General features: G+C 41.5%; 9 protein-coding genes and 1 long non-coding RNA gene across 23 annotated transcripts; 6 read left to right on the forward strand and 4 right to left on the reverse strand.

The window, feature by feature from the left end:
- Positions 1-2,817: 2,817 nt before the first annotated feature.
- terb2 (telomere repeat binding bouquet formation protein 2) lies at positions 2,818-5,295 on the forward strand. 2 transcript variants are annotated; one of them, XM_037481789.2, is made up of 7 exons: positions 2,818-3,061; positions 3,373-3,454; positions 3,674-3,813; positions 4,156-4,217; positions 4,300-4,361; positions 4,457-4,539; positions 4,680-5,295. In XM_037481789.2, the coding sequence occupies exons 1-7, from the start codon at positions 2,998-3,000 to the stop codon at positions 4,790-4,792; spliced, it is 606 nt and encodes a 201-aa protein (XP_037337686.1). In that variant the 5' UTR covers positions 2,818-2,997; the 3' UTR covers positions 4,793-5,295. The 2 variants fall into 2 exon arrangements, with proteins under 2 accessions (XP_037337686.1, XP_037337696.1); XM_037481799.2 differs by having other exon boundaries at positions 3,376-3,454.
- A 110-nt stretch (positions 5,296-5,405) lies between these two features.
- Positions 5,406-9,522, forward strand: sord (sorbitol dehydrogenase). The gene is made up of 9 exons (XM_037484324.2): positions 5,406-5,561; positions 5,655-5,688; positions 6,038-6,202; positions 6,493-6,652; positions 6,791-6,909; positions 7,355-7,420; positions 7,600-7,778; positions 8,003-8,124; positions 8,327-9,522. Exons 1-9 carry the CDS (start codon positions 5,508-5,510, stop codon positions 8,490-8,492), a joined length of 1,065 nt encoding a protein of 354 aa, XP_037340221.1. The 5' UTR covers positions 5,406-5,507; the 3' UTR covers positions 8,493-9,522.
- A 127-nt stretch (positions 9,523-9,649) lies between these two features.
- On the reverse strand, positions 9,650-64,525 carry apba2b (amyloid beta (A4) precursor protein-binding, family A, member 2b). 5 transcript variants are annotated; one of them, XM_062561741.1, is made up of 15 exons: positions 64,235-64,525; positions 47,076-47,126; positions 27,467-27,961; positions 25,371-26,623; positions 22,934-23,014; positions 22,130-22,169; positions 21,523-21,662; positions 18,014-18,049; positions 16,755-16,841; positions 14,882-15,067; positions 13,573-13,752; positions 12,481-12,693; positions 12,247-12,366; positions 11,754-11,894; positions 9,650-10,997 (listed from the first exon to the last, which is right to left on the reverse strand). In XM_062561741.1, exons 3-15 carry the CDS (start codon positions 27,939-27,941, stop codon positions 10,926-10,928), a joined length of 3,024 nt encoding a protein of 1,007 aa, XP_062417725.1. In that variant the 5' UTR covers positions 27,942-27,961; positions 47,076-47,126; positions 64,235-64,525; the 3' UTR covers positions 9,650-10,925. The 5 variants fall into 5 exon arrangements, with proteins under 5 accessions (XP_062417725.1, XP_062417722.1, XP_062417723.1 ...); XM_062561738.1 differs by having other exon boundaries at positions 21,523-21,668; positions 64,235-64,521; XM_062561739.1 differs by lacking the exon at positions 64,235-64,525 and adding an exon at positions 64,064-64,206 and having other exon boundaries at positions 21,523-21,668.
- Positions 64,526-69,239: 4,714 nt separating this feature from the next.
- syt7b (synaptotagmin VIIb) lies at positions 69,240-149,242 on the forward strand. 3 transcript variants are annotated; one of them, XM_037487934.2, is made up of 13 exons: positions 69,240-69,604; positions 110,834-110,937; positions 116,191-116,270; positions 117,338-117,478; positions 120,758-120,952; positions 125,170-125,517; positions 128,147-128,269; positions 138,843-138,966; positions 142,233-142,500; positions 142,613-142,782; positions 143,103-143,217; positions 143,395-143,594; positions 146,087-149,242. In XM_037487934.2, exons 1-13 carry the CDS (start codon positions 69,571-69,573, stop codon positions 146,189-146,191), a joined length of 2,007 nt encoding a protein of 668 aa, XP_037343831.1. In that variant the 5' UTR covers positions 69,240-69,570; the 3' UTR covers positions 146,192-149,242. The 3 variants fall into 3 exon arrangements, with proteins under 3 accessions (XP_037343831.1, XP_037343841.1, XP_037343849.1); XM_037487944.2 differs by lacking the exon at positions 120,758-120,952; XM_037487952.2 differs by lacking the exons at positions 69,240-69,604; positions 110,834-110,937 and having other exon boundaries at positions 117,338-117,498.
- A 2,797-nt stretch (positions 149,243-152,039) lies between these two features.
- sdhaf2 (succinate dehydrogenase complex assembly factor 2) lies at positions 152,040-155,501 on the reverse strand. The gene is made up of 4 exons (XM_062561747.1): positions 155,344-155,501; positions 154,675-154,898; positions 154,312-154,421; positions 152,040-152,681 (listed from the first exon to the last, which is right to left on the reverse strand). The coding sequence occupies exons 1-4, from the start codon at positions 155,368-155,370 to the stop codon at positions 152,551-152,553; spliced, it is 492 nt and encodes a 163-aa protein (XP_062417731.1). The 5' UTR covers positions 155,371-155,501; the 3' UTR covers positions 152,040-152,550.
- Positions 155,502-155,504: 3 nt separating this feature from the next.
- Positions 155,505-160,953, forward strand: LOC119195791 (cleavage and polyadenylation specificity factor subunit 7-like). 3 transcript variants are annotated; one of them, XM_062561746.1, is made up of 10 exons: positions 155,505-155,616; positions 156,174-156,266; positions 156,468-156,671; positions 156,874-156,977; positions 157,089-157,234; positions 157,321-157,663; positions 157,926-158,029; positions 158,953-159,097; positions 159,198-159,424; positions 160,485-160,953. In XM_062561746.1, exons 2-9 carry the CDS (start codon positions 156,183-156,185, stop codon positions 159,418-159,420), a joined length of 1,353 nt encoding a protein of 450 aa, XP_062417730.1. In that variant the 5' UTR covers positions 155,505-155,616; positions 156,174-156,182; the 3' UTR covers positions 159,421-159,424; positions 160,485-160,953. The 3 variants fall into 3 exon arrangements, with proteins under 3 accessions (XP_062417730.1, XP_062417729.1, XP_062417728.1); XM_062561745.1 differs by lacking the exon at positions 155,505-155,616 and adding an exon at positions 155,623-156,075; XM_062561744.1 differs by lacking the exon at positions 155,505-155,616 and having other exon boundaries at positions 155,623-156,266.
- Positions 160,954-161,086: 133 nt separating this feature from the next.
- polr2l (RNA polymerase II, I and III subunit L) lies at positions 161,087-162,508 on the reverse strand. Its single transcript, XM_037451042.2, has 3 exons — positions 162,382-162,508; positions 161,679-161,783; positions 161,087-161,369 (listed from the first exon to the last, which is right to left on the reverse strand). Exons 2-3 carry the CDS (start codon positions 161,771-161,773, stop codon positions 161,261-161,263), a joined length of 204 nt encoding a protein of 67 aa, XP_037306939.1. The 5' UTR covers positions 161,774-161,783; positions 162,382-162,508; the 3' UTR covers positions 161,087-161,260.
- Positions 162,509-163,327: 819 nt separating this feature from the next.
- Positions 163,328-166,256, reverse strand: LOC119195807 (uncharacterized). The gene is made up of 2 exons (XR_005114247.2): positions 165,960-166,256; positions 163,328-165,260 (listed from the first exon to the last, which is right to left on the reverse strand). It is a non-coding gene; the product is annotated as an uncharacterized LOC119195807 (long non-coding RNA).
- A 1,562-nt stretch (positions 166,257-167,818) lies between these two features.
- dagla (diacylglycerol lipase, alpha) lies at positions 167,819-203,237 on the forward strand. Of its 2 annotated transcripts, XM_037451008.2 has the most exons (21): positions 167,819-168,408; positions 177,678-177,779; positions 177,856-178,067; positions 178,258-178,359; positions 178,442-178,580; positions 178,698-178,785; positions 179,488-179,622; positions 179,723-179,800; positions 180,193-180,317; positions 183,250-183,400; positions 184,413-184,496; positions 184,880-184,957; positions 185,216-185,296; positions 185,509-185,651; positions 193,085-193,153; positions 193,240-193,312; positions 193,812-194,020; positions 195,232-195,358; positions 198,954-199,117; positions 199,327-199,344; positions 199,743-203,237. In XM_037451008.2, exons 2-21 carry the CDS (start codon positions 177,685-177,687, stop codon positions 200,842-200,844), a joined length of 3,273 nt encoding a protein of 1,090 aa, XP_037306905.2. In that variant the 5' UTR covers positions 167,819-168,408; positions 177,678-177,684; the 3' UTR covers positions 200,845-203,237. The 2 variants fall into 2 exon arrangements, with proteins under 2 accessions (XP_037306905.2, XP_037306912.2); XM_037451015.2 differs by lacking the exon at positions 199,327-199,344.
- Positions 203,238-203,854: 617 nt separating this feature from the next.
- Positions 203,855-208,488, forward strand: LOC119224527 (uncharacterized). 4 transcript variants are annotated; one of them, XM_062562012.1, is made up of 12 exons: positions 203,855-204,597; positions 204,715-204,786; positions 205,768-205,911; positions 206,220-206,304; positions 206,371-206,520; positions 206,587-206,682; positions 206,749-206,993; positions 207,078-207,209; positions 207,313-207,431; positions 207,523-207,696; positions 207,785-207,874; positions 208,042-208,488. In XM_062562012.1, exons 4-12 carry the CDS (start codon positions 206,222-206,224, stop codon positions 208,156-208,158), a joined length of 1,206 nt encoding a protein of 401 aa, XP_062417996.1. In that variant the 5' UTR covers positions 203,855-204,597; positions 204,715-204,786; positions 205,768-205,911; positions 206,220-206,221; the 3' UTR covers positions 208,159-208,488. The 4 variants fall into 4 exon arrangements, with proteins under 4 accessions (XP_062417996.1, XP_062417997.1, XP_062417995.1 ...); XM_062562013.1 differs by having other exon boundaries at positions 203,855-204,786; XM_062562011.1 differs by lacking the exons at positions 203,855-204,597; positions 204,715-204,786; positions 205,768-205,911 and having other exon boundaries at positions 206,044-206,304; positions 206,380-206,520.
- The last annotated feature ends 4,040 nt before the right edge of the window (positions 208,489-212,528 follow it).

The following is a 212,528-nucleotide window of genomic DNA, read 5'->3' on the forward strand; positions in this document are numbered from 1 at the left end:
CCAGACAAACTGAAACCAGGCCAAGCTTAGTCCACAGGACAAGACATCAAACAGCAGATCTGTCAGGATTACAGTGACTCTCATTGGTGGGAAGAATCTATCTTATCTTTTATTAGTTCTATTAGTTTCAGCCTCTCAAATGTGAATATTGTTTAGTTTTCATGGTTGAATTGAATGCTTAATTGAATGCATTTAGGTTATTGATTGTTGTTTGGAAAAACTAGTGATAGAAAAAGGCCACTTTGGACCCTGGGAAGAAGAGACAGGTTTTGATAGCTTCTGAAATTACAAGAATAGACGAACCATTCGATTAGTTAATCTAAATAATAATTGTTGGATAAATGAATGAAAATAAATTGTAAGTTGCTGCGCTAAAATATTCTGCCACTGACAAACAATGGCAGTACAGTATTATAGGCTTCCACACAATGGAACAATGTCAGAAGGTACAGCGGGGAGACGGATGAGCCCCGGGCTGCCAGCTCCGCCACCGCAGGACATTTACATTGTCCGGCAGAATGGAAGCTGGAGGGACGAAATCAGCACAACGGAAAACAAAAGGGACACAGAGCCCAGATCCCGTCATTTTAACATAATTCAGATTATGTGAATTATTTCCTGGACATCAGAAAACACACAACAAGCCAAAGTCAGAACAGAGCGAGAGACGTGTAAAATGAAACAGCTGGAGCAAGACTGCAATATAAAACCTTGTAAAATAAACAAGGAATAGGAGCTGCTGCTGAAACTACGATATGAAAAAAAGCACCATTGTTTTGTGTAAACATTTTAAGAATGGCCTAAGGTTAATAAAGGTTTTTCATTTATGATGTTTTATTAGAAATAGACAGAGGTAGTCATTGTTATTGATCTGCTAACCAATGAGTTGTTACTTAAATTAGGGTTTTTAACTATTAATTGCATTATAGATTAAACAGTCAAATTCAATTCCCAGTAATATTATTTATTTTTCTTTTGGACCCTAGAAACAAAAAGGTAACCAATTCAGATTTTTCATATTATTATATGTGTTTCGAATGCATAGTTCAATCAACAACGGATAGATGACACATTTTATTTCCTGTTTATTTTTGTTTCATGCTAAACCTCAGCGCATGTACCACCAACCAGCCCCTCTCCACGCAGCTTTGTTCCCGAGCCGAGCACGTTGGGGGGTTGGGTAGAAGAAACAAGGTGTGGCTTCGCTGTTGTCATGGCAACAGAGTGAAACCCCACTCGACCAGTCACTGGAGGAACTCAGTCTCCATCCAATGACAGTACATGTGCAGGCGATATGACTAAAATATTACAAACATGCATGCAGTAACCTACATGCAGAACCATTCATCAGACCTGAAATAGCCTGAGATACATCCTACACCCTTCCCTTTAGTGACGGAGTAACAGACTCAATGGTTTCTCAACGTTCAAATAAGCTCAGCCCATCGTTTTTCTCCGCTGCACGGCAATATCTTCCTTAATATGCTGCCACTGTTATGAAACGCAAGGTTACAAAACATTATTGGGTTCTCAGTGTGTGCCTGCGTGGCAGCGATGAGCGCAGGACCTGCAGACAACCCCACCGAGGATGTCATGGATATTCTGTGATACGTCTACATGTTGTCAAAAACTGCTGTGCAGAATGCGAGTGCATTGACACGTCAGTATCGAAAAAGCTAAATGTGACTGTAAATAAGTTAGATTTGACAACACAATAACAGAAATTAAGTGTTTTTAACCAGTATTGTATACTGTATTTAACAGACTGAATGTAGATACAATGTGTGGTTGCTGAAAAAGTGCACCAGATTGTAATATTGCTTACTACTAACATTAATACACATTGGGATTCTCCTCACCAGGTGTGAATGAATTGAAAGCTGAGGCACATAGAAGCAAATAGAAGCTGAAACGTTATTCAGTCACCAGCACAATATCAGTTACTTTTACTAATACCTGGCATATAAAGAGACTGAAGTTATGTAATGACAGCTACACAAATGAAATGGAATACAGTCATAACCACTTGATCAATACAGAAATTTACTTTAAATATGTTGTGAGCTGGATTCTTAATTGCAACGAGGCTTAAAAAATGGATCATGACTTGATGGTCAACGTTATATGTTACAAAAGATTTCCACCTGGTGGTGAGATATAGTACTGCAATACAATGCTGCTGGGTGAAATATAATCAATTCTCAATAAAAAGATAGACAAACCTAACAAATACTTTGCAACTAATTTATTATTCATAGTCACCAGATCTTGACCTTCTTTAACAACTATGGGATATTTTGACCAAAATGTTGCACTCTCCACAACAAGCAAACACTAACTTTGATCGAGGTTGCTCACAATCCTGTGCTGTTAGCTGTCAGGTGGATCCTTGTCCCTCACCGTCCACATGGCACGTCTAAGAAACCTGAAAAACACATATTAAAGACACTCAATACTTTAACACTCACTAAACCATGTATGATTATAATTTAAATTGAACGGTTAAACAGTATACATTCCCACAACGTCCAAATGCATTACGTCACATTCCTCAAAAGTTAACCTTTGCTAGCTAACTTAGCTGACTTTTTCTAATTAGCAGCTAAAGTTAGCAACTAGGGTTAGCTAGCTCTACTGCCCGGGCCGTGTGTTTCGATTACGTTACCTTAGCTAAACAAACAGCAAACCCTTTATATATGTGATGCAATAAAACATGACGAACCAAAAATCAAACAGTACTAGCACAGTTCAGTTCCAGCACTTTACACTTAACATATTATCTACCAACAACGTTGGCTAGTCTCAGCTAGTCTGTTGATTACCGTTGGTTAGCTTTGGGACGTCTGTTTCTTTAAATAACCACATTTCCGATAGTCTTTGAATGCAGCAGAGTGGTTTCAGCGCCAAACGACAGCGCCTAATTCTTATACTCAGTCTACGAGTAGGCACCCAGACGTAAAAATCTAGTTAAAATCTAAAAAACAGAGGGCTGTTGTAATGTTTAGGAATAAGTCTGCCTGGTTTTCCAGCAGCGTGCCAAAGTCATGTCACAACTTCTGGAGTAAGTAACGATAGGTGACCTCACCATTTCCTACCATTATCTGGTTAATGCTAACGCTACAACCGCTAATACATAAATACACAACAAAGTAATACGCTATTGTGACACAATTTCCTTCAAAGATGCCAACACAAGAAAGCATGAATTGTATTATATTTAAAGGAGAGAAATATGAGTTATTAATGTCAATGTCATTTTAATGCAGGTCAAGTTGTAACATAACTACCTAAAATGAAGTTAGCATTTCAAAACAGAAACATGGTTTTGGTAGTTTGCTTTTTGGTCAAACATGAGGATTTAATGTCTTGCAGCAGTGGAGGGTGGTGCGATGGCTGGTTGGAGAGAAGCAGATTACCTTTTCAGTGAGGATGCTGCGTGTGATGATACACTGAGGTGATGAGCCGGGAAAGCTGCACATTTATCATGGAGCAGATCATTTGTCTTTCATTTTGCTATAATTCATTTCCATTGGGCATTTTTATTTTTAACTACGTCTTTATACATTTATGTATTTTTATGCACAAGTACGATTCATTGTATGTGCTGACATACATACAGACATTAAAGTGCCCGTCATTCTTCTGAAGCTATAATTGTACCTCTGTTTTTCAGGATATTCGAGAGCAAAGATTATCTCTGGAACAAGGTTGTGATTTTTCACAGCTTGTTTCTATCTGCTTGTGAGACGCGCCGCAGCGTGAGGTCGATGTGCATTGGTCACTATGTGCTGCCTCCGGCTTCCGTACAGGAAGGTGAGAACCAATATGTTGATTTGTTGTAAACCATACTTAATACTTCATCCCTGTTTGGCAACTTTCACATCAAGATTAGCAGTGAGGTCAAAAGAAAATACTGAGGGTGTCAAATGATTAACGAAATAGGGAATAAGAAGAAAATAAAATCTATTTCTTGCACACCAACTATGTTTGCATTTTGAGTTCAGGTGTCTAAACGCGTCTAAAAAAAGTCAGTCTTGGTTTAGACTTCTCGCAACTCACAGACACAATCAACTTGATATGAAAGTGAATCGGATCAACCATAATAAATGGGACCCACACAATTTATTCATGTCATGTCACTTTTTATCATTTTAGAGGTGAGACACATGGTTGGGAGGTTGATTTGGGAGTGCGAGGATGAGCAGCAGGCAGTAAAGGTAAATAAATCTGGCAAATGTACACAGATAAGTCAGATCATATAACCTGAATCACTAACTTGGACTTCTTTTGGTTTTACAGGGTTTCCATCAGAGGTTTAGTATGCACACAGAAAATGAATACAGTGAAGTCAGCAATGGCGAGTACGTTGACCTTCCACAGTAAACATGTTATATTGGTTCTAACTCAACTGCAAACTGTCCAGCAACTTATCAAAGTCCCTTTGCTCCTATTGTAGTTCTGAAGGATCTGATGACACAGATTCATCAGACAGTGAGGCCCCTCTACATGCTCAATACCCAGTTAGCAACACGCTCTCAGGTGATTATCACTTCCTGTATGTTTGAGAAAATGTTTGTAATAATAACAGATAATTGCCCCGTGTGGTATTCTCAGTATTTTAGAATATTGTTGAGTTAGTAAATATAACACTGTTTTTTCTGTTGACTTTGTCCGTACAGGGTATGTCAACATTGACAAATTGCAGAAATATTCAGGTGATCTGTGTGACTTCCAGCCCGGATGTTTCAGATGCTCCAACTGTAAAGCCCACTGCTGCCGGCAGCCCACATAGAGAGAGAAAAGAGAAAAACACCGTAAAGAAGAACAAGTAGCAGATGTGACTGCTCCACATATTCTACAGTTTCCAGCTGTAGATATTATACTGTCAGTTTTGGTTGTGTATTGTGTGGGCATTGCCTACTTACACATGTGTGTGTATTGTAGATGTTTACACTGACACAAAAAAATAAATCATATCTTACAAGTGTAAGATCTACAAATGGCTTAATTCCATAGTCGCTAGAAGGTTGTTTCTGTATTAATTTCTCAATGCTTTTGTCACAAAGATGGTTTTATTTAATTTGGAAACTTCGATAAGAAATGTTTTTCTTACACAGTTTTTGCTGGAATGTAACCAGGGAAACCTTGAAGATTACACTACATTATATTCTTACCACATTTTGAAAAGTATCTTATTATAATCTCATCGCTTATTAATTTATTTAGGAGAACGTGGCAGTATTCAATCATTCATCATTTAATCGTGTCGGACCGAGACAACGCAGAACAGTTCAAAGTCTTTACGTTGCAGGAGCCCCCCCTCTGCAAAGTGGTCTCTCCCACTCTGCCTCGCTCGGCCAATCACATGCTTTGTTTTGGTAGCAGCCCCTCGATCCGGAAGACGAAACGCGCATGCACCTTTTTCTGGACTTTGACAAGAGGAGAGGTCTGTCCCTGGACTCGGTTCTTCTGTCTGCATCTTACACTCTGTCCTTGTTGCATCTGTCATGGCGGAGGACAATCTGTCCGTGGTGCTGCACGCACAAGGAGACCTGCGCGTGGTAGGAGACTGATCTCAAACTCAGTCACTTGCATCGGCGTTAGTTATTGTCTGATTGAATTGAAGTAACTCACTGTGATTTTTCCTTTCCCAGGAAAATCGACCCATCCCGGAGCCGGGGCCTAATGGTATGACATTTGATTTGTAATTAAGCTTTAATGTACAATTGACAAAATGATGTACGTTCTTTGTAAGGTTATAATCGAATTAATACAGATATTATGTATTACACTTAACCCTGGCTACTTTGTTATGCATTTTGGAGTAAGAAGTCCTGCATTCTTAAAATATTGGTGACTTACATGTCAAAAACTGATATTTTAAACTGATTTACTCCTGATACGGCTGACAGGCCACCTGGAATCATGCTGATCTTTAATGTCTCTCTTTGTGACATGGTGACAAAATACACTTTCTCTAATAGTCAAAGTTTGTGTGTGTTTTTCTGTGTGTGTGTGCGTCATATTATGCATCCAGAGGTTTTGCTCCAGATGCACTCTGTAGGAATCTGTGGATCCGATGTTCACTACTGGCAGCGCGGACGAATCGGGGACTTTGTGGTCACTAAACCAATGGTGTTGGGGCACGAGGCCTCGGGGCGGGTGCTGAAGGTCGGATCAGCAGTCAAGCATCTTGAAGCAGGTAAGTTTGTGAGCAATGCTGCAATCTGCCATTTTGTTTAAGGGGAAGTTACACTTTCTAAAGGATATTTATAATTCACAAAATTACTTCCTTCTCTCACTCTGGTTTGTGGTCAAACTATCGCTGCAGTGACACCAATGCATTAAAACATACATTCATGGCACTGTGACGTCATATACTGTTCATCCGTCCCACTTGGTGCTCACATGTTTACGGTATTGTAATGAAGTTCACTCACTTAGCCGGACAAAGTCAACTTCACAGTATTTTTTATTGTTTTTTATTTTTAGGTGACAGAGTGGCCATCGAGCCTGGCGCGCCCCGCGAGATGGACGAGTTCTTCAAAAATGGACGCTATAACTTGTCTCCTACAATCTTCTTCTGCGCCACTCCCCCCGATGATGGGAATCTGTGCCGATATTACAAACACAGTGCAAACTTCTGTTACAAGTAACAGCTTTTTCTGATTGTGATAAAAAAAACAACTTTCCGATCTCTTGACTGCCAACGGACTCTCTTGCCCAACCTTTGCATATTTTCCCTTTTTCTTCCTCTTTCGTCTCTGTATGTCTCTCTTGAAACATCCAGGTTGCCTGACAATGTGACATTCGAGGAGGGAGCCCTGATCGAACCTCTGTCTGTGGGGATCCACGCCTGCCGCAGAGCCGGTGTGACCATCGGCAGCACCGTGCTCATCTGTGGTGCAGGTAGAAATGATCCCATCCGCAAGATGTAACAGACTCCCCCCTCAGGACAAACCCGAAACTGATGATAAAAAGGGGCTGAGAGTGTCGATGTAATGTGGCCTTGCAAGCAGCCTAAATAATCTAGTTCTACACACGTTGGTGGGTGCAGCCACTGGAGTGAGAATCATTCTGCCACTACAGAACTTGAGTGAGTAAAAAAACTAGTGACCCTTAACACTCCTTGAAGGCACTTCATTTTTAACAAATCTCTGGTGCAGCAAAAGCACGATGATGCTCATTTGACACCTGCGTAGAGCATAACAAGGTCAAATAGGTTTCTTTTGCTATAAAACGCAACACGAGAGGGACTCCTTTATTGGATCCAAACAAAAATTGTCTAACTTCAAATTACCACATAACACCGTCTTCATAGTAGGCATTCTGCTTATTTCTTCTCTTCCCACAGGGCCTATTGGATTGGTCTGCTTGCTTGTGGCCAAGGCGATGGGGGCCTCGCATGTCGTCATCACTGGTAAGGCGCACACACACACACACACACACACACACACACACACACACACACACACACACACACACACACACACACACACACTCACACACATCTACAGAAGCAAAATAACATGCAGATTCTGGGGACATTTCATCTTCAGGCTTTTCTTTTTATTTCCAACCCCCCTCTGCTGTGTTCAGATATGTTACCTGAGCGTCTGACAGTGGCCAAAGAGCTGGGTGCAGACTTCCAGCTGAAGGTGAACAGAGGAGTCGAACCTCAGCAGCTGGCCAAGAGCGTCGAGGACCTGCTGGGCGCTCAGCCTCACGTTACCATCGAATGCTCCGGCGTGGAGAGCAGCATTCAAACTGCAATCTATGTATGTGACTCCTCAGTGGAGACCATTTCATGTTGTATTCAGAGTTTTATAGTGGCTGTGCGCAAACTATAGACACATATTGCATTTACTGTATTACTTTACGCTTTAACACTTTAGCTACTTTTTACTTTACATATCTCTCAGCAATTTTTATAATACGTTGTTGTTATATATTATATTAATGAATGAAATAGTCAGTTAGAAATTTGTATTGTCCCCCCCAGGCAACGCGTTCAGGAGGCGCGGTGGCATTGGTGGGTATTGGCCCTGAGATGGTCACTGTTCCTCTGGTCAATGCTGCCTTGAGAGAAGTGGACATCAGAGGAGTTTTCCGCTACTGCAACACGTAAGAAAACATGTGATTTTTTACGTCGGGGGAAGCCGTTCTGGTTGAGTAATATTTTATTTGTTTAATATTAGATAATATAATATCAATTGATCCAATCCAATGATTCTTGTCCTTGAGTGAAGCTCAACTCAATCAATAATCATTAGCTAAGCTTGGACATTGACCTGTCCAGTTAAATGTTTGTCAATCTGTGTTGCAGCTGGCCGATGGCCATCGCCATGTTGGCATCCGGTAAAGTGAACGTCAAGCCCCTCGTGACCCACCGGTTTCCCCTGGAGCAGGCAGCCCAGGCCTTTGAGACCACGCGGCAGGGCCTGGGGATAAAGGTCATGTTAAAGTGTGACCCGAAGGACCAGAACCCCTGAACTCACCCGTCGTGATGAAGTGAACGCGAGCTGCCTGAGAGCGACTCCCCGTGACAAGTAGACGTAAACGCAGACCGGACATTGAACCTGTGCAAGATAACGGATCCGGTTCAAAGAGACAAACCGATAACAGCGCTGTTCAATAACTGCAGGGCAAAGGTGTAACAACATCAAACGGTACCACTGATTATGTCTTTAGACCCGACTTATTTTTTTAACCAAATTTTATTAAAATTATTTTAATTGTATAATTGTTTTTAATTGTATATATGGCTTCTGTAGTAAAATAATATCCTCAAATAATAACATTTTAATAAGGTGATGGTGGATTTTTATTTCATGCTCACAGAACCAGCACTACCTGAGAACCGACTCAAGAGGGAACTAGAGGCTCTAAGTGGAAATGTGGAGCAATGTACTTGACCCCATTCTCTACTCCTTTAGTATACCATATTTACTGTCTTTAGTTTTTAAAGTAGCTATTGTCAGTATATCATACATTATCAAATATATCTTTAAAAGTCAGGGAGGTGGTTTTTAAAATGTGTTTGAGACCTTCTAAGACCGTATTTTACCTGCACATTCAAATCAGTATCTTTAAGTCCTTTACATTTCTGAGCGAACATAACGATTGGTAACAGCAATTTGTTAGACACACTACTTGTCATGGTGTACCGATTATGCAGTTGGTGATAAAGAAATGTACTTTGAAGTTTTGAATGAAGAGGAAATGCTGCAACAGAAAAATCAAAATACAAAAGAATATAGATTTTAGAATTTAAAAGATCATCTTACCTTCTGGGCTGCCTTTTGAGTGTTTGCATATGTGCAAAAATCCTCCTTTTCCAAATACACTGGACATAAAAACATGCTTTTAAATTATAGTTAGGAAGTGTGAAATTGAGACTAATTTTTCTAATGATAATCATTTTGAATTCAGAGTTTTACTATAAGTCTAAAATTTTGAAACAACAAATCAAAATGTGGATTCCTCACTGCTTTTATTCTGAGGTCAAACCTTTTTTGATACCCGAAAAGAGAAAATAAAAAGCAGTGGGCTTCCAAACATCGCCGCGGCTACACTTTCAAACAGCAAATTCCACCTATTTTAGAACCAGTTTGTTAGAATCGGTCGGATCCAGTAAAACAAAACCAGCCGGGTTTAGCTCAGATTTTATTTGCTTGCCACGATGACATGAAAGTACTTTACGAAGCATGCACACAGATGACGCTCATGTGGTTAAGATTTACTACAATGCATTGTTTCTGTCACAGTGTGTGATTCACAGTTCTCTCTTTCCTTCTCAAGACTCAAAGTCAACATACAGTTGGGGAGTTGTTTGCTGTGACTAAACCTGTGTTTTTTGTTTTGTTTTGTTTTATAGCATGAGCACAATACTAGACACGTTTCTCATTATGTACAGACATTCTAATACTGCTTATGGCAATGGGACAGCTCACACAACACAGTTACATTCACGATCCACTCATAGTATGCACGAGCTTCAGTCAGGAACACTAAAGATGAACATAACAGTAGAGTAGCACACAAAGAAACTTCATTTTCGTACATTGATATCAAAAGCATAGTCGATGCATGTTAATCGTTTTACTTTGTGTTTCGTTCTATTTAGATGTGTGTTTGTAGATGAGATTTTATAAAAGACTCCAGAGATTGAACTTTTGTATTGCCGTAACATGATGAAAATCAAAAAGATATGGCGTTTCTCCCGTAAACCCCTGCGGCATTGGTTTGATTCACATGTACATTGTATGCACGTAGCATATCTTAAACCCAACATTTCAGACACTTAACTCGTTCACTTATTCAATGGCAACTATGACATCAGGCATTCAATTGTGTCTTTGCCATCATCACAGACCATTTTAACAGCAAGATCCAATTAATATTTACAATGCAAATGTGGCTCCTGCCCACCCCCCACCCGCTTCACCGCAATAATAGCAAAATATGTATTTACACAAGAAATAAATAGAGAAGAAAATGAAACTATACAAGACGTATAGGAGAAGTATCATATTGCATTACATGAGTATAAAAAATAAATTGACGCATTCGCTCGATAAGTCTGTCCACACGGTCTCACAGAAGTGACACGGAAAAGCACTGACAGGACAAATAAATTACACACACACACACCTACACACACACACACACACACGCAGTCTCTTCAGCTGGTCAGATGGAGAAAGCATCTTGTGTCAATAAAATGGCTGTTGCATGTTAAGTACAGACAAGGACGAGATGATAAAGAATTAAAGAATTCATCTCTAACAAAAAGAAAAAAGAGATATGCATTGACAGGGAGAAGCTGTCCTCCCCCAAGTCAGTGGTCAGCTTGGTTCGCCCCGTGAGGTAACCGACCAATCAGAGCGGGCCGTGCGTCCTGTGGACCGGCCCCTGGCCATCGTTCATATGTACAAAGGTGTCTCCTGTCCAGTTAGAAGTCTGAACATGGCCGCCGGCATGGTCTTCATGTGAATCTGGCCACAAAAACAAAACAGTCTTGATTAAAGGGACGGGTATCATTTAATATTTCCAGTTGCAGATGTTTGTGTGTGTTTTTTGCAAGGTAACTTTAAAGGTTGACCGATTTTTAATGGCCAATATAATAACGATCGTTTGGAGTGGGGAACTTGTTGGGACTCTTATTTTATATGTTTTAAATCTTGGTTCATGTCCGATCTATGAAGCTGACATAAATGAGTCCACTATGCTAAACAAAAAGGGGTCGAAAATTGGGAAAGACACATTGACACAAGACACAACATACAATGGACCAAATGTGTACGACAGCTGGCCGGGAGGAACCATTGGAGATTTAGATTCTGCCATCTTATAAACTATACAGTCCACCATACAGAGTATTCTGTATAGAAAGTATTGAAGCAGTACATTATTTCAAACAGCCTTAGACTCCAAACAGAAAATAACTTGACAAGGTTTTTCTATATAAAAGGTTCAATAGGTTAAAGAAAGCGATCCAACACAAGAAAGACTTGTCTATGTTCTGTTTGTTGTAGCAATGCGACTTGTTTGGCTGGTGCAGGCCGAGTGATTCTTTCTGTTTGTGTGCTGGATCCAACAATTCAAATAATGCTACCAAATTTGATATGTTAGCCTTCCTCTTTCTGGAAAATGTCCACATTTTTCAAACTTGATGCCCCCAATTTGCTTCAATTCGCTTTTGTCCCGCTTTACTCGAGGAAGGTGTGTATGTTTGTGTGCATCAGTTTAACCTCGCCGACGGAGTTGGAGAGAGCCTGGACAATCTTCTCGTGCGCAGTGGCCACCACACTCTGCCCATTGATCTCTATGATCCGGTGACCCACGCGGACCCCACCTCGCTCAGCGATGCCTCCTCGCATCAGACTGCATATCTGACAAAACAAGAATTCAGAGTAAGAGGAAAAATGGATGCCGCTAGCAGGGTGAAACCATGTCTGCAACGATACAGTAAGGTCATCTGCAACAAAAGCTGCGAGTTTACATTTAAAAGGAAATGATAAAATGGACATTACGTATTACCTAAAATAATTGGAATTGTGTATATTATTTATTATTAACAGGAATGTGAAAAGCGCACATGATTAAGCAATTCAATATACACAATAATCATGATATATCAAGGAGAGAAACACAATCACAAAGTAGATTTTGATATTGTTTTGAAAAATGACATTTAGTTCATATTACAAAAAGAAAACCCCTACTAGCCTGAACCGTACTTACGATGCCGTTCTGCACACTGAAGCCCAGCTGATACTTCAGATCTGGTCTCTTGATGAGGACGGTGGTGACAGGAGGGCAGCTGACAATGTTCATTTTCACCTGAATCTGGTTCTTCAAGCCCTTTAACACAGAGAAACACTCAAACTTAAAAGGAAGTCGTTTTACAGAAAGTATTAGGTAGGTTTAGGCCGATGCATGTTTATTATTTAATTCCTATCTTGTGTGTCTCTGTACCTTAATGATTCCTTGACAGGTGGCGAGTGGCAGCCCCACCAGGCTGGTGTTGTTGATGGACATTATCTGGTCTCCGATGCTGAGCTTGCTAGAGCGAGCCGCTGGCCCTCCGTTCATCATGTTGGCTAAAATGACCGTAGGTAGAATGGAGCCCCAGCCGGACTCCACAATCACCACACCCAGGATCTCCCCTTTGCTCTTCTCCAGCTGCAGCTGTGGAGACGAGACAGATTGCTTTTAATAATATAAACAATACTGACCAATCTGAGCCTATGAAGAAAATGCTGTGACACAACATTTCATCAGTTTTTATTTTTTTGTGTGAAGAATGTTGTCTGTTTGTATCAGTGTGCTTGAGACTTTTGCTGTAGGTGCTCAACCCATTTTCTAGCTCCCTCCCAAGGGTCACAGAAAATTCTTCATTCTCTGGTAATTCTTGTCATTTACACTTTCCTAAATAGTTATAGCTGAAAATTATGATAAGATATGGTGTATCTGACATTGATTTCCACAGCATCACAGTTTATAACATTGAAATAGAACTGACATTTTTCCTTTTGACTAGCTCAAAACAATTTTGTGTTGATTGTTACGATGACAACACAAGACAGTGTGTTGCTATGCCAACAGCAGAAGTAGAGACGAAACAGATTTAAATCTGCACCTCGAACTCCCCTTTGGTGTTAATTTAGTGTTTAATGCTTTCAGGGCAAAGTGTTAGCAAAAGGGAACGCTCCACGCTAGCATTGATGATAGATATTACTGCACGTCCCAATCCGTCTAATTGGTGAACAGCTACAGTATAATGTTGTTTCTCTCATGAGCCTTCCATTCCACGATGATATATGAACATTGAATGTTAATGTTATTATGAATTAACTGCATTTTTTCTTTCTGAACTAAGTGCATATTACCTCACTTGGCCATGTTATTTTTATTCTTTTTACTGAAAATAAAATCAACTTACTTTCTCTTTGCAAACAAGTGCAAACATTTCTCCCCACATTTAACAGGAGGATCATATTCCTTTTTTATCTGATCATGGTGGTGGGTCTCTCTACTTGGTCGTCCACGGGGCTTATAAAGACCAACCTCTTTGCAGTTTTCAGAGTTGGAGAAGTGAATGAGGTCGTCATTGTACATTTCCTGGGTGTTGATGATATCGCTGTACTCCTTCTGGCTCAGATCCTCGGGGTTAATGCCATTGGCTCTCAGGAACTCCTGGTAAGCTACACTGAACGCCTGCCCGATGGACTGAGCGATAAGCTGCGCCTGCAAACAGGAAAAGCAGGAATCATGACAGAAACATGTGTGCCATCCTATTTCGTTAGATCCACGGAGGCTTATTGTCACCGAGTTGTATACAAATAACAATGTAGTAGGTACAATTCATCAGACAAAGCACCACTGACGGTGCAATGAAGAAAAAAAACAAGATACACTTGCTTAAATTTCCATGAGGAGGAATGAAGAGGACAACTAATGACAATTGGCAGAAATTAAATTGAATGTCTTTCCTCCACTGGATTATCAGATGTGAGCCATAAGTGTTAACAGTCAGTAGGTGAGAGATCTTAATAGTTAAAAGTGCTGTGATGGAAACCTGACTAAATAAAACAGAGAAATATCTTAATATTAAGACCTCCAGGATCAATGCTTCTTATATGAACATTTAGGGATTTAGGACTGTGGGGGCTGAGTAGAAAAATATCTGGAAAACCACTGCTTTAAAAACAATCATTTCTACCAAGAAAGGTACAAGTCGTAAAAAAGTGAAAGTGAAACTAGTACAGTGGGTGAAAGTGAAAAATGAAAACCCGAAGCCTCACCTTGGCTGTGACAGATAAAATCGATCATGAGAATAAAGAGGGAACTCATGTTCAAAGCGTGCCCCATTTTCTTGGTTAATTGAATCCAAGAATTGAATATAAATCTCTGGCAGAATTTGTAGACGTTAATGGCCAAAGCTCTCAGAATCAATACAGTGTTAATCAGTTTTGCAGAACAATAAACAGTAAAAAAACCCAAACCAACAGCACAGACTGGCACAGACACTGCGTTGTCGGCTCCTCTGTGAAACATTGCCTTTGTGAACCTGTTCAACAAGACAAGCAACACGGCAGCACCGTGAGTTTAATTTACATAATTTCACGTCAGAGGGTCGGACTATTTGGTGATCTTTTTTTTCTTCTGGCGAACGTGGCGAAAAACTTAAAAGCTGAAATAATATTGAACAATCCAAAACCTTCAGATGTTGGAGGAGTCGTCTGTATGATTACAGGAGGAGAAAGAAACAGCAGTCCGACCTGAACTAAGTGACATCTGTAAAGGAGTCAAATTCTCTCATAAACACGTTAACACACAGCCAGTTTGTGACCTTGAAAACACCCAAAGGACTTACATCTTCCGACTCAAAGACATGGCATATCATCTTGTACTGCTTCTTGGCCTCGGGCGCCCCGGGCGTAGTTTCGATGCAGTCCTGGGAGGCCGTGCGCGGCATCCGGCGTCTCGCCATCAGCACCACGATGTTTCCAATGTCAGCGATGTAGGAAATAGTACGCAGCGCGTTGTCCATCATTGTTTCCTGTCATATCAACCAAAGTCATGGAATAATATTAAATCATTTTAGATTATAATGTGAAACTTTGAAATCTAATTAAAAAAACATTGGATCTAATATATAAAATGAAATATATATAAGTAAAATATAGTATCTCCAAACCAATTTCTAAAACACAGACGATTCCATCAGAGCAGCTATTTAATCACATATTGCCAGCTAATGGACACGATTTAGTTTAATTATTATGTTGTGGAGGCTCCGTCAAGTCAACCGCCAAACTACAGAAGGTTGACTTTAAAATACATTAAAACAATATTTTCTATGGATGTGTAGATTCAAGCGCTGTACGCATTAAACAGACAAAAAACTAAATTACAATTAAATATTTTGGCTGAGAGAATGATGCAACGTGTCTCCACAGTAAGGTTTATGTAAAACAACAAGACTGTAGCTGTGAGAATTATGTTGTAATTCTAACTGGGAATTATCCTGTTTCCGCCTCCGTTAATATTGGTAAATTAAAGCAACAGTGTGCAGCAGATTTGTTTTCTTTCTTTTGTCAAAGCTGCATAATCCGTTTATGGCTGTATTGGATGAAAGTACTCTTTTGATTGAATTACTGTTTAATCGGATTAAAGTCCAATGATGCCACAATGAATTAGATCATTAGATTCAATAAAACATAACAGGTACAAAAAACCTGTTTGTGCTGATAAAGAAAAGGGATTTGAATCACGTAATAAACAATGTTCATCCAGTTAAATAATTGTTATCTGTCGTGATGTTGAGTTTAACTATTGAATAGTCAAAAAAGCCGCTGGTCCTTGATACAGGGTCGCAGGGGGCTGGAGTCTCAGGCGAGAGACGGGGTCCACCCGGGATATTCACTTAATTATGCTGAGTGTTTGTATTAGAATAGCCCAATTTTTGGTGTGCGATAGCCCACCTTTACAACTGTTCTTATCATGAATCAATACCACAAATCCAATGCAAGCTGCATCAAGCCTTTTAATTATAGAATACTGTCTTTTTTTTGTGAGGATCAGTAAAAACTGGATGGTAAAAGAAAAAAGACATAAACTGCATTGCAGCACGCTGATTGCCAGCAGGCTGACGACACACAAACACACACACACACACACATCTTAAAAAACTCAGATGGCCAGAGAGTAGCTGAGACTGAAATACCGCAGATGACTCATGTATCAGATGTACATTTAACTGCTGCTGTGAGCACAAAAAAATTGTGATCCCAAAAACTGCTCTTGGAAGCATTTCTCCTTTTGTCACAGAGTCCTGTGAAGGCTCGTACAGCACAGCTGCTCTTTGGAACGCTAAAAGGTAAGACTGAGCAAAAGCTTCTTAAATAAATCATTAAGAAAACAAATAAATGATCCGGCAGATGAATGTGATTTTTCAATTGTAACAACATCCATAAACTCAAACTTCTATCAGATTTTGTACTTTTTGAATGTTTGTAAAGCACAGTGTAAAGTTCATTTTTTTCCTTTGCAGAGATAAAACACACAGATAGCAATTGGCTGTGGAGTTTGTGTCACCGGTTAAGCTCCAGTTATGACAACTATGACACAACAACCCGCCCCCCAAAGGGTAAGCCCACATGGATAAGTGTAAGTGTGTGAGAGCTTTCACTCTCACAGGTGAGAAAAGACTCTTTAGTCTGAAACGTGTGCTGGCTGATCCTCACCTGTGAGTCTGCGTTGAGTACTTTGATCCTCTGGGTGGAGATGAACAGATCGACCTCAGTGAGGGTTTGAGCATCTCCCTCTGCACCCTGTGGCAAGATAAAGGACAAACCAAAAACACAGACGGGTTGGTACCAGCATCCTTTCTGACTGTGATTGGATAGAAACACCTCAATGGGCTCAGTGTTAAATGTTGGAAAGTAGCCTTAAAGTTTAGACATCCAAAACGCATGCATGTGTGGTTTAGGGTCCAGCTAAGCTAATGCTTGTTATATGGACATGTGGGATCTAAAGGTGAGCTGGGGGGTCAGTTTACATGGACTGTCCAGGCAGGAGGACAGCAAGCTAGTTGAGAGCAGCTCAACACGGAGCCCTTACCAGATGGCTGTTTAGCCCATTTCTTTCTAATCACTCTTACTGAAGACTAATCGAATTCTATTGGATTTTTCACAGTGAAACTAGCCGGGAGGATTTGAAATACCGTTTGAACAAAACATAATTTATCTCTACAAAGTGTTGGAAGATGCACAGAAAATGACCAAAGAAAAAGTTGAAAAGATCACTTGTTGTGTTAAACCTTTGTCTATTTTCGTTGGTGAGCATTTCTGATCGTAGCCATAATCCCGATTTAAAGTCCAATCTGCCCCGGGGGTTTAATGCAAACCAGCCTTTAGAGGCTGTTGATAACGCAATGACAATCACCTAAAACGATGCAGTGCATTCTGAAAGCTGGTAATAAAACCTGAGGATTACCGCTAAATGTTTTGATAACAGCTAAACTGTTATTTCCAGTTGTACAAAAATGAAGTACACTAATCATAATGTTCTATGTCGTGTTTTTTTTTCCTAGACAGCTTCTGTTATGATTTATCTTGGTTTATTTGAGGAAACCGGTGCCAAATCCTCCAAAGCTTCTTGATCTTAAATTTAAGATAACACTAGTTTGACTGTAATCAATAGCATGTGTGTTATTTGAATCACTGGAGAGTTGCTCCTGTACAGTTGGAGTAAAAAAAAAAAAAAAGCATGAATCACTTTTACACCGGATGCCACTAGAGCTTGTGTAAGTGGTTCATTTAGTGCAATACCTTATAATTAAATACAGTCTTAAACATGCAGAATTTAAACACTGTTCTTGAGTATTTATAGGACAAAGGGACGATACACAGGAACAGATAGGCACGAATGAAATGAGGGAGAAAAGGTGAGAGTGGAGGGAAAATGGCCAAAGGGTCTTCCTTTTGCTCTGTTCATTACACACCACCGTTTTCTTGATTTTGGCAGCCTTCTGTACCCTCTGGCAGGCAGACATGGCAGGCGTTGGGACAGGACAAGGTCAGCGGATATGGGAGCACAAAAAAACAGGAGGAAGAGGAGGAGGAATAAAGAAGGTAAATAAAAGAAGGTAAAGACAGTAAAGTCCCGAACCAAACCGCAGCTGTGCAATCACTGCTCTCAGAAACTGAGAGAGGGACAGGGAAAGAGAGAGAGCGAGAGATGATATGTGTGTGTGTGTGTGTGTGTGTGTGTGTGTGGATGGCGTTTGTGCGCCCGTGTCCGTTATCTGAATCAAAACAGCAAATAGAGAGGGTAGTAATTGACTTTTCTCTTCTAAACACAATCAAAAATCATTAGCTTGCAAATATGAATTTACAACGCAATCTTAGCATTGAAATAAAGCTCATAGGGGTGTTAGGAGGGTCTAAAGGGTTTTGTCCAAGTTATTAGTATTGATGATGCAGGTGTGCATTTCTTGGTTGGAATGTTTACAAAAAGAGGCCCAGATGGTTGGGCTCCCATGTTCAAGTCACAGTCTAAACACTATTACTAGGAAAGACCTGCTGGAAAACAATCAAACTCACAGAGGCGGGGGAAGGAATAAAGGAATAAAGCCTGGAGCAAGGATTTAAACTGAGCACTTTTTTCTCTGGGCTGCAGTGAAGAAAAAGATCAGATTGAGGCTTTTTTGGAATCAAACTGCGTAGATAAACACGAAGGAAGCTTTTCACAGCTAATGAAAAGCTCGTTAGTAATTCTGCTCTTGGAGTGAACTTGAACTTACTGTGATAATAATTTGAAGAACTTAGTAATTTTTCTAAATCAACCACACTGTGTTAGGCTCAAGCTGAGCGAAGGCCCTTCTCTCTACCTGCCGTCGCCAGAGGAAAGCGCCTCGACTCCCACTACATTTCAGAGAGTGGATGTTTGCCCGAGATGCTGTGCAGAGCTGTAAGTATTGAGGACAGTATTTGTTTTTTTAAAGCAGTATAGAAAGTGGCCTAGAAGGAAGAATCTTTTTGTGTTTTTTGTTTTAGTTACAGTTCTTCCTCTGTGATCAGCTCTACTGGCCGAGAGCAGCATCTTGTGCTCTGCTGAGGAGGAGCGGACCAGGGAGGGAAAGACATCAGGAGCGATCAGTGAAGCTGCATAAATATTACATCAAACAGAGGCAACATCACGCCAACAAGAAAAGCATCAAAAACCTGTACAGCCTTGCCCGCTTCAACTGGTGAACATATACGGACCCTGCAGTGGGGGTCTAAGTGGGTTTATATGTAGAGAATATATAAGCACGGCTGCCCCTAGTGAGCGTGTGCCGTGTGTCCTTTAGAATGTCACAGATTAAATGTTGTTTGCTGTACAGCTTCTCATGTTTTAACGAGTAACAAATCAAAGAGATAACGGACGACCTCCTGTTAGCTAACTGTTGCCATGGTTTCATACTGACAATCCTTGTTGCATGGGAATGTGATTGTGCATGGCATTGAGTGAGTGAGTCACAGTCAGTGCATCTAATCTCACGTAGATCAGATAAATGTGGGCTTCTGCCAGATGACATCGCCACTGTAGTGAAGAAGGTTTTAAGATTGAAACCAGCCAAAAGACTTTTGTCTTTCCTTTCTTTGTTGCAGAATAACCTCTGACGGGGGTTGTGACCCTTCCGAGTTATCAAAGATTTGGGATTGTAACTTTGACTGTAACATCGGAATCCACTTGTTTAAGTAACTAGTAGTGGATCACAACGGCTTCCTAACAGGCTGTTCAGCTCTAGTCTTTCATGCCTCAATTGTAGTCGTGATGTTGACAATGTACTCGATGATTATGGCTAAATATCAAAGTTAAGGAGACTTCTGATATGAATGAACGTGTTAATAATAATAATAATTCCAGGACCCCGTATCCTTTCATGTCTCTCTGCTGCTACAGTTTAAAACTCATTTTCAGCGTGGAAAAGGACCACTAACACTAATAGAGGTGAAACTGATCAAACTACAGTGAAGCATGTAAAAGGACAGGTCTGAGTGACTGTTGAAGTATTACGACAGAGCCTTGATCTTATAAACCTGTCCGTAGATTAAAGGACCAGACTTAAATTACTGGCTGTGAAAAGGAATCCGACATTGTGAGCAGGTTTAAAGAACAAACCTTCCCCAGCTTCAGGAACCCCCCAGCGTACTCCAAAACACAATCTTTTCTGCAAGATAAAAGAGACTGGTGTCTGGGTAGCAACTGTGCACCAAAAACCCATTCCTTCACAAAACAATGTCCGCTGATCCCACTAGTCACAACTAAACCATGCTAAGAATCGTTTTGAGTAGCTGTTTGTGTAAAGTCAGACACAAGCAATTTAGGAAAAAGTGATGGTCAAAGCAATTAACTACTATAAAATAATACGAGTCGAGCTCCCCTCTGCTGCACTGGTACCATCCACAGTGTCTCCTTAGAACTGGACTGGAATACCACCCTCACAACAACATGTGTGTACAGCAGGGTGCAAGTGTCAATGAGGGAAATATCAGGTTCACGTGCCAGTAGTCCTACTATGCAGCCAGCTGCAACGAGCGCAGCGGCCACGTTGGGCCAAGGACCAGTCATAACCTATTTATGGCCGTAATGTTTTGCTCTAAACCAAAATAGCACTGATGTCTATGCAAAGACTTTAATCTAAAATGACCTCCTGATGACCGTTAAGCATAATGAACATTTTAAACAATACTCTGAAATAGCGGGTGCTCACTAATTATTATTTTCCCTTCCAGACACGGACAATGATGTAAGAAAATGAATTCAGAAAACAAATCAGCAATACAATCAAACACATCATTTGCCATGTAAAGCCACTGGATATGTAGGCTGAATGGATTTTTTTAATTTTTAATGTTTTCAATTCAGCCGGAACTACAACACTATTACTGTAACGTTATGCTGGTTTGGGGAAAAGAGGGCGAACTGCAGGCATATTAAATGCTTTTCAGATTGGGGCAGCAGAGAATCAGCACTGATCGGATCAATGTTCATTGGTGAACAAAACAATCTAGAATGAGATTAACTTTCAAATGTTACAAATTGGTTCAAATGTCAAAGTCGTAAAACTAAAGATTATAAATTTGCTCTTTAGACTCAATAGTTGTAGGAAAAAAGGAATCGGAAAAAATCGGAAACTAAAACTCTTCTGTGCACCTTCCTGTTTGCATTTCCACCTCATCTGAAGAACCGTAAAGATTGATGGAAGTGTTTGATGGTTTTTGAAGAACACAACCGCCATGAAACAATATGTACGTTTTTAACATTTATTTAGTTTGATATCTGAGATTTGTTATGAAAAATGCAGGATGTTCTATATTTAAAACCGGGAAACTCCCCCAGGGGAGGAAACAAACGGGAAAACATACCCAGCTGATTGAGGGAATAATGGATATGGATAACTTTGTGTCAAAAACTAACCGCAATGTGTGTTTTTGCATGTTTGAGTCGATTTGTTTTGGGTACCTTGACCCTGCTGACAGCTTCCTGGGCCTGCATCATGCGTATGTTCTTGGAGGGGTTCCTCTCAGACAGCAGCTGTGTGGAGCCCAGGTAGTTAGCAGCAAAGATAATTCCATCAATCAGGTCTTCTGGCTCACAGGGTCCTGGTACTGGGCCAGGGAGAAGCAGAGAGCATGGTGATTAACAAGGAGACACACGGGGAAGGACAGAGTCCGGTTAGACTGAAGGGTTCGGCTGTGTGGCGGAGACAATATTGTAATCACTGCAGTCAACGAGCAGTGTGGAGAAATGGAGCCAAGCGTTGTTGCTCTGGAGATGGAGATATGGCAATAACAGGCTAAATGGAAATCAGCAGTGAGATGGCCACTGGCTGTGAGCTGATGGAGGTACGGTGCTGGTGGGAGGCTGTGCTCAGATTAATCTGTGTCTCTGATATGGAGATGTGGACTCTCAGACACCCACTCAGGGACACAATGTGCTGTCATGAGCTCAAGGAGCAGACAGGCGGCTAAGCCCTTCATTCATTATTAGGCCTACTACAAGAATTATATCAGCCCTGTGTGATGACAAAAAAAAAAATGAAAACAGGTGTGCAGACAGATTGACTTACCGTCAACGAAGCTGGGGAATGATGCAACCTTCTTTGTTGGCTGGAAGAAAAAGAAACAGGATATGCCCGATAAACGATGGTTAGCAAGTGTCATTCCGTTCCATCGAACATCTAATTTGAAGAGCACCTGCCAAAGAATTTGGCATGATGAGCAGGGAAGCCTGCTGATTCACTTCACTTCAGGTAATTATTAGAAAAACTCGGATGAAGAGAGAATTTTAAAGGAGCATCCAATCCTGTAAAACCCATCTGTTTATGGGGAAGGTTATTGCTTTTTCATCCGTGAGCGTTTTACCCTTCCTACATTTAGGCAAATGCCATGGCAACAAATGCTGTTTAAACAGTATGGGAGATTTGACACCACATTTTTGACAAATGCACACAGTAGCAGATTGATGTACACCTTAGTTCCTCTGCTGAGAAACCGGGTATATGCGCCTTGCTCAAGGGCACAGAAATAGTGCACGTAGAGAGAGTGCAAAGCCTAACTCATCCACTTCACACATCGACAGTGCTGTGGGAGGTGGAAGAGAGACGAGGAAAAGGAGACAGGATCTGAAGTGACTCATGGGATTCAAACATTCATTTTAGTGGATCCATTTGATCCTCCAACCTGCTCACCACGCATTGACAAAGTCTACTTTATTTAGGACAGGGCGGTGTGGGTAGAGGCAGCACGGGAAGCAGCGAGTGCAGACATCTCACGGAAAAAAGAACCCGCTGCTTAGGTACCAGGACGCCATCCTACACAGCCATATGCTGAGTGTAAGGAACCTGGTATGGGCCAAAGGTTGACCATCTTACCTCTAGCACATTGTTGTTCTCCAGGGGAACGTTGAGGTCGGAGCGCTGCTGTTTCCTGGGTTGCTCCGCGCTGTTGCTCACCTGGCCAATACACACAGGGAACCGGTGGGCGAGTGTACGCATTAAAGGAAGGAATCGTGTATTGGCAAAGTCAAGCACATGTACAACATTTCCCTTCTGCTTGTGCTGCTGGTTAGAGTGGGAGGCACAGGTTCAGGTTGGAGGAAACATGGAGTGACTCGTGTTGGTGGGCCGGCTGAAAGTAACTCTCTGGACCTTTACCAAATTAACAGAGTTTATCTGTAATTAAATGGAAAACTAAAATCCTCTTCAGGGTGAGGCAGTCGTTTTTCTTGGTTCAAACTGGCACATGTTTAACTTCTGTCTCTAGCCAGCTCTTTCTTTTGTCTCATCTCTCCTCACACACGTGGATGTATTCTCCTGCCAATAACCCTCCTCCTTCTTGGTGGGGCAGGGAAAAGGGGAATTTTTGCCCTTGCGGCTGTGTGTTGGAATATAAATGAATTACCGTAAACATAACACTACTGGTATCCTTTGCTAGGAGAGAGTGAAACATTAAGTCCTGATCAGTATTCATCATGCTGCCAACAACAGTTGTGCAAACAGCCATTAAGTCAATTAGCCCTGTGTTGTTGTTTGCTGCTGTTAACTGTGTTGCTCCACAAAGGTACATTCATGTACCGACTCCAGTCAAACCTTGTACATGCCCTCATCTGTAACAGAACATATGAGAGAGACTACATGCAGAACTTTATCATCAATTAATCAGCACTGCATCAATTTCAAACTATTAGCATATTAGCATTCAGAAGAGTGGCACCAGGAGAACAAGCTTCTTCTGCTGTGAAGTACTGGAGAACACACATTAATTTAATAAGGAAGATAAAGATATGATTTTATATTTTAAAAACAAAAGTCGACATGATGAATATACATGTTTAGCTTTAGGCTCAACGTGTTACACAATCCTTATTATCTCATCATTATTAATGATTCATAATTATTTATCATTAATGGTTAATACAAACTACAGTAATATCTTGTCATATATTATACATAAAGTGTGCTTTTCTCAAACCAAAATGACTAATTTGATTAGGGTGCAAATCAAACAGTAAGCAAGTAGGTCTAAAAGATAAGGTTGCAAAAGCACTTGACCCTTGGTAGTTAAACTAACATGTCACACATAATTTAACTCTGACTGATATTTACAATATGTAACACCATTGAAATGAGACTACAGTACTGTGTAATCTACTATGCATCACAGCAACAGAATGTGTGTGTAGATGACCTTTACGTCCCTCCGTTTTATAATTCTTCTTATCCATAATCTCTTGATTCACACAGTGAACTGCTGAGCTTATATTTAAGTCATTGCTGCCCTGGTTTATTCAAAGGCTGAATTGCTCTACACTGAACATTGTATTTGATAACGGAGGACGTGACCACCAAATCGTCTTGGTATTACCATCTGACTTTTAAAAGATGGGGGGGCTCAGCATGTGTTAGCATCTATTGGTGCGCCTGTACATGTTGCGTGTGCACTCATCCAGAGCTGGGAGCGGGGGGGGGGGGGGGAGATGGGGAGTAGGGCAGCTCAAGGTAACACGGGGGGAGGGGAAAGGCTCCAGCCCTTCTCAGTGGCGATGAGCAACATGTTGTGTAGCTCATCTCTAGCTCCTCACCACAAAGCCGCCACAGATCAATGACACAGCCGTAGTGTACAGTACATTCTCTGCATTGGGAAAGGCCTGATTAGCACAATAGCGACGTTGCTGTTTTTGCTATATTTCTATTTCACCCTTCATTTTTATTTTCATGCTAAATACTAGTGGTTTGGTGATATTTGAAAAGATTATGGAATTTCCAGAAAAGCCAGTGAATCACAAACCTCATTACTAATGAATTGGGGCTCCATCTATAGACAAAGGCAGACAGCGGAATTCCATATTGCTGTTTCCGATTAAGGTGGTGATGTGGCATTAGTGTTATTATTAACATCTTTTGAAACGTGATTAACAATGTTTGACAAGGGGACATTTTTATCACCTTTCAGTGCTGTCACCAGACTACAAAATTTGAATTTCCTCCGTTGTCCAGTTGATGTGCTTTTAATGTGTAATTGAGAAATAAGCCTGACTTTGTATCCTTTCGATATTGGGGACAATAGCGCATGGACTTGATGTTTTAGTTTAAAAAGAATGAGAGTGATGCAGACTACTCAAAAAACAATCCATCCCATCTTCTTTTTAGCAAACATCTGTATGTTGTTGTTGTAGTAGTCTTTTGTTGTTCAACCCCAAATTCACCACGTATGAGTGATCTCTAATTGGGTTGGTTTTAAACTATATATTATAAATGGGTAAATGGAAATATAATTGCTTGCTTGCTTTAACCTTTAAAAACAGCTCACCTGCTCCTGTGTCCATCTCTGCCTGTCTTCGGGCGAGCGTGCATGTGCCTTGATGCCCCTCTTGAGGTCCGGGGTGTTGTGGTGCATGGAGGGCAGGTTCAGGGACTTGGGCCTGCTGTCATGGCGATGGGGAGCTTGTGGGTAAGGGGCTGCATCCGGCTTCGGGTGAGAGTAGTCACTTGGTGCAGGGTCCTGCAGCAACTCCTCTGGGCTTTGGTCAGTGCCACTGCTTAGACTCCCCATACTCATGCTCATCTTGATCTCTGCAACAATTTGATCAATGTCCTCCTCCGCCTCCTCCCCCGTCTCCCCCTCGACCACCAGCACTTTGCGGCTACAGTATGGAGAGACTCGCACTGAGTTGCCATTGTCCTCTGGGGCGTAGTAGCCCCTTCCGTGTCTCTGCTTCTTGTCACCTTCATCCTCCTCATCTTCTTCCTCATGGTGGCAGTACTCCTCGCTCTCGGCCCCCCCCTCTTCCTCTCGGGTGTGCAGGGTGTCTTGCATGCAGGGTTGGTGGTGGAGATGGGGGTGATGGTCGAGGATTGGTTCTGGTCTTCCATTGTATATCTGCTCATCTGGATCCTGTTCCACCACCTCGCAGCGAACCTCTCCCTCCCCCTCAGCCCACTCCTCCCCCCTGGGCCTCTCAGGTTCCACCCACTGCTCCTGCCTGGCCTGGCCTTCATCTCTCCACTCCTCCGTCTCCTCGTCTCCCTCTCTCCACTCATCAGTCGCCTCCTCGTCTCCCTCTCTCCACTCCTCCCTCGCCTCCTCGTCTCCCTCTCTCCACTCCTCCCTCGCCTCCTCGTCTCCCTCTCTCCACTCCTCCCTCGCCTCCTCGTCTCCCTCTTTCCACTCCTCCCTCACTTCCTCGTCTCCCTCGATCCACTCCTCCGTCGCCTCCTCTTCTCCTTCTTTGCACTCCTCTGTCACTTCCTCATCTCCCTCTCTCCACTCTTCCCTTACCTCTCCCTCGTCTTCTATCCACTCTTCCCTCACTGCCCCCTCTCCCTCCACCCATTCTTCCTCTCTCACCTCCACCTCGCCTACTCCCTCTCTCTCCTCGGCCTGCTGACATTCATCAGCGGGGGCTCCGTCCGGCTGGATGCTGGTGACACAGCCCCCCTGACTGTGGCTTTGGTTGTGTTTACAGTCTCCCTGGCTGCTGCAATCCATACCTTCCAGGTAGCTGTCATCCTCTGGGCAGTAGCGGATGTAATAAGTTACCCCTTCATCTTCCTCTGCCAGCCCTGCAGGGATTCATGATCACAAACAAGTGGTTATTAATATCTGGGTCTACTCAATTTAAATCTCAATAAGCACTGACCTAGCAAGCACTCACATGTACCTTTTAGGGATGGGGACCAATGATAAGTTCTAAAGTTCTAAAATTCCCAACCCGCACACTCCGCTCTGCATCTGCCAATCGGCTTGTTCCTCCCTCACTGAGAGAAAAGCACTCGGCGAGATCTCAACTCTTTGCTGTCCTGACTCCCAGATGGTGGAATGAGCTCTCTGATGACATCAGGACTGCAGAGAGCCTCTACACCTTCCGCCGAAAACTCAAGGCACACCTCTTTAGACTCTACCTTGACTAAAACACTAGCAAACCGTAGCACTAACAAATCGTAGCACTTGTTCTTATATTGGCACTTTTCTATAACATGTTTTGAAACTGCTTATTTGATGAAAATTGTACTTTCTTGTTACTTGTTCTTCTGAGTTTGTATCTTTATAGTGGATGCACTTATTGCTTTGGATAAAAGCGTCAGCTAAATGACATGTAATGTAACATGTAATGTAAAGTTAAACCGGTTCCAAATATGTTAAGTGTGATTCATTTATATTATATATGTCACAAACAAATCTTAATACTAAGCGTTGATTGAACAGCTGACCACTCATTCCAGCCAGGTACAATATCAATTTTGCAGTGGACTTTTTTTTTCATCTACATGCTGTCACTATTATTCTAATTCAGGGCTTTTTTTGTTCCCCATAACAGCTTGTCAACAGAAACAAATGAAGTGTTTGAAAATCAACAATGGATGAATGGATACTGGAGGGGTAATAATAAACAAACATGGCATCACCATGGTCATAGTCTTCCTCTTCATCTGAGGTGTTGTTAATGTAGTCCGAGCTGGAGTCGTCATCCAGGCTGTCAGCTCCACCGTGGAAGTCTGCCCGGCCATGGTAATCCTGCTCACGTTCATGTTCTGGTGTGGAGGGTGTTGCTGGCCGCTGGACCTCCGGTCCTGCATCTGCTTGGTTGCTGTACAGCTTCACTTCAACATCTGCATTTGCATCCACTTCTGAATGTTTGCAACTCAGGGCTTGAGACTTTGGAGAAGAATATTGTGCTTTGCAGGATTGGGGGAGGGCTTTCGGCTCACTTGACTCTTTTGGGTAGCGAACTGGGCGTTGCTGAGGTGGGAGGGCTTTCAGATCACATGACTGTGTAGGGTGAGGGGTGGGGCAGGAGGGGGGCCCTGGAGCGCTCATTCTGTTTCCTCCGCTGGTCCCCGGCCTCTTCCTATGAGCCATGACTGACTGCTTACAGGCCATGCATTGTTACTGGTTTGATCCTAGGAAATAGATACAGACCCGATGTTAGAGCAACTTTAAAAGATATGTTATCAAACACAACATAGTCCTCCATTTATCTTTTTCTGTACTCGACATAATTGAACACTGCGGTCTCTTTTTCACATTGAGAGGAACTTTTTTGTGTTTATTTAGCACAATGTTGGCTTCAAATAGAGGGGGCTCAATATATCCCTCAGACTCAGCTTAAGAACAATAGACACAAAGACCAGCGGTGTTCTAAGCACACAACCATCATATAAACCGTGAAACTTCAAAAGAAACAATCAATAGTTTAATTATGGTCATCTCCACATCAGTACTGCACATGTGCCCTGATTCAATTTGGTTTGATGACAGAAGTCAAGACTTACTTATCCTTTAGTAACAAGCTGGTTGAGAAAGGTCAACCATGGGGACAAACTCTAGGTTAACAAGTGCAGGTGAGAAGACAAGCAAGTAGCCTTACATCTTTGCATAAGACAAGATAAAACAAATGCAACATTTTACTATCAAAAGCCAAACTAACAAAATCATAGCCAGTTACATCACTTTGTTAGATAAACCACATGGCTTTTGCTAGCATTGTTCTATAGACTGATAGCAACAAAGCAAAAGCTACAAAACTGCAGCAGTGAACAGGTGGGAAGGTCAAGTATTTGATTCTTACTTTCCCAAAGACTAATATATAAAGGATTTTATTAAAAAACCCAATAAAAAATTCAAAACAAAAAAAATAAACACACAAACCTGCATCAACACATACACACACCTATTGATTCCAAAATGAGTAATTTTTTTGTATTTTCCTTTGTGTCGAGAATACTCTATCATCCATTGTGTTGCCATCATCACCATCCAGTTGCCATGATCAACTGCCCTCAAGAGGGGTGTTGCTGCTTTTTCCTTCCGGTGAAATATAACAAGGAGTATGAAGAGACTGCAAACAGTTATTCCACAGGTAGGCAAGTCGGAGGACAAATATTACATCAGCACAAGGGGCTACTTGCTGTTGTCTAACGGCACAAGCATGATATACATACATACATACATACATACAAGCACTTCTAAGGATGTTACTGACCACAACATACTTGTAAATGCACACACAAATACACAATACACACAATACAATCAGGTTCCACCTGATCAAACATATGAACATGTACTGTACACCTAATGAAGCACTATTTTCAGGATGTTCATTTAACATTACATGAAAAGCGACTTCCGTTTGTCTGGTCTGGAAAATCGCTCACTAACCTGAGGTCCTGAGCTTGAATGTGGGATACAATAGCACTGGGATCTGCTGCAACAACGGCCCCATCCGCCCTCGTTCCCTCCCTCCCCTCTGGCCTCGCTCCTCCCTTCCCCCACCAGCTGCTACACAGCATGCCCCTCTCTGACTCCACCCTCCTTCCTCCTCCACGTTACACCCCAGCATCCTCCTGCACAGACCCGGCCCCGCCTCGCTCAATTCTGGCAATAAGGATTGGTAACTATTGGTAACTGCATCCCTTAGGGACTGATACCCCCTAACCTCCTCTTTGTTGCCAATAGCACAGGGTGGATTTAAAAGCCAGGGTTTCTTATTTGGGTCTCATAATCCTGTTTTTCATTCAAGTTTATTATATATATATAAAATAATAATGTTTCGTTCTCAGGTTCCTTTTTTGTTTTATTACCAAAATATATATCCATATAAGTTGAGGGCCATGGTGATTAAAAATCACACATAGTATGTTTAATTGAATTAATTTAGCCGTGATATTTTGACCGAGATATAAAAATATTTTAGCTCATCTGGTCTTGATGCTTTAAGTCAACAGTTGGCAGTCAGGCTCCATTTGGGCCATAGGTTTCCACACAGGTGCCTCTATCATTCATTGAAGCAAAAATGAATATGACATTTATATTGTTTGGTATTATTTTAGGATATATATATATATTCAATTTGTTCTTTATTCCATTCGTTATTTTCACAGGGGTATAAAAAATAGTTGGCTGGTGTTTGCTTGTACGCCGTTATATAGATTTCAAATTGACGACTAGTTCTTTTCTTTTGTGATGGCAGAGAATATATGTAAATAGATTTGCTTGTGTGCAGCTGTAATGTTCGCCAACATCGAACACAACCATCTTTTATGTTATCACTTAAAGAAATTGGCTTCTTCATCTAATTTACAACCAGATAAGACCTTAATAAATGATTGTGCGTGTATACTGGTCTGGCTTATAAAGAGTCTCTTCATGATAGGTTGTCGCTCTGTCTAATATATGCAAGGACATGCTCCTGCCCTGTGGGAATCTTAATAGAAGCAGTGGCCAAAGAACACACGTAACAGAGCTTCGACATAAATGCGCTGAAATATAGTCACCGATTCAAGCTATTACCATCATTACTGAACAAAAGGGTTACACACACACACACACACACACACACACACACACACTCATTCATAGCCACACGTATGAGCAGTACTAATAGCAGCCGGCAAAATCCAAATTGTGTGTTTTCAGCTGCAGCTGGGCTCCACTTGTGCAAGGCTGTCTCCACATTCAGACCTATTCAAAGCTTTAATTAACCCTCGGACCCCGTTTTGGCGGACGCATGTCTTAATCGCGTGTGTTTACACGAATATGTGTCGTGTGTGTATGAAAAGGTAAAGAAGGGCTGACTAGAGCACATAGGGGGAGAGAAGCAGCAGATGGCTTAGTCAGAATGAGGGACTCGGTAATACTAATGTGTTTTAAGATATGACCTCTGTTCAGATTTAGACAGTCAGGCTTAACAGGGACGAGACAAGGCAGGACAGAAGATTGTGTGAGAACCACGAAGAGAGAAGATCATCAGCCGAAACTGTAACATGATTACTCAAATCGTCTGCAAATGGAGTAGGACAGAAATAAGTAGCTCTATTGATTAGCCCATGAATGAACAAATCCTCTTTGGGTGTGGGAAAGTGAGGATCAGAAGCACCAAGGTATTTAAAGTTGAGAAGGAATGAAAATGCCTTTAACGGTTTTATATTACAGCCCATGTCATACTGCGCAGTAATATAAGAGGAACACCTGAAAATCACTGGTGCGAGGTGTGTAGTTAAACTAGGTTATAAAAATGATTTATGTTTTTAGTCTGATGCATTGGTCAGTTAATTGCATAAACATCAATTGTATTACAGGAGCGTATAGATTTGCATCAATCAATATCAGAACATCTACTTTATTATGGAACTTGTAAACATAGTTGAACAATTGAAGCCTTAGTCTACATAGCCAACTATTATGTATTATGATTCGCTTTCTATCGTTTTGACTGACTGAAGGTGAATTCTGCTGCTTTGACAGAATCAGACACTGACGATCAAACCATATTTTGCATTAAAAATTGTGGTTGGGATGGAAAAACTGTTAAATTCATGCAGCTAAATGGGTAGGATTAGATGAGCAATGATGGAATATGCACCGGTTCAATGAGTTTCCAGAGAGGATGGAGAGAAATATTCTATTTATATATTTATATATATATATATATATATATACATACATACAAGATAGAGACCTTGCAACCTGCCGCTACTCAGCACAGGGTTGAGGAAGAGAGATTTGTATTTTGTCCTTTCTCCCTGTTTTGCACAAAGAAACACAAAGATTTCTGTTTGTGAAGGTCTGGCTTGACGTCTATGAGAAATGGATCGTAATTCGTACTTGTATTGCAACCTTAAAAAACATTGTAAACATGAGTATATGGTCAAAATCAATACTTTCTTCACATAAGTCAACCATTCAGAGTAAAACATAACAGAAAGTAGAGTATTCTTATAGTAGGGTGGGATTTGTGTGATTGACAGGTCTGCGCCACTACGTCACTATACATTTTAAATCCGTTCATTGGTTGCATAAAAAAAACACAGCAGCGGCTGTAATCCTAGATGGCCTCTGCAAAATCACTGGCTTCAAATGGCAATTGAGATATCTGCATTTAGATTGAGACATATTTACCTATTAGCACGCCGTTTTTGCAAATTTATTTGAATGCTTCCTGCAATTACTGCAGTGGCCTCGCTAAGTTGAATTTATCTCCAAGAGGCCATTACATTCTGTGAAGAAAAAGGATTTCTTCCTGCAAGCTTCCCTTTCAACTGGGAGTCAAACAACCCTTTACCTAATGTATAATCCTGATACTAGTTTACCAAAGACCATCTACTTTAAGTTTCAACATCTCTATTGGGGCCAGCTATGCTTAAACGACACTGTAAACATTACATAACATTTAGCATTTCCACTTTCTTAAACACATACTGATAGATTGTGTAACATCCAGATCCTGCTGAGTTATGTTGCTTGCAAGACAAAGATTAAAGGCTCTATCTGAAAGAGACGGAGTGAGACAATGAGTTTCCTCTCAGCTGTCTCATTGACATTCAGCATTTGTTCTCCTTCCTCCCTCCCTCCCACCCACTTCAGGACGACGAACAGAAGGGCAAAGCGGGAAACAGGGAGAGAAGGAAATCAGAGACTCGGTGAGCAGCCTGGAATGGCAAAGGACCACTGAACGCATCGCTTGCTCTCCATCCGCCATTCTACCTGCCATTGTCCATTCAGCCACTTCAAGCACAACGGCCCAGACACGCCCTCCAACTCCTCCTCCGTTACCATGGCAACTCTTTGTTTTCCAGCTCAATCTCTCATAGGAGGACCGTCTCAATCAATCATCAAGTAATCCATTTTACAGAACAAACCAATGTAACCTTTTGTGCAGTAACGGTTTCTAGTGACACAAGAACCAGCAACCCTTTTAGTGTGAGCAGTGAGTAAATTCACACCAAAACAACAGGTGAGTGCAGAATGAATACACCAGATGGCTGTTTTTCTTTTTGTGTGGCCCTGCATCATGCACATTGTCTAGGTTCAGGAAAACAAGCAACATGCCTCAACACAGATTCACAGTTTTTTTGCACTTTAGCAGGCTTCGGTCTTTATGCGGTTTTAAATTCAAGTTGAACAAGATGTAAGAGAAATGTTTTTGACAAGATGGTATTTACTCGAAACAAAAAAATCAAACTTATCAGCTAAATGCATTAGAAGTAGTTCAAATCCAAGATTGACCACAGCGGGAGAAGAATATACGTTTACCCTGTTTTAGACTTGTTGCATGTGGACACTGAATGCACCAGGTGAACTCACAGTATGAGCACGTCCTTCAGTTTGTGGGCTCTGAGGCAGGCCAGGTGGCACTTGGGGCCTAGGTTGGCCTACATTTTAAGCAGGAACATGAAACACTCTCCAAAGTTTACCTGGCAAAAAGCCCAGCTTGCAGAGAGCTAAACACAACTAAATGGGCCCAGCGGGAGAAAGATACTGGGGCAATTTCACAGGGTTTAACTGAAGCTGTCAACAGGGTATGGTTACTGATGAGACGGAAAGTGAGAGAGAATGAGACATAAAAAGCATGGAGTCATTCTAATATCTAAAAATGGTGAACTTAACAGTGATAGCAGCCTTGACACCCTACGTTCATTGTTGTGAACTTCCACCATTGCAGACATGATAGGATTTAATGAAGAGTTCTTCCACACCAATCCAACCCGGCAGAAATCTGACAACAAAATCAATGTGTATTAATCTAATAGCCCAATAGAAAGTGAGGGAGATGATATAGTTGACGGAGATGTGGCTAATTGTGCAAATTATGTTCTGCTTGCAGGAAGCATGCAAAACGGATTAGTCATTTTTTGTGTGCGTCCTGACAGAAACGAGACCGAGAGCATTAATCTCTGAAAATGAGAAGTGAGATTGAAAATTGATCTAAATAAAAAAAAAAACATGTTTTAATTAGGAATAGATAGATTTGTGTAAAGTCTATTTTTCATACTTTGTACTCTGGTCTAGGAGGTCTTATTTACTGCCCTTCACAATGTCGAGCTATGGTTAGGGTCTTTGAGTCAAAGGGACATAATAAGCCGAAGGTCTGATGCAGTACAATTTGCTACACACAGTTAATCTTCCTTTTGACCAACATGCTTTTCAACTACTTTAGCAAATAATGATTACACAGACAGACATTTAAGGTCTTTGGATTTGTTTGATACATGACTAAATTTGTTTTGCAGAGAACATATTAGTAATGCATCAATGTCAGTATATAAGGACAAATGCAGAAACGTTGACACCACTGGACTGCTCAGTGAATTTGAACCCAGCCCTTCTTGAGAATGTAACAAATGTTTTGAATCAATCAATGTCAAAATAAATAAAAATCCAGTAAGTGGTGACTGTTCCACCGTATGAGAGAGCTAATTAAACCATCACAATACTACGAATTTATTGTAATAATAATAATTAATTTGCACTAATGTGATTTTGGCACTTTCAATCATGATGTAGGAGCCATACATCGTTTTGATTATTCCTTTGTATTATTCTTTCTTTCTACGTTGTTTGTGTGTGTGGTGTGACGTCATTCGTACCCACGACACCGTAAGCGGGGTGTGGTGTGTGTGGGCGGGTGTATATTAGTGTGTGTCTGTTCACCTGTGGGGGGTGGTTGTTTGGAGCACGGCTGCAGGGTGAGCATGGGGAAAAAACTTTCTTTTGACCGTCAGCGTCAGCGTCAGCGTCAGCGTCATTGTCATTGTAATCGTCACCAGAAATGTTACTATCGACTGTCAAATAAAATTCTTGTTCTTTAGTCACTGTGCCTTACTGTTGGTGAAATGTTCACGTTGGAGGGCGACGCGTCATTAGTATGATCCCCTCATGTCTTAGCCTGCTGCGGCTTTTCGGATATTGTTTGTTGTGTAAAAGCCGCTATAATTTTGTCAAAAGAAAGTTTGTTGAAGCGCGGAAATGTATTGTCGTGATAACGCTGGATGTCGGAGATCGCTTTCAAAGTTGTAAACGATAGACGTGAACGCTCATTAGACTCGCGTAAAGCGCATTGATTCACAAATTTGCTGTTACTATGCCTTTTGTGATCACAGCGCTTCTATTTTGAAAGGTACACGTCTATAAATATTGTGCATTGTTTGTATTCCCCGCTAGGCTTAGTAGTACTTTCGCATAAGGTGATTGTACTGGTTTGTTTGTTTTGGGACCTTTTGTAGGGTTTTTGTTCGTGCGTCAAGCGGGTGAAGCATTGCGCTTGGGAGTGCCGCCGTAGTTCTCGTTCTAAGACGGTTAGTCTGGTTTGAGGCTATCGGTATTTAGGTACATAAATACCCACCGCTAGTACGCACAGAAGACTAGGGTGAGTCTAGTTTAGCCTCGGTGGAAGTTAGGGGGAATCAAAACGATGCACTGTAGCTGTACTATTTTCAGGTGGAAATACAAATTATAAAAGAGCGCTATGTCTTAACGTCATTAGCAGATATTTTTTGTGATTTATTGGATTTTTTGTAAATGGAAAATGGAGTTGAACGACACCAGCCAAGTTGAGAAAAGACAAATAACACTTACACCCAAAGCCTTTGAGCACAAATTGGAAAAGCTCCAAGAAGAACGTCAAGTAAAAATAAGGAAGATTAAAGGTGCAATAAGAGAAATTAAAAGCCTAATGCAAAGGGCGGATAATGCTGAAAAAATACGGTCATGCCTTGATAAGGTATCGAGCTTGTTTAAAGTAGCAAGTCATCTTCATGGTGTTGTGGCTTCTATGCTCCCACCTGAAGAACAAGAAAAACAAAATTCTTGGTTTGTCAGTATTGAAGAACATACAATTGCTTTTGTGGAGGAGACCAATAAATGGCTGCTTGAGGTGCCAGACACGGCAGAAGAGTGTGTTGTCGCACCATGTTTAGGATCTGTTCCCAACAATGAGGCAGGTATTTTGGAAAATGTAGTGGATGACATTAGACCGATTGATAGTGTTTCTAATGTATCAGTGAAGTCAAAGAGGCACAGTTCAGTAGTAAGTAAATCTATGTCCACTACTTCATCAGCTAGATTAAGGGCTGAAGCTGAGACAGCTGCTCTAATGGCTCGTCAAAGAATGCTGAGTCAGAAACATGCCCTGGAAGAACAGCAGGAAGTATTGAGGAAGAGAAAGGAGGAGCTGGACCTGGACACGGAGCTGGCGGCATCTATGGCTAAAGTGAGTGTGTTCAAGGCTTCAGAAGGATCCTGTGTGTCTAATGTTTCCGTAAAATCAGATGGGATGAACTCTTATTTGGAAAGAGGAAAAGGAACACAGTTAAGACCTGATGCTGTCAAATTCGTGCCTGAGTTCAACACCCAACCATGGGATGCAGAGGCTGGAGGTGAAGCTTTGCTTTCAGGTTATTCTGCTGTAAGGCCTAAGACACACAACAGAAGGGAGCCGCCTGCTGCTGTGACCTGGCCCGGTCCGTCTGCTTTGCCTTCTCTGCCCGCTGCTGCGACTGGGGTTGGTATGTCCACTCTTCCAGAAGGTTCTTCTTATCCACCAGTTACTCACATTCAATCTGGAGATACATCTGTGACAGCGAATAATTCTGATCAGCGCTTTCTCACAGTTTTGGAAAGACAAAATCAAATTACATCTTTATTGGTTGAACAACAGTCACTTTTTCTCTTACCTAAGCGAGACCTACAGGTTTTTGATGGAGATCCTCTGGAGTATCAAACCTTCATAAGAGGATTTGAACACAACATTGAAGCTAGAACACAAAGCCAAAAGGATTGTTTGTATTACCTCGAGCAGTATACGAGAGGGCAGCCCAGGGATTTGGTCCGTAGCTGTCAACATCTGCCTCTGTCTCGTGGATACACTAAGGCAAGGTCACTACTTCAAGAACATTTTGGCGATCCATTCAAAGTAGCCTCCGCTTATATGGATAAGGTGCTTTCATGGCCTATGGTTAAAGCTGAAGATATCGACGCTTTGCAGGCGTATAGTCTAATGTTACAGGAATGTTGCAATTCCATGGGGACTGCCGCAAAAGATCTGGATGTACCTACGAATATGCAAAGCATTGTGAAAAAGCTGCCTTATAAGTTGCGGGATCATTGGAGAAGTGTGGCTGGTGATATTCAGGAGAAGTTTCGCCGTAGAGCTACATTTTCAGACATTGTGGAGTTTGTTGAGAGGCAAGTCAAGATAGCAAGTGACCCTCTTTTTGGAAATATACAAGATACACATGTGACAGGAAGAAAGGAATTAAAAATAGTCAAGTTGCACTCTCAAACTGGTTCAAAGGCTAGAGGCAGTAGTTTTGCCACTACCGTGACACCTGCTGAGAAGAAAGTGGAGTCTGGAAACAAAATAGAGAAGAACTCTCTTGTGAAAGTTTGTTTGTTCTGTGGAGCTGGACATTCGTTGGATGTTTGTCTTTCTTTAGGTAAAAGGACACAAGATGAGAAATTGTCTTTTTTGAAGGAGAACCGTATGTGCTTTGGATGTCTGTGCGTTGGGCACATGAGTAAAGATTGCAGAAAACGTTTAATATGTAGAGTATGCAATTATAGACACCCCACGTTGTTGCATTTCCACCCCAAAGCAAAACAAAAGAGTTTGACTCAGGCCAATGGTGGCTTTGAACCAGTCAGAGAAGGCGCTGTGGTGTCTGTTCAGTCCAGTGGCTTAACTGGGGCCGGTAAGCAGGACTGTACACTTTCTATCTTGCCTGTTCAGGTGAAATCCAAAAGTGGGCAAGAGACCGTGGTCACGTATGCGTTTCTGGATCCGGGGAGTACTGCCTCGTTTTGTACAGAGCGACTCATGAATCGGCTCAATCTTACAGGGAAGAAGCTCGGAATACTCCTTAGAACTATGGGGCAGGAGAAGGTGGTGGAAAGTTACAGGTTGTCAGACTTGGAAGTCTCCAAGTTGGATTCTGACAGCTTTTGTGACCTGCCTGAGATTTTTACTCAAAGAAGCATGCCTGTTCATAGAGGTAACATTCCACGCTCAAAAGACCTCCAAAGATGGCCGCACCTAAGACACATACAAATACCAGAGATTGACGCTGATGTGGACCTTTTGATCGGCACTAACGTCCCTCAAGCTCTGGAGCCGTGGGAGGTAGTTCGAGCCGTGAACGGCGGCCCTTATGCAATTAAAACCATTCTGGGTTGGACCGTCAATGGTCCGCTGCGAGGAGATAATCAGATCCGTGATCAGTGTTCACAGCCCGACATCTCAGTTAATCGCATCTCCGTGGCGAGACTTGATGAGCTTTGGGAAAAACAACTGAAGGTGGATTTTCCCGAAAATCTGCATGATGACCAACCTGGTCTGTCGAGAGAGGATAAGCGCTTCATTGAGTCAGTTTCTGAATCTGCTAAGCTCATTGATGGTCATTATAATATCGGTTTGCCGGTAAGACAAAGATCCCTCAAAATGCCAAACAATAAGACAATCGTAGAGCAGCGTACATTGAGTCTAAAAAGGCGTATGAACAAAGATCTATCTTTTCGCTCCGACTACATTACATTCATGTCTGGCATGCTGACTAATGGCTACGCAGAGAGAGTTCCTACTGAGCAGCTGGCCCGTTGTGATGGAAGGGTGTGGTATGTACCCCATCATGGGGTGTATCATTCCAAGAAGAAAAAGCTGCGAGTAGTTTTTGATTGTGGGGTCACGTTTCGGGGGATGTCTTTGAATTCTCAGCTTCTTCAGGGACCAGATCTCACAAATTCGTTAGTGGGAGTCCTCACAAGATTCCGCAAAGAACCTGTCGTGCTCATGGCTGATATTGAAGCCATGTTTCATCAGGTCAGGGTGCCAGTTGAAGACTCTGACTTGTTGAGATTCTTGTGGTGGCCAGATGGAGATTGTACTCAGGAGCTAGTGGAGTACAGAATGAGGGTGCATCTATTCGGTGCTACTTCCTCCCCTAGCTGTGCCTGTCTCGCCCTGAGGAAGTGTGCTGAAGACAATCAAAAGTGCTTCAGTCCTGTGGCAGTTAACACTGTACTGCACAATTTCTACGTCGACGATTGTTTGGTGTCTGTTGGCTCTGAAGAGGAAGCAGTATCTTTATGTCAAGAGCTCTGTGCCTTGTGTGCTAAAGGGGGTTTTAAGCTCACAAAGTGGATTAGTAACCAACGCATCGTCCTCGCCGCTATTCCTCAGGAGGAGCGGGCCAAAGAGGTAAAAGATCTGGATTTGGACAGTGATGCTTTGCCTGTAGAACGTGCCTTGGGTGTTCAGTGGTGCGTCCAATCTGACTCATTCAAGTTTAAAATTACACTTAAGCCCCACCCACTCACAAGAAGAGGAATCTTGTCCGTGACTAGTTCAATTTACGACCCTCTTGGTTTCTTGGCACCTGTTGTTTTGTCTGCCAAGAAAATACTCCAAGACCTTTGTAGGAGACGTCTGGGATGGGATGATCCTTTGCCCTCTTCTGTTGCAGGAGAATGGACGGCCTGGCTGGAAGACCTTCATGATCTTGAAAATTGGGAGGTCAGTAGGTGTTTAAAACCAGTGGACTGTGGTCGTCTTGCCTCTGCTCAACTACACCACTTTGCAGACGCAAGTGAGGAAGGGTTTGGGACTGTGACTTACCTGTTACTCCATAACGATAGCGGGCAGACTCACCGTGCGTTTGTAATGGGAAAGGCACGAGTAGCTCCTTTAAAAATTGTCACCATTCCCCGTATGGAGCTGACTGCCGCGGTGGTGGCTAGCAGGATGGACAACTTGTGGAGGAAAGAGCTGCATATGGACCTTGAAAAGTCGGTCTTTTGGACGGACAGCACTTCTGTTTTGAAATACATAGCCAATGAGACATCTAGGTTTAAGATCTTCATAGCAAACAGAGTGTCTGAAATATTGAAAACGTCTAACGTATCACAGTGGAGGTACGTGAATACAGCAAGCAACCCTGCGGATCTAGCTTCCAGAGGTATTAGTGTTCAGTCGTTTTTAAAGACTGATGCATGGCTCTGTGGTCCTGACTTTCTTTGTGAGCCTGAGTGCATGTGGCCCAAAAATCCTGAGACCCTGGAAAGCTCTCTCTCTGAAGACCCAGAGGTCAGGGCTGTGGTGGTGAGCGCTGCTCAAGTTGAGCAGGTTAGTCCTGTGGAGAAGCTCATTTGTTACTTTTCCTCCTGGTTCCGTCTTAAAAGGGCTGTTGGTTGGCTTCTTAGGTTTAAGAACTTGCTCCTATCCTTGGTGCAACATCGAAAGCTGGCGAGAGAAAACATTTCTAGGACAGATCTAAGTATTGAGCAGCGGGAGAAAGAACTACAGGTTCAGATGGAAGGTATTAAGTCTCAAATACCAAAGGAGGGTTTATCCGTGGAGGACATGGTCATGGCAGAGTTAAATATTGTCCGTTTCTGTCAAGGGGTGAAGTTTTCGGAGGAACTGTCCCATTTGAAGAAAGGAGAGTGTGTAAGAAGGACAAGTCATCTTTACAAGCTAAACCCGATCCTGGATGGTGATCTCATCAGGGTTGGGGGACGGCTCAGTAGAGCAGCAATGCCACTTGAAGCGAAACATCCAGTTATACTGGCTAAAGATCAACACGTTTCTAATCTCATCCTTGCTCATGTACATCAAGAAACAGGCCATGGTGGACGAAATCATATGCTTTCTCATTTGCGACAGAAGTATTGGATTCCTGGTGCCTGCGTTGCCATCAGAAGGGTTCTGAGTAAATGTGTTACCTGCCGTAAACTGTCTGCTTCTCCTGGACATCAGAAAATGGCTGATCTTCCTCACAACCGAATTACTCCTGATGAGCCTCCTTTCAGTCGTGTTGGGTTGGACTGTTTTGGACCATTTGAAGTTAAGCGTGGAAGATCTGTGATCAAGAGGAAGCAGAGGGGCAGTGAAGATCTTTGGATACCTCGTACATGAACATCGACATCAAGGGACTTTAAGAGGACTGAATTTTCACTTTGTATTTTGATTGATGTCTGTCTCCCACTAGGTGAATTGGCTGGTCAATTATTACTATGAAATAATTTGGGGCCGGAATGTAGGAGCCATACATCGTTTTGATTATTCCTTTGTATTATTCTTTCTTTCTACGTTGTTTGTGTGTGTGGTGTGACGTCATTCGTACCCACGACACCGTAAGCGGGGTGTGGTGTGTGTGGGCGGGTGTATATTAGTGTGTGTCTGTTCACCTGTGGGGGGTGGTTGTTTGGAGCACGGCTGCAGGGTGAGCATGGGGGAAAAAACTTTCTTTTGACCAGCGTCAGCGTCAGCGTCAGCGTCATTGTCATTGTAATCGTCACCAGAAATGTTACTATCGACTGTCAAATAAAATTCTTGTTCTTTAGTCACTGTGCCTTACTGTTGGTGAAATGTTCACGTTGGAGGGCGACGCGTCATTAGTATGATCCCCTCATGTCTTAGCCTGCTGCGGCTTTTCGGATATTGTTTGTTGTGTAAAAGCCGCTATACATGATATATCAAGGTTAATGTGTTCACTGAACATATGAATACAACTTTTGACTCCCACTTAGTAATAGTTCCAACCCATGATTGGGTAAAACCGTAAGAAAGATACAGTATATACTGCATGGGCCTCTGCTAACAGCCGTAGAGCAGAGGACAATACCACAAAACCACTCTGGTCTCACAATGGTCCCCGAAGGTCTGAAAAGATCAGAGTGAGACTTTCTCCCTGTAAAAACACAATGGCTCACCTGGTCTTTTTCTGCTTTTATTGATCCCTATTCAGAAAATTTCACTTTTTTAACCTCCATGAGGTCCTTTCAAATCAGAAGAAAGACAGCGGCTTGGAACTCCTGGCTCAGGTGACTTTTTGTTAATGACTGGCAGTAATGGACATCTGACAGTTGCCCCATAATTAGATTTACAGACTGAACAACACCCCGCGGCATCAGCTCTATTCTCCAGGAAGCAACTCAAATACTAGACCACGACAAAAAACAACGTTTACTTTTACTCCCACAAACCTGTTTTCCACATTGACAGAATCCTGAGAGAAATGCTAATAATTCATTAAATGTGTTGACGGTCATTGTATTCACTGACAGCACAGAACGGAGCGAGCAATATTGGGCTGGGAAATATCCCCTTATCTTATTGAGAGACAGTCAGGCTGAGCAGCAACAACCGGGCCCGCTAATCCAATTTGGTGGCATGCACATGAAATAACTTCTGGGTTCGGTCAATCAAACAACACCTCAGGGAAAACAGGCAAAAAAAGATTTATCAGCATTCACACCACAATAAGTAATACACGCCCACACACACTATAGAGCAACTCAATCAGCCTTAGACCTCTTTTTTTCCACATCGATACATGCTCAGGATGGAAAGTCCTTGGAAACCCTGCAGCAAAGTGATATTATAATTAACTGTTAATTGAAAACAAAGCCAGGGGCTCAGTTTTCCCCGTGTTTTCAGCATCTGCTTCTGAAGACAGCAGGGTTGAGTGTTTTACTCTTCTTTGCGTTGCAGTGTCATCGATGTGTCAGCCCAAACCTGCACGTGTCTGAATGACCTGAAACGGAGAGATTTGTTGCAGTATCACTGCTGCCCAGCTGACGGAGCTGAGGACTTATCGCGCACACAGCGCCTGCACGGCCACGCAGAGGAGCAGCAGCACTGCCGACCACAACAACAGACAAAGACGCTTGCTTTGGATTGTTAGTGCAGTCGCAAGGACATCTGTGTGTGGGTATTGAGGCCCGTATGACAATGCGTGGGAACATTATACACAGTTGGCTCTGCTATGTTGCATCTGCCTTAGTGTGGGCATGCATGTGTTCATCAATCCTCCTGAAGTAGTGGCAGGTTCAGTAGGAGGTGTCACGCCTTCCAACATCCTTTGTTCTTTAATGAGCCCAGGGGAAACACACAGAGTCGGGATGGAAGATTGTAATCGGTCCGCTCCACTCAAACACAAACAGCCTTGTAGGTTCTCGTATTCCCCAGCAACTGTTCTTTAATACATTCAAATGTCAAAGCAATTTCTACTCATGTGTGTTGCATTATCTACAAAAGGGTTGATCCCTTTTTAACTGCATTTACTTTTGAGAGACAGATAAGTCATCTTGGAGTTTCTTGACATCGACTAAAAAGCTATGCTAATGATGTTTAGGGAATCTTTTCAGATGTGCATGCTCAGAGAAAACCAGGTGACAATCACAGTAGCAAGAGCAGTTTGACAGAGGAGGCAGGCCCGCTTTGTAATAATGTATGATTCTAAAGCTATTTTAAGATTGCGGATTTCTAAACCTAGATTTCTTTGGGGAAATCTTGCTCACATTGCTCAGTGGAAACTGTGCCAAGCAGAGCCACAGTGGGTGCCCGGGTTTGGCTCAGTGTTGAACGTCTACAGAGAGCATGCATCTTCTCAGATTTTGCGTCTGTGCTGGTTGCCTGGTTTAAATATTGAAGGCATTACATGCAGGAGCACAAGAGCAGCCCTGATCACTCTAGGTACGAGGTACATCCCTGCTGTCTCTTTTGGATCTCAAGGTAAATCCAAAAACAAGTTCAAACATCAAAATACATCAAATAGGCATTTACGAAGACTTTGGGAAATAACTCATAAATATCATTAAAATGTTTACATAAAATATAAGGATTTGGGGTTGAGGACTGTATTGTGAAAGCTGATTTAATATCAGGGACCGGGAGGCTCAAATTATGACTTTGATCATTTTATATACTGAGCTGTTTAATGCGTTAAATATTGTCAATTCACTGCTAACAGTGCTAACCAGCTGATTATTGGCCAATATAATAATACCTGATATGAAAGTATGCTGATGTCTTGGATTGAATTTAGACTCATCATTAGTTTCATTATTGATTACTATACTGTATAATATGGTCTACATGTTAACATAAGACAATAAAGTAGCACATCTTCACAAATGAGAAGTATTTTTTTTGATGATTTAATTATCAAAATATTAGCTTTCCCGTTAATTACCTAAACAGAATAATCCACAAACTGTTGAATTAGTTTTTTCTCTGTATACAGGGCAGGAATGCACAGTAATATAGGAGAGAACAAGAGACCAATGCTAGAGAAAGAGCTGCAGCAGAAAATCAAATTGGCAAAAATAAATGCTGCACCAACGCGCCAGACAATTGGGGACTACTGAATGATGTTATGTGGGCAAGCAATGTCCCCCAAATAAAAGAAGTACCAAGAAGGCTGTGCAAACAAAATTGAAATTGAAAAGAAATTTTGCCAAAGTTGACAGTTGACATATTATCCCAAAGACATCCAAAAATAGACATTTTCAATGTATACATATGATCATGTTTTTACTGATGATGTTTATGTTCCATCAGGATGTACAAAATGCCTCATTGAGAGAACTGTCATGGTTGTATTTATTTTAGGAAAGGTCAGATATGAGGAGACATAAATCAATGTCAAGATGGCAGCTTGCAGATACGTTGCTTCATTCATTTTCCTGTGATGTGCTGAGCACTAATTTCCCTGTCCCTTGGAATGCAGCCAAGGATCATAAGTGATGGCAAGGGCAGAACAGGACTGGCTGACCAAACACAGCCGAAAACAGCACATTTCCCATGACGACAGAAATCTGGATTAATGCAGCTCTCATTTGAATCCCGTTACATCACATCCCTCCACTCTGCTCTGAAGGTAAAACTATGGACCAGTCCCATGTTTAGTCCACAAGTAGTATATAGGCTAGAAATATAGGCTCATAACATGACACTGAATCACAACAGCCCCCCCTCTCCCCACATTAGTTGTGCGTGTGAGTGCAAATAACCACTATGGATGACAATAACAAAGTGTCATGAATCACAAAACAACAGCAACAAATAATATAATCGGAAAACGGAGAGCCTTGTTGCACTCCGAACTATGAGGTTAATGACCCATTGCACCCCTAAGAGGGGATTCATTGCCCTCTGACCTTCTCTGTCCACCTGCAGAAGTTATACAACAACTTCTAGCCAACTGCCCGTATTCATCGGCGCTTGTTTTGGCGCCTGAATGAACCTGGTTTTAAGACGCCTTACTGGCATCTGATCGGGGAAGAGCCAACTGTGACATCGTATTCATTCAGTCACATAATACAGAATTGGAAATGTGGTGGTGCAAATTACAGTAGCAAAACACATGGGGTTTATTGTGTTTTTTCCTAGCGTGTGTTTTACATATTTTGAATTGATTTGGGAAGCCAACGGTTTTCTGGTCATGTGATGATTCTAGGATATTTCAGAGGAACTTCAATCTATCAGTATAAATGGTTGCACTTTGAGTTGTGGTGTGGACAGCTATCTGAGTGGGTGATAAAAGACAACGTGCTTGGTCAAAAATGTTTCATCACGTTCACAGCTTTCTCAAAAGACCTCAAACATTTATATGAACCTCGTATATTTGGCGCCAGAGGGCTGACAATTTGGACTAAAAAGCAATAATCAGAAGAATTTCCATGCTATATTTTGAAGCAGACGCGAGCACACATCCACACAGTGCAAACACACAAAATACTGTGGATTCTTTTATGTTTTCAGATAACTGCAATCCCAAAGAACTAAAGAAAGCAGACGACAGGAACAGTACAGATGATTTAACAGCATAAAGTATTTGATGACAGATGTGACCGACTTCATAGCGTGGTGTCCAATTCCACCCTGACTTAGGGGTTAGTTATCGGTACATTCACAGTGTGGTATCACAGAGCTCGTGAGCACATTAATGGAGCCGCTGTGGCTTTTGATGATTTACAACCAATTACGGCTCTGCCAAAAAATTCATCTTCAAAGGATTTCATCAGAATAAGTGAAGCCCAGCAGCTGGCAGACCGAAACACACATCTCTGCACTGCACTGGCTGTTTCAAATTACAAATGCATTCATGCAAAAACTTGACTACCGCTATAGTTCCCCGTATGAAACCCAACAGCCATGGATTCACCATATCAGTGACATACAGATGGATGGAGACCTATGCTGAGGCTGTTTACGGACCTACTCAAGAGTGAGTGTGGCTGTGAGGCTTATGTCAGTGATCTGGTCAGGGATTCACAGCTTCTTTAAGACCACTTTGTGTGGGTTTGAATCTGAAGCCCAGCTCTGTCTTGTCTGTCTTTAATCCCTTCATGGAAAAAGTATGGAACTGGAAAGGAGACGTTGGTGGATAATGGACGATGTTCAGGTGACCACACCGACAAAGGCTGTGATACGCTGTTGGGTGTCAGGGTGATGTCATTGCTCTCTCTAGGAGGATGGCGCTGCATCAGGGTGGATAAATATTCTAGCAGAATATTAATAAATGATGAAAAAGGCAGTGTTAAGAGGCACGCAACATTTTGGCTTGTTCAAAAGGTTTTTTTCTTTTTCTCCAGCCTTGCACAGAACAGTATGTCCTCGGCCTGCTTCTGACATGATGCTCCCCTTCCTCCTCCATCAGCACGCAAGCGGCCCACTTCCACATGTTGTCCTCCTTTCACTGCCCACCTCTCACCTTGAGCTTAGTGATGTAGAATAGTATCCATCACAATATTTCAATAATGTCAGTGTTGTTTTAAACTTAACATATTCCCAAATGACACAAACTGTCATTATTAATATTTAAAACTAAGCAGGTTCATTCTACTCAGCTAGTTCAGCCACTAAATTCAATAACTTAGTGGGTGGTAAATGACGTGCTCCAAAAATGACAAATTGTTGTTTTTGTAGCAGTCCTTGCAAAACAGGAAAGTATGACATTTTCCAAAAATTCTAACCAGTGGAATATGTGTGGATGATTTTGTTTGGTTATTGGTTATTATACAGACACAAGCATTATGCAGCCTCAACACCAAGAAAAGTACTACATAACACACTTAAATAAAGCGCCACACAACCAATTATCTTGACCCTTCACTTCCCTATTTCTTCCACTCTTTTACCCCTTAGTCTGTCTCCTAAAGTCCTCCCTTTGTTTGTTTTTTGGCTCCAGTGGCATGACTCAGTGGACAGCCAGGCGAGTTAAAGAGCTCCCCGAAGCCCACAGGCTGCTCTGTCCGTCTGTTCACAGCCCAACGACATGTCAGATTGCAGCGAGACAGAGAAACACACTGGGCCGTGGTCATCTCATCATTATTGCTGTAGAATTGCAAAGTCTAAACTACAATTTGGGGGACCTTGACTGCTTTTCAAGTGGCACTACAACAATTCCTCCAATGCTCTTCAGTATACTGCAATAACCTGCCAAGCCAACTCACTGATATCCGTAGGTAGGCAGAGCAGCTCTCCGGTTTGCTCCAGGCAATGACCTAAAACACAAAAGAAAAAAGAGCATCAGACCGAGCATCAAACAGACAACTCACATGAAAAAAACAGTTCAGCTAGAAGATTGAGATTTGATCTCTTATTCCTGGCGAGATGTGAGGGCAGATGATAAGAAATGGGATTGTTGGTTCACGATTCAGAGTGACGCTTCTTCACAGTTGCTGTTCAACTCAGCAATAAGGACCCAAATTAATACATATATGTGTTTGCACTTGCATAATGCTACTGATTAAACTAGTGTCTAAAACCTGAACAAAACTTCCTTCACTACACAAATATTTTACAAACATAATGTGGGATATCATTTCATTACTTAGTTATTCGTTGTCAACTGCTTATCTGGGGCTTAGAAAGATAATATACATTTTACACCAATACTTGTACAGTATGTATACTGTGTAATTTAAACTTCTGCAAACAGCCATGATTTTAACATTGAATCTTCTCTCATCAGCTTTCAGATCTATTCTATATTAAGCTTGAGTTTTGACAAAGCAGGAGGGAATTTGACTTCAGATGTTACTTCAAACCAAGCCCCATCACCCGACATCCATTGTTTGAAACAGAGGTGTCGCTATATGAGAGCGACTGGCTGGTGAAAAAGTGAACTTGCAACACTAGCCGTATTCTCACAATCTTTGACAGCATGGCTTCACCATCTGCCACTAAGCCAAAGCCAAATGTCACATCTCATCCTCCCTGCCCGAGTCCTCTTGTGACAGCCACAAGTTGCTCTCCCCACTCAGCAGTTGGAGCAGATTAACCAGAAAACACACCAGCAGCACGCACACTGTTGGTGTCAGCTTGATTGCCCTTTTACAAAAATCTGCAGGGGTTATGTTGATTGAAGTAATCAGAATGGGGTAATAACTGGGCAGGTGCAGGGATCTTCCTGCCATTTCACTGCTTCAGTGCAGGGCCTGAACATTCTCTTTCCACAACCCAAAATATAAGCCTAAACACTAAGAACACTACAACAGTGTGGAGAATATCTGGACAGGTCTATACGCACGGGGCGAGATAGAGAAAGAGAGGGAATGAGAATTGTAATTCATCAATTTAGTTCAAGTAATATTGCTGATGATGGCGAGTCTGCGTGTTGTCATCGTTTTATCGGTCAACGACAAATCAACGACATATTGGGATGTTAGTGATGAACTGTTATGAGAATGAGAATTTTTAACGCTTATTGCTATGTTAAAGAGCCTCGCTTAGGCCCTCTCAAAGCCGACGTTATCCTTTCTGCCATCTGCATGACCTCAATTTTGTCCTCAGTGGGGGGGGACATGGGTACAAAACTACTGGGTTCAAACAAGGACTAAAATAATCTATTATGGCTCTTCTTGGCAGATAGTCATCTTTTTATCTTGCAAAATGTGGGAGGGAAGGAATTCTGAAAGTAGTTTGCATGGCTGTGAAGCTACTTGTACTCAAAACTGTTCTCGCTATGGTAGGCGTTTCTCTTGAGGACCACATTTTACCAAGTTGACACATTCACCCACAAAAACACAAGCTGAAAAAATATCAGCCTTTCTTTTGCAGCTAGTAGCAATATTCATTATCACAAAATGTTTACTTTTAATTCAACTCACACAATATGTTGTATTTGCGAGGATCTAGTTTTTAATTTTGCCCTTAAAGATTTACGTCCACATGCTTGAAGATAAAATGAACACTATGTTATTCTTGTGGGGGCAATATTTTAGAGGCATTCCAGAGGAAGATATTTTTTAAGTTTGTCACATTCACACAAATTGTGTTCAAAATGGTGTCTCTCCAATCTAACCAGTGCTCTAGTTCCCCATTGTTTCCAGCTCCTACTTGCATGCAGCCCTGAGGCTGCTATTAGTCCCACAGGTCCAACTCACTCTGCCGCACCCTGCAACAATACTGTAACGGATCCCGCATATAAAGAGACATGGCACTTACTGCTGGTGAAATTACTCCTTTATTTTCTTCCTTTCCATGCAATACCATCCTTGAACGTCAGCGTAAAAACACCACCGTAAGAGCTTTTTGCCATTATTGTTACGGGTCCATTAAACAAATAGTTTTGAATAAAATTCACATTTGTCAGTAACAAGTTCCGTTAAGCTCACATTCAAAACGCAGAAACATCCTCTTTTTACCCTTTCAAAATAAAGGTACAATTCCCTTTTACCGGAAGATCTGCAGAGTTACTTACACTCCCACCAAATTAGTGTTTTTACAAAATAGAAACCTTAAAACACTCAATTTCAAATTACAGAATAACCTTTCAAAGGTATGGGCTAAAACTACACAGAAAACAATATAGCATTTCGTAACTGCAATATTTCTTAACTGCAATAGTGCTTAAACAGCCTCTAACAATAGAACTAATTTCTGGACAGGGCGCTCCAAAACAGGCCTGTTGGTGCGCTCTCCTTTGTGATTCAGCTCCTTCTCTCCAAACAAGATTTTGGCCCGTCTCACAAGTCCATCTTTGCCTTTAATGACGTCTGAGACTGTCCCGAGTTTCCATTTGCTTCGTGGTAAAGTGTCCTCAGCATCCAGTACAATGTCACCAACCTGCAGGTTCCTTTTAGTGCTATGCCAGCATTGTCTTGTTGTGATATTGTGTAGATATTCCCTTTTCCATCTACTCCAAAACTGCTCTGTCAGGTACTGCACCTGACGCCATCTCTTTCGTCCATAGAGATCCTCTCTTTCAAACTTGCCAGGTGGAGGCAAGGCTGTGGTGGATTTCATCGTGATCAAGTGGTTAGGAGTGAGTGGCTCCAAACTGTTGTGGCTGTCCAAGGTATCAGCTGTGAGCGGACGACTGTTCACTATAGCCATGGTTTCATAAAAGAAGGTGCGCAATGATGCATCATTTAGCCTACCAGAGGCAAGTAACAGAGTGGCATTAAGAACACTTCTGACAGTTCTGATTTGCCTTTCCCACACACCACCTGCATGGCTGGCATGAGGTGCATTCATTACAAAGTCACACTGCTTTTCTGTGAGGAATACGTTCAATCTATTCGTGTCCAACTCCTTTAATGCAGCACTCAGCTCATTTTTTGCACCCATGAAGTTGGTGCCTTGATCACATTGAATTTGTCGTACAGCACCTCTTAAAGCAATAAAGCATCTCAATCCATTAATGAATGTGTCTGTGGACAAGTCCTCCAACATTTCAATATGAATGGCTCTAGAGCAGAAGCAGGTAAGGAGCAATCCATACCTTTTTTCTTGTTTTCTCCCTTGTTTTGTCCAAAAGGGGCCGAAACAGTCCATCCCACAATAAGTGAAGGGTGGGGTGGGTTCTGTTCTTTCAACAGGCAGGTCACTCATCCTTTGGCTTTCAGCTGGTCTTCTCAACCTTCGACATGTCACACAGTGGCGGATGTGTGTTGCGACTGCTCTGCTGAGTCCACAGATCCAATAGCCATTGGACCTAATTTCATTCATGGTGAAGCCTTTGCCCTGATGTTTTACTGTTTCATGATGGTGGGCGATGATCAGATTAGTCATGTGATGTCCTGGAGGAATGACTGTTGGATGTTTAAAAGAGTTAGGAAAAGGTGAGCGACTGAGCCTACCTCCCACCTTGAGCACACCCTCTGCATCCAGGAAAGCATCGAGGTGATACAGCTTGCTGTGTCTTGGAAGCTGATGTCTCTTTTTTAATAGTTTAATCTCTTCTCCGTACGCTTGGCTTTGTATGTCCTTGATGATAAGTCGTTCTGCACTTTGTCTTTCGCTGACTGTTGAAAGGTCACACGATTTGACCTTTCTAGCACGCCGCAAGAGACGCGCCACTGCCCCGATGGCCCGAGACCAGCATGAAAACTTCTTTAATCTTCCTACAAGATCAACTTGCTCTGAGGTCTTTGTCTGGAATGTCTGAGCCCTTTTAACTTCTGGGTCACCAACAGGTAGCTCCAAAAGCACCTCTGTTGGCACTTCTATTTCTCCTTTCCACAGAAAGCTAGGGCCGGTGAACCAATCAGAAGAGAGCAACTCATCTACTGTTTTCCCTCTTGATGCATAGTCTGCTGGGTTTTCATCAGTTGGTACATAGAACCATTGCTTCGGGTCTGAGCCACGACGGATTTTCTGCACTCGATTTGCTACAAAGGTGTGGAAACGGCGAGCATCATTATTAATGTAGCCTAATACAACCTTTGAGTCTGTCCAAAAGAACTCTTCTACATTACAGTAGCCTAATTCTTCTTTGAGCATATTGCTCACTGTGACTGAGACAACTGCTGCGGCAAGTTCTAACCTTGGAATAGTTGTGACCTTTAGCGGCGAGACTCGCGCTTTTCCCATTAGAAGAACACAGTGAATGTCTCCTCTTTCATTCTTCAGTCTCAGGTATGTGCATTGGCCGTAGCCCGTGGTGCTGGCATCTGAAAAGTGATGTAATTCAGTTTTCATCACCTTTCCAAAGCCAGGAGGCTGATAGCAGCGAGCTACCTGTATTCCTTCCATCTTAACAAGATCATCTTCCCATTTCTCCCACCGTGGCTTCAACCGCTCTGGAATTGGATCATCCCATCCTGTTCCTTGATGACACATTTCTTGGAGAATTTTCTTTCCCTTGAGGAGGAAGGGAGCTACGAAGCCCAGCGGGTCGTATATGGAGGCGACAGATGACAGGATGCCGCGACGTGTTGCGGGCTGGTTCTTTGGAGAGACTTTGAAAGTGAAACAATCGCTCTCGATGTTCCAATATATCCCCAATGCTCTCTCTAAAGCTGGATCATTGAATCTGAGATCCTTTGCTTTGATGTCCATGGCGTGTTCTGTTGCGGGGATGCTTTGCAAAACGGCAATGTTGTTGGACACAAATTTGTGAAGGCGTAAACCTCTATTTGCACACATTTCGCATGCCTCCTTTGCTATTTGAATGGCTTTTTCAGCAGACTCTGAACTAATGATGCCGTCGTCCACATAAATGTCTCTGGCAATGAACTGTGACCCTAATGGGTGTGTGTGACTGTGTTCTTTGGCGAGCTGCTTCAATCCATAATTTGCACACCCCGGTGAAGATACAGCTCCAAAAAGATGGACCTTCATCCTGAATTCCTGGGGAGGTGTGCTTAGGTCTCTGTTTTTCCACCATAAGAAGCGTAGATAATCACGGTCATTTTCTGAGACATGGAACTGATGAAACATCTTTTCTATGTCACACATCAGAGCAATGCGATGCTGTCGGAAGCGAATGAGAACACCCGTCAGACTGTTTATCATATCTGGGCCTGGGAGAAGATGTTCATTGAGGCTACTTCCCTTGTACTTTGCAGAACAGTCAAAAACCACTCTCAGCTTTTCAGGTTTTTTGGGGTGATAAACACCATGGTGAGGTATGTACCATTTTTCTCCATAAGTGCCCACATCGCATACCTCCTCGACGTCACCTCTCTCAATGATGTCCTTCATGTAGTTCATGTAGTCATTCTTGTAGCTTTCATTTAAAATGAACTTCCTTTTCAGGTGGCTTAATCTTACAGCAGCAAGTTGCTTGTTATCAGGAAGGAAGGGCCTCTCTCTGAAGGGGAGGGGCATTTCGTAATGTCCCTGCTTGTTTGTTTTTATGCTTTCCTTTAATTTGTCAAGAAAAATCAAATCTTCTTGACTGACTGTTTTGTCATCTCCTTGAGTGTCTCTGAAATCAGTCTCGAGCATTCTTATTGCATCCAATGGAGTCACTGCGGGCAGCTCCTTCACAGTTACTCTGTGACAGTGACCGTTTGACAATTGTGCATCAGAGTGAGTTGCTGAACAGCCGACAATACTCCACCCTAAGTCTGTGAGAATAGCAAAGGGTTCGTTATCCTTTCCTGTTATGACACGCCTGGGTATGAGAGCTCCTGGACAATTGTATCCTATGAGTAACCCCACTTCACAGTTAAGAAGAGGCGGCATTTGATCTGCAATTGCTTGGAGATGCTGCCATCCTTTTGCCGTTTCGTGCGTTGGTATGTGTTGTCTGTTTACAGGAATGCAGTCCTTGGTGTATGCAGGAGGCAGTTTGATGTGCACAGTAGAATTGAAACCTCTCACACGCAGACCAGATGTCCGTTCACTTTTAAAGACCATATTTTCACCCATCATCGTAGTGAGTTTCAGTTTAACAGGGAAAGTAGTCAGCTGAAGTTCATTACTTACATCATTTTCAATGAATGTTGTGTCACTTTGTGTATCCAGCAGGGCATACACAAGTTTTTCTCTGGATGGATTATTGTCGCTTGACACCCACACTGGCACTATCATTGAGGTGTTTTCTGACTGACCTTGACTGGTGACATTGAGAGAAACGGCAGACGTTGGTTCCTTTTCCCTGTGTTGCGCTGACATTTCCCTATTTGTCCATTCTTTGATTTCAACTTTTCCGTAGCCATCATCGTGGAGACATGTAGGATGCCGTCCTCTGCATGAGTCACATGTGTGCCGATGTCGGCATTCCTTCGCGCTGTGACCGTGTTTTAGACATCCATAACACAGTCTGTTATCTTTGACATATGCCCTTCTGTATTCCAGTTTTCTTTGCATGAAGTCTGGACATTTGCAAAGCTGATGACTGATATCCTTACAAAGCATACAAGGGGCCTTGACCTTTTCCTTTGTTGTGGTCTGCTTACTGTTTTCAACCACAATTTGTGTGTTAAAGGTGCTGGCTTTGTTTCTTTTGCTTACCCTTGTGCTCCACTTTTCTTGACCAGAACCATCAGGTGGATGGAGAGCGAGGAAAGAGGTGACTGGATTGCAGGCGGTTTCGGCCTCCACAGACATAAACTTGGCAAAGTCCTTGAAGCTAGGGAAATCCTTTCCCTCCGTGAGACGCAATGTTACTTGCCGGTTCCATCGTGAGGCTAGCCACTCTGGCAGTTTCCGCACCAACTTCTGATTTTCCTCACAATCGTTTAGGATGTTTAAACCTTTTACATGGGGCATGGCCTGCAGACAGGCATTTAAGAAATCTGAGAAGTCTCTCAATCCTTCAGCATCCTTTGACTGTATTTTTGACCAGTTGGATAACTTTTCTCTAAAAGCCTTTTGAATGATAAATGGCTGGCCGTACCTCTGATTGAGCTTTTTCCAAGCGTCGCTGTAAGCTTCACTGTCACTACGATAGAATGTCCCTTCTAGGCATTTGTGAGCTGAGCCACCTACATATCTCCTTAGGTAGTGCAGCTTGTCGGTAGTGGGAATGTTCATTCTATCTATAAGTGAAATAAAAGAAGCCTTCCACTCAACAAAGTCAATGGGATTGCCATTAAACACTGGGGGCTCTGGCATTGGAAGTCTGTTAATAGCGATGCTGTCCTGAACAGCTTGTGCTAGGCCGGATACATCAATGGGAGCAGATGGAGTGACAATTGTAGGAGGGTTTATTGTTACAGGCAGAATGTTCCGAATAGGGTTCTGAAATGACTGAAAGGACTGAGCATCAGATTCCTCTTTCACTTCTCTGTCATATACTTCAAGTCTGGCTTGGGCAGCCTTTAAGTCTTTTTCAGCTTGTAACCGTTCTAATTCTGCTTTGTGTTTTTCTAATTCCCTCCTGTGCTCTTCCTCTAAAACTCGGATCTTTTCCCGTTGACTCTCTTCCTCCGTTAGCATTTTATATTCAGCCTCCTTAGCAGCTAACTCCGCCGCTGCTTCTGCTCGCTTGGCTGCTACACTTGAACGTGTGGAGCGATGACTGCCAGTCAGCGCTGAGGCAGAGGAGCCGTAAATGGACCGGGCATAGTCAGGCTCGAGTAGCTCGTGCAAGCGCTGTCCTTCATATTCTGCATCATATTCTCCATTTACGCCAGTTAGCCTCTCGTTCAGGATTTTAATAATGTCACCTGTTACTGCAGCACAAGCATCAACTTTGCGCCTTAGCTCAGTGTCGGGCGGGCCGCACCCTCTCAATTCTTCATACACTTTCATGATTTCGATTTTCCTTATTTCCAGATTGTCTGTGAGACATGCCAATCGACTTTCTGTTAGTTCAGATTTTAGTTCTTGCCGTGTTTGTCGAGCTTGGGCTTTCCACTGTTCATAAAGGCTATCAAGTCTTTTAGCACGTTTGCTCTGCTCTTGTTTACGATAAGCTAGCATCTTTTCCGTGGGAGCTCGCGCGCGTTCCGAACGTCTAACGTTAGCTAAATCTGTAGCATTTTCATCGTCATCGTTCAACAGTTCAGCAAGCATTTCCTTTTTGTTAAGCAAAGACTCTTTTAGTTCTTGTCTAACAGCACCTTGTTCGGTTTCCTTTTCTATCATTTCCTTGTATTCCTGAATTACCTTTTGAAGGATTTCGATCTGTTGCTCTTTATCCTTGCTGCGCCGAGTAGTCTCGTTTCCCTCCATTTTGCTAGCCTTACTCCTCTTCTTGCTCTTTCCTACCACGTCGCCGTCTTCTTTTCACCGCTGCCCTTCTCCATTCTTCCGTATGAGCGTTCTTTTATATCCGTGAAAAATGTCCTTAAAGTCCGTTATAGTCTGTTGATGCAGCAGGTTAGCTGGCGAGGTAAAGCTCTTACTGTAACGGATCCCGCATATAAAGAGACATGGCACTTACTGCTGGTGAAATTACTCCTTTATTTTCTTCCTTTCCATGCAATACCATCCTTGAACGTCAGCGTAAAAACACCACCGTAAGAGCTTTTTGCCATTATTGTTACGGGTCCATTAAACGAATAGTTTTGAATAAAATTCACATTTGTCAGTAACAAGTTCCGTTAAGCTCACATTCAAAACGCAGAAACATCCTCTTTTTACCCTTTCAAAATAAAGGTACAATTCCCTTTTACCGGAAGATCTGCAGAGTTACTTACAATACAGTGTTGGAGACAAAACACTCAGCAGATAACTTTTACCACCAATGAATATAAAAATCAATTAGAAAGATGAAAGACTGCATTCTGGGCATCGTGTATAGCCTCACCATATCATCTTGGATACGGTTAAACCACATTTCTTTCATCTGAATCCGGATACATACATTTCTTTCTTTTTATAAATAACTACACTGTTGCCTTCACAGGTTGTTGTATTGTGCTGTAAAGAATTAGCTGCAAGCTTTCAACAACTATGCAGCAAACTGACACTTTTTCTACGAGCTATCTGACAATAACTGGAAATAATGACTGGCCTGAATAAGAATAATTTAAATGGAAATGTAATCACAGACAGTTGCTGATATTAATCCTTCACAGTGTGGAGGATAAGTTGTAATTATAATTATCTTTTCAGTAAAGTGGGAAAATTAATGAATGAGTAAATAAGCGAAAGAAGACTTTCTTCATATATCGTAACGTTTTAAAACACATAGCCTCAGGTGGGAAATATAAAGTAATGTGATGAGCTATTTGTTATGAACCATAAACAGAGATGGCATGCTAATGAGAATTTGATTGCAGTCCCCAATACGAAAGATGCATTGAGGAAATAGACATGAAAACAAGCTCACAGATAAACACACTTATGCCCAACGCCGATGTCATGGCAGGCAAAGGCTTTCAGGTCCCTGTTCATTTTAAAACCCTGCATAAGCTGTTCCCTGGCATTTTACACCCCATCAACATTTTTACAGGGTTGCCATCTTGACCTCCCGTCCCACAGCAATAACTAAGCTCTCCTCCCTGAATTACAGGCCTGAGGCGCGTAAAGATGGAACTGAGGATAAATCGAGTGGGCTCTCAGGCAGAGGAGAGATAAACAACAATCCAGTTAGGATGCCCTGACCTTCAGCCTTACTCTCAGTGCGGTTCAGCATTGTTAAGAGGAAACACATTTCATGCAACATTATTCCTGTGATGGTCTTCAATCTAAGATTTAGGTTGACAATATTGTGTACATCGCAAAAGGAAAGTGAATAAGCAGAACCATGAACACTGACAGTCTTTTCTGTGCAAACCCACGTCTATTCATTCTCTCATTAGTATTCCTCAGTAAGCTTCAACTCCGCCGAGGATGAGAGGTCAGCGCAGACAGCTCCAATCTCAGTGTGCACGACCAAGCCCGCAGACTGTTGTTGAGCTTATTGCTGAGATGTGGAACCTCTTTGCCGACCTTTGAAATGCTGTCCCAGCCAAAACCTGACGCTATGTGAAACTCTTTGTAGAAGTACTTCAAATTAGTTTAATGCAACTAATATATGTAGAGTGCTGTTGTTGTTTAGTGTCTTGAGATGTACGGTTCGTTATGGAAACGATGTCTGAATACAAAGTCCAAACTACCGCTTTCCGTGATGTGTTGTTATTTGCGATTAAAAAGGTATTAGAACTTGAACAGTAAATGTATTAACAAAAAACCCGCCAAAAATGATATAAAGCTTTTAGGCACCTCCTAAAATTAGCCTAATTCAGTGTAATTTGGGTGTTTGTGTTGTAAAAGAAACAAAACAGGTGGCCATTTGGTGTTCGAATAAGCACTATTACTGTGGCGAGGAATCAGCTTTAATGATGTGATGTGCTACTTATGGAGCGACCTGCCACCCTGTTTGGGCGTGCACCCTCTCGGGGGATGTGCACCTCAAAGTTCTGCAGTGAGCATATGTATTGTCTGGTTTGCCACACATCTCCCAGAGAAAAAAAAAGCTATTTTGCTCACAATTCTCTAACACACAACTATCCCTTTAGACAACGTTTAGTTCCCAGTAATAGAGCACATTAGCATGACAACAGATAAAATACTTCTATCAGCAAACAAGATCTTGTATTCATTTGCATAGATATTTGTATTTTGCTCTGTACTCTGATATTTGGGTGTAAAGAAATGAATACAACATGTTTCAAATAATACGTGTGATCTTGCGTCAGCCAACGCCAGGTGTTTCATCAGAATTTCAAAGCACAGTCATTGACTATATTGCATGTTTTCACACATAAGCTCAAAGAAATCCATTGAGACAATCTGCACAGCCACCTTGTCACACACCTGTTGAATTCTTTACATTCCAATGTAATTCCAAAACATGATCAAAGATAGAAAGTCCCTCACAACAACCGGATGAACTGCTGTGGCTCGTATGCAAATGGTATCCTGCCACTATATGTTTGTCTTTTTTAAGATATAAGCTTTTGCAATACCGTGATATAATACAGTCCCTGCAAATGCTACCAACAACAATCTGAATTATATTTTTGGTGATATCAACCAATCCTACCTTTCATAAAAAGATCTTGGTGCAATGTTACATCATCTATGTTTGCCCTGGTATCCATTCATCAGACCAGAAAACAACAGAACAGACCCACAAACAGAATGCATGCCTTTGAGAAACATCTGATACTTTAAAGTGTCATAGAATCTTTCTTGCTGCAATGCTGTCACCCAAAAGGTGAGTGAGTGATGACAAAAGAAAGATGGCTTATGCAACAACACCGCGGCACAAAGAGGAAGGCTTAGACCAGCAACTAAAAAAAGGCTCTGCTGAGTCTGGTCTTTGATGTGTTACTGAGGTTCCGGGGATTTCACTTTCCTTTTTTTCAACCGTGTCTCCTCAGACACGTGTCCCCTACCTTCCTCCAGTAAGAGAAAAATCCAAGATGATCAAAAAGAAACAAAGCTCGACTAGAAATCAATCAACATACAAATCAAGTATCTAATCGGTGGAATGATATAAGAATATATTATAGAGTATTATAGAGTAGTATATTTTCCTTTCAGGTGTTCAATGGTCATTGTTGGGAACCAGGCTTATGTTCATTGTTAAAACAATCTGGATGAAGGCACCATTGATCAGCATAACAACAACATTTTGTTGTCATGTTTGTTCTCTCTCTTTTGCCTTTCATTATCTGCAGACCCTGTTTCATTGCTTCTCTCTGATCACTTACCTCACTGATGAGCTGATGGAGAGCAACCAGAGGGTTGATAAACAAGCATCTGTGCTGTCAATAAAAAAGAGGCAGGTGCTCCAGAGAAATTCAAGATTCTCATCTTATTTTGATTGGTTAATAAACAGCATGTATCCACCTGCCTAAAGACAACATCCTTCCTTCAAACAGCAGAAATCTGCCTGGAAACTCACCAGAAAGACAGGAGCACATGAGGCTCTCTGCTCATCTGAATGCTAATATTTTTTTGTCCTGTAGGTATATTTTCATAACAATTCATTTCATTAAACTACTTTGTTCTTAAACGTAAATACAATTTTTATTTTCAAACGTTAAAGCACAAAACCAGGGGTCTGTGTTTGGATGTAGCTTTGTTTGAGAGCCACAAGAAGCAGCAACTTCCTTGGAAGGAGTAATGTAAAGCAGACACGACGGGTTCAAAACTGTACTTCCAGTTTTCTAAGCAAAACAAATCTCATTACAGATCGCAACTGGACCCTTGAACTTGTTATTTATAACTTGAGTTATATACAAATTACCTATGGCAAAGCTAACTAGAGCAATATGATTAACTTTTACTGGGCTGGCTCCTCCAATGCTCCTGTCTCTCTCTCCCTCTCTCATTCTGTGTGTCATCAGAGCGATTCTTTACTACCAACCATGATTGATGCAGCTATGAATGGGTTTCTCTTTCACCAAGCACTGTGGGAGGAGGCTTTCTTTCGTTCTCCCACTTTCTTAGCCATTTTGCTTTTCTGCCAATGTGAACTCATTTAGTCACAGTGTAAAACTGATTTGGATTCATTTACATGCTAATGCAATGAAGAAAGGTGAAATGATGTGATTGCATCTAGGGGACACCACTGCACTTATTCGAACGTTTTAAGCAGGAGACGGCATGTAGGAGCACAAACGTGTCACTGATACAGACACTTCGTCAACAATAGAGGTCAAACACAAACTGCAAATCGCAAAAAACAAACAAACCCAAAGTTACATTTGCTTCTTAATTTACTTTGGTAGACATTGACCCAGTATGGTGTCATTTTCAACACATCCTGCAGGCCTGCAACATCTCTCACAAGTCTTCCATATTAGTTACTTAAAGGAGTAGTTCAATATTGTGCTGAAGAAGGTCAATAGAGAAAAAACAAGTATGAGACCAACAATTGAAACGTAAATGGATTTTACAGCACAATCAGAGGCAATAGAGAATTTATTGACAATGTGAAGGGAATATTGGAAGAACAAACAACATCACATAGCAAAGGTGGCAATGCTGCATGCTTTGAGGTGGTGTCATCACTGACATAGAGGCTTCTCTTTCTCTTTCCTTTGTCTTTGAATAGAAACTATGTTAAAGGTAGCTTTGCACATTTTGAGAACTGTCACAGTCAATCAAACAAGATGCCGCACCATGCCGACACTGAAATTGACCTTGATTATTGGAAAGTTTACCTTTTATGGGGGAATCTTTAAAGAGCAACAGTAGCACATGAAACCCCTAAGCCAAAAGGCACCACCGACAATAATAAGGCTTGGTCTCTCAAGCCTCTTCAGATTATTATAGATATATTATCCAGTAGAAGAAAGCCAAAGGCAATAGGTTCATGTCCAAATCAAAGCAGTCTAGTGAGGGCTTAGGGGACAAAAAGCATGACGTGATACTAGAACAATGTCAAGCGCTGGACAACAAGGGCTGGCCCAAGTCCTCCAGCATATTCATGCTTTATTTAGAGACAGGTGACTGCAGGTGTTTGACCTTTTGTACAGTTATAGCATGGCTAATTATATTCCCGGTCACACATTGCATTGAGACACAACCTTTAGAATACATGTGTCAGAATTATTACAAAATGAATGATGTCAATGATCCTAGCATTAATGTGTCTACTGTACACTGGACCAAAACACGACATATCCTTTGATTTACAGATACAGAGAAAGGAACAAAACGTATATCTTCTACTATATTTCAGAAGACTTCATACGTGACTTACATAACTAGACACTTTCCACCTTATCACACCCATAGATATAATAAACACACCCAGAGGCCCTAACCAGGCACTTTTGCAGCCCATCACTTGTCAAGAGCTTATGAGTAAGTCTAAATTCCAGCTGTCTTATACTTCTATTTTCTACAAGCAGCCATTTCACTTCTTTGAATTGGCAATGGCCAACGAAACAGGCTTTTAGTTTAAATACCAACTTGACACGTTTATGTTGAGCTGTTTGAAGTTTAGTCCACTCTAAATTATTTCTTGCTACTGACCACTCCACTTTTTATTCTGAATTAAGTTGCTGACAAACGTGACACGGTTGCAATCTTCTAAATAGGATATTTTAATTCTAGAAAATATCTGAACCACTGTAAACAGCGTGACCAACAGTTTATTTTTTAAAAGGATCCTATCCACCACATTAGCGTTTTAGGCAAGGAATTGAACAGCAAATCATGACCACTCAAAGGAATGAGTAGTTCATACGTATCTGATTTCTATCGTATTGTACACTGTTGGTTTCTGAAGTTAAGCTGCAGCATTACTGACTAAAGTGATGATGTCATCTGGAGACAAATCCTCCACAGATGGTGAACACTTGAAAAGTCATAGGACAAAATGACAGCAGCCATAGTGATCTTACTGCAATAGAGTATTTTGTGATGTATGGTCATGTCAATAATGTGCTGGTATCAGCATAATTAAACAAAGTATTTAGTGGGATGTTGTTCAATCAAATAAGCCTTTTATAAACAGCTCCTTGTGTTGGGTTATGGTGATACTCTTTTTTGAAACATTTTGATCAATAAAAACAAAATCAATCAGATGCATCCCTACAGTATAGAGACCATAATCAAAACAGTCTCAGTTCCTTTGTTTTGTTCGGACATGACTACGTAACTAATGGTTACAAAAAATAGAAAATGAATTAATTACGAATTAATTTGCAGTGTATAAGCCTACAAGCTCTGAGGTGTAATGGATACCATGTCGTCTGTAATTCATCAGCTGGTCTGTTTGCTAGTTAACACACATCGCCAGTGTGGTACACAGTCCACCTTCTTCCTGATAGATCCTGTGTTGAACAGCAATTTGCTCGTTCTAATTGCTCAAACAAAGCACTTCTACGACAACACAGTTGTCGGCAGCACCACTCGTCTGATTAAAGACTCATCATAAACCACTGTTTCAGTTGCCAAATTTTCTAACCGTTTGTGCAACAGGAAAATCTACACCCACCTTCTGGACCTATCTACGGATTTTTTTTGCTGAAGGGAAAAATTGTTTGTTATTGTACTTCCACCCACACCGATGGTATGACCAGAGAAGAGAACGTAACTGTTTAGTATGTGAAATCCATAGCATACAGAGCAAATCTTTTAAAAGGGTGTCGCGCATATAGTCCTGTGCCAGAGGTATAGCCAACCCTCAGATAAAGTGTGCTTGAATCAATTGTCTTGATGGGCTAAATGATCACTCATTTCAAATCAGTTACTATCTTTTAGTTGTGCAACAGGGCTGAATCATGGAGTCCTATTTGTTTCTCCCCCAAGGTCCAATTTAATATCCAAACTGAATACGATCCCAGCAGGCTGCAAGGAGGGTGTTTGTCCTTCAGTGCAGGTGCTACACGGAAAAATACAGTATCCTAGGCTACGGAGATGATGAGACAAAGCATGTGGAGTGAAAGAGAGGATAGACCAGACAAAGTGAGCTCAGATCAAGAAGAAAGCTGTGAAATAAATACAAAGTATTCCTACTTTTAACATCAGAATCATGGGTGCATCCTCCAATGCCTTATGTTCATATCACGGCTCTCCGGGGACTGCTCACTTTCTTTGATGGCCATGCATTACTCTCCTCCATAGCCCAGGTCATCACCTTCTTCATCAGTTGCAACACAGCCATTGCTTTTCCTATCTATCGGTTTTCTACTCCCCACAGTACAAGACAGTTGAATATGCACATTCTGATTAGTAGGTAAATGATCCTACAACAGCTAAGAGAGTGATTGTGTTGATTTATTGGCAGCAAGCTTTTTTTTTATTTGCTCATGTTATCTATCACCTGTATAAAAGTTTCATTAATATGAAACAATGTGTTTTTTGTTTGTTTGTTTCTCAGTAACAAACAATCAAAATGTTTAATTTTGACTTAATTTTACCAGAATAGACAATACAATTAAATCCACATATACATGGACGTTGATAATGGCCAATATAACAGTAGTGAAGCACATCTTGAACCACCATTAACCTAATTCAGCTCAACATGTTCTATATTCCACTGTGGCTTTGACTCCAGGGACAATATCTCTATTGTGAGAGAAACCAAGAAAGCAACAGCATTAGACAGCCCAAACATACCCTACAAGTGGATGATGAAATGCATTCTGCACGGCTGGATGAGGATAGAAGAAGCTTAGGACATCAAATTGCAAAGCAGACCATGCGAGCCTGCCCCCTGCTCCCCCTGAACAATGAACAGCCGGACACAACGCCTGCAGGCAGCTGTGGCCGGGACGGGCACAGATTGGTACACAGCAGGCACCAAAGTCCACCACCACATATAGACACCTACAAGCATTACATATTGGTGACCTCTCAAGCAAGTAACTTGTATTTTCTGCAGATGCTAATGTGGTGGACTTGTGAAGTGCACCTCACACAACTTCAGCCTCGTGTTTAGCAGCACCATGGCTTGGAGGAAGTGAATGTGTTGTAAAATATTAGACAAGTATGAGAAAATAGGGTGTCCGTTTAATTTGTTTTTTTAAATATCCCAGATGTGGGATGAATTTGACATTTACACAAAGAGCAGTCTGAGGAGCATCAAAATGCCCGAGGTGCCGTTTGTTAAAACGATGCAACAAAAGGAATTGGAATATGAAGTACACCTTCAAAGGAATGACCTTCCACATCTCATGACACCCTAAAAGGGATAAAGCAATATGAATACACTCGATCATTTTAGACGCAGACTGCGCATGGATGAATCACCGGTCATTGTAGCGATCGGGAAATATACAGTCAACCATAATAACCCAATAATACAAACACCCTTGCTAATAGACAGCAGACTTTAGAAAACAATAAACGTGTTCGGTCAAACCTTTCCGCCCTGTTGTTAACATTGATGCTGAGGACAAATCCACAGGCGGAGCGGAACGGCATCCATCCACCGCTCCTCCGGATGCCTCGGAGGAGGAGGGCTACTACAGCCTCGATGCCACAGCGGGGCTTATCGATGTTTACCGACTAATCATAAGCAATGCAGTCTTACCTGGAGAATGTCATATGCTGATCAAGTCCCCTCCTTTTCGGGATGGGTGAGGAATGGTGGCGGCCGGCAGGTCTCGCATCACTCAGTGTGTGTTTCGCCGACAGAAAGCGTAAGGAGCACAGCGCCGCCCCGGAACGAGTGTAAAATCAAACGCACCCACTGCAGCTGTTTGAACACAGTAACGGTTACCGTTACCGTGTTACCGTTACACACGGTTATAAGAAGGCAGCCTGCTGATGCCTTTCGTCTACAGATATGAGAACAGCATTGGCTTACATTTCCAGCCCCTGACAGAAATAAAAAAATAATGATAATTAAAAACGTTAATGCCGTTAATGTTCAACAGCATTACAAACGCAACGTTAGCTTGATAATTAGCCAACTAGCTAAAATTGCTAGCCAACATTAGGTATATAAGAGCCCTTGCATCGAGTGAAAACCTTTTCAAAAACACATCCTGTTGATTTCTCAATTGGAAATAATCAATCACTGCATGATACACCCCCCAAAAAACAAAACGAGCCGCAAACAAAGTTGGCCGCCAGACAGTGATATTTAAACTAACGTTGCTTAACTGTTAGTACAAGAAAATACCATTACCATATATTAACACAGACAAAAGTAATGATAACGTAACGTTATACCTAGAAAAAAGACCGTGTCTTTATATGCCACCTCCCTCTACCCTGTTGATACCTTAAATAGGCTCAACAGCTGGGCTTTGAAATAGGCCTGCTGAGCACAAACTGGCCATTGTCCACCCCGCACATGTTAATGTAGGTGAGCTCACACCTGATGTGGGAAGCACATCTTTCACCGATATCATTTCTCCTGATAGATGATCTTGTAGAGTTTGGCCTTGTGTTCATCCCGCGCAGCTCCCCACTGAGCTAAAATCTAATCAACCAGAATAATTGATACTACTTCCTGTCTATGTATGTGATGGCCTTTGAGGGATCTAAATATTTCATTAGTGGCAAGTTTTTTAAAACGAATGGAATGATTTTTTTTAAACAACTGTTCACATAAAGTTGTATAAAACTAGTGTTTGTGCAGCAGGATCAAAAATATGTAGCACAAATATCTCTGTTCACAATAGACGGCAAGGGAATTTCAGTTGTCGTGCTGAGATACCACATAATATAATGCAGAAAAGGATGCAAAGTAAACTTTCCTCTGAGTATTCTGTATTATTCAGAATAAACTGTTTCACTTTCTCTTTGACAAGCTGTATCAACTATAACATAGCCTTGGGCTGTATTGTGTTATTCATGTTAAGATAAAATTGTAAATTAATTAATGTAAATGTATCAACTAAATCAGAGGAAGATGCATGCTGAAGTGCCCCTGCCTCTTAAGTCATTGACAACAGGACATCACTGCCACTAAGTGGTCATGTCTTGACATTACAGCTAAATTAAGCTCCAATAGCACGAAGGGGGGAATCTGACACATTAGATCAGAAAGTCTGACTTAATCCCTTTTGAGAGGCCAGATTATTTTACCAACAAATGATCGGTTATCACTTTACATATATTTTTTTAAATAACTCTTCATCTGGCAAGAAAGTAAATATATATTAAAGTAATATCTGTTGAATATGTTCTATTGTTTTCATTGCAGAAATGTTAAGATTACAACGTAAAAAGAAAAGTAACCATTTGTATTAGTGGCACACAGCCCATCCATCTAGAAACACTGGGAGAACTCATATTGAAGTTAACATATTAATTTACTAATATTGGACTTACTATTAATAAATGGATCTATAAATCTCTAACAGAGCCTAGGGTTCTAGGCTAGGTCTCTCTGTGCACTGTCCTTGTCTTAATAGATCCTAGTATCTTATCAATGAGGACTTTACTGATCTGACATATTCTGCCCTGAAACAAGCTGGGTGGAAGGGTTTCTCCATAGTACTGAATACTGAATATTCCTATCCATTTTGCACTCCTCTTCATATTATATTTTAAGAAAAACAGAAAACACTCGCAATCTCCAAAAGACTATGCTGTTTTCGTCAGAAGAGGAGTCTTCATAGGCCTATCCTCCAAGCATATCAGGCATATGAGGCATATCAAAGGTTGTATTCCATCTATGCCTGTGAAATGCTGATGATCTGATCAGAGCTTGACGGACCATTGATAACACTCTCAACATGAAAATAATTTGGGCACTTTGAATGTCTTAATCTGTTTTGAAGACTTGATTTTTCTTATATATCGACTATCTAAGCTTAACAACGATGTATACAATCATATATTACGTCATATTTGTTGGTCCACCTGTTTGTTGTCCAGTTCAAACTTTGACGTATGTTGTGGATGTACAGCTCATTATTCCCACGGCTGTTGTACACTTGCTCAGCTGGGGGTCTTTAATAAGTTTAACAATAAGGAAGTTGAATGTGGTATGATGGCTCTGAAGAACTCTATTAAAGTTTGAAATAAATCAACATCGCACAGCAAAGCTTTGTGAGAAGTTACGCAATCACTGCAAACCCCTAGAGGATTACAGCCTGGCACAAGTGTATTTTGAGCTCAGAGAAGACACTTTGACAAATTAATAAATATTGATCACAAAGATTGTGTGGTGGAAAAAGTGAAGCCGAGGAACAGACCTGATGCAATGAGAAGCGTGTAACGGGAAAAACAAAGCGTGTCCTATGTTTGAGACACAAGGAGAGTGTTTGCCAGGAACAATCAACATGAAATAGAACCAGCGAGGCGGCACTGGAATACGATCTGCTTTACTCTGACACATAAAAACACAGAAGATGTCAGAGGTGATATCACAACAGAGGCAGCAGATGGGAATCTGAGAGGTAGAACAAAGGAACAAAGACTCAACACAGTAGAGCACTGAACTGCCTCTGAGCGATCAGGTGCAATAATCCAAAATAGGGGGGGTTCCTCTGCTTAAAATCAATTGTTTGTCAGTCAGGCAAATTCTCTCTGAGACAGAGACATACACAGCACGTTGCCAGGCTTTTATGGTAAATGGTGTTGTTGTGTTCAAATAATGAAGAAACACCAGACGGACGGGAGACATCTTGGGGTGAACAGTTAAAATCAAAAGTATTTAATAAATGAAAGGGTGTTGTGCTAAAAAGGACATCGCAGCTGAGGAGCCGCTGGTCTCCGCAACCAACAGGCCGCAGGGCAGTCTCACGACCATCCCTAGACCATGTCTGTTGTTTACAACCAGCGAACTCGAGAAAAATGGCTGCCTACAAGTATTTATACCGATCAGTAAAGGTGTGAAAGTCTGTGACCACACCCCTTGGGAGTGGTCTCCTGGTGAGTTCAATGTAGCTCGGCTTTTGAAGGCCTCCCAGTCTACCGGTTGTGGCGTTATCAAGTATTACATGAATGCATTTCGGTAGATCACATTACATTGAATACAATCATAACTGTACATTGGTATTATTCTATTGATTACAGTTTCAAAATTATAGTGGTTTTACAACATTCCCATTACTTTATCGAATACATATCCCCAGAATCATGGTTGTTTTTTGTTGTACACTAAATGCATTTTATCTATAGTTAATTTATGAACCTGGTCGTCAATTCATTTTTTAATATCCTACAGTGTAGATGATTAATCAAATTATAATACACCATACCGCTGTTTTGTATCAAGTAGAAGGTTGTTCTGATGAGAATTCTTTCATATTCCAGAGACCAAAGTCATTTACAATAACATAAAATCAAGGTTCAACAATTTTATTTAGGTACACGTTTGCCTCACAGCAGTTTGCAGATGACAATTTAACAGCCTTATTATTAGACTTTCAATTTAGACAACTAATAGTGTCCTTTAATGCCGAACCCAGAGGGCGATAACGTTGTAGGCTACAGTGGGAAGATGTTGGAAAAAGCAAAGATTGCCTCAGTTACCAGCAGACCACAGCGAGCTTTCGAAACATAAACAAATGGTTTTAGTCATGAAAACTAGGGTGAATTCAGGTATTTTGGGGTATCAGGTAATTTGGGACAGCATTAGGAAAAAGCATTTTACTTGCCCCTGTGGGATGTCACCTATGTTATCTCATGTGACTTTAGTCCAGCAATGTATTAGGCCCCCTAACTTTACCACAGCCTTTTCAAGGCAGAAGTAAAATGTGTTTTCCTTATCCTGTCCCAAATGACCTGATGTCCCAATATACCTGAATTCACTCTACCTTTAACTCGGAACTAGCCCGTCTATTAGACTGACATGCCACAGACCACAAAGGATGAAAGGTACGACGTCCCCAACAGCAAACCAGCAGACTAACACGGATCCACGTGTAACACTAGAGGCCGCCAGTGAGCCGCGTTACGCGCGAACGTGCACGGCGAGTCAATGTGCCCTATCGTCGGTCCGGGGCCTGTCGCCTGTAATGGCACGATGGCCATAATGACAGCAGACGGATTGCTTGTGACACTGTCACTAAAGAGGAGCTTGATAGAATCTCGGCCTCGTGAGCTAAATGGAGATGACGCGCGGAGGCGAACTTCCGCAGGTTGTGCGTAAAAAGGAATATTCAGCGAAGCACATGTGAATCGCTGAGATTTGTTTGATTCCACCATGTTAAAAAAAGCGATGTAAGGGCGATTGATGGTCAGGACAGATGGGGAAAAAAATATGATATTAGTGCCATGTCTGCTCACAATTTCTCCCTATTTGTATTTACCTGAGCTTTTTTCCTCGAGGCTTTTAAAGTCAATACTAACAGAATCGGCTGTTAACAAAAAGGGCTACACAAGCCGTGCATTTGGTTATACACGTGAGCCATTTATGACCTGGATAGAAAAACAAAGTATGCATATGAAACTCCCCATTTACTATTCGTTGTTTAATTTTGGAGCGAAAGTGCGCGCAAAATGTCTATTCTTGGACGGAACGACAATGATTGCACGCCTCAGCTTAGAAGACGACCCCCCCCCCCCCCCCTCCCACCGACAAACTTCACGTCACCCCTCCCGTCTGCCCGCTGTCTCCTCCCCAGAACATTTGCTGTGGGCATCCCTGAGAGCGACTCTGGGCTGAGAAAAGAGAGAGAGACTCACACAGGCAAAGTGAGACAGAGAGAGAGAGAGAGCGCAAAATACACGCAGACCCCCAACATCACCTAGACCACGTGCTCCATCCAGCACAACGAGGGGTGGAGGACGCACAAGTACAAGCGCGTCCATGCGTGCCGAGCTTAACTAGACAGCAAACGCGCACGCACACGCCGCGAATCCAACAATTGGAATAAGAGTTTATCTTGAGAACTCTTTAAAGACGAAACACCGCTCTGCTACGAGAACCAAGACCGCCGATGTGAGTACACGGTAAGAAGAGCCATGCATCTCAACAGGGAAGAAGATAACAACAAAGGTGAGCAAAAGATTTCCTCGGCCGTCGGATGTTTTTTTTCATCCAGGCTCTCCGCTCTCGCTCTGCTTGCCAGATGCCCTTGAGTGGGACACAAAGATGTCCACTAATGACGCTGGGGGGGGGGGTCATTCCAACAAGCCGACGGTCACCGCTGTCACGGTTCTGTTATGTCCCGTCTGCTTTTTAAAATAAAATGTTTTTTCCTAACACGCCTTGCTTGGCAGAGAGAAGGGCTGTTGCATACACCCAAGGTGGCAATGTGTTCGCTGTCTGTGAGGAGGGGGGGGGGGCAGCCAGGGGAGCACTTGTTGTGCCCAATCCGGTCGTTTTTTTCTGCACGAGGTGACCTGAGCCTCAATGCACAAGGTCATCCATTCCCGGTGTTGTTGATGAGCGGCATATCCGTGTGTTGGCTCTAGCGTCGGACGTGCGCGTATTTGCGGGCTGCCGCTGTCTGGGACCGAGTCGCCACCGGTGTGCGTCCTCCGATGTGGTCGAAAGGGCAGAATTAGAGAGCAGACGGTGTGCAATGACACGAGCCACCTCCATCAGGGGTAGTAATGATGGAGTAAAATAGCTTGTGATGCCTCTGCCATGCCGAGTGTCCCCCCCCCCCCCACACACACACACACACACAATCTCTGAAGTGAAGTCGAGGTCACTGAGGAACACCTGATGCTGAAGGAGGTTTGCCGCTGAATGTCGGTCGAAGTGACGCAACCTGTGTCTATGTATGGTTGAACCAAGCACCCATATAACTTATCTTGTGTCCACCACACCCTCGTGGAGCGAGTTACGCATGATATGCACAGCATGGGCCATTCCTGGCAATGCTCAACGCGCTTGTAGGCTTGTATAAGACATCTAATGTGAAAGAGGCATATCAGTAGTGCAGGTCTGGACAGAATCCAAGAGAATAGTAGGCAGACGCTTACCCGCTGCCGGTGTTAGAAATCCACTTTATAAACTCTACTTTCCTCACATCTGAGGAGCATGTCTATAATGATGTATTATTGCTGCCAAGGGAATACAACATTTCAGTTTAGATTTTTTTTTCAGGCTTTACGGTCAGGTAATATCTTTGTTCTCACCAGCATGCTTTTCAGCGAGGAGTTCCCCATATAGTGAGTTGTTCTGCACATCGGCATTTTGCATTATCCTGTATCCAAAATGTCTTAGGACCTCGTAGCCAGATATGGTTTCACAAGGGACAAAAGATGAGTCACCACCATGCAAGTTTAAGTGATTTCAGGATGGCACGACAAGTGTGTTTGTGTTTATTTATGTGGCAGACAGAGCGGCAGGTAGAGATGGAGGGAGTGTGAAGATCTAAAGTGGGAGAAAAGTGCTCAGAAAGCATTCATTCAAATGTGAAACTTAACAGACATACTGCAGGATTTTATATTTTCAAGTAAAGGTTGTCTGTAAATGCAACTGAAGTGACTTGTGCTTCACAAAAGTCCTGCTTCTGCCAATAAACTTTACCATAATAGGGATCGATAGTGCATTATCAATTGAAATTGGAGCCAAAAGTAGAAATTCAATTTCTTTTGAAATGACAGAAAACCTTTAACTTAAACAGCTTTATTTCAAAATGAACCAGATAAATAGTTTCATAAAGATTCATAAAGTCTACATTATTTGACTCAAATCTGCAAGTTCAGTAAGGCACCACCACCTCTTTTGTGGTTTAGCTTAATTTGTGATGTGAGCACAAAGGGAAGACACCATTCTAACTTTGATTTCTGTAAATAGCTTTTGTTTAGCCAAATAAGTGTTCTTGTGTAAAGTTTTTGAGTTCAATCGTGACACTATTGGCCCCTGTTGGCAAATACAATACAAATCAGCTGTAGTTTCAAGCACATGGTACAAGGGAAAACGAAGAACAAGGAGGATCAGCTTACACTTTTGCTTTAATCAATTCCGATCCGTCGAGCCAGAGTATCTGCTCATGCAGAGTATTAATTAGGTAACAGTCATATGTTTGTTATACTGCACTGTGTGGAACTCAATAGGGTATTGTTTCATTCATGTGAAACCAGGGATTGTAGTTCCTCTTAAAAGTGAGTATCGATGACTGAATCAAGGCCAGTAGTGATAGAGAAAACACAAACAAACAATTTTATTGACCGAAAAAGTCTTTAATATGGATCGGAGGTGCAGGATATGAAAGAGGACGGAAGACCTTTTCAGCCCCCTGGAAAGCAGTTTTTCTGTTTGCAGAACTTTGACACGAATTCTCGCCTTTATGTCAGCGGGATGCCATATCCCAGGCAGCCAAATAAATAATCCTAAAAAGCAGGCACATCTAAAGGTTGGCATCTTTTCAAGGTGTAATTATTCATTCTAGTGGTACGGGTTTATTTTGTGTTGACAACGTCAGTTATTGAATTTGAACTTTGATGACATTGTAATTTCTGTTCTGTGTAAACAGCTAATTTATCTGGCTGTCCAAGTCCATGCTGCATAATATAATACATGCGTGAAAGCAGTCTAAGGAGAGGAATGGCTGCACTGCAGAGCATGAGCAGGGATGTGTTTGGTACAGTGGTAGTATTCAGAGGTCGGCCTGTCGAGGTCCTCCTGCAGTGTTCCTATAATCTATCCAGAGCAGCCCGGGTGTAAATGTCAGACGTCAGATAGGCCTCAATGCAGTGTGCAACAGAGAATCATTATTAAACCGGCACGTGAACAATCAGAGCTAATGCTTAATATTAGTAACATTCAGGTTCAGAGAGAAATGTTTAATTATTTAATAGTTCAAAACGAATGGACTGGAATCTTATTAGTGGTTTGAGTCAAGCTGCAAGAAAGAAGACAGAGACTGAAGGTATTTTTTATATTTCTTGTTTTACTCTGAGCCCCAATGTTGAGAAGTAAGTCACTTAGATTTACAGACGGGACACTGATGCCACGGAAAGTATTGCTTAGTTCTGGCTTAGTTGAACACATATATACAACAAATCAATATTAAGAATACGATAGATGATCACATCAAAATGAATAGAGAAATCAGATGGGGGCTGGGGGGTTGACTCGACGTGTCGCCTACAGGGAGTCAGGTTTATGTGTGTTGAAAAAGCTGAAAGAATACAGTCTTCAGTTCCAATAAACCGTCAAATCACCAAAAAAACATTTTTTCCCCAATGCGTCAGAGAAACGCGTCAGCAGATTTGTCCGTCCGTTATTTGTAAATAAAATCCCTAGAAAGTGAGTTGTCAGGAGACGCTTGCTTTTTATTGTCACTATGGAAAGCTCTCCATAAAGGATGACTTAACCCCCCGTGAAGAATCCTGCCTTTGTTTACCTCCAGCACTTCACCGTCTCAATTCAATTTGCTTGTGTGATCTACAAGCGTACTATAGGGACCCTGACATCACTGTTGTGGTTGGGTTAATGCTTATTTGTATTTTTATTACTTTACGTGCCACGGTTTAACTCATTGCAAGGTTTAGTGTATACCTCTGTATCGTGTGGTGGGATGTCTTACATAACTGTGTTGCAGCAGCGTGTCCATGCTAACCACAGCCACAGAGTAATTGTTCTCTACGTCCGTCTTGCCTCTCGCTTTACCCTGTCTGGGTTTCATTTTGCACCTCGCAATTTTTGATGAGAAAAACCCAGCAAGGAAAACAGACGGCCACAGATGGCCGAGAAGAGATTTGGGAATCTGGATTCATCAAGAAAGTAGCTTTCCACTGTAAAAGCAGTGTGGGTTGAAAAAGTTACTGGCAGATATAGGGGGCTGGTGGAGAAAGACAGAAATAGACCATTGGAGACAGAGGCAGAGAGAGAGAGAGAGAGGCTGTCTAGATCTTGAGAGAATATCTGTTTTGCCTTCACACCAATAGAGAGTACTTTTGAAGAGGAAGGAAAAGAGAAAAAGAGACGTACACTAGTCCTTTAAATCAGTGAACTTATTGAAGCAACACTGGTCTCCAGACTACACCCAGACAGTAAAGAGGAGAAAGACACAGAAAGAAGATAGCTAGATCCTTCTTTTTGTAATAGCAATGTATGTCTTGGGATTGAGAGGAAGTTTCCCTGCAAGCTCTTCTATTGGGTGAACTGCTGACATCTATCACATATCCTTGAAATAGAATCTGTTCGCCTAAATATAATCAGTCTGATGTCTCGGTAAGACATTTAACGTAAGTCAGAAAAACGCCTCTGAATAATTAACATCCATCAAAGATTTATCTGAACGCAGAGATACTATGCATGTGACCGTCACCTTTATTCATATCAAATGACTAGTGATTGAAGGCGCTTAGATAGGCCACTTAAAAACTTTAGGCCTTACATAGGGCTCATAGCAGGGGGTTTATCTACATGTGCGAGATGATAACAGGTCGAGGATGCGGGTCCGGAGGGGAGAGTCAGCCGGGAGATTCGGGAGAAATAAAACCCATGTCTACAATGAATGATCAAAATCGAACGAAAAAAAAGATGGAGTCACAGACCAACACCCAGCCCTGCACGCAGTTACATGCTTACTCAACAATTCAACAAGATGTACATCCAATGCTGACATTCAAGGCCAATGCAGGAAGTAATGTGCCTGGCCCAATGTTGCATGGTTTGAATTAAGGCTTTGGCCGTGTCTGACTTTCAAACTTTCATGACAGCAAGTCTCTTGTGCTTTTTTTTTTTCACAGCTGAATGAACAATGAGGCTTCTTGTATAAGGTCATGTTTCTCACAGGCCTCTGATTGACAATGACTGTTGATCTCCAAGCCACTGATGGAACAAAACCTGCCTGGAATCCCACTGTCTGCAACAACAGACCTAAATTGGTGATTACTTTATCTTGGTAGATAGGTAGGATAGGAGAGACAGATCTGTTTTGGGACTCCTATCTCTACCCACGGTGGTCTTGTGTGACTCTGAAAGTCTCTTAGGATGAGTAAGGCAGAAAGCTATTTGTGGTCTGTAGTCCTGCCCAGAATGGAGGCTTGAGAGAGGGGAGCACTGTTGTATGAAGAGAAGGAGTGCAAATTGGGTCTCCCTGTTGTTGTGCAGCCTAGCAGTGAAACAGATCCTTCTCCCAGTGTGGCTTAAGGCCCTGGAAGAGCTTTTCCAGTAACCTCTGACCAAGGCAGTGAAGAGCATTCCCCAAATTATCCACTTAAAACCACCCTAGCGAGTTCATCACCATCATATTGCTTATTTCAAGACAGTTTTCTAAACTGACACCCGGGTATCAACGGGTTTCTGTCTGTGCAATAGGCGGAGGAGGAATGGGGAAGTACCCTAGGGTTGACCCGTTTTAGGGCTACCACTGGAGGAGGAACACCTCCTTATTAAGGGCAGCTTCAGCTCGCCCTAACGGCTTAGATGGCACTCTGATAGCTAATGTGTAAGCACTATGATCATAAGGCAACATCATGCACGTTAAACAAGCTTATGATACACCAATATGAGCCGATCAAGTTAGTAAATATCATAAGCCTGAACAACTTAATTTGAACACTGTGTTTCAAGTTTGTTATTTAAATTTGAAGCCCATGGTTTATTCTGTCAGAATCTACAAGGTACAAAGTGCAAACCGTTTTTACCTAGTCTCCTCAATAACGAGATGGTTAAAGGTTATAAACATCATGGATCCTGTAAATGTGTGATCAATGTGGGTGATCAATTTGAATTATACTTAGCCTAGAGACTGATGAGAAATAAATAATTGGTCATTGAGCGGAATACAAAATTCAATTCATTGAAAATCAAGAGTTAAACAGCCCAAAAGTCTGTATACACCTAGAAGTTGTGTCTGGGACATTTTTGGTGGATACCTGAACATTTTATTATCAAAAAGGGACAGAAACGTAACCGTTTAAGAGCAGTTTAATGGCTTGCTATATTAATGGATGGATAGATTACAAAGAATAGCAAACAACCCAGATTCAAGACATTTGTGCATCCAACCGAGAATAGAAGAAGCAAACAGGATATTACAAGAACAGATATCAGCAGTCTAGCCAGAAACAGATGGGGGACAGAGCTGGAAACAGCCAGGATCCTCCTGCCAATACAGAGACTAGTGTCAGGATGTTAAATGCACGAACACATTCAAACACAGGCTCTGACTTCAATGGGGCTGGATGGCAGAGCGTCTGTGATCGCAGAGGCTGCTTCGCTGTTACTGTCACACCCGGAATGCTTCATTTCCTCCCTCCACGTTTGTTCTGTTCGCTCTCCTCTTCGATTCTGTTACTGTACCAAACCCTGATTGTCCTTCACGAACTCTCTCCAGCCAGATTTTCTCCATTGTGTCACTTTGAAATGTTTATGATCAAACATTTGAATACTAGCAAAATAATGTTTGATCCAGTTTCGGATTCTTGTTCCTGGCAACAGGATTCATGTCCAAATGTTAAATTATTCATTACAGGCACTAAAGAGGCCAAATAATTAAATAAGATAATGCTAAGAAGCTCTCAGGGACTATTAAATGTTTAGTCCACAGTTAATTAAGTTTATGCTTTGTCTGATGCACATCGAACCTCCCGACCACAGCATCACCCGGGGGGAGAGCAGGCGCCGGCTCGTGTCCAGGTAACATGTGGAGCCCTGCAGGTCTGTCATACTGTGCACCCTTTAGGCAGCGCTTTTTGTATATACAGTACATGCTGCAGTCCACCTCCACATAATACAATTCTGCTGTTGGTTCCGTTCTGGTGTTGCTCTTTTTTAAATAATTAACTGTTCTTGTAAACTTGAAAAGTATTTTCTTTTAAAAAATTGTGCAGTAGGTGACAAGTATTCTCCTTAAATGAAACATTGACTCTTCCTGGACGAGTCCTGGGATATCGATGGTCTTTGCTTCTTTGTCCAGGGAATGATGTCTTACATTATTTACTACAGTCAGTTTCTGTTGAATTAGGGATTAGAGTCGCTAGCATTGATCTGATAACATAGAGCCACTAATTTAGAGCTGCTTACGTAGAGCTGATAACACACAGCCGCTAATATAGAGCTGCTTACGTAGAGCTGATAACACAGAGCCGCTAATATAGAGCTGCTTAGAGCCGTTAGCATAGAGCATAGATGTGTAAAATATAAATATGATAACAAAACAAAAACAATTGTTACGTATTCACAAATTTGAGCCGCCATCACTAGAGGTATAAACCCCTTTCTTAGCACAGTGGTGCCGTTAAATGTATGTCAAATATATTACCAATTATTCTTCTTGACTATTGGCTTTTGATTAATCAAATTATTATTTCAGTGAGGTCTGCTTTGTTCTGCCCCATGCGATTACGATACAATCCGCTGGTCCACTTGGAGAATGCAAATGACTTCCTTGCTGTTTTAGACCGAAGCACAATGTTTGACCTGACGGTTCACTATTTGTAGTGTCTGAGAATTTGAATTACTTTCACCCCGGCAACCTTCAGCTGCCACTTTCAATGCTCTGAGGAATTGCAATAGCAATTTAATTTCTCAACCGCTGCGTAGCCGCACGCGGTGGCTGGCCTTGCACGTAGCCCCCGAAGGATGATGTCTGCTACAGCCTTCAGCAGCTGGTCGCCGCGCAGGCCATGTGTTCGTCTCAGGGCCGCTGAGCAGCACCTGAAGATTTGCAGCAGTGCTGTTCCATTGCACCACAGCGGGGGATCATTTAAGAAAATTGTGGGCTAGCTGTTTTGAAATTGACTTCTCTCACTTTATTCTAATCTGTCAACCAGTTTCCTTCCCTGATTGTTCCACACTTTCACATCCGTAGACCTACATTGGAACCCGTTACGAATGATGACTGACTTTCAGAGTCTGTGTGTACGCTGATTGACACGCAAAATTTGCTTCAATTTCACATGAAATATAGAGGCTTGGTGTGCAAAGCCCTAAATTACTATTAATTGGAAATATTTTATGTCCCCTCCCTTCACTCGGCTCGCTCTTGGTGTATAGCTCTTATTGTGACTGTGAGGCAGTGTTTTTATTTTCATTGTATTGACAAGCCCAAAAAAAGACAGAAAAGTTGTATATATATAAATTGAAAGTATAAATACACTCATAGAATATAAAGTGCTTTTGAAAGCCTTTTATGAAGCGCACAACCCTTTGATTCAAGCCACCCATATTTTCCATTACAACTAAACGCCCACCAGCTGCACACTGCCACTGATGAACGTAATTGCGATATTTGTGTTATCAGCTATCTTTACAATGTCTCCTGTGCAAGGGAATGAGATGGAGAAATACGAGCGTGTTTGTTTACAGGTTGGCCAAATGGAGGTTCCCATTCCTTTGTTAATGATGCTGTCTGCTCATGCATATGTGTGTCTGTGTTTGCAATCGTCTGTGACCTCGTCAGCATCTATTTTGACATCTGTGTCAAGTTAATGTTCTCCTGCTACCGCGCCTGCTGCTTTTTCTTGCAATTTCCTCCCCTTTACTTTTGAGGGGTTTTGCTTCATCCTCATGAATATCGAAAGCCATCATGCATTGGAAATGCTTGAATTATACTGATGGAAAGTGACCATCAGAAGGAGGGGAAGAACGAGCATGGAGCGCTACGATGGCACTCCATTGAGGATTTTGGAGAGAGGAGAGAAAAGCACAGGTGATTTAAAAAGTAAGAAAAGAAAGAATAAAGAAAGAGGGGGGTTAATATATTGGAATTCTGTGTGTTCTCCCGTCCTGTACTACTAGACACAGACATGTTTACCCCTCTCAGACAGACTTCAACATGTAAATCAACGTGACTATTCTCCTGAACAAGAGATTGGACATACTGCTTTAGCTTGAAAGAGACATTAAACGAACTCTAGAGTCACTACAGCCATACATTATAATTACATACATTATAATGTATTTGCAATAAAACACTTGAGTTAAATTTTCTTGTAGCCATATCCAATGCTTTTCTTCATATTTCAAAAACAGTCCATTTTGATGTTTATCATTCATATTAGATAATTTCATTTGGATTAATTATTGAAGTGCCCATTCTTGCATGCAGAGCAACCACTGATTGACTTCTGTAAGCACTCTCTGGCTTTAGTGCCCGTGCACCCTCTCCTGCCAAACCGTCCAATACCAAAGTTTTGGACCAACATTGCCAATTGCAAGCAGCCTATACAATGTATTATTAGAAAACGTAGAAAACGAGAGATGTATACAGAGGCAGATTCATGGAGAAGTACAAGGAGGAAGGCATACAAAACACGAAGATTTTTGGGGCTGGTTGGTGGGTTTCCTGCTTGTTTTCTTGGTTGGATTCCAGGTTTGGTTGCTGGACGTTACAGGAGTTACAGAAGAGAGAACCAGACAGCCGGGTACAGTCCCAGTCTGAGTTTATTTATAAATAAATGCTTTGAATAATTTAGAGGAACCATCAAGAGACCACGTGGGATACTCCCAAGCTGGATAAGAAAAGGATACATTTTTTAGGGTACTCTCATCCTCTCAACGAAGCATACCCGAGGAAGAGAAGCTGTGGGTCTCAAGAAGAAAATGCTCAGCCCACTTCCCAGACAGATAGCAGAAAATCATATGAAGATTAACCCAGATAACTCAATCTGATCTACTTAAAACTTTGCCAGCAAAAAAGAATACTAGAAAACATTGTGTTGTAATCTCTATGCATCCAATTTCTCCCTGTCTGTCTCTTTGTGTCTCTCTCTATTATATTTATGCCACAATATTTACCATGACTGCTCCTTGTGATGTTGTCATAGATTGCTCTGCCCCAGAATCATAAAACAATGGTGTACTGCATGGATCACAGGAGCACACAAATCAAATATACAGAGGTAGAGCTGAACATGAAAGGATTGAGCAACTGTTCAGGAAAACTGTGTGTTTTGTGTGAGACAAACAGAGGTGTGTGTGTGTGTGTGTGTTCTAGATAAAGTAGAAAGGGAGTTATAAAAGGGGAGGGCTTACAGAGACACTGTAGAGGATACACTGAGATATAGGCAGAAGATATTTCATTCACAGTTGAAAAATACAAAATGAATTCAAAATACAATCCTCAAGCTCTTGGAGATGTAGGATTAGTGTTGCAGTTGATACGCTCCCAGGCTTCAGTCATTCTTCAATCCTCTATGCTCCAAAACAAGTTACAACATCTTTCATAATCCTTCCAGATCTGCTTTGATTGACTGGTTTTTGATGTTCATGTGCATTTATCATATACAGTAGATTGGTTTAGGCACTTGAGATGTTGCCTCAAGTTGACTCACAGGAAACTGTCCATTAGTTAACAGAAATAAAGTATATGTTCTGTCTAAACGAGAACTGCCCTCCCTGTTTCGGATCAAACGGTTAGGAAAGAACAGGATATCCATAATCAGCTGTATGTTCATTAGCAGTAACACACTTTGTTATTGACATTAAAGATTAAGGTGTGTGCCTTATGCTCCTAAAACCAAACGGCAAGGCTTAACCTTCAGGCTTTGAAAAATGCGAAAGCTCAACTAAAATTAAAAATGATTTTGAGGCCAAAGGTATCAGTGAGAGCAGCAAGTAAAACACATATTTACATATCACATTTACATTCCAATTGTAAAACAAATACACTTAAATATATTTTGCAGCCACCAATGAATGCATGTTGTTTCAACGGCCCCCCGTGTCTTACCCCTCACATTCATGAAGTAGCTTTAATACAGCCTTTTCTGTTTATCTGTGACTTTCTCTCCCGGCTCTTTGGTGAGTCACTTTGCATGTCTGAGTAATTATAAGCACCCACAGTGGCACAAATGCACAGCATTTTCTTATTCAATTTAATGACTGATGACTGTATATTAATAGTTATAGAACAACTTTGAAATAAATGTTGGACGACTAGACTCCTTTAAAGCAAATGTGTAAAAGTGATTAGCGGGCAACTTTAGTTACGTCATGTCAATTTGACCAAAGTTACCGTTTGAGGAGTGTGGACGTTAGTGACATCAGTAATGTCAGCATGTGTAAGGAAGTGTAGGTGTTGTCAGCCAAACCGCCAAAATAAGCTAAAATGACCCCACCTCGAGATGGCTGGAGCTCTCTACAGACAAAGGGACAAAATCATAGTGGCCATCACATCACCAATTTGGAAAGCTATCACAATCATATCACTTTCTGGTGCGAGGGCCCCCGGGTAAGGAGTATAAATACAACTGTTCACTACATTTCATTTTTTGGTGGGGAAGCTTTTAAGATGATAAACTCAAAGTAATTATATGATTTTTTTGTGTATCTGTCACGGTTTGGGGTCTTGTTTTATTTTGTAGTTTTATGTCTCTTGTGTCCCTGGGAAACTTCACTTCCTGCCTTGTCCTGTCTTCCCCTGTGATTGTCTGCCTGCACCTCCCTTGTGTATTTAAGCCTTGTGAGTCTCTTGGCTCTGGTTGCGTCATTGTCTTCGGTTGTCTTCTGTCTATAGGTCTCGTCATTTTTCATGCCATGTGAGTTTATGTCGTTGTTGTTTCAAGTCCAGGTCCCCATCTTTGTTTTTTTTCTCCTCCTTCTCGTCCTTTTTTATTGGTTGGAGTGATTTGGAGTTTTGTTTTCTAACTATTAAAGTCCTTAAATTTCATATACTCCGCATCTGAGTCCTCCCTCCTTGCCCTCGCACCCCCGGTATTGACAGTATCTGGTTTGAGAGGATCTCGAGCTTGGATCCTCACACAGCAACAGCTTAAAACACCACGGATAATCATGTCTAATATCCAGTAGCTTACACTTAATAGCAAGGTGCATTAGGTTACTATTGTTATGCCCCCTGGGTGTCGCACAGCTCTGCTTAGTGAGAAGAGCTTGGCTTCTCTTATGAATTAGAAATGACATATTAGAGCTTGAATTAAATTAATGATGACAAGGGATTGAAGCTTGATTTCAATATTAAATCGGCCTATTTTTAATAATGACTAATTATTCACAGGATGCTATATGGCCTTGTGACTCCATATTATTGACTTTCATACAAGGTAGCATATATATATATATATATATATATATATATATATATATATATATATATATATATATATATATATATATATATATATATATATATATATATATATATATATATATATATATATATATATATATATATATATATATATATATATATATATATACATAAAAAGGATGTAAGAAAAAATAAATCTGTGGAAATGCCGCTCTAGGCAAGCAAATGCCTGTAGATGCCTCCAGACAAGGAATCAATCAAACACCAGGTCAGGTCAGTGAGGCCACCGCTTGATGGACACCAGTAATTTTTCTTATCCAAGATACAGACAATATGATTTACTTTGTGCCATAATGAGCGTCTGCTATCTGTAAAATGTACCAACCACCAAGTTCCCACGATTGACTCAAAAGTGTACTTTCCTTTAGTTTAATGTCTCAGGGATTTCAGAAACTACGACACTCAGGGTGGAAAACATAAAAAAGTTAATATAAACTGAAACACGGACTTGTAACCACTACCTTTATGGGGCTACGATTTCCAACATTCAAGATCCCCTGGGAAGATACACTTAAAAGTGGTACATCATATCTTTTCATCCCTTTTCCATACTTGGTAATTGTAATCCATTTTGGAGACCATCCCACTACGCATTAGGTAAAAGTGGTTAAAGCACTTTGGACAGACTATAACCACCGGGCTCACACTCACAGCTTCTACACATTGTGTCGTTTCCAAGTTTCCACGTGACATTTTGACAGAGCAGCAGACAGCTCAAAGATAAGCGAGTAAAACCAAATTGGTTACTTTAAAAAAGATTAAATTGTGACAACGTGTGACTGAAGCTTCACTTTCATTGGGTTCTGTTATGCTCCAGTAGAAATGATGATGATTGTGCCAACTGTGGAGTTCCTTCGTATTGGGACGAAAGATCACGGAAAAGCAATATGTCGTAACAGTCCGATTGAGAGGCACTAGTTTCGTGCAGACCCCGGTGGGGGAGATTTACAAATTGAAAAGCATCAGTGGCGTTTGCAGTTAGCAGATGGTTAATTGACAAGAACCTGCTGACGTATAAGATGCAGAGCAAAAATTTGACGACTAAGTGATTCGTCGATCGAACCAACAGTTCTGTAGAGCTTCTCATTTCTCATTCTCAAAAAGTAAAAAGCCCCTTAAAATATAGTGTTGTACAAAGATGTGTGCTACAAAAAGACCAAGGAATGTCATGCTTTGAGGTAACAGTACTGAGCCCCTGTTCAGCTCATAATAGGCCCCCTGAATAAGCACTCACACTGTATCGTTTGGATGATAATATCTGATCAGCTGTGTTACAGCGACATGATCTTTGTGGGCAGCTCATTGAGCTCTTTCAATGAAAAGGCTTCGATGAATGAGGTGTGCGCGCGTGCTGTGTGGAGTGTATTCATCACAGAATATAATATTTATCAAAGGGCAGGAAGTTAACCATTCAATCGTAATTGCTGGCTGAAAAGATATTGGTTAATTTCACAGGAAAATCATGAGCAGATTTGTTACTGATGGTCGTTGGTCAAATTACAGGCCGTCGAGCTCATTATTAACCACCCAGCTGACTGATTTTAGTGCAGTATTCAATTAATTGGATCCCTTTTACGGCATCTGGAGATTGAACTAGAACATTTTGAAAGGAGTTTAGGAAGTGCGGCTGCCGCTGCCTGAAGACGTTCCGATATACAGTATATGCGCCGACATTACCAGTGGTAGGATGTATCATTGAGCTCCACTTGCCGTGTTAGTTCTCTCAGTACTGCATTTGAGGTTCATATTTTTGTAAATGACGAGAGCAGAAGCTCCCTTTAACTTGAGAGCAGCTATTGCTTGGGATTGGAGCACTTGGATGGAGAAGTCTTCTTTCTATACTATACTTAATCTCAAATGAAAAGAATCTACTTTTGAATTTTTCAGAGCAGTGGAAGTGATTATTGTATTAAGTGTTTTATGTATAATAGCATAGTGACCCATAGGCCTGTTTAACGTCAAAAGTATTATAAAGTGGATTTAAATGAAATTTTTGAAGTCTACTAACCAGAGCATTTGGATTCTGATTGGTTCTGATTGATTCTGGATCAATTTTAAAGACTTAAAGGGGTGAATTTGCCATGCTTATCAATGTAAACAACACATTTTCCATGCAAATATATATATATATATATATATATATATATATATATTTGCAGCAACAGGACGTTGCCAATGATTGATTGATTAGCAATAATATAATGTTCTAAAAACAAATTCTTAATAAACAAATACAGAGGAATAAGACGAGTAGCACAAGACCTCAGAACAGACCGGGGGAAACACTGCATGGCAGTGTTGGGGGTGTTGACATAATGCAGCCCTAACGGATTATGTCACAGTATTGCCCAAATTTGGGATCAATCAAGGCGATGTGTACATTTTATCCTTATATTAGAGCAAAAACATATGACTAAGAGGAAGTGAAAGAAAGCCGACTGAAATAAGAAAAATAGACAAGAAAAGGCAAGATGGGTGGACTAAGGGCATGAAAAAGAAAGTTCTCTTTCACAGATATTAGAATTACACACATAAAGTCAGTGCAATCAATCTGATATATTGTACAGTCTGTGAAGACTCCAAGACTTTTAAGGGCTGCATTGCGCCGTCATGGACTGGAAACACCTACTGATTCTAAATATAAATGAGGCCGTCTGTGTTTCTCAGGCATATCTTAGGCTGAACCCTTTGGATCCTGACAGGGTTGTTTTGGCACATAAAAACAGCACTAATGAAAATATTTCTCTACTAGCTAGCTGATGAACCAACGCCTGGTTTTTAGACAAGAAATGAGCTGAAAGTGAGTGGTGAAATAGCATCGGTTCTGTATTTCAGTAATGAGCAGGACACCTTCCATCGCTTTAGTGGTCTTACAACAACAACCCCTACACCTTCCATCAGCGCAGATAAGGGGAAATTGTTTCACTGGATTGCAACTATACTCTTGTAATTCAGTCGCAACACCAAAACCAATCTTCTCCAAAGTCAACAACATTGTTCTCTCTATGAGAACAGGAAAATGTTCTGGCTGACCAGGCTGAGTGGAAACATCATCAAACCATCACAACAGAATATCACTGCTGATGCCAACATCCTGTTCATTGCTTGGTCCCCTCCATCTTGTCTGAGAAATATTGCGTTAAAGAAAATAATCAGGGCTTCATGTCTAACCATCAAACCTTTCCTAATTAGACCTGCAGTATATGTAAACTTCTGGTTGCTGAGTTTGTTGGTCTGTCCGTCCAACAGTTGCTACATTTTCAGCTTGTGTGTAATCATTTTGGGGATTAACAAAACTTTCATCTATTAATGACGCCATCAAGTCAAATTTAAATTTTTTTTACTTTTTAATCACTACCTTTTGAGCAGATATGTTGCTGTAAGGTTGCAGAGTCTGAAAACAGACTGCCTCCTGGATCTTTATTGAGTTTTAGAGATGACACAACATGTGATTAGTTATCACATTTGTCATATTGCACAATTCTGCCATGTGTCCACCATGTCATACTAATTCATTTATCTCCCTGCAGTCCCCCCAAGTTTGATAAACTGATTTTTGAACACCTGTCCTACATGACACATTGCTTTTGTTTTGTAAAGACAGTACCATTGAAATATTGAACAAGTCATTCTTTTTTACTGTCACCAGAGTATGAATGTGGGTTAAATCGTTGCTCCATAACATCAAAGAGCACATGATCCTGAAATGAATAGTATGCCACATTTTCTTGAATGCAAATAGAAATATTGTTAAAGTAATTTGAGTTTTTGCTGTACTAATTATAAAGTTATAATTCCTATGCTTTTTAAAAACTATTTTAGGATTGCATTATGGTTTCACAGTTAATAATAACTCATTCAAGCAAACAATGCCTGTTAGCACGCATTCAAATGGCGGGATCCTACATAAACGCAAAACCATTATGGAATTCCAATTTGAGGGTCAACCATAAAAACGTTTGTCCGCTGTGTTATGAAAGATAACTCAGTCTTTTGCCTCAGAAATGATCTTTTCTAATTTGGAGATGGACTATTGAAACAATCTTGATGTGCATGACATCCAGGCTAAGCAGTTATTTTGATCTTAAATGGAGAATAGCAGTAAAATATAAAATATAATTTATCAAAGACTGGCAAACCCACAATTCTTGTGTTTTTAAACATGGATTGTTATTTTGTTCTTGCCAGGAGGAAAATATGTGCTTTCACAATACCCACAATACCACATTACCTGAAAATGATGAACTACTAGGCTGGCCAAATGATTCACCCACTGCATCACTGCGTTGATATGAATCAAGTTGATTCAGCTGCTTTAATCTAAAAATAAATATATAACATAATATATGACGTTCAGGTCAACCACAATTTGCATGAAACGCTTGAATACAACTATTCTTGATTCTTCTCTCCTATTTCCTGCAAAGCAAATGTTTTGGAGATTGATCCATCATAGGGACTAAAAGACAGAAAAACATATCAAAATATTGCTCTTTTTAAAGGTCATTTTTGCATTTTATACCTTTATTCAATTGTAAACTCTCAATGATGCAGTGGGGAATGAAATGCATAGTTATGCATGGATGATCTCCACTAGGGTCATTGCAGTTCAGAATGAGCACCGTAAAGCAATTTAATATCCCATTAAGAGGATATAATAACGTTAGATGCTGCACTTCACAAACAAATGGACGACAAAATAATTTTTCAGTTAATTATTAAGAGTTAATTGGTGAGCTGCCGGAGCTAAAAGCATCAATTGGATTGGCAGCCCAGTCTGAACATTCAGGCATGGCACAACCTTTTTTAATGGCGCTTTGACGAGTACTTTGTTCCCCGATTGACAAAACATCTATAATGGAGATTGTCTAGTAGATATCCAGCTTTATCAGGTTCCCCGGCTTCTTTTCCTAGGGTTTTTTTCTATTCTATTAGGACCTGTAAAAACAATCTGGTTGAAGCCATATCTTAGAAGCTAACATTTTCCTGTCATGTCACTCAGAAGTTACCATGATATATCCGTTGTCTAATATGTCTATCCTATGACAGCAGTAATGACACGGGGTCGGCAGAAAACTTTGACATGGTCCAGTTCCCGTCTCTGATTCTGACCTTGAACCTGTGCCGTCTCTTATCATTTGCATCCTTCAAAGTGCCCCCACATGTGATGGGTGATGAGGTCGACTTGGGTGCTTGTTAACGGGTGCAATGTAGAGCGAAGGATGACAGTACAGCTCCTCCATGATCAAGATCTTTTCTTGTCAAACAGATGGGACACAGTCTGACTGATGACCTGATTGGTCCTGAGGCTGTTTGGAGGCAGCAAGCTCACCCGTGCATCCACAACCACATCCGTATACATCCCCAAACACACACACACACACACACACACACACACACACACACACACACACACACACATGCCTGATGACTCTGTCTTCTGCACAGCCTTCTCTAGCTCCACTGGTCTGCTTACATCACAACTGGTCTTTTGTCTCGCATCTGTGGGTCTCTTATACAACACACTTTCTGAAAATACGTCTGGATACCAATGCAGGCTGTAGTCGTCCCCTAAACTTTAGCGTAAACATCCGACTTAGAGCCCCACAGGTGAAGACAAGAAGAGCTGGTTGTCCACCCACAGACGGTCAGAAGGGCTGAAGGAATCAGGAATCGTTTATTCCCATAATATGTCAGACATACATGGAATTTGACTTGGCGGTTGGTGCGTGACGGCAGACAGTACGACAACGGACAACAAACAACGTAGTGCAGGAAGAGGATAAAAATATAATAAAATATAATGAAATATATTCTATGGGTTAGTAATCTAAAGCTATGGGTTAGTTAAGTTAAGATAAAGATTAAGATAAAAAATAAAAATAAAGTGAACAGAAAGTGACAAGCGAAAGTGACAAAGTGTATGTACATGTGGAGAGTGAAGAGTCGGTCATTGGGGGACCCGGCTCTTTTGATGAGCCTTAGTCCTGATGGACCTAAGCCTCCTGCTGAATGGAAAGGGCACAAACAGGTTCTGTCCAGGGTGAGAGGGGTTGGCTACAATCTTTCTAGCTCGCTTCAGAGTCCTGGAAGAGAAGAAGTCCTCAAGAGACGGCAGATTGCAGCCGATCACCCTTTGTGCAGAGCGGATGACACGCTGCAGCCTGTCCTTGGCTGTGGCTGCAGCATACCACACGGTGATGGAGGAGCAGAGGATGGGCTCAATGATTGCCGTGTAGAAGTGCACCATCATTGCCTTTGGCAGGTTGAATTTCTTCAGCTACCTCAGGAAGAACAACCTCTGCTGAGCCTTCTTGGTGATGGAGCTGATGTTCAGCTCCCACTTGAGGTCCTGGGTGATGATGGAGCCCAGGAAACGGCAGGAATCCACAGTGGTGACGAGGGAGTCACACAGGGTGAGGGGGGAAGGTGGGGCTGCGTACTTCCTGAAGTCCACAACCATCTCTACTGTCTTCAGGGCGTTGAGCTCCAGCTTGTTCTGGCTGAACCTGGTGGTCAGACTCCCACCTGTAGGCGGACTCATCCCCACCAGACATCAGTCCAATGAGGGTGGTGTCGAGGGTAATACAGAGGTGTGAGCCACTGATAGGTCGGGGAGGGGGAGAGGTGGTGGAGCTGTGGGGGATGTAGTCAGGACATTGTTTTGTTCTGCAGTAGACTTTGAAGCAGAGTCACTTGCTGAGAACTGTTGTTGAAGTTTCTAAAAGTACAGTCGTTTAGCTTCTCTCAATGGTGCCCACAGTTACCAGATCTCAACCCAATAGAGTATCTTTGGGATGTGGTGGAACGGGAGCTTCATGCCCTGGATGTGCATTCCACAAATCTCCATCAATTGCAAGAAGCTATCCTATCAATATGGGCCAACATTTCTAAAGAATGCTTTCAGCACCTTGTTGAATCAATGCCACGTAGAATTAAGGCAGTTCAGAAGGCGAAAGGGTGTCAAACACAGTATTGGTATGGTGTTCCTAATAATCCTTTAGGTGAGTGTATATATCAACTGTAAAGTAGAGAATTACTTATGAATTACAAACACTTTTAAGTATGACTTATTAAAAATTGTTGTCTGGGACAGTTTATTGTGACAGTTTTGACAGGTATTGATGTAATTTGTCATGAATACATGTTTCCATCTCTGTGGATCCTGAGCTCCTTCACATCGGCTTGCCAACATGTTCTGTCTGACATTAATCCTCAGCCAGCTCTACATTCTTCAAATTATTGTGACAAAGCAAAGTAAATGCATTTATACCCTTTACCAATAAGCTTGGGGTGGTTTAAGCTGCCCGATGGTGTATACAGAATCCAACTCCACTTGTTCCCTGTAGGTTTTTTTTTGCCCTAGTCAAGTCTGTTCTTACATTTCTCTTTTGATTGTGGGATTAAGGTGACAGTCAAAGAACGCATTTAAAAATGCCAGTCACACTGCTCTAGGGCACATGCTTGCAAGTATGCTACTGAGCAGTTGTTGCTATGTTACCGCAGAAGAGAACAACAGATGGAACAAGAAGTGTTAAACTTTCCAAGCCTGAATGCATTTAGCCTAAGACCATTAGACCAGATTCTCAATCTAGAACATTTTGGAAATCGAGTTTAATTAATGCAATAATAACATTTTTATCGCTATACGAGCCCCCCAATCAGCTGACTGAAAAATACTGGGTGTATTTTAGTCTCAAAGCCTTGTCTCAAAGTCGACTTATCAAAGATCTTGGCAGAGGTAAATTGTTCTTTGGTTGAACTTTTGGCAGCCTGCTTGACTCGTTGTAAGAAACTATTTAATAATAAAACATCGTAGGGGGGGGAGGTGTAACCTAATAACTAGTCCAACACAACAATACGACATCTACACTAAATTACTCAGTTAGCTGATAATACAGACACAAGTCTGAGGATGTAGCCTGATTTCTACCGCCATCAACTGTTGAAATCATTATGTGTGTGTCTGCCTTTGGGTGTTTGAGAAAAGAAAAAGAGGAAAGATACAGAGAAGGACAGATCAGATAGGAGGTGGACAGACAGCGGAAGAGCTGAGATGGAAGACTGATCATATCGCTGCAGTGATATGCTGAAAAGATTAGAATTTGAATCCTGGCAGAAATCCACAGTTCTGAAAATAAGGGCACAGGCATTGTAATGATGAAGGCAAATGATCCAATATTTTGACGGAAAATGAGAAAGGGGAGATAAAAAAAAAATCTCAGACATTTTAAATAGGTCTGCCACTGGTTTTAACAATGCTTCACATTGTTCACAGTGATGTATGGGGAGGTTGTTTATCATAGGTGGCTAAACTCATTGGCAGCCTGCAGCTGGATTGCAGCAGACGCTTTAATGTGAAGAACACCAAGAGTCTTGCTGCTCCAACTGCTCCTCATCATTTTCATTTCTTCACCTCGTCTTTTCACAAATTGAACTTCAGTCACCTTGTTTTCTGGCACTGAAGTGTGACATCGGTGTAATTTGGGACCATTTAAGCCACTGACAAAAAAGTGTTCCACACCAGATCATCAGCAGGTCTTAAACTCAATTTAAACCTACATTTCAAATAATAAAAGTGAAAGCCAGGCCATGTATTTACAGTTCATCAGTTAGTTCAAGTTATAATGTTTACATGTAAGTTAACATATAAGCTTTTTAGATTTACTCAACTTCATTTTGATTTTAAGTGATTAATGATCATTTAATTGTGCAGTATGCAGATCATTTTCTGAAACAAAATAATATAAAATGTTAATATTTTGCATGCACTAGATTAATTTAGGAGTGTCTGTGTGTATGATTGCTATTTCATCAAGGATTCAAGGTTCCGCCTCATTACCACGACACAATACAGGATCATACAACAAAATGGAATTGTGGTCCCCTTCAGACGCTGTACAAATCATTTATCAAATTAGAAGTGTATAAAATGTAATAAAAAAACTGTGCCGTGAAAAAGTATTTAAATCTTTCAGATCATCAAACTGATTTTAATATTTACAACGATAAGGCTAGTAAATAGAAAATACACGTTTTAAATGATGATTTCATTAATTAATGGAAAAAAAATATCCAAACCTACCTGGCCCCATGCAAAAATGTAATTGCACTGCCTTGATAAATCATGAATGAACTGTGATTCAACACATGTTTCGGAAAGCTGAGTTCAATTTCACTAGACACAACCAGGCCTGATTACTGCATAACTTGTTGAATCAATAAATTACTTAAATAGAACCTGTCTAGCAAAGTGAACTAGAAAATGCATTTCCTGCTGAAAATGCGTTGGAATGCAAAAAGCTGAAGTTAATTTCAAAAAGTTGCTTAAAGTACAGAAATGAAACAAGCTGAAATTATTCTAAATATTGCTGAAAGAATAGAAAAAGCTGAAATACATTTTAAAATGGCTGAAAATACAGAAATGAGTAAAGCTGAAATGAACTTGAAACAATTGCAAAAAAACTGAAATGGGAGAAGCTTCTATGAATTTGAAATCACAGAAATAATAAAAGCTGGAATTAATTTCAAAAAGTTGCTTAAAATGCAACAAGCTGAAATTATTTTAAACATTGCTGAAAGAATAGAAAAAGCTGAAATACATGAATGAGAAAAGCTGAAATGAACTTGAAAGAATATCAAAAAAACAGAAATGGGAGAAGCTTCTATGAATTTGATATCACAGAAATAATAAAAGCTGAAATTATTCTAAACATTGCTGAAATAAAAAAGGCTGAAATACATTTAAAAATTGCTAAAAATACAGAAATGAGAAAAGCTGAAACGAACTTGAAAGAATTGGAAAAAACAGAAATGGGGGAAGCTTCTATGAATTTGACAAAATACAGAACTAATAAAAGCTTAAATTACTTCTAAACATTGCTGAATCTTTTTCATTCAAACTTAATGAACTTGTACACCGCTTTGCTAGTCTTCTGACAACTCAAAGAGCTTTAATACTAGATGACATCTCTCACTCATTAATACACTGATGACACAACCTACCATACACAGTGGCACCTGCCCATGTGCACAGAATAAACAAGACAGGAGAAGATCCTGGCAACAAGTCAAAATAAAATATAAAAACATTTTGCATGGTTGGTGAGTGCCTCAAAAGTTTGCAAATAGTGTAGAAATTACTGAAAGCTTCGTGGCGGTCCCATCAGAAACGCCCCTGGATACTTCCGGATAAGTTAACCGTCATGTCTTGATGACGTCATAAAGATGCGCGGTTTTGTGAAATAAACATGGACGCATACAGCGCCAATGACTAATACAAGTACTACGTGTTTCACTTGGACAATTAAATGTTAGTGGACACACACAAATACTACAGCCCCCATCTCGATTACAATTGTTCACTCCTCAGTGCGCAGTTTCGCCCACCAGCGAACCCCCTCCTCCCCCCTAACCCCGGCTGGTCCACCGTAACTTTTGACGTGCTTATTAACTGACGGACCTTCTTGCGGTCCGATGAAGGTTATTAATAGTATATTAAGTTGACGCTCTGTTGTGTAAAATAAAGACCAAACGATCTCCTGTCATTCGCGTAAGAAAACAAACTCACGTATCTGCAGCTCAATCCCCGAAGGAACAACGTCACGCCACTCCCCGTAACTTTTGACGTGCTTATTAACCTACGGACCTTCTTGCGGTCCGCGAAAAGGTTATTAATAGTATCACTCGCGTAAGAAAATAAACTCACGTGCCTGCAGCTTAATGACAACACCGAAGGAACAACGTCACACCCACGGTTTATGTCTCCAGCGGGGAGTAGCCTTGTTAGCAGTATAGCTAGCTAGCAATCTAGTACTTATGGCTCTCACATGTCTCAAATATCTTACGGTCCAGCCTCCACATTACTTACTGTCTGCTCATCCCGGGTCTCCGTCCCAACTCACGACACGCACGTCCATACGTACCGTTATCTAACCACGGTTAAACCTGCACGTCCATACGTACAGTTATCTAACCACGGTTAAACCTGCACGTCCATACGTACCGTTATCTAACCACGGTTAAACCTGCACGTCCCTGAGCTACGTCTTTATGGCCATAGATCAACAGCTGGTCGCTAATTAGCTCACGGCGAAGAGAGTGAAGAGATTTAGACAAAATCCACACCTCAAACAAATGCTTCCTGGAGCAAAACTATATGGGGTAGCCAAAAAATAATGACATTTTGAGAGACCCAAGACCCTATCAAACGCATGAGTGTAGTTTTTATGTCTCTGTGTGTTTTAAAACTGCTCAAACAGCCGTTTACAAAAAGTGTACCGGCTGTGTTTATTTTTTTTAAATGTCGCCAGATTTGTATGGAAGCTTATGGGGCTCGGGGCAGACTTTGTCTCACAATCGGGCTCCTCACGCAAAAAGTAAATGACTCTGAGATTTCAAACTTATACGAGTCCAACCAGCACAAGCACGGCTAATGTTTTCTTTTTAAATGAAGGCTGAAAAGTGAATATTGTGGCCGTAAAGATAAAAGTGCCTCTTTTTTTTTTACTGAATCCTGACAAGGCGCTCACTCTAAATCGCGGGACCATCCGGAAAACTCCACTCTAAATTCGAAAGAAACCCCAAAACTACTGAAACATAATTAGTGGTTATGAAAAAAGTATAATAGATATCAACAAGCTGTTTTTTTAATAAAATTGTTAAGACTTGTGTCAACATTTTAAAGTTTAAATGGTGTCTCTAGCTGAAAGATTGGAAAAGCTGAAAAAGTTGAAAGTTGAAGAAGTTTTGAAAGGATTTGAAAATTTAATCCATTAGGAAACCATGTTAAAAAGGTTGAAGATATTAATTTATATTAATTCAATTATAAGAGCTAAAAAGCTGAAAAGTCATAGCACCCCTCCCCTGAATGAGCTGAACATTTTAATATTTGAATGGTCTTAATAGCTGAAAGCGTGAAGGAGTTGAAAGGTGCGGCGGAAGAAATAGAATAACTAGAAAATGCATTTCCTGCTGAAAATGCGTTGGAATGCAAAAAGCTGAAGTTAATTTCAAAAAGTTGCTTAAAGTACAGAAATGAAACAAGCTGAAATTATTCTAAATATTGCTGAAAGAATAGAAAAAGCTGAAATACATTTTAAAATGGCTGAAAATACAGAAATGAGTAAAGCTGAAATGAACTTGAAACAATTGCAAAAAAACTGAAATGGGAGAAGCTTCTATGAATTTGAAATCACAGAAATAATAAAAGCTGGAATTAATTTCAAAAAGTTGCTTAAAATGCAACAAGCTGAAATTATTCTAAACATTGCTGAAAGAATAGAAAAAGCTGAAATACATAAATGAGAAAAGCTGAAATGAACTTGAAAGAATATCAAAAAAACAGAAATGGGAGAAGCTTCTATGAATTTGATATCACAGAAATAATAAAAGCTGAAATTATTCTAAACATTGCTGAAATAAAAAAGGCTGAAATACATTTAAAAATTGCTAAAAATACAGAAATGAGAAAAGCTGAAACGAACTTGAAAGAATTGGAAAAAACAGAAATGGGGGAAGCTTCTATGAATTTGACAAAATACAGAACTAATAAAAGCTTAAATTACTTCTAAACATTGCTGAATCTTTTTCATTCAAACTTAATGAACTTGTACACCGCTTTGCTAGTCTTCTGACAACTCAAAGCGCTTTAATACTAGATGACATCTCTCACCCATTAATACACTGATGACACAACCTACCATACACAGTGGCACCTGCCCATGTGCACAGAATAAACAAGACAGGAGAAGATCCTGGCAACAAGTCAAAATAAAATATAAAAACATTTTGCATGGTTGGTGAGTGCCTCAAAAGTTTGCAAATAGTGTAGAAATTACTGAAAGCTTCGTGGCGGTGCCATCAAAAACGCTCCTGGATACTTCCGGATAAGTTAACCGTCATGTCTTGATGATGTCATAAAGATGCGCGGTTTTGTGAAATAAACATGGACGCATACAGCGCCAATGACTAATACAAGTACTACGTGTTTCACTTGGACAATTAAATGTTAGTGGACACACACAAATACTACAGCCCCCATCTCGATTACAATTGTTCACTCCTCAGTGCGCAGTTTCGCCCACCAGCGGACCCCCTCCTCCCCCCTAACCCCGGCTGGTCCACCGTAACTTTTGACGTGCTTATTAACTGACGGACCTTCTTGCGGTCCGATGAAGGTTATTAATAGTATATTAAGTTGACGCTTTGTTGCGTAAAATAAAGACCAAACGATCTCCTGTCATTCGCGTAAGAAAACAAACTCACGTATCTGCAGTTCAATCACCGAAGGAACAACGTCACGCCACTCCCCGTAACTTTTGACGTGCTTATTAACCTACGGACCTTCTTGCGGTCCGCGAAAAGGTTATTAATAGTATCACTCGCGTAAAAAAATAAACTCACGTGCCTGCAGCTTAATGACAACACCGAAGGAACAACGTCACAACCACGGTTTAAGTCTCCAGCGGGGAGTAGCCTCGTTAGCAGTTTAGCTAGCTAGCAATCTAGTACTTATGGCTCTCACATGTCTCAAATATCTTACGGTCCAGCCTCCACATTACTTACGGTCTGCTCATCCCGGGTCTCCGTCCCAACTCACGACATGCACGTCCATACGTACCGTTATCTAACCACGGTTAAACCTGCACGTCCCTGAGCTACGTCTTTATGGCCATAGATCAACAGCTGATCGCTAATTAGCTCACGGCGAAGAGAGTGAAGAGATTTAGACAAAATCCACACCTCAAACAAATGCTTCCTGGAGCAAAACTATTTGGAGTAGCCAAAAAATAATGACATTTTGAGAGACACAAGACTCTACCGAACGTTTGAGTGTAGTTTGTATGTCTCTATGTGTTTTAAAACTGCTCAAACAGCCGTTTACAAAAAGTGTACCGGCTGTGTTTTTTTTTTTTTAAATGTTGGCAGATTTGTATGGAAGCGTATGGGGCTCGGGGCAGACTTTGTCTCACAATCAGGCTCCTCACGCAAAAAGTAAATAACTCTGACATTCCAAACTTATACGAGTCCAACCAGCACAAGCACGGCTAATGTTTTCTTTTTAAATGAAGGCTGAAAAGTGAATATTGTGGCCGTAAAGATAAAAGTGCCTCTTTTTTTTTTACTGAATCCTCACACGGCGCTCACTCTAAATCGCGGGACAATCCGGAAAACTCCACTCTAAATTCGAAAGAAACCCCAAAACTAATGAAACATAATTAGTGTTTATGAAAAAACTATAATAGATATCAACAAGCTGTTTTTTTTATAAAATTGTTAAGACTTGTGTCAACATTTTAAAGTTTAAATGGTGTCTCTAGCTGAAAGATTGGAAAAGCTGAAAAAGTTGAAAGTTGAAGAAGTTTTGAAAGGATTTGGAAATTTAATCCATTAGGAAACCATGTTAAAAAGGTTGAAGATATTAATTTATATTAATTCAATTATAAGAGCTAAAAAGCTGAAAAGTCATAGCACCCCTCCCCTGAATGAGCTGAACATTTTAATATTTGAATGGTCTTAATAGCTGAAAGTGTGAAGGAGTTGAAAGGTGCGGCGGAAGAAATAGTAGAATAAGGCGGAACTAGAAAATGCATTTCCTGCTGAAAATGCGTTGGAATGCAGAAAGCTGAAATTAATTTTAAAAAGTTGCTTAAAGTACAGAAATTAAACAAGCTGGAATTATTAAAAACATTGCTGAAATAATAGAAAAAGCTGAAATACATAAATGTGAAAAGCTGAAATGAACTTGAAAGAATTGCAAAAAAACTGAAATGGGAGATGCTTCTATGAATTTGAAATCACAGAAATAATAAAAGCTGAAATTAATTTCAAAAAGTTGCTTAAAATGCAACATGCTGAAATTATTCTAAACATTGCTGAAATAGAAAAGGCTGAAATACATTTAAAAATTGCTGAAAATACAGAAATGAAAAAAGCTGAAATGAACTTGAAAGAATTGCAACAAAAAAAAAACAGAAATGGGAGAAGCTTCTATGAATTTGAAAACACCGAAATAATAAAAGCTGAGAATTAAAAAATACATTTTTTGTAGTAATATAAGGTTTAGTACTATAGTTGTAATTGTGGTACTAGCAGCAGTAGAAGAAGTAAGTACTAGTTTCACTAGTATTTGAAAGCAATTGTGGTGTACCTATTGTTGAGGTACAGATAATCATTGAGGCTTTTATTTTGAAATAATGGAATTGGGTGGTTTGGGAGACAGAATGTTTGTTATTCAAAGCAAATGGACTTGGTAAAATAGATTTGTACAGCGCTCTTCTAGTCTTCTGACCACTCAAAGCACCTTAACACTACATAACATCATTCATCCATTCACACACCAATGACAGGACCTACCATACACAGTGGTGCCTGCCCAACCAGTAACTAACATTCACACACACTGTAGTCACAGCTAGAGGAACAATGCTGGGAATAAGTGTCTTGCCCAAGGACACATTGACATGCAGGTTAGCCGGGCCTGGGATCAGACCGCCAACCCTCTGATTGGAGGACGGCCGCCCGCGCTCCCCACTCACCCACAGTCGCCCTAAGCTAATAAAACTAAAGTTATTAATTGATGGGCCTCATCAAACATTACAGTAAGAATTCCTTCCATTGGGGTTGAAATACTAGTAGTACAAGTAGTAGTAAAAGTCATTTTAGTAATAATACCAGTTGAAATACTAGAAGTACTACTAGAAGTACTAGTAGTGGTTGTAGTACTATTTGAAAGAGCAATACGTATTCAACAAAACAGCTTTATCCTAAGCTTCATGGCTAAATTACAGATAATCATTGCAGCTTTTATTTTGAAATGATGGTATTGGGGGAGTGGGTGGGGGGGTTGAGAGACAGAATATATTAGAAGGCCTCATCAAACATTACAGTAAGAATTCCCCCCATTGGGATGAAATACTAGTAGTAGTAAAAGTAATTTAGTAATAATACCAGTTGAAATACTAGAAGTACTACTAGAAGTACTAGAAATATTAGTAGTGGTTGTAGTACTATTTGAAAGCGCAATAAGTATTCAACGAAACAGCTGAATCCTAAGCTTCATGTTTAAATAACATAATCATTGCAGCTTTTATTTTGAAATGATGGCATTGGGGGAGTGGGTGGGGGGTTGAGAGACAGTATATATTATTTAATAGGCCTCATCAAACATTACAGTAAGAATTCCCTCCATTGGGTTGAAATACTAGTAGTACTAGTAATATTAGTAGTAGTAAAAGTCATTTAGTAATAATACCAGTTGAAATACTAGAAGTACTACTAGAAGTACTAGAAATATTAGTAGTGGTTGTAGTACTATTTGAAAGCCCAATAAGTATTTAACAAAACAGCTGAATCCTAAGCCTCATGTTTAAATAACATAATCATTGCAGCTTTTATTTTGAAATGATGGTATTGGGTGAGTGGGTGGGGGGGTGGGGAGGTTGAGAGACAGAATATATTAGCAGGCCTCCTCAAACATTACAGTAAGAATTCCCTCCATTGGGTTGAAATACTAGTAGTAAAAGTATTTTAGTAATAATACCAGTTGAAATACTAGAAGTACTACTAGAAGTACTAGACATTTTAGTAGTGGTTGTAGTACTATTTGAAAGCGCAATAAGTATTCAACGAAACAGCTGAATCCTAAGCTTTATGTTTAAATAACATAATCATTGCAGCTTTTATTTTGAAATGATGGTATTGGGTGAGTGGGTGGGGGGGTTGAGAGACAGAATATATTAATAGGCCTCAAACATTACAGTAAGAACTCCCTCCATGGGGGTTGCTTTGAAATGATGAGAGAAGGTGGAGAGAAGGAGGTCATGTCAGGCTGCACTAATCAGCTAATTAGGATCAGCTGTGAGTCACAGAGCCCCAGCTCGTTGGCGCGGCAACGCAGCAGCTGCACTTAGCTCACAGAGAGTTACTGAGAACCCACACGTCAAACAAATGCTTCCTGGAGCAAAACTATTTGGAGTAGCCAAAAAATAATGACATTTTGAGAGACACAAGACTCTACCGAACGTTTGAGTGTAGTTTTTATGTCTCTATGTGTTTTAAAACTGCTCTACCAGCAGTTTACAAAACATGGACCTTCTTTTGTTGTCTCACTTTCTCCTCACTCTAGCGCGCACTGTAAATTCAAAAAGAACCCCAAAACTAATGAAACATAATTAGTGATTATGAAAAAAGTATAATAGATATCAACAAGCTGTTTTTTTAATAAAATTGTTAAGACTTGTGTCAACATTTTAAAGTTTAAATGGTGTCTCTAGCTGAAAGATTGGAAAAGCTGAAAAAGTTGAAAGTTGAAGAAGTTTTGAAAGGATTTGAAAATTTAATCCATTAGGAAACCATGTTAAAAAGGTTGAAGATATTAATTTATATTAATTTAATTATAAGAGCTAAAAAGCTGAAAAGTCATAGCACCCCTCCCCTGAATGAGCTGAACATTTTAATATTTGAATGGTCTTAATAGCTGAAAGTGTGAAGGAGTTGAAAGGTGCGGCGGAAGAAATAGTAGAATAAGGCGGAATAAAGATTAGAAGAACAATACTTGGAATGCTTGAAGCATTCCAACTAATAAAGATTAGAAGAACAATACTTGGAATGCTTGAAGCATTCCAACTAATAATATGGCGGAATAAAGAAAAGAAGAACAATACTTGGAATGCTTGAAGCATTCCAACTAATTAGGCTAAAATATCTTAAAAAGTAACACAAAATTCAAGAACAAAGGAGAAACAAAGTGATTGGTTGGCATCGGCCTGGAAAGGGTTAAAGGCCATTTCTAAGGCTTCGGGACTCAGCTAACCGCGGTGAAAGCCACGATACACAAATGAAGAAGACTTGGAACAGTGGTGATACTTCCCAGGAGAGGCCGGCCTTCCTAAATTACACCAAAAGTGCATCGACAACTCATCCAAGAGGTCATAAAAAAAACACAACAACATGAAGAACCACAGGCCTCAGGTTACACGATGATGAAGAAAGAGACAAGACTTTTGGGCAAATATTTTATGAGACAAAAGTGGAATTTTTTGGAAGGCATGCATCCTGTTACGTCTGGCGTAAAAGTAACATAGCATTTCATAAATACCACATCATACCAACAGTCATGGTGGGGGTAGTGTGATGGTTTGGGGCTGCTTTGCAGCTTCAGGACCTGGGAAACTTGTCAGAATGGATGGATTGATAATCCATCAATTCTCCTTTCTACTAGAAAATGTTGCAGAGGAATTTCCACGTCAACTAGAAAAGTGGACTTTAGAGGATCAAGCTCCAGAACTGGGACACGGTAATAGAAAAATAAGTGTGTGAATCAGACGCTGGAGAAGTGGAGGAAAAAGGATATGCCTTGTCACTAATGTGTATTATTAATTTTAATCTTGGCTCCTTTGTTTCACAGTGCATCCCGTTTAAAAGTAATTTCTGAAAAATATCCAGTTTCAACGTTTTTCATTCCAAACAAATGTTGTGAGTCACACAACTAAAGGTGCCTCAAAAGAGTTTTCACATTTATCGGCTACAGTAGGTAACGTTAATATACATTTACCCTTTTGTGTATGAATCCTACAGTTTTGTTCAGAGTGGCAATTAAAAGGAAGTATCTTATATATTTTTTTATTTCTCTTAAAGATCATAACCTCAATTTTTTCCCAAATAATCTCTAGAGAAATTACAACTTTGACAGAAGCAATTGAAGGTCTTCTCACATAAGAAAAGATGGATCCAGGCCTCAAATAAGTGAAGAATGTGACATATATAGCTCATGGTGAGAATGATCTGAATCCCCTTATCTTTACGGGAAGTAAAGTACATATTTTACAGATGAGCAAAAAGCTCATTGCTTATTGTTAAAAAGTTAATGCATCAATTTGAAAGATAAATGTTGTCACAACTGAGCAAAGAGCAAAAGAAGAAAGAAAAAAAAATCAATTATATAGTTATAGCGAAAATAAGCCAGTTAGAAAGCAACCTCAGGCCTTTTGCGAGGAGGCTGCTTAATCATTTGTCTTCTCTCTAAAAACTTTGTTTAACATTTGATCATTTTAACGTGATTCCAGAAGCTCAGGCTCGCCAAGGAGGTTGCAGGATGCCGGTTTACAAGCTGAAGGCAGTGTCTCTCTCAGGCAACAATGCAACAGGGAATCATACACGCGCCACAGCTGCAGCAGAGATTCATGAAACCACAACCGAAACATTTATTTTGAACTGGATGCCGCCGTTGTTAAACAAGGTCAGACCTGCCAAACGGGCACAATTGTGGGGAAATGATGTGTGAAAACGCAGAATTTACCATTCCACTAACGTCTTTCAAAACAGTGGTGGTGAAGAGGTTAGATTGCTTTTAGCGTGATAGAAATTATGTGACAAACATTGAAAAGCAGGCTGCTAACGTGCGGTTTGTGGGTGTCACACTGCATAAAGAACTAATATGGCAACAAAAGAAGATGCCATCCAGGATTATTTTAATGGGATCCTGTTACATTATGTAAAAACCATGAAGATAAAGTGGTTATTATTCTCATCATATGAATCCATGCAGTCAGTCAATCTTATTCATAGTAAATGCAGCTGATTACACTTCCAAATTTGCATTTAACAGATTAAACTGTGCCATGTCTAAAATATAAAATGAAAAAAAATTTACCTTGAAAATTTTAATAAAAGCGCATCTTTCGCTGCTACTCTTCAGCACCTCTGATTGAGTCCATCCACCCATAACCTCTGGATCCTCCTCAGGACCGACAACAGATCACAGCTCTTACAGGAGCTCCCTTGGACCGCTCTGCCTGCACACTGTTAAGATGTTTAGCCTGTTAAACACACCTGCCCGTGTGGAGGATTGGGTCATGAGTCCGTCATGGGTCCGTGCTGTTACGGCCCTCTGAGACACCAGACAACAGCCCGCTATGCTGCACTGCACATGCGCCAGGAAGATGCATGGTTGTTTGTCTTGCCCGAGGTTTCTCTTCTTTTTTTGGATCGCAACAGTGGTTACACATTTCTCTTGATAAACTCTTGTGTGTTTTATTGAAAAGAAAAAAATACTGTCTGAACTGGAAGGAGCCGGTGTTGTGGATGCCCATCCCCCTCGGGGGGCTTGGCTGGGGTTAAAAAGCAGGCATTAGAGCGAAGGCCTTTGAGGTTTCAGTTGAATGAGCTGCAGGGAAACAGAGATTGTGTCCTGACTTATACGCAAAAGGAGGCCATCAAGAGGTCAAATCCAATTTGGCCATGCCCTATAACAGCACGCAGAAGCATTTTCTGATCTGACGCCACTATCTTCAGGTCGACATCACATGCTTGTTGCAAATCCCTATTGAAAGATATGCTTTGTGATGTGACAACTCTAGGGTTCCCGTTTTGCTAGGTTCTTTACTTACTAAGGGAAAGTTTGTGGTTCGGGTTAAATGTATATTTGCTATATAAATTAAGTTATAAAGATATTAATTAACAGTTGTTTATTAAACACTAATTTGTTCTGTGCACATTGAAAATGGATTGGCTTGCTGTAATCATTCCTCCTGCTCAAACTGGACATTAATAGATCACATCTTAAAGTTGAGCTCTAAGTGGTGGGAGACAAAGTTCCAGTAGTCTAAGATACACACATGTTGACCTTCCAAAGTTACACAATTTGTAGTTAAACTTTCTCCTTATTACCATCCTTCTACTGCAGATCAACAGGGGAATACAAAGAAGGAACTAAAAGCTTTGCATAAACTTTTAAAACATGTCTGCTCAAAATAACATTTTGTATCCTCATCACTTGCAGTAGATTGAAATTGCATTAGGAAATGGTATTTACTGGAAAACGGTGGAAGAAACCTAATCTTTAGAGCAAGATTATGATGTATACATCCATGAATAAATAAACAAAACACTTGATGAATGATAATTTTAACTAATGACAATATAGAAAACAAAGGAAGAGTTTAGGTTGTATTTGAACAGTTCTGGGAGGGTGAAATGCTTCTTCTGTCACAAGGACTGTAACAGATCTCTGCACTAGACATGCATGTGTGTTGACATGACAACCAGATTATATTGTGTATTATTCAGACTACACTGCTTTGACAGTTCATAATTCCATATAAAACACATAGTAATTACATTTTTGGGCACGGACCCACCTTTTTAAGTAGTGCTGACTCAAAATACGATACTATCCCGGTATCACGATGCATGAATATAACAGGACTTTTTACTGCACTGCAGTGTCACCGTGACAGAATTCGACAGTGGAAATGAGAGAAAACAAATGAAACAACAGCAAAGAGTGTAAGCTTGACCATTTTCAAGTTTTTTCCTGGTAAAATCTAATTTTACAAGTCTACATCTGAGCACAGACTCGAATGTATTGCTATAATCAGTCTTACTAATACTAGTTTAAACTGAATAGAGCATTAAGGCAGCGTAACGCTCTGGGCAAGTGAACGAGGTGGGACTACTGCACACGTTGTCAGCACAGCTGTGTACACGACAGCGCTTCAACACCAAGTGGTGTAGCAATGTTACTTGTTTGTCAATCTCATAAAACAAATGGCAGGCCACATCTGCTTGATTGAGTGGGGAAGGATTTTCATTTCAGAAGTCACAAATTATGGTAATGTGATGTTTAGTGTGTCCGACGCTCCTCGACTCCCGAAGTTCAGCGATTCCATCTTCCTGTTGAATTCAATAATAGAGAAACAGATGAAGTGAAGATACCCGTCACCAAAACGTCCTGGTTGTGGACAATATGTTATTTGAATGTTTTGTATGGGGGCGAATATAAATACTGCAGAGGTGGAATCATGGGATGTGGCTCAGCTGTGCAGAATGGATGGCCACGCCTCTTGCAGGTGGAGTCAAACAGCAGAGACAGATACATGGGAAAAAGAAGATGGAAACACACAGGATGGAGGAAAACGGCAGCTGACCCACAGCAGCTTTGCCTTCAACACAACAGAGAAATTGCTCTTCTCTTTCATTCCCATTTGGGTTCCGGTATAATTGGATGCCCATGTTCCTCCCACTGGCGGCCTCCCTGCTGGCACTGCGGCTGTTGTGCCAGTCAAGGGTCACTTCCCATGGAGGCGTTGCTCTCCATGTTGTTCTGACCTACGGCTAAAGTTGCACCTCCGGAGGTCTCCGTTGACTAATGGTGCTCATTCTCTATGTGGTGCCAGGCGCCGACACCGTGGGCCCAGTGAACAGAGCACAAACAGATAAGCGCAGCAGGTGGAGGAGGCGAGACGCAGGGAGAGTGAGGGGCATGTTCAACAGAGTGGGACACTGGTGCCCACCAGAGAAGAGAGCGCGGACTGAATTAGGAAGCCCAGGGGGAGATTAGTTTGAGAGAGAGAAGGTGAGGCTGCTGGAGCATCACCATCAGGGATAATTGCAGTTTATTACACCGTGGTCTTGTTTTCGTAACTGTGCGCCCGCCTTTTTACCTGATATACTATCGCACACGACAAGTGAATAGCTGGGATGTGAGAAGAAGGCTAATCTTGAAGGCATCAGTCGCCTTTTAAAGGACTATTTTAACATTTTATTACTAATACTTTTTCTCATCTCTCGTGAATTCTCATCACTGTTTGCTTTTTCTGCAATGCTTGAGATCTTTACACAAGTAGAATCCTTTGGATCCAGGGGGGTCAGAGAGTCAAGTTTAGTCAGTTACTGTTTCATATGTCCGATTATCACCAAGTAGAATCTCATTTTCCAATGGGCATAGATTTTCTATTTCAGATAAGTAAGTCTGGTTATTGGGGCAAGAAAAACATCTTTCATCTCATCTATCCTAAAAATAAGCTTTGTGTAAACTCTTGATACAACCTTATGACGGAAAGTCTGCCTCACAATGATTTGAATTGTCTGTTTAAATAGCTTTAAAAGGGCCAATATAAAAAAGTAAACAGTCTATTCCAGTCTGAGTGCTGTGTTTCATCTGAAATTGCGGGGAATCAGACCTGCAGAGAAGGGCATCAACAATAACTACAGAAACAGGCCATCTTCTCACTGATGGTCTCTAGGTCACACAGAAGCATCAGTATTAAGGTTTAAGAACCAGTTACAATCTCTTGTTTTTAATAGAGGTCATGTGACCGCAAGTGAGAGAAGGAGATGCATGTGGTGCAAGATGAAGTCAGTTAAAATCAGTTTAAAGGCCTTTTTTTAGTTGAGGTAGTCAATTGTGTTATACGTTATGTAATTACACAAGTGAAAAAAATGGGCTGTTGGCAGAGAGACTGCAATTTAGAAGATGGTAAACATGAATAACAATTGAATATAGAACATAGGGAATGACACAACAATTCTGACTGTTAATTACATATGAAATAGTCTGTGCATTATTAGTTATCATTAAATAAATGATACTTGACTATATGTATGCCGATGCTCCAAAATATATCAGATAAGTTAAGAGAAGAGTACAGAGAAGATAAAAGTATGAGTGATGGAGCAGCACTGGAAGAGTCTCTTTCTTACACTTGGAGCTCTGGGTGATCCAGAATATGATACCAAACACTGTTGTATCTGTGTAATCCACATTTAACCTTCAATGACGTGACTAAAAAGGGATGGGAATATAATGTGAATTGCAAAAAAAACTACACAACGACAAACAACACAATACATTTTTCATTTAGAATTTCCATTATCGGGATAAACTTAAGTTTTGTCTTTAGTGACCTGACTGAGTTTTAAGGCTCACTATCATGGCGGACAGATGAAAAATAGATGATTTAAAGGGTAGTCATGCGGCCTAGATTGTTTCGTGGCGTTTACGTTCTGAAGCACAAATCAACATAAGCCGCTTCCCGTCTGCACAACCCTGGAACAAGCCGTGCCTTTGCCGGACTTTGAATGAATTCAGCTGAAGCGAACAGGACCCTGTCAGCTGGTGGCCTGCCTGTTCTGCCTGTTTGCATGTGTTTCACAGCCCCGCTCAGGGCCACGCTGACAGACACATTGACCTGCAGCTCTGTATTCATCCATGAAACAGACAGAGAACGCAAAAGTAGACGCAGACAGCAACATCACCTGGCTGATACGGTTTGATGAAGCCCTGACTCTACTTGCGCACTGCCCCGAAGACAACGAAAACACGGCAGGATGAGACGCAACGTCTCTACAAATAAAGTCACACAGCCAGATACTTGTAGTGGTTCGTAAGTGATGATTGAGGGGGACTGTTTTTTTCATCTCCCCTTCATAGACACAACGACTTAATATTGTGTCAGTGTATATTAGTTTATCTATATTTGTTATATTGTAATAAGGGTTGCCAAAAAAATGTAGTGAAGTTAAAAGTACAATATTTATGAGTATTGAACTAGAAGTACATAGTGAATGCTCAAGTACAAGTACTTCAACATTTAACTGAAATACCTGTGTATTACAAAATAAATTGTAGATTTTATACACTACATTAAAGCCTGACTGAATGGGTTGTTAGTTTTTGTTCGAGAGTAGCGGCATTTGCAGTGACTCTTAGACTCTTTGGAAGGTTGTTCCAAGGGCTTGGAGCTAAATACATGAAAGCAGCATCACCAAATATTATCTTTGTGCTATATGAAAAGAGAAGAGCCAGAGCATCTGAGGGTAAACTGGTGCATAAACTAGATGCATTTCTAGTAGGTAGTACGGTGCAAGCCCATTGTGATCCCCTTCAGTATGAAAACTAAAAGCTAACACATGTAACGAGTGCTCTATTTTCTATCCTCTTTAATACTCGGGCAGCAGAAATTTGAATTAATTACAGCTGACGTTTTGTAGTCTTTGACCAGAGTGGAGAGCATTGCAATAGTGCAGCCTAGTAGTTGTTGGAGCGTTCATCACTCTCTTTGTTGCTCAGACAGAGACATTTTAGAGATGTTCTTTAAATGATAAAATGCTATTTTATTGTTATGTGATGTATGACTAGAGTGGCTTCACATCATCCAGAAATCCCCCCCAGATATCTTGATTCTCAGCTTGGCTCGGCTCCTTGTGCTCTCTGTCTCTGAACATTTGAACCCATCAAATTTTTCTGTTCAGTGCTACTTGACCAAAAAAAACGGTGTATCTGAAATACAAAATCATCATCACATAAAGAGTGAGTTGATTGGCCTCGTGCCATCGGGAGACTTAAAATTCTGCATAAACAGTTCTACCCCAGGACACTTTTTACTGTAGTTTGAAAAACAGATCCTGATTAACCAACCTGGTCACTCTAATGTCATCAGCATGGAAAGAAACTTAACAGTATATAATTCGAACAGGAAACTGTAAACTATGATGCTGGTTGCCAATAATTATAGTTCTTACTGGTTAAATCTATACTGTCATTCTTGTAATTTATCTAATAGCCGTATCGGACCCTCGGTTTTCTCTTTTGTACAACCAAACCTTCCCTTTTATGTCCCCTCCTTCTCCCAACATGTCTTCCTTTTTTGACGAATGGTTATATCCCAGCAAGTGTTTCCACTGTAATCACAGTGGCATTTCCTCACTAATACCTTACCTAGCAAACACATTCATTTTAATTAAAGGCACAATCAGGTTGTATTTATATATTGTTTTTAACCAGTCATTTTAAAAACATTTTCAATTATTCGGATCCTATTTTATACATGCATTAATTGCTTGGGGCCGAGGCCCAAATAAACAGCCTTAACATCTAACCGAAGCCACATTGACGAGGCTACTCAGCCGCTCCATCGAGATTACATCTTATCTGGCTCCAAATCAACCAGGCACGCCAAGTAGCAGCCGCGTGCAGTCAGATGGGAGATGTTGACCACGTCTCCTCCTCTGGTACCTACAGCCTGTTGAGGCCATTGCTTCTCAAAGAAAGGTCCTCCCAGGTGGCCGAACAACACAAGTTGGCTCTCCTACCTTGGAGGAGCAGTTCAACAAAGAGGTCCTTGTGGTTCGCTGAGCTATTCGCCCTGTCAAGAATTGTTAACGTTAACATGTCCACTTGCTGTTTCCACTTGCTGGACCATTTGTCTCATTTTAACATTTTTCCACTTTATAGGTTTACTGGATATAGAGTGATGGCTTCTAGGTGATCAACTTCATCCCTTAAACATTTGCAAAAGCACAGCCCAACAAAACGCAAACAGTAACAGCAAATGTTATTTATGAAAGTCAAATTTATAAGCTCAGACTGTTTAATTAAACAGATGCTCAGTGGGTCTTGTTGAGCAAGAGGCCACAGTGGGAAGTGGATTTGAGAGTGTACTCACCCACTCTTGGCAAAAAGTGCTGTTCTCAAGTGATGGTAAAAAAGATCATACAGATTGCTAATGGGGCACAACAGCTGAGGCAACATCTGACCACCATAGTAAAGTGAGAGCTGAACCCCACGGAAAGGCAACAGAGGAAATCCCAAGGTTTCTCTGACTCTTGACTAATCTTTAGGATTTGTTGAGCACCTGTGGTCTTCATAATACAGGCACTACAACACATCTTTTATTTCAGGCAAACAGTGCATTCATACGCTGGCTTTTTTTCTTGTGAGTCTTTTTGAGTATCTTGAAATTGGTGACACCAACTGAATCCTGTGCATGAACGTTGCATTCCACTAGCAGAAACAATGCAAACTATTAAATACTAAATACTAAAAGAGCAATGTGTTTCTTTAAATTGGCAAGGAAACACCGGCAAGATTATTTTTTATCACTTTATTTTTGCATTTTCCACACAGACAGGGTACACACACACCCATATATGTATATATACACATATACATACATACATGCATACATACCTCCATTCCTCCATTTCTCCCATTTGTCACGACATTGTTCCTCTCTGGTTCTTATTTTATGAGTTAACAGCTCCATGTCTTTTAGTTCAGTCACTATCTTCATCCAATCCTCTACTGTTGGGTGTTCCGTCCCATGCCTTCTCCTTGTAATGGCCTTTTTACTAGCTGCTAGCAAGATTTTCAACAGATACCTGTCTTCTCTTAACGCAGCTCCTGTCATATTCCCAAGGTAAAGAAACATACATGACAGGTACATCATAGCCCAGGATTTTGACAATGGTGGTATGAACATTTTCCCAGAATTCTATAATTCCTGAACAAAGCCAAAATATATGGGAGTGATTTACATTTACTGCCCCACAATTCCTCCAACATGGTTGAGTGATAAAGAGACACTTTTTGGGGGGTAAAGAATCCGATTACATTTTTCCAACAGTGTTCGCTCCACATTCGCGAGTATGTTGAGGATTTGTTGTGTCCTCCAAATATTTAAACATTCATCCTTTGTGATATTTACTCCATGTTCTTGTTCCCATTTTAGTTATACATAACCTGTTGTTTTTCTTAAATTTTCCATCACGTGTTATAGGGTTAAGGGTTGATATGATTCTGTATTTCTTTGAGTTGTAAACCCCCATTATGCTTGTAATTATTCCATTGATGCATTTTCTGCTGTAAATCCCTTAATTGTAGATATCTGAAGTGGTCATTGTTATTTAGTGTGTATTTATCTTTCAGCTTCTGGAAGCCTACACTTCCATCTTTGACAACTGTGCATATTGCTGATATTCCATATGAGATCCATTGTTTAAACCTCTGATTAAGAATACCTGGAATAAAAGGAGTATCGTAGGCTATACATCGTAGGGGCCTGAGCTCCTCTTCTAGTCGGTTTTTCCTTATTTTTTTAAACTACAGCTCTAGTGTAAATTGGGTGACAACGTCCATCTTTTCAAGTAGATGTTTTGCCATAATCTCCAAAAAAGCTTTGTATTTCCCTTCCTTCCGAGCACTTATTTTCTAAGCACTGAAACCCTTTTTAAAGCGGTTTAGCACCTTCTCTGGTGCCTCACTGAAAGGCTCGGGGCAAGAACAAATTCAACCCTGTGATCTTCATTGCCAGCCATTTTGTTTAATATTTCAGAAAGGAAATTCAGATACCGTATTAAACAGGGGAATCGGATTTAAGTTGGTGCGGTTGGCGGGTAAAAAATGAGCTGACACTTTAAGAATCGGAGGCATTCAACCTGCTAAATGCTGAGATACCAGCCTCTGCATAAATATCAGCTGGGGGAGCCTGTTGGCAACATACAAGGAAACATTCAATGTAAAGTTGTAGCCCTGCAGATGTTTTTTTGTGAATGAGAAATTCCTTTCTAAACCTCGCTGATAAATTATTTTCATTCAACTCCTTGTGCCTCAAGCGGTTCATTTAAAAACATTTCTTCAAGTAACCTTGTTTTCAGATTTTTAAAAAAAAGGACAGATCTTTAATTAATAAAATGTTCATGTTTTTTCTCTTGTTAGGCTCTGTGTAGGTATAATAGCAGCAGTAGTAGTACTAGAGATAAAAGGGACAGAAGCACGATCAATGGGGAATAACATGCAACAAACAATAATGTCAATAAAAAGCATGTCAGAAATCTTTTCATATACATTTTGTATTTATATTTATTGATCTGTTGAACCACTGAAGACAGCAAAGGGACTAAAAGAATACAGTGTACATAAGTTCGCTCAGAAGATACCTGGCACAACTGAAGCACACAAAGAGAGGGGGTCGGATAGGGTGATTAAATCGGCTTAGCTTGTCCACTTCCTCTATTTGAACAACCTAAAAAAAAAGTGTGTAGAGCTTGCTCAGGCGGGGATACAACGTGAAATGGAGGGATAAAGGGAGTGACTCTTGTGATGCTTTAAAAAGGATGTTGAACAGTTATGTTTGCAGACACATGCCATTGCGTTTTGAATCACTCAGCAGACGCCTGAATGTCTGCTCAGAAGTAATTCAAAGAGGTATTGATGAGGAATAGAAGGCGGTGGAAGAAATGTTCATCTGTCGGGAGCAAAAGGGGAACAAAGTTGTTGGAGGATTTACGAGGTAGAAGAGAGAAAACGGATGCTGGTAATTGCACGGCTTCTGGCGCGATGATGTTATCTCTCCCTGATATGCGGATCTCCTGTTGATACGTGAAGCAACATGACCATGAAGCCGTTTCAGTGGCTCTATGTCATTTCCCTCTCACTCCTGTTGCACCTACTTACCGGTGACAGATGCTAGATCACACAGACAAATGAGGAAAGGAAGGGAGGCAGATTGCAAGGCGCATGACAAGCCATTATTATACTGTTCCCCCGAAATGTGGCATGTTGTCACCATCCGTAATTCAACTCCAACTTAGACTTGGGTGTGAGTTAGAGTCTGAGGCAATGGCCTAAAACCTCAGGTTCAAGTGTGATATTAAATGCACTAATACCCTCCTCTGTGTGTGTCTTTGTCTCTCTCCATCAGGCTCAGTGTCTCTCAGTGTATTCCTGGTGTCGGTCCTGTCCGTCATATGTGCCGTTTGGCTGGTCGCTCTATGTGGCGTCTGCACCTGGTGTCAACGTAAACTGGTAAGTTACAGCTTATTGGTCACCTTTTAATAGTGACAAAATGTTTTGGTGAAGGTTATTTCAACTCAGCTGAGGCTGTCTAATATTGTGTGTATGAGACCTTGGTACAGTTGGTCATGTAATGCTGCATTTTTTTCCATTGGCTAAATTCTTCTTGTGACAGGAGAAAGGTAGCGTGAAGTGAAATCACTGCAAATTTAGCATTTACTAAGAATTATACAACTAAATGAAAACTTAATTACCTTAGATTCCCGCAGAAATAGTTTCGCACATTTACATCAGAATGTTTATGTTTGTTACGCAAAATTTTAATTAATCATTGCGATGTAATTGAAGTATTAAATATGAAGTTATTTAAATGGATACACCTGCTGAGGCCCTCATGTACGTACATTTGCAAAGTAGCGTCATCAGCGCCACGCCCAACCCGCAGATAACTCACGCTGTGACAGCGCGCACAGCGTGCTGTGGTATGCAGCGTGCACACCACAGCGTACACACCTGCAGTTCATCAGGTAATCACAAACAGAAAGAGAAGTGCTACACACATAGTACCGTTGGCACTAAAACATTATTGAGGTTCAATGCTCAGCATTTTGACTGAGGCCCAACGACTCTAATGAAAAGTCATCCTTTTCATTTTAGAGTCTACCGTGTTTCTGAACATCTCAAAGCTATTGAAGATGAACTGCAGATGTGTGGGCAGTAATGTTTTCGTTTGATAACCTTGAATTGAATGTATGGCCCATCGCCCGATGTATTGTTGTTGTTGTTGTTGTTGTTGGATGTTTTTCTCTGCGGCATGGGAAACAGAGAGAGGCTGTGTGTTTGTCCGTGGCAGGATAAAAGATCGAAAACCTTTGGCTCTCTGTAAACATGGCTTTGTGCATCATGGCCGCTCGCCTCCAGTGCCATGCTAATGATTCATATGCTAATGAGCATCCCTCCGAGCCATTGGCTGCTGCTGAAGCAAGTGTAATTCCTCCTATACATTTTGATCTGCTGGCATTTGCTACACTCTGTCCTGCCCCCCCCCCCCACCACCACCACCTCCCCTCCTCCTCTCCTCCTCCTCTCCACCCCCAGCCTCCTTTTTGTCCCACTCTGTCTTCTCTTTCTGTCTCACAGTTAAGAGGTGACTGCAGCAGTTGATCAAACACACAAAGGCGGAGATATAACTCAGCTGTTCAGAAGAAAAACAGCTGAGCTAAATCTTTTAATTCTTCCGGTGTCAAGTTTATGATCCCTTACTACAGTTATAATGTATGTTAAGTGCGCCTTAAAATCCAAATTGCTGTCATTGCTTTGGAGAAACAAAACAAAATTGATGCTTACAAACGAACCCATTTCTTATCTTTGTTTATCCTCATCTACGTCTCTGTCTTTGTGTCACCCTCCTTCTCCTTTTATACTGAATAGCCTGGTTTGGATTTGTCCTTTTGTCACTTTATCTACATGCCCTTGTCAGAATGTCACCGCTTTAGTTTTTCGCAATTGGTCCGCTCTCCTCTCGCCGGTGTTGCCTCTGTGTTGCACTCTGTCTCCCTGCAACATATTATTATTGTACATTATCATTAAAGGTTGAATAAATAAATACCTACGGCTAAAATAGGACCAATGTAAATGATGTCAATGTCAGAAAAAAGCAAAAGATTACATTTTACATTTTCTAGAGCCTTTTATTTAATGCTTATTTTGTCCTACTAACAGCCACCATTACTAGGATCTCAAAGGTATCATCAATTAAGAATCCTGCGGGAGAGGCCTGAATAATAAAATGATTGGCACAGCTGCTCAAAGAACAACATAAACAATGAATCAATTGTAGTTGTTGTAGTTGTAATTGTTGATTTTCTTTCAGAAAGATAAGTGAGTGAAACTCGCTTAACCCTCCATCCTGTCATGTTGAAAAACCCTCCATCAGGCTTACTTATTAACCACAGCTGTAACACTTGTATTGGCTGACCTCTGATGTGACCCCCTGTCCACCCTGATGATTACGCCCATGGTTTATTTATCATTTAAGCAAAACCACAGTCTTTCCCTGACCTTAACCAAAAGGATTTTGGTTGCCAAAAATGTCAATGAACAGAATCCAGCTGGCAGCGACTATATTTCATCCAAAAAGTAAGCATATAAAGCATAAAAACATCAAACATCCATGTGGAAACATGGAGAGATGAAACTGTGGGAACTGGTCTGGTGCCATTGGTTGTTTTGTGGGAGTGGAAGTGGGAGGAGAATGGGAAGAGGAGGACAGGGAGAGGTAGAGGCACGGAAGGGGAGAGGAGGCGGGTCTGTGTGGAACATCTAAGTGTGTCTTCTGCTATTCTGGAGAACGTTTCAAACCTCCTCAGTGCTGCCCCTCTGTGTCTCCCACTTGCTCTTCTACTCTGTCATCGTACCCCTGTTTCTCTTCTCCATCTTTCCTTCTGTTTTTTCACATCCACCCACACCCTCTGAACATTGAACCTTCTCCACCCTCTCCAGCCTCTTTCAGATTTTATGATTCTGTTTAATGATTGATGAGCTTCACTTAATATCATATTCTTGACTTCTGTAAATCTATCCTCCCTGAGTCCCCAAATCTAACATTATTCTGTGCTCTGTGTGTGTTCTGTATAGTATGCGCGTGTTTACAGTGTAGTGGCCAAATGTAAGTGCAGATTCGGCCAGGCCCCAAAGCTTCACTCTCTATTGGAAAGGTTTCTGTCAAGCTGGACACGTAAGATGTGAAATGATAAATAATACAGTGTATTTGGGATGCATTAGAGGGAGATATCATAGAATATATAGAGAGGCCACCTGTCTGCAGGACACTGAAAGGCACACTCAGATAAAGCATTCAGCCCTCTGCTGGTTCAGAAATCCTGCAGGCTCCTCAAAATCCGTCATTGAGATCAAGTACAGCATTCACCATTGAGTTTAACTTTGTGCAGACTCCCATCACTCTATCAAAAAGAACAAAGACGTTGGCTAACTACAGATAAACAGCAGCTATAAACATTTTCCTTTTTTCCTTTTCAGCACACATGCAGGCAAAATGAAACTAGAGGACCTGTGATCATCAGCACTATTTGCTCGTCAATACCTTTAAAACAACCTCCTGCAGGTGGTGACAGTAAATTCCATTTATAGAAATATGACTGGTGACATCAATGACATACGTAACTCTTTTTGTTCAAACTTGACCGAAATAGAGCAGCATGGTGTTTTTTGTCTGTCTTTATATGAGGAAACTATAAACTCAAAGCGTTCTTTGTCTGCATCTAGAGGAACCACCGGCTGAGTATTTATATTAATGCTCTTCAATCTTGATAGTTCATATAACAAGGATGTCAGTCACATACCTATAAAGATTGAATAGTTATAAATTGTTAATTAGCTTATCTAAACACAGCAACTGTCCTCATGCTGTGACTCTTCTCACTCTCATAAAAAATTGAAGGAGGATGGAAAAACCAGCCGGCTCAGCCGATCCTGATGTTACACTGTCCTCATTTGTGAGACTAGTCGTAGTTTAGCACCCTCAACTAAAACACAAGGTTCCTCGGTTTTAACTGCTCCGCTTGAGCTTTTAGATCAGTGTTTTCTCCCTGTATGTGTATTTGGTCTCTCTGTTTCCTTCCAACAGTCCTAACATATGCAAGTCAGAGTAAACGGAAATCTGTAGCCTGTAATTGTGAATTTACAGTGAGTACAGCATGTGTCGTGACATCAATGTCTACAGTACTTTCGGTTTGGTGAATAAAGGTGGATTGTTGAAGTAACTGCGCTATAAAAAAGTCCACTGGTGTGACTTGTACACACCAGCGGATGCTGATAGCAGACAGCAGAACAGAAATCACCAAGAATATTAGAACATTCTCTTCTTGTCATTTCATTTTCCCAATTAACATTTCATGGCAGATTGCATCACTTATTTAGCATCAACTCCTCCAGTGTGCCTTCTTTTGTGCTGTATGCATGGGGTTATTTACAGCCGTTGCTGCAGAGTGTGTTGCTAAAAAATCACATTTTTAAAGGAAGATGGAAGAAGGTGGATTGACACTTCAAAGAGCAATGTGAACAAATCAAAAGGAGCAGAGTGTAGGAGGATTCACATTCATCACCAAGCAGGAGAAGCAGGCCTTTCTGGGTGAACAATAATGGTTTCTTGAAACTAATGTTATGTAAAATGTATCCATATGCAAGCATCCTCTCAAATCGTATTTTGACATCCAGACATGCTGTGCACTGGTAAAAGTTATCGAGTTTGATTTTATTTTTAATTTGATCCGTCTTGCACAACCTGACTTTTTTTCAGTCATCTGCCAAGTTCTGCATATTCTGTCAAAATATGGCATATCTGATTGAAACCCAGTCAAGTGAATGATGATATTATCCTCAGCAACAGATGGGAACAAAATCTCCAAAGAGGATGGAATCCAGAATGTTTGTTTTCTGAGTATGTTGAGAGATAAAGTAATGTTGCATTGCTTACGTGCTCTTTATGCCCTCATTGCGAGGTTACCATGGAACAACATTATGCAAGAGCAGAGGGTCTTTGTGACTCAGCTTAGTGTTATCACCCTTGTGATGGCCTCTGTTCCATACAAACCGAGTTCAACACAACCTAAAGCTCAATAACTGTGACCAGTGTATATATTGTTCTACTGAAAGCCCGAACCATTAAGTGCTAAAAATGTGCAGAGTAAGTAAAGTGAGCTGTATAATATGTCAGATGATAATGTAGCATTATGTCGCTGCCGACAGAGCACTTGAGTTCCTTTAAAGAACCTCTTGTTTTACACTCTGTCCCACCCCTAGTACCCCCCCCCCCCCCCCCGCTATGGGCTATGTGGGTTCCGTGTCAAGCTCTGTGGTCGTGCTGTAACCCCTTTAGGCATAACTACCACTTTAACTTTGTCTCTACACCATGCGATGTCCGCTGCTTTTCAACCACTGTGATAGAAAAGGCTCTAAACGTAGTGAGCATGTGTATTTCCTTTGTTTGTGCGTGAAGACGTTAGCGTGCATGAGAGCGTGCGTTTTGGCATTTCATGGTTGTCGAGGGGTCCCTGGTCATTGTGTGATCTTTGGAAGCAGGCTGTAATCCTGGCATCAAACCAATTTCCTGCTCTTTTCCTCTTTCAACGTGTTTGCGACCTGATGCTGTTCCAAGGGCTCTGTAATGTGCACTTACAAAACTGCTTTTGTAAAGACTGATCCAAACGCGTCTCTTACATCCCTCTCTGTCTTGTCTCTTTGCAGGGGAAGAGGAATAAGCCCGGGGTGGAGGCTGCCAGCTCCCCAGATTCTGTGAGAGGTCGAGGGGAAAATAAAGCCATCAAGTAGGTGTCATGCAGGGTTTAGATGCAAGCACATGGAAATTATCTATGATGTGTTGATGGTATCGCATTTTAACGCTATTTCTGATTTGAAAGCTAATCTTGTAGCCCCCACGCGCCCATTGCCTGAAATGGTCCACCATGAAATGATGCCCCGAAGACAGTGTGATGTGGATATAGTTCTCATCCATCAAAAAGGTTTTAATTAGTTTCTTTAGAATGCAGTTGTTTGAATCAAAGATTGGGTTTGATAAAAGAAGCTTTATCGCCAGATTCCATTTATTTTAATCAGTTCAGAATATAAGCAAAAATGTAGATGCAGTATAGTCATACATTATTACAGAACACTGCGATCTATTTTTCAGTTTAAAACAAAATATTCATGAAATTTCTAAATTCAGAATAAATTAAACTCTTAAATTATTATTATTATTAAATTATTATGAACGTGAGGCTGTTTGATTAGTTTGTACTGTATTGTGAACATATTAACCTTGAGAATGTATGTTGTTGATATAATTAATAATTTATTGCCATTTGCATCACTAATTTGTTACATTTTTCATTTCCAATGTATATTTTTCAATAAAATGTTGTTTTTTTGTGTACCGACTTTTCTACTGTTTCTCTTTTGTTTTATTTGTTATCTAAACTGACAGAGTGATAAAGTGTGCAGGTCACTTTGTCTTTCTCCACTCGGGGTGTTTTTATCATGGTCAAACATCTATATTACCTCTTTTTTTTACATAGAAACTACTACAGAATTATCTCCTTTTTATCTTGTTGAACTACAGTATATGATGACTGACCTTGTATTTCATGACCAATGTATTAAGTATCTGTTTAAAGTGTGAAAAAGCAACTGTTTTACGATGTAACTTTTACTATATGCATTGACATTATTACATTCTTCTTATCTATCAATACTCTCTCATTGACCTTTACATTTATGAAACAGTAGCCTAATGTAACTTTTTTTCCCTCATTGATTCAGTCATCCATCATGTTTTTTTTACCCCTTTCCCTCTCTCTCCCTTTCTTTCTCCCTCTCTCTCCCTCTCTCCCACTAGCCACAATGATCTGGACAGAGACTTTTGGAATAACAATGACAGCAGCAACGTGCAGCAGAGATGGACTTCCTACCCGCCCAAGGAGTTCCTCTTAAACATGTCTCCCTATGCTCCCTACGGAGACCCTCGCCTCACGCCCAAGTGAGTCTCAGTCATGGCTGGTAAGGGACCCTCAATCTGGGCAGGGCTGTAATGAACAGGGGCTTGAGTGCACCTTGGAAAAATTGGCAAATTGGCAATATTAGCTGAGTAAGATGTGTTTAAACATGGCTATTTGTATGCTTAAGTTCCTGGCAAATAGCCCAAATATATTATATAATATATGGCCAAGGTTGATCAATATATCACTCTGAGCAGTGAGAAGGTCACATTTAATAGGACGAAGGGGGTCAGAAAGCCTCATTTGGCAATGCTGCCTGGCCACAAGTCTTTTTAACACAAGTCTCCTGGTAATCCTCTGGTTTTTGCTCTCAGGCATGTTGACAGCGAGGTGGTGTTTAGTATGCACTGCTGGCCATGCGGCACCTGATAGAGATGTGGAGCATCAGCCTTCAATATTGCTGTGATTCCACGACTGCTCTAACATCCACAGAAATTACGACCTTTTTCCAAATGATCGCTTTTTGTTAGAATGTGTTTCTGTCTGGCAACAGCTGCACTAAATCAATGGAATATACCTCATTTGAAAACCTGTTTTTAAACAATACATTTCTATGAGAGAGAGGATTACTGAGAATATGTTGGAGACCCTCCCTTGGCCATCAGTTGAAAATACAAAATCTGAGAAAAAACAATATTTAGTTTGCTCTTGTACAGTGTACAGGGTGTACAAGTGGAACGTTTGATAGCCCCATTCCCTACAGCCCTGCTGCCTCATCAGACCCTAGTTACCTCTCACCTGCAGCCCATTGAGTGTTACCATGGAGACAGACGACCCTCAGAGAGCCGATCTGAACCCTTTCCCCTTCGGTACAGCCCTGCCTCTCCACCAAACGTTTTTACATCTGCTCCTTAGTGTGCTGGAGCACATTTAACTTAAACGTTTACTTCACTAAAGCATCAAGGGCAGCTGTTGTTGACGTATCTTTGTGTGGGTTTGTTTAAAGGAATGATTTTGGGAGTTAAATGATACGATGTTGTGAAAGCTGTCTGATAAATGTGACGCTACAGTCAGCTGCTGGTTAGCTCGGCAAAGACCTGAATCATAGGGAGGCAAGTAAGACGAGAAGAACAACACCACGTTACTGCTTCCTTTCTGTATTGTTAAATATAAGCTATCTAAAAGCTAACAAAGCATAAAGACCAGGTAGCACCTTGCTCTACCCTCTGAGACACAGCTGCCCTGATTAAGGCCGTCGTATCTTTTAATATCATGACAGCATTCGCTGGTTTACAAGTTCTGCCATGCGCCAGACTATTTCTCAGCAGGGACCCATTGCCATAAAACTCGCAGAGACCACAGAAAGATCCCGCACCTTGCTAAGAAATATGCTGAATATTTAAAGATCTAAGGGGCCGGTGGACACTGGAACATGTGTTTAGTTGTAACTTGTTGGTGTTCGGCTAAAATAACCAGCAGCTAGCTTCACATTTAGCAGGCATGTGAGTGGTGTGTGATCATCTCAACTAACTTTCTGCCAGAAAGCTATTAAAGCTTATTTCCCTAAATGTTCAGATGAAGCTTTAATTAGGTGGTTTTTGTTTCACTCTTGTTTTTTGTTTGTGTGTCTTTGTGTTTGTGTAAAGACGTGTGTGTCTTTTTATTCCTCTCACCCCGTTCTCCCTTGCTGCGTGTTTTCTGCTCATTTGTTGTCACTACTCCCACTATCACTCATCGTACTGTAAGTGCTGTAAGGCTGCCTGATCGCCCTCCCGAGTCGGGTCTCCTGAGCCCTGTTCCAAAAATAGACACAGTTTCTCTGCCGTGTACAGTGCAGCAATTAAGCGTTTGGTTGCCGTATTGCTGTTTCACATCAACCTCCGTTCCGTCATTTAGATGCATATCACACGTCAGCGAGGCATAAAGTGAACCTGTTCATTCTCATCCTTTCTAATTACAACCTACTTGACTCTTTCAAAACCACAGGGTGATCAATTACCTTGTTCATGTGCAGTGATGTTGAAGCTATTGCGAGAATCAGTGAGCGCCAGACAGCTGTTGATCTTATTAAGATAATTTTTTATATTTGAGCAGAATTCAATTGGATTATTATAGTGCAAATTTCTGCGAGGACCCTTTCTTACTCCTTACTGTAGAGATAATTATTCTTTTGGGCAGCTTTGTTTGTTTTTTATTTTTCAAGCTCGCAGGGATTTAAAAATGCACACATAAGCAGAATAAATAATTTAGATAAATTAGAATGAAAGAAAATACAATTACTAAAACAAAGAGCCAAATTACTGTTATGGTGTTGTTTCAGTGCAGTTATCTTTTGCATAAAGGACAATAATTAATCATAATCACAGGATAGTTTTTATTGATGCTAATAATTTGTATGTACGGTATGAGTGTAGACAGCTACTAAAATATCTTGTTGAGCAAGTAGTCCTTCATTTTACCCTCGGCCTTCAATCCGTGTCTCAATGTTGTGCAGCTGTGCGTCGTGTGGTTTGTCCTCACTCAGAACAAGGCCCCGTCCTCAAGTCAACGTTCTGTCTCGTCACTGTGGCGTCTCGAGTTAAGGTCGGGGATTCGGTGCTGCCATTTTACAATGTTTCTGGCTAAGCAGGCTTTAGTTCTCACTGTGAGCTGCAGGTGAGCTGCTGGGAGATTATTCTGTTATCATCACCTTCATCTCAAAGATCTGAAGGCCTTTGTTACTCAACTGTTATTCTTAATTAACAGAGCCGACACATTGGTCAATGCTGTCGGCTGCGTGGTGTCAAATGATGCCGACCTGTTGCTTCTCACACTCCTAAAACTGTTTGGCCTATTTCTCACCAGAATTACTCTCAAAAACTGCTTTTGACAAAGTGAAAATCTGCATTAAGAAAAATCTGTTTTCTTGGCTTGTATTTTGCACGATACAAGTGAATTTGGCATTTCAAATGATCTTCATTCACAACAGTACAAGTAATCCGTCAGTGCTGTTCAGCTTTGTATGGAACTATTGTACTGTTGAAGACATTTTACACAGTGAATCTTCACAGCTTTTTACTAACTGGTTACTAGTGGCTTTTCTGTCGTGTAATTAACACTTGTTGGTTGGACGGACGGCTCACAAAGTGTCTTCTCACTCCCCGGCTTGACTAACTGTACTGATGAACCTTTTGCCCTCCGGCTCTGTACGTCTGTGCGTCTGTCTCTCGTCTGTCCCTCTCTCTCTCCCTCTCTCTCTCTCCCCTTTGTTGCCCGGGTCCGTTCTTTCTGTCTGTCCGTGTTTCTTTGTCTCCGATCAACCCCTTGACCGCTCCTCCCAGCGGGGCCGTGGATAAGGGTGGGCAGGGCGGTGCTGGACCCTCGCCGGGGGCCAGTGACAGCGGGGGTGGTGCTTGCTCTGGGGCTGGGCCCAGTCGCAGTGACAGCGTTCGAAGCATGCTGATGGGGGGCGGCAAGGCCGGGCGCTGGCAGACGGTCCAGAGCCACATGCAGGCTGGAGGTCTACGTTTTGGCAAGTGAGTTGCGCATGGTGACAGGGGGCACGCATGAGGGGCCACGGGGGGCACGACGACAGCATGGTGTGGATAGGAAGTGTGAGTTGGTGAACACGCTGAATGGCCACGTTGCATGTACATTTAAGGAAGGACATCAACAGAAGCTATTTCTGACCCCATGCAGATGAATATAATGTACTGACAGGCTGGAGGAGAAACCAGGTGTTTTTGCAGGATGTACCTGAGATGCATAAATACGGTCAGACTGCTCTTGTAGTCTCCCATTTACCTGAGGCTGTGAAAGCACCTCAAACAAAGCAGATGCTCGGAGAAAAGATGGCGTGCTTGTTCATTTAAAGGAACAGCTTTTTCAATTTAGAGACGAAAGAGAGAAAATCTAACTTTTCCTAAAACATGGTTCAATGCATCCTAAATTTACCCAAGTTAACTGTGAATTACCCACAACGACTCAGAAGGTGTGTTTTTTGCAATTAGGATTGTACACCACCAAATCTGCTAGAATTAAACATAATTAGCCGAGAGTGTGAACAAAAGCAATTAAAGATTGAGTTGCAGAGTGAAAGGACCTATTTTTGTAATCTCTGGTTCTTGAAGTAATGTATGATTTTTTTCCAATGAAAATATTATTGCTGGAGAAATTCAGTTTAGATCGGCATGGAACTGTAAAGATTAAACCAAAAGCACAAAGGATTAAGATGGTTCAGGTTCATGTGCTTTGAGCCAAAGGGAAAAGCCCGTGTGCAGAAAATCATTTTGATATATGCGCCAACAGAGGCTGTGGGATATCCACCTGTCTTCAAACAATTCGTCCAAAGCCTGATTTCACAGGATGAAGTTGAAATAATCGAAACGTGTTTGTGTTCAGTAATAAAAAACATTGCGTGACACAAGCAGATGAAAATGATTGAAAATGAGTAAGTGTGGTTAATCTGAACTGTTTATGTCAGTTTAGGTACTGACTCCTTGTCCTGGGTTTGATGAGTGATTGTTTGAACATTCACTGTAAGAAAAGGTAAAAATACAAAATACTTCTTTTCATAGAAGCCTAAAAAAATAGTTTTGTGTTTCCTTTTTAATATTCAGATAACACACATTGAGTAAACTTTTCAAAAGGTTTTATGTTGTCAGAGCCACATTTTATCTCCTTCCCTTGTTTCCCTTGATGAGTTCCAGTTATAGCCCATGTCATACTAAGCAAATAGAGCTACAGAACCTATTTTTCCGGCTCCCATTATGAGCGTGTGTGTGTGTGTGTGTGTGTGTGTGTGTGTGTGTGTGTGTGTGTGTGTGTGTGTGTGTGTGTGTGTGTGTGTGTGTGTGTGTGTGTGTGTGTGTGTGTGTGTGTGTGTGTGTGTGTGTGTGTGTGTGTGTGTGTGTGTGTGTGTGTGTGTGTAGAGCTGGATAAGTGGGGAAGGTCCCAATCCCCAAATGTGAAACCAGTGCTTGGGTCCATATGGTTTTGTCCAGGCCCTTACCTCTGGACAGCTGATCCCAGGTCACCAATCACACACTTAGTAACAAAACGTAGCGCAGGAAAAATGCCTCTAGAGTGTTTGTAAAAAAACAAATGAAGGGTTAAAAAAATCTGCATAATTTTGCACACTGAGGAGATCATGAATAATAAATACAAGATCTATATGTAAATCATAGCCCAGATAATCACACACACTCTTGTACTGTATCGCCTGAAGTACTACTAGTAATGAATCTCAAGCAAAATATAGTTGAATAGATTAATAAACAAGTCTTGCTTTCTTATATACAGTGGGTTTACAATGAAAGTCAACCTCAATTCATTCCTTTACAATCGTTAGTTGTTGAATCTCTAATACTGTGTGTCTTTGTTATTATGCAGTAGCTTGATAGGAAAAACAGACAGCAAAAAACTGCCGCCAGCCTGGATATTTATAGATCTTGTACAATTAATTATTCATTATTTTTAATATTGGACTGAATATCACAAAGTTAGATAAACGTTAATGTGTTGCTAATGACAATTAGACTTGATGGATTATTTTTGGACTAGAATTTCAAATGCATCATTCTCCTGTCCTGTGACTCCTTCTTTCTAAATCTACCTGTATTTCCATTTCTCCTCTGGAATTGGTTTCTATTTTGGGGCATTTAATTCTCCACCCTCTCATTCTTTTCACTCTATTGGAGTTTTTTCTCTCGCTCTAACAACTGTCTTCTCGTTCTTCACCCTCCTCAATTTTCTCTAATTACAAAACCATTCAAGGTTCATAGTCATCTTAATTGACTTTCAAGCAAGAAGAAATCTGAAAATAACCTCTCCAAGTAAGTAATAGAATACAGCAGATAAGAAAGGCTCAGACAATAAGAAGACAACAAAGATGTGCAGCACCTGAAAGCACGAGTAGCCACAACAATGCGCTGTTGTAGAGCCTTTTCAATATGAGTGAGTTCTCTGCCAACTGTGTAACACTGAACAGACTAGTGAGATAAATTAGCACATGGAGCCGCTGGCATAATGCCACAACGTATCCAGCCAGATGTATTGATTTCTCATGATATGATAACACGTTGCCGGACTCAGTAATAAGCTCTCTGTGTGTGCAACTGGATTTTTATCCTGCGAATCCCACTGAAACACTTGTCTCCACTATACAGCAGCTGCATTGTGTGGTTTGTGTGTTCCTGTGTCAATATTTCCTCTTGTCATTCATCTTTAGTTCACTGAAACCCAAATTGTTAGTTAAGATTAGATTAATGACATGAAACTATGCCCAGCATTTCAAATAGTTCGAGGACGAATGAGCATGAAGGTGATTACTGTAAAGTCAGCTCTAAATGCACGGCCTCAGTTTAGTATGACAGCAGGCTCCAGAAACAACAACAACAACAACACACAACCACATTTGGAGTCAGTCACAGGGGTTTCATCCAAGTACTCCAACTCCCCCCAATGTTGTCCCTGCAGAAAATAAACAAAACTTGTACCTCTGGAGCACAGGAATTTCCTCTCAAAACTCCGGCGACACATCTACCCCACAGAAATGCAGCAAATGAGTTTTATACATTCACTCACCACTAATTCACAAGTACATAAACATTTACTTCAAAACCTCTCCTCAGGAAAGACTTAACGGCGTGCAATCCTTGAGAGTCTGTGTCTATGATGCATGGGTGCATGTATATGAGCTCTGCCTTGTATTTACTTGATCCAGCATCCGTCCGCTCCTCAGGGGGCTTCTCTCCTGGCTCTCCAGCAGAGCTAGAGCTGAATTAATACTGAAGAACTGGCGCTAACACAACTCAAGTCCAGGCAGTAAATCCTCCCTCACAGCATTAGCTCCAGACGGAGCTGTTTAGCGCGAGCTTACATCTATCAGGCAGGGCAGTGATTGAAGGGAGGATAAGCGGAGAAGCATTATTATGTGATTGGAAGAGCAGCAGACCGGTAATTAGAGAGCGGGCTTCGGGGGCGGTGATTGGAGGTGGTGTGGAGATGGATTGATGTGAGGGCTTGAGTGGGGGGGGGGGGGGGGGGAGGAGGGGGGAGACGGACGCGATGGAGAGCAGTTGAGCTCAGAAGTAGGAGGGTAACGGGAGGAGTGGGAAGGGGAAAACGCAGCGGGAGCAGACAGGACCTTAGAGAGAGATGGGAGGAAAAGGCAAGAAGCTAGAAGTAGGTCAAGGCTAATTAAGGGAAGAGGTAACGTAAGGAGAGAATATAGAGCTGCAGATGGAGAACAGAGGACCGCGTGAGATTGATACTTCTGCTCGCGTTTGATTTCACTTCCACTGCAGAGGTTTGTTTTGAAGAAAAATAATTGAACATTTACACATTGCATGCCAACGTATCCAAGCCCTCGCTTCGACAATCACTGTCATGCAGCATAAGCTTGTAATTGCACACAGTTGTTTTGATAAAGATGTTAAACGGTTATCTTGAGCTTTTTTCTCTTCCTCTTTCACTGATCTTCTGTGTTGTTTGTTCTCTCTTGATCCCTCCCCCCTTGGATGTTCACTACGAAAACCGTGTTCCCACATTTCAATCCTTTTTTTTTTTTAATCCTTTTTACCTTTTGCCCCATTATTTTCCTATCATATCAAATATTTTCATTTACCTTCACCTCTTCTAAATCATTTTTAAAACTCCCCGCCCTGTCCCGTGTGCCTCCTGTTATCTCTAACTCCCATGTCTTCCTTGTTGTATCCGTCTCTGTCCTCGGCGCTCCCGTGTGTCTGCTTAGTTTTGGGGACGCTTCCCTCTCGTCTGCTTCCACCCTGGAGCACATCCCGTCCTCGGCCGTGGCGCGCCCTCGGCCCTTGGTCCGGCAGCAGAGTCTCCAGCAGCCCCTCACTCACCAGCCCCCTCCGGGCCCAAACGACCCCCCAGTCACCTCGCAGAGCCTGGGCCAGCTGCACACTGGTCCAGGCGGCGGGGGCCACCGCGGGGGCCCGCGAGGCGTCCGGGGGAGCCCGGCTGGAGCCTCCCGGTACAGAGGTGGAGGGGCGGGTCGATCAAGGTCAAATCCTGGCAGCTGGGATCACATGATGGAGCAGATCCGCCACAGAGGGCTGGACGTCAAGTCGTTCTTGTGAGTGTCACGAAGCTTTCTACTCTTCCTGCTTCCATCAAAATGTTGTTGAGGCTTTGCAAGACTTTGACTGTAGTCATCTTTCTGGGTGTAGTTTGTTCATGTTTTCATGTAAGACAGATTTTATGTCATGCACTTTAATAAGTAGTCAAGTAGCCTTTGTTAATTGTCATTGTCTAGTTGAGTGTGGTGCAAATTCTTTTTTCTATTACTTGCAAATGCAAAGATTTACTGGAGGTAAAAAAATCCAAATATTATCGTATCTGTAACAAATGTTTTTTTGTTAGTAATTAGGCTTTAGGGTCTTGAGTAAATCTAACATTTTCTGTTCATCACAACATGCATAAACTGCCCAGTTGTAAGGTTACGGTATTCCTCTACTATGGATGATGTATGGAGCAGTGTAAACGACTGGGCAGCATTGAAAAATATAATATATAAATATAAAAATACCTAAACATATTGAGGAACGAACTGTCGCAGTCGTCATACTGTGTACAGATCCACAGGCTCACAAACAATCACAAGCCAAAACGACAGAAGAATCAGCTCACCCCACAGTTAGCGAGGTTCATTGTGGCGCCAATGGTTTTACGATCCATTCACCTCCGAGTCGGGTGGCTGCAGGTGTGTGTGAAGGCTGCTCATAGTTTGAGTTACCCAGCACGGACAGCTCTCCAAAGCGGCATCACGTAACACCCCCCCCCCCCCCCCCCCCCCTTACCCCACAGCCTCACCTCCTGCCCATGAACTCTCACACACACGGCTCTACACTCCTGTACTTTTTTGCGTCTCTTCCCATTATGAGCGCCCCCAGGCCAGTGGCCTCCCTGTCTATGTGAATTATCATTCAAATAAGGCAGGGCACATATATACGGGGCGGATGGCACCGGACCAAACAAAACCGCCCGCTGACCCCGAGGGGGGAAACATACGTGATTTGCTGGAAAATGAACAACAAAATGCATTCCGTGCGTGTCCATGTCCATTGCACCGTGGCAATGATCCACGGAGATTACATTTTAGATCTGGTGGAAGTGGTGATGATTTCAGAAACCCTGCAGGTTGGATTGCGGCGTGTCTTTTTTGTACGTCTATACAAATCCATTCACCTTATCGACGGGCGCCATGTTGGGACTGTTTGCACATCCCCAGTGGTCTCTCAGGTGCTAATGCACTCCTTTTGTTGTCAATATTCAATATATACCAACAGCCTCCTGTTACGAGGGAATGAGCTGCACACGGCATACACTAAAATGAGATCATAAGTATGGAGAGATGAAAGGGAGAATGTTTCAACAAGAGTGAGAAGAAGCTGATTCATCTGTCACGGACTAATAAAGATCTGTTGATCCTATTTCTATTTGAGTAGACTTCTCAACTTTGCTCAAAATTACACATGCATTTAGTTTTGCCAAGTTTTGATCACTGAGTCATTTCTCAATTTCGTCTTCTAAAATAAAACATTGAGTAGCTATCAACCTGAGAAAACAAGAGTCGGAAATTGCAGTAAAATGTTATAGAATGAAAACGGTCTTCCAGATTTTTGAACATAAACTATATCATTGGAAAATGACTAATGCTATTAGGTTCTCTATAAAGAGGATTGGAGCATGATAGAGACAAGAAGGAAAGAATAAGAATAGTGTAAATACCTGCCTTCATCTCGGTTGGTGTGTTAGGACTGTGGACTACAAGGTTAGTTGTGGGTAGTCATGTATTTGTTGAGGTCATTGTTTGCCTGGGCTCTTGGATTCACCGTACAGCATACTTTCTTCAGATGTTAAAATTACCCTCAGGCATCATGGATGGCATTCGGTCTTCATGGATTTCTTATGCTTTTTCTTCATTTTTTTCCAGCCAGTCATTTCATTGCATCTTTTTTTCTCTCTGACTCAATCCAAACTCTTCTTTGGGGTTTTTGCTTTTCTATTTTTACACACATATTATTGTAGGATACAGATAACAAAGGATGATAATGCCGATGGAGGCATTAGTGGTTCTAAGCCTGCTAATGATACTCATTTCTGCCTGAACACAATGTACCTGCAATAAAAAATACTCCTGAGAAATTATTTCTTGTATGAAGACACACTGTTCACTGATGTCTTGAAAAACCTCATAAAAAATGCTACTTTTTTCCGAAGGGTCAGAAAGCACATGTTGTCCCAGCAGTATCATCCACTGTGTTTCAATTAGACACGGTACTATGCAATAAACAAATTTACATTAGTCAAGCATGGGTTACTTCATTAAAGCGCACACAGCATCACATCAGTGTTAAAACACTAAAGTATCGGTATGAGTGTAGAATATAATAGAATACACAACGGCAAGCCATGCATGCAATAAAGGGTTAGTCAAGTATCAATGAAGTTCTGAATTGTAATTTAAATGAACTCTGTAGACAACAGCTGCAGTTGAGATGCCCTGCAGTGTTAGGTATGGACTGAGTGTTTGCTCAAATGAAATCACGTCCTCACCACAGCCTACTGCCTTCCTCCCACTCTCTCTTTATCCGTGAAATGAATGTGTGTCTGTCACTGCCTGTTTGTTTCCGTGTGTGTCTGTGCTGATTTGCCTACACACCTGTGTGGTCTCGTGACGTCTTGTTTGTCTGTGTGTCCAGTGAGGGGAAGATGGTTGTTCTGTCTCTAGCTATCGGGATGGCTGAACAGGATGACTTTGCCAACCTGCCAGATCTGCAGGAAGCGCCAGCAAGCAAAGAAAACGAAACCACACCAGAAAAGAGGTAACGAGAGAAAGAGAGAGTTGACAGTTAGGCAGGTAGATGATGTTGTTGTTTTTCATATAGTGAAGAGGTATGCAATGATGTCATGACATGTGATTTACAAGTGTTTGCTGGATTGTTTCATATTATTTTCCTATTATTATTGTGTTCGTTTACTGGTGTATACTGATATCAAAGATCAAACATTTCATCATCATCACTTTTGACTGATATATATATATTATTTATATAGCCAGGTGTAGCCTGGACTTTAGAAATAGCCTCCATATTTCCCTAAAATTGTATTTATTTTTCAAATTCTTCTCTACTTATAAATATAATATAAATATAGGTCTGATCTTGTGTAGATGTAATTATTTGCAAACTGGACTTCAGGCCATTAAAACAAGACACAAGTTTTGGTTTTCTGCTTGACGCAGCTTGATTAGTTTTTGCCACTAATAATCACATGTTTTTCTGTACAGCTTACACATTCAGCTTCATGTCCAACACATCTTAGGTCCACTTGTTCCTTTGTTCATGTCCTCTGTCTGTGTTCTTCATCCAGACCTTTTGAAAGGCTTATCTGCAGCGCTTCACAGTTTGATTCTGTGAGTCTCAGACACAGGAGAAGCGCACCCTCATTATTTAGTAGTGAGGTTCCTCACATGAAACACTCGTCTAAAAATATGCTAACCTCCCATCTCCCAGTGATCTCAAAGCAGCTGTCAGAGACTAACACAATCTCTCAGCTGGTGAACAAAGGACTAAACCGGCTGCCCTCTTATCATATCAGAGTGTTTGAGGGATAAAGTGCTTAACCCGCTGTTTTCACACTAGTAGTCTGGGGATGAGCCAGGGTGTAGTCCTACATAACAAGTTTTTTGAAAACCTCTCCGCAGTGCATCCGTGTTATAACTAGGTCATCGTAGATTTTCGGGGGGTTGAGAAAGAAACAGCAGTCTGTTCCGGAAGAAAGGAACATTTTATTTAAAATAGGGGTCATTCAGAGGATAATGACCACCAACCTCTTGTCCCTCTCATGCATGAAGGTCTGTCAACATGCAACGGCAAGGGTCTACCCGTCAGGGTAGACGCTCCAAGTGTCCTTCCACAATTAAGAAGACCTCTCCATCATCATCTCTGTACGTCTCTCTCATCTAGAGTGTGTTCTTAGTCACGCGCTAAGCTCTCTGGACCCGTCTGCTGCTCTAGACAGTTTTCATGGAGCCAAGCAGACTGAAAACGATGTAACAGGCCAAGAATATATGTGACGAGACGAGTCGCTGTCCGACAGTGAAAGTGAGACACAGCTAGTGGGACACTATTGCTCTCAGATTTCTAGAGAATTGTGTTGTCAAATTAAAAAAGACATTCCCCTAGAGGTTTGGGATTATGTTGGTTTATTAATGAAATCAAAATAAGCTTGCAGCATCCACCAAATCTGATATGCGACATGATTGGATGAAAACCTCTGTGTGCTTTGTATTACGTTCAGTCTAAATATGGACGTTGAACAAACGGAGCAAGTGGAACTCTTGCTTTTAGAGGTTTACTCATATATAATGAAAGCTGCACTGAAGGCCACATAAAATGCTCATTTTTAAGGGCACACTTGTAAACATCCGTCTGACAAGCTCAGCTATAGCACATGACTCTCCGACCTAAAAAAAACAACAGTTCCAGTTCCCTGTGTTTTGCAGCTGAGCTGTAACCATCATCACAGTGCCGCTGCCGCAGGCTCACCATGTGTGTCAACTACATAGTGAGTGGCACCTCCACCGTTGACTCTGTAGTTGTGACATCCAAACCTTTCGGAAGTCCCCCGTTTCTAAATATGGGCTGTGAGTATTTCTCCGTGGATTAAGCATTAAAATACTATCTCAGTATTTATATAATACCTAAACTTGCTTTATTATATATTGTACCTTTACCCAGTAAATACTCTGTTGATATGCAGGGAGACACTGTAGTGGCGTGCACTTAATGCTTTTTAAAGATCTATTTTCACAGCCTGTAACTCATTTCCAACCTAAATTTGAAATAAAATGAACAAAGATTTTAACACATTAACACAACAGCGTTCTATTTGCTCTAATTTGTAATTCTTTAATTTATATGCTCACCAAACACTTACTTGTAAATAGTTGTCATACCAGACACTTACAAATGTATGCGACAAATAAATAAGTTCCTTGAGTCCTTGTCATGTGCAATCCAAACAAATGTATTTTCTTCTTGGGGATAAACGTTGGACTGGCCTTGTGTTGTAACCAACCTAAAGACACAACTGTATACTGACGATGATGTTTAATCAGCAACTTTATTATCACATCTGTTGGAGGATGGATTATTTTATTACTCACTGACAAAGTTTTAAAGAAATAAGCCTTTTGTGTAGAAAAAGTCTGAGATATCTAATTTCAACTGGAGAAAAATAGGGGAAAAAAACCCTTTTGTTTTGTTTTGTGTAATTGCGAAAGGTCCTGTTTTAGTCAAGCTGAAATCACATGCAGATTGCTGAGTAAAATCATCCCTAAACAAATTTACTGAGTTCGTTATCATCAGTGTGTTGGTGTGTGCAAAAAGTTAAACACTAATCTGTGTTTTGGGATGAAGAAATAGTCCAAGCTGCTGTCTACAGAAGCTCTCTTGTATACTTATTACAGCTTAGAGCAGAAATCCCAGGAGATACCAATGCAGCTGTGATTACAGTTAATTATATTACTGTCAAAGGACACATTAGGTTTCTCGCTGATCTTTTATCTACAGACAAAGCCAGTGTTTTCTGTCTGTGCGCTAAGTGAAAGGTCGTCTAATCTCCTATGTGTGTCGTGTTATGTAAGTCAGTTTGGGTCCCTGTGGTAGGCCGGTCAAAGCCCCGCAGTGGACTGGACATAATCACCCACCTGCAGATAACTACGATGGAAGCTCGGGAGCCGCTGCTGCACGGCAGTGCTGAATCTTAACGAGCTCAGAGATCCACCACACACAGAGAGGCAATAGGTAAATAAATATCAACAAATCCAAAAACCTCCACTCTGAACACAGACTTTGTAAAAGCTCTGAGATATGCAATGCTTTCGGAAATGGAGAATTTTAAAGTCTGCTTCAATTCGATATTAACCAAGAATATATTGTGTCCACACATGTTTTATTGATGGGACCATTACAGACCACTGAGGAGGTCTACAGTATAATGACATATTTATACATTTGTAGCTATCATAGATTGTCACGACCTGGCTCATGACCTAAAATCAGCGATGCGGAAAGTCAATCAAAAGTTATTCTTTAGTAATAGTTAGATCTCGGCAGGACAATCGACAACCGATGGCTTCCGACGAGACGCAGAGTGATCAGCGGCTTCATTGCCAGGAAGGCGGAGCTTTTGACCTGTCGCCAGTGACACACACACGTAACACAGAAGGGAACCGTCACATAGCTAATAACCATGTCGTTCTATAATAAATCACTGATGCTGAGAAAAGTGTTATATTTTCAACAATTTTCAATTGTTGAAAGTCCTGTTGTGGTATAATACAATACAAGGGCTGTGAGTGTGATTGACCATTCATCATTTTTCAATGAGAAACACCATAAAACCACCACAAATGTATGCTGGATAGAAGCTGGAATCTCACAGAATCTAAGAAGTAAGAATGAAGAGTAAGCTTGAAACACTGTTTTCAAACCATATTTATACAGAACTATGCGTCAAAAAAATGAACTCATACAAATTGTCAACACTCAACAACATACTCTATTTCTGGTTTAAGCACTTCTGATACAATCAAATGTATCCCTTCTGCAGAGTTTTTGTTGTATCTTGGCTGAATAGATTACATTACATTACCGATTTCCCTTGACTCTACCGAGCAGCTGTCTTTCAGATCATTGTTTTGGTTTAATGCCTGAAAATCTAGTTTTTCATTTTAGCCGTCTGACACAAAGAAAATTGTGTTCATCTTTGTTCAGAGATTAAGATCTTTTTCAAAATAGATCTGAGAAGTAGAAATACTAAGAATACAATTAGTAGAGATGGTGAAAAGAATTTCAACAATTTCAATGATCACAAAAAAGACATTAGACATCAAGGTTTTTTAGTCTCCAAAGGGAATGGGCTACTCCATCTTAGAACTCCGAGTTCTGCCAACATTACTTACATGAGGGACATCTAATGTTACGTAGTTACTGGATGATGCGATTCCTTGATTTAGATGATAGAAGAGTGATGAATGAATGACATGTGATAGCTATTTCGTCCTGACTGTGAGGAAGTCCATTTAACCGTGTGATCCAGAGAAGAATGATGAGTTTGAAATTTGTCATTTGTAAGGCGTAATGTGCTACGATGCACAGGGTTTCACAGCTGAAGTGTTACATATCAAAGTTAGATATCAAAGTTTTTTAGTCTCCAAAGGGACATGACATGAAATGACATATAATGACATGAAATGACATATAATGACGCCACACAAGACAAGAGACTCACAAGGCTTAAATACACAGGGGAGGTGCAGGTGATTGGACACAGGTGGAAACGATCAGGCACGGCAGACAATCACAGGGGAAGACAGGACAAGGCAGGAAGTGAACAATTTGATTAGATAAAAATGAAGTGAATGACCTCTTATCAGAATTCCGAGCGCAGTGAGATGTAGTGCAGTAATGTAACGTGATTGTGTGATAAAGCAATAGGGTACGAGAGGCTGTACTTTATCGTCCAATAACGTGACAGTTTGAGGATGTAGTTAGGAAACCCTCGAACAGGATGCATGTAAACAGCATTGGGTCCCGCAGCATCTCATCCAATTGTAGCTTCACTCTCACTCTAGTTCCTCTTTGTAACCGGGCCGGTTTGCGCGTGCATTTTTCTGAATGATGGGTGTCTCTCTGTTGTGTCTCACTGGCTAGCTATTGGCCGCCTCTTCGAACTGCTGATAAAGCCGCCGCGACCCACAGGGTGCTCGTGGAAATGTCGCATCCCTGCTAATCCCCCGCGTGTGCTCAATTTCTGTGATAACTTTTAAATGGTTATGAAATGTTCTCAATTAAATGCTGATCAATAGTCCTTTACATGCTCCCGGTATGTCGCGTGGTCGAGACTCAGTGGGAATCAGAGCTCTAATTTCGGTGGAGGTATAACGCCAGCCTGCACTCGCTGAGTTGCAGAACACCAGGCTGTACAGTATTAATCAAGCAAGAAATTGTTGCCACCTTTTATCAGCCGACATATCCAACTCTTTCCATTGTGTGTCTGAGCTAGCAATCACAGTCCGGCCTCCCAGTGACTCAGCGGGCCGGCCAGTGATCCCCATGGCCGCCTGAAGTGGCCCGGGAGGAAAGATGATTAGAAAGAAAAAGCGATGTAGGTCAGCACAAACGAGGCTGTTTTTAAAAAAAAAGTGTCACATCTCAGTGTGGAGCTCATTCACCATTCCCCTGGTTCCTGCTTGGGGCTACGAGCCGGGAGCTGATTTAAGAGACCCCGTGAAAGGAAAGTGAGGGGGGGCGTCACAACGGAGTTGACAGTGAGTAGTGGAATAAAAAATGAAAAACTGTGTTGCTGAAGTCATTTAACCCATTTCATTTCTTTCTTCTCTAACCTGAAGCAGGTGGGCAATCACCACAAGTTATTTATACCCGGAATGCGTTATTTACAACAACAACAAAAAACAGCCACTCCCATGTAGGTAAATCCCGAGAATAAGCCGGCAGAAGTCTTTTTGAAGAGCATGAAGCCTGTCGGACCCTGTAGAGGGCTCCATTAGTTGTATTAGCCTGGGTGTTGAGGAGGGCGGTGGCCAGGTGATTTGTCCCTGTTGGTGGGGAGCGCCGAGTGGGCCGACATTGGTGCCTGTGCCTCATCCATCATGGGACGTGGGACCTATATTGTGTTTCATGTCTCCCAGGGCTAGTGTATGATCAGCAAGACCCAGATACAGAAATGTTTATGGAGACACACTTCCTATCCAGGCCCTTCTGGTAAACCTCATCCCTCATCTTCTCACCCGTCCATCCACTCTCCCTCACTCCCCCTCTGCTTCCCATTAGTATCCACATCCCCTCATCAATTTCCTCTCTCTCCTCCCCAGCGCTCATTGTTTGTTTCTCAATAAGACGTTGTCTCCTCATCTCTCCATCATTGCCTCTCTCCAGCTATGCCTTCTCACTCAATCTCACCTCCACGCTTTATTTCATTGCATTTATTTTTCTCGTGGCAGTTTATTTCTCTTTCTTTCTCTTGTTGCATTTCCACTATCTTCTTTTTTCCCGATCCGCCCATTCCCGAGGGTGTTGACTGGATTTGTGACGAGATGATGTCACAGCACGCTCCTCTGTCAGCACGGATTATAAATCTACTCCTTTTGGGCACTTTTTAATTTTTTTAAATGGGTATAGTATGTTTGCCCACACCTCTTTATCATCCCTGTGTTACCTTTAGATGTGTGTGCTAGTTGCATGTGATGTTATTTGTTCCCAATTATAAAAACACACACATTTGCGTCCTTTTTTATATGTGCAGAGATAGTTAACTGCCAATCCGATGCAAACAGATGGCAGCTAGAGTGTATTGTGTCCCAGCTATGATAATGCAGACATTTGGTTCTGACACGTGTAAAAACACAAACACATTGATTCAATTCAGGATTCAATCATATTAATTGCTACTACCCTTTTCCTCTTGTTTTGCTTATGCAGTCCCTTCCCCCAAAGTTACTTACATGACCTACCTGCATCAAAGTTGGGCTACAGCACCAGGCAGTGTGGAGATCTCATCTCTCAAACTGGTCCTGGGTCTTCCCCAAGGCCTCTTCCCAGCTGGCCTATGCCTGGAAAACCTCCCTAGTTATTTATTTATTTCAATGTTAGATCAACGTGATGGTTCAGGGATATCTATATCAAAACAAGAGGTGCAGAGTAATATTAGAGCTGGTTTCTGTCAGGGATTAGTCCAGCCGGGGATCAGGACTTGCCAAGCCAAACGTAATTTATTTCCAACAGAAGGACGCAGGGATACACAGGGACCAGACAACTCACCAACAAAGACCCCTAGAGAGTCAATGAACCGACATGAGACAAGGGACACACATGGTTTAGATACACTGGGAAGGTGCAAGTGACACAGGAGGAAACAATCCAGGGACACGGCAGACAATCACTCACCGCAGAAAACACCAGGGTAGGAAGTGAAGTTAACCCAGGGACACGAGAGGGACAGAACTACTAAATACATTTTGAATAAATTGATAAATTGACAAATCGTAACTATTGTTCCGAGTATTAAGGCTGGAGCTTCTTCGGGACTTTGTGTGGCTTTTGTAAATCATCTATTTTTGACATGAGGGAAGAGTGTGTTCCAGGAGTGTGTTTCAAAGGCTTTTTAAATGTGTGGTCCCTTTGCCCCGTGGCATTTAGCTATTTTTATAATATGCCCCTCTCTGTGGGATTCCTTGGATTTTTACTGCCCCCTTTGAAAGCCTCCTGTTACCATGGTTACTGCGACCCTGTGCAAAACCCATGATGGTAGTGAATACAGCCTAAATTGGGAGAACACATTACAGTAGTCATGGTTACAACAACCTCTAAAGAATGAATTATGTAACTGACAAGATAGTCACCAGCAGGCAGAAAGACGCAACTCACAGCTGAAGATATTTTGTTTTTTCATATGTCCTCCAGTGCGTTATGAGGAATGCACAGTTTTGTTGTTTACTAATAATTCTAAATATATTGACTTTATGTCTAGTTTGGACAGTGAAAATAAAAATTCACTGCTTATTCACATGTTTTTGGTGGCAACCAACAATTCCTTAGTGTCACAAACAAATATTTCTGCAAAGTGATCAAACTAAATTTGAAATGTTATTATATCTGGTTGAGACATTATGAAACAACATTCCCATGCATTCTGTGTTTGACAGTGAGTAAATATGTATATTTACACCCATGGATGGACTCACCTCAGTACCTCACCTAATTGCTCAATGTCCCGTAGGAAGTTGCCGGGTCAACGGTCTTGATTTGAGGACACTGTGCAGCAGCAGGTCTTTATTTGCCTTTCATGTTCATCTTTGATGACTAGAACAGGCAGACGACACTATTTGCTCAAAACAAAACCCTCCAGGAGAGATGTTTTTTTTTTTTTGAGATTTGAAGCAACAAGTGTGTTATAATACTGATTATCTCTATTAAAAATGTCTGTGTCTAAGAATAAAAGAAGGAGCTCCTATGTGGGAAAACGGGAAAGAATATCATAACAACATATTGTAACCTGAGACCTTTGTCTTTGTATAATGCAGATCATGCAAGCAAGAAAAATAATTGCATTTATACACCTGCAATAAGATCCACAATGTACAGAGAAAGTCAGTAAGAAAGTAAGATAAAATGCTAAATAAATCATGAAACATATTGCAACCATTTCTTCAAACCACTGCACCTGCTTCCTCTTATGAACTCATTACCCCTCTCAACAGAAAACACATAAATGTCATCGGTGTTACACAAGACAAATACAACTTATAACAATACATAATGTGGTTTTATGTGGCTGCTTCATATTAGCGCTTTATCTTCTGTCGGTTAAACATGCAGTTGAGACCGACGAGTCCATGAAATGTTCACATGAGACAGAAGCTGTGTATTGAACAAAAAAACTTCATCAAGATCTGATTGTATTATTAGATGTTCAGATTTTCATTCAAATCTTACATTTCCTTTCAGAAAAGTACAACCATCTGAGAATCTTTCAGCACATTTAGAAAATAAATCATATTTTCCTCTGTTAATGTATTACACAATGGTCAGAAATACTCTTTGTTCTAGCCTTTAAACCAGTTGATCACAGCCCAAATTCCCAGAAGCACCATAAGATGATATTTGTCTTATTATAAATCAATGGGTTTAAGATCCTCTTTGGAAATAATTAAATAATTAAATAAATAAATAACAAAAGCATCCGTGCAGTAAAATCTAATCATAGCACAATCAGATGCACAAAATAACAAAGATTTAACATAGGATGATGACAACAAACCTATTTCATTTCTCATATGTGGTTCATGCCTGCTGCCTGGAACAAAGATTTTTTCTCTAAAAAGTTTGTGCATGCACAATTTTCATGATATATGGCCAAAATGGGTAAAACAGTACTGTCTTTAAAGATAGCTCCTCGGTAGATAAGGAGGAAAACTCAATGGAACAGGGAGACCAGGTGTTAAGTAATCATTTTAAGATAACACATTGTTCCCTCATGTGCTAGGGTTGCTAAAAGTCAAAATTGGTCATTTTCAGTTCTCTCTGCATAGATATGTTTGGCCTGTTAGAGAAGTAATGTCTCAGTTTTCTTTATCAGCTTATACATGATATACGCTCACTCCTTCGATTTTTCCTGCTCATGTAACTTGTTTTTTTTTGCTTCCTTTCCTCTAATTTAGCTCATCTGACTCTTTACCCCAAAAGTTCTGTTTCTTTTCCTTCCTTCGATTTCCCTCTCATCTCATGTGCGAGTTGTCGTGTGTCTCACAATAAGTTGTCTGTTACCCCCTTTGTTCATTTCACTAATCCTTTCAATCTTAACAATCGCAAATCCACTCCTTCACTTTTTATCAACCTCTGTGCAGAGATACATCTTCAAAAGCATTTCCAATTCACATCATGGCATGATGACCATAGTTTCTTATAATCGCACTTCTGCTTGAGCCTTCGTGTTTTACAGCTCGCCTGCTCCCTCGCTCACTATCTCTGTCTCTCTGACTCTTTCTGTTTGTTCTTTTTGGGTCGTCTCTTTCACAGCAATAAGTGCTTGTTAGCCTCCTCAATGCGCATAGTCTGGAATCAGAACTGTGTATTTTTCCCTCTAAACCAACTTTGTTACATAATATGATCCAGTAGTCATGTTTATCCTTCACCAATTTTCAAATTTCTTTTTTGTCCTGCATTTATTTTTCAAGGATTTGGTTTTTGTTGACAGACTTTGTGTGTGTCAGGTGTCAGGTGGTGAAAATACATTGATGTATGTTTAATCTTCATTATACTGATTGATCAAGAAGTTGTTTCTTGAAACGTTTTGCAAACCACAGCAGTGAGAACACTTACAGCCTCTGATCCCTTGGAAGGCAGCTCTACAAGGCCATAGTATGTGGATATTTGAACATCATAAAACGGTTGAATCACTTGATGAAGAAAAACGTGAATATTGATAAAATGGTTTTAAAAAATAGGCTTATTCACTTTCTTTTGTATAGTTAATATGAAGTTAATGCAGTAGTCCTTTCTGAGTAACTTAACATTGAGACTAGGCACAGTGGGAAAACAGCAGGGGAAACAACTTTTTTTTCTCCAATTTTCATATTGTATTTGTGATTATACGTTCTGCTCCGCAGATTTGATATATTTTTGAACCGTGTTGCTTTTACTCATCCCTTTGAGTGTTAGAGTGGACGGGCACTAGTGTTCAGCCCATCAAACTGGGCTTGCCATTGGGGTTTGATCTTTTTTTGTTCGCGGAGAAAAAGTACCGGTAGTTATGCACGTTTATGCAAATGTGTGTGTGTGTTTGTGTGTGTGTTTGTGCCTGTTTTCACAGGACTGCGGGTAACAAAGCAGGTAGCAGTCCCAGGGGTCAAACCCCAGACGAGAGCGGACGGCGCCACGATGGCAACTCCTCTGTTTCTGACTTGGCCAACTCCGTCACCAGCGACATGCACATGGTAACACACAATATCAATGCAGAAGTCCCAGGGGGATACTTTTTATTGAATCCACAGTAACTTATTCTTGATGTGCTTTCTGTATTGCCGAGATCATCTATACTAAGACGAGAGGGACTGCTGTCAGCAAATCCTTTTAAATCATAATAAATGAGGCAGCAGAGGGACTTGAGTGGTGCTTCATGATGATCTCTTTTGATCTAAGATGAAAGGTACATGCAGGACTTGTGACAAGGAATGGACGATGAGTCAGTCTTTCAGCTGATTCTCAATCAATTTGTGATAAGTTGGATTTTAGTGTTGCAAGTCCATTGTCTTACAAGTCCAGGCTATTTTTAGTAGTTTGAATTGTGTCAGGGATAATTTAATTTTACTCTTTAAATTAACCGCTGTGATTGGTAAACATGTAATTATTGCCGATTGTCCATTGGGAGGAGAAAACTCAATCATCACAGGCAGTAAGTCAGTGCGTTTGCTAAATGTATGACCCCTGGTTTAACTTTGCCTGCCAGATCACAGTAGTTACTTTGGTAAGTACAATGTTTTAATTTATAATTGAATTGAGGGCCAATACGTTTAAATAAACCATAGTTTGCCTTCAAAGTTTTTTTGCATGCAGTTTTTACATTTATTTTTCTGCCACCTACTGCAAATAAGACACTTTGTCAGTTCTGGAGAAGAAAGCCAGCCTACACACTTCAGTTCAATTGAGCAAATTCCTACGAGAAGTGTTTCCTCCACACAAGTCTTTCATCACACAGAAAGCACTGTCTTCCTCCCACTCAGCTCACCCACCTGTAGAGCACCGCTGCTAGTTATTGCCATGCAGTATCTCATCTCACTGAAACATATAGTGCTCATCTCCCTTTCAGCGAAGCTCTGAGAGGGGACGTCTGCCTTTTTCAGCGGGGTTCAATAATTAGCTGTTAAAGAACACGCGGTGGGTGCTGTGAGAATGTGACAGAAATGGGCTCAGTAGTGTGTAATTACGCCGGTCATGGGGCGTGTTTGAGGAGTTTACCCTGGCTTAATGATAATACTCATTCTGGGAAGTACCAGGGGCGTCTACACATAACACAACTCTCCTTTTATGCTGAAAAAACCTGACCGTCACTTTTGAACTACTTTCGCTGCAATAGAAAAAAAACAGTGGCAGTATATACAGTTTATATTTATCAAGCTATAATTGAAGAGAACGGGATGCAGGGAGATGGCGTTGAACGTCGGAGTATATATACATCCAACCCCCTCCAGCCTCTCAGGTGATAGGGGTCGGGGGAGGATAGGTGGGGATCCTGTCAGTGCCACATGGTCCTTATCAAGATGTTCTCCAACGCTGCTTTCATTTTTTGATGTGCTCTCAGGGCCCGCGACAGGGCGGTGTGAACGTGTCTCTGCGTCTGTGTCAACATAACATCCACACGTTTGCAGAGGCTTTAATGTGCTTTATTTGTCGAGGCTGGAGATTTTCATTTGGGATTCCTCAACAAAGCTCACGAAAAGACTAAAACCGGCAATGGGTTTTTCTGCCCCTTGATTCTTTCTGACTTCTCCAGTTTACAGTCACTGTAGCGATCAGCTCCAGGCACTTTTATTCTTACAGAAAACAAAAACCTTAAGATGCCTGTCAGGAATGTATGTTTTCATCTTTTAAAAAGGCTGAATAAGTTCATAAAACAGTTTGACACAGCAACTTTTAACATACGTTACTTGTCTCGGCTGCTGATCAATACAACTTTTTTGTGTATATATTATATTCATTAATATTCAGCAGTAGGACAGCTTATGTAGGGTTGACTCAAAAGAAACTACAGAGCCCATGTCACTTGTTATGGAGGCAAATGAAGATTGTCGCTCATTTTTGAAGTTTCTGGGGAGCAATGGACAATGTTTGTAAGCATACTGCACCTGAGATGTTTGTGTTTTCAGAAAATTAAATTGTGAGAGTGTTGAAGAATTGTCAAGATTGGTAAAAAAAAGAGCCCAACATAGAAAATGGGGAAAAGCCATATAGGCCAGCTGTTGGGTGTAGGACTGCTCAATGAAAAGTGATCATATTCAGCGTGGAGAATAAGGGGCTGAGCAGCACCATTAGAGATATGTGGGAGAATACAAAATTGGATATTACATTTCTGGAACTGCTCCTTGAGTAAAGCCTCTAGCTCTTCCATCATCAGATAGCACGTTTTAAACTGGATTTCTCCCCCTCCCTGCAGGCCAAGCCACCATCAGTCAGAGGGCCTGTCTACCAACAGATAATCTGCCTCTCATCTCCACACAGCCGTGGACAATTTGTGCCTTTATTGCAGAGTAGAAGGCAGTCATGTGACAAAACCTTATGCTAGTTAGTCATTTGGGAGCTGATTTTTTAATGTAGATGTGCAGAATTATTGCCCCCGGAGTGTTTAGTCTGTTTGTGAGCATACTCTGAATCTGGCTGAGAGAACTGCAACTCACATGGTTTTCCATTTTGTTTACACTTATAACCTCCACTGTTGCTTCATTTGTTCCATCAGCTAACTCAAATTAATGAATCAAACCTCCAATAAATACTCCTTCTGACGCTATAACAGTGTCTGTTGACAATTTTAGAGGCGATGATCGTGAGGGTTGTGTTTGGAAACCCAAGAGTCCACTTGGTTGTGTTGTTGTGGAGCTCTATCCCACGGCCCTCTCGGAGAAATTGTGCAAATGTGCACATCTTCCTTGAGTGCATTATGCCAAATCATTCCCTCATTACCTTATCTGAACCTCATTTTAGCACGCATTATCAAAACTTAGTTGTTTACGCTACATTGAGCAGTAAATGAATGTTTCAGACACTTGAATAATCATTATATTTACGCCATCTTGCAGACAGATGTATTGTTGCTTCACTGGAGATTTTGTTGATTGGACAGTGTTATAATCATAGGTGTTTTTTAATGTGTTGTTCAATTAGCTGTATAATGGATGATAATGAATTAACTACTGAGCGTTTCTCTCCTGGTTTACTTCATTATTAAACAATACTTGACATCATAAGAGCAATCTCTGACAGATGTTCCTTGTAAGAAAGGATTCTTTCCCCCTCTGAGGATGTAGGTACTCTACAATTTGTTATGTCTATCTCTAAACGAGCAGCACTGATCTTGTAATGGTTTTTGTTCAAAATAGAGTAGTACACCAGTAATAAAGCAGTATATACTGCTCCATGTAGCTAAAATGTATCAAACACCTGGAGTGAACATCGCATTCATTTCCTCTTTTTCCTGTTTATTCTTTAGTTATCTCCAGGTTCGGAGGAAGATGACCACGAGGGTCCAGTGTGTGAGAAGCTGGGTCGTGTTCAGTTCAGCGTTGGATACAGTTTTCAGGACTCTACCCTCACTGTTAAAATTCTCAAGGGGCAGGATTTGCCCGCTAAAGACTTTTCCGGCACATCTGATCCGTTTGTCAAACTCTACCTGCTGCCGGACAAGAAGCACAAGCTGGAGACCAAAGTCAAGAGGAAAAATCTGAACCCCCACTGGAATGAGACCTTCCTGTTTGAAGGTTTGACAGAGGAAGCTTTCCTAATACATGGAATTAACAATTCACCGTACATGCAGGCACTCTCTAGCTGTCTTTTATATGTGTGACGTATCACGTCTGTGTTGTTTCTTAGGGTTCCCTTACGAGAAGGTGGTCCAGAGGACTCTATACCTGCAGGTTCTTGACTACGACCGTTTCAGCAGGAATGACCCCATAGGAGAGGTGTCCGTCCCCCTCAACAAACTGGACCTGGCCAACATGCAGACTTTCTGGAAGGAGCTCAAACCATGTAGCGATGGCAGCGTGAGTAAGACGAGCGAAGGGGCTGGGGGAGGGAAGGAAGGAGGAAGAGGAACAGGGAGAAGAGGGAGGAGGGGAGACAGAGGATGAGATGGAATATAACCAGTGATGTCATTCCTGGCTGCCGTGATACTCTCAGGGGAAATGTGGCTGCATGCTGGTGGGAGAAGGAAGAGAATATGGAGATGCTGAAAGGTAGATGCAGACAACAGGGCCAGCCAGTGGAAGAAAGAGAAATACACAGTCAGCAACAGAAGGGACAACAATGGGAAACGGAGATGAAAAAAGTAAACTATGTTGCTGTTGGTGTGTAATTTCTCCAGGGGAGTCGGGGGGATCTGCTGGTGTCTCTGTGCTACAACCCCACAGCTAACACCATCACTGTCAGCATCATCAAAGCCCGCAACCTCAAAGCCATGGACATTGGAGGCACTTCTGGTATAGATACTCCTTCATCTCTTGTGTCCTTTTATTTTTGCCCTTCTACATCTATGCTGGCTTCAAAATTAAAATAAGAAAACTGTCTTATTTGATATCAAATTCATGACGGCACATAAACTAACATGGCATTCGACTATGTTGAAACCTTAATGAACACACATTTCCTCTCCTTAGACCCTTACGTAAAAGTGTGGTTGATGCACAAGGACAAGCGTGTGGAGAAGAAGAAGACGGTGGTGATGAAGCGCTGCCTGGACCCTGTTTTCAACGAGTCCTTCCCCTTTGACGTGCCTGCACACGTGCTGAGGGAGACCACCATAATTATCACCGTGATGGACAAGGACAGACTGAGTCGCAATGATGTCATTGGAAAGGTATCTCCTTCTATCTTCTTCCTTATTTGTTCTCTTCTTCTGTGTTCTCCTGACCCTGTGACAGACCGCCAGCAGCTGATCACCGATGCAGTCTCTGCTGACCCCTGCTGGAACACGTGGACCCGCCTTGGGTCATGGTGAATAAATAAAAGAGTGACCAAGTGTTGACCACTTGATGGTATATATATATATATATATACAGTATACACTCACCGGCCACTTTATTAGGTACCCCATGCTAGTAACGGGTTGGACCCCCTTTTGCCTTCAGAACTGCCTCAATTCTTCGTGGCATAGATTCAACAAGGTGCTGGAAGCATTCCTCAGGGAGTTTGGTCCATATTGACATGATGGCATCACACAGTTGCCGCAGATTTGTCGGCTGCACATCCATGATGCGAATCTCCCGTTCCACCACATCCCAAAGATGCTCTATTGGATTGAGATCTGGTGATTGTGGAGGCCATTTGAGTACAGCGAACTCATTGTCATGTTCAAGAAACCAGTCTGAGATGATTCCAGCTTTATGACATGGCGCTTTATCCTGCTGAAAGTAGCCATCAGAAGTTGGGTACATTGTGGTCATAAAGGGATGGACATGGTCAGCAACAATACTCAGGTAGGCTGTGGCGTTGCAACGATGCTCAATTGGTACCAAGGGGCCCAAAGAGTGCCAAGAAAATATTCCCCACACCATGACACCACCACCACCAGCCTGAACCGTTGATACAAGGCAGGATGGATCCATGCTTTCATGTTGTAGACGCCAAATTCTGACCCTACCATCCGAATGTCGCAGCAGAAATCGAGACTCATCAGACCAGGCAACGTTTTTCCAATCTTCTATTGTCCAATTTCGATGAGCTTGTGCAAATTGTAGCCTCAGTTTCCTGTTCTTAGCTGAAAGGAGTGGCACCCGGTGTGGTCTTCTGCTGCTGTAGCCCATCTGCCTCAAAGTTCGACGTACTGTGCGTTCAGAGATGCTCTTATGCCCACCTTGGTTGTAACGGGTGGTTATTTGAGTCACTGTTGCCCTTCTATCAGCTCGAACCAGTCTGGCCATTCTCCTCTGACCTCTGGCATCAACAAGGCATTTCCGCCCACAGAACTGCCGCTCACTGGATGTTTTTTCTTTTTCGGACCATTCTCTGTAAACCCTAGAGATGGTTGTGCGTGAAAATCCCAGTAGATTAGCAGTTTCTGGAATACTCAGACCAGCCCTTCTGGCACCAACAATCATGCCACGTTCAAAGTCACTCAAATCACCTTTCTTCCCCATACTGATGCCCGGTTTGAACTGCAGGAGATTGTCTTGACAATGTCTACATGCCTAAATGCACTGAGTTGCCGCCATGTGATTGGCTGCTTAGAAATTAAGTGTTAACGAGCAGTTGGACTGGTGTACCTAATAAAGTGGCCGGTGAGTGTATATATATATTAAGGACCTCTCTTAGACACCAAGATCAAGAATGAATGTTCAGGTTGCAGTGGAATCAGTTTATGTGTGTTGTTGTATTTTTATTGGATTGATACGGTGTGTCATTCACCAAACTCAAAAATTTGATTTTACACAATTTCCAGAAGCATTGCTTCGGTGTTAAATATTGATTCGTTACTCTTCATCATAGGAAACTAAATCCTTCATGTATGCTCAACTGTATCGTTGGTTTTTTGCATTTTTTAAAGCTGACCCACTGTTCAATGACATTGAGAGATTATACGCTCTGCTTGCTCAAAAATTAATTGAAATTATTAATTGACAGTGTACCAATTTAACAATCTGGTCTGTTATAATTATTTCCAAAATACATTATTTTCAGGACATTTCTGAGAAAATTATTAGGAATTTACACACTCGTTCATATCCGTATTCAACTGAAGAGGAGAATAGAGCTTAAAACGAGTCCTTTTTGTCTAAAATAATGGAAAGAACCCAGAACTCAACTCAAATCCGTGTTCTTTCAGACACTGTAATAATACTCATCTATGAGATTTGTAATGCATGGATGAGCCTCTGTGCTCTGTGTCATTCATACACATCTCCAGTAATTGCTATTCTAACCACATATATTATCTGCCTACACACAGCAGTAATAATATGTTGCACATATAACCACACCAAATAATGTGCAACTGGTTGGAGGACACTGACAATTTGAACAGTATTCCCTGCAACATGTAAAGATGAGAAGTTTCTTTCTAGGTGAGAATTACTTAAAAGCTCAGCTTTTGAGCTTCATTAACAGCAGTATTAGCCTTTCAGAGAGTACTTTACCACGTGAAATCGCTTCCTGTAATGTCTCTTTTTCTCCCCGGGATTTGAGTTAAACTCCGATTAGAGTGGCAGGCTTAGTGTTGGAGACAAGGCCAGACGAAAGGTCTCAGTGACTACTCTTTCTACTCAATACTACCCTGTCTTTTGGAGGCGGAGGATCTCTACAAATAACATCAATCTATGCACTTGGGTAACGTTGACTCTCTCGTTCTGGCAGATCTATCTTTCATGGAAGAGTGGCCCTGCAGAGGTAAAACACTGGAAAGACATGATGGGTCGTCCTCGTAACCCTGTGTCCCAGTGGCATGCTCTCAAGGCCTGAGGGACCCAGCAACCAGTCTGCCTGCCTGTGGGACCCAGCAACCAACCTGCCCCCCCCCCCCTTTAGCACATGTCCACCCCTCCTGCAGTTTTGGGCTGCAGGCAATGAGTGTCATCTCTTTGTTCTCAGGCTTCTTTGATATCCCCCCCTTCGTCCTCTTGACACCATCCCTAGATTTCACCCTTGTTAAGTTAGAATTGGGCCCCTCATCCCCGTCTCACCTTTTTTAGAACTTAAAAGAGTATTTGATGACTTCACTCAGCTCGTCCTCGTGACTTCTCGTGTCGACCGCTCCCCAGTGTTTAACATCCGAGCAGCACCTCCTGCCACCCATGAATACAAACTACCCACCAGGAATGGATCAAAGTAATATTCCAGCCATCATATGTGGCGGCGAGACAGGGTTCATTTAAACATGCACCAGAGCTGCGTGACTCATTTGCCACCTTCATCCAGTGTCGCAGTGAGGAGTCTTCCACTCTGCTCCTCGGCCCTTTGTTCTCTCACTGTCACGACTCCTCCTTTGAATGCCTGAAAAACCAGGAAAACCTACACAGGCAATGGAAGAGTGATGATGAGATGAATTACTGTAAGTGGAACAGGACTCTTGTTCATGTTTTGATCTTTTTTGATTTTTCTCTGGCCTCCTCCCGTGGCGGAGAACCCTTCGTTGTACGTGCGTCCTGTGGGTGATGTGCTGTAACCCCAATTTAAGTTCTTCAACAAAAAAACCAATAAGCATATGAACATTTATTGCTGGTCTGATAGGGCAGGTGCCCCCAACCCCCCCCACAACTTTTTCTTTAAAAAATAAATCCTGATGGACAGGGGAAAAAAAGAATAAAGTAATTAATGTTGTGTTTTTTGTTTCACAAAAGAACTTAGTATCAACTTGTTCTTCCAGACACTGAAAATAAGCAAAAAGCCAGCTTCCATATGTGTTGAGGTGTGGGTTAATGCGTCTGTGTTTGAGTGTGTGTGTGTGTGTGTGTGTGTGTGTGTGTGTGAATGAAAGTATTTAGGTCTTGAACAGCTGGACTAAGATGTGTTTGAAAATAGTCCTTGATAGCAATGATAATAAGATATTGTTAGAATTTCTGATGTTGAAGTAGTAAAGGCCTGGGGAGGTCACTGAGGTTAAAGGGTCAGTCCACTCAAAACACAGACACACGTACAGCATTTTCTAATATATCTTTAGTAGTATTAAGCCAGGCGAATAGTTTCAGATGTTTTCTTGGAGTTTAACGCCCTAAAATCTCGGTTGCCACCTCAAAGACAAAGAGGATGAATGATGAAGTTTAATTACAGCATTTGAAAACCGCAGTATGAATGGTTTACACTTTGAAAACAACTGACAACAACAATCGATCCATCAATAATTTGACAACATCGGGAAAAACTTGTAACTTCTCACATGCTTTTTACTGTTGTTTTTTCACCACTTACACATACACATAATACTGTATGATTTGGGTAAACTGACCATTTCTGTATGCAGTCAATAAATCACTTAGTTGTGTAACAGACCGTGCTATGTTGAATATGTTAATGTGAATGTGTTTTGAAATCGGATAATAATAAATCATTTATATAAATAAAACAAACTATCCGTGCATTACACCTTTAATAGCCATTAAGGCCATTTCTACAAAACACTACAACAATATCACCTTGTTTTTATTTGCTTTAACCAATAACAAGTCAGTCTTCCAGTTGTTTGCTTCTCTGCCTGAATGTGACCTCCCCAATTCCCATAGAGACATGGAGGAAACAAACGAGAGAGGGAAAAAAATGTTTTTAAAATGCACTGTTGGTTTCTGTCTTCTGGATGTGTGTATATGTGAGAGTGTTGATATTTGAACTTTAGTTTGTGTCATTTTATTTACTATGAGTCCCTGTGTGTGTGTGTATATATATATACATCTGCACTGCGTTCCATTTTTCCAGGTTAATACAGAACAACATTGTTTACCGTTTTTTTTCTGTATGACACAAACCAGTTGTATAGATAAATGTTATCACTTCTTTACAAATCACTGCACTTGATGACGATGCTGGAACAAACCTCTCTTTACGGGACTTTGGTTTGGGAGGGAGGCAAAACTGTTTTTTTCATGAGCTGGAAAAGGAAAAAATATCAACGTTAGAAGAGATAAAAACCTGTTTTTCTTGACCATACTTAATCATGATTAGTTTAGACAGAAGCAGCTACCAACATTTTGTCCCGTCTGTCCTTCTGATCCCAGAAACGAAAGGTGGCACCAGCTGACGTCCCCCCTTAAACCCCCCCTCCCCGTCGCGCACACATGCTTTCTGGCACAAAGTGTCCTGTGTGTGCCTTACAAACCCTGCCACACCTTGCTCCTCACCATATGCGCTCCCCCTCACCCAGTGTCAGGGGGGGGGGAGGGGAAAAAAAGGTGAGACGGGAGATAATCATCACCTCTTTGCATCACCTTTAGCTACGTCTCAGGTCAGAGAAGAGCATCAGAGTGTCCCAAAATAACCGGGAACACAGTCATCTGTCTGTCCTGATGGCCATGTGTGAGTAACAAGGCATTATTATCCGTGCTGCTGACAAAGCATTACATTCCAAAGGCGTAGTGGAAGTCACTTTAATCAATGCAACTTCAATACTATTCAATAGTAATAGTACAGTCAGGGTTTGGTATATTTTAGTTTTGTAAAATCGAGCAACAGTATGGATGTCTGCACTCTTCACTGGCCAAATACGGTTTACGGCATTCTCTTGGGGGACTGATTCAGACAAAGAGAGGTTAACCAGCAACATTTTAATTGGTATAAACTGTACAAATGATTGTGAAGTGTCCTGTATGAAAATAATGAAGAAAAAAAAAATCATCAGTATTTACTGGGGTTGTTGATATCTGTCTGTCCTTGGTATCACTCAGCCGCCTCTTTCACTCCCTTTTCTTTTTGTAGTTAAACATCTGTGGTGTGCACAATGTTAAATATCAACCATTTATTTTTTGAAATCTGTACAGTGTATATAAAAATATAGATGTGTACATAAAACAAAGATACTTCTGGTATTGTTATGAGTTTTTCAGAAGCTTGTTTCGATTATTTCTATCAGATTGCAAAAAAAAGGGTTGTTCGGTGTAGTATCAAGTCGAAGGCATTGGTAAAAGAAGTAATAAGATCCTTTACATAGATAAAATACCACAAGTCAATATAATACCATTTTCCATAACAAGTAAACGCCTGTAGTCAAAATCTTCCTCAAGAAAAGTACAGATGTACAGATTTTACAAGATTTTTTATCTTGTAATATATTTCAAGCAATATGTTATGTTTTGCGTTTTATATTTTTCATTATATATGTGTTATTTTAATGTAAAATCCTCATTTGAGAAGTAAAAAATATATACAGCTGTCAAGTGCGGTAAAAAGTACAATAGTGTAATTGAAATGTAGCAGAATGAGGTAAAACTGTACTTGAGTAAATTTAATTACTTTCCTCTGATTGATGCAACTCAATTTGATCTTAATAATCTGGGAGATTTTAAGTGCAGTTTTCATCAAAGCAACTAATTTCACAGAGACGTACTGCTAACTCACTGCCTCACTTTAGTCTGATTCCAGCTGTTGATAGCATCAACTGCTTTTGTTGAAGTTTAATTGCAAATACATGGTCCAAGTGATAAAGCCTCAGCTATGAGAGCAGGAAACACACACGCCCCAAACTCTCTTCAAGTTTGGGGCAAGATTCAAAGTGTGATTAACACGTGTCCTTGCTGTGCCTGTGACACACTCCGTTTCACTGCATCTTCAAGCCAGGATCAAATCTAACAGAAAAGTGTGGGTATGTTTATTTTCTAAAACCTATATTGCCATAGTTCAAACCGGGGAGAGTCGTTTTCCAGCAGCGCCCCTCACGACTCTCCAGCACACACAGGAAGACCGGATGAAGGCTGGAGAGGCTGGAGGTGGCAAGAAAGGAAACATGAGTGAAATTCCAGGGCAGCAGAGGGAGCGACTGCAGGGCTGAGGATAAAACAGAGAGCTGTCACGACACAGGAAGCAGCACTGAAGGATGACAGGAGCGCGCGGCTACAGATAGGCGCAGTGGGTGTGCGTGGGCAACAAATGAACAAGCACTCAGAGCAATAAAGACATTATTTGTGCTGCCCTGCATGTGGGAGCCACAAGTGGCATCCTTTTGTCTTGAAAGCAGGGATTTAATGTCAAATGAATAGTAGTGTTGTATTTCAGGACATTGACACAGCCGCAATCACGAGACCAATTGAAAGTCAAACTGGGATATTTTATGCAGTGAGATTAGAGGTAACCAGATCATTTACATTAAGTAGAAGTATACCAATATAACAATTTACTACATTACAAGCAAATGTCCTGCATTCAAACCTACTTACATAAAAGTATTTTAAGTGTACTTGAATTATAAAATTTAAGGCTTTTATTTTGGAAAATGACTCCATATTGTATATATAATATATGAAATAGACACATCAATGTGGAAGCAGCTTCACCGTTGTGGCTGGTTGGTTCAAAAAACTGGTACTGGTTCAAAAAACTGGGAGCAGGGCCTCTTCCAAAGGGTCTCAGTATAAATCTGAGGGGTCATGAGATTAATAGTTAAAGGAGAATAAAAGATAGTTAACAAGTTTGTATTCACCATTTGACTTCGCCCTAATCTTATCCTCATCCTAAAGTTTTTGGTGAAGTAATGATTGAATAGTGTTTATCTTGGTTTATTGGTTTAATCTTGCATTGTGTTGTATCATTGAATCACATACTTTTAATGAAGCAAATTTTAAATTAAAACTGCTAAATGACTGCAGTTGTCAAAATATGTGGTAAGAATAGCTAAAAAGTCAAATATTTTTACTCTGCGATGTAGTAAAGCACAGGTAGAAAGTCACCGAAATAAAAATACAGAAACAGAAGACTGCACCCGTGTGAACGTACTCTCATATGCTGATTGAGATATATAGTTACACAGATGGCAGAGGAGCAAAGAGCACACAGAGGGGAACCCCTCTGACATCACCAGTGTCTATTTTAGGACAATGAGGAGAGCATGAACATTGAAGGCTGTGAAGCTTACTCAACATATTTTTCATTTAAAATTGAGGGGAAAGACTGCATAAGAAGATTTGTCTCGTGGATGTTGGTTGCCTTGTTTGTGTGACACCTAGTCGGTGGATTGTGTGCACATTATGATTCTCTGGGCGTACACAAGCAGGATCTGTTTTGAGATTCTGTGCACATCTCCTGGCCAGAGGGCATTTCCCTTCCGCTCTCCGTACAAGGTTCCGCTGAACCAACATGACACACGGCCAGCGCACACTGATCCGGCAGCGGAGGAGAATAATAACGTTGTTTACATGGCTTTAAGCAAAGCTGTATGTGCTTTAATTGGAAACTCACCTTGACAGACGATTTCCCTGATGCTTTGCTTCTCAAAAGCTTTAATAAAAATGCATAGTCTAAATCCATAAATGCAGTAGCGTAGTCACAGCCGGGTCATTTTTTGTTGATGCTTTTTCGGCAGTAACGCCTCAGTTTCTATTATCTAAAAGTATCTGCATAAAGGCTCTGAGGATTCTCCCACATATGGCAACGACGGACCGATGTATTCACATTGCATCCTGCATGGATGACAAGGTCTGGGAGACACGTGTGTTTTGCAGCTGACCCGTTTGCCACAGAGATACCAAGGTGTATCAGTTTGTCGTCACTGAGTGTGAGGTGGTCTGCTTCCACCATGCGTCCATGCACTGATACTGCAGGCAACCTTCATTATGCAACAGATATCTGTCATACCATGAAACCTCTTGTATTTGAAAGGAATAATGGAAGATTGTAAAGAGTCACCATTTATTAAATAATCAATAATGTCTGTGATAGGCACATTAAAATCATTGAACACAACCATGACAATGGAAACAAGGCACACTAATGTGCGAGTCCATGTGTTTCTGTTTGACTATCTCGTATAGAAACGGATCGTCAGCGTGTTTCCATTTGTCAGAGCTGACGAACTGTATGCATCGCACACATTCATCAGATTTAATGTAGTCTTGAATCACAAATTTACAATAATCTTCTGTTAAAATATTCAGAGCACCTTGCTAAGAGTGTGTTACATCAATTCCTGCTTGATCCAACTTCCCTCATCTTCCAGGAGTCTTCTTCCCCATTATACGACTGACTGGAGTTGGCAGGGGAGATAGAAGATGGAGGCCTTCATGAGGAGAATATTTAGTAGTGCTGGAGAGGGTTCTGAATATTTTCAATGCCAGATCATTTTTATAACTAAAAAAAAAATCAGTTGGCGCTGAACATTTTTCCTGGTGGGAGAGCGATGGACCTCAACGGCTTTCCTTTTCCAGGTACTCCAAGCTGGGTGCATCCAACCTCTGCTCATGGTTGCGGTTCTTTGTGAACTCCTTCAGCATATCCATGATCTCTCCCTGGTAAACGTCGGGGGTGGGCTGAGCTTCTGTAAGCACAAAGAGGACAGGTTTCACGGTGACAGATGGCTGAGGGACAATGAGCACACCGTGGGTTGCTCTTCTGACATCACCTTCATCTATTTTGGGAACAGCTGAGAAAATAATACGCAAAAGGGTGACTTCTGCTGATTGCACAGGATTATTAACCCTTGACAACAGGAAAAAAACTCTTCCAGAAGTTTTGTATTTGTTTTGTATTGTAGTAAGAAGAAAGAACAATTATGATCCTTCCCACGTGCATCAACAGCGTCTCTGCAGAATAGTTTGGATTCTTGGTTGCACGGTATCGTCTAGTCATTGTAATGCCTCGTAAGGGCTCTATCCCACCTCCTACGTGGTTGTTTTAAATGTTTGGTTTATGAATTCACGATGGAAACTATTTAATTGAAGACTATAAAATGATTCATACATAATTGGTTTCAGGGAAGTCAGCCTAACTGCAACAGTATTTGTTTGTTTTTCCGAGCGGTGTTGCCAATTGGACATGTTGACTCTAATCTCACACTGATTTTGTTGTTTGGCAGTTCGGCACAACAAAACAGACACATAATTGAATCAAATTAGAGACAATTCCATGAATAGAGTGGCTAGTTCTACTGGGGGAGTGAATGAGATCACAGGATGCAGTCAGTGCCAAAAGGAGTTGTGGAATCACAGAATAGATGTTAGTCTGTAAGTAGAGCAATGGTTTCATTATTTTGGCATCATCAGTCAAAAATTATTTCCAGTTAAAAAAAAACAAGGCTTTTTAAAATCACTTTTATACCCAGCAGTCTTTGTTCACATTTTGTTACATGTCAGACTGAACTAAAAAAAGCAGACAAGTCTGATTTTATTTATTGCTTTTAACACAAAAGTGGTCAGACATTTTCTCCCGCCGTGACAACCAAACAGTGAAAGAAATGTCCGCCTGCTGAGTGCGTGTATGTGTGCCATCATGCTGGTCTCAGAGACACCTTCTAATACCAAAGTGGTTTGGAGAATTTAGCCAAAATGTTTATATTTCTTTCTAGTTTGTGGACAGGGTTGATGCTCCTTAACATGACGACCTGGCAAAATGCAGTCGCAGTGAAAATCAAAACGAAGGTGGAGTTCAAGATGGATGTAAACCAAACAAGGGTGTAGATCAGTAAAGTAGAAACCGAGGAAGTGGCCATTGGCCCCTAAACTTTACGTCCCTGATAAGCCCCTGGCCTGATTTGGGGAAATTGTTGATGTGATCCCATCGGAAGACGCTCTCGTTGTAGTTGTTATTGTAATTTGTGTAAACATAAATGACATTACATGTCATTTAGCTGACGCTTTTATCCAAAGTGACTTACATTGAATTTTTAACCCACGGCTTACATTTTGCCTGGGGAGCAATTGTGAGTCAAGTGTCTTGCTCAGAGACACTTCGACATGGCACATGGGGGAGGCGGGATTTGAACTGCCAACATTGCACCACCATCTCCCCTTGTCTTTAAATATGAATGCGTCTTGCGCTGATAATCTAAAGTATATCCTTCTGAAATTGGTTTAGTAACGGCCCTCTCTCTTATGATTTGTGTGCCTGCTACTGTACTCAATGAGAGGCATTGTCAAACCTCTGAGGAGAACCTGTAGCTATTCTCTCACCTGTGGCCCAGTAGTAGATGTCCCAGTCATTGCTTGGTTCATTAATCAGTCTGTCGTACTGCTGCAGCTGATTCTCATTCATTGTGTTCAGGTATTGCTTTGCAAAAAGGCTAAAAGAGAAATTGAGAAAATAGTTAATTATTTTCTATAAATGTCATGTTAGGTAACTTATTTTAAATGTTGTTCCGTAGATCCTTGTTGCATTACTGCGTGGTTCTGGTTTGAGTCGTTGTCATGTGCGCAGACATCCGTTATAAAAATGTAAAATACTTGAAACCCACCTGCACTAGACCAGTGCTCTAAAGTGTGTCACTAGCTTGTCTTGACAGACGAATAAGAGATAAACAGTTCCGTTTTAACAACCTGAGCAGTATGCAGTTCTCCAACATGCCCCTCTTGCGACTCTCATACAGCAGACGCCGCTTCTTGATGTCAGTGGGCTCGCCGGGCCTCTCATCCCACGGTGGCAAAGGGATCTCGATCATGTCTCCCCTGGTGTCGTCTTGTGTATCTCCACGGTAACCACGAGATGGTAAAAGCCCTGTGACTGCTGGTCTCCATGCTGCCTGGCACACACCTGTCACCAGCTGACAGGAAACAACAAAAAACACTACATTGCACTAGATGCTTTCATCACATTCATGTGTTCGACTAAATACTCTACGGACGACATAGCTTCCTTAATGCAGCTCAAGTGGCTTTCATCGGAAAAATTTACAATTTCATCGGAAAAAATTACAAAAGCGCACCGAAGAAGATAATCACATAAAGTTCCTCAGTGTTGTTGACCCCGGGGTTACACAACGCGTCTCAAGCAGGACACACTGATCTTTAGTGCTACAGCCTCGAAAGGCTGAACTCAACATTTGAAACGAAGTTATTTAGTTACAACATTAACGCAATGCTGCTGCATCGTAGAAATACGCCCCGCTTCATATTCTTGAATGAACGATACATCTAACAAATGTCCCCGAGTGAACTAACGTTAACAGCGCGTCTAGAAATAAAAGGATTGTTATTTTGTTAACTCACCCTTCTCGCAACAACAGAGGAGAGCATTTTGACCGTCGTTCTGCTAACGCGTCACTTCTTTGTGAACTGCTCCTCCGCTGAGAAAACGCTGCAGATGTCTGAATGTCAGACACAAAACAGTAAAATTACACAAGCAGGTTTCACGTTACAGAAGCACACGGACATCTATCGAGGGGGGACCGGATACGTAGCACATATGACGACGCAGTGCTAAGGAAACCGTCAGGGATAGATATATGAAAACATAATTGACCACAGCGTGTTGCATTTAAGGTTTGCAACCTAGTTATTGTACATTTATCAGTTGGTTTTTGATTGTTAATATCATGATCAGCGAAATAGAAGCATAGTAGGAACCTAATAGTGTTTGTTGTTTGTAGCCGGGGAAACATTCCGGGCACACGTTCAGTTACCTAAAGATTAGCGTTAGCACCATAGCACTAGCATCATTAGCATTAGCTTATGAGGGAGCGAGCCTACAGGAGCCTGAAACTATTTGCATTTGAACTCGTACATGAAAGGCAGTGCATGCATTTTGAAAGTGATCATTAAAACATTTTCCTTGACTAATGTTCGCGTGTCGTATTCTCGGTTCCGCATTTTATTTATTTCAGGTAGCGTTAACGTTACCGTTAATTTAGCATTTTGTGCGGACTCGGGCGTCAGTCAACGTTAGCATCGAGGCACACCGTCAACAACAAATCCTGGATATTTGTCTTGCACCTGTTGTTGGTATGCACTGGTAATTCTCAGTGTGGCTGTGCAAACTACACTGAAAACAAATCAAAGATACCAAACTAGCTGCAATTTCATCAATTGGATCCTCTTAGGCCCACGGGATGGCTGCTCGGTCTGCAGCCGGACCAAGTACCTCAAATACAGAACTCCTAGATCTTTACGGTGACCTAAATCAAAACGACGAGGTGAGAATGATGTTTTCATTTTCTTGTAGAATCAAATCATTCAATGAGAGCAGCCTGGGAATCTAACATTGTATGTAACTTACGGTTGTTTTAAAATATATATTTTTGTTTTCTACATCCGCGTAAATTGATCACATATGTCCCCCTCACACCTCGAAGTTTAACCCTCTTTTTGTGATATGATTTTTCTACCTCCTACAGGATTTGGACAGACTTGCAGAAGCTAATGAACTTTATGATGCTGTTCTAACTGGCTCAGTGGATAGTGACAAGAAAGTCACTACAAATGTTGCGCCTCCTACCAAGATGCCACCTAAAGAGGAGGCTAAATCAGCAATACTGAAAAGCCAACAAGGAAAAGTCTCTCTGAGGAGACTGTCTATATATATTGGAAATTTCCCCTGGGTGAGAAACACCTTTATGTGTTTTATATTCATTTTTGGTTTTATTGTATTGTCCAATACCATTGATGTTGTTTCGCCCGCATGGGTTTGCAGATCAGAGAACACTTGAAGTGCAACGGAGAAATAAGTCAAGATCACAAGTAACTTCATACCTTCCTGTCATTTTCTCATCCTGTATTTCCTTAACCTGCTACTATCTCCAGTGGACATCTGATAAGGACATCACATGCATGGCTCAGACATTGGGTGTGAAGGACATCAAGGAGATTAAGTTTGCTGAGAACAAAATAAATGGCCAGTCAAGAGGGTGAGTGGTTTCAGATCAAATATTGATTTTTAGGTGCAAAATTATTTTCAAATTCCAAGGAATAAAGCTTGTATTTTTCGAGGAAGTATGTGAATATTTGTTATCTCACAGCTTTGCAGAAGTGGTGGTGACCTCAGAAGAGTCCTTGAAAATACTGTTGGAGAAAATACCTGAATGTGAGCTCAATGGAGATAGGATAGACTGTCGCTTCGCAACTAGGCAGAACCTTGGTGTGTTTGAGGACATTGCAAATAAACGTAAGATCATCACACAATTGAATGTACGTTATATTGCAAAAATATCAGCAATACTATTTTTTACAAACACATTGTCTTCTCTCTAGGTATACCGCTGCGTCTTAATGCCAAAGAGCCTAAGGAAGCTGATTTTTCAGATAAAATCCCCTCATTATTATCACAAGAGCCCAGTCCTCTCCCTTTACCTCCACGTTTTCCATCACATCCACTTGCAAACAGGTTCCCCTCATTACCCAACCCTTTCCACAGTCATCCGCCTCCTCCTTTCCCACACATGCCACCAAATATCCCTCCACCCATGCTACCCCCTTTATTCCACCCTCATCCAATCCATGTTCCCAGCCAACCAGCTCCCAGTCTGCATGTAAATCCGGCGTTCTTTCCCCCGGCACACGACGGGCGCAGCAACCAAGGCTACAACCAACAAAAGTGAGCACGTACACTCTTTTCATACGTTAGCTATTGCAAACCATACACTTTTTATATGGTTTGTTTCACAATGCCATTAGATGATAATATTCTTGCGGAAAGGGAATCTTTATGGAGCCAAATACCAGGATACAAAATAATTCAAAATAATAAAGCATATATAGTTAATAAAGCATTTGGGCACATATTCAGGACATTACCATTGAGATTCAGTATTATGACAGCGTGTTGATGGTTAATAACAATCTGTGATTTTCTCCAGACCGCCACCTCAAAATACAGGTCGAGATTTTGAGGAGCTGATGAACCGAAATAAAGCCGTTGCTAGCAGTGCCATCAGCAAGGCTGTGTCTGGAGCAACAGCGGGTACGTACAGCTGGTCAGATTCTGTGACGGGGAAGAAAAAATACTGAACTTCTTTGGCAATTCGTTAATTTAGATGAGTACAAATCTGAAATATTTCCATGCAACAAACCGTATTCATGAATAAATGAGCAACAATTCAAATTCTAAACAGGAGATGGTAAATATCTGCTATCTGAGCGCTTGGCATTAAGACTTTTCAAACTACCCAATGTTTAAAATATTATTTTAATTTGAATGTCAAGCCTGTCAACTTAAGTTGTTATGTTCTTTCTGTTATTGATTTAAATCTGTAAAAGTTAAAAACGTGAAACATTTCTCTGCAACATACCATTTTCATGACTAAATAAGCAACATTTCAAATTCTACAACATTTGTTATTTATTAAGTTTGAGACTCTCAAACTCAACTTATCAGTCCTGTGGGAGATTGTGGCGTGATCAGCTAATGGCAACACAAGAACACAACTCAAACCAAAACATGCCCACTTCCAACTAGTGCAAATAGCTCCAAAACAATACACATGTCTCTTATTGCATAAAATGTAGGACTCCATTCCTCAGAATAATAAGCTGACTATTAGACAACTTATTAGCACCTTTGGTCAACATTTCATCTACTTCCTCCTGCAGATCCTCTTTTGAGCTTTTATAGTGATGTCTGATTGTCAGTGGGTTTCATTTTACTTCAATCCTATTTTACGATCCCAATCCCTGAAAGTATTGAAACCTGCATCAACTGAGAAGAGATCACAATTGATTTGTCTTATTGATTGGGATTTGGATGTTTATCTGTGTATAGCTGTTTGTGGAGGGTAAATGTCATCTTTTTTTTAAATGTTTTTTCTGTAAACTAACCCAAAGTGTTTTGAAGTGCTGAACTACTTGACCGTCTCTAATATCTCACTCCTCCAATTGCTAATTCAGGAGACCTGCGGGTCGCGATGGAGACTCTATTAACTGCCATCGCCATCATTAAGCAGTCTAGAGTGTTTGGAGATGAACGCTGCCAAGCCCTGGTTACCTCACTCAAGGACTGTCTAGTCTCTATCCAGGGAAACTATGGCTACAGGTTTGTGTCATCGTGCTCCGGGACACTCGGACACCTCGTTGTCCACACAGCAACCGAAGCGGAGGATCAGTTGGTCACAAATGCTACGTTCCCTCTGCAGGAGTAGCAGTCGTTCTGGGGAAGACGAAAGAGAGCGCGACAGGGGTCGCGACAGAGAGCGCGATCGGGAACGCGACAGGGAGCGCGACAGAGAAGATTCTTCTGGTTGGGAGGCTGCAGGAATGTCTCGAAGACATCGACAACGCTCCCGCAGCGGGGAGAGGGATAAGGAACGCTCCCGAGAACGGGAAAGGCACAGAGAGTACAGAGACCGGTACCGCTAACTCGGTAAGCATTTCGTCCATTTATTGACTTTCACACAACAGACTGTTTCAATATTTTTTGCATGTTCGGTGGGATCATACTAAGTTTCTGTGTTTTAAAGTACATTAAGCCCTCAGAGGAGAAGACTGCCCAAATATAACGGGAGTTTATTATCACAGAGGCGTACAGTGTTGGTACGGTATCCTTCAGCTTGCTTTCACTTCTCCTGCGAACATCAATCCAACTTGTTTCAGTTTTTTATGTTAAGAGTTAAAGATGACGCAGTAATGGATGGAAATAGTAATGGATAAATACGTACTGGGATAACTTTGAATTGGTTAATAAAGCAGTATGTAGTAATACATGATGTATATAGTAACACGTTTCGGAGTAACTCAAATACCTAAAGATTTTGTTTTTCTGCACCTTCTGTTCTTCTTACCTGGTCTCACGAACACCCGTCGTGTCTCCTACTTATAGAACGTCTCTTTTCAAATTACTGTTCATTAAATCAGATATAATGAATAACTCTTTATACTCTCGGGTCTCTCTTGCAAAACTGATGTTGATTTCAATGAAACTACCTGATTGAAAAATGTATATATTTGTAAAAAAAAAAAAAAAAGCTTCAAACTAAACAATGTAAAATAAAACAATTTTTATGAAGCCTTTAATTTAATGTTGTGAATGAATAAAATACAATTTTGTCACGAATCTATAAAAGCATGTCTATATTTGTATTTCTATATAGCAACTTTTATTTCTCCCTATTCATTCATATGGGTTAGGCTTAGTTGTTTTTTTAATGTTTGACTCTGTATTGTAAACAGCCTCAAACTTTGAAGAACGACAAACTTAATTCCTAATGCTATTTATTTACTTTTTCCCCAGATCAGTAGTTATTTTTCTCAGATGTTTTTTACTGTGCGAATGAACCGTTAAAATTGTAAAAACCATTATGTCAAACTGTTAATACATCTCACAATTTTAGTCCTGTCAAAAAATACACCTAGCATGACTATAACTCAGTCCATATTTGATATGAATAAAATGACTAAATACCTTTTTTTCCCCCCCACCCCAGACTGTTGGCGTGTTTAAGTGTGAAGCCGATTGAAGACACGATTGTTTTGTTTCTGCTGTTGCAAAAAAAATCTTGAGGAATCTAAGGTCAGACTGAAGATGTATCTCAAAGTATACTTTTTTTTCTTCCAACCGTTGTCTGTACATACTGGGACTTTTACCCGTTTTAAGAAAAATGTGGTTGTAGATTTGCTGCTGGATCATCAGATTCCAATGCTTGCATGTGCAGGAACACCGTGATAACTTAATGAAATACATGTGTGAATTACAGTGTACTGTTATTTTCTTTTGTATAAATCTGTAGATTAAAACACATTCCCTGAAAGTATAATCTGTTTAGTTTTATCTGCTAACTGTGGAAGATTCATTCATTTTCGGTATGACCGTAAAAACAATTTAGACATGAAGCAGTCTGCACACCTTAGTTATTGTCACAGTGAGTCACCTTGACTGCTAAACAATTTTTGCCAAAAGTGTTTCAGGGGTCTTTTTGATACTATAATCAAGTGAAATTACTAGCACTACTTTTGTTACTTCACTTATTTTTAGGACATACAGTTCTGGTAGAAAGATTGTGGTAAGTGGATAAAACAGTGGTCGTGGTGACAATGTCATTCAACCCCTTTTATTTAGAAAAAAAGCATCAAGGCGGTGCAAAGATCCATATGTATATTCTAGTTGGCATTTGTTCTCACAAATATTTTTGGCATAGGCATTCAATCTGTCCATGCTACAAGCCTAAAAGTTCATGTTATTTGTGAAGGTAGCCAGTAACAATCACTTCTCCAATGGAGCATAATTCAACAATTTCTCAATAAGATCCACATGAGAAAGGAGCATCCGCCGACAACAGTATCTCTTCAGGCCGAGGGCATCAAGGGCATCACTTGATAGGAGAGAGAAGGTAATATTAGTGCCAATGCATGGCATACAAATTAAATGAACAGTTACAGCAGACAAAAGTCTGGATTGTATTGTAAATGGCGTCAGATAAATGCAATGATTTATCGACTTAGGAGTTTATATAGACCACACGATACCATGAAAGGAATGAACAGGATATTATGTTCATTTGTTTTTGTACCGCTAATAAAGTGTTTTGTCGCAACTGCATATGTACTTGTTTAAACTCAAGGCAATTTCACGATTGGAGTAATATCTAATGCATCGACAAACCAGCAGGTATCCTTCTCACCCCTCAGTATACTCTGCTTGAAGTAGGCCCAGGTATGCCTCCCACTTGTTGCCCACGATCTTCCCACACGTGAAACACCGGACGGGGATTATCATCGTAAAGCACCTAGGGACAGAGGCACATCACCATGTAAACAATCACCCTAGAGTCAAACATGTTATACTAGCATGATCATGTTAGCAACGACATGTCAACATACTACTTAAATAGTATGCCTACTTTCAGGGGGGGGGAAATGTTTTCATGCAAGTAACATGGTAACGAATAGCCTGCCGTGGGTCACGCCAGTAACTACGCTAGGTCTAGAAATGATGCACGCGACTCCACCTCCTCGGAGGCAGAGCGGTTACATACGGCTTATCACGTTGTTAGCTAACTTAGCTGTTGGTTAGCTAACGGTAGCCAACATAAATGCTCTTCAGCTATAGAGCTTCACGTTGCGTGAAGGGACGCGTTTTCGTTGACGCAAAAGCAGTCTGAAGTTACAGTACAGTGTATTTACTTTACTGACTTTTAGTCAGTATTTCGGTCAGTTGGATAATAGTTACGTTAATTTTAGGCACAGCGATGTAGCCACGCGATTAGCACAACAGTATCCTAACGAAGGTAAGCCATCAATAATATGTGACTTAACCACACATTCACATTTCAGTTATTAAAAAGTAATCACAAAATGTATAAAGGTGAAATGTTATTTACTCACCGTTATCGAATAAAGCGTACCTAAAGCTTAAGTGTTAGGTTTATCTGAGAGAAACCGATTGTAGCTTCCCTCGTTCTATCAAGTCGTAACTAAAGCAACATTTCCGGCCCGATCCTTCAAAATAAAGGCTTCAGTTGCAAAAAATCAAATATTATTTTATACAAACCAAACCATACAACCTCATTGTTATAAATTGGAAGCCCAAATATTTAAAACATCTCCCAGTGAACCATTAAACAAATCCACAGCAAAACAATCACTGTTGTTTTAAAAAAGACAATAAAGTTAATGCAACGAGGGGTCCAGTAAAATGGCAACTGTAAATTTCAATAGCTGCTACTCAAAATGTGTAGAATGCCTCTCAAATAATCATTTGGTGAGTTTTGTTGCACTCTTTGTGCCAAGTCTTTGTGTTCAAGTAAATCTTTTAGCAACATCCTATCATACCCGGCCTGTTCTGATTAGAGGTCCAATGAATCACATCAGTGGGTGTTGCTGGATGAGTGCAACCAATAAGATTATATTAGCTAGTCTACAGATTGATAACTGAGAGTAAAAAATAACCACAACATTACACACCTGTTTTAGGAAGTGTCCCTCAAATTAGAGTGACTAAACATGTATAGTGATTGCTGAAGATATTTTACAATTGTACCATACATTTTGTTTCAAAGAAAACTAAATGCAGTAGTTCACACCCTGATATTCAATCTTTGTTCATATAGTTTTTATGAATATTAAAATATTAATGTGACAGTGGATATTTTCCACGTTACCCACTATTGTCAAGTGCAACGTCTGTACTTTTTTGTTCACTTTGAAAACTGATTTTAGCTTTTGTTAATGTAACTCAATCGGTTGGCTTCAAGAATTTTCTAAAGAACAAAGAACGCATTCATAACATTTGAAACACAAAACTCACAAAGCTGACACTTAATACACAGAATTACAAATTAAGAAATATTTCCTTGGGCTGGTTCACTGTCTTTAATAAAGGTTAGATTATGACCTCTTCTTTTTTTACATTTAGGAGTTTGGGGGAAGAGGGGAGTGTACATAAGGGAAATATGTTAGAAATATATCAAAAATATATCATAACCATTGGTATCATAAACATAATCATTGCAGTCATCATTTGTATCATCGCCATCATTGCATTCACTAACTTCATACATCATTATCACCAAGAATATCGTCATATCATCATTTATGTACTTTATCTTGCTACAGCACTGGTTCTAAATGAGGAGTCCTATCTGAATTATTGCATTTATACGCTGTTAACATTATGAAAATAGGATTTCTCTTTTTATTGGAACACTGCCTTGTACAATGTAATGTGAACTTTCTTTTTTATGGATTTGAGGTGTGGTTTCATGAGATATGTTATCACAATAGTTTGGGCCAGTAATGCACTACAATAATGGTCAGAACCGTCTGTCTGCGATCTACTTATGCAACAGTAACATCCCCATGAGCTTTACATAATGAATGTGCACTAACTGTACAGCTGTACCATTGAGAGCTCCCTTTAACACGTTAAGTGTGGAAGTATAATTTTACTACAACTCAACAGTGTAGTAACAGTAACATATAGACCCCACTTGCATTGTAATAACAACCTCTCATTACAATAAAGTTGTACATGATTATGTCTGATGGTTGGAGTTGGTTTTTCTCCTCATGTGTGGAGCACAGTGAAGACATAAACTCTTAAGTTTTTGTAGCAGGCTTTTAAACCTGATAATGCAACACTAATGGCCCGTTCAGCCTGCTACAACTATCTATTCTATGATTGAACCGTGGATGTTGTGAGACATAAAAGGTTATTGATTTGTGACATCATTTAACAGTAAAGTAAAACTCTTTCTTATTCTACAGCAAAAGGTAAGTCTACAATATATTTCTCTGACACGTACAGTACATGGTTTATGTCTTACAATCTGCTAAATGCCATACTAAACCACACTAAACTTTTTCTACTCTTCTTTAAACAAACCATTTTATCCGTTTTCAGACATACTCTTTCAATTGTCTCATTCAAAGGTGAAATAAACTTTAGGAGAACTCTGATAGCCAGAATTATTAGCCAAGTGAACCAGGCTGATTTCTGGAGCAAGGATTTATATATTTTGCAAACTTTTGTTAATATTTGTGAAAACAGGATAAGTAAAAGTAGCTACCTTTAGAGAGTTTAAGCTCTTAGCTCAGACTTTCTTTAAGAAAATGGGTTTATACAGTTCGGATGTAGTATTGAAGCAAATTCATGCATATATTATGTGCAATTATGTTCTTTATCGAAACTTGAGTGATTGGATTCACTATAAGTGAAAGCAGGCTAAAAATTTAAAAAAAACATAAGATAAAGAGTGACTCCCCACCCCCCACCTGTCCCATAATAGTCTCTAAACCCCCAGCCAACACAACTGTAACTCATATCCCAATACATACTTTAATTTGAGATAATAATTTTGTCTTAATTTCTCCTCGCCAGTAGCAGCAATCCCAGCAAGACAGCACCTGCAGCTATAACGGCACCACCAATGAGAAACGGTTTCAGCTGTTCCAAAGAGTCTGTGCCGGAGGCTGCAGCCTCGTCACCTGCTGCTGTTGCTTCAGCTTCTGCTGCCCCATCCTGGGGAGGAGGATGCTCTGGCTCAGGGGCTGCAGGGGCTGCAGGGGCTACCGGAGCTACAGGAGCTGCAGTGGCTGCAGGGGCAGGCTCAGCTTTGCGTGGGGCTGCCGGTTCCTTCTTCTCTGCTTTAGTTTGCGCCTTAGGTGCTGAAGCCCCGGACTTGGCCTTGGCTTCCATCGACTCAAAGACAGAGGTGTGGTCTGGTCAGGGGGAGTCTTTATTTGGTCAGCTCTGTGCTGCTTCACTGAGGAAACACAGCAAACAAGACGGACAGATTATCCCTCTGATTTAGGCTCAGCCAGCATTTGATCTGCTGTGCTCAATGTAGAAACCTTTGAAATCAGTGTATTCACTGTACAGCGGTGAAAGCAGTCATGTGGTGGCGGGGCCTTATATGTGACCTTGAAAAAATATGACATTGATGGGAACACGCTGACGCTCAGAGGACAGGGAATAGTTTATTTTTGTCCAGGCAGCTGTGAGATAATTGTCCAGTAAAAAAATAATGTCCCAGCATCCTGTGTACTGCTTATTCATGGGAAATGTTTCAGTTTTGAGATGGCTGAAGATGGAACTGCAGCTGCAGAGATTATTAAAAGTCTAGGACTGAATATGTATTTCTATGACCCCGATCGTGCCCGATCGAGAGGCAATGCTGTGTGGATATAATCTTTCCCCCAGTCTCGCTCTCAGTTATGTCTGCAAAACTGCGTGCTATAAATGAAGGACAAGATGGAGGAAAGAAATAAGGACCACCATGACTGCAAAGAAATCAGTGAAATGCAAATGAGGGTAAGGAAATGAATAACAACAAAACCTGCTAAAAATGTATTGAGCACATCATAGCAACTTGCCATTTACCGAATGTAGGCCTGACGCATCCTTTAAAAAATGCTCTAAATCCTGCACTGATGTGATGAGAGGAAATAAGGACATCACATACCTCTCCAGCACGTCTGTAGTTTTTCAAGAATAACAGATGGATGAGTCTCTGCAAGGGTCTTGGTGAAAATGTCCTTAGTTTACGAAAGAGGAAGATAGATGGAGGACACTAAAAGCAGGAGGAGGGAGAGGGAGAGAGGGAGAGAAGGAGACACTGGGATATACCATCTAGTCCCTGAAAACAGGGGGTTTCTGTTGTACCTCCCTAAAACCCAGGATGTCATCAAATTACATTACAGCTTTAAAAAAATAATATTCATTACGTTTGTATGGCTAGAACAACTTTTACTTCAATTTTACACCAGTATGATGCAGTGGGAGAGAGCATTTAGAAAATGTAACTTGAATTGTTTTGGCTGTGTACTCAAGCAGATTTCAGATTAATTATTGGCTGTCTTGAGCATACAATGATTTTCCTGTGTGTTTAAATGTCAACAACGTATTTCTGACTTTGATGTATCTGCTTTGTAGACAGTATGTTGTTTATCATGGATGTAAACACCCTCTGCTGTGGTATAGAACCTTTACCTAATACGTATCATTCGGATAATTACTTAGCTTGCAATATCTGCATCGTTAATGTACATATGTGGTGTGTAACCACTTTAGCTGCACTTATGTTGTGCAGAGGGCTTGAGTAAGAGCTCTCTTTGACCCACTGAAAAAAACACATATCTGAGGTACATTACCAACTATTAAACTCACACATGAAGTACAAGGACTGTTTATTGGAAGGTAAACATTTTCTTTGCTGCATTTCTCCCCACACTCAAAAACTGTGTGAAACACCATCAGCTTTCATTCCCTCAGTTCCCAGGAGAGGGTTGGACACCAACTCAGCCCTACAATGAGTCATGTTGCTTTCTTCTCTACGAATGGGTGTAACCCTGCATCATACTTGCCCTTGCGCATAAGTGTGCTGTGTAATGTGGGAAATTTACCCAATAAAGCAACAATAGCAAATTCCTTCATATTTGACGCGCCAGTGACAGGCGGCCTTGTATCTATTTTAAGACTTAAGTTATGCGCCAAATAGCCGGGAGCCCTGAGGTCAGCACTGTGCGTGGAAGGGAAAAGTCCCGGCGACTGGACCAAGATGTGTTCTGGTCAGGTGTTCCCACCAACGAGCAGTGGCGTAGTTTTCACTTTTCCCCCCCATATGGTGTGTATATGCAACGTGACGCGGAACCACGCCCAGTATACATCTAAAAAAAGATGTTCGTCTGTCAAGATGGTAATCGGCTCAGTACGCAGACGACGTTGAGATGGATACCAGGGACTGCCAGAGCGAGTCGGTATGACACCTAAATCTGTAAGAAAGAATGACATTGGAAAACTCAAAGATTCACCGACTCCACCCAGCCTGTTCATGTAAACAACTTCATTACAACCGAACATCCCTGATAGTCAAAGCACAATTTAACGTGTTAAGATTTTAAGATCAGGAATACGACCTGACATGAAGTGGTTGTTAACACTAAAAACTACTGTAATCGTAAAACTATCATATTTATTGTGTCATGATTTTAGCAGTACCAACGCGGATATAGTGCATATAGTGACCATTACCAAGGAGTCCAATCCCCTCAGTCTCTCTGTGGTTAACCCACGAACGGGGAGCGGCAACCTCCCGGAAAACCGCGCACTCTTTGATTCCGTGGCAGGATTCCTTGATTTCCAGAAACCACCAGTGGCGCCCTTTCTCCCCACGATCTCCCAAAGTGTCCTACGGACTGACGTTTCGTGAAGAAAAAAAAAACGGAGTCAGGTGTGCGCAAACAACAACGTCGTACGCTATTGGCGCATGCTGACGCGGAAAAGGAATAGCCGATGGCTGCGCATTTTTTTCCCCGTGGGAGAAATGTCCGAGGGGTTGCGTCGGATCCTGTGGAAAATGCTGCCTCCGTTTAGCTGCTTTCCGCACTGGGGTTCGGGAGTCGTCCGGCGGATGGCACGCACAAGCTGCCGGCTACAACCACAGATTTGAACGACCCCCCCTTCTCCCCGCTACGCTTCTTTGGATAGAAGTCATCACGCCGAGTGACGTGGAAATTACCCACGCTGAACTGAACTGAACTAAACTGCCACGGCGTACGACGCGTTGCAATTTACGCGGAGAACCGAGAAGGCAGTCGGTCCTCCCAAGTGGGGTTTGGAAACGACCGTGGAATTATGAACGCGCATTGATGGCGCGCATCAGCCGCCTCACGCCCGAGCGAGCCGCGGCTCTCTGATGTCCGTGGATCCATTCATCCCACCCGTTGCAATGACGCCCTTACGATAATTGTATCGGAAAAGGCATTGGCGAGTCCTCTCCACTACCCCCCCCCCCCCCCAAAAAAAACACCTCTGGGCCGGGGAGAGTGAGGCTGGTGTCGGCTGTCGCGAGGATATGGGAGAGCGAGCGGAACCGATGCAGCGGGTCCTGGCGAAGCACCGTGGAAATACAGGTGAGCAGCGGGGATGGAGCGACTGGCCGAATGACCCGTGTGACCGATGACTACCTGCCTCCCGGTGCGGGCGGGCGCGCGTGCGTGCGCGTTAATCACTGCTTTGGTGCTGGTTAGAGACACATTTCTTAGGCCACATCTCTTATTAGCTAGGCCCGCGAGATGCCACCCAAGGCATCCGGGATGATCATCCGAGATGATCATCCGAGATTAGGCGCTGCCGCCGCCGCGGATCTCCTGGCTGCGATCACGCTGTTGCACACGGAGACAACCCCAGGGCTGCAGCTGAAATGATAGTTTAGTGGGTCAGTTATAGTTTTTATTTTCTTTCTTCGTAAATGTATTATATAAAATTCCATGATAATAGTAAATGCCCCGAACGGGCAAAACGAGTTTAAAGGTTTGTATTGGTTTAAAGTACTGCTAGTTCTCCAAAGTATTCTGTTGAAGTAAATAGAATGACAGACCCCGTTGCCAGCAGTGCTGCTAATTATTTTATGGATCTCAAGTAGTTTTTTGTTTTAATTACTACAAGGAGACTTGACCAACCGGACTAAGCGGACCATGTATGCTTTAGGCTGGTAAGCAGATTACATGTTTCCTCTTTAAGAAAATGAACTGGCACAGCAACAGTAAGGGGAATGTCACACCTGTTTATCACTCACGCTAAAAATATTTGGCTGATAATTAGGGCCCTTCTTTCCTCTCAATTTTCCAGTTGAGGACATCGTTTATGTGTGTGTAAGTGCAACATTCCTTCATTAAGCAATGTGTCAGAATAAATTCGATTCATTGAGTTTCATCGTGGGAGTGCCAAACGAGGACAGTACACTGCTTAAATGCTTTGTACTTTGAATAATGTGATTATCCACCATAAGACAGTTTTACTTTTTTATTTTAGTAAAACAAGGGATGAAGAGACAAGCTCATCCATGTGAAGCTGCACCAACACCGGTGTTTACACTTCGTTCCCAGGCATCCCTGTTGACTTCAACTGTAGTGGAAACCAAGTGCCTCCATGGAGTCTTGGCAGAGACAGTATGTTGTCTCCAAAACCAATACACAATGTGTGACCTCTCCTCGTGCCAGAAAACGTGCTCCTCTTCTCTAATACCCACTAATTCTTTTTGATGATTTGATTGGACGGGGCCCAGTGTTGGTGTTTGGGTATTAACACGTATTCAAGTAATTACACTGCTCTGGGATGAGGTCGCAGCAAAGTAGAGCATTCTGCAGTATTAAACACATGGTTATTGCTCATGTAATTCTGATCACAGCCTTAAATGAACGTATGAAGTCTTGTTACATGTGTATATAGAGGATGGTTAGTTCAGATCAAGAATAGTGAGTTTGTCTCCAGGACAGGGTACAATCTATGTAATTATACGTGGCAACAGACATCACTTAATGGCTATAAATAAGCAAGTCCCAAGTTTAGTGGCAAAAGTTGTATGTGTTGATGGGGCTTTTAAATCTCAGCAGCGTCTCTTTACTGCATAGATCGATGACTTGTAACCAGCACTTGAGGAACAAAGAAACAAAATTCAACTTTGGAAACACGGTGTACTCCCACATTAAATGGAAAGTGCCATCCGTTAATTCATGTTTACATATATCAGCTCAACTGGGGAGTGAGTTGACTGAAACCTTCATACTAAATTAAACTGCAAATATATATATTACAAAAATTAAATTATTGGAAGACAAGATTGCCAGTTACCTCCTTGTATTCATTTGTCAAAGATGGAGCTTGAAGTGTAAGCTCACGAGCAATAACTATGCCATTAACATTTTTAAATGCTTCATGGAACATGTGATCCAGATAAGCCTTATGGAAAAGGCCATCACTGTGTGATTGTGTATTGACGATCTCGCTGCCAAGACGCTTATAGACCGTGTGAAAAATACTAATGTATGAGAAAACACTAATTTAAAGAACCACAGTGCATTCAGCACTCTGCTCTACTGCAGCTGTTTTCAGTGTCTGACCAGATACAATGACAAACAGATCTGTTCGTGCTTTGTGGCGACGTGCCACCGGCAGGTTGGCACAGCACGTATGTCAACACACAAAAACTAGTATCTGCTCACATGCAATGTGCAGTGCACATACTATCACATCAACTGAACTAAGAGAAAACGGAGTGGGAAGAGGTGAAAGGGATTGAGTGGGTGGCAGTGGGAGAAAAAGATGGAGAAAGAGGCAGAGGGAGTGTAGGAGTGAGTGGCACATGGCTTTCAGTCTAAAAAAAGATGAGCAACACGGAACCAAAACCAGAATCTGGATAAGCTCGATAAGGAAAAGGAGGAGGGCGGACAGGGGAAAGCTCGAGGAGAAAATGTAGGTTTCTTCTGCACCGAAAATGGTGCAGATGCACACACTGGGTTTCATGCTCATGAATGTCCTCTAACATATGAATACTGAATGAGTGTGTGGGTAGAAGGAGAGAGCAGGAGGATGGGAAGGCAAAAGGCGAGATGGAGATCGGAGATGGACCAGATTCTCTAGGACGGGCAGAACGCTGCTGTAGTGTGACAGAATGGGACGAGACGGGAGCATCAGAGGCGACAGCAAGCAGAGCCAGGGATGTGACAAGTGCTGGAGAGAATCTCGATCTGAGCGCAAAGGAACGGTGACCCGGCAGAAAAAGAGAGAGGCCCGGGCCAGATGGACGTGTAACGGAGAGCAGAGGAGACGGAGAGATTTTGAGGCTGCTGCATTCAAACCATCATGCCAAAAGACATTGTGCCCAACACCTCACCCCCCCCCACATTCCTCCACTCCCACTGGTGAAATATTATTTCACCAACTGATCTTAAACTGTGGCACAAACGTTTATCACACATAGCCTCATTCGCCACATTGTGCCATGCGAGCATGACAGGACACCTAAACGTTCTGCAGAAGCAAACCGTGCTGCATTGAGGGTCGGAAACATTCGGGATGTTTTCAGCTGATAGAGTAATCGCTGGAGTCTGTTCACCTGTGTCTGGTTAGATACACCTCTGTTTACATGACTCTCTTCTCCTCCAGTGTGTGACTGAAAGCTGGTGTATTTGATGCCGACATTGAAAGTGCGTGAAGATCTGTAGATGTACTGGAAAACCAAGGACAAGTTAAGAATCACATGAGTTTTCTGGAGATCGATTGAATTTAGAAATGTAGTATGCATTTCATGTTCATTGAAGGAAATGCATGGTTTGACAAGAAGGGTCAGATCAGAGCATCCAGACTTTTTTTGTGGACACCAGCAAAAACACCCACAGTTTCAGAATTGCAACAATTCTTCACCTTTCATTTAAAGGGTGTAAAACACCACAGATTCCTTCACTGATGCACAGCTTCACCTGTTCTAAGATGACTGGGCATCCTGTATTTTTCAGAGTAAGACTAAATATTTGCACCGGGGGAAGAACACACCTGTTGTTAAAACTGTAATAATACCAAACAAGTCCTGTAGGCCTCGCTGGGCCTGAAGGTTGAATTCTCGACACGTCATGGGTGTGATGCTGCCTTTTTTGACAACATGAAGAACTGAACACTTGAAACTCAAAAGTTTCTGATGAGAAAACAACAAACTTTGCACAATGAACCGACCTATAAACCCAACATTGTGTGTGTGTGTGTGTGTGTGTGTGTGTGTGTGTCGCTCGCTTACAGCGGTGATAAAGGGAAGCTTTATCTGGGAGAGAATGTGATCCAAAAATAAAGCGTCTTTAACTAGCCGGCTGTGCCCCGAAGTCTGGATGGACGCTGCAGCAGACCTAACAGTCGGTGAGATGGTAGAGTAAGATACGCAAACACCTAACCATACCAGAACTACCTGCTGTCTGTGAAACGAGTTCACTGTTATTTAGACTAGATTCGGGTTCGGTGTCTGTCTCCACCTCAGCGATGATGTGTTGATATATTGACAGTGTTGTGTGTAGTACTGTGAGCACTGAGACCACCTGACTTTTGAGGTTTGCATATTGTTGACATTGGTGTACGTGTGTGTACTGATCAAACAGAGACTAAACAGCTACATTTAGAATGCTCCATATAGTGTTCAAATACATGTGTAAATGGATTTCTAGTAGTCTATAGCATGGTTGGGCACAACTATCTGAAAGCCATCACTCTCAGTGAAACGCTTGTGATGCCGCGCTGCATGCCGTTGCCCCGTTTGTCTCATGGCCATGTCACACACAAAGCCATAATGACGGACGGGGAGCACTGTCATTGTTGTTGCATCATTGTTGTTGCATCACGTGGGTACGAGCCTGGGCCTGGCACACAGTAGCACGCTGTGCGGAGCACAAAAGCATGGCTCGTGCGCACGAATATGTCACGGCCTTTTCACAAAACGCGTGTCATTCGGATTCAGGCGGAGTCACCGGGTCGGGTCGAGAGGGATGACGATCATGACAGAGTTGGTGACTGCAGCTCAGCCTGGAGGGGTCTGTGTAGTAGAGATGCCTTAACGGTCAGGCTTTAGACATTTAGATGTTCTTTTGATCTCAGGTTAGGCACACAGTAGGGGGGTGACTGGAACAGAATGTATTTATTGCTTGGGCGGGTTTTCATAAGGGATCGGCTCAACTTGCTTCTAGGTTGACTCTGAATCAGGTTGCCATTCACATTATATTGGACTGACTGTTTTGCATAAAACAAAAGCGGAGATAATTTACCAAATCAATTAAATTCATTAACAGACATTTGACTGTATTCACAACCATGGTACACATGTTGTAGACTATGTCTTGTAAAGTAAAAATGACATTCACGTCACTAGATTACATCTTTGCTATAATCAAGCTGTGTGGGATCAAACTGATAGTCCTACCAGTCCTGAGCCTGGAGTTTTTCTTCTTTTTTTCTTTTCTTTCTTTTTCTTTCTGGCAAGTTACTTACTAGTTGTTGTCTACTGCAAAGTAGAATTAGTCGGCAATGCATGTCAAAAAAAATTATATTTTTGCAGCTGGATGAAATTTTTGTATTCTTCTTGTTCAGCATCCGCCATTTTCACAAGAATGCTGTATTTCACACTCTACTAGCCACCTTTTCAAGTTGCGGCTTGTCTTTACTTTCTGAAGATTTTCATTTTTTCTGATAGTTAAGGAAGTTAAAAGTGTGCTACAAAAGCACACGTTTCAATAGAAGTATGTTATTCAAACTGCTGTATGTAAAGTGTAATGATCAACGTTGCGAAAGCAGTCAAATGGCTTTCTTATGTCTACATTAGAAGCTTAAAAGCAGCACTAATAGGCTGTGTAATGGATGGGAGAGCCATTATGGTGGCTTGAGCCATTACCTATATTAGGATTGTTAGGCTAGTGTTTCTTCTAAAAAGCTGTTTGTCAAAAGACTTAAAGGAGGAGTCTGAAAAGTGCAAATAGAACCTCAGTACAGATACATGTATCGTTGTCCGGTCTGCTCATGGTTGCTAATGATTTATAAGACTGAACCGAGGATTTGCTGCTCCTCTCTGTTCAATCAATCTCGAGTGCGTGTCTTTGCACAATGTTTCATAGATTTGAGCACTCATGATACTTTTTTTAATAAGGATATTGCCATGAGAGTTTGCAGGCCATAAAACATGTATATGTATATACCATAAATCTCCCAGCACATGATGTGCTCTTCTCCATCCCTGTGACCTGAATGGAATATTTACGGATGGACGCACGAGCAGATGGATGAAGCTGGCAACTTATCATAACTTTACTGGGTTGATCTACACTTAACACTTCTAAAAGTTCACACTGTAACTCTCTGCTGTAATGCTGTTTATAACTATGTCATTACGTTTTTTTCTCCACGGTTGAGGCTACAGCGAGCCCGGAGGAGAGTGCTGTTAACAGGGTCCCTGGAGGAAGTGAGCACCTTCTGCATTTAAGAGATCTCCTTGATTCCATCGGCCTAATTGTTTTGCCCTAAATAAGACATGGGGGGGGGGGGGGGGGGCAGATGTTCCCTTATTTCATTTCCCCTCTTATTCTCTTCCCTCCTCCTACTGTCCTCTTTAATGTTACTCCAGCCTGGATTGAGTCTCTCAAGTAGCCGTGAGGTGACTCTGGTCCCCATGAACCTGTTTACATGCCCCCGTTTTCTTCCAATGTCACCTGAAAGCTGACGGGCCACACGTTGGGTTGAAAACAAGAACTGCAATCCGTGGGTGAAGAGTTGTGCCGGCCCATGTACGACGTATTGCTCGAGTCTCCTCTGGAGCTTTGGATTTTTACAAAAGATCACAGCGAGCACGAAAGCTTGAGAGGGTGGTTTTTTGGCTGATTTCACTGTGTCATCGGTCTTCTTTTGTTGATGTTCTGCCACTCAGTGAAACCACCTGCTGTGGTGCTTTCATTGGACAGAAACCTTCATTCTGTCCCTGCACACTGCTCATAACCACTTGCCAACATAACTCTCGGGTTTAGTTGCTGTGAAAACAATTCTCTTGCCACTAAAACACTAAAAGGATTAGCCGTCACTGGGCATAAACTGTTCTGTATTTTTGCCCATTCCATGGAATCACACACACTTACTAGTATTCAAATTGATGAGCTAAGAGAAGCCCCGTAACATGTTATGTAGCATCGCTGCAGTGAATACCAGTTTGATGAAGCTCACATCATGGGGTAGATCAAACTTCATTACTGTACTTTGAACCTATAGTTTTATTGTGCTTCTAAAGTGTTTTTCATTGAGTGATGGTTGAGCGATGGTGTTGATGAGGGTCTAATCATTGTGACCACTATTGGGAGGCGAGCACTTACTTAAGACAAGTAGAATTCTTAGCTGTGCAATTAGTAGCAGCCAAATAATTTCCTATTTGAGTGAATCTAGTGGGTGTCTGTGTGATTAATGTCCTTCCAAAGGCCAAACCACTTGCAAGCATTTGTTTCTCTCAATAGAAAAGAGAAGAAGTTGATAATTGCCATTTACTGTCCCCTGTTAGAAGTGATCCACTTTAAGCTGAAGCTTAACATCTTCTGACTTAGTCACAATACCTGGCACTCATCATGATGCGTGAGTCCAGCGCTAGTTTTCAGCTCCATAATAGCCGCGTAACAGTGTAGTTATAAAGCCTGTGTACACCAAAACGCATTATGCATTTGAGACCTAACAAGCATGCTGAAGGCATTTCCCCCACCTTAAAACTTTGCCAATGCCAATTGATTTTGAAGAAATCTGAAACCTACATTGTTTGAATGCATGCAAAGTGTGAGAGTAATCATTGTACCTCAGAAAAATTTATAAAATCACAGCAAGTTTACTTGCTTCTGTTTAAACTGAAATAATGAACGCGGCTTTTACAGTTCAGAAGGTCTATTTTTCCGTAATGTCATCAGTACTAAATGGTTTGATGATCTGCGCATCCAGACTACAGTGGCTTAACTGCATGCATGTATAAAGGTTAATTCATTACTATGCAAATAAAGGAGAAAACCGTTTAAGAGCTCCCATTTTATGTTGGTACCGAAAATGAGGGTGAACCTTTGATCCATATTCAGACAAAATGCAAATACATGCAGGTCTTTAAATTGAAGATATTATTTAACTTGCAGTATATTTTGCAGATCCAAAGCTCTTTGATGGTGAACATTGAGTGAACTTGCAAATTAACATTGAACCTTTGGTGCATGAAAATCTATTGTGACAGCAAGGTCTTCAGTGCTTTGGTATGTTCACTAAGTGAAGGAGAAGACGGGATTGGGAAAGGCATTTGTCTTCAGAGGAAATGCCAGTGTTTTTCAATAATATCCACACGTCGCTACTGAGAGCTGTGTAGGTGGTTGCACAAATGCCTCAATGAATCGCTTTTTTCAGTTTTTTCCAATCAAAGTTAATTACAGTGTAACGGTTGATTATGCGGAAGAATAGTTTGTTCATATTTTAAGATTATATTAGCTGGATGGTGCCTTCTCCCCCGTCTTAATCAAACTATAAACCCGACGTTCAAGCTTCTTTGCGGGGTGAGATAGTGTAGTGAATACATATAATGCATGCCTTGTTCTGTATTGATCGGTGGATTTTGTTGGGAGAAAGTCTTCGGGACTTTCCAAAGAGGGAATTCCTCCCAAATGTCCTATTTTAATTAGTAGTGCAGACGGTATTCTAAATTTTATAAAAATGGATTCACTCAAGTGCAAGAAAAATGTGGATTCCCATGTTACGCACTAAGACACTGTCTGGTCTGTTTCATCATTATTGGGTCTTGGAGTTACCAAAGTGATCATTTTGGAACACAAAGCTAAAGGACTACAGGTGTTAATGTTCTGCAAACAGACACCTCGCTGGATTTACCTAGCTAGCCTGCACCATCACTGTCTAAAAAAGTGGAATGGACGAGGATGTTGTCATGACTATGAATTCTACTGAAGTTCGTTCCAGTTTATCAGTGTGAAACTTGCAACATCAACAATGTACAAAATGTGCGGAAACAGCAAAAACAATAACAGGAATCACAGTAATGCCAAATTTGATTTAGATTAAAAATGTGAAAAAATGTTCTAAAACAACACAGAGGAGTGCTGGATAGTGACCGACAACAAATCTTAAAAACTAACTTCTGCTTTATCTTTTATAGTCGACAGTCTTGGCATGATGGATGGCAAAGCTGTCAAACATACAGCGTACAAAAATAAAGGCTGTGTCAGCCTGTACCTGCACCATGAGGCCTACATCAGCCCCCCCTTCCCTCTGTTTCCTCCCTACCAATACATTTTACAGTTCATTTCAGAAGCAACTTGGGTAGACTTGGGTAGTGCATTTCCAATTAGGATTATGATTATGATTGTTTTCTCATGGCCATAATCAGCCTGGTACCATCAAATACCAAAGCTGCTTCTCTTTTTTTCATCAGATGGTGCATTTTCTCTGCATCCCTTCACCCACTTAGTCTTATCTTCTCCACGCCCCTTTATCTTTGAATCTTCTCCTTCTGTGCAGGTCTATTTTCGTTATAATCCCCGCAGCCCTCACTTAGTTTTGGTAAAGGCGAGTTTGATAATCAATTGGCTAATCATGTCTTTGAGCATTAAGCAATATTTTCCCTGTTGAGAAATCCTTGCCAGTATAAAACTTTGTTCCTCTGTCCTCTGTTTCCCCTCTTTAGTTGTTTGATGCATATCATGTGAGATTATGATGTAATCTGTACGGTATGTAGGACATTGGGTCAAACCTTTTGGAGAGGAGAGAATTGAAGCATAATGACTTTTTATGCAGACAGTTTTGGAATGATGTCCATGTCCCTGAAGGTGTCCCTCTCCATTCCTTCTCCCCACAGGGCAGTGATGCCTGGAATGGTGATGTTTCGGCGGCGCTGGTCAGTTGGCAGTGATGACCTGGTGCTGCCCGCTCTCTTCCTCTTTCTATTGCACTGCATCTGGTGAGTCACTGTATTGAATGCATGTGTAGTTCATTTTGAATATACCACTGTGTATTTATTCCATGTTCACGTTCAGGTTAGTGGTTCTGTCCGTGGTGCTGTTCGGCCTCCCGTATGGCTCCGAGCAGTCCTGCTCTGTGACGCTAGTGGACCATGGCCGAGGGTACCTGGGCATCCTGGTCAGCTGCCTTATCTGTGAGAGCGCCATCATGTGGTTGAGCATGAGAGGCAGCATCCTGTACACGCAGCCCAGGGAAGCGGTGCAGTATGTCATCTATATCCGGCTCGGTAAGACACACGGGCAAACTCACTCATTCCGCCGAGGCTCTCTTTAACCTGTATCGCCTCTCCACTCCTGGGACAAATGGAAGATGTGGTTGTCAGGATGCCTTGTGGTTTCAAGTTAAGATTCAAATCCTGTATTGATCGGGCAGATATTGATCATTCTTCACCTCACTCATTCTCTCTCTCTCCCAAGCTATTCTGTTGGTAGAGCTAGTGTATGCTGTGGTGGGAATCGCATGGCTTGTCCAGTACTATCAGCCATGCTCTGATGTCACTGCCAAAAACCTGGCTTTGGGTGAGAGTGAGAGAGAATATAAAGGAGGACGGGCATTTCAAGAGTGGATTGCATGTCAATAATGTTCTAATATTCTTTGCAGGAATCGTTGCATGCAACTGGCTAGTCATTTTCAGCGTCTGCGTTACCCTCACGTGCACCTTCGACCCCACGGGGCGGACTTTTGTCAAACTAAAAGCCACCCGCCGGCGTCAGCGCAACCTCACAACCTACACACTCAGGTAGTAAATGGCACTTTGTTTCTTTATTTCTGTACTTCATTTTGTCTTAATGCAACATCAAGGAATACACATATCCATAAATTCTGTCTTTTTTTTTTAACCTTTTTTCACAATTAGGCACCGGCTAGAGGAAGGTCAAGCCAGCAGCTGGAGCAGGAGACTCAAGTTTTTCATGTGCTGCACAAGAGCCCAGGATACGCAATCCGTGAGTCACAACACACACTCATGCGCTTCCTTTGTACGGTCAAAGGGAAGCACAGAGGAATGAAACCATAAATATGTCAGGCACAGAGTCCAGTGAGCCAGTCATTAAAATAATCCTTGACAGGCTGTCCCGGCTGTGACACAAAAGAGCTGCTCAACTACTTACCAGAAACGTTAAGCATTTTGTATTAAATGTGAATATAAAATCATTTATTTTCAGTCTAAATCACTTCATCATAAGCAGTCCTTAAATCTGCTGCTATACACTAGGCTGGACTGCATAACTGAAGTCATGCAAGTAAGAAATTCAGAAATATTGATGTTTGGTTTATAACTACTAGTTTGTATTCAGCACAAAATGACAAGAACTTAGGTTAGCATGGTTTACCGCCTCACATTATCTACATAAATACACACGTGGTGATGTCCAAGTGTGTGTTTACGCCAATCAGCATTTCCTGTGAAATTGAGAGGCCAAAAAACTTTTGGCTAAAAACCAATCAGCCAACAAAATAGCAATTGGGGCTGGGAGAATATAAATTTTTACAATCATTCGCGTGAACGGAACACATCAAGCAGGCGGTCAGACCATTAATGCGTTGCATCAGTGTTTCCTCTGTGATTATATCGAGAGGCGCCCTCATGGGTGCACAAAGAGTCACATGCGCGTAGGGAACTGTCTCTTTGCTCCTCTCCTGTCCAGGATGCGTATTCAGAAGTGGCCAGCCTTTTTGCAGAGTTCTTCAGAGACCTGGATATTGTGCCTAGCGATATTATTGCTGGCCTGGTACTTCTCCGCCAGAGGCAGAGGTCTAAGAGATCTTCTATCCTGGACCAGGTACCACTGTCTATAATAAAAAAAAGAATAGACTTATTTTTGTGCTTGCGCACAGAGCTGTAATGAAAACAATGTCTTTATTCTGTTGTCTCTTCCAAAGGCCAACAATGACATCTTAGCCTTCCTGTCTGGAATGCCTGTCACTCGTAATACTCGTTACCTGGACCTTAAGAATGCGGTAAGTTTCTTCTTGTGCGATCCCTTTGCACAATTGACGGTTGTGCTTTTATCACACAAGCAGAAAGAAATTGACACGGTAGAAGTTCAGGAAAAAAAATGTACCACTAGATTATAAAAGTGCAACATGCATTTTAAATTGTTTTTAAATTCTTTCATCTTATGTAACTTATTTTTTGTTTTTGCTTAAAGTCACATAAATGATATACAATACACAACTAAAACGGGGCTGTTCTAGTTTACAAAGTCACTATTATAAGGTCGAAGGTGTCTTTAGAAATCTAAATTGCCATCTGCGTATTTGAATATTTCAAGATTTTTTAATGTGTTATTGCTCTTTTTCCTCCCCTGTTTGTTGTGACGTGTCCGTCCGTCTGCCTCTTCCTTCCCCAGGCCGAGATGAACATGTACAAGGATGTGTGTTACTACATGCTCTTTGCCCTGGCTGCGTACGGTTGGCCCATGTACCTAATGAGGAAGCCTGCTTGTGGGCTGTGCCGCCTCGCCAGCTCCTGCCCGTGAGCTCTGACACACACACCTGCACACTTTTTAGTTGGAATGCTTCAAGCATTCCAAGTATTGTTCTTCTAATCTTTATTCCGCCTTATTCTACTATTTCTTCCGCCGCACCTTTCAACTCCTTCACACTTTCAGCTATTAAGACCATTCAAATATTAAAATGTTCAGCTCATTCAGGGGAGGGGTGCTATGACTTTTCAGCTTTTTAGCTCTTATAATTGAATTAATATAAATTAATATCTTCAACCTTTTTAACATGGTTTCCTAATGGATTAAATTTTCAAATCCTTTCAAAACTTCTTCAACTTTCAACTTTTTCAGCTTTTCCAATCTTTCAGCTAGAGACACCATTTAAACTTTAAAATGTTGACACAAGTCTTAACAATTTTATAAAAAAAAACAGCTTGTTGATATCTATTATAGTTTTTTCATAAACACTAATTATGTTTCATTAGTTTTGGGGTTTCTTTCGAATTTAGAGTGGAGTTTTCCGGATTGTCCCGCGATTTAGAGTGAGCGCCGTGTGAGGATTCAGTAAAAAAAAAAGAGGCACTTTTCTCTTTACGGCCACAATATTCACTTTTCAGCCTTCATTTAAAAAGAAAACATTAGCCGTGCTTGTGCTGGTTGGACTCGTATAAGTTTGGAATGTCAGAGTTATTTACTTTTTGCGTGAGGAGCCTGATTGTGAGACAAAGTCTGCCCCGAGCCCCATACGCTTCCATACAAATCTGCCAACATTTAAAAAAAAAAAAACACAGCCGGTACACTTTTTGTAAACGGCTGTTTGAGCAGTTTTAAAACACATAGAGACATACAAACTACACTCAAACGTTCGGTAGAGTCTTGTGTCTCTCAAAATGTCATTATTTTTTGGCTACTCCAAATAGTTTTGCTCCAGGAAGCATTTGTTTGAGGTGTGGATTTTGTCTAAATCTCTTCACTCTCTTCGCCGTGAGCTAATTAGCGATCAGCTGTTGATCTATGGCCATAAAGACGTAGCTCAGGGACGTGCAGGTTTAACCGTGGTTAGATAACGGTACGTGTGGACGTGCGTGTCGTGAGTTGGGACGGAGACCCGGGATGAGCAGACCGTAAGTAATGTGGAGGCTGGACCGTAAGATATTTGAGACATGTGAGAGCCATAAGTACTAGATTGCTAGCTAGCTAAACTGCTAACGAGGCTACTCCCCGCTGGAGACTTAAACCGTGGTTGTGACGTTGTTCCTTCGGTGTTGTCATTAAGCTGCAGGCACGTGAGTTTATTTTTTTACGCGAGTGATACTATTAATAACCTTTTCGCGGACCGCAAGAAGGTCCGTAGGTTAATAAGCACGTCAAAAGTTACGGGGAGTGGCGTGACGTTGTTCCTTCGGTGATTGAACTGCAGATACGTGAGTTTGTTTTCTTACGCGAATGACAGGAGATCGTTTGGTCTTTATTTTACGCAACAAAGCGTCAACTTAATATACTATTAATAACCTTCATCGGACCGCAAGAAGGTCCGTCAGTTAATAAGCACGTCAAAAGTTACGGTGGACCAGCCGGGGTTAGGGGGGAGGAGGGGGTCCGCTGGTGGGCGAAACTGCGCACTGAGGAGTGAACAATTGTAATCGAGATGGGGGCTGTAGTATTTGTGTGTGTCCACTAACATTTAATTGTCCAAGTGAAACACGTAGTACTTGTATTAGTCATTGGCGCTGTATGCGTCCATGTTTATTTCACAAAACCGCGCATCTTTATGACATCATCAAGACATGACGGTTAACTTATCCGGAAGTATCCAGGAGCGTTTTTGATGGCACCGCCACGAAGCTTTCAGTAATTTCTACACTATTTGCAAACTTTTGAGGTACTCACCAACCATGCAAAATGTTTTTATATTTTATTTTGACTTGTTGCCAGGATCTTCTCCTGTCTTGTTTATTCTGTGCACATGGGCAGGTGCCACTGTGTATGGTAGGTTGTGTCATCAGTGTATTAATGGGTGAGAGATGTCATCTAGTATTAAAGCGCTTTGAGTTGTCAGAAGACTAGCAAAGCGGTGTACAAGTTCATTAAGTTTGAATGAAAAAGATTCAGCAATGTTTAGAAGTAATTTAAGCTTTTATTAGTTCTGTATTTTGTCAAATTCATAGAAGCTTCCCCCATTTCTGTTTTTTCCAATTCTTTCAAGTTCGTTTCAGCTTTTCTCATTTCTGTATTTTTAGCAATTTTTAAATGTATTTCAGCCTTTTTTATTTCAGCAATGTTTAGAATAATTTCAGCTTTTATTATTTCTGTGATATCAAATTCATAGAAGCTTCTCCCATTTCTGTTTTTTTGATATTCTTTCAAGTTCATTTCAGCTTTTCTCATTTATGTATTTCAGCTTTTTCTATTCTTTCAGCAATGTTTAGAATAATTTCAGCTTGTTGCATTTTAAGCAACTTTTTGAAATTAATTCCAGCTTTTATTATTTCTGTGATTTCAAATTCATAGAAGCTTCTCCCATTTCAGTTTTTTTGCAATTGTTTCAAGTTCATTTCAGCTTTACTCATTTCTGTATTTTCAGCCATTTTAAAATGTATTTCAGCTTTTTCTATTCTTTCAGCAATATTTAGAATAATTTCAGCTTGTTTCATTTCTGTACTTTAAGCAACTTTTTGAAATTAACTTCAGCTTTTTGCATTCCAACGCATTTTCAGCAGGAAATGCATTTTCTAGTTTAATCTATTTGACTTCTGTGTCTCTTTATGCTTCTCCGGTGCAGATCAAATTTCTCATGCGTCAACACTTGCCACTGAGATAAAACCATTCCAGAATCCCTCAACGACATTGTCTAATTAATCACATTCTCTTTTACACATCGCCTACACTGATACTTGATTATGTCTCTTGCATTCATTGTATTTTTTTTAAAATTCCTGTCTTGTTTCTCTATCCATTCAGCTGTACTTCAGTTTCTAGCTCCCGGTTGTCTCAATCTGTGACAGTGGAGGAGGACAACTGCTGCGGCTGTAATGTCCTTGCCATACGGAGACACTTCCTGGACAGGGACCTCAAGCAGGTTCAGATTGTCTACACATCCTGCCACGATGCTGTGAGTAATTCGACAACTGGCAAACAACGAGCAGTTGGAACCGGTTTGGCCTTCACTTCCTGAATTAGACATTGGATTGGTTGTGTGGGGAAGTAAGAGTATAAGCGTCAGGGTTTTATTTGTATTTGTCCATACTAAACTAAACCGTTGTGCCCTGCCAATAGCACTATTTGGTTGTTGCCTACATTCCGCTGTATCTAGTAAAGTTAACCATGTTAACAGTCTTTGCAACGTTATGCAGAAGAGCAGAAACACTAACAAAAAACATCAGAATGCAGCGTATCAATTGATTATTATTCAATCTGTTTTCTGCACATGTCTAACAGGGTTAAATTTATTAATTGAAATGATACATTTAACTGATTTCAAGCCATCATGCAGAGACAACATTCTACTAAAACGCTGGCTTAAGCTTAGTTTGAATGAAATCAGGTTTGCACACCTAATTTCATGCTGATGATTGTCTTATTGATGTCTTATTGTCTTTAAGCTTTTCATTAGACAGGTTGTAAAAAGTTCTGGGTTCTTTACCTTGTTTGTAATGCATTCCACTACACAGAATCTTTCAGGCAATTGTCTGGTGTTTGCTAGCAGAAAGAATTACCCACATTTTGTGCAATAAAAATCAATAGATAGTGTCAAACAGATGTTCAAACTGGTTTTGGCATGATGGAACAGTTTATCCTGTTCTTGTGTACTTTTAAAAGTCAAAATGATTTCTCTCCAGACATGCGCAACTCTCATCCCATACTCATTTATAATCCCGCTGAAAAAATATGAATACTTTCCCTCCAGTTTCCATCCATAAATCACTAGAAGGGTTTGAATTGTTTGAATGATATGACTTATTTGTCGGGTGCCAAGTGGAGACATAGTTGAGGATAAAGACTGCTGTACTTGCTGGAATGAAAGCTGAACTAACAAGTATTTTTCTCCTCCTCACTTTGTCCCGTTGGCGATTCTTCTCGCTTTCTCACCACGCTTTTCTGTCCACTCGACATCTTACATACAGGTCTACGAGACCCCGTTTTTTGTGGCAGTGGATCATGCAAAAAAGAAGGTGGTCATCAGTATCAGAGGAACCTTATCGCCAAAGGTGAATATTATCTTTCCTTGCCGGTTTTTAATAGTAGTACATCTTCTGACCCCTCTAAACATTTCCATTGAATACCTCACATCACCAACGCCTCCCAGAGCAAGTGAAATTCTCACAGCTTTTATGCCGTGTTCACAAACTCCTACACCCTTCACGCAGGGAGAAACGTGACTGTTCACTTTTAGAACAAAATGTCCTATTGTCTATTGTTCTTTTGCAGGAGTATTTGAGAATTGTTTTGTGACCTGGTAAAACCAGCATTAGAGGGAGATGTATGGATTCTTAAATAAGCATTTACAATGATATTTGGTCTTTTTGCTTTCTCTTCTCTCCACTCTTTTTCTCTGCTTAGGTCGTCTTTTAACTTTCCTTTTATGTTCCAGGACGCCTTGACGGATCTAACGGGGGATTCTGAACGTTTGCCTGTGGAGGAGCAGCACGGGACCTGGCTCGGCCACAAGGTCAAAGATTTTCATTTTTGAAAATCCTCTCCAACAATACATAAATACGCTATATGAGTATACTCCTCGGTATAGTCACCTAGGAGATTTTCCTCATTGCCCTTCTGTTCTCCATTGCATACTTTAAAAAAGTGACATTATTACAGGCTGCAAAGGTCATTTCAGTTGTTAATACCAGAGAAATTGCTATGAATATTTTAGGAGATTAATGGCATTGACTTCCTGTTGAAATATCTGTCTCTTTCTTTCCCATCTCAGGGGATGGTTTACTCAGCAGAATACATTAAGAAGAAGCTGGAGCAGGAAATGATCTTGTCACAAGCCTTTGGAAGAGACTTGGTACACAACTCAGTATTCTTTATAAATAATGGCAATTAAGTATGAACGTTTTCCACACTTTTCATTCTGAACCGGAGTACGGTTAACCAGCCTTACTCCTTACAAAGCAGTCTGCAACTAGCCGTCGAGCAAGTTTTGTTGAAGTGATTATCTGCACTGTGGTTACTAAAGCGTGCTGTTGTGAGTGTAATGACTCTGGCTGTCTTCCACAGAACAAGGGAACAATGCGCTATGGGCTGGTGATTGTCGGCCATTCACTTGGTGCAGGCACTGCTGCTATCCTCTCCTTCCTGCTGCGACCTCAGTACCCCACACTTCACTGCTACTCTTACTCTCCACCTGGTGGCCTTTTTAGGTGAGTTCACCTGTGTGGATTTACAGGGTGTACAAAGAGCTATTCAAGAGCAAGTCAGTCGCTCAATGTGACTACAAAAGTTCAGCATACCATACCTAGAATAAATATTTTTTGCTCTACAGAGTTGTTGTTTTTTAGGAGTTTTAGGAAAAAAAATCTATGCTTCCAGTCAGGGGTCACCAAAGGATTGAAGAAGGCAAATATCATTTTCTGTGACTTTTAAGCCACCAGATGTTGAGTAAGCAGAATTTATAATTAGAGTTTGCGGCATTGATCCCTTCACTGCAATATCAAGTGTGGAAACGGAGTTCCTGTTGTTCAGACTGGTTTTTGGCGTTATAGGAGGGTCAACCCTTTCTGTGGTTTTTCATTTTTTTTTATAATTCTCGTTTGCTTCTGTCCATTATTTAAAGTATTGTATCAGCCAAAGTATAACCAGACTCGCATTGTTCTGCCCTTTAGGCATTTAAGTTGAGTTTTTATGCATTTAACTCAGCATGCTTTCAGTTCATGCAGACTCTTATTTTGACATTGGTTTACTGAGCTAAAACAGGAAGTAGTTCATGCCGACTCTTATTTTGACGTTTGTTTACTGCGCTAAAACCGGAAGTAGGACGCTACGTAGAATTCACCACGTTAGATAACGCATTGGAAATTCAAACAGTCATCGCGCCAGAGAAAATACATCATGTTCGTTGACTCCCCAGCAGAAGCATCGCTTTTTCACTCTCTCGTCTTTCATCACTCATCTCATGTGTATGGATTCAGCACAATGTGAAGATAATAAATCTGCATAAGAGGAACTCAGGATGTCTTCATGTTCGTGAATAAGAGAGAGTTTAGCTCACTGTTTAGTTGGAGTTGCTACACCTCAGCGAGAACAGTACAGTGAAAAAGCGTAATCCAACTTGAGTTCAACATTCAGGTAAAATGGAAGCAGAAAGGACTGACAATGCATCTGTGCGTACTAGGAAATCAAAAAGCTCTCAGTCAACGGCATCGAGTGCCACAGTAAGGGCACGCGCTAGAGCAGAGGCAGCGAAGGCACGAGCAGCATTCGCTGAGGAAGAAGCACAGCTGAAGGTAGAAAGGGCAGCGAAGGAAGCAGAGCTTCAATTAGGAAAAGCAAAGCTGGAAGCCGAACTAGGCGCACTCGAACTTCGAAGAGAGGCAGCTGCAGCCATTGCCCAAGCGGAGGCATTGGAAGCAGCTGAACTGGATCTAGAAGATTCAATAAAGACCGACATATCTTCTAGGGCAAATTTACAAGGCGAAATTGTAACACGCACTAAAGAATATGTCGAAGCGCAAGCCGAACATAACGTAGTACAAACTCGTGCATCGGCCCATGCAACATTCCCTGCGGCAGCATCGTCAGAAGGGAGCTACATCAAATGGGATCCTCCATCAGGACGCAACTTACAGTTACAAGAAAGGCAAGAAGAGGTTGAAACCCATAATAGACCATCTGAGCATAACACAGCACCGGCGAAAACCAAGATGATACATCAGCCTCTCAAACCACAACTTAAGGCGGCAGCTCCATCATATGTGCCTGTGCACGCACCATACATCCCAAGAGTGACACCTGAAACAGAACACCTGGCACGATTCCTGGCTCGTCGCGATTTGGTGAGTACGAGTCTCTACCAATTCGACGATAAACCTGAAAATTATTTAGCATGGCAGTCATCATTCAGCAACGCTACTACAGGCTTAGGACTCACCTCCACTGAAATGTTGGATTTGCTTATTAAATGGCTCGGACCAGAGTCCGTGAAACACATCAGAAGGATTCGCTCTGTACATGTCAGGAACCCAGATATAGCACTTAAAAAGGCCTGGGAACGCCTCCAAGAGTGCTACGCTGCACCTGAAGTAATGGAGAAGTCCCTTTTTAAGAGATTGGACGAATTCCCAAGAATATCAAACAAAGATTACGGGAAGCTGAGGGACCTAGGCGACCTTCTTATGGAACTTCAGGGTGCTAGAGAAGAAGGTTACCTCACAGGATTGACTTACCTGGATACCGCCAGAGGCATTGGTCCCATCGTGGAGAAACTCCCTCACGGGCTACAGGAGAAATGGCTCTCAGTCGGCTCCAAGTTTAAAGAAGATAACAACAGCTACTTTCCTCCATTCGATTACTTTGCCGACTTCATCTGCCATGAAGCACGCCGGAGAAATGATCCCAGTTTCATCGTTCTATGCGCCAACACCAACGGACCGAAGTCAGATAAGGTAGTCTCAAATAACTATGGAAGAAAGATATCCGTTCACAAGACGGACATCTCTTCTGTTGAAAACCCACCTTCGGTCTCACCGGAGGGAAAGCCCGGCGGGCCAGAGAAAAACTGTCTCATTCACAACAAACCACATCCATTAAGGAAGTGCAGAGCATTTAGAGGCAAGACCCTCGAAGAAAGAAAGAGCATCCTCAAGGAGAATGGAATTTGTTTCAAGTGCTGCACATCAGCCAGTCATCTCGCAAGAGACTGTAAAGCAACAGTAAGGTGCATAGAGTGCGACAGTGACCGACATCATGCCGCTATGCATCCTGGCCCACCACCTCAAGTCTACAGAAGGCCTACACCCCCACCAGACAATGGCGGGGAGGAAGAGGAACATGCTTGCGACAGCACAGCTATCTCGTCACACTGTACCCAGGTATGTGGTCCAGAGCAAATAGGAAGATCCTGCTCGAAGATCTGTCTGGTAAGGATATACCCTCAAGGTCAACGTGAGAAGGCAACCAACATGTACGTCATTTTGGACGATCAAAGCAACCGCTCGCTGGTGCGATCAGACTTCTTTGAGCTTTTCAACATCAAAGGCCAATCATTCCCCTACTCACTGAAGACTTGTTCTGGATTGGTTGAGACGTCAGGCAGAAAGGCAGAGGGTTTCCAGGTCGAATCGCTTGATGGACAGACTATCCTACCGCTACCACCTCTAATCGAGTGTAATGACATCCTCATCGATCGCTCTGAAATACCAACGCCTGATGCAGCCCGTCACCATCCTCACCTACGAAGGGTAGCGGCACACATACCAGGACTTGACCCCAAGGCGGAAATCCTCATCTTGCTGGGCAGAGACATTGTGAGGGTCCATAAAGTCCGACAGCAAGTGAACGGACCTCACAACGCCCCCTTTGCACAAAGACTGGATTTGGGATGGGTCCTGGTAGGAGACGTGTGCCTAGGGAACGCACACAAACCAGCCGTGAGCACGTTCAAGACAAGTGTGCTGGAGAACGGCCGACCCTCTATTCTCAGACCATGTGAAGGCTTCATGAAGCTGACTGAACATGTGTTCCACAGCAGGGAGCAAAAGAACGAACCACACAAGGCATCGTCGAAAGTTCTTGGATTAAAGGTCTTCAACGAGACTGAGTCCGACAACAAACCTGCCCCGTCCATAGAGGACACCATCTTTTTGGAAATCATGGACCAAGAAACGTATAGAGACACATCAAACAACTGGGTCGCTCCTCTCCCCTTTAGAGTTCCCCGTCAACGTCTATCGAACAACCGCGAGCAGGTGTTCACACGCTTCACCTCCCTGGAGAAGACGCTGCGGAGGAAAACTGAGATGAGAGACCAGTTTCTAGAGTTCATGAAGAAAATATTCGACAACAGACATGCTGAAGTGGCTCCGCCACTAGAGGAGAACGAAGAGTGTTGGTACCTGCCCACTTTCGGAGTCTACCACCCACAAAAGCCCGGAAGCATCCGCGTGGTTTTTGACTCCAGCGCAAAGTACTTCGGCACATCTCTAAATGCCGTTCTTCTGTCAGGCCCAGACCTCAACAATTCCCTCATTGGGGTGTTGATCCGCTTTCGCAAGGAACAGGTAGCAGTGATGGCCGACATACAGCAGATGTTCCACTGCTTTCTTGTCCGAAGAGACCACAGGAACTATCTGAGGTTTTTGTGGTACAGAGACAACGACATGTCCAAGGACATTATCGACTACAGGATGAGAGTCCATGTATTCGGCAACAGCCCGTCACCGTCCGTAGCCATCTACGGACTAAGGAGAGCCATCCACGAAGGTGCTCACAAACATGGAGAAGACACGGTCCAGTTCGTCGAACATCATTTTTACGTAGATGATGGGCTCATCAGTGTGCCAACTGAAGCTGAAGCCATCAGCCTCCTACGGAGAACGCAGGCCTCTCTCAGCGAATCGAATCTGAGGCTTCACAAGTTCGCCTCAAACAGCGAAACCGTCCTCCAGGCCTTTGCACCAGGGGATAGAGCAGTTCCGAAAGACCTCGACCTTAGCGGTGAAGCTACACCAGTGCAACGCAGTTTGGGACTGTTGTGGGAGACCACGACAGACACTTTCACCTTTGCAGTCTCAGAGCACAAGAAACCCTTCACTCGCAGGGGAGTTCTGTCGACAGTGAACAGCGTGTTCGATCCTTTAGGCATGGTCGCACCCGTGACTATTGAAGGCAAGGGTCTCTTGAGGGAACTCAGCGTCAACGCCTGCGACTGGGATGCTCCTCTCCCAGAACAAAAGCTGAAGCAATGGGAAGCATGGCGTGAGTCACTGCATGACTTAAGCAATCTGCATATCCCACGTTCATACACAGCAACGTCACTTCGAAATGCTGTACACACAGAGCTATGCGTTTTTTCCGACGCATCCACGAAGGCCATTGGAGCAGTGGCATATCTCAGGACCATTCAAGCTGAGGGACAGGTCGAAGTAGGATTCATTTTCGGAAAGGCTAAGCTGGCCCCACAGTCCGAACCTACAATTCCACGGTTGGAATTGTGTGCCGCAGTATTAGCCGTGGAAGTTGCCGAACTCATCCGAGATGAACTGGAGCTGAAATTTGATGCGACCAAGTTCTATTGTGACAGCAAGGTCGTGCTGGGATACATTCACAATCAAACAAAACGCTTCCATGTCTACGTTCACAATCGAGTCCGACGTATTCGTCAGTCCACAAGACCTAACCAGTGGTTCTACGTCAACACAGAGGACAACCCAGCTGACCACGCATCCAGGTCAGTTCCAGCGTCCCAATTGACAAAGACTATGTGGTTCACTGGACCGGCCTTTTTGCACAAACCAAATTCATCTGACACAGACTCAAGCCAGATGTTCGAACTCGTTAACTCAGAATCAGACATGGAAATACGACCCGAAGTGAGTAGTTTTCTTACTCAGACTCAGAACCGGGGCTTTACCGTCACGCGGTTACAGCGCTTTTCATGCATGCGCGCCCTTACCAGGGCTATCGCCCTACTCATCCATATAGCCGGCACTTACAGACACGACAAGTCCAGTGAGTGTAAAGGATGGCATCACTGCAACCTCCCACGTACTCCGGATGAGTTGCTCCAGGCGAGACACACCATTATCAGAGCCGCACAGGAAGATGTCTTTGCAAAAGAGCTCACGTCTCTTGAGCTTGGACACGCTGTATCCAAAAACAGTTCCCTTCACAAGCTCAGACCTGTTCTAGAAGGTGGTCTGATGCGCGTTGGCGGCAGATTAAAGCACGCTGACTTGAGTGCGCAAGAAAGAAATCCAATCATCGTGCCCAAGACCAGCCACGTTTCTTTGCTGTTGGTGCGACAGTATCATGAAGAGGTGAAGCATCAAGGCCGCCACCTCACTGAAGGGGCCCTGAGAGCAGCGGGCTTCTGGGTCATAGGGGGAAAACGACTAGTTGCCTCTGTCTTGCACAACTGTGTAGTGTGCCGAAAGTTACGCCGAAGAACAGAGGAACAGCTCATGGCAGACTTACCCCCAGAACGCTTGCACACATGCCCACCTTTCACCTATGTAGGGGTGGATGTGTTCGGACCATGGCAAATTGTCACCAGGCGTACAAGAGGAGGACAGGCCCAAAGCAAAAGGTGGGCAATGCTCTTCTGCTGCATGAGCTCCCGTGCCGTGCACATCGAGATCATCGACTCTCTAGATACGTCCAGTTGCATTAATGCATTGAGACGTTTCTTTGCCATACGGGGACCTGCAAAGCAGATAAGATCAGACCGTGCAACAAACTTTGTTTCCGCTGCAAAGGAACTGGGGCTAAGCCAACAAAAATCCGACATCACAGTGCAGAACTTCTTGAGTCAACATGGGTGCTCATGGGTGTTTAATCCTCCCCACGCGTCCCATATGGGAGGATCATGGGAACGTATGATAGGCCTGTCAAGACGGATCCTCGATGGAATCTTGCTCCAAGACCGCGTCCAACTTACCCACGACGTCTTGTGCACACTCATGATGGAAGTTACTGCGATAATCAATGCAAGACCTCTCGTTCCAGTCTCGACTGACCCAGAGTCACCGTTTGTACTGTCTCCTGCAATGATACTTACCCAGAAGGTTGGTGTTACTCCACCACCTGGAGACTTCACAGACAATGATCTTCTCAGCAGACAATGGAAACAAGTTCAGGTTCTCGCTGACAGATTCTGGCGTCGCTGGCGTCAGGAGTTCCTCCCCACTCTACAAGCTCGCCGCAAATGGGGAGATGTCCAACGAGACCTTAAAGAAGGGGACATTGTGCTCCTGAAGAATAGTCAAGCCGCACGTAACGCGTGGCCTATGGCAAGGATCACAGCTGTCTTTCCTGGGAGAGACGGCAAAGTAAGGAAGGTGGAACTCAAGACGGCGGACCAAGGAACTGTGAAGGTGTTCTTGAGACCAGTGTCAGAGGTCGTTCTTCTTCTGGCCAAAGACTGATGGTTCAGAGACATTCAATATAGTGACCTTTAAGGTCAGACGGGGAGTGTTCTGCCCTTTAGGCATTTAAGTTGAGTTTTTATGCATTTAACTCAGCATGCTTTCAGTTCATGCAGACTCTTATTTTGACATTGGTTTACTGAGCTAAAACAGGAAGTAGTTCATGCCGACTCTTATTTTGACGTTTGTTTACTGCGCTAAAACCGGAAGTAGGACGCTACGTAGAATTCACCACGTTAGATAACGCATTGGAAATTCAAACAGTCATCGCGCCAGAGAAAATACATCATGTTCGTTGACTCCCCAGCAGAAGCATCGCTTTTTCACTCTCTCGTCTTTCATCACTCATCTCATGTGTATGGATTCAGCACAATGTGAAGATAATAAATCTGCATAAGAGGAACTCAGGATGTCTTCATGTTTGTGAATAAGAGAGAGTTTAGCTCACTGTTTAGTTGGAGTTGCTACACCTCAGCGAGAACAGTACACGCATGTTTGGGCCTTTGTTGGTAAACGGCCATTCCTAAATACGTGATGTTGAACAGTGTACTGTGTGTCGTTTCCGTATTTGCATAGCGTAACACAAATGTTTGCTTGAAGTGTGCTCTAGAAATGTGTACACGGAACTTTGTTTGCTCTCAGGTCACACCCTTAACTCTCCCTACATGTCCCATCCACATAAAATTACCAGTTTCTTTCTTCTATTTACCCAGTGAGGATGCCATGGAGTACTCCAAAGACTTTGTCACTTCGGTGGTATTGGGAAAAGACCTGGTACCAAGGTATCTCTTGTACAGTGTCACGTGTACTGTGGTTACTTTGTTGTAGTATTACCACATTGACCGTATCTGTTGCTGGTGTCTTGTAGGCTCGGCCTGTCACAACTGGAGGGCTTCCGACGGCACCTTCTAGAAGTCTTGCAGAAAAGTAACAAGCCAAAGGTGACTTGATCTCTTCACACTGTAGAGCAGTGGTTCTCATCTGGTCTGGCTCCGGGACCCACCATCACCCCTTTTCAGTCAGCGCGTTCTAATTGCCGCGCTGACTGAAAACATGGACGGACGAGCCGGAAAAAAAACCGACACTCCGCTGCATTAGAAAAAGTCCCTTCAAAATAAAATCACAGGATGAATTTTTTTATTTATTTTTTAAAATAATTTTTATTTTCCCATGCACCCACTACAAACGGGTCCGCGACCCACCAGTTGAGAATCACTGCTGTAGAGGATGTCGGCCAGATAGACTAGTGGACCTGCTGTAAAAATCAATAAGAAACAAAATAGGAAAATGAAATAGTAGGTAGCCTCTGCCGCCATGCAGTAATTAAGGGGAATTGGGTTAAATAAATAAATAAAAATGAAAAAAACTGCAGTCTTCCACACAATCATTAAGATTCAGAATTCATGTTGCAGCACTAAAATGCATTTTTCTTTCCAACAGTGGAGGATAATTGCGGGAGGCACCAAATGCATCCCCAAATCAGAGCTTCCAGTAGAGGCTGATGACCCGCAGTCGCAGCCAGCAGCACCGCCCAGCAGTCGCATGTGGCTCCACCCCAGTGACCTCAGCATTGCCCTTTCAGCCTCCACCCCCCTTTATCCTCCTGGCAGGATCATCCATGTGGTGCACAACCATCCTCCAGAGATGTGGTGAGAACTACAGCAGATACATCTCTTTTTTTTTTTTTTCTTCCTGTTACGCCTCCCTAAGAATCCAGCAGCGATATCAGTCATCGGTTGAGTGGTATTGCCCCTTAAAGCTTGATAGTCCAAGACATACACTTAAACCACACAACTTCACCGCACAAATGGTGAAGTGGTTATGTAACAGAAGCGTGGACAAGGTTACACTCAAAGACAGTCTTTGTGTAAATCGTTTTTCACCTGTTACAAAAGACCTTGCAGCTCAGTGGGAAATAGTGTACATTGCATACTAGGGACACTACGTGTTTATAGATTGTCTAATATTATTTATTTTTTTCTTTTTCTTTTACATTTCTTTTTCTCTAATCCTATGTAGAAATGCACTTATTGTAAGTCGCTTTGGAAAAAAGTGTCAGCTAAATGACATGTAATGTAATAATCTTCCTGTATCTGTACACTTTTTTTCAAACCTGGTTTGTTTAATGTTGGACTGTGTGGAATACGTTTAGAGGGGGAATATGAACACATAAAAATGCTGTTGTCAAACACCCTGCATCAGCTGTGCTCTTCTCCACGGCCAGAATACACTTCAGTTATCTGATAAATAACAGATAGGTGTATCTAGAGGTGAGATGATAATAACAGCTGTGAAAGAACATTTTTTTGTCTTGATTCTCTTCAAGTCAAGTTAGATAACAATGTTCAATCAGGGTGAACTCAAAGGGAGTCCACGAAGGTGCAAAGTTTGGATCTCTAGTTTGCAGAAGTTCACTGCTACTGCAGTGACTCGTAGTGTGTAGCTTTGAAATCTTTAACCACCTTCTGCAAGCTGGTGCAAAACAACCGGGTATAAGTGGTTCAGCCAGTATGTCCTAACAATGACAACAACATTTCAAATATTGAATGAAAAAATTATGAAAAAGAACACTGCCAAGCTGCTGGTTAGTTTTTCTTTGTTTTTCTTCACTCACCTCCATATTCTTCTCGCTAAACTTTAAATCATTGTTAATTACGGCATCTGAGCTAGTTAGCTTTCTGCTCAGATTTGCTCAAGTTATTTCTGATTTCTGAACTGAGCTAAAGTCTGCCAAAAAAACCTGCTACTCAGTGGTGTGATGGCCTCGATTATGCTTCTCCCATTTAGCTGTTGGCAAATCAACATGTGTGTTAAATTTGTACCTCATCGTGATAGACAGACTCTCTTTCTTTCACTGTAGCTGTGGCCAGGAGGAGCCAACCTACTCGGCTCTATGGGGGGACAACAAGGCCTTCGACGAGGTCATCATCTCACCTGCCATGCTTAATGAGCACATGCCTCATATGGTGATGGAGGGCCTAAACAAGGTCTGTTTCATCATCATCAGCAGGGGTTGTTTGGGAAATATTTTTTTATCTTTTCATTATTTTCAACACTGGATAACTGAGTTGGTGGACAAGTGTGTGTTTGAGAATCCATTGCAATTAAAAACAAAAAATCAAATACATTCACAAATATTTTTAAGGACTGTTCATTTTTTTTAAATTATATATTTTAAGTAAACCTAAAGACCTGATTCTAAGCTTTGGCTGTGTTTCAGCTAAAATTTGAAATATTTATTAAATCCTGTTAAATTATTCATTATTGTCTTACACAGTAACTTATTTTAATGCTCGCTTGTGCTGGCAGTAAACGCCATTAGCTTTTAAGAGGCTATGGGATTTAACGAGAGTAGAATGACAAACAAACATTCAATCACAGCTGAACATTCATTTTAGAAATGTGAAATGGTCCAATGTCACCCTGCTATCTTCTGGAATAGAAACATCCTTGGGTTATCTAGCCACACAGCCAACTACATGGCATATCAATTAATTAAGGATATTTATTTCTGGAACTTTCAAAATTCTAAAGAAAGCTTTTAAAAAAAACTGGTGATACATTATAATCCATCTCATCATTGAATATGGCATCAAAGTGACAAGCAAAAACATGTTGATGTGATTTATTTGTTGCAAAGATGGAAATACCAATAGTATTCATCTTAAGTCTTTTTGAGGTTGATTCCTACCTCGTGGTCAATTTTTGCATGTAATCCTTTAACACATGACTCACCTCACCTTGTTTTTTTCTTCCAGTCTCAAAGCATGGGGGCTACTCACTCCTGGTGTCACGGTGGTCTTAATTGGTGTAATTTTCAGGACCAGGCAATGAACATCTGTATTTATAACAGGGTGTTGACTTGTATGTTTGCATGTGGCGGATCCACTGTGAGGACTGCACTTTCTTTGTTGTTTTTTAACTTGGTTTTGCATTTATATTTGTGGCTCAGCCTTATGTCGCTGTGCTTCCGGATGGATGATAATCAGTTTTGTATGTATGTGTGTGTATGATACCTCTGGTGTCTCTGCAGGTCCTGGACCCATTAGGTCTCGTGTCTGAGCAGGAGATCTCAGGACTGGAGGAACTGGAAGCCACTCAACCCACCAACAACACATCTGTGGTCATAGCCTCGCAAACAGAATTAAACTCTAGTCCCCATTCCTCTGATTCTTCCCTCCTCGCCATCACAGATGTGCCTTTCGCTGCCTCCCACACAGGGAGTGAGGCTGTCTCCGTCCCTCTGTCTGCAGTTGATTCCTCTTCTTTTTCAGATGCAGAGTCTGTTCTTCCTCCTCCACCTCTGATGGACTGTGCTTCTGTCTCAGAGCCGTGTTCGGTCCCTCCTCTTTCTAACAGTCCCTCCAACTCTCTTTTGGGAGCCCTCTCAGTTGCAGAAGACGCAAGCGTTGCACCTCAAACCCGATCCGATGCACACGATTCTCACCTTCCCGTAGATCAGATTTCTGTTTCTGTTTCTGAGATTCCATCTGATCAATCTAACTGCGCGCACATAGAAAATCATTCACTGGAGATAGTGACATCATGTAGGTCTTCGCAAAAACAAAAAGGCTGTGGTTTACAAGTGCCCAACAGTCCTTCTGATACTCTTGTATAGACTTGTCGATTTCACAGTATTAGACATTTTAGCTTTTTAGCATAACACCTATAACAATTTTATCAAATCTTTAAAGGAAACAATACATTGTGCAATGTTCAAAAACTGTCAGTGTTACTTTAAATATTGTTACTGTGGCCAGACTGATGAAATGACACCACACCCAAGAGATTCAGTATTAGAATTAGTTTGCCTGATTGTAAAAATAAGGGTTTGGTGTTCATTTTTAGAAAAAGGCCTCCTTGAATGACTGGTATTACTATTTTAATTAAAAATTAAAAAATGACGCAAAGCATCTCCACTGTTATAGTAGTTTAGCAAAACTGGTTCCTTCCTTTTGCTTTTTCCAGTTGCACATAAAAGCTGGTGACTGGGTGCCACAAGTCCAGGCAAGTAGTTCAGATTCCAGTCCAAGGCGAGGAATGTGTGCACAATGACAACAATGTGATGCAGTAAATGTCATCACTAAATAGACCCTGGAATACATTGCTGGTCTATAATGCATAAAAAGTACAAAAAGATCTTTTAAACTGTAGAGTCAAAATATCTTCTTACAGAGCTGCATGAGTCCGAAACACGCCTGCACTCTCTCTCTCTCTCGTTAATGACATTCGACATTCAGCTTTGCTTAAATCAAGCCTTCATTCTATTCCATTCCTCTCACAGCTAACATACACGTTTTCTTTGTATGCAAGTAACCATGGTAACCTAATTTCTTCCACAGTAACTGCTCTTTCTTCCTTCTTGGCTGGCTTTTTCAGTAGACGCAGCTCTTCTTTCCTTCTTCTTTTTGTCTTTTGAAAGCACATATTTAGGCTTTCCTCAATAATCCCTTCAAGAAAGTGTCACTTACTCATAGGCAGCAGATGGCGTATCGAGGGGGGACAATAGTGTCAACATGGGGTATTCTGCTCGTCTCCACTGCACTGCTGTGAAATCGATGCCACATATTCAGAATTTCACCTTATTACTCTCTTGGTGTTGTAAAGAGCCTCACTTAACAAGACATGTGCTTCATTAAATTATGTACATTGAATCATTTCCATGGCTGAAGGGGTTTCAGAACATCAATGCATAATGGAAAACTCCATGCATGAACTTTAAGTACAGATTTCGGTCTCTGGTTAATCAGTGTGCAGGTATGCAGTCTCGTGCTTTGCTTTGTCATTGTGGATGTTTTAAAATGGGTTGGTGCCAAATATTTGCTGCACTTTATCACTCACAGCCATCCTGTCCTCGTGTACCATCAGACACACTCACCCATGTAACATCATCATGTTTTGTGTGATCTGTAACCACCTGCATAACCCAAACATTATAAACATGGTGTTTGTTTAGTCGCAATTTAGCTCTGTCCCTTTGGTTTTCAGCCTTAGTTATCGATTTTGTTGCCATTGTTGCTTGAATAGTATGTTGTTTTTTGTGTGTTTTCATGTGGTCTCACTGCTTCTATCTACCATAATATGCTTCCACCAAGTATTTAAACTCATTAAAGTAAGCCAAATACATTTGCTCGTGTGTTGATGTGATTTGCTGTTACTTTACATTTTTAACAGTTATTAACACCGATAAGATTTTGTGAGACAGGGACTTTATCTTATAAGTAGCGTGTGTGTTGATTTCTACACCGTAAATTGCCAGAAGATTATACAAATCAATCTACTTTTCCTACATTTCCTTTATTAATTATTATTCCACATGTTGTCAAAAAAAAAGAAGTAAATGTTCTTTCTCTGTTATCTGAGATTCTTCTGCATCAAATAGCCAAGAAAAACTCTGTTTGGTTCGCAAAACTAGGCCAGCAAAATAAATCTCGTTTTATTCTTGCAGTTAAGTCATTGTAACTTAATGCAGTAATTATTGTGTTCATGTGGGTTCTCAATGCACATCCTCCCTCCTCTATTGCTGTCGTCATGCCTATATCTGTCAAGTCATGCGTCTGTACACCTTTGTGATTGTGGCAGGTGCTGGAGAACTACAACAAAGGGAAAACGGCTTTGCTGTCGGCAGCCAAGATCATGGTGAGCCCCACTGAAGTGGACTTGAACCCAGAGAGCATGTTCGTGGATACGTCAACGACTCAGCAGCCGACGCCTACAGCCCACCACCAGAGGAACAGCAGTGTTCGGTTAGTACACCAGGGGACACTGTGGGCGTGTTGGAGCCTTAAAATATACATGAAAACAGTTTGTTGGATCCTCTCTATGTTGAGTTTCACCTTTTAACTATCATAAACTGTAGGGGTAATCATGGGGACTAAACAATACTACTGCTACTAACTGCCACTTTATTGTTTTCTCAAAATTGTCATTTCTGTCTTAAAAAAAACAAAACAAGACAAAAAACATTGTTACGGTAAGCAATGCATGCTAATACTAATTTTGCATAATGTGATCCCTTCTCTCATGCACGCATGCACGCTGACCGCAGAGCTGTTGGTATGGTAGTATTCAGTTCCCACCTCGCCCCCTCTGGTTTAACTCCTTCTAGTTTTTTTAATTGACGTTTTCTCTCTAGACAGGGACTTTGATAAAGAGCACTAGGATACACTCCTCTTTCTTCAATCTATGTAATGTTTTTCTGGTGTGCACCTAGTCCGTAGACTCCAGATATGATTTACATACTAACACCTTTCCGGTTTTTTTCATCTTTAACCCACCGCAAGTTATTTTCACCCATTTTTGATGTTTGTCTTGTAATTCCCTTCCTCTCCCTGTCACTACCCTGCAACCCCTGCTTCTCTTCTCCTGTAGCTCGTGTGCCCAGTCTGAGATTTCTCTGGACGGTTTCGCTGAGTGCCCGCCTCCCCCGGTGCCCGTAGTGCTGCGTGGAGCGCGGGAGCGCCTGACAGTGGAGCTGAGGGACCGCAAAGCACCGCTGGCTATCATGGAGAGCCTCTCGGATGCCGAATCCCTCTATAGTCTGGATTCTCGACGCTCTTCGGCTGCTCTGAGGGGTTCGCCGATGCTGAGTAGCCTGCCGTTCCCTTTGGACGCCCCGATCCCCGAGGAGAACCCGTCTCTGAGCTCTCGCACTGAACTTCTGGCTGCCGACTGCCTGTGCCAGGAGACGCCGGAGCACCTCGGGGAGGTTGGGCCCTTCTTTAACCCACTGGATTCCAGATCTACCCCGGATTACTCCATGCGGCTGTCTCCTACCACGTCCCACTACGGCGGGAACCGTTCCCCGGCTCTGCGAAATCAGAGCGTCTTGGCTCAGCCCTTCAAGCCGGAGCTGAACGCCAACCAAAAAATAATTCTCGATGGGGATGCCCAACAAATACCCGGTGTCTACAGCCCAGGGAGCACTCCTATCTTTCCACTCAGCCCGCAGATTGGTTCTAGACCAGCGGATGGAGATGATGAAGATTGGGAGCTGGAGATGGCAGAGAACCAGTTATGTGCAGAGACCAGACCGCTTGCTTCCTCTCCACCCCAACTATCCAATGGCAACCCCAGCCAGGCCGTGCTGGAGTTCGCCCAGTACTTAGACTCTCTATTCAGGCTGGACGGCAGTAGTTCACCACCTTTGGAGCTGTCGGACGGGGAGTCAGAGTCAGGCCGGGGCTCCTTTGGGCAGGGAGAATGTCTTGGAGATGGACAGCCATTGGATGATAAACAACTCCTGGCCAGAGCAACAATGGAGCCTAACCTAGTCCCTAAGCCCCCACGCACTTTTGCCGGATCCGCTGACCCGTCTTCAGGCATCTCTTTGTCCCCCTCTTTCCCTCTCTCGTCGTCTGAGGAGCTGAACGACCTTTCCCCCGGCGAGGGCGCCCTGCCGGCCACGCACTCCCTACGGACCTCTAGCCCTTGCCACTGTCCCGAAGAGGACACACTGTCATCGATGGTGTAGTGTGCTCCCACGACTCCAATGTCCTTTGCTCTGGGTTGACAGGTGCAGTCATTCAAAATGTACAACATATCACGGTAGGTGCATGCGATGGAATGCAGTCACTCATTAGAGATCCAATGACAGGACACAAGTGATTTCCATTCTTCAGGTGATGCCAGTGAACGCTGTTTATAGCATTTTCACACTATTGCAATGACTAAGAAAAGAAGAGACCTCTCTCTGCATGCCAGTGGGCCGTACTGCTTTTGGGTGAATACAAATAACTGTAGCTTCACAACGCCATTCCGAAACAATGTCGTCTCACCCACGTAGGGACGCGTCACAGCAGATCCCCATACTGAACAAAATCAAAGAGAGAATACACAACTGAGCAGGGGTTCAAAGAAACGAGCAGCGTAGAAGAGGTTAGCATAGGCACATCATCTGGGTTGGTCCGGCACCCTCAGCGGCTATGGACATTTTGTCCAGCTTTTTTTTTTTTCTTAAATCAGGAATGTGAAGATGAACATATTCATCAATCAATTGAAGTGAGAAGACATTGTGAAATGTTCCTCAGGTCTACAAAGAATTGACTTGTGAGAAAGAGAGTAAGTGTGTTACATTGGTGAGAATTCATGTGTCTTAAAAATGTAGTGATTGTGACAAAGTTATTACAGAAGCCTATGGATGTTTTTGAGTCTTTTGGTTACTCTTTATAGTGCATGAAGTCTTTTTTTTCAGAGAAAATGTCAAGAAACCACTTAGATTGACATTTGGATACTCTTGCCCACATCCTATTGCTCAATTTCCCACCAAAATATTTGCCAAAAAAAGAAATACATTGTATGCCAAATGTATTTATGAGCTGTAGTTTTGTACACGTATAGGGATATTGCTTTATTTACACAAGCTAAGTTCATTACCTCCTTCCCATTCTGTTGGTTCCCATGTAGACTGTTACACAGCAACACCAAGAGAAAAACACTGCCATGGCTTTCATCTGGAAAACACAACCTCAGTATCCCGGCCAATAGTAGTCCTAGTCTCATAACTACTGTACCTTTCCTTTTGGAGGGGTCTTAGCAATGAGCCCAGTTCAGAGTAAGCATGCTTTATGCGTTTCACAGTAGCACGGCTGGTATAGAAATGTCTCGTCATTGAGTCATAGTAAATATGATCTTAACATGTTCAGAAATAATAATAATATATGTAAACACCAACATTATACAGGCTTATTAAATGCCTGGGTCACCAGACAGGACCAAACTGTGTACTCTAAAAATGTCCCAGGATCTTGTGTCTTTAGTTCTCAAGGTGCTCTCGGTCATCTTGGACGTCCAGGTGTTTGCTTCCCTTTAATGTGGTTCATCTCAAACATCCTCGATGGGCTGAATGAATGAATGGGCTCAAACCTCACATATGCCAATTCTAATACTGTACGTGGCATACAATCTTCCATATCACTTTGGGTGTAACAGGTGGCTCACAATTTGCATTATTTATTACAGTTAATGTTGTTATCAATTTTATTGCTATATTTGATGGTATTATTATCCTTAATGCTCTTGCAACAGATTGGTTTGATGTTAGTGGTTTTTATCTCAGTTTTTTAAGGACAGTGTGGGAAACTTTTTAGACTTTATCCAAATGTAAGGAGTTCTATATTTCAGCTTTTTTTCTGTCCGAGTTTAAAGTGATTTGACAGTCTACAATGACATATACAATACAACAATACGCTCTTTTTACAAATGTTTCATGGTGGTGGGACATCTTGCTCACAGTGACCTCTGGTGCTAGGCCACCATCAAGCCTGGAGTCACCATAGTAATCGGCACAGCCTCTCTTTTTGGATTAAGATATGTTGTGATTACTCACGGCAGACAGTTCCAGCCAGTTTACAGTCTGACAATATTCAAGTCCTGCTGCCAGTCCCAGTAGACCCTCACAAGATACACTTACGGTTGCGCTAGCAACTTCCTACTTTTGGTAACTTTGCTTGCAGCCGATCATAAACTAAAACACTGCTAAAAGAAAGCACTATAATACTTTTTACCATGATGTGTACAGCACCATGTTCTATGTGTAATTTAGTATGCAGATATCTATTTAAAAAAGATGAATTAGAATCACGCAGGAAACAACTATATAACAATAAGGAGGTGATGAATATATTAAGAGATGTCAGAATTTACTTTATCTGAAAGTTATTTATTCAAACTATTGGCAGATTTACAAATTGGTCTATATTGAAAGAAGAATAATTCAACTGTGTCTTGTCCATATTTACCTGGTTTGCTTCCTCTCCTTTCCTGCCCCACAATGAGAATGTATTAAATCTCCTCCCCACTGCCCTGCCTGTAATAGAATAAACTACAAACCATGAAAGTAACTAGAAATTCTGTCATACCTTTTTCTTGATGTATTGCTAATATACCAGTGTTTGCATTAAGATGGCTCCCTTACAGTTTAGCCTTAGTATCATAGAGGATAATGCAGCGAGGAACCCTACGGCCGTCGGACGAAGCGTTTGCAAGTCAGTGGTCGTTAACCGCGTGGAGCAACGCCAGGAATGCCGCTTTGCAAACTTTATCTTTGACATTATCATGGTCTTAGGCCTTTATGTCAACATATAACCAGGAGCTTCTGATGTACCATTAATAACTAAAGCCTCTCAGAATACCATACATGAGCCAATTTCCTTCAAATCTCAATCACCAGACTACATTTTGTCATTTTCAGATTAGATTTAAAAGGAAACAATCAATACTTTCATGACCATTCCACTTCAGGCAGAGAGTACAATTCACGAAGGTGTCACTTGGGGATAATCAGGACATTCTGATGTACCATCCCAAAATAAAAGCCTCTCTAAATATTGATTGGTATGGACTTTGGGGAAGTCAATACTGTAGGAAAACCTTCGCAACAAGGAGAAAACCCATTAAAACACCTACACTAGTGGAGGAGAGGGGGGGGGGGGGTACCACACAGCTGCCGATGACTCGGTGACCAGATCCCACGGACTATACCGAACGAGATCAACTCACTGTGAGTAACGCGTGGTTTGTACCGTGAGTAAAGCACGAGGTAAACACGATGCTTGGTTCCCGGTGTGACTGAAGGGTTGCCGTGTCTGGATCTGATCGTTAACCAAGACTTTGTTTTGTATGTGTTTTCTTGGAAACCGGAGCGTTGCGTGAATGGATCTATTTCTGAAATTACAGAAGGGATGTTTTCACTCATGCCTTCTCTGCAGCTGCTGTAAGTGCTATTTTGGCAGGTGAAAGTAAAATCGATGCATTGATTGATTGCCATTGACAGTTTAGGCTAATTATAGTACAAAAAGTGGACATATTATTAATTGTTACGTGTTAATTCTTTGTATCCGGGTCGTTTTTTTGTCCTCCACAGACCTCTAAATGCAAATTCATTGATAACAATCAAAGATGATGCGTTCGCTGGCCTTCCACATCTAGAATATTTGTGAGTATTAATTGATGAACCTGCATGTTAAATGACCATCTGTAGTTTTTCTGATAGTATTCAAAATTGAATACAAAAAAACCCGAAAAACCTGACAAAATACCTGACCAAACAAAGATTACGTTGAAGGTCTGTATGACGTCATACCCTGATCACTTCTCCTCCTTTTGCCCCACCCTTTAATCTCCTAAACCTTCTAATTTAATCCCTCTGAACAGATTCATTGAAGGGAACAAGAATGAATTGATCAGCAAAAATGCCTTTTCGCGGACTGCGAGATCTGACTCATCTGTAAGTCTGCTGACATTCTCTTAACCACGTAGCATCTGCAGCACTGACGTCTCACTATAACAAAGAGTGACTGACACATTTTTACATTGTTCTGGTAACACTATGTTTCTGATTTAGATCGCTTGCCAATAACAAGATGAGGTTTCTGCCAAGAAACCTGTTTTTTGACTTGGATTCTTTGCTGGAACTGTGAGTAAGCTTTATTGCACTATTTGGAGGTGTTGGAGGCAGGATATCTTATTGTGAAAGGCCAGCATTGTTCATTTTTGCGACTTTTTAGAGCAAAACAAACTATGGGGATTAACAGGATAAGTTTGTTAGGCTTGATTATGTTTACATCAAATATCTGATAAGATACGCAATGAAAAGAAAACCCACTTTCTCATCAGTAGTCGTTCTGATGAAGTTCTGTGTGTACGCATGAATATGTAAAAAAAAGCTATAATTTGCTTCAGATGCTAATATAAGGAGACTCTTTCCTGAACCGTATCATGATCAAGATCCTATACATATTTTTTTCAACAAGCTTAGAAATGAAATGACAAAAACATTATTTTTCCATTCTCTCTATACTCTAATTATAATACATTAAAACTATAATAAGGATGTCAAAAGCAGTAATTGAGAGCGTGAGTCTGATAAGAGTGTATTGATAATGCAGAATATATACGTATCAATGATTAAGGATGGAGTTGATTCTCAGATCTTTCAAAGGTTAAACGTGGAGGTGATTGGACACTTTACTGCAGTCTAAAGGCTCTGTGAAATGAAAAATGAAATACACTTTAGTACTTCTCAGATTTATTTTCTGATTTTATGTGATTACGTAAAAGGATCCTGTTTAAAATCTGTACTTTGTGTGGATTTTTGGTCATTTTAAGTCATTTTGAAAAAAAAATGGTCATTTAGAGTAATATTGCAAACTTCAGTCTGCATTATTGGTGAATTATACCTTTTCTTGTAAAAACAATTTTACAAATCAGTTCATTTTCAGAAATTAACTTGTAATTACTGGGCAAGTGAAACATTTGTAAATTGTTAATTAAGTTGTTCATACTGTCAGTCAAGTCAGTGGCAGGAGCTACATTCCTGTGTTCTAAACCTGATTTGCATGTGGAATCGTGGAATGTTCTGTAGAATAATGGTAGAATTCCATGGAACTCACCTCAGATTCTCTGGTGGAATCCTCGGCGCCTATAAACCAAACGCCCACAAGAATCGATCATTTCAGCTCAGTCAACAGATCACAGCGGCCACATTGACCCGAGCTCCCCGATTTCCAACCATTCTCCTTTCAACACAAAGAAGAAACAAGTGAGTTACCAGCAAAGCTGCACTTTAAACCATTCATCTAAACATTTAAAACGCTTCAAGCCTTGATTTGACAAAAATGTCAAAACCTGAATCTAATTTCAGTTTTTATTGTTGTATAGTTTAATAGACCGTCTATGTGTGTATTGGCTCACTGATAAGGAGGACAAATATGCTGTTTATTGTATTTTCTGGCTCTCATTAATTCCTTCACTTTATTGTTCATGGTGACAATACACAACATCCAAGCAAATTCTTATCAATGCGTGTTGCTGATGATTCGCCCCTTTGTGTTTTACACCTTTTTCCAGAAATGGAAATACTAAGAGACGCCATCCTCAGAAGAACCCTTTGCACCGAGGAGGCACCACAAGCTGCTCCCGGCTTGCTGCAAAGGTACGTTAGTATTGTGTGTTCTCCACCAATGAACGAGTCGCCGCTAACGTCCTGCACATCTTTTAGGATCTTCAGGTATCTCAACCCCTGGGGTCAACCTCCCACGGTGACCCAGGAACATCTGCAGGAGGCACCACTGCAGGATGACTCAACCCACCCGGACACAAACCCAGAGACCGAGGAGGCACCACAAGCTGCTCCCGGCTTGCTGAAAAGGTACGTTAGTATTGTGTGTTCTCCACCAATGAACGAGTCGCCGCTAACATCCTGCACATCTTTTAGGATCTTCAGGTATCTCAACCCCTGGGGTCAACCTCCCACAATGACCCAGGAACATCTGCAGGAGGCATCACAAGCTGCTCCCGGCTTGCTGAAAAGGTACGTTAGTATTGTGTGTTCTCCACCAATGAACGAGTCGCCGCTAACGTCCTGCACATCTTTTAGGATCTTCAGGTATCTCAACCCCTGGGGTCAACCTCGCCCGGTGCAGAAAGACTCAATCTTCAGAAGGATCTTCAGGTATCTCAACCCCTGGGGTCAAAAAACCCCAAACCAGGGAGTCAGGGGTGGACAAAACAAGACCAAAAAGATGAAAAAAAGGTTCAAAATCAAACTGATGATGATGGGACTCAAATACGGCTGGAGAACAAAGAGCATGTATTTCCTCCTCCTGTTTCTGTTTGCTGGTGGTGAGTCTTTGCTTCACTTATTGCTCTTACTGGCGTCGCTGTGTCCGTCTCCTTTCTGAATGTCCCTGCTTTGTGTCCCCTCAGGAGTGACACAGCACCTCCACCTCAGCAACCAGCTACAAGACGCCCGGCTGCAAATAACCACCCTCACGCAGCTGATGGGCCGATTGAGTCCTGTCGCAGACACAATGGCCAACTTCGCCCAGGAGTCGCAGGGTGAGTCCTCGCCTCTGCCTTCATCATCATCATCAGCGTCATCGTCTCGTCAGGTTTGACGCGTTGTGGTTTGTAACTTTGTATTCGTGTCCCTTACTTGCAGGAGCCAGAGTCCTCCACACCTTGTCCTCAGACACGTTCCGGACCTCGATACAAGACAAAATAATGGACCAGCTGCTCTCCTGGGTCACCACCTCCACCGACCACCAAAGAATCATCCAGGTAGGAAGGTCTTATCATGAACGAACGCGGAGACACCGGTCGTAGCGGATGGCCTGCGTGCCCTGAACCTCGACTCTTTGTCTCTCCTCAGGACCACTCAAGGTCGCACCCCGGAGAGTGCTGGTGCTTCGCGGGGGCCAAGGGACACGCCGTCGTCTCCTTGTCGCATCCCGTCGAGGTCACGCACATCACAATCGGTCACATCACAAAAAGGCAGTCACTCACCGGGGAAATCAACAGTGCGCCGAGGGAGTTCTCCATCTACGTAAGTCAGAAGATTTCCTGGACGCGTCCCACCTGCTCGGCGCCGTTGGTCCGTCCCTAAAAAAAGTATTTTTTTCCGTCTCCTCCAGGGATTGGTGCACGACAACGACGAAGGCATCCACCTGGGGAGCTTCGCGTACAGCAAGAACGGCCTGAGCTCCCAGACCTTTGAGCTGCCTGTGAGTGTGTCAGAGGTCAAGCAGAGCAGCACGCATGACCTCTGCTGCTAGTAGATATGTTCACTATAACAGACTGAGGTGGAGTCGCAACCTGAACCAGGTCTGCATCTCCGCCACGAAGCGCCACGCCCTTCATTTACGTGTGTTTCTCTCTCGTCTCTGACCAGGTCCCAGTCAAAGATTTCTTCAGCCACGTCAAGCTGGAGATAAAGACAAACTGGGGGGATGAAGACCAAACGTGCCTCTACAACTTCAGGGTGCACGGGTATCCGGTGTCTGGTTAGGGTGTAGAAGGTCGACCAACCCTGAACCGAACAAATGAGATGTCATCAAATAGAATACATAAATATGTGATCATGGGTATGCATAAATAGATGTATTAGATGACATGTTCACAGATGTGTTCGGGTTGGTTTGCCTTCCCACGTGGGTTTTCTCCGGGTTCTCCGGTTCGCCCCAACACACCAAGCATTGTTTGGTTTACAGTTGGCAGAAGAGGATTAGGTCTTTTGGGGTTTTCTCCGGGTTCTCCGGTTCACCCACATTAATACCCAACATTATTGGGTTCACAAAAAAAAATGTTTAGTTTATAATAATAAATATTTGGAAATTTATATTTTATTTTCTGTGTATTTTATTCACCCTTTTATTTTTTTCTGATGTTCCATCAAAGGGAAACAGTTGATCTTGTCTCTTGGTCATTCACAAGGACTGAAGTCCTGAACATTGATGGAGCTTTTCATTGTTAGTGGCAGGTCATCGTCACTTTAACAATTCAATGACACTTCTAAGGTTAACATAATAATCATATTAATTCTATAATAAAGTACAATCAAAACCTGCTGTTGCTGAGTTTGAGGGATTTATATCAACAAGCTTTTATAAATATGAGCTGGGAGAAATGTAGAAGAGTCCACTTTAAATGTATATTGTGCAGTTCAACAAAAACAAGGGACGGATGAGTCCTCCCCAATGAGATGATGGAGCTGAAAGCAACGTCTCAATCACAAACCGATTATAAAAGTCCATCATGTTGAAACCGGAGTTCCAGTATTTTGATCAACAAGCTTGTGTTCATAGGATGTAGGTCACAAAGGTCAGACCATGGGTACACATCCGTTTTCAAAAGGCCTTCTTTTTGGTATCAACTGAACTGTATGTTCTCCACATTTGATATTGACACTACGCAGACTGGAAAACAGAAGCACATGTTATACATGGTACTATAAAACCAAACCTTAACTCAACATCTCTCAACACCACTACTCAGATCAACACAGCAAAACGGGCAACATGTCTCATCAGTGACACGTGTAATGGTGGTAATACTCTACAACGGTAGTCATAAGAACTCTTAATTATTGGACCAAATTCACCCCGCATTTCTAATTAAAATAAATACCACAAGTTCCTGTGAACCGGTTGAGGTCTAAGTTTGAGGTTATGGATCCCGATACTCATCCCGGCCCCCCCCCCCCCCCAAAAAGTCTCTTTTAATTCAAACCCGCGGCACCTCGCATGCCGTTACGGCCCAAAGGCACAGGTCGACCACTTCGGAAATTACTGCAAAATAGCATTCGCCCTAAATGAGGAAAAAGCCTCCATCGAGGAAGAGGCCGGGCAGGTGTATGTTTTTTTATATATATATATATATCAATGGACTTTGGGGAAGTCAATACTGTAGGAAAACCTTCGGGCGGCCCGCGGACGAGTATTGGGGACCTCTGATTTAAAACATTGTCTTAGCTGAGAGCGACGTGCTTGCATCATCCCGCTGTCTCTTCTTTTTTCTTTTTTACGTCCCCGACTCTTGATGCCTTTTCGAAGCCATTTCAAAGCTGTCTTCCACATTTGAGATTTGAGGCATAATCGAACAAACCACTGGGAGGTGGGGGGAGGGAGACAGGAGGTTCCCCTTTTTCTCCACTAATTTGGTCTAGGCCTATTACTTTTGTATTGCTTTTGCATATTAACATGCTTTAGACATATTTTATTTGTTATTTATACTAGTAGCCTACTGTGATGATTTTTCACGTCTCAGATGGTTTGATGCCCCCCCAGGCCGGTGCTATAATGGTACCGGTTCTCTGCACCCAACCTTAGTTGTCATGTGTGTATTAATTATAATGGAATCTTAATGATAATGTCATCTGTCTTTCAGCCTTGCGCCAACCGTCAACTCGTCAACTCCTTGCTCTTAATGAGTGAATATCAATTATGAGACTTGATTCATAGTTTAGTTAGTAGTTGCTTTTTCAAGTGGCGCCCCTTATTTATTTGTTTTGTGATTTATCTTTAGCGATTATTAATAATTCAATGGATGGCAATGATTTAATTTCACACTAGCTATTAACCAACACATTGCCTCTACGCCGTGCCCAACAAACGGGGGGAGGACTTGGATGGAGAGTAGAGGTTCAGCAGACAATCCTTTATTTTCCAACAAAAACACAGGCAAATCCCTGGAAACAAAAAACTCCTCCGAAGATGGATAAACTTGAAGAGCTGAAAAAGGCCAAATGCAAAAATTAAAATCTCTCTTATCGAGGAAATAAAGGAATAATCAATCAAAAACAAAACGAACAAACAAAAAGGCTCTGAAACAATTCGAAGTGCTGTGGAGCAACGGCATTAGGCCAACTGAGGATTTCGCAACGAGGTTTGGGACAGACTAAACTATGACCTGGACTTGACACATGACGTGAGGCGGGTGTGCAGGACAAATGGACATGACACACAGGACAAGGGTAGACGCGACTATAAGTACACAAGAGGGTGTGGGAACAAGTGGACATAATCTGGAATCAAGGACGAAAGTCAGACTGGTGACACATGAGGAAGAGCAAGGGACCTGAAACAAGAGGAAAGTTTCCAAAATGAAACAGGAAGTCACAAAACCAATGTGGGGACCGGAAAAAAAACATGACATACAGATGTGTGACAGGTTCCCGGTGTGAGGGTATGACCAACATGTATTTATATATATAGACATATACATATATATTTGGCCGATAAGTTCATTAATTATTATTACTATCAATAATTATAATGATAATATTGTCTCTTGTTAAAAAAATGTTTGGCACGTTGATGTTTCATCAACATTTTAGCCAGTTGAAAAGACGTTGAAATATATATTGCAAGGTAAACATGCATAAGAGTGCAAGTTTAGCTAAATCTTGATCCATATCAGAAACTTTGGTTGAATAATTTTGCATTGTGCTTACCAGATGTAACTCAAGCAGTGTTATTCACTTAAATGCACACGCAGACTGAACTATGCCAATAAGATCTCCGATGTTTCTATACAACAAACATTGTACTAAATGTACAACATAGTGTAGTATCATTTTAGTTATTTCATGGCCATTAGGCAAAGTGTTGGAAAATAAACCCGATGAAAGAGTTCTGGGGTTTTCAGTGGAGCCGCAGACTAAGACTTCAGTCATAAAAAGGCCCATAACCAAGCTGTGCTGCCTTCTAGAGACTGAAAAATAGATGTTCTGTCGGAAGCAACAAATCAGCACTGAAGGGATGTAATGTATATGCTTTATTTATTATAAATATTTTGAATAGCTTTTTTTTTTTTATAGCTTCTTATTTTTGTAATTCTGTGAAAAACAATTAGGGTTGTTGTTGGTGATTTTTGTTTTTATTTGTGTTTACAAGTGTGCCACCTACAGGTGAGGCAGGCGCTCCTATAAGTTGGGGGGCCTTTATGTTTTCATTACATTAAATACCAACCACAATCCAAGTGCTGGTAGTCCAGCTTGGATGTAAACGATCACCTTTGGCACCACAAGATTATAAACATCTTGATTACATATTCTCCAATGCAACGTTTTGGTAATTTAGTCAATATTGGTCCAATTTAGAACAAAGTGGATAATAAAGCAGGGTATACTTTTCGGCAGCTGACTCACTGATGGAGAATAAAGTGCAGATCCAGAGGCCACTGGGCTGCATACTTGCTGTCTGTGATACTCTGACGGGTAATATTCCCACTGCTGTTGTAAAAGTGACCCATGTGGAACTGAAAAAGGTTGTTCCTCCTTAATGTTTATTTCATTGTATTTTTCTGCTTTGGTAGGGGAGGAAATGGCGATGATGGATCCACTTACACCGCACAAGCAAATTAAATAAATGTGCCTGTGACGCTTTAAATAATCAGAATGTATATTGTTAGTAGAAGAATCAGAAGGAATGAAGACCAGCTGATACAGGAGCTTGCAGAGACATTGCATGTGAAAAAGTCTCAAAACTAGCACATGATACTTTATGATACAATGATACTTTAATATTAAATATGTATGGCTTCATCTGCGCCGTCATCTATTTGTCTCTAATGTGAATGCAAGTATCCGAGGGAGCCGGTTTCAATGATAAATCACTGACAATAATCCGGTGGAATAAATGCAACACGCTTCCCAATGATTTGGCCTTCCATCAGCAACTTTCATAGGAAATACACGTCACTCTATCCAGTTCTTTTTTCATCATCATCAAATACAGACTGTCGCCATGTATAGTCTCCCTCCAACCAGTAAACACTCTTCTTCCCAAGACTCAAAATAATCAAAGTCACTCAGCAATCCTATTTTTGTGAAAGGTCTTTGAGCATATTATGAATCCACAATGACTTGCTTCCGCTAGC

Source organism: Pungitius pungitius, chromosome 4 (assembly GCF_949316345.1).
Source record: "Pungitius pungitius chromosome 4, fPunPun2.1, whole genome shotgun sequence".
NCBI classification, from domain to species: Eukaryota; Metazoa; Chordata; class Actinopteri; order Perciformes; family Gasterosteidae; genus Pungitius; species Pungitius pungitius.

Bases quoted from the DNA above. Each gene is read 5' to 3' on its own strand.
- terb2 (XM_037481789.2), top strand. From the start codon at position 2,998: ATGTTTAGGAATAAGTCTGCCTGGTTTTCCAGCAGCGTGCCAAAGTCA. The intron at 3,814-4,155 runs GTGAGAACCAAT...TTATCATTTTAG, and splicing joins TCCGGCTTCCGTACAGGAAG to AGGTGAGACACATGGTTGGG. The intron at 4,218-4,299 runs GTAAATAAATCT...TTGGTTTTACAG, and splicing joins ATGAGCAGCAGGCAGTAAAG to GGTTTCCATCAGAGGTTTAG.
- sord (XM_037484324.2), top strand. From the start codon at position 5,508: ATGGCGGAGGACAATCTGTCCGTGGTGCTGCACGCACAAGGAGACCTG. The intron at 7,421-7,599 runs GTAAGGCGCACA...TGCTGTGTTCAG, and splicing joins CTCGCATGTCGTCATCACTG to ATATGTTACCTGAGCGTCTG. The intron at 7,779-8,002 runs GTATGTGACTCC...TGTCCCCCCCAG, and splicing joins GCATTCAAACTGCAATCTAT to GCAACGCGTTCAGGAGGCGC.
- apba2b (XM_062561738.1), bottom strand. From the start codon at position 27,941: ATGGCCTGTAAGCAGTCAGTCATGGCTCATAGGAAGAGGCCGGGGACC. The intron at 22,170-22,933 runs GTAAGATGGTCA...TTTTTCTTCCAG, and splicing joins AGAACAACAATGTGCTAGAG to CCAACAAAGAAGGTTGCATC. The intron at 12,694-13,572 runs GTTGGTCTTTAT...TCGTCTCCACAG, and splicing joins ACTCTGAAAACTGCAAAGAG to CTGCAGCTGGAGAAGAGCAA.
- syt7b (XM_037487934.2), top strand. From the start codon at position 69,571: ATGCATCTCAACAGGGAAGAAGATAACAACAAAG. The intron at 117,479-120,757 runs GTGAGTCTCAGT...CGCTCCTCCCAG, and splicing joins GACCCTCGCCTCACGCCCAA to CGGGGCCGTGGATAAGGGTG. The intron at 128,270-138,842 runs GTAACGAGAGAA...CTGTTTTCACAG, and splicing joins GAAACCACACCAGAAAAGAG to GACTGCGGGTAACAAAGCAG.
- sdhaf2 (XM_062561747.1), bottom strand. From the start codon at position 155,370: ATGCTCTCCTCTGTTGTTGCGAGAAGG. The intron at 154,899-155,343 runs GTGAGTTAACAA...GTTTCCTGTCAG, and splicing joins CCTCTGTTGTTGCGAGAAGG to CTGGTGACAGGTGTGTGCCA. The intron at 152,682-154,311 runs GTGAGAGAATAG...TTGTGCTTACAG, and splicing joins CATCTACTACTGGGCCACAG to AAGCTCAGCCCACCCCCGAC.
- LOC119195791 (XM_062561746.1), top strand. From the start codon at position 156,183: ATGGCTGCTCGGTCTGCAGCCGGACCAAGTACCTCAAATACAGAACTC. The intron at 156,267-156,467 runs GTGAGAATGATG...TACCTCCTACAG, and splicing joins ACCTAAATCAAAACGACGAG to GATTTGGACAGACTTGCAGA. The intron at 156,978-157,088 runs GTGAGTGGTTTC...GTTATCTCACAG, and splicing joins ATAAATGGCCAGTCAAGAGG to CTTTGCAGAAGTGGTGGTGA.
- polr2l (XM_037451042.2), bottom strand. From the start codon at position 161,773: ATGATAATCCCCGTCCGGTGTTTCACGTGTGGGAAGATCGTGGGCAAC. The intron at 161,370-161,678 runs GTGAGAAGGATA...TCTCCTATCAAG, and splicing joins CAAGCAGAGTATACTGAGGG to TGATGCCCTTGATGCCCTCG.
- dagla (XM_037451008.2), top strand. From the start codon at position 177,685: ATGCCTGGAATGGTGATGTTTCGGCGGCGCTGGTCAGTTGGCAGTGAT. The intron at 185,652-193,084 runs GTGAGTTCACCT...CTATTTACCCAG, and splicing joins CCACCTGGTGGCCTTTTTAG to TGAGGATGCCATGGAGTACT. The intron at 193,313-193,811 runs GTGACTTGATCT...TCTTTCCAACAG, and splicing joins AGAAAAGTAACAAGCCAAAG to TGGAGGATAATTGCGGGAGG.
- LOC119224527 (XM_062562010.1), top strand. From the start codon at position 206,171: ATGCGTGTTGCTGATGATTCGCCCCTTTGTGTTTTACACCTTTTTCCA. The intron at 206,305-206,370 runs GTACGTTAGTAT...CACATCTTTTAG, and splicing joins GCTCCCGGCTTGCTGCAAAG to GATCTTCAGGTATCTCAACC. The intron at 206,521-206,586 runs GTACGTTAGTAT...CACATCTTTTAG, and splicing joins GCTCCCGGCTTGCTGAAAAG to GATCTTCAGGTATCTCAACC.